General features: G+C 39.9%; 4 long non-coding RNA genes across 9 annotated transcripts; 3 read left to right on the top strand and 1 right to left on the bottom strand.

Moving 5' to 3' along the window:
* The first annotated feature begins 45152 nt into the window (after positions 1-45152).
* On the top strand, positions 45153-170019 carry LOC131901069 (uncharacterized). The gene is made up of 3 exons (XR_009376330.1): positions 45153-45260; positions 45497-45549; positions 169922-170019. It is a non-coding gene; the product is annotated as an uncharacterized LOC131901069 (long non-coding RNA).
* A 24046-nt stretch (positions 170020-194065) lies between these two features.
* Positions 194066-287721, top strand: LOC131901065 (uncharacterized). 3 transcript variants are annotated; one of them, XR_009376323.1, is made up of 6 exons: positions 194066-194128; positions 273840-274106; positions 277135-277213; positions 284618-285098; positions 285930-285984; positions 287340-287721. It is a non-coding gene; the product is annotated as an uncharacterized LOC131901065 (long non-coding RNA). The 3 variants fall into 3 exon arrangements; XR_009376322.1 differs by lacking the exon at positions 194066-194128 and adding an exon at positions 273416-273519; XR_009376324.1 differs by lacking the exons at positions 194066-194128; positions 273840-274106; positions 277135-277213 and adding an exon at positions 284217-284300.
* Positions 194410-216917, top strand: LOC131901066 (uncharacterized). Of its 4 annotated transcripts, XR_009376327.1 has the most exons (4): positions 194416-194716; positions 194833-194934; positions 195768-197006; positions 197139-197515. It is a non-coding gene; the product is annotated as an uncharacterized LOC131901066 (long non-coding RNA). The 4 variants fall into 4 exon arrangements; XR_009376328.1 differs by lacking the exons at positions 195768-197006; positions 197139-197515 and adding an exon at positions 215913-216917 and having other exon boundaries at positions 194410-194716; XR_009376325.1 differs by lacking the exons at positions 195768-197006; positions 197139-197515 and adding an exon at positions 195431-195573 and having other exon boundaries at positions 194411-194716.
* LOC131901067 (uncharacterized) lies at positions 260152-264680 on the bottom strand. Its single transcript, XR_009376329.1, has 3 exons — positions 264501-264680; positions 263882-264047; positions 260152-260328 (listed from the first exon to the last, which is right to left on the bottom strand). It is a non-coding gene; the product is annotated as an uncharacterized LOC131901067 (long non-coding RNA).
* Positions 287722-288358: the final 637 nt, after the last annotated feature.

Raw genomic sequence — 288358 nt, 5'->3', positions numbered from 1 at the left:
TAGACTCTTCAGTATGCCATCATGTTCATCAGTAAATGGGGAAGGCACTGAATAAACTTCCCAAGGGCAGTTGGAATTGCCACAACATAGGTGACATCACAGAAGTAGCCAGGGCTCTCCAGGATACAATAGAATGTCCAGGGAAGAGCTGCAGATGTCATGGGAACTGGCATTGCTTCCATGCTTCCACTAGTTCAGCTATTTGTCCCTGTGCTTTTTCCAATCATGGTCTCAACATCTCTCACTCATTCAGTCCCTCCTCTTTCTCACTGATTGGACTCCCAAGAGCTCTGCCTGGGGCCTGGCCATGAATCTCTGCATTTTCTTCCATTAGTCATTGAATGAGAGTTCTATCATGACAGCTCTGGTGTTCGGCCATCCAATCACCAGAGTAGATCAGTTCAGGCTTTCTCTTGACCATTGCCAGTACTCTATTGTGAAGGTATCTTTGTGGAATTATGGGGACCTCTCTAGCACTTTGCTTCTTCCTATTCTCATAGGGTCTTCATTTATCATGGTATCTCTTTCATTGTTTTCCCTCTCTGTTCCTGATCAAGCTGGGACCTCCCGCTCCCCTAAGCTCTCTTTCCTCCGACACTTGCCCTTCATTACCCCACCACCACCCCGTCACATCCAGTTTGCTGATGTAGATCTCATCCATTTGTCTGTGGTTGGGCAATCCCTGTGTCTTTCTCGGGGTCCTCTTTACTAGGTAGCCTCCCTGAAGTTGTGAGTTGCAGTCTGGTTATCCTTTGCTTTACATCTAGTATCCACTTATGAGTGACTACATACATATACCCAAGGAATGCTCACTCATACCACAAGGACACATGCTCAGTTATGTTCGTTTTGTAGCAGCATTGTTTGTAATCACCAGAACCTGGAAACAACCTAGATCCCCTTCAACTGAAGAATGGATAAAGAAAATGTGGTACATATACACAGTGGAGTACTACTCAGCAGAGAAAAACAATGACATCGTGAGGTTTGCAGGCAAATGGATGGAGTTAGAAAAAAAATCCTGAGTGAGTTAACCCAGACTCAGAAAGACATACATATTTTTCTAATTTCTTGTGTTCTATATGTATATTTTGGATATTAGACCATTATCAGGTGAGAATTTTTTGATTTATTTATCTGACTTCTTGTGTTAAATAAGTATATTTTGGATATTAGAACTTTATCAGAGGAGAATTTTGGTGTTATTTAATTTATTGTGTTCAGTAACTATACGTCTGATATTAGACCTTTATCTGATGAGTATTTTTGTTTTATTTATCTAATTATGTTCAATACATAAATTTGGGAAATTAGACCTTTGTCTGATGAGAACTTTTGTTTTATTTATTCTCCTGTGTTCAGTATGGATATTTTTATAGTTAGACCTTTATCAGTTGAGAATTTTTGTTTTAATTATCTGATTTCTTGGGATCTACATATGTTTGTATATCAGACCTTTATCAGATGAGAATTTTTGGTTTTTTTATCCTATTTCTTGTGTTAATATGTATATTTTTGATATTTACCTTTATCAGATAAAAATTTTTGTTTTGTTTTTCTGTTTTCTTGTGTTTAATATGTATATTTTGTTTATTAGACTTTTATCATGTGAGAATTTTTGCTTTATTTATCTGATTTATACTGTTTAATAGATGTATTTTGTATATGAGAACTTGACATGTGAAATTTTTGTTTATTCTAATTTATTGGGTTCAATAAAAATATATTGAATATTAAACCTTTATCACATGACAATTTTTGTTTTATATATCTGATTTCTTGTATTCAATATGTATATTTCGGATATTAGAAATTTAATGGTGTGAATTTTATATAATTTGTGTTCAATAAGTATATTTTTGATATTAGACCATTTTCTGATGAGAATTTTGTTTTGTCTGATATATTCTGTTTAGTGTGTATGTTTTGGATATTAGACTTTAGCAGATGAGAATTTTTGTTTTTTTAATTTCTTGTGTTCAATATGCATACTTTGGATATTAGACCTACTGGTGAGAATTTTGTTTTTTCTTATTTCATGGATTTGTTATGTATATTTTGATAATGACCTTTATCAGATGAGAAATTTTGTTCTATATATTTGATTTCTGTGTTCAGTATGCATATTTTGGAAATGAGTTCTTTATAAGGTTATAATTTTGATTTAATTTATTTATTTTATTTAGTGTGTATATTTTGAATATAAGACTTTTTTCAGATGAGAATTATTTTTTATTTATCTAATTATGGTCAATGTGAATATGTTTGATATTAGACCTTTATCAGATGAGAATTTTTGTTTTATTTATCTAATTTCTAGTGTTCAGTATGTATATTTTGGATATTAGAATTTTATCAGATTAAAATTTTTATTTTATTTATCTAATTACGTTCTATATGCATGTTTTTGACATTAGACATTTATTAGATCAGAATTTTTTTTCGTTATTTTCTTATATTCAGTATGTATATTTTGGCTATTAGATCTTTATCAGGTGAGAATTTTTTTATTTATGTGATTTCATGTATTCAATATGTATATTTTGGATATTAGCCTTTTGTTAGGTGATAATTTCTGTTTTTTTTATTTCTTGTGTTCACTATGTATATTTTTGATATTAGACATTTATCAGATGAGAATTTTATTTATCTAATAATGTCAAAATGTACATTTTGTATATACATTTTGTGTTTTATGTAGTTGATTTTTTGTGTTCAATATGTATATTTTGGATATTAGACCTTTATCAGGTGAGAATTTTTGTTTATTGTATGATTTCTTGTGTTAAACATGGATGTTTGGGACATTAGACCTTTAACGGATGAGAATTTTTTATTCACAAAGATAGATGATAGAATATTTCCTTTAATTTTGCCAAATACAAATAGACTAGTTATTATAACTATAATTCTTGCTTGATAACTGTTTTGTTACATGTAATTTTACTATGTTAAAATAAAAAACTTCCTTTTTAATTAGACAGAAAAGTGGAAGTTCCCTGGGATGGTCTTTCTGTTTGCTGTGTATATGTGTAATGACCATTGGTTAATATAGAAGGTGCTTTTTCCTATGGCAAGACAGGTTAGATCCAGGTAGGAAATCCATAAAAAATATACAGAGACAAAAAAAAAGGCAGAGTGCAGGAAGATATTGCAGTCTGCTGGGGTATCCAGATGTATTGGAACACCCATAAGACCATGAGACATGTGGTGATACTTAGATTAATAGAAATGGGTTAATTTAAGATCAAAGGGCTCATCAATGATCAGCCTGAGCCATAGACCAAACAGTCTGTAATTAATATGAGTCTCTGTGTGTTTATTTGTGACTGACCAATTGCAGGACACAAGAAAACTACCAACTGCAGGGCTTCTTCTGCCTTGGCAGCCAAAGGTGCTTTAAAGTGTTTTATCCATTGTGGATAAAGCACTATCCTGAGATATGAGGTGCTGCACAGTTTGTGGCCAAAACAGTACAATGGAAAAGAGAAGGCATCTTCAACAAATGGTACTGGCATAACTGGATGTCAACATGTTGAAGACTGTAAATAAATCCATATCTGTTGCTATGCACAAAACTCAAGTCCAAGTGTTGAGGTCAAAGACCTCAACATAGATCCAGTTACACTGAACCTGATAGAAGAGAAAGTAGAAAGTAGACTTGAAGTCATTGGCCCAGGAGATCACTTCCTAAATATAACACAAGTAGCACAGACACAGAGAGTAACAATAAATGAGACCTCCTGAAATGGAGAAACTTCTGAAAGGTAAAAAACACAGTCAATAAGACAAAACAACAACCTACAGAATGGGAAAAGATCTTCAGCAAACCCATATCAGACAGAGGGCTAATATCCAGAATATAAAAAGAATTCAAGAAATTAGACATCAAAATACCCAACAGTCCAATTAAAAATGGGCTATAGAGCTAAACAGAGAATTCTCAACAGAAGATTCTCAAATTGCTGAAAGACATTTAAGGAATTGCTCAACATTCTTAGTCATCAGGGAAACGCAAATCAAAATGACTCTGAGATACCACCTTACACATGTCAGAATGGCTAAGATCAAAAACACTGAAGACACTTTATGTTGGAGAGGATGTGGAGCAAGGGAAACTCTCCTCCACTGCTGGTGGGAATGTAAACTTGTACAGCCACTTTGGAAATCAACATGATGCTTTTTTAGAAAATTGGAAACCAATATTCCCTAAGACCCAGGTCTACCACTCTTGGAAATATACCCAAGGAATGCTCAATCATACCACAAGGGCACTTGCTCAGCTATGTTCATATCAGCATTGTTTGTAATAGCCAGAACCTGGAAACAACCTAGATGCCCTTCAACAGAAGAATGGATAAATAAAATGTGGTATATATACACAATGGAGTACTACTCAGCAGAGAAAAACAATGACGTCATGAGGTTTGCAGGCAAATGGATGGATCTAGAGAAAATTATCCTGAGTGAAGTAACCCAGACTCAGAAACACAAACATGGTATGTACTCACCCATAGGAGGATACTAGATGTAAAACAAAGGAAGACTAGACTGCTACTCACAACTCCAGGGAGGCTACCTAGAAAACAGGACCCTAAGAAAGACACAGAGATTGCCCAATCACAGAGAAATGGATGAGATCTATATGAACAACCTGGACATGAGTGGGGTTATTGAAGGGCAAGGGTTGAAGGAAAGAGAGCTTAGGGGAGCAGGAGATCCCAGCTGGATCCAGAACAGAGAGGGAGATCAAGGAATAAAAGACTAAGATAAATAAAGACCACATGAGAATAGGAAGAACCAAAATATTAGAGAGGTCCCCGGAAATCGACAAAGATACCTCCACAATAGATTACTGGCAATGGTCAAGAGAAAGCCCGAACTGACCTACTCTGGTATAGAATGGCCAAACACCCTAACTGTTGTGCTAGAAATCTCATCCAATGACTGAGGGAAGTGGATGCAAAGATCTACGGCCAGGCCGCAGGTGGAGCTCTAGGAGTCCAATTGGTGAGAAAGAGAAGGGATTGTATGAGCAAGAATTATTGAGACCAAGATTGGAAAAAGCACAAGGACAAATAGCTAAACTAATGGAAACACATGAACTATGAACCAATAGCTGAGGAGCCCCCAACTGGATCAGGCCCTCTGGATAAGTGAGACAGTTGATTAGCTTGATCTGTTTGGGAGGCATCCAGGCAGTGGGACCGGAACCTGCCCTTAGTGAATGAGCTTGCTGTTTGGAACCTGGGACTTATGCAGAGACACTTCTCTCAGGCTGGGAGGAGGGGACTGGACCGGCCTGGGCAGAATCTACCAGGTTGAGCTGAATCCCCATGGGAGTCTTTGCCCTGGAGGAGATGGGAATGGGTGATGGGCTGGGAGGAAGGCAGGGGTGGGAGGGGGGAGCACAGGGAAATCCATGGCTGATATGTAAAATTAAATCAAATTATAAAATAAAAAATATATACGTATAGAACATACTTAGGTAAATGAAAAAAATTCTCCTCTGATAAATGTCTAATAACTATAACATATATTGAACACAGAGGATTAAATAAAATAGAAATTTTTATCTGATAAAAGTCTACTATCCAAAATATACATATTAAACACAAAAATTCCAATAAAAAATTCACATCTGATAAAAATCTAATAACTAAAATAAATATACTTGTTGAACACAAGAAATTAAATAAAATAAAAATTCTCATCTGATATTGGTCAAATATAAAAATATACATTGAACACAAGAATTCAGATAAACAAAACAAAAATTCTCATCTGAAAAAAGTCTAATATCCAAAATGTACATATTGAACACAGGAAATCATAAACAGGACAAAATTCTCATGTGATAAAAGTCAAATATCAAAAATATACTTATCGAACACAAAAATTAAATAAAAGAAAAATTCTCTGCAGGTAAAGTTCTAATATCCAAAATATACACATTGATGACAAGAAAACAGATAAATAAAACAAAAATTCTCAAATGTTAACAGTCTAATAACCAAAAAAACACACTGAACACCAAAAATCAGAAAAATTAAATGAAAATTCTCATCTGATAGAGGTTAAATATTAAAAATGTATTTATATTACACAAGTAACTATATAAAAAAAATTTTTCACTGAGAAAATTCTAAGATCCAACATAAACATATTGAACACAAGAAGTTCAATAAAACAAAAATTCTCATCTTGTAGAGGTCGAATATCAAAAATATATACATTGAACACAAGAAATTAGATAAATAAAACAAAAATTCTCAGCTGATAAAGGTCTAATATCAACAATATCATTATTGAGCACAAAAAAACTAAAGAAAAGAAGAATTCTAACCTAATAAAAGTTTAATACTAAAATTATACATATTAAGCATAAGTAAATAAAGCAAAAATTGTCATCTGATAAAGGTGTAATATCAACAATATACATATTAAACACAAGAAATCATAAAAGAAGACAAAATTCTCATGTGATAAATGTCAAATATCAGACATATAGTTATTGAACACAAGAAATTAAATAAAACAAAACTTCTCAACTTATAAAAGTCTAATATCAAAATTATACATATTTGTATATTTCTAACTGTATTTATACCATTCATTTAACAATGTAATACAATTTTCTGATCTGTGAATGTTATTATTACCAACTATTAGGATATAAAGAAATGAAAGTTAGTAGTAAGACATTACAATAAAACTTGTAGTCAAATTTGGTATGTTTTCAAGATTGAGCAGATATATTTTAGATAGACAGGTCATCTTCAAACCCTTCAGAGATCTACAGAATACGACATTTAAAATGTTTTAATAACTTAGAAAATTTTTCTTTTTTGGTATGACTATGAGACATGTCGGCTCCTGGCAGTACCAATCTACTTCAGAGAAAATGTGGGCATTGAAAAAACTGCAATTAGGGATAACTTTCATTGTGGCAAAAGTTAGCCACTGGACAACAAAGTATCCCCGAATCAATTGCTGACAAATAGAATAGACAGGACATGAAACAAAGGAATACTGATTCTTGCCAAATCAAGTGTGGTTATGGCTTTATTAAAAGGCATCTTCTGAGGCCAGGACAATATGGCACCATCTCTGAAGTGGCCTTCACAATCCAGAAAAGGTACAGTGCCCTTTTCTTTGAAGGCAGCTGAACAGGCAGTGGGCCGATGGCTTCTGATGTGCAATGGAACAGCAGCTGAAACAGTTATTCTTGAAGAGTAATTAAGCTCACACTTCTCAAAAGTAGAATAGAATTTCATAGAAGAACGGGATGCTGAGATGAAGCCACATATATACATAGCCAAGAAGAATGGACAGCTGAATTCAAAAAGCATCAACAATTTCCAGAATTTAAAATCCTGAAACATGACATGACACTAGTGGAATTCAGGGGTTTCTGGTACATGGACTGCCCTCACCAAATGTGATGTTGAGCTGTTGACCTTGTGTACATCCTACTTCACAAATGAGTCTGTCAGATATGCTAAGCCTATAGGCTGAAGATGATGCCCCAACACTGCGGAGAAAACTCAGATGACTGTCCAAGAAGCTGGCTGTTTCTGTCAACTCACAATTTTTTGGAAGTTGCTTGCATGTACTTCCTGTTTTTACTTTTGTTAGCTAATATTATTTCCTTCTTGGGTCTCTGAGGGAGTTGAAGATTAGTTAGTTACAGTTGAAGATTAATTAGGATAGAAAGTGAATTAGATACATTTTGAACTTAACAAAATAGGATAGATAATGGAATTAATTTCTCTGAATTTGTCAAATACTAATGGACTAGACATTGTTTAGGTATTTATTACTTGTATACATTGTATATAGTTATTGTACTTTTGTATATAGTTTTTCTTATGTTAGTTATAAGCTTTTTCCTTTTTTTCTTTTTATTAAAATAGAAAAGGGGAAATATGGTGATATTTTATTTTGTACTAAAATATTATTTGTATGTTAATAAATAAAGTTGCCCAGTGGTCAGAGCTATTAGTAAGCCATAGTAAAGGTGGGCGGTGGTTTTGTACGCTTGTAATCCCAGCACTTGGTAGGCAGAACTAGGTAAGTCTCTGTGTGTTCAGGGATACAGCCAGCATTGTATACACATGCCTTTAAACTCAATACAAACAATAAAAGACCTGGAGGTCTATACAGACAGGCAGTGATGAGGCGGTCATGTGGTTGGGTTTACAACCAATGAGAAGGCAGAACAGAAAGTCTATATAAAGACTTTAACACAGGAAGCAGCTCTGGTTCGGAGAGGTAAGAAAACCGCAGGAGGAAGGGTAAGGTTTTAGCTCTTAGCTCTGACTTCTTGGCTTTCTTCTTTGCATTGGTTCTGTGTTTCTTATTTAATAAGATGGTTGGTTACTTATACACCTTATAAAGAACTAATATCAAAAACATTCATACTGAACACATGAAATCAAATATTTAAACAAAAATTCTCATCTGATAAGGTCTAATATCCAAAATATACAAATTGAACATAAATAGACAAATAAAACAAAATTTCTCATCTGTTAAAGGTCTAATATTCCAAAATATACATACTGAACACAAGAAATTAAATAAAAGAAAATTCTCACCTGATAAAGGTCTAATATCCAAAATATGCTTGCTGAACACAAGAAATTAAATAAAACAAAAATTCTCACCTGAAAAAGAAATTATATCCAAAATATGCATACTGAACACAGGAAATCAGATAAATAAAACGAATTTCTCATCTGTAAAAGGTCTAATATCCAAAATCAATACACTGAACAGAAGAAATCACATAAATAAAATAAAAATTCTCATCTCAGTAAGGTCTATTATCCAAAATATATACATTGAACACAAGATATCATATAAATAAATCAAAACTTCTCATCTGATAAAGGTCTAATTTTTAAAATATACATATTGAACATATATAAATAAATAAAACAAAAATTCTGATCTGATAAAGGTCTATTATCCAAAATATATATATTGAAAACAAGAAATCAGATAAATAAAAATAAGTCTCATCTGATAAAGACCTAATTTCAAAAAATACATATTGAACATAATTAGATAAATAAAACAAAAAATTATATCGGTTAAAAGTCTAATATCAAAAACATATTTATTGAACATAAGAAATTAAATAAAACAAAACTTCTCACCTAATGAAGGTCTAATAACCACATTATACATATTGAACACAAGAAATCAGATGAAGGAAACAAAAATTCTAACATGATAAATGTCTAATATCCAAAATATACATATTAAACACAAGAAATTAGAAAAAAACAGCAAAAATTATCAGCAGTAAGTCTAATATACTAAATATAAATATTGAAGACAAGAATTCAGATAATTTAAAAAAAATTCTCATCTGATGAAGGTCTAACATCAAAAATATAAAGATTGAATACAAGAAATATAAAAAAATTCTCATGTTATAAAGGTCAAATTACAAAAAATTATCTTATTGAACACAAGAAAATAAATAAAACAAAAATTCTCATCTAATTAATGTCTAATATTGAAAATGAACACATTCAACATAATTACATAAATACAATGAAAATTCTCATCTGATAAAGGTCTAAGGTCAAAAATATACATATTGAACACAAGAAATCAAATATATAAATCAAAAATCCTCATTTGATAAAGGTCTAATATCCAAAATATATGTACTGAACACAAGAAATTAAAAAAAAAGAAACTCTCACTTGATAAAGTTTTATATCCAAAATATACATATTGAAAATAAGACATTAGATAAACAAAACAAAAGTTCTCATCTTACACATGCCTTATATCCAAAATATACATATTAAAAACAGGATGTGAAATACACAAAACAAAAAATTCTCAACTGATGAAGGTCTAATACAAAAATATACATATTGAACACAAGACGTCACATCAATATAACAAAAAATCTCACCTGATGAAGGTCTAATACTCAAAATGTAAATACAGAACACAAGAAATCAGAAAAAAAAATCTCATGTGATAAAGGACTAATATGAAAAACATACATATTGAACACAAGAAAGTAAATGAACCAAAAATACTGATCTGATAAAGGTCTAATATCCTAAATACACATATTGAATACAAGAAATCTGATAAATAAAACAAAAATTCTCTCCTGATAAGGGTCTAATATCCAAAATATACATATTGAACACAAGATATCAGGTAAATAAAACAAAATTCTCATTTCATAAAAGTATAATAATTTAAATATACATTTTGAACACATTAATTTAGAAAAAAACAAAAATTATCAGTGTTAGGTCTAATATTCACAATATACATATTGAACACAGGAAATCAGATAATTAAAAAAATTATGATCTGATAAAGCTCTAATACCAGAATATACATATTGAACACAAGAAATTAAATAATCTAAAAATTCTAACCTGACGAAGGTCATCTTCCAAAATATATATATTGAAAATTAGAAATCAGATAAATAAAACAAATATTCTGATTTGATAAAGGTCCTAAATTCAAAACAGACATACTGAACATTACTAGATAAATAAAACAAAAATTTTCATCTCATGAAGGTCTAATATCCATAATATACACACTGAACATGAGAAATTAAATAAAACAAAAATCCACCTGATAACGAACTAACATCCAAAATATGCATACTATACACAAGAAATCAAATATATAAAATAAAAATACTCATCTTCTAAAGGTGTAATATCAAAAAATGGACACATTTAACATAATTAGATAAATAAAATGCAAATTCTCATCTGATAAAGGTCTAATATCCAAAATATATGTAATGAACACAAGAAATTAAATAAAACAGAAATTATTATCTGATAAATGTCTAATACCCCAAATATATACATTGAACACAAGAATTTAGACAAATAAAACAAAAATTCTGATCTAATAAAGGTTTAATACCAAAAATATTCATATCAAACACAAGAGGTCAGATAAATAAAACAAAAATTCTCCTCTTGTAAACATCTAATATCCAAAATCTACATATTGAACACAATAAACTAGAAAAGAAAATTATCAGTGGTAAGTTTAAAATTAAAAATATTGCACTCGGGAGGCAGAGCCAGGCGGATCTCTGTGAGTTTGAGGCCAGCCTGGGCTACCAAGTGAGTTCCAGGAGAGGTGCAAAGCTACTCAGAGAAACCCTGTCTTGAAACCCCCCCTCCAAAAAAATATATAAAAATTGAACATAAGAAATCAGCCGGGCGGTGGTGGCGCACGCCTTTAATCCCAACACTCAGGAGGCAGAGGCAGGCAGATCTCTGTGAGTTCAAGGCCAGCCTGGGCTACCAAGTGAGTTCCAGGAAAGGTGCAAAGCTACACAGAGAAACCCTGTCTTGAAAAAAAAATCAGATAAATACAACTAAAATTCTGAACTGAGAATGGTCTTATATCAAATATGCACATATTGAGCATAATTAGATAAATAAAACAATAATTCATCTGATAAAAGTAACATCAAAAATATTCACACTGAACACAAGAAATTAAATGAAACAAAAATTCTCACATGATAAAGGTCTATTATCCAAAATATACATATTGAACACAAGAAATCAGACAAATAAAAAAAAAATACTCATGTGATAAAGATCTAATATCAAAAATATACATATTGATCACATGAAACCAGATAAATAAAAAATTTTCATCTGATAAAGGTCTAATATAGAAAATATACATATTGATCACAAGATTTAAAAAAAACAAAAAATTATCATGTGTCAAAGGTCAAATTACAAAAATATTACTATGAAACACCAGAAATTAAATAAAACAAAAATTCTCATCTGATAATGTTCTAATATAAAAAATACACCTATTGAACACAAGAAATTGGACAAATAAAACAAAAATTCCCATCTGATAAAGATCTAATATCCAAAATATACCGGAAATTCTCATCCAATAATGGTCTAATATCAAAAATATGCATACAGAATACAAGAAACTGGATAAATAAAACAAAAATTCTCATCTGATAAATGTCTAATATCGAAAATATACATATTAAACACAGGATACAATATTAAAAAAACAAAAATTCTCATCTGATAACAGTATAATATCAAATATATATATATATATTGAACAAAAGAAATCAGATAAATAGAACAATTCCCATCTGATAAAAATCTAATATGTAAAATATACATATTGAATACAATAATTAAAAAAATCAAAAATTATCAGTGATAGTTCTAATATCCACAATATACATATTGAACTCAAGAAATCAGAAAAATAAAACATAAATTCTGATCTGATAAATGTCAAATATCCAAATCAGACATACTGAAGATAATTAGATAAATAAAACAAAAATTGTCACCTGATAAATATTTAGTATCCAAAATATACACATTGAACACAAGAAATCAGATAAATAAAACAAAAAATCTCATCTGATGTATATCTAATATGGAAAATATAAATATTGAATAAAAGAAATCAGATAAAGAAAATGAATATTCACATCAGATAAAGGTGTATTATCCAAAACAGATGTATTGAACATAAGTAGTTAAATTAAAGGAAAATTCTCATCTAATAAAAGTCTAATATCCAAAATAAACATACAGAACACAAGAAATCAGATAAATAAAATGAAATTTCTCATGTGATAAAGGTGTATTGTCAAAAATATACATATTGAACACAGAAATTAAATAAAACAAAAATTCTCACCTGAGAAAAACTGTATCCAAAATACACATATGAACACAAGAAATCAAATATATAAAACAAAAATTCTCACCTGATCAAGGTCAAATATATAAAATATACATATTGAACACAATAAATCAGATAAATAAACCAAAGTTCTCACCAGATAAAGGTCTAATATTAAAAATATACATATGGAACACATGAAATTAGAAAAACAAAACAAAATTCTCATCTGATAATGGTTTAATATCCAAAATGTAAATATTGAATACAATTACTAAAAAAATTTATTAGTGGTAGATCTAATATCCAAAATATACATATTAAACACAAGAAATCAGAAAAATAAAACATAAATTCTGAGCTGAAAAAAGTCAAATATCCAAAACAGACATATTCAATATAATTAAATAAATAAAACAAAAATTCTCACCTGATAAATGTTTAATATCTAAAATATACATATATAACACAAGAAATCAGATAAATAAAACAAAAATTCTCATCTGATAAAGGTCTAATATCAAAAATATACATATTGAACACAGGAAATCAGATAAATAAAGTCAAAATTCTCTAATAAAGATCTGATATCAAAAATATACATATTGAATACACAAAATCATAGAAATGAAACAAAAACTCTCATCTGATAAAGATATAATATCCAAAGTATATATGTTGAACACAAACATTGTCAGCGGTAGGTCTAATAACCAGAATATACATATTGAACACAAGAAATCAAATAAAGGAAAAATTCTCACATAATAAAGATCTAATATCCAAAACAGACATAATAAACATAATTATATGAATAAAACAAAAATTCTCACCTGATAAATATATCATATCCAAAATATACATGTTGAACACAAGAATTAAGACAAATAAAACAAATATTCTTATCTGATAAAGATCTAATATCAAAACTATACATGTTGAACACAAGAAATCGGATAAATATAACTAAGTTTCTTACCTTATAATGGTCTAATATTCAAAATGTATATATAAAACACAAAAAATCAGATAAACAAAACAAAATTCTCACTGATTAAGGTCTAATATCCAAAATATACATATTGAACACAATAAATTAGAAAAAATCAAAAATTATTAGCTGTAGCTCTAATACCCAAAATATGCATATTGACCACTAGAAATCAGATAAATATGAAAACATTCTGATCTGATAATGCTCTAATATTGCAAAAGGACATATTGAACATAATTAGATAAATAAAACAAAAATTCTCATCTGATGAAGGTCTAATATCAAATATATACATATTGAACACAAGAAATTAAATAAAACAAAAATTCTCACCTGAGAAAGGTCTAACATTCAAAATATACAGATAGAACACAAGAAATCAAAAAGAGCAAAACAAAATTCTAATGCGTTGAAGGACTAATAAGAAAAATATTCATATTGATTGTAATTAGATAAATAAAACAGAAATTATCAGCTGATAAAAATCAAATGTCCAAAATATACATTTTGAACACAAGAAATCAGAAAAATAAAAAAAAATTCTCATCTAATAAAGATCTAATATCCAAAATATAAATATTGAACACAAGAAATCAGATAAATAGAATAAATTCTCATCCGGTAAATGTATAATATCCAAAATATACATGTTGAACACAATGAATAAAAAAAAACAAAAATTATCAGCAGTAGGTCTAATATGCAAAATATACATATTGAACACATGAAATCAGATAAATAAAATAAAAATTCTGGTCTGATAAAGGTCTATTATTCAAAACAGACATATTGAACATTATTTAAATAAAAGAAAAATTCTTCTCTGATAAATGTCTAATACCCAAAATATACACATTGAACATAATTAAATACCTAAAACAAAAATTCGCTCCAGATAAAGATATAATATACAAAATATACATATCAACACAAAAAATTAGATAAGTAAAACAAAAATTCTCATCTCATAAATGTCTAATATCCAAAATATACATATTAAAAACAGGATACCAGAGAAATAAAATGAAAAATCTCATCTGATGCAGGTCTAATACCAAAAATATGCATATAGAACACAAGAAATTAGAAAATAAAATAAAAATTCTTATCTGATATAAACCTAATATCAAAAGTATACATATTAAAAATGAGAAATCAGATAAGAAACTGTCATTTGATAAAAGTATAATATCCAAAATATACATACTGAACCCAATAAATAAGAAAAAAAAATTCTCACCTATTAGTCTAACATCCACAATATACATATTGAACACAAGAAATCAGATAAATACAACAAAATTGTGATCTGATAAAGGTCTAATATCTAAAACAGATATATTGAACATAATTAGATAAATAAAACAAAAATTCTCATCTGATAAAGATCTAATATCCAAAATATACATACTGAACACAAGAAATCAGATATATAAACAAAGACTCTCATCTGATAAAGGTCTACTATTCAAAATATACATATAGAACACAAGAATTCAGAAAAACAAAGTAAAATTTTCATGTGATAAAGAACTAATATAAAAATATACATATTGAAAACAAGAAATTAAATAAACAAAAATTCTGATTTGAAATAAATATCTATTTTCCTAAATATAAATTTTGAACACAAGAAATCAGGTGTATAAAATGAAAATTCTCATCTGATAAACCTCTAAGATCCAAAATATACATATTGAACACAATAATATAGAAAAAAACAGAATTTATCAGCAGTATATCTAATATCCACAATATACAAATTGAACACAAGAAATCAGATAATTGAAACATAAATTCTCACCATATAGGTCCAATACCAAAACGTATATATTGAACACAAAAAATTAAATAAATCAAAAATTCTAACCTGATAAATATTATTATCCAAAATAAACATATTGAAGACTAAAAATCAGATAAATGAAATTAAATAAAACAAAAATTCTCATATGATTAAGGTCTAATATCCAATACATACGTATCGAGCACAAGAAATTAAATAAAACAAAAATTCTCATCTCATAAAGTCATTATCCAAAATATACATATTAAAAACTAGAAATCAGATAAATAATAGAAAAGTTCTCACTGGTTAAAGGTGTAATATCCAAATTATACATATTGAACACAAGAAATCAGATAAATAAAATGAAAATTCTCATCTGATAAAGGTCTAATATAAAAAATATGCATATCAAACACAAGATTTAAATAAATAAAACAAAAATTCTCATCTGATAAAGATCTAATATTCAAAACATAAATATTGAACACAGGATAACAGATAAATACAACAAAAATTCTCATCTGATAAAAGTCTAACATCAAACATATTCATATTGAACACTAGAAATTAAATAAAACAAAATTATCAACTGATTAAAGTCATTATCCAAAATATACATATTGAAAACTAGAAATCAGATAAATAATACAAAAATTCTGATCTGATACATGTCTAATATCAAGTATATACATATTGAATGTAACTGGGTAAATGAAACAAAAATTCTCATGTGATGAAGGTCTAAAATCCAAAATATACATATTGCACATAATTAGATTAATAAAACAAAAATTCTCATCTGATAAAAGTTAAATATCCAAAGTATACATACTGAACACAAAAAAATCAGACAAATAATAAAAAATGTCATCGGCTAAAGATCTAATATCAAAAATATACATATTGTACACCAGAAATCAGATAAAGAAAACAAAATTTCTGATCTGATAAAGGTCTAATATCCAAAATAGACATAAAGAACACAAGATAATAGCTTTAAAAAACAAAAATCATATTTAATAAAGGTCTAATGTCCAAAATATAGATATTCAACTCAAGATACCAGATATAGAAAAGGGAAATTCCATCTGATAAATGTCCAATAACAAAATATACATACTGAACACAAGAAATCAGATAAATAAAACTAAAATTCCAATCTGATAAAAAATTCAAATATCAAATATATATATATATTAAACACAGGATACCAGATAAATGAAATAATTCACATCTGATAAAGGACTAATATCGAAAATATGCACATTAAACACAAGACATTAGATAAATAAAACAAAATTTCTCATCTGATAAAGATCTAATATCAAAAATATACATGTTGAACACAAGAAATCGAATAAATAAAAAAAATTTGTCATATGATAAAACTATAATATCCCTCGGGAGGCAGAGCCAGGAGGATCTCTATGAGTTTGAGGCCAGCCTGGGCTACCAAGTGAGTTCCAGGAAAGGCATAAAGCTACACAGAGAAACCCTGTCTTGAAAAACCGAAAAATAAAAAAAGTATAATATCCACAATATACATATTGAACACAATAAATAAGAAAAAATATATTGGCAGTAGGTCTAATATCAACAATATACATATTGAACATTAGAAATCACATAAACAAAATAAAAATTCACATCTGATAAAGATCTAATAACCAAAATATACATATTGAACACAAGAAATCAGATAAACAAAAAAATTCTCCTCTGATAAAAGTATAATATCCAAAATATACATATTGAATGAAATTAAAAAATTATCAGCGGTAGGTCTAATATCCAAAATATGAACACTGAACAGAAGAAATCAGATAAATAAAACCAAAATTCTCTTCTGATACAAGTCTAATATCATTAAGAAACATATTGAACATAACTCAATAAAAGAAAAATTCTCATCTTTTAAAGGTCTCATTACCAAAATACACATACAGAACACAGGATATCCGATAAATAATAAGAAAATTCTCATCTCATAAAGGTCTAATATCAAAAATATACATATTGAACACAAGAAATTAAAAAAATTCTCACCTGATAAAGAAGTAATATCGAAAATATACATATGAACACAAGAAAACAAATTTATAAAACAAAAATTCTCATCTGATAAAAGTCTAATATTCAAAATATACTTACTGAACACAAGAAATAAAAAATCAAAAATTTTGATCTCATAACGAACTAATATAAAAAATATGCATACTGAACACAAGAAATCAATATATACATAAAACAAAAATTCTCACCTGATAAATGTCTAATATCCAAAATATACATATTGAACATAATTAGATAAATAAAACAAAAATTCTCACCTGACAAAGGTCTAACATCCAAAACATACATAGTAAACACAGCATACCAGATTAAAAAAACAAAAATTCTCATCTGATAAAGGTCTAATATCAAAAATATGTGTATCCAACACAAGAAATAAGATAAATAAAAATTGTCATCTGATAGAGGTCCAATATCAAATATATACATATTGAACACAAGAAATAAATAAAATAAAAATTCTCACATGATAAAGAACTAATATTGAAAATATGCATGCTGAATACAAGAAATCAAATACATAAAACAAAAATTCTCATCTGATCAAGGTATAATATCCAAAACATTCATATTGAACACAAGATATCTGATAAATAAAGCAAATACTTTCATGTGTTAAAGATCTAATATCCAAAATATACATATTGTACACTGGAAATTAGATACATAAAATGAAAATTCTCATCTGATAAAGGTCTCATATCAAATATCTGCATTTTGAACACAAGATACAAGATAAATAAGAAAAAATTCTCACCTGATAAATGTCTAATATCAAAAATATACATATTAAACACATGAAATCAGATAAATTCCAATCTGATAAAAGTCTAATATCTAAAATATACATATTGAATACTATTTTTAGAAAATAAGAAAAATTATCAGCGGTAGGCCCCTCAACTGAAGAATGGATAAAGAAAATGTGGCACATATATACAATGGTAAATATAAATGGTAAATAATATATACAGCAGTAAAAAACAATGATATCATGAAATTTGCAGGCAAATGGATGGAACTAGAAAATATCATCTTGAGTGAAGTAACCCAGACTCAGAAGGACAAACATAGTATGTACTCACTCATAAGTAGATACCAGATGTGAGGGAAAGGATGGCCAGACTGCAACCCACAACTCCAGAGAGGCTAGCTAACAGGAAAAGACCCTAGGAGGGACACATGGATGATCTTGTGAAGGAGAAGTGGATGAGATCTACATGAGTGGACTGGGTGTGGGGGGGTGGCAGAGGGTGAGGAGTGGGGGATGAGAACATAGGGACATGGGAGGGTCAAGCTGGAACAGGGACAGAGTGAGAGGGCAGGGAGGAAGATACCATGATAGATTAGGACATCATGGGAATAGGAAAAGGCAGGGTGCTGGGGAGGCTTTCAATAATCCACAAGGTTGATCCCACCTTGGTCTGCTGGCAGTGGTCCAGAGGGTGCCTGGACCAGTCTACTCTGGTGACCAGTCTAGTGAATAACCTAGCTGTCATCATAGAGCCTTTGTCCAGTGAATGATAGAGACAGATACACAGATTCACGGCAAGGCACCAGGCTGAGCTCTGGGAATCCAATTGATGAGAGAGAGGAGGGATACTGCAGACAAGAGACATCGAGATCATGATGGGAGGATGTGCAGAGATGACCAGCCACACTAGTGGAAGCCCATGAACTATGGACTGTGTGGACTGGTGGCTGTGGAGCCCCAATGGGACTGGACTAGGCCTTCTGGATATGGAAGACGGTTGTTTGGCTCAAACTGTTTGGGGAACACCCAGGCAGGGGGATCAGAATCCATTCCTGCTGCATGGGCAGGGCTTTAGGTATCCGGTGCCTGTAGTGTGGTGCCCTGTGCAGCCTTGGTACAGTGGGAAAGGGCTTGGACCTGTCTAGGCTCAGTGTGCAGGGTTCTGCTGACTCCCCATGGGAGACCTTGATACGAGGGAAGTGCAGATATGGAGTGGCTTGGGCTGGAGGTTTGGGAGATGGGAGGAGAGAGGCGATGGGACTGTGGGTGGTATATAGAGTGAGTAGAAAATTTCTTAGTAAAGAAAAGAAATATACATATGGAACACAAGAAATTAGATAAAACAAACATTCTCACCGGTAAAGTTCTACTATCAAAAATATACTTATAGAACACAAGAAATCAGAAAAATAAAACAAAATCTCTCATCTGACAATAGTCTAATATCCAAAATATACATATTGAACATAATTAGTTAAATAAAACAAAAATTCTCATGTGATAAAGGTCTAATACCTAAACTATAAATATTGAACACAAGACATCATCCATATATAAAAAATTCTCATCTGACATAAGTCTTATATCCAAAATATACATGTTGAACACAAGAAATCAGATAAATCAAACAAAAATTCATATCTGATAAAGGTCTAAAATCCTAAATATACACATTGAACCAAAGAAATCAGATAAATAAATCAAAAATTCTCACCTGATTAGGGTCTAATTTCCAAAATATACATACCAAATATAATTAGATAAATAAAACAAAAATTATTATCTGATAATTTTCTAATATCCAAAATATACATATAGAACAGAAAAAATCAGAAAAAGAAAACAAAATTTTCATGTGATAAAGCTCAAATATCAAAAATATAATTAAAGAACACAAGAAATAAAATAAAACAAAAATTCTCTTCTGATAAAGGTCTCATATCCAAAATATACATACAGAACACAAGAAATCAGGTAAAGAAAACAAAAACTCTCATCTGATAAAGTACTAATTTCCAAAATATTCATAATCAAATCCAAGAAACCAAGAAAGTAAAGCAAAAATTCTCATCTGATAAAGATCTAATATCAAAAATATACATACTCAACACAAGAAATCACATAAAAATACAAAAATTCTCATCTGATGAAGGTCTAAAAACAAAAATATACATATTGAACACAAGAAATTAAATAAAACAAAAATTCATCTGCTAAAGTTCTAATATCTAAAATATATATGTTGAAATCAAGAAATTAGAAACAACAAAATTCTCACTGGTAGGTCTAATATATAAAATATACTTATTGAAAACAAGAAATTAGATAAAAAAAAAATTCTCACCAGTAGAGTTTTAATATCCAAATTATACATATTGAACACAAGAAATTAGATAAATAAAATAAAATTGTCACCTAATAAAGGTCTAATATACAAAATATACATATTTAAAAAAGAAAACAGAAAAACAAAGCAATAATTATCATCGGATAAAGGTCGAGTACCCAAAATATACATATTGAACATACTTGGATAAATAAAGCAAAAAATCCTCATTGGATAAAAGTCTAATATCACAAATATACTTATTGAACACCAGAAATTAAATAAAACAAAAATTCTCATCTGATTAAGGTCTAATATCCAAAATTATATATTGAACACAAGAAATCAAATAAATAAAGCAAAAATTGTCACAGGGTAAAGGTCTAATATCCAAATTACACATATTGAACACAAGAAGTCAGATAAACAAAAATTCTCATCTGAAAAGGACTAATATCCAAAATATACATGTTGAATCCAAGAAATCAGGTAAATAAAACAAAAATTTTCATCTTATAAAACTTTAATATCCAAAATATACATATTGAACACAAGATATTAAATAAAAGAAAAATTCTCATCTCATAAAGGTCTAACATCCAAAATACATATTGAACACCAGAAATCAGAAAAATAAAACAAAAATTATCATCAGATAAAGGTCTAATATCTAAAATATATACATTGAACACTGGAAATCAGATAAATAAAAAAAAATTCTCATCTGATAAAAGTCTAATATCAAAAATATACACATTGATCCTAAGAAGTCAGATAAATAAAAACAATCATTTGATAATGTTCTAATACCCAAAGTATACACATTGAACATGATAACATAAATAAAACAAAAAATTATCACATGATAAATTTCTAGTATCCAAAATATACCTACAGAACACAAGAAATTAATTAAAACTAAATTTCTCATCTAATAAAGGTCTAATATCCAAAATATACATATTGAACACAATAAATAATATAAATAAAATGAAAATTCTCATCTGATAGAGGTCTACTATCCCTAATATACTTTTTGAACACAGATATTAAATGAAACAAAAATTCTCTTATGATAAAGGTCTACTATCCCAAACATACACATCAAACATAATTAGATAAATAAAAAAATCTCACCTAATAAAGTTCTAATATCAGAAATATACATATTGTACACAAGACGTCAGATAAATAAAACAAATATTTGCATCTGATAAAGTTTTAATATTCAAAATATACATAATGAACACAAGAAATCAGATAAATAAAACAAAACTTCTCATCTGATAAAGGACTAAGCCAAAATATAAATACTGAACACTAGAAATCAGATAAATAAAACAGAAATCCTCATCTAATAAATGTAACATAATTAGATAAATTAAACAAAAATCCTAATCTGATAAACTTCTAATGTTGAAAATTACATATTGAACTCAAGAAATTAAATAAAACAAAAATTTTAATCTGATAAAGATCTAGTATCATATATATATACATACATTAAACACAAGAAATCATATACACAACACAAAAATTCTCATCTGATAAAGGTTTAATAACCAAAATATACATATTGAATGCAAGAAATTAAATAAAACAAAAATTCTTACCTAATAAATGTCTATATGCAAAATATACATATTGAAAATGAGAAATCAGATTTCAAATCTTGAGCTGTTTCCCTCAAATATTTAATTGCTTTCTCTTGGCTTTCAAGGGATTTACTGATTGCTTCCCATTTTTGTTTGACTTTTCCTCTAATTCTTTAAGGGAATTTTTCATTTCCTCTTTAAAGATCTCTAACATCTTAAGATCATTTTTAAGGTCGATTTCTTCTGTTTCCTCTGTGTTGGGATGTTCAGGTCTTGCTGGTGTAGGTTCTGATGGAACCATGGTGTGTTTTTTGTTGTTGACTGTACTTTTGCACTGGCCTCTATCCATCTCTTTCTCCACTTGGTGCAAGCGGTGTCTGTGTCTGAGGGAGGCTCTCTCAGTCGGATCAATAATCTTGGTCCAGTGGGAGCTCTTGGTCTATTGGGTTCTGATGGACTGTTTGTCTCAGGGAGAAGCTCTTAGTCCTGTTGGCCCTTGTGGGCTCTGTCTCAGGGAGTAGTTGTAATCTTGGCACACAGGTGGGTTGGGAGGGGTGGGACTTGTGAGTTACAAGGTCTGGTGGGGGATGGTGGAAGTCTGAACTGCCTGCAGTAGGTCTGCCTGCTGACTGGCCCGAAACTGGGACTGCAATGGGTAGTGGTGTAGGGGTGCAGGGTTGTGCCCCTGGGCCCAAAGCCTAGGGGCTGGGGTGTTCAGGATTGAGGATAAAGACTCACCTCTTAGTCCAATCGAGTCTTGGCCATCTCTGTCTCAGGGAACAGTTGCAGTCTCAAAGAATGGGTGGGATGGGGGGAGGTGGGGCTTGGTTACAGGGTCTCATGGGGGATGGTGGTAGTCTGATCTGCCTGCAGGAGGTCTGCTGCCCGACTGAAATGGAGACAAAGAAGACACAAATTGAGGAAATGCTGGAAGTGTAAATCTGAATAAATGAACAGGAACTACAGATGCAAGCATAACCAACAGAGTGCAAGAGATGGAAGAGCGGATCTCTGGTGTTGAAGATACGGTAGAGGAAATAGATTCATCAGTCAAAGAAAACACTAAAGCCAACAAAGTCATGACCCAAAATGTCCAAGAAATTTGGGACACCATAAAAAGACCAAACCTAAGAATAATAGGGATAGAAGAATGAAAAGAATACCAACTCAAAGGCACAGAAAATATATTCAACAAAATCATAGAAGAAAACTTTCACAACCTAAAGAAGGAAACGCCTATGAAGATACCTTTATCAGATGAGAATTCTTCTTTTGTCTGATTTCTTGTGTTCATAAGTATATTTTTATATTAGACCATTATCAGAACAGAAGTTTTGTTTTGTTTAATTTCTTGTGTTCAATAAATACATTTTTCATGTTAAACCTTTATCACATGAGAATTTTGTTTTGTTTTTCTGATTTCTTGTGTTTTTTGTATATTTTGAATATTAGACCTTTATCAGGTTAGAATTCTTGATTTATTTATCTGATACCATGTGTTCAGTATGCATATTTTTGATATCAGATGAGAATTTTTGTTTTATTTATCTGATTTCTTGTGTTCAATATATATACTTGTCATTAGATCTTGATCAGATGAGAAATTTTGTTTTATTTATCTGGTATCCTGTTTTCAATATCTATGTTATGGATATTAGACCTTTTTTTTTAGTTTTTTTTTTTCCAAAACAGGTTTTCCCTGTGTAGCTTTGTGCCTTTCCTGGAACTCACTTTGTAGACCAGGCTGGCCTCAAACTCACAGAGATCCGCCTGGCTCTGCCTCCCGAGTGCTGGGATTAAAGGCATGCGCCACCACCACACGGCTTGGATATTAGACTTTTATCCAATGAGAATTTTTGTTTTCATTTATCTAAATATGTTCAATATGTATATTTGAATATTAGACCTACCTCTAATCATTGTTGTTTTTTTCTTTTCTTTTGTTCAATATGTGTATTTTGGATATTTAAATTTTATCACATGAAAATTTTTTTTTGTTTATCTGATTTCCTTTGTTCAAACTGTATATTTGGATATTAGACCTCTATCAAATGAGAATTTTCCTTTTATTTATCTGATTTCTTGTGTTCACTATGTACATTTTTGATATCAGACCTTTATCAGATGAGAATTTTTGTTTTATTTATCTAATTATGTTCAATATATATATTTTGGATATAGGACCGATTTCAGAGGAGAATTTTTGTTTTATTTGTATGATTTCTTTTATTCAATATGTATATTTTGGATATTAGGCCTTTATCAGATGAAAATTTTTGTCTTATTTAATTTCTTGTGCTTAGTATGTATATTTTGGACATTATACTATTAACGGATGAGAATTTTTATTTTATTTATCTTCTTATGTTCAATATGTCTATTTTGGTTATTAGACCATTTTCAGATGAGAATTTTTTGTTTTATTTAATTTCTTGTGTTCAGTATGTATACTTTGGATATTAGACATTTATCAGATGAGAATTTTTGTTTTATTTATCTAATTTCTTGTGTGCAATATGCATTTTTTGATATTAGATCCTTATTAATTTAGAATTTTCATTTGTTTTGTTGGATTTTTTCGTGTTCAGTATGTATATTTTGGATATTAGACCTTTAAGAGATGAAGTTTTTGTTTTATTCATCTGATATCTTGTGTTCACTATGTACATTTTTTATATTAGACCTTTATCAGATCAGAATTTTTGTTTTATTTCATTTCTTCTGTTACGTATGTATATTTTGGACAGTAAATGTTTAACAGATGATAATTTTTGTTTTATTTATCTTATTAAGTTCAATATGTATATTTTGGATATTAGACCTTTATCAGATGAGAATTTTTGTTTTCTATATTTGATTTCTTGTGTCCAGCATGCATATTTTTAATATTAATACTTTATCAGATGAGAATTTTTGTTTTATTTATTTGTATACTGCATTCTATATGTATACATTGGATATTAGACATTTGTCAGATGCTAATTTTTGTTATATTAGTCTGATATCTTGTATTCAACATGTATACTTTGGATATTAGACCTTTATCTGATGAAAGTTTTTGTTTTATTGATCGGGTTTCTTCAGTTCAATATGTATATTTTGGATATTAGACCTTTATCAGGTGACAATTATTGTTTTATTTCTTGCATTCAATATGTATATTTTGGATGTAGACCTTTATCAGATGTGATTTTTTGGTGTTATTTATCTAATTAAGTTCAATATGTATATTTTCAACATAAGACATTTATCAGATGAGAATTTTTTTATTTAGCTAGTTATATTCGATATGTATATTTTGGATATTGCACCTTTATCAGGTGAGAATTTTTAATTGATTAATGATATCTTGTGTTCAATATGTATATTTTTTATATTTGACACTTCTATGATGAAAATTGTTATTTTATTTATCTGATTTCTTCTGTTCAACAGGTTTAATTTAGATATTAGACCTTCATCAGATGAGAATATTTGTTTTATTATTTGATTTCTAGTGTTTAATATAATATTTTTGACATTGGACTTTTATCAGATGACAAAATTTTTTATTTAATTTCTAGTGTTCAGTAAATAATATTTGGATATTAGACATTTATCAGATGAGAAATTTTGTTTATTTATTTGATTTCTTTATTTGAATATGTATACTTTAGATATAAGTTCTTTATCAGGTGAGAATTATTGTGTCATTTAATTTCTTGAGTTCAATATGTATATTTTGGATATTAGATTTTCATGAGTTGTTAATTTTTTTAATTTAATTTAATTTTATTTTAAAATACAATTCAGTTCTACATATCAGCCACAGATTCCTTTGTTCTCCTCCCTCCCACCCGCCTCCCCTTCCCCCCAGGCTACCCCCTATTTCCACCTCTTCCAGGACAAAGCCTCCCCCCCCCCCAGGACTGAGATCAACCTGGTAGACTCAGTCCAGGCAGGTCCAGTCCCCTCCTCCCAGGCTGAGCCAAGTGACCCTGTATAAGCCCCAGGTTTCAAACAGCCAACTCATGCAATGAGCACAGGACCCGGTCCCACTGCCTGGATGCCTCCCAAACAGATCAAGCCAATTAAATATCTCACCCATTCAGAGGGCTTCATCCAGTTGGGGGCCCCTCAGTCATTGGTTCATAGTTCATGTGTTTCTATTTGTTTGGCTATTTGTCCCTGTGCTTTACCCAACATTGATCTAGACAATTCTTGCTCATATAAACCCTCTGCTTTCTTGTTAATTGGACTCCCAGAGCTCCACCTGGGGCCAAGCCATGGATCTCTGCATCCAGTTCCTTCAGTCTTTGGATGGGGTTTCTAGCACGACAATTAGGGTGTTTGGCCATCTTATCACCAGAGTAGGACAGTTCGGGCTGTCTCTCAAATGTTGTCAGCAGTCTATTGTGGGGGTATCTTTGTGGATTTCTGTGGGCCTCTCTAGCACTTTGCTTCTTCCTATTCTCATGTGGTCTTCATTTACCATGGTCTCTTATTCCTTGTTCTCCCTCTCTGTTCTTGATCCAGCTAGGATCTCTGGCTCCCCCAAGCTCTCTTTCCCTTGACCCTCGCCCTTCATTCCCCCCACTCATGTCCAGATTGTTCATGTAGATCTCATCCATTTCTCCGTCATTGGGTGATCCCTGTGTCTTTCTTGGGGTCCTGTTTTCCAGGTAGCCTCCATGGTGATGTGAGCAACAGTACAGTCATCCTTGTTCCACATCTAGTATCCTGCTATGAGTGAGTACATACCATGTTTGTCTTTCTGAGTCTGGGTTACCTCACTCAGGATGATTTTTTTCTAGATCCATCCATTTTCCTGCAAACCTCATGATGTCATTGTTTTTCTCTTCTGAGTAGTATTCCATTTTATTTATCCCTTCTTCCGTTGAAGGGCATCTAGGTTGTTTCCAGGTTCTGGCTATTACAAACAATGCTGATATGAACATAGTTGAGCAAGTGCTCTTGTGTTATGATTGGGCATTCCTTGGGTATATGCTCAAGAGTGGTATAGCTGGATCTTGGGGGAGATGGATTCCCAATTTTCTAAGAAAGTGCCATATTGATTTCCAAAGTGGTTGTACAAGTTTGCATTCCCACTAGCAGTGGAGGAGAGTTCCCCTAGCTCCACATCCTCTCCTGCATAAGGTGTCTTCCTTGTTTTGATCTTAGCCATCCTGACAGGTGTAAGGTGGTATCTCAGAGTCATTGGGAAGGCCTCCCTTTTCCAAGACCCCCGGCAGACCCTTCAATGTCCTCGAGTTGTTAATTTTTATTAGATGAGAATTTTTATATCATTTAACTGATTTCTAGTGTTCAATACGTATATTTTGAATTTTAGACTGCTATCAGGTGAGAATTTTCATTTTATTTGTCTGATTTTTTTGTGTTCATTATACGTATTTTTGGTATTAAACCTCTATCAGGTGAGAATTTTTTTTTGCTTATATGATTTCTTGTGTTCAATATGTATATTTTGGATATGAGACCTTTATCATGCAGGAATTTTTGTTTTAGTTATGTGATTTCTTGTGTTCAATTGGTATATTTTTTTATATTAGTCCTTTATCAGAACAGAATTTTTGTTTTAGTTTCTTTCTTATATTCAATAAGTATATTTTTTTCATATTAGACCTTTATCTCATGAGTATTTTGTTTCCTTTTTCTGATTTCTTTTGCTCAATATGTGTATTTTGGATACTAGACTTTTATCAGATAAGAATTTTCCTTTTATTTATCTGATATCTTGTATTCAATATGTATATTTTGAATATTACACCTTTATGAGATGAGAATTTTTGTTTTATTTACTCTTGTGTTCAGTATGTATGTTTTGGATATTAGACTTTCATGAGATAATAATTTTTGTTTTAATTAATTTACTGTGTTCAGTATGTTTTTTATAAAAGACCTTTACTAGATGAGAATTTTTGTTTTATTTATCTGATTTCTTATGTTCAATATATATATTTTGGATATTAGACTTTTATCAGATGAGAAATTTTGTTTTAAATATACATATTGAACACAAGAAATCATGTAAACATAACAAAAATTCTCATCTGAAAGAGGTTTAATATAAAAAATATGCATAATTAACACAAAAAATCAGACAAATAAAATGAAAATTCTCATCTGAATAATTTCTAATATCAAAAATATGCATACTGAATACAAGAAATTAATTGAAACAAAAATTATCATCTAATAATTTTTTGTTTTTTCGATATGTATATTTTGGATACTAGACATTTTTTAGGTGAGAATTTTTGTTTTATTTACGTTCCTGTGTTTACTATGTATATTTTCAATATTAGACTTTTATCAGATGAGAATTTTTGTTTTATTTATCTAATAATATCAATATGTATATTTTGGATATAAGACCTTTATCAGGTGAGAACTTTTGTTTTATTGATCTGATTTTGTCTGTTCAACATCGATATTTTGGATATTAAAACTGTAACAGATGAGAATTGTCACTTTATTTATCTGATTTCTTGTTTTCAATTGATATATTTTTTATATAAGAACTTTATCAGAACAGAATTTTTGTTTTATTTTATTTCTTGTGTTCAATAAGTATATTTTTCATATTAGACCTTAATCACTCGATTATTTTGTTTTGTTTTCCTGATTTCTTGTGTTCTATATGTATATTTTGTATGTTAAACCTTTATGAGGTGAAAAGTTTTGTTTTGTTGATCTGATTTCTTGTTTCAATATGTATATTTGCATAATAGACCTTTAGCAGATGAGAATTTTTGTTTGTTTATATGATTTCTTGCATACCATAGGTATATTTGTGATATTTGACCTTTATCAGATGAGAATTTTTGTTTTATTCATCTAATTATGTTCCACATGCATATTTTTAATATTAGACCTTTATCAGATGAGAATTTTTCTTTTATTTATTTTCCTGTGTACAGTATGTGTATTTTATTTATTAGACCTTTATTAGGTGAGAATTTTTGTTTTATTTATGTGATTTCTCAAGGTTTTTATATATATTTTGGATATTAGATTTTTGTCATGTGAGAATTTTTTTGTTTTAATTTCTGGTATTCAGTATGTATATTTTGGAATATTAGACCATTAACAGGTGAGAAAATTTATTTTTCTAAATATTTTCAATATGTGTATTTTGGATATTAGACCTTATGAGATGAGAATTTTTTTTTCTTCTGTGATTTTATGTGTTCAATATGTATATTTTTGATATTAGAGCTTAATAATATCTGATTTTGTGTTTTATTTAATTTCTTGTGTTAAGTATGTATATTTTAGAAATCACCACATCATCAGGTGAGAATTTTTGTTTTATTTAACTTCTTGTGTTCATTATGTATATTTTTGATATAAGACCTTTATCAGATGAGACTTTTTATTGTACATTTGATTTCTTATGTTCATTTTGCATATTTTGGATATTAGTTCTTTATTAAGTGAGAATTTTTGTTTTATTTAATTTCTTTCGTTGAATGTGAATATTTTTGATATTAGATCCTAATCAGGTGAGAATTTTTGTTTTATTTATCTAGTGTCCTGTGTTTAAAATGTATATTTTAAATATTAGACATTTATCAGATGAGAATTTTTTATTTGTCTCATTTCTTGTGTTCAATATGCATAGTGTGAGTATTAGACCTTTATTAGAGGAGAAATTTTGTTTAATTCATCTAATTTTATATATATATATATATATATATATATATATATATATATATATATATATATATATAATATTAGACCTTTATCAGGGCAGAATTTTAGTTCTTTGTCAGTTGAGAATTTTTATTTAATTAATTTATTGTGTTCAGTATGCATATTTTGGATTTTAGATTTTAATCAGATGAGAATTTTTGTTTTATTTATTTAAATATGTTCAATATGTATATTTTTGATATTAGAAATTTATCAGGTGATATTTTTTGTTATAGTAGTCTGATACCTTATGCTCAGCATATATATTTGGATATTAGACATTTATCTGATGAGACTTTTTGTTTTATTTTTCTGATTTCTTGGGATAAAACGTATATTTGGATGTTAGACCTTTATCAGAATAAAATTCTGATTTTTTTTTTTTATTTCTTAGGTTCATTATGTATATTTTGGTTATTCATATTCTATCAGATGAGAAATTTTGTTATATTTATTTGATTTCTTAGGTTCAATATGTAAATTGTGGATACAGACCTTTTTAGGTGAAAATGTTTCTTTTATTTATTTTGTTCAATATGTGTAGATGTAACCAACTGTCTTTTTAAATAAGAAATACAGAACCAATGCAAAGAAGAAAGCCAAGAGGTCAGAGCTAAGAGCTAAAACCTTACCCTTCCTCCTGGAGTGGTCCTACATCTCCGAAACAGAGCTACTTCCTGTGTTAAAGTCTTTATATAGACTTTCTGTTCTGCCTTCTCATTGGCTGTAGACCCAACCACATGACCGCCTCGTCACTGCCTGTCTGTATAGACCTCTAGGTCTTCTATGGTTGGTATTGTAATTAAAGGCATGTGTATCCAATGCTGACTGTATTCCTGAACACACAGAGACATACCTAGCTCTGCCTACTAAGTGCTGGGATTAAAGGCGTGCGCCGCCGCCACCACCACCACCATCAGACTTTCCTATGGCTTGCTAATAGCTCTGACCGCTGGGCAACTTTATTTATTAACATACAAATAATATTTTAGTACAAAATAAAATATCACCATATCTCTCCTTTTCTATTTTAATAAAAAGAAAAAAGGAAAAAGCTTATAACTAACATAAGAAAAACTATATACAAAAGTACAATAACTATATACAATACCTACAAGTAATAAATACCTAAACAATGTCTAGTCCATTTGTATTTGACAAATTCAGAGAAAATAATTCCATTATCTATCCTATTGTGTCTAATTCACTTTCTATCCTAATTATCCTTCAACTGTAACTAACTAATCTTCAACTCCCTCAGAGATCCAAGAAGGAAATAATATTAGCTAACAAAAATAAAAACAGGAAGTACATGCAAGCAACTTCCAAAAAATTGTGAGTTGACAGAAACAGCCAGCTGCCTAGACAGTCACCTGAGGTTTCCCCGCAGTGTTGGGGCATCATCTTCAGCCTATAGGCTTAGCATATCTGACAGACTCATTTGTGAAGTAGGATGTACACAAGGTCAACAGTTCAACATCACATTGGGTGAGAGCAGTCTATATACCAGAAACACCATAATTCCACTAGTGTCATGTCATGATTCAGGATTATAAATTCTGGAAATTGTTGATGTTTTTTGAATTCAGCTGTCCATTCTTCTTGGCTATGTGTCTATGTGGCTTCATCTCAGCATCCCGTTCTTCTCCACATCCCTCTACTAAATGCCATTCTACTATGAGAGGCATAAGCTTAATTACTCTTCAAGAATAACTGTTTCAGCTGCTGTTCCATTGCACATCAGAAGCCATCGGCCCACTGCCTGTTCAGCTGCCTTCAAAGAAAAGGGCACTGTACCTTTTCTGGATTGTGAAGGCCACTTCAGGGATGGTGCCATATTATCCTGTCCTCAGAAGATGCCTTTTGATGAAGCCATAACCACACTTGATTTGGCAAAATCAGTACTCCTTTGTTTCATGTCCTGTCTATCCTGTTTGTCAGCAATTGATTCGGGGATGCTTTGTTGTCCAGTGGCTACCTTTTGTCACAATGAAAGTTAACCCTAATTGCAGTTTGTTCAATGCCCATGTTTTCTCTGAAGTAGATTGGTACTGCCAGGAGCTGACATGTCTCATAGTCATAACAAAAAAGAAAAATTTTCTAAGTTATTAAAACATTTTAAATGCCATATTCTGTAGATCTCTGAAGGGTTTGAAGATGAACTGTCTATCTAAAATATATCTGCTCAATCTTGAAAACATATCTAATTTTACTACAAGTTTTATTATAATGTCTAACTACTAACTTTCATTTCTTTATATCCTAATAGTTGGTAATAATAACATTCAAGGATCAGAAAATTATATTACATTGTTAAATGAATGGTATAAATACAGTTAGAAATATACAAATATGTATAATTTTGATATTAGACTTTTGTAAGTTGAGAAGTTTTGTTTTATTTAATTTCTTGTGTTCAATAACTATATGTCTGATATTTGACATTTATCACATGAGAATTTTGTCTTTTTATGATTTCTTGAGTTTAATATGTATATTGTTGATATTACACCTTTATCAGATGACAATTTTTGCTTTATTTACTTATGTTTAATATGTATAATTTTAGTATTAAACTTTTATTAGATAAGAATTCTTCTTTTCTTTAGTTTTTTTGTGCTCAATAATGATATTGTTGATATTAGACCTTTATCAGATGAGAATTTTTGTTTTATTTATCTAATTTCTCGTGTGCAATGTGTATATTTTTGATATTTGACCTCTACAGGATGAGAATTTTTGTTTTATTAAACTTCTTGTGTTCAATAAATTTATTTTGGATATTAGAATTTTCTCAGTGAAAAAATTTTGTTTTATATAGTTTCTTGTGTAATATAAATACATTTTTAATATTTGAACTTTATCAGATGAGATTTTTCATTTTATTTACCTGATTTTTGGTGTTCAGTGTGCTTTTTTGGTTATTAGACTGTTAACATTTGAGAATTTTTGTTTTATTTATCTGTTTTCTTGTCATTAATGTGTATATTTAGGATATTAGAACTTTACCTGCAGAGAATTTTTCTTTTATTTAATTTTTGTGTTTGATAAGTATATTTTTGATATTTGACTTTTATCACATGAGAATTTTGTCCTGTTTATGATTTTCTGTGTTCAATATGTACATTTTGGATATTAGACTTTTTTCAGATGAGAATTTTTGTTTTGTTTATCTGAACTCTTGTGTTCAATGTATATTTTTATATTTGACCAATATCAGATGAGAAGTTTTATTTTATTTAATTTCTTGTGTTCAACAAGTATATTTATTTTAGTTATTAGACTTTTATCAGATGAGAATTTTTGTTTTATTGGAATTTTTGTGTTTAATATGTATATTTTGGATAATAGACTTTTATCAGATAAAAATTTCTATTTTGCCGGGCGGTGGTGGTGCATGCCTTTAATCCCAACACTCGGTAGGCAGAGGCAGGCAGATCTCTGTGAGTTCGAGGCCAGCCTGGTCTCCAAAGCGAGTTCCAGGAAAGGTGCAAAGCTCCACAGAGAAACCCTGTCTCAAAAAACCAAAAAAAAATTTCTATTTTATTTAATCCTCTATGTTCAATATATTTTATAGTTATTAGACTTATATCAGAGAATTTTTTCACTTACCTAACTATGTTCTATATGTATATTTTTTTTTATTTTATAATTTGATTTAATTTTACATATCAGCCATGGATTTCCCTGTCCTCCCCCCTCCCACCCCTGACTTCCTCCCAGCCCATCACTTATTCCCATCTCCTCCAGGGCAAAGACTCCCATGGGGATTCAGCTCAACCTGGTAGATTCTATCCAGGCAGGTCCAGTCCCCTCCTCCCAGCCTGAGAGAAGTGTCTCTGCATAAGTCCCAGGTTCGAAACAGCAAGCTCATGCACTAAGGGCAGGTTCTGGTCCCACTGCCTGGATGCCTCCCAAACAGATGAAACTAATCAACTGTCTCACTTATCCAGAGGGCCTGATCCAGTTGGGGGCTCCTCAGCTATTGGTTCATAGTTCATGTGTTTCCATTAGTTTGGCTATTTGTCCTTGTGCTTTTTCCAATCTTGGTCTCAATAATTCTTGCTCATACAATCCCTCCTCTTTCTCGCCAATTGGACTCCTGGAGCTCCACCTGCGCCCTGGCTGTAGATCTTTGCATCCACTTCCCTCAGTCATTGGATGAGATTTCTAGCACAACAGTTAGGGTGTTTGGCCATCCTATACCAGAGTAGGTCAGTTCAGGCTTTCTCTTGACCATTGCCAGTAATCTATTGTGGAGGTATCTTTGTGGATTACTGGGGACCTCTCTAGTATTTTGCTTCTTCCTATTCTCATGTGGTCTTTATTTACCATGGTCTTTTATTCCTTGTTCTCCCTCTCTGTTCTTGATCCAGCTGGGATCTCCTGCTCCCCTAAGCTCTCTTTCCTTCAACCCTTGCCTTCAATAACCCCACTCACGTCCAGGTTGTTCATATAGATCTCATCCATTTCTCTGTCATTGGGCAATCTCTGTGTCTTTCTTAGGGTCCTCTTTTCTAGGTAGCCTCCCTGGAGTTGGGAGTAGCAGTCTAGTCTTCCTTTGTTTTACATCTAGTATCCTCCTATGGGTGAGTACATACCATGTTTGTGTTTCTGAGTCTGGGTTACTTCACTCAGGATGATTTTCTCTAGATCCATCCATTTGCCTGCAAACCTCATGACGTCATTGTTTTCTTCTGCTGAGTAGTACTCCATTGTGTATATATACCACATTTTATTTATCCCTTCTTCTGTTGAAGGGCATCTAGGTTGTTTCCAGGTTCTGGCTATTACAAACAATGCTGATATGAACATAGCTGAGTAAGTGCCCTTGTGGTATGATTGAGCATTCCTTGGCTTTCTGTGGAAACAAAAGCAGAACCTCTTTTCCAAAGTAACATATCCTTATATCCAAATTTTGAAGTCAAGGTACCTTTGAAATTTACATTTTGGCATAACTGAACAGCTTTTACAATTAAATGTTTTTCTTCAGTTACAAATATCAAAGACAACATAATCCAGATTCTCTGTGTGATAGCCATCTTTACGTGGCTTATTACATTTATTGTTTCTTTTTAAGACTTTACTTTTAAAAACTATTTGTTTATATAACTGTATATATTCCTTTTTATCTCTTTTTGAAGCCTATGGCACTGTGGCTATTGGCTCCGCCCACTTTAGCTTCCCAACATGGCGGTTCTGCCAGCTCTGGGAGCCATCAAGTCTCAGAAATAGTGGGTCTACGCTTTTTATCAAAGCAGCGTGTAGCCCAGAAAGCTCTCTCTCTCTTTTTTGTTTTAAATACTAGTAAAGACTAAATCTACCACACAGCGTAATGTGACGCTGGCACACGTCTCATTCCTGCCATACTGCAGGTCAAGTGCACATGCCAGGAACCTGCCAGTAGCTCAAATCCACGTTTTGCAGCTTCTCGCTGCCCATATGAGACATGAAGCAGGAACCTGGTTTTGGCTCTGTTTAGAATTGGTTATTAAATATTGTCAGGTTTAAGGTGGAAACTCAAGCTGTTGGGCGCCATTTGTAGCTGGAGAATTTTTCTCCAGCTCCCACCACCAAGACCCGCCAGTTTCGGAGCCCACTTATAAAATAAACACACAGACTCTTACATTATTTAAACTGCTTGGCCATTAGCTCAGGCTTATCATTGTCTAGCTCTCACTCTTATATTCAGCCCATTTCTATTAATCTTTACTTTGCCACGTGGCTCATGGCTTACCGGTACTTTACATCTTTCTTGTCTTGGCAGTGGCTCCAGCCGGTCTCTCTTTCCTTCCTCCTTCCTCCATTCTCCTCTCTCCTTGTCCCACCTATACTTCCTGCCTGGTCACTGGCCAATCAGTGCTTTATTTATATAGAGCGATATCCACAGCATAAAGGAGATATAATAAACTGATAGTAATTATTTTATAACTTGAGATAATTCTGACTTTAAGTGTCTTACATTCCAATAAGAAGAAATAGCCTGACAGAATAGTCTATATAAGTGAAAGAGAGCTGTTTTTGGAGGTTATTGCTCTTTTGATGGTCCTTCATCCAGCTCCTAAGTAAATCATACATCTAGGCTTATTCTTACTTATGAGTGCTCAGCCATTAGTTTGGCTTAATTTCCAGCCAGCTTTTCTTAAATTAACCCTTTTATCTTTTGCCTTTGGATTCTCTAAATTATGTAATTCTTACTCTTACTCTGTGGCTTGCTGTGTAGCTGGGTGGCTGGCTCCTGGAGCCCTCCTCCTCCTCCTCCTCCTCCTCCTCCTCTGACTCCTTGATTTTAGAGCTTTCTACCCAGTTTTCTCCTATATATACTCTGAGCCCAGAAGTCCCACCTATCCTTTCTCCTTTCTTGCTATTGGCCAGTTCTTCATTAAATCATCAGTTGTTTTACACAGGCACAGTAACATAGCTTCACAGAGTTAAACAAATTCAACATGAACAAAAGCAGTACACCTTAAAATAATATTCTATCACATAGAGTTACTTGGTACCTACAACAAATGAACTTCAGTGCCAAAGTAATAGGCAGAAAATCACATGTGGAAACAAACAGGTATTACCATACTGATAGTCCACAATTTACCCTTTAAAGTTAAATTAGTGAATGAGAAAATGAAGGTCACTACATATTGATAAGTGAGAAATTCAACAAGAGTCCATAAACACATGTTCTTGTGACATTGATGTTCCCAATTTTATAAAGCACTCACTACAAAATATGAGATAACAGATAGAATTCATCATTATTTGGGGTAATTTTAATACATGATTATATCAGTTATCAAAACAACAGGAAAGCAATGAACAACTGATATACAAATAAATGGACTGATTTAACATTTACAGAACTTTCCACGGAACAGTAGCAGAATTCATTTTTATCATCAGCCTGAGCAGTTACTTTTCAAGATGGTTTTATGCAAAGCAAATCTTCTCAAAAACAAGGTAATTGAAATAATTTTTATTTTTATAAGATCATAGTATAAAAAATACAAAAAAGAACAAAAATGAACTATAGAAAATATATAAACACATGGAGGCTAGAAAACAAAACACTGAACAATCAGTGAGATGCTAAAGAAATTGGGAGTGGATTCCAAAGTTCTTAGACACAAATGGTGGTAGGAATAGAGCATAACATTCTTGAAATGTATGAAAATAACAGAGCATTGGAATCTACAAAAAATAAAGTGTTGCAAGAGGGAAGTCGAAGTCTATTTGATATAAAGGTATACATTTAAAAATTAGGGACTAGTAGATGGTTCAGCAAGTAAAGGTACATGCCAACAAGTCTGAATTCAATTTCTGGGAAACATGGTAGAATAAAGGCATTGAACACTAGTAACCTATTCCCATCCACCATCTACATGTGAGTTATAGTGTGTGCACAACTGAGTGAATGCTATGTGTGTGAGTTCATTCACAAGTAACTATGTGTTGAAAACGTAAAAATGAAATATCATTAGTCAGAAAGAAACAACAATTATCAGAACTCAAGTCAATGAGTTCTGAATTTCAACCCATACAGCACAAGAGAATACTCAGCCAATACTAATAAAATCAAACCTGACAAATCATACAAAAGAACCAGTAAAACACTTAGTTCTATAAAAGGATCACCGTATACAACACACTCCTCTAATAAGAATGACACCACTTCAAGTTAAAAGACCACACAAATAGAAGGATGAATGGAACCTCACAATTAGCTGGGTCAGGGTCCAGAAGCTTCAGAAACAAAAATCACTGATGCTCAGTCAGGGGGCAGAGCTCAAGACCTCTCAGCATGGCAGAGCTACATATTGACATGGAGAGTAAAACTGTCCCTCAGCGGTAATATGGGCATCATGTTCAAAAGTGACAATACATTCAGTCTTCCCTAGTGTTATTGACACTGTGGTTCCAACAATTTGGAGAACATCAGATAGGGAATTTGGTCAACAACGATGGGAGAGGACAAAAGAAAAGAGAACAGAACACACAGTAAACACTACTGCCTATCTCCCACTGAGGTCTCTATAAGTGTGAACTAACAGCTTGTCAGAGTGAAGAGACCACCTTGGCATGCAGAGCATGGGAGGAAGAAGGCCACATGCCACCCAACAAGGTGACAAAAAGAATGACTCACTTGACCTATGCAGGGGACCCTCCTACTTGCAAGCTGCTATCCCCACTGTGATCATATATAAACCCTGGAAAACAAATGTGCAAAAAACAAATGGTGCTGGACTTTGAACTTACTCCCTCAAGGCTGTTCATAGCACCTCTCTCCTCATAATGACATGAAGGTGTGTGATGTGTGACTCATCCATCTCCATCATTGGACTACAGCTTCAGGCAGAGAAGCAGGGATTGATTGCCAAATGATTCTCACAAAACACTCACTTCCCAGAACTACTGGTGCATGGACCAAAATAAACAATTGACTGTCATGAAAGTGGTGATGGGTTTGAATGTGTGTGTGTGGGGAATGTGTATGAGTAAAGTGATGAATTAAACACAAGTGGGTTGAATGTTAAAGAGGCTAATGTTACAGGAGGAAATGGTGCTGGACCTAACCTTGACCCAGCTGCTTGTTCTTACCTGCTCTTTCTGTGTCTGGGGGTCTTTGACATTTTCCTCTTGGCCACTGGTAGAGAAAAGGGAATTCCAGAAAGAATCATACTATTTCTGAAAACTCCAACAACAAAAGAAATCCAAGAACCTATCGTAAGAAAACAGATTGCCCATCTACCCTTCTCTGACCATGGAAATGGGGAAATATCAGCAAGTAGAGAACAAATTCTGTCTGAGTGAGGGTAGGAGACACGAGTGGTGTAGCAATCCTATGGCAATAGACCCCTGAACAAAACCATACATGATATCCATCTCGTGTTGCAAACTGGACTTCTAAGTGTCATGACTCATTTGGTGATGGAATTACTCTGTCAAAGTGGAGGCATCTCAGATACTCTGCATAACAGATATTTACATTATGATTGATAAGAGTAGTGATTACAGTTATGACATAGCAAGAAAAATAATTTTATGATGAAATGTCAAAACATGAGGAATTGTACTTCAATGTTAACGACATTAGAAAGGTTAAAAATAGTAGTTCTGGAGGCTATTAAGTATGACAATATGGGGTTGTGAGTAGCTTTCACTATTGGCAATGCTGAGAATGAGAAGCATAAGACAAAGCACTACTTGCTAAGGAAGCTTGCTAAGAGGCAGAAAGGCTGGAGCCAGAGCTTCAGATTCTGCAGTACAGCAACAAGATGGCCATTGCACAATGTTATGGTCCCCTGAAATGCCAGTACTTAATAATGGAAGACTGACTCCTCGGCCAGACCATTTAATTTCTCTGAGACCTTGGTGTTCTCATTCTTTAAGCTCTGCGTGTGTGACCTGACCTGCTCATGCCCCATCTTGAGCTTTTCATAGAAAGGATTTGCCTGGTAGTAGGTCCTGGACCTAGAGGTAATGAACTCCATGAACATAGTCCTCAAGTATCACAGGAATTCAGGGTGTGTTCTAGACTACTGGATGTCACGGGATGCCACATCTTGTCTCCTAAGTGCTGGGAACTTCTGGTATTTATTAAACTTGCTATTGTAGGGACAAGGGGCTGCTAAAGAAACCCACCCTGACCCTGGAGTGCAGAACTAGGTAGGAAAGACTCAGATCAGGGCAGAAAAAAACACTGTTTGTCTCAGTCAGATCAGAGCCAACTCTGCCCCTGCCCAACTGACTTGTGAAATCAACCAATCACAGAGCAGAACAGTAGAACCGTGGGCCCCAAGTCAACCCGAGGTTGACTGCACCCCCAAAACATCCAGTATAAACCGCCCTGCCTGGTCAGTTTAAAAAAAAAAGGCTTTTCTGTCCACCCTGGTAGAGGCAGCTACTCTCCTGGACTCCTCCTTCCCAAATAAATATCTTTCTCAAAAGAATTTTGGGTGTGATGGTCTTCATTCACTGGCATAGAGAAGATCATTGTTGAGATGTCCCCCAGTGGACAGAGCAAGAGGGAGCTGAAAGGGCAGAGCAAGGAGGAGCTGAACAGAAGATCTTTGCTGAGACGTCCCTCAGTGGACAGAGCCATAAAGAGCTAAAAAGTAACACTTTTCTCCAGAGCCAGAGTACATTGCTACATTTCTGCAGGGGTTTTTCCCTTTTTGCAGAGTGAAGCAAAAGAAAGCCACAGCATAGGCAACAGAATCAGAGCTCTGCTAGGAAGCCCCCTTATGAGGGGACTGAGCAAAGCTCAGCTGTAGCAGCTCTCCAGGAAAAGAGCAGGATTTTTGTATCCTGCAGGGAGATCATCTCTCATCAGTTCCAGGCCTGAATTTCCCAAGAAGTAAGAAAATTGTCCCATCCAGGGTTGGGTTGCTTCTTTGCAGTTCCAGTTGTAAGAGCTGTGCACAACAGATCCAGGTCTCTGGGACACCTTCAGGGCAGAGCTGTTGTGAGCAGCTTGAGGTGTCCAGGATACCTCACCCTCCAGGGCTAATTGTCCCTTGCAGTTTCAGCCATCAGAGCTGTGCTAAACAACTTCAGGTGTCCAGGACACCTTCAGGGCAGAGCTGCTGTTCTGAGCAGCTCAAGGTGTGTGGGATACCTTGTCCACCAGGGCTAAACTGTCTCCTTGCAGTTCCAGCCATCAGAGCTGTCCTAAGCAGATCAAGGTGTTGCCTGTCTCCCCAGGTAGTCAGGCCACCTTTCCCCAGAGTTGTTACAACAAATTTACTTATATTGTTGGTAACCAAACCCAGGACCAACCCACAGACTTGAAAACAACTTACTTACACCTATGTTGACCCTACACCGGTAGAGGCAGGCTGTTTAGATGATGGGAGGTAGAGTTGCATGAGCTCTCAGGAGGCTTGCCAAAATAGCTGTCTAAGAATTTCCCTGGTGTCTACTCCACAGATGTGTACCCTCCAGAGTATGTGAGGATGTTTCTCCTGTCTTCAAAAACAAATTGTTTATGACGGGACCTGTCACAATGGAGACCAAAATAACATCATGAACAGTTTTGAGGATGGGATGCAATATTATGACAGATTTAGAAACACCTGCATGGAAATATCTATGTGTCACTAAAGAAAGTACACTGGTGGAACTATAATACTCAAATTGGTACTCCCAATTTTCACCAAGGTATCACCTGGGAACTGTGAGATATTGAACTGATCATGCCCAACCACAGATCCCTAACTGCAGGGACTAGAGGGAGATACATGCACAAACACATAGAAAAATACACAACATATACACATGTATGTGAGAGACAGAGAGACAGAGAAAGAGATACTTAGAGAGACAGAGAAAGAGAGACAGAGTGAGAGTGGGAGAACTCAATCAATTGAATGCTGAACAAATGCATGCAGGTGTGTCCTCTCAGAGGGGAACAAAAGGAGCAGGGATCAGTCTTAGTCCCTGGATGGACACATTTAGAAGTGTGACCAGGCCTCTCCAACTGCTGCTTGGAGAATCAAACGTACAAGGCCTTTTAAAGTAAGTAACAAAAAAATTAACTCAAAGTCACAGCAGCTAACATCTCACACTAGACAGCACTTGATAGATTCTCTTCAAAGTCATGCTGGGAATTCATACTACTGCCTCAGTCCATGATTACTATGAATCATGTCACAGGCTCTGTTTTTGTTTCTTTTTTAGAGGAAGCAGAATAGTCTTTGTCCTCATATCATTCCTGTCCACATTTGAGGTTCTGCCTTTGGGAGGAGTTCAGACACATGATTTTGGCATACCCTGAAGGCATACCCTGAAGAACTTGCAGTATCACTAGGTAAAGATAATGGACAGACCACCCTGTGTCCTAATCAAATGTTTGAGAAAGCTTGTTTACCAGTGACTCCGTGACACCGCAAATTATTTTGTCCTGTGCTTCAGATGCCCCCTCTGGGGAACTCAGCTGTCTCCTCTATTTGAAGGGAAGTGGTTATCCCAGCTCTCTGGTTTTCTCTGCCCTCATAGCACATGCTCCAAGTAACCAAGGAGATAGCCTCTTCAGGCTCATTCACAGCTACAGACTCAGAATTCAACTTGGCTGCAGAGTCCACAAGCATGTGTTTTTACAAGTCAGGAAAAAATTGCCATGGTTCACAATCACCCCAGTCATTTAGAGTTTCCCCAAATGTCTTGACTGGTCACTGTAACCATATAACTATTGATGGAGAAGACATATAAGGGAAGAACATGGTCACCAGACTCAACAAGTCTCCTCACTGACAACTGAGGAACACAGAGTGGCTGGGAAGTAACTAAAGTTAGCCACTGTGGTTAAAGAAGAGTGATGTCCTGCCTTGAAATGGGCTCATCTCATTAATCCCTCCCGCTTTAATGTCGGTCTCATGTTCACACATCAGTGCCTACTACCAAAAGGAATGAAAGCAAGAGTTCCCAGCATAAAGCATTGGCCTTACCAGTTCCTGACTTCTGAGCCAGAACAGTTAATATCCTGGAATCCTTGAATTTTAAGAGGCATGACAAGCAGGGATGTTCTGTTGGTTCCCAGATACTCCAGCTTTCTGTTCCCCATTACTGGAAGATTCAGCACAAGCTCACTTCCTCCAGGAAGATTCCCTTTTCTTGCACAGAACTCATTACATGATTCTCTTGACCATTTCTTTCTTGATGTTTTACATTGAGGCTGAAGGTCAGCTTTCTTCAGTCACTCTCTGGTTTCTCTAACCTCTCCATTCTCTTTCTGAATTAGACTCTTCAGTATGCCATCATGTTCATCAGGAAATGGTGAAGGCACTGAATAAACTTCCCAAGGACAGTGGGTGTGGCCACAACATAGTGACATCACAGAGGATGCCAGGGCTCTCCAGGAAACAATAGAATGTCTAGGGAAGAGCTGCAGATGTCATGGGAACTGATATTGCTAAGAGCTTTCCTTACACTAGATGTCAAGTTGTCCTTTGCAGGAGCCTCTGCTGGGATACAAGGGAAGCCCTTCAGCATCCCCTTCATCCAAACCCAGAGATCTCTCCCTGATTGATTGAACATCCTTCAGTTCTTTCCCTGTGTAGAACTGAATCTTTATCTCCTACTGAAATTTTATGTACACAAGGTAATAATATCATAGAAATTTATATTTGCTAAATTTCATCATAAGTACCTGCAACTGAGGTGAATGGCCACACTAGTGGAAACCCATGAACTGTGGACTGGTGGCTACAGAGCCCCCGTGAGACTGGACTACGTCTTCTGGATACAGAAGATGGTTGTTTGGCTGGAACTGTTTGGGATGCACCCAGACAGGGGATAGGGATCTATCCATGGTCAATGGGCAGGCTTCTGGAACCCAGTGCCTGTGGTGTGACATCTTGAACAGCCTTGGTTTAGTGTGGAGGGGGTTGGATCTGCCTAGGCTCAGTGTTCTGGACTCTGTTGACTGCCCATGGGAGACCTCGATTTGGGGGATGTGGGGATGTGCAGTGGCTTGGGAGAGAGGGATGGGGGTGGGTAGTGGGAGAAAGGGGGCTTTGTGGACAGTATGTGGGGTAAGGAGAAAATTTCTAAATAATGAAAAATGAAAAAAAATACAAAAAAGATGTAAAATAAAAAAAAATACCTACATCTCCTTATCTCCTTAGCCACAAGACATTATAGACTTAATGATGACTGAGAAGGACACTTGTTAAACAACTTCCTTTTAAAGAGTCTACAGGAAACAGCTAGGCAGAGTTATGCTAGAGGAAGAGGCTGATACAGTCTAGGAACAAGCACTCATAGGAGCATGATATGGTCATGGAGCCCAGTGTGACTAAAATCTGTGTCATCAGCATGTGTGTAGTGGGTGTTGTACTCTCTGTTCAGTAGCTCAAAGTGGTCTGCTATTACTGGTTAGTAAAGATGGCCAGATAGCTGGAGTCTTCCACACAGAACATGAGTTTCCCTTAGAGCAAAGGATATTCAGCAAAATCCTTTGCAAGCCCCTTCATAGTTAGCAACATAGACACTCGGGTTCCACTGGACACTCTAGATCAATGGTTATTTTTTTTCAATTCTCTGACCCTTTAAATCTTTAAATAGCATGAACATTAGTTCCTCGCATTGTGGTGAGCCCTAAACATAACTGTTTCGTTGTTTCTTAACTTTAATTTTGCTACTGTTTTTTTTTTAAAGTTTTATTTATTTATTATGTATACAGTATTCTGTATGCACATATCCCTGTAGGCCAGAAGAGGGCACCAGATCTCATTACAGATGGTTGCGAGCCACCATGTGGTTGCTGGGAATTGAACTCAGGATCTTTGGAAGAGCAAGCAGTGCTCTTAACCTCTGTGCCATTTCTCCAGTCCTAACTTTGCTACTGTTATGAATTGTAATTCAAATATTTGATGTGCAGTATATCTGATATGCGACCCCCAATGGGGTGGTGACCCACACATTTTGAGGACCACAGCTCTGAATGTAGGCAGAAATCTCCTCAAATCCTGGCAGTGATGGTGGGGCAGTGTGATTCTTATTTTTTATTGTCAGACTGAATCAAATTAGTCACCTGGGAAGAGGGACCCTCAATGAGGAATTATATAGATCAGATTTTTCTTTGAACTTGTCTCTGTGGGATTTTATTAATTGTTAATTGAGATAAGACTCCCTAAAATGGGCAGAAGCATTTCATTGTCTGCAACCTGTGCTGTGTAAGTATGAAGAAGCTAGAGCATAAGCATAAGCAAACAGGTAGCATGAGTACATTTGTTTATCTCTGCTCTTGGCTGTGGATATGATATGATTAGCTGAGTTCCTATCCTGATTTTCCAAAAATGGAACTATTACCTGGAATTGTGGGCTATGATCAATTTTTCCCATTCTACGTTGCTGTACCTGATAATTCAGTGCAATAAAGATATTAAGAAAGCACTATATGACAGAGGAGTTTTCACAAGTCAGTGAGATGTGTGTTTCACGAAATGTTCAACAGCACCTTATCTGTCTCAGAAGAAGAGATTCTACTTCCTCCTGAACCCAACCTGTGTTTCCCTGTCAAAGTTTTACAAAGACCCAGAGACACCCAAAGACTCACAAACCACTTCACCCTGTCAATAAGTGTCCCCTGAAATTGTCTTGCCATAACAAGTACCATGCTAAATTCTTCTAATGTGTTATATACAACAAGCTTCACTTCAATGAATGTATTTTTCCTTGAATTTCCTGACCATTGGAATTTTCAGATATGGGGAACTGGGTCTGAATTCACTGCCTTGACAATGAATTTCAATCTTATGCTATGTCCTTCCTTGGAGGTCAGAAGAGGCTCCTAAAAGCTGAGAACAATGTAGCACCATAAATTCCAGGTATGTGGGCGTGTAAGTAATGACTGGCAATGTGTCCACTAGTTTATCTTATGTTGGAGATTCACTCCAGGGCTGATGTACGTAGATCCCTGTGAAAACTTGTTGGTATCACGCTAACTTCTGTGCCTCTTCAACAAGGTTTCTGTAAACGGATCTTTGACCAATTTCCTCCTTTGAAAGTAAATAAACTTTATCAGATGTGAAAAGTCACTTTGATTTTTTTCCTTCTCTCCTAGGACATGAAACAGGCCCTTTTGAGCTACATGAAAGGTTATCCAAGGAGAATAAGGTCTGAAATAGCCACAGGTAAAGCTTTAGAATGCAGGTCTGAGGAACAGAGTGCAAAACAAGGGCAGGACAGCAGGCACACACAAGAAATTCTTGGTTATGTCTTTGGCAGTTTAGCCTCTCTGCATGCCAGTTTCTTCTACCTGGAGAAAGATGGGTTGGGATACACCATGGAGATGGGGGCTGTCACAAGGAATGACTTACAAAATCACTTCCTTCATAAGTGGGACTTTGTTTTTTTTCTTGTTTCTTTTTGTGTGTGGGGTTACAAGCTAGCATTTATATAACCTAAACTGCACATCTGTTTCTGGAGAACATCTCTTTCTGGGAACAAAGGAATCAGATATTAAACTTACAAAAATGCTAAAAATTATGCTTTAGAGCAGAGAATCACTTAAATTGGTTGAAAAAAATTGACACTTCTCTTCATGACCATTACCAAATATTGTGCGTGGCTCGTGTCCTTTGCCATTTGGAAAGACTCACCAGCTAGCTATTCTTTATTGATTAGCCACTTTCAGATGCTAAAAGTAAAGAAGATGGAGAGGGAAGGTAGAAATCAATGTGTTTGATCCTAAATATAGAGTTGTGTTTGCCTGTTCCAATCTCAGAATTCTAATCCTTATCTGGCTAATCTAATAACAAATAAATGCCAGCTGTGCCCAATGCTGTATTTTAATAAAAGCACGTAAACGATTTTGGTGACTTACTATAACTCATGTAGTATGTATTGAGTCCAGCTACTAATATTTTCTTCTCTGTCTTGCTATTCTTATTTGGAACATCTGTTTGTTTGAGTGGAAGTGAACCACCCCAATTTAAATGGGAGAAAAATTTTTAAATAAACTGCTGTAACAGAATATGTTTGGGAGTTGTAAAAGTTTTTCCACTGGAAAAAAAATCAAAGTTTAAGAGGATCCTGTTACATGCTGGGGGCAGACATCACAGTAAGCAAAGCTTGCAAAAACTGATTTTTTTCATTTAGCACTTTGATGTAAGAAGCACTTCATTTTCTTTAATTTTATAATTAATTTAATTTTACGTATCAGCCATTTATTCCCCTGTCCTCCCTACTACCGGTCCCCCCTTTCACTCTCCCCCTAATCCACCCCCCATTCCCATCTGCTCCAGTGCAAGGACTCCCCTGGGGATTCAGCTCAGCCTGGTAGATTCAGTGGAGGCAGGTCCAGTCCCCTCCTCCCTTCACCCAGGCTGAGCAAAGAGTCCAAGCATAGGCTCTGGGCTCCAAAAAAACCAGCTCATGCATTAAGGACAGGTTCTGGTCCCACTGCCTGGGGGCCTCCTAAATAGTTCAAGCTAATCAACTGTCTCACTTATCCAGAGGGCAAGATCCAGTTGGGGGCTCCTCAGCTATTGGTTCATAGTTCATGTCTTTCCCCTAGTTTGGCTATTTGTCCCTGTGCTTTTTCCAGTGATGGTCTCAATATCTCTTGCTCATACAATCCCTCTTCTCTCTCACTGATTGGACACCTGGAGCTCCACCTTAGGTCTGGCCATGGATCTCTGCATCCACTTCCATCAGTCATTGGAGGAGAGTTCTAGCATGACAGTTAGGGTGTTTAGCCATCTGATCACCAGAGAAGGTCAGTTCGGGCTTTCTCTTGACCATTGCCAGCAGTCTATTGTGGAGGTATCTTTGTTGATTTCTGGGGACTTCTCTAGCACTTTTTTTCTTCCTATTCCCATGGGGTCTTCATTTATCTTGGTCTCTTTTTCCTTGTTCTCCCTCTCTGTTCCTGATCCAGCTGGGACCTCCTGCTCCCCTAAGCTTTCTTTCTCCCGACACTTGCCCTTCATTAACTCCCCTCACGTCCAGTTTGCTTATGTAGACCTCATCCATTTCTCTGTTGTTGGGTGATCCCTGTGTCTTTCTTAGGGTCCTGTTTTCTAGGTAGCCTCCCTGGAGTTGTGAGTAGCACTCTAGTCATCTTTTGTTTTACATCTGTTATCCTTCTATGAGTGGATACATACCATATTTGTCTTTCGGAGTATGGGTTACCTCACTCAGGATGATTTTTTTTCTAAATCCATGCATTTGCCTGCAAACCTCATGATGTCATTGTTTTTCTCTGTTGAGTAGTACTCCATTGTGTATATGTATCACATTTTATTTATCCATTCTTCAGTTGAAGGGCATCTAGGTTGTTTCCAGGTTCTGGCTATTACAAATAATACTGCTATGAACATAGCTGAGCATGTGCCCCTGTGGTATGACTGAGCATTCCTTGGGTATATGCCCAAGAGTGGTATAGCTGTGTTTGGGAGAGATTGAGTCCCAATTTTCTAAGAAATCACCATATTCATTTCTAAAGTGGAAAAGTACAAGCTTGCATTCCCACCAACAATGTAGGAGTGTTTCCCTTGCTCCACATCCTCTCCAGTGTTTTTGATCTTAGCCATTCTGATGGGTGTAATGTGGTATCTCACAGTCTTTTGATTTGCATTTCCCTGCTGATTAGGGAGGTTGAGCAATTCCTTAAATACCTTTCAGCCATTTGAGCTTCCTCTGTTGAGAATTCTCTGTTTAGCTCTATAGCCCATTTCTTAATTGGACTGTTGGGCATTTTGATGTCTAATTTATTGAGTTCTTTATATATTCTGGATATCAGCCCTCTGTCAGATGTGGGGTTGGTGAAGATCTTTTCCCATTTTGTAGGCTGTCACTTTGTCTTGTTGACTGTGTCCTTTTCTCTACAAAAGCTTCTCTGGTATAAGAGGTCCCATTGATTGATTGTTTCTCTCAGTGACTATGATACTGGTGTTATATTTAGGAAGTGATCTCCTATGCCAGTGTGTTTAAGACTACTTCCTACTTTCTCTTCTATCAGGTTCAGAGTAACTGGATTTATGTTGAGTTACAAATATATATATATATATATATATATATATATATATATATAAATTTTGATATAAAATTCATACTTTAAGGAAAGTTTAAAGAATCAAAATAGCATCAAAGCATTATGAGAACAGTGGCAATAGAATCGTCTCTTAATTTTGGCTTTCTTCTGCCCCATATCAGTTGATTCTTCTGACATGATACAGAGATTATGCATTTTCTTTTTAACAACATGCTTGGCTTTAAAGAAGGAGAGAGTCATTATCCAACTCCAAAGCCAGCTTTAATTTTTAATTGATCTGGGACTATATAAACACCATTTGTGATAACTGTTTGCAGAGAAGAACAAAAACAAACATTTAGGAAGACTTATGAATTTTATGTGTGATGTAATAGGCCAAGTTACTTTAAATTGGATGTTCATGTTGGTTGAGGAACTATCACCTCTTCTAATTAAGAGGTCTGTCTTGTTCAAATAGAACTTTTATCAATTTTTTTTCTGGAGCTGAGGATCAAACCCAGGGCCTTATGCATACTAGGCAAGCACTCTACTACTGAGCTAAATCCCCAAGCCCATAATTTTTTTATTGGTTTTTTTTAAGACAGGGTTTCTCTGTGTAGCTTTGTGCCTTTCCTGGATCTCGCTCTGTAGACCTGGCTGGCCTTGAACTCACAAAGATTAGCCTGGCTCTGCCTCCCGAGTGCTTGGATTAAAGGCATGCGCCGCCACCACCGCCCGGCCCTTTATCAATTTTGATGGTATTTATAGCTTACCTTCTCTGATAGAAACAAAAGCAAAACCTCATCCCCAACGTAACATATATCCTGGTTTCCATTCTTAGGTCAGCACATCCTTAAAATATACAGGCTAATTTAACTCTGTAGTTTTTTTTCTATTATCCAATGTCTCTCCGCAGCTATTGTTCCTTTCTCATTAGCATTGAGAAAGTACAAAGTTAATAAAGCATTATGTAATCTATTTCTGGGGGATTTTGTTGCTCCTTTTTGTTTATTTAGCATACCCTTTAGAGTTCAATTTGATGTTTCTCTGACTGTTTCTCCTATAGCATTGCGTGGTATACCTGTAATATGTTTTATACTGTAATAAGCAAAAAACTTTTTATTTTACCAGAGACATAGGCTAGATATTGTTAGGTTTAACATATATAGGCGTACCCATGATGGCCAAAACTTCTAGCAATTTCTGGATTACAGAATCAATCTTTTTGAAACTCAGAGCAGTTGCTCATGGAAATCCTGAGTAGGTATCAATGGTGTGGTGCACATGTTTCAATTTTCCAAGTTCTACAAAATGAAATGCATCCATCTGCCAGATTTCATTCCTCTGAGTGCCCTTTGGGTTACATCCTTTGGGTAGCGGAGTCTGATTGTAAAATGAACAACTAGGATATTTCCATATAATTTCCTTAGCTTGTTTCCAGGTTATGGAAAAATCCTTTTTTAAAACCTCACAATTGACATGATTTTTTATGAAACTCTGAGGCCTCCTGTACATTTCTTATAAATAGTTGATCAATCTCCTCATTTTCTTGTGCTAAACGGCCTGACAGACACATATGGTATTGGATTTGAGTTATATATAAGGGATACTTCCTGTTTCTGATTATGTCTAGTAAATGAATAAATAACAAAGTTAATTCTGACTCATCAGGGATAAATTCTGCAGTTTCAATATGTAGGACCACTTTTTTTTGCATACTGAGATTCAGTAACTATGTTGAGAGTTTCTGAAGAGAGTAAGTGATAAGGCAGGGTGCATAGAGGAGCTAACTCTCTCTTTTGGCACAGGATTTCATAGAGCTAAGATGTAGTAGCTTGCTCTCTGCCTCTCTAATCTTCTAGCTTTTACCCCAATATCTGTCTTGTGGTTTTTTATTAATAAGACCTTTTAAGATCTGTGCTGCAGGGAAGTGGCTTAACTGCTCCTTGAACCCAAAGAACCTTCAGATAAAGAAGTCTGTAACAATGTGGTATGCTTTGCAGATGCTCTCTTGTCTATTGCTCAGCTGTATATAAGCACTGGGTAGAATAAACTGGATACAACAGTATTCAGTGATAGTCCTCCCAAATCTATCCTATGTCTTTTCCTTTCTTGTATGTCTCTGTTTTTTCTATTTGTCTCTTCTTAATCCACACTCCCCTATTCAGGTATTGTTTGACAAGTTGGATGGTCCTGACAAGGGTCTGAGAAATATAAACTTCTGATGACATAAAGGCTTGCATTATATGGGTCTAAAACTTCCAAATAAGGTCACACATTTTTATTTCTGTTCCTAGTTTATATCTGTTTCCACAGGTTTGCACTTTGGTGACAGACCCATCCAAGCATCAATTGTTAATGACAACCTGCTCCATGTGACTATGAGCTCTGAACTTCATGAAAGCTGATATAAACTAATCCAACTGATGCAAAGGCTGTTTCTTCAGCTGGTCAATGAACCAGAGTTCTCTAAATTGCCTCCTTATCTTTGACTAACATTCTAGCCTTCCAAGGCCCTGACAATGTCAGGGACAAGGACAGAATCTCTAAGGACAGGCAACTAGATCATCTTACAGTCAGGTTGCCTAGCAACAGGACATCGAGGCAGAGCCCTTGACCCTTTCACCCTGTAAACATCCTATACAAACATCCTGTTAGTCTGCCTCACCTTATGCAAATAACAGCTTCTTGCTCCGCCCACCCTGCAGGAACTATATAAACCCTCTTGGAGAAAAATAAAGTGGCACCTTGATCAGAATCTAGACTTGGTGCATTTCTTTTGTATCTTCTGTCCCTATCATTCCGTCCTTAGGGTGGTCGAGAACCCATTGAAGCCCTGCAGACAGGGCAATGAGTGAAATTGTATGAACTAACTACAAAGAAGAAATAAGATAGACAAGCTATTGGCTAACAACTTTAATCCCAACACTCTAAAGCCAGGTGCAGGTATATCTGCCTCTGAGTTGAATGCAAAAATAGTCTATGTAATCAGGTCCCAGACAGATAGAACCTAGATGAGCAATAGTCCTTGTGGTAAGATGGAAGATGGTTCTGCTAATGGTGCTGCAGCCTTTGTGGCCCAAGGCCGCCCGACCTCTTTCCTAACACCTTTCCCGTCAGCGCAGTTGGTTGAACTTTCAGAAATTTTAAAGGTTTTTCAGACCTATTCTGATCACCCTATTAATATCTATACAGATAGTGCCTATATTCCCTTTTCCATCATCTTGTCAGAAACCTCTCCAGCCATAAGGCCTACCTCCAACGCCACCCCACTTTTCTCCCAGATTCAACAGCTTATCCTGACTTGCCAACACTCAATTTTATAGGCCATATTAGAGCCCATAGTGATCTTCCTGGACCGTTAACTGATGGCAATGCACAGGCCGATGCTGCCACCAGGCTGACTTTCCCTGTCATGGTCGGCTCAGTCTTACAGGCACAAACTGCCCATAAGATCCACTATTTAAATTCCCAGGCCCTCTGACTTTTTTAAGATCTCTAAACAACAGGCCAGAGAAATTGTCAAACAACGTCCCTCTTGTGTTGTTTCTCACCCTGCCCCACACTTGGGAGTCAACCCTCAAGGCTTCCTTCCCAACCAAATGTGGCAGACAGATGTTACTCATTGCCCCATGTCTCTATAGATACCATTAGTGGCTTTATCTTCACCTCTCCTCATGCTGGGGAAGCCACACAAGGATGTTTTTTCTCACCTGATTCTTGCCTTTTCTGCCTTGGGAAAACCAGCTAAGATAAAGACAGACAATGGTCCTGCTTATACCAACACAGACTTCAAAACATTTTGTGATAGTCTACAAATTATTCATACCACAGGGATACCTTACAATTCCCAGGGACAGGGCATAATAAAACGAGCCCACCAGAACCTAAAGACCTGGTTGGCTCTCTTCAAGTCTACTAACCTTCATTTTACCTCCCCCAGAGATCAATTGAGCCATGCTCTGTTTGTTCTCAGCTTCCTCACCTTAGATGCTGCATGGCACTCTGCCGCTGACAGGCACTGGCACCCTTCTCCAGATGCCACCCGGCCACTAGCCATGTGGCGAGATCCCCTCATGGGGCTTTGGAAGGGCCCCGACCTGGTCCTTATTTGGGGACGAGATTCGGCCTGCATTCTTGACCAGATACACTCTGCTCCCAGATGGTTACCAGAAAGCTTGGTTAGAGTTGTAAATATACCTGATCTGCCCAGGAGAGATAGCCCCTCTCCTGAGGAAACTAATTCTGTTTCAAATGCTGTCCCTCAGGCAAGCCCTCCTGGCTGTTGTCCTCGCCCACAGCAATGCCCACCAGCCCTTTAGCCCTGTTATCACTCTGCTCAGAGTTCCTGTCAGGGGACAGTGGGAACTTTACAGCAAACTGTGTTTGAGACCTTTCACACAGTATACAAGTCCCATAGTCAATCATGTTCTGGGCTGAGCAGGGACATTGCTTGTCACAAATCCAGTCTGACAGCAGGGGTCATGTTTCCAAGGGCAGTGCTGAATTTTCATCCAAGGTGTCAGAAAGCCTTGTCGGACCTGCTGGCCTTGGTGTCACAGGTGGTCACAGCCATGTTGGGCCAGCTTGACACAGCCTGTGGCTGGTAGGTAGCACAGCAAACAGGGTAGCACCAGAGATGCCACTCAGGGCACTTAGATCTCTTCCACCTAGACTAACCTATTATTCCTCAGATCAATTCCTAGATCTCTAGGAAGAGAAGCCACGCTGAAATGACTACCTTGACAGGAGCCTGTTACTGCTATCACCTTAGCAGTCCTTCTGGGGGTTGGAGCAATGGGAACAGGCACAGGAATTGCCTCTCTGGTCCTGTCCAACCAACATTACTCTGAACTTCGACTGTCCATAGACAAGGATATTGCCCAATTTTAACAGAGAATTTCTGCCCTCGAGTCATCCATTTCCTCCCTAGCTGAGGTAGTTTTACAGAGCAGGAGAGGCCTGGATCTCCTCTTTCTACAACAAGGTGGCCTTTGTACTGGGCTCAAAGAAGAATGTTGCTTCTTTACAGACCACCCAGGGGTAGTCAGGAACAGTATGGTAGGTTAGAAAAGGACTAGAAAAAGAAAAAAAAGAAAAGGAGAACAAGAGCTTGGGTGGTTCCAGAATTGTTTTTCCAACTCCCCTGGGCTAATGACCCTTCTTTCCCCCCTTCTAGGACCTGTTGTAGGCCTGCTCCTGGTCCTTACCTTTGGGCCATGGGCACTTTCCTGGCTCACTCGGTTCATCCAAAGCCAAATAACAGACCTGTGGCCCAGGCAGTTCCAGGTTCATTACCACTGCTTTGATATGCAGGATCCCAGGTGTCGCGTCTAACTCGACCAGCAAGAAAGACTCGACACAGAGCTCTTCTTCAAGCTGTTTTATTCAGGACCCTTAATCTGTTTCTTTGTTCTTCTACCCCTGGGGAGAGCCCCCCCCAGCCTTATATAGGTCTCAGTCCACCAGCCCCCATGCGCCACATGGGATTCCTGGATAGGTACACGTATGCCTTAGCAAGCCAAAATCTGAAACCAAGCCAAATAAAATGCTGCTTGAAACAAAGAGTGCTCGCCACCGGGAGGGCGGGGGGCGGGAGCCAGCTCCATCTTAAGAGTGCAGCTTCCTGCAGCTCTCTACACCCAGGGTTGAAATTTCCCCTGAGGAGAGATTTCCCACACAGACCCCTTCACTCGGGGAAGGCTGTGCCTGTGTGTGGGAAAAAGGGTCACTCAAGATATGATTGGAGTGCAGCTGGGACTGCACAGGCTGGGGACCATGGTACACCAAAATCCCGAGAGCCTGGATTATGTGCCTTTTTGCATAGTGGCTGTGCAGTAGCAACCTTGCGCTTACCCATTTCCACTCCCTCAAAACACTGCATGGTCCATTGATTAGTGCACTATGGAGACGCCTGTGATGCTTGAGTCTGGAGAGACATTCCCTCCTGGAGCCTTTTTTCTCAACCTTTAGAGGGACAGGGCCTCTGTAATCCTCCATGCAAAGCATCTTTCAGAGCCCTCCTTTTAGACCATTCAAACCTGGTTTATGTTGGCCCTTAGATTTATTACTAAGAAGGAGGAGATGTCAGGGACAAGGACAGAATTTCTAAGGACAGGCAACTAGATCATTTTACAGTCAGGTTGCCTAGCAACAGGACATTGAGGCAGAGTACTTGACCCTTTCACCCTGAAAACATCTTATACAAACATCCTGTTAGCTTGCCCCACCTTATGCAAATAACAGCTTCTTGCTCCCTCCACCCTGCAGGAACTATATAAACCCTCTTGGAGAAAAATAAAGTGGTACCTTGATCAGAATCTAGACTTGGTGTATTTTCTTTGTATCTCCTGTCCCTATCATTCCGTCCTTAGGGTGGTCGAGAACCCGTTGATGCCCTGCAGGAGGGGCAATGAGAGAAATTGTATGAACTAACTACAAAGAAGAAATAAGATAGACAAGCCATTGGATAACGACTTTAATCACAACACTGCAAAGCCAGGTGCAGGTACATCTGCCTCTGAGTAGAATCCCAGAATAGTCTATGTAATCATATCCAAGACAGATAGAACCTAGATGAGCAATTGTCCTTGTGGTAAGATGGAAGAGTAACAGTGGGTATATGCACAAAAGTGGTATAACTGGATCTTGAGGTAGCTTGATTCCCAATTATCTGAGGATATCATATTGATTTCCACAGTGCCTGTATAAATTTGAACCTGTGACAGCAATGAATTCCCTTGCTCCATATCCTTTCTAACATTTGCTGTCACTTGTGTTATTGATCTTAGCCATTCTTACAAGTGTAAGATGAAAGTTCAGAGTCCTTTCAATATGCATTTGCCTGATGGCTAAGAATTTTGAACATTTTTTCAAGTGTTTCTCAGCCACTTTAGATTCTTCTACTGAGAATTCTATTTAGAGGTATACCCCATTATAATTGCATTATTTGGTTTGTTGTTTAGTTTCTAGAGTTCTTTATTATCTTTCGTGAGAAAACCTAGAAGCACATAGACAAACATGTTGTACTCACTGATACATGAAAATTAGCTGTTAAGTAAAGTACACTCACAATAAACATAGTTAATCACAGTACAATCCACAGATGCATAGAGGCTAAGTAAGAAGAGCAGCTCTAGGGTATATGCATGAATCTCACTGGGAGAAGTACATAGAATAGATTTTGTGGGTGAACTCGAGGCATTTGAAGATGGGAACAGGATTGGTCAGGTGAGTAAGGAAGGGACAGTGGAGAAGACAGGGAGAAATAACTGGATTAGGGGAGATTTTAGCAGGAGACATGGACACAGTGCAATGCAAACTTCATGAACCTAATAGGGTGACCCTAGTGAGGAGTCCTAGTTATCAAAAATTCAGAAGCTGGCTGGGTAATGATAGCACATACCTTTAATCCCAGTAGTCAGAAAGCAGAGGCAGGCAGATCTCTGTGAGTTTGAGGCCAGCTTTCTCTAAAAAGTGAGTTCTAAGACAGGCTCCAAAAGCTACACAGAGAAAAAACAAACAAACAAACAAAAAGAATACAGAGGCTGAACCAACCATCTTCTGTAACCACACAACACTCCCAGTGGTAGGATTGGGACACCAAGCTAGACACAAAACACTCAGCTAACACATGTCCTGCCTGAAAGATATGCTGGAGCAATGGTGGCTCAGAGTGTCTAACCAATGAATGACTAGTCTAAATTGATGCCCAAGCTATGAAAGGAGGCTCATGCCTTACAAAGCCTAGATGGATAAGAGCTGCAATAGGATGGTCCAGAAAACTAGGAAAGGACCAAGTAAAACCGACCAAGGAAAATACAATGAGATGATGTATAACTATATTCTGTTATAATCAAAGATTTGTGACTAGCCTAATTGTCATCAGAGAGGCTTCTTTCAGTAGATGATGGGAGCACATGCAGAGATCCCTATCCAAACATGAGGATGAGCTCTAAGAATCCTATGGAAGGAGGGAATGAATATTGTAGGATACAGAAGGGTTGTGGAAACAAGGAGATATTGGCCCATAGAATCAACAAAGCAGGGTGCATAGGGGTTCAGAGAAATTGAAGTGGCAATCATGAAGCCTGTATGGTTCTGTGCCAGGTCATCTGCATATATTCTATAGTTGTTTACCTTGGTGTGTTTGTGGGACTACTAAATGTAGGAGTCCTGGTGTCTGGCTCTTTTGCTTGCTCTTGGGACCCCTTTCCTCCTATTGGGTTACCTTGTCCAGCCTTGATATGAGGGTTTGTTCCTAGCCTGATTGCACCTTGTTATGATGTGTTTGGTTGATATCCCTGAGAGGCCTACTATTTTCTGAAGGAAAACAGAGTATCAGTGGATTTGGAGGAATGAGGATTTCAGGGTGGTGACTAGAAGGAGTGGAGAAAGGGGAAGGAAGCTGCAAGTTAGGATGTATTGTATCAGAGAAGAATAAATACCAAGAGAAAAAGAAAAAGGGAAATGCATTTAATCTTAGTACAATGATCCTCATAGAGTGTAACAGCCCCAAACAGCTCAAATGTTCATTTTTTTTGACACTCAAGATAATCTCTTGCCTATCACATCTTGTACAAATTAAGAGACAAGGATTTCCAACAAATAATGCCACAGTATATATTCCCATTCAGAAAAAAAAGGAATGTGACTGTGTTCCTGGAACCAACAAAAGCAGACATCCCCGGCTCATGTGCATATCACACCAGCCAGAAGATTAGGTAGCCAGGTCACCAGCCCATGAAACTTTCACCATCCACATATTTCCATACATACAATCCTCCATCAACCCTACAGCTGCACTCCCAAGTCCATATCTCCAACCCCAAATTGGATGGATATCCTCTGCTCAAAGGCAAGCCACATCAGTCAGAAGAACAGATGGGCAACCTGAGGTAAAGATGCTCTGTTGGGCCAGAGGCCATGCCAGCCACCAGAAATCCAAAAAGCTGCTCACTTTTGGACATCCTGCAGTCTTTCAATAATCCCCTAACAATATTCTCTATCCCACTTCTCTCTTCATCTCTGTTTTTTTGCCTCCAACTTGGGTTTAATTCTTTCTCTAACAAAGGACACAAAATCTGCCAGATATCTATGTAGGTCACCTGCCCATAGACTTCCCCTATTTTCTCAATGCCCCCTCAACCCCATCTCCAAACTTTCTCTTCTCCTCCCTTTGGTTATCCACAAACTTGGGCAGATACTCTCTGCTGGAACAAAGGTAACACCACAAGATTTCAAGGCCCCACTTGAGATGAGAACCCTTATTCAATCATAGACCACAAAGAAGAGAAGAACAATGACAGAATACAAACCAAGGAATAAAACACCCATCCAAAAAAGACAAACTGAGAAATCAGCACCTAGAGCCACAATCACCTCAAATCCAGATACCTGGACACCAGAATAAGAACATAACCAAGAAGAGCTGGAGCAATTTTTCACTACCAGATTCCTGCTATCCTACTACAGCACACCCTGGACATTGCATCACAGGTAAAGGACAATTAAGACAAACATTATAAAGATGATGGGAGTTCTTAAAGAGGAAGTGAATTGAATCCCTTTATAGAAAGGATAAATGTAATATAGGAAAAAATTAACAAATCTGTTAAAGAAAGCCAAAGACAAAAAACAGTTTATGGTAATGAATGACCTCTTCAAGACCTGATAATGGAAACAGAAGCAATTAAAAAATGCAAACTGAAGAAATTCTAGAAATGAAAATCTAGGTATTCAAGCAGGAACTACAGAGTCAAGCTTCACTAAAGATTACAAAACATGGCATGAGAATTTCAGGCTTTAAAGATATGATAGAAAATATGGCTATATTGATGAAAGAAAATGTTATATCTAAAGATTTCCTGAAACATAAGATCCAGGAAATGTGGAACACTATTAAAAGACCAAACATTAGAATAATAAAAATAGAAGGAGGAAACTCTCAGCTCAAATCCCTAAAAGGATTATCAAACAAATTTTTTTAACTAAAAGGACAGAAGAGAACATAGCCCAGAAAATCTGCTAAGCAGAGCTCACATTGGCTCACAGAGACAGAAAATGCATTTACTACCTGCATGTGTCCACACCTGTTCCCCTGAATATGTGTTACCATTGTATAGCTTGGTGTTTTTGTCCAACTCCTAACAGTAGAAGTGGGTGGTGTGTCTCTGACTTCTTTGCCTGCTTTGACATTCTTTAACTCCTACTAGCTTGCTTCATCCTGCCTTGATAGGAGGGTTCCTCCCTACTCTTATTGTCACTTGTTATGCAGGGTTTGGTTGATAACCCTGGAAAGCTGTTCTGTTCTGAAAGGAAATGGAGGAAGTGTGGATGTGGTGAAGAGAACAATGGAGAGGATTGGAGAAATTGTGGTAGGGAAAACTGCAGTTGGGATGTATTGTATGCCAGAAGAATAAATAAAAATAAAAAAGAAAGATTGAAATGTGGACACAGTGTGGAAAGACAACAAATCCTGTAGCTCTGTTTCAGACAGGTGCAGCTTCATTCTCAAAGGGCTTACATAGCTCTAGCCATGAAATGTTTTTTTACATGTCTCTGGATTGGTACTTCTACTCCTTTTTGTATAAAAAAGGAGAGACAGAGACAAAGAGGCAGAGAGACACAGAGAAGAGAGAGAAACACAGAAAGAGAGAGGAGCTCCCCCAAAAAACTCACTGAACTGGAACTCACAATGTCCCCCAAACTGTAACAAGGCTCTGTATTAATTAAGTGTAACTCTCCCTCACAAAATGACACTTTCCCAAAGTTCTTATTACCTACCAATATCTGTGTTAAATCCATAATAAAAGTGCTGTGGGATGGTCTGTATGTCAAGTGTGTTGCTGATTGGTCAGTAAATAAATCACTGATTGACCATTGGCTAGGCAGGAAGTATAGGCGGGACAAGGAAAAGAATTCTGGGAAGTGGAAGGCTGGGAGAGGGACACTGCCAGCCGCCATCAGGACAAGGAAGATGTAAGGTACCAGTAAGCCATGAGCCATGTGGCAAAGTAAAGATTAATAGAAATGGGCTAAATATAAGAGTAAGAGCTAGACAATAACAGGCCTGAGCTAACGGCCAAGCAGTTTAAATAATGTAAGAATTTGTGTGTTTATTTTATAAGTGGGCTCTGGGACTGACGGGACTTGGTGGCGGGAGCTGGAGAGAAATTCTCCAGCCTGAGAGAGATTTGCCCTGACCGTGGGCCAGGCAAGGAAAACTCCAGCAACAAATGGCGTCCAACGTGGTGGCAAGAGTTTCCACCTAAAAACTTAGAAAAAAGATTCTAAAATGGAACTAAAAACAGCTTCCTAATTGTCTCTCTCAAATGAGCGGCAGCTGCCGGTTTGAGCTACTGGCGGGTTCCTAGCGTGCGCTCTCGACCTGCAGTATGGTGGGAATGAGGCCTCTGCAAGTAGCACATTAAACTGTGTGGTGGATTTAGCCTTTGCTAGTACAAAACAAAAAAAGAGGTTTCTGGGCTACACGCTACTTTGGTAAAAGTGTAGACCCACTATTTCTGAGAGTTACGGCTCCCAGAGCTGGCGGAAAGCGGACTACCGCCATGTTGGGAAGCTGAAGTGGGCGGAACCAGCAGCCACAGCGCCAGTGCCGTTTCAGGCTTAGAAGGCTACAGTTTAAAGCAATAGGCTCAAGCTAATATAAAAAAATAAGCCACGTAAAGATGGCTGCCACACAGAGAATCTGGATTATGTTCTCTTTGATATTCGTAACTGCAGAAAAACATTTGATTGTAAAAGCTGTTGAGTTATGCCAAATTGTATATTTTAAAGGTACCTTGACTTCAAAATTTGGATATAAGGATATGTTGCTTTGGAAAAGAGTCTCTGCTTTTGTTTCCACAGAAAGCCAGAGACTATGGATTTGTTCCAGATTAAGATACATCAGGTTTGACCAGCCAAGACCCCCTGAAAGGTCTCCAATGACACCATGGCCCAGATGACTCAACATCCAGAATGGTTTCAAGGCAACTGGCTCAGACGATACAGCCTCATGGACTACTCCATGATCCTAAAATTTTCTTTGTGTCCCCATAAGATACAGCGCTCCCCTCCAGCAGGAAGTAGTAAGAGAAGCTACGCCCAAATTCCCAAATATACCAAGCTGGCTTTAGAGATGGAATTGGCTCACTCCCCCTCTAAACCCAGACATATTGCTCAAAAAAAAATGGTTAAGAGATTCTTGTGTCCCAAATCAGAAGAGCCCTCTGGTGTGAGACAGAGAAAAACCAATATTTTTATTTAAAGCAGGTTGATTATAAATACAATCTCTTTCTAAAGAAAAAAAGGAGATAGTTTAGATATGATAGGATGAAAGGGTAGATTAATGAACCTACTTTTAAAGAGTAACAACTTGTTTAAAATGTTTTACATCGCTATAGATTTTAGTTTATTGATACAAGTTTAAACTTAATTTTGTTATACTGTATATATATTTCTATTCTTGTTTGAGGTATTATGTTTATGTAACTCATTTAAAATTATAATGGATAATTAAAAAATAGATTAATAATTAGTCATCTATGATAATCATATTTGTAGCCATGTTAGTTAAGTCTTCTAGGTATACATAGATATATTTCAGATAGATAGGTAGTCTTCAAACACTTCAAAGACCTACAGAATATGGCATTTAAAATGTTTTAAAAGTTTAGACTTTTTGGACAGTGAGACATGTCTGCTCCTGACAGCACCGATTTACTTCAGAGAGGAGGATGGGCATCGAAGACACTCCATATGGAGTTTATCTTCACCTTGACAAAAATAGCCATTTGGGCAAGAAACTGTTCTTGCCTGGACTGCCTGATCAACTGGACATGCAGGACCCATACAAAGGTGACCACTGAACTTTGCTTGACAAAATGGTCCTTCAGGTTCCTGCTTTGCAGAGAAAACTGCCAGACATTCTACAGGACACAGAGAAAAGTGAATAAGAGACTCTAGGCCTGTGGGCTGAAGACAGATGCCCCAACTTTACAAGAGAACTTTGAATGACTGTCCAGGCTGCCAGCTGTCTCTGTCTACCCTACAAGACTCCTAAAAGTTGCTTATATCCTTCTCCATTTCTCAGGTAGTAGTATATCCTTCTGAGGTCTTTGATGTGGTTAAAGACTAGATACTTACAATTTTCCTTAGTTATAATAAAAGATAAGTTAGATATAAAACCTTAAACTTACAAATAGAAGATAGATAGGATCTCTTCTTTAATATTGTAACTGTAATTCTTGCTTGATAATTGTTTTGTTATATGTAATTTTACTATGTTAAAGTTAAAACCTTCCTTTTTAAGAAAAGAAAAGGGGAAGTGCTGTGGGATGGTCTGTATGTCAAGTATGTTGCTGATTGGTCAGTAAATAAATCACTGATTGGCCATTGGCTAGGCAGGAAGTATAGGCGGGACAAGGAAAAGAATTCTGGGAAGTGGAAGGCTGGGAGAGGGACACTGCCAGCCGCCATCAGGACAAGGAAGATGTAAGGTACCAGTAAGCCATGAGCCATGTGGCAAAGTAAAGATTAATAGAAATGGGCTAAATATAAGAGTAAGAGCTAGACAATAACAGGCCTGAGCTAACGGCCAAGCAGTTTAAATAATGTAAGAATTTGTGTGTTTATTTTATAAGTGGGCTCTGGGACTGACGGGACTTGGTGGCGGGAGCTGGAGAGAAATTCTCCAGCCTGAGAGAGATTTGCCCTGACCGTGGGCCAGGCAAGGAAAACTCCAGCAACATAAAAGTCTCTTTTTAATCCACATCTGGTCACATGAAGGAGAAGCTGGTGGGTCTCTTCAAGATCCAGGCCTAGCCTATCTACTACTTAGTGAGTTCAAGGAAAGACAGGGTTAGAATGTGAGACTGAATCTCAAAACAGATGCACTCATAAATCTCTACTCTATAAAATTCAGGGCTGTTAAAAAGGTTTGACAAATAAAGTACTCACCTTGCAACTATCACTTTACTTCTGTCTTATAAAAACAGTTGCCACATGCATGCTTCTAATCCAGTAACTTTAAGGCAAGATAAAAGGCAGACAGAAGAAATCTTGCAAGTTTATTTACATGTGGTAGTAAACTAAGGACTCTGTCTCAAACATGCTGAAGGGAAAGGACCAAGAAGCAAAATATTCTCTGACTATTATAACTAAACCACAAAACACGTGCATGCTTATCCACACATAAATTAGCACACAGATAAAAACTGTCATAAGCAAATAAATAATAAAATAACAATTGGATTATGTGGCACATAACTTTTATTCCAATAATTGGGCAGCAGAAGTAGGCAGAGTTTTGGGAGTTTGGGGCCAACCTCATCTATATTCTGAGTTCAAGGACAGCTAGAGATACACGGAGAAACCCTGTCTCAAAATAAAATTTCATGTTTGATTTGTGTTGTCTCATCCTGAAATCATTTTCCAAAATGAATTGAAGTGTCCCAGTGTCTTCTCAGCAGAGGTCTCATGGTTCAGGACAACATCTCTTGAAGTCATTTCAGATGTCAGCCACTGGTCCCTGTCAAATCATTCTCAGAAATAAATATAGCTTAGTATGGTAGTAGAGACAAGCAGTTCTCCCTAAATTCAAGCCATTTGATCTATGAAGGGACTATGATAGTAAGACATTCCTCAATAACACACAGAAACACACACACACACACACACACACACACACACACACACAGTTGAATATACTTTGCTTTGTTGTTTGAGACAAGATCTCATTAGAAAGGTCCAACTAGCATAATCCTCACACTGTATAGTTTAATGGATAATGTCTATTGAATATTTTAAAACAAATCCCAGGAAACATTTCATGCTATACCATTGACCCATTATTCAAAGCATGACAGTTTTCTGAGCAAGATGGACCTTTCAAACAATGGTCTTTATATTCCCTTATCCTCAGTAGATCTAGAAGTGGGAGAAAATTTATACTGTTTACATTCCTATGTTGTTTCCCCTCCTTCCAACCCTTCTATGAAATTATCCATTTTTTCTTGAACTTCTTCTAATTTAGAAATATTTTAACTGATTTATTTGTAAATTGAGCTATTTACAGATTTTGTATTAATGCTAAGACTCCAAATGTGGAAGCTCAAACAATACCTATAAAAGTAAATATTCCAGCTACCAGTAACCCAATGAATTATTAAGAATATTTTTCTAAAATAGTTGAAAATGTTCCAAGTATAGTATTGAAATTTTAAGAATATCACTCTATTTTTAATTTTAATGGAATCAAAATAAAAGGAGATTGTTGATAAACAATTTTAACGTTATTTATTGTGCTATCAACACTTTGAGTTGTATATCTGTGGTTGTATGTTACATGAAATAATGAATGACTATAGTGGATTACTAGGATTTATATTAATAAAACATGAAGAGAAATTACATAAGCCTATAGATAATATGATTCTATCAAAAGTAAAATTAGCAGTGTTTCTCATAAGATTTCCTCTCTAAAGAGTAATGAATCATGTACTGCCTAAGTTAGGGCTTCCTTTGTTGTGAAGAGACACCATGAACATCTTAACTCTTACAAAGGAAAAATATTTAATGGGGTGGCTTACATTTTAAGAGGTTTAGTTCATTATCATCATGGTGAACATAGCAGCATGTAGGCAGACATGGTGCTAGAGAAGGAGCTGGGCATTTACACCATGATCTACAGGTAATCTGGGACACTGGACATGGCTTAAACATATATGAGACCAAAAATCCCACCTCCACAGTGACACACTTCCTTCAACAAAGTCACACCTTCTAATACTGCCAATCCCTATGAGTTTATGGGGGAAAATTCCATCCAGACTACCACAGGTACTAAGTATTAATGTTCACAAAGAAGTATGATATGTCCAGTGTGAGAAAACAATGAACCCTTTCTTTTGAGAAAGACTAAAATTATAAGTTTGTTTCTATACCATAATATTAGAACTTGAAAATTTTTGTAGGGCCCACCAAATACCCCATGATAGATTAAGTAAAATACTTAGCTTACATTTAACCCAATGTGGAAATAATGACAAGGTTGCTCCTTGTCCTCAAAGTGAATAGGGAGTCTTGTTGTGCACTTCTTCAACATCAATTATGTTTTTTGAGATGACTGTTTTAATAACTTTGCTGCCAATAACTTTCACAGGTTAAACTTTTATTTTTCTCAGTTTTTGGTATATAATGAAAGCTATACCATTATTCATTCCAAGGACTCCTGGTGTATTATGCGCTATTCATGGTAAAATGTATATGTGAATCTGAAACCTAACTGGAATTAGCATAATAAGAAAGATCTTTTAGCCAGGCGGTGGTGGTGGTGGTGGTGGGCGGCGGCGGCGGCGGCGCACGCCTTTAATCCCAGCACTCGGGAGGCAGAGCCAGGCGGATCTCTGTGAGTTCGAGGCCAGCCTGGGCTACCAAGTGAGTTCCAGGAAAAGGCGCAAAGCTACACAGAGAAACCCTGTATCGAAAAACCAAAAAAAAAAAGAAAGATTTTTTAGACAAGTAAAAATAGCTTAGTCAGTAACTTCACTACACCCAAAACTGTACCTCATAAGAAGTAACTAGTGACATCACTCACTAATGACAAGAAGACACAGTCCCAGAACCCCATGACACACACTAGACAGTACATAAGCAGAAATCAAGAGCAATGCTCTGCTCTATACATCTCGAAAGGCAACACCTTGATCTACCCTGTATCTGTAATTTCTCCCTCAGAATCCTAACCCTCAAAACAGATGTCTGTTAGAGACTAGACCTGACCTTGAGCAAACATACTTAGAACATGTAATCAACCTTGAGGAAGGAGTCTTAGAAACTTAGTTAGGAATTGGGAGTGTGAACTTCATGTGGTGACCATCAGCATCATAAAATATAATTTTTGTCACACTAACTACACATTATTCTTGCTCATGACATTACTCTTTTGCCCCAGTTCTTCTCCAGCACTTATTGTCAGGTCTTTGCCATTCTGAATGTAATTAACACAACTCTTTCCATCAGACCAAAACCACAATCTATAGAAATAGCAATAATTTAAAATATTAAGAAGCTCCATAATAGCCATAATAGCCTATATAACAAGAGTTTTAAATACAAAATAGCAAATGCCTCAAAAGAACAGTAATGAGATTATTTGCCTTATATTATTTCCAGTTTTACCAAGGAGCTCACCTATGATGATCACCCACGCTGTCTCAGGAACATCCAAGACTCTAGCAGTATCTGAAGTTCAGAGACAATGGGGGCCCCCTGGAAAGCTATGTATGGCAACTGGGCACCAGGAAGTATTTGGAAGGCATATGGACTCAAACAACGGTCTGGAGATTGGCTAAGATACTAATGAATCAAAAGGCAACCTGGTAGCAGGAAGACCCTTAAAAAAAGGTAGGTGGATTTCTGTCTCACATTTTCTGCATCCCGTTCTCACCTCTATGACAATGGTAAGCTGCTCCTGCACTGTTCCTAGCACCCAGCTACTCCTTCCAAGTACAGCAGTAACACTGTAAACTTCACATCTCTGGGTTTCATCATCAGCCTTGGTTGAATCCTTGTCCAGGTAGATCTAAATCCTGTAGTTTCTAGAGACTAGTTCCAGGGCTGCAAAAAATCAGGCCAGGTGACACTCCATGAACACCTCCTTCAGCTCCACAGATATTTGAGATAGGCAAGAGAAGAGCAGTATTGGTGCACAAGGCCTGTGAGCTTTTGCAGCCCTGCATTCCTACTTCCCTGGGCCAAGACTCCAAATTACCTACTAAACACACCCTCTCCCTGAGACAAACTCAACAGAAATTCCTCCAGTCCTCTCCTCACAAGCACTGCAATCTCTTCATGCATCCCTCAGGCAAGTCCCTCACAGACACACCCACAGAATGTGCTCTCAGATATTCCTATTCCCTGGAAATTCCAGACACTATTTTTAGCCTGACTCAGAGGATATGGGAATCCTGTAGTGACCTCAGTTTATAGGAAAGTAGTAGAATGGGGAGAACTTGGCAGCTAAACTGGAGAGCTGCTCTAAGATCAAGGCCAGAGGAGACAGCAGGGCAGCCCATCCACTACAACCACATGTCTCTGGGAGAGGAGACCTACTCCAGACCTGCATTCATACAGGAACTAGGAACCCAAAGCCACAGCTGACAAAGTAGACAGACCCTGAGCCCTGCAAGAAGATCTCATGTGGAAGAGAAAACATGGCCAATAGACATAGTAACATAGAAGGTTTGAAGGCATCTAATGAACCCTCTCCAGAGACCAAGAACTATGGGAAACTAATGGCTATAGAGAGGGAGAATTCTGTTCCCCATGGATGAGCTCCTAGTTGGTTATCCAAAACAAAGTGGTTGTACTGAAATCATATAAATAGAAAAAATGAAAAATGGACTCAGCAGCTCATATTTATTTATGTGCATAGATGTATAAATAACATATGCAATAGTAACATCTAAAGAGAAAACCAGTTTGAGACAGAATGAGTGGGGGCATGGAGCAGGCTTTTATTTAGGCAACCAACCAGCTCCCAAACCATGACACAAAGACTTCTTATTAGTTATGAATGCTTTCTAGTCACATGGATTATGGCACAAGATATGGATTCTGCCCTATCCACCCAAACAACACCATGCATGGTTGAGAATTTTCTGCAGATCAGAAACTGCCTTTGTCCCTGGAATTAAACTTCACCAAATTATACTAATTATAGCTGGTGGCAGCAAAGTTAGAAGCATTCTAACCATGTATTGCTTAAAGACAATCCATATCACCATCTTTCTACCAGTTTCTAAAATATTTGTAATATTTATGAGACAAACCTGCAAGTGGAGTGCAATGTTCAGAACTTTCAGACACAGTTTTCCAATCTGTCTTCCCATTACACAAAAACTGGGCCATGTGTGCACACTGGACAGTGATATTACAAGCACTATATCTTCCCATGCCAGAGACGCAGTCTCCACATATCCAGGAAATCCATAAAAATAAAGGCTCAGAGGACAAGGACTACTGCCCAGGTCACCACATGGACCAACAAAACCACAGTCTGGATCATGGTTCATCCAAGTCCCTGCAGAAATGACAGTTCAGCAGACATGCTCTGAACATGCTACACTCACCATGGCATGGCTTGGACTTTCTTACAGCTGCCTAGAGCAGAACAAGTGGAGAATCCTGGAAAGAACTTGGAAGCACCCTCATCAGCTACATTAGCAGTTTCCCTATTGGGTGAGCAGAGTTCAAAGGACTCAGAGAGAAAAAAACCCTCCCAGGTGGGTCCTTCCACACTGTGATTGGGTAGGACACTAACCAGGAGATTTGGTAGTTTAGTAAAATTCTCTAATCTCTTAGAGCACTTAATGTGTTTTTCCCATGCACAGGGTCCTTTGGGTACACAGTTCTTTACATACTCAATGTCCACTGCAACCAACCTCTTGCTTCATAGCGGAGAAGTCCTGCAACCAAATACAGGTCACATTCAAACAGTAACCGTTTTTAAACAAAAAGAAGCCATGGATTAGAACACAATGAAGGGTCTATGGGAGGGTATGAAAGCAGGAAAGACACAGTGATAATAATGTAAATATAATCCCAAAACATATTGTTAAAAAGTTGAAATAGGCCATGTGCTCCAGAACCAGGGATCTGTATTAGAGGACACCAAGTTCTTCTCACACCATTTCTCCTGGGGTATACATCTTAAACTGGAAAACACAGTCATGTTAGGCAGGTAAACACCATTCTATCCAGTTCTATTTCTTAGGTTCAAATGATGTAATTACTCTAGTTTGGTTTCACAAAATATCAATTTTTTGTCCAGATTCTTGATTGCCTGGTCTGTGGACCCAAGAAATGGCCAGTCAGAACATTTATTGATCTTGTAACATTGATTACCTCACTACTCATTGCTAAGGTCAACTACTATCACAGCAGGAAAGTTTTCACCCTCTTTCTTGCTCATCCTCTCTGCTGTGACTACACCTGCTTTATAGTTGGTCAGTGAACTCAATTCTTACACAAGTTCCACCTCATTTGTAAATACACAATAAAATCTAGAGAAGTTGGAGGATACTCATTCTCTGGTCTCTTTTTCCTTCCCACAGACCAGTGAAGGCCCAGACTGGAAGGAGTTGCAGGACTCTCTTTCCAGCACTGGAAGGCAGAGGCAGGATTAGGTGTTCAAAGCAATTCTCAATTACATAGTGTGAGGCAAGCCTTGGTTACAAGAGATATTGACCTGAACCAACCTTCCTAATGCTGTGACGCTTTAATACAGTTTCTCATGATGTGGTCATATCCCAACTATAAAATTATTATCACTGCCAATTCATAACTGTATTTCTGTTCCTGATATGAATTATAACATAAATATCTGCACTTTCTGCCAGTCTTAGGCCAGTTCTGTGATAGGGTCTTTTGATGCCCCAAAGGGAGCCATGATGTCCAAGGTTGAGAAACACTGTTATAAACTGACATAAATTAATACATAAGCAAACACCAGTTAAGAAAACGGTGGAGTAAAATTCTTAAACTTGGAAACATAGAAAAAATTATCAGCAGAGCATTAAAAGAAAATGAATATTAAAAAGGAAACCAATAATTGATACTTTAAAGTGACAAAAATAATTGAAAGCATATGTAGCTATACTGACTTTGAATCAAATTAGGCACCTCCATGGTAGAGTGGATACCATTAATAGGAGACTGTATGACTTTGTCCCACATTAAATGATAGCCACTGAGTGTTGTAAGCTAACACATGGAGTTACAGCCAGTGGCCTGTATCTCAAACCTCTCATCTGACTTCACTGTATCAATAAGGATTGCAAATATCTCCATAGGAGAATTCGCTATTTGGAAACTGAATACTTAGTAGTTCAAGCTATCCTCCCTAAACTGTACACCCCCCAATAGTGTCAGTCTTCACTCACATAGGAGGAATTAATACATGCAGGTAAATTATAAAGTCACTCACCATGCCTCTTCAGCCCTTCTTTGTAATGGAGACCCCTGTAGCTCACTGCACTCAACTTCAGTCTGTGATCAAGCTATTGCCTAGTCTAATGCCCCCTGAAGTGTCAGCAGTGGCCCATGTCCCTGTCTGCAGGCCCCAGCCCTGTCTGCATGTCAATTCCACTCTTCAGTCCCTTCTGGTCGGAAAGAAGAAGCCATTTTCCACACACATTTCCTTTCCCTGTTGTGCAATGGACAGTCCACTATGTGACTCAAACTGGTAATTTTAGAACTCTGTGGAGGTGCAGACATGTAATACAGAATTTAGGGTGATTAGTTGGGGATAATAAAGGCCATGCTTTGTGGGGATACAGACAGGGTGCAAGTCCACCTCAACCAATGTAGGAGATCTTGACTTAAAACTGTTTTTCAAAAAGACTGGAGACTCCCTGTTCAAGAATTAATAAACCTCCATGGCATACGAGGACTTAATGTTAGTTGTTACTCTGTAACGGTCTCTTCAGCAGCATGTTAGAGGCCAGGATTTTAGTGGAAGGATCGGCCTTTCTACTGGTTGTAAATCAAGGTTGTCACAATTGTTATGGAATGTAGCTGGTTAATCCTGGGGAACAAACTTTTACATTTTATCATAGTAATTTCCAACCAGAATGGTTAGCCTACTACTTGTCTTTGGGGTATTTGGGTATTTGCAGCCCTCTCTTACCTAAATTCTACTTTGTGAACTAATGTCTCCTAGAACTGGAAAGACCATGTGCCATTAATTCTACTACCATCAATTATACTCTTCTAAATCACAGTTTAGCATTGGAGTGCAACTTTACAGAGGAAATACTGTTTACAAGCTCCTAAAATTAATTCCACTTAGATTTTAAATCTTAATATTAAATGTTGAAAGTGTAGAACTTCTGGAAGATAAGGGAGGGACCAGGCCTCTTTAATTTTGGAAATCTGTGTTCCATAGAGAAAACACACACATGGTGCTGGCATTTCACAGTGATGTCAACAAGGACATTTCAAAGCACAGTCCTGCTCCAAATGTCTGCACAGGTGCAGCTAACAAAGTGAAGTTATTTGGAGGCTGCCATCTGGCCCCAATAAATGCCAAGATTATGAGGGACCACATACTGGAGCATGCAGGATGAGAAGGACCATGCTGGACAAAGCAGGACAAGGAAAGAACAAGCAGATCTCTGCACCAGACCACTTGCTCCCAACCAGCAAGGGGAAAACCGGACACACTGACTCCCATGACTCAACTGAGCACTCCTCCCAGTCTGGGGACAGCAGCCCCTCGTTCACCATATTGTAGTTTTCCAGCTCCACCATGCTCTTTGCTCAGCTCACAGCAACAACAGCAGCAACACTCACAGCATGGCACACAAAACAACAGGGACAGATTTTTGTCTTAGCCAATTCTGAAGCAGGAGGTCAGAAAGACCCTGTGGAACTTTTGACTGGCAGGTCACCTAGAGTGCCTGATTGGCTAGTAAGGCCTGAGTGACAGGAGAAGCTACCATAGGGTTACAGTGGGCTTAAAGACACAGCACAATGATTCCTGATCCTGCCTTCCACCATAGACCCAGAACTTGTGTGAACCAGCAAAGATTCACAATTCAATAGCACATGCCCCTGGCTCTAGTAGCAGACAATGTGATCTTCCTGCTCTCCATAGGCACTCCCCTTCTTCCTCCTGGACACAATGTGGCTAACTAGCTTGTACAACACAGTATACTATGTAGGGTGGAGATTCCCTGTCACACAGGTGAAAGAATACCCAGAATATTAATAACTAAAAGAGATTTAAGAGACAAAGGAAATGTTTTTTAAGTGGCTTCACAGGGAGGCTAGGTGAATTCAATGTACTTTTTACCTACTTGTCACAGGGACTTCAGACAACCAGGAAAAAAACCAGGGACTAGATCACTAACAGGATAAATAGGTCTTTCACCATCAGAAAGGTGGATCATGGCTCTATTGCTTAGGGAGTTTTATTCCTGAAATTCAGGGCAAAGTGTTTGCAAATTATATAATATTAAAGAGTAGTCTTCATGCAAAGTTGAATACTTAGAGAATAATGGAGCTACGAAGAACACCTTTATGTCCACCATTGTTAGCCAGCACATCTTCCTCAGTGGGCAGATGAAAAAAAAACTGTATTATTGGATCTCTCCACCTATGTAGAAAGTTGATTTCTTAGAATGTTTTACAAGCTGTGGTCCAGGTAGTCCAACAATGGCTGACTACCAATGGAAATTTGAAGAAGCCAGTAGTTGTTCATTCCATGAGGCTGCATGTCTCAGCAGGTCTTCAGTATACACCAAAATACCAAGGATGAAGGATCTAATGCGGGGAAAGTAATTTACTTGGTAGCCAGTGCTAGGGCAAAGAAGCAAAGAGAGAGAGCTTCCTCCTTCAACATGCTTCATATGTGCAGGCTGCCACCAGAGATGCAATCCAGATTAAAGGTGGATCTTAAACTTCATTTGATTTTTACTTTTTTGGTGTTTTTGAGACAGGGTTTATCTGTGTAGCCTGGGAATTCTTTCTGTAGGCCAGGCTAGCCTCAAACTTGTGTAAATCCAACTGTTTCTACCTCCTGAGTGCTTTGGTTAAAGTATACATAGACACCAATCAGCTGAAGGTGGATTTCACCTCAAATGATCCAGATGAAAAATGGACCTTTTTTAAAACATTCAAAAAAATCCATCACAGGTATACCCAACTCTTAGGGTTTTAGTTAATTCCACAAGGAGTAGGTGTGACTACCAGGAATAGCCCTCACAACAGCAAAGAAAGAAGAAATGAGAAAAGTTCTTACCTGCAGGAGACAGGGAAAGCATTCTTTTCCTAAACAAAGGAAGTATGTGGATTTTACTTAGGAAGGCTGGACATATTCACATAGAATTCTCCCTATTTCTAAGCAGGAAAGTAAACAAATCCACTTCTGAACATGATAACAATGTAAAAGCAGAGACATTTAGGGGTATTCTTACTCCAATGTCATGCAGAAATGTATGTAAATTATAAAAATGATTGGAAAAAATTGTCTCTGGCATGCTGAAAATCAATAAATCACACAGTAAAATAAATATTGCTTTGAAGCTTATGCAACCTGTCAATCTTGATGTTCAGTCTAGAATATAACTGTACCAATGCTGTTCTCACCAATAGAAAAGGTAGAGAACACAAATAAAGAAAACTTCAAGAAAAAGACACTTAAAAGCACTGTATAGTCTGCTCTTAGATGAATGGTTATGATGAACTATATTAATCTCAGAATGAAGCTGCTTTTGCCTCTGAGCAGGCTGGATCAGTGTAAGGCCCCAGTTCCTTCCATGCCTGACCTTAGGAAATTCATTAACTAGCCCTGTCTACTGTCTGTCTCAGGGCTGTGACATCCCTGTAGAAAATTCCATTGTTCACTTTTTGTAACTTTTAACAAAATGAAATTTTATGAGTGTTGTCCATGCATGTGTCAGTGCACAGTACTTAGAAAGGTCAGAAGAAGACAGCAGATGCCTGGGACTGGAGTTACAGCAAGTTGTTAGCTACCACGTGGGTTCTTGAAATGAAACCTGAGTCCTCTGTAATGACAGCTAGTGCTCTTAATTACTGAGCCATGTTTCTAGCCCCTCTTTTTTATTTAGAATTTATTTCTATAAATTTTTTCTCACAAAATTGGCAGTCAAAAACCTCAGGACCCAGCTATACAACTCTTGGGAATTTACCCAAGGAATGCTCAATCTTGCCACAAGGACAAATGGTCAACTATGCTCATAACAGTATTATTTATAATAGCCAGAACCTAGAAATAACCTAGATGACCCTCAACTGAAGAAAATATGGCACATATACACAATGGAGAACTACTCAATAGTGAAAAACAAGGATATCATGAAATTAGCAGGCAAATGGATGGAACTAGCCACTATCATCCTGAGTGAGGTAACCCAGACTCAGAATGACAAACATGGTATGTACTTACTCATAAGTGGATACTAGATGTAAAGCAAAGGATAACCAGAGTGCAACCCATAGTTCCAGGGAGGCTAGCTAACAAGGAGGACCCTAAGCGGGACACATAGATAGCCCAACAAAGGAGAAATAGATGAGCTCTACCTGAGCAAACTGGGAGTAAGGTTTGTGGGTGGAGGGCAAAGAATGGAAGATGAACATGTAGGGGAAGAGGAGGTTTGAGCTGGAAAGGGACAGAGTGGGACAGCAGGGAAAGAGATACCATGATAAATAAAGACATCATGGGAATAGGAAAAAACAGGGTGCTAGGAAATTTCTCAGGAACCCACAAGGATGATCCCACCTTAGACTACTAGCAACAATGAAGAGGGTGCCTGAACTGGCCTATTCCAGTGATCAGATGACTCAGTACCCAAACTGTAATCATAGAGCCCTCATGAAGTGACTGATGAAAGCAGATACAGAGATCCATGGCAGGGTGCCAGGCTGATCATTAGGAATCCAATTGATGAGAGAGAGGAAGGATTCTGTGGGCAGGGGACATTAAGATTATGATGAGAAAACACATAGAGATGAACAACGACACTATTGAAAACCCACAAACTTAGTACCAATAACTGTGGAGCCCCTATAGGACTGGACTAGACCCTCTGGATATGTGAGACAGTTGTTTAGCTTAAACCATTTGTGAGGCCCACAGGCAGGGGGATTGCAATCCATCCCTGGTACATGGGTGGGCTTTTTGTAGCCCAGTGGCTAGGGTGTGACACCTTTGCAGTCTTGGTGCAGTGGGGAGGGCCTTGGACCTGCCTCAGCTGAGTGGGCCATGATCTACTGACTCCCCATGGGAGATGTTGACTTGGAGGAGGTGGGAATGCAGGGTCTGTTGGGGAGGAATTGTAGAGGGCAGGAAGAGGGAGGGTCTGTAGCTGGTATATGAAATGAATAGAAACTTTCTTAGTAATAAAAAAAGAAGAAAATTGTTAATTAAATGACATTACATTCTGTAGTAGTATTGTGTTCCCCAAAATATTGTGTACCTTAATAAACTTATCTGGGGTCAGAGAACAGACAACCACTAGATACAGAGGCTAGAAAATGGTGGCACTCACGCCTTTAATCCTAGCATTCCAGAGACAGAAATCCCTCTGGATCTCTGTGAGTTCAAGGCCGCATTGGAAACAGCCAAGCATGGTGACTCATGCCTTTAATCCCAGAAAGCAGCCTTTAATCCCAGGGAGTGGTGTCAGAAAGCAGAAAAGTTTATAAGGCATGAGGACCAGAAACTAGAGGCATTTGCCTGGCTAAGCATTTGGCTGGTTAAGCATTCAGGCTTCTAGCAGCAGTTTAGCTGAGAGCCATTGGGATGTGAACACAGAAGCTTCCAGTCTGAGGAAACAGAACCAGCTGAGAAGTTGGCCAGGTGAAGTTAGCTGTGGCTTGTTCTGATACTCTGACCTTCCAGCAATTACCCCAATAACTGGACTCAGGTTTGATCTTATTAATAAGAACTGTTAAGATTCATGCTACAACATTCCTTTTCCTTTTTATCATTTATTCACTCCCTTCCAAAATCCCTTCTAAATTCTTCCTTTTTAAGTGTGAGTGAACAAGTATGATGAAATACATGAATACAATCTGCTGCATCCATGTTTGTTAATTGTACATATAGGGATGTTTGGCTGACCATGTTGTATTGGCCAAATAATTAGGGATCTCATCCCTGCTCTATTCTCACAAATATAGGATAATTCTATGTTGTAATCCACATCAAGTATTTAACCCTGACTAGGCTGCCTTGTACCAGAAATATAAAGAAGAATATAAAACTTATGGTAGAAAATGCCTTATCATTTATGAGCACCAAAGTTTCTTTCATAGCACTCAGCTTCCATTCCCAGTACATATAGAAGCTTGCTACAATCTGTATCTCCAGCATCAGGGGCTCTGACAGCATCTCATGGTCTTGCTGGCCACCATAAGAAGAGGAGACTTAGACCATTAGAACTATTTTTCAAGCCGTGGGTGGTAGTGCATTTTTTTAGTACCAGCCATCTGCACACAGAGGCAGGAAGATGACTCTGAGGTTCACAGCCTGTGCTACATAGTCTACAAATGCGCACATGGCACACACACACTCACAAACATATACACAGTAAAAGAACAAAACTTAAAAAAAAAACAAACCAAGAACAGGAGAATTGGAAAATTGGAACAATACAATACCTATTAAAATCAATTCAAGTGTCTGCCACTGGTATCCATAGAACCATTTTCAAAAATAATTATGACTATGCATACAATCACAGGCCATCAATCCCAGCCACTGAGAGAAAATGAATACTTGTGGGTAGGCCACCACCATACCATGTTACCTGAACTGCCCATGATGAGCTGGGTGTTATCAGACCAAACAAGTCATGAAGTAAGACACACTGCAGCAATCTCTTATCAAATGGAAGTGGTATATGAGTGGTTGGCCCAAGCAGATCCTGAAGGAACAAGCAAGCTCCATGAAGAAATTGCCAAAATGCCTATGGTTTCTTTTGTGGATATTGCTTTGTATGCTGTGACTGTGTTGCTCTGATTGGTTAATAAGTAAAGTGCTGATTGTCTAGTAGCCAGGCAGGAAGTATACACAGGACAAAAAGAGATAAGATTTCTGGGAACAGAAAGGCTGAGTCAGGAGTTGCCAAAAGCTGTCGCCATGAAAAGCAAGATGTAAAGATACCGATAAGCTACGAGCTGTGTGGCAAAGTATAAATTTAAAGAAATGGGTTAATTTAAGATGTAAGATCTAGTTAGCAAGAAGCCTGAGCCATTAGGCCATACAGTTCTAATTAATATAAGCCTCTGTGTGTTTATTTGGTTCTGAGCAGCTGTGACACCAGTTACAGGTTTCTACTCTGTTCCCATGCCTTCTGCTGCCAAGCACACACCTCTACAGTCTTATGGGGTATTCCCTATGACTGGCTGAAATAAGAGAAGACTAGGGTCAGTTGATGGTCCTGTACATCATGCAGGCACCACCCAGAAGTAGACATCTGCAGCATTTCAATATCATTTGTGTATAATCCTGAAATATATTGGCGAAATGTGTAAGAGCCCAAAAAAGCTTAACCACACAGCTGCCATGACAGGCTTAGGGACCCAGGTACATCTGTCATAATAGGCTTACTGGTAGGCAACATCTGGATCCTTATGCTGACAGCACCCAGGGATTCACCAAAGGATGGGCCAGCATCTGAGGAAAAGTGTCTGACATTCCAAACATTGCAACTATTACATATGAATAGAAAAGTTCAAGATTGACAGATGTCTGTGTGAAGGTGTCAGATCTCCTAGATCTGGAGCTACAGACTCTTGATCCTGGAGTTACAGATAGTACTGAGCTTCTGTATGTACTAGGAATGGAAGCTGGATAGATGCTCTGAAAGAATCTTCAGTTTTCTTAACAGATAAGGCATTTTCTACCCTAAGTTTTCAGTGAATCAGTGCATTCCAGTCCTTCCACTCTTTCCTCTTTTTGACAACTACATGTAGCTGTCAGTGACAAGTTCCTGCATGCCCACACTCTGTGATTTACATTTGGGCCTCAAAGCTTCTCAATCCCTACCCTCTCAATCCCTGTAACCTTCATTCCTGGATGGAATAAGGATGTTCTAAAGAGATACTTATATCTCTCCCTTTGTCTAACAACTAGTGAAACAGTGAACCACATGTAATTTTAATTTCACTGAGCATGTCATTGTGGGAAAAGACTTGAATCCTCCAGATGAGAATATGGGAGGGTTTTATAGATGGGAAAAATTCATTATATGTTTTTTAAATTGCTCAGTTTTGCTTAACTTTTACCATCTTTCTAAACCTCTTAAGACCCCACAAATAGGTTAGTTACCTTATATTTTCTTTATTGTTCCAAATTAGTCAATTTGAATAAATATCATGTTTTAAATTTTCATTAATAATTTGCTTTATTCCCTTTTCTATTTCTGTTTTTTTTTTTTGTAGAGAATAATATTAATATGACTCTTCGGCTGGACTGGAACTCACATCATAGACTAGGCTGTCCTTGGACATCAGAGAGATCTGTTCACCTTGCCACCAGATTTCCTGCATTATAGGTGGGCATGCCACTCACTGGATAACTTGAGCCATTTAATTGGCTTAGTGAGGATGAATGGCTGAGTCTGCCTATTTAGAGTAGCCAGGACACAGGTTCTGGTCCTATCTCCAGTAACAGAAGAAGATTCCCATCAAATGTAGCCTTCCTACCTTAATGTCCACTGTCTTACAACTATGAGAAATTTTATTTTTCTTTAGTATTGAGTCTGTTGTTTCTGATCAATGACCAGGGAAGAGTTCTGTCCTTGTTCTGCAGATGGTGAAACCCAGGCTCAAAGAGATGAGTATTTTTTGAATATAGTTAATTATAAATGTTCATGTAACTCATCCTATTATTCTAATACCTCACTAAATGCATTTGAAGGAACCTAAGCCTGACATGGTGGTTCAGGCCTGTAATCATATTACTTAGAATGTGGAGGTAGGAATTTTAAGTTTTCAAAGTCATACAAAATGAGAATGGTCAGTGGGGTGTGGTGGGAGGACCATAGAACTAAAGAAGACTGTAATTGGCTTAGGAGGGTGTCCATAGTCTTCCCTTCAGCTCCAAACTTCAGGGTCATGGCATCAGTAATTGTTAGCTGAGGTATTTACCACCTCAACCTTACTATTCTGGATAATATTTTCTATTCTCTATAATGTTTCCAGTCCAAGGCACCTAGATGATAAGACTCTTGTTGCTCATTAAATAGTGGAATTCTTCTGCACATGGGAGAACTAGCCTCAGGCAGGGATGAACTCCCCAAGTGCATGTCAAATAAAAAGTGTTCATCCTAGGATCCCTATAAACAAAACCAACAGAAATGGACTCAGCAGGGTTTATTCATATATTTGTGCATACATATTCTCACAGGCATAACAAGGAAGAAACTGGAAGGGAAGAATTTGGGAAGGGATGGAGAGAGGACAAGGAATGGGGAAATTGATTTAATACATATTAATTAAAATGTATAAAAATAAATTTTAATTAAAGAAGTGTCCTAGGGAGATAGTTTAACAGTTAAAAGCAGCACCAGGTATTGTTACATAGGACAGAGGTTCCATTATACCTAACCATCTCCTGTAACTCTCTCCTGGTCTCTGCAAGAACTCTGCATAGACTCCTGGAGGCAAACACCCATATACATAAAATAAAATAAATCTTAAAAATGGAATTCTCTGCAATGATGTCCCAGCCCTGAGACAGACAGCAGGCAGGGCTAGTTAAAATGATCTCCTTCCCATCCTGCATGCTTGTAAGACATTCTACAAAATCAATTTTCTGCATTCATGGAGAGATTCATTCTACCAGTCTTGATTATGTAGAAAAGCTTGAATATTACAGTTGTCATTTTTTTTCACCTGCCCAGGAAGGAACATGTGCTGACTAACAATGATACTCATAAATGCTTTCTTCCTAGCTCCATTATTCTCTAAGTATTCAACTTTCCATGAAGAGTACTCTTCATTATTATTTAGTTTTCCAACTGTTTACTCTAAATTTCAGGAAAAAAACTCCTTAAGCAATGGAGCCATCATCCAGCTTTCTGATGGGAGAAAAACTTATTATCTTGAGTGTGATCTAATTCCTGCTTTTCTTTGCTGGTTGTCTGAAGTCCCAGTGACAAACAGGGAAAAAATACCTTCAGTTCACCTGATGTCAGTGTTAAGTGACACAACAAACACTCCTTGTTTGTCTTTAAGTATCTTTTGTTGTTGTTAATATTCTGGGCACCCTTCTACCTGTGTGACAGGGAATCTCCACCCCACATAGTATAGTGGTCTGTACAAGCTAGCTAGTTACATTGTGTCCAGGAGGAAGAAGGAGAAGTGCCTAAGGAGAGCAGGAAGAGAGCAGGTTTACTTTTGCAGCCAAGGGCAAGTGCTATTGATATGCATATCTCTGCTGATCTAGAAAAAGTCTTTGTCTGGGTGGAAGGGAGGGACAGGAGCCATTGTGCTGGGTTTTTGAGCACATTGTAACCCTATGGGATGTGGTCTTGTCACTCAGGTCTCATTAGCCAATCAGGTCCTCCAAGTGGGCTGCCCGTCAGAAGTTGTGCAGGGTGCTTCCTGCCATTCCAGGCTTCAGCCTTTTCTTTGAAGAGGAGCTGGCACCAGCAGCTTTGTGTGGTGTGGTGTGCTGTGAGTGCTGCTGCAGGGAGCTGAGCAGACAGCATGGCTGAGCTGGGAAACCATGACATGGTGAGTGAGAGGCTGCTGACTCCAGATGAGGTGGAGCAGATGGTGAGGTGGAGGATCCAGTGTGGTGGGTCCTCCTTGGGTCTGAGTGGGAACCTGCCTGCAATATCCCTGTCCTCTGATGTCCCATGTGGTACTTGAAACTCTCTGGATCCAGAGGCAGGCCTCTGAATACCTATTCTATGGGCTGAATCTGCTCACAGAATTGAAAGTACAAAGCTGTGCTTAAAAACATCTTTGAACTTAAACATGTTTTTTTGCACCCATAGAACGCAGGTTGCCTAATTTGGAGAGTACCTTCTAGTACCTTGTTGAGTGAGAATCAGTATTTTGCATTTACTTTTTACGTGTAAGATCCATTTATAGTTAATTTTGTGGGTGGTTGTAAAAGGCATCTCATGCATTGGGTAGCACTCCACTACTAGCATATGATGTAGATGAGTATAATGGTTGATTTAAAGGATTTACTAATGCTTAGGAGATAGTAAGTCTCACAAAACAGAATTTAGAGGAGGGAGGACTGTCTCAAAAATAAAAAATTCCCCAAAGATAAATGTATTCTAGCCCGGCCTTTTAGAGATTAGGACAGTAGGATACAAATTTGTTCACCAGGATTGTCCAGACATTTGTTTCCAAACCATTACAAAGGAATAACTGCTGATTTACAAAACCAACTAGGCCCAAACTTATATCAAAGAATGAGATTCTAACAAGCTGCTTATTGAGACATTATATGTCACAGCCAACCCTAAGGCCTGTTGTGCCATAAAGTTCCATTTTTTTGTTGTTGTTTTTTAGTTTTTCGAGACAGGGTTTCTCTGTAGCTTTGGAGCCTGTCCTGGACTAGCTCTGTAGACCTGGCTGGCCTCGAACTCACAGAGATCCACCTGCCTCTGCCTCCTGAGTGCAGGTATTACAGGTGTGCACCACCAGTGCCCGGCCCCAGTTTTCTTCTTGAGAAAAGCATGGTTCAGCCAGAAGGTCAATATGACACCAGGTGACAAGTATTTGAAAAGTTAAATAATGTTGTGTTAAGGACTAGACTGATCAAGCAAGGCTTTCATTTTGGCACTCAGATAAGGAAAAGGATCATTCTTGGGAGAGCAATTAACAGCCTGGGGCCTAGGCCTTGGGAGCGTTCCCTAAGGGCCTGATTTATTGACAATAAAACAGAGCTCCTCCCATAAAATCAGGAACATGTTTGGGGGAACTGGTAATGGTGTGGAACCAGGGCTTTTATGGTGGGGTTGCTTCAGATCCCACATGGAGCTATGAATATCAGTCCCAAGACCACTGATGGGTTTACTCAATAATGATCTTGAGATATCCTGTGCTCCCTTTTGCAGCATTGTTTGATAAGCCTACTCCTGATTCTGTCCCACTGTATTGTGGTTTCTGCAGACTTCCTAGAAGTTCCTCATTTCCTTCCATTTCCTCCCTGGAAGTATGTGCTATTCTTTTTAAGAAGCTTACATGGCATGCAATATAGATTGTGCAATGTCTCCTCCTACCAGCTTTTATTTTTTCTACCTTCCACTTTTCCCATCATTCTCACCCACTGTCTTCTTCACCCCAGCACAATGTCACTAAAGAATGACCTGCTGTTTCAGGTGTCTGGTCTATTTAAGAAAAAATTCTGGGAATATTTTTGCTGTCTAATTCACCCATTGGCCCAAATGGCTAGACCTACAAGTTGTCTATCTTTGTTTAAATTGTTGAAAGTGCAACCTGAAGCATGAAGCTAAAAAACAGAAGGATTCCATTCTGTTGCTCTCCAGGCCAATGATCTCACTGTTCTCTCTACTATACCTTCAAAATTCTTAAATTAAATGACTGTAGCACCTCAGAGTTTTAAAATTATCCATTTGAGTCATGTAGTTGACAATCCATGGTTGTCACCAGGAAAAGGTTTTGCATGTGGAACATTGCTTCTGACTTCAAACCAAATAGCAGAAATAGTTTATTGTGCACACTGCAGGGTGAAGCAGGGTAGGTAATTAGCAGCTGGAGTCTCTGTTATAGAAAAGGACTTGATTATGGTAGCAGGAGTTATTTTACAATTTCCCATCATGATTTAATTTATGGTACATGAATGATCACAGACCAGATCGTGTGAGTGTGGAGTTTAGGAAGGTTATCTTGAGCCAATAAATACTGAATTTGAAATTAGGAAACTCTCCTATGCAGATATGTCCAGTCCTGCTTGACATAGTTATGTCAGCTTATGGTTTGAGAAATAGACCATTAACAGTAACTGGTTGTGTCAAATTATACATCTCAGCAGCCAACACATGCATATGAGCAAGATCAATCTATCTCATATTAATGACATTTCCTCTACTAGGGAAGGACCTACTCTTTTTCAAAACCAATATTGCCAATTTTTTTATCTTAAAAATACATTATTTATAACATTTAAAGATGACTTATTGGTATCATTTTTAATACTTTCTTTTAGTGCATTCCTGCTCTTATCTCTGTTTCTGTTCTCCAGTATCTCTAGGTAATCAAGAGCTTTATTGCTTTTCTCTCAAGTAATGTTGATTATTGATTTCTGTGTAGAGCAATGTCTCCTTTAGTTGAGACTTGCCTCATTCTATGTAATTGAGAATTGCATTGAACACCTAATCCTTCCTCTGCTGTCCAGTGCTGGGAAAATAGTCCTGCAACTCCTTCCATTCTGGACCTTGATTTGGTCAGTCAGAAGAAAAAGTAAACCGTTAAGTGAGTAACCTCCAACCTCTCTGTCTTTTATGGGAGACTTTTTTTTTTTTTTTTTTTTTTGGTTTTTCGAGACAGGGTTTCTCTGTGTAGCTTTGCGCCTTTCCTGGAACTCGCTTTGGAGACCAGGCTGGCCTTGAACTCACAGAGATCCGCCTGGCTCTGCCTCCCGAGTGCTGGGATTAAAGGCGTGCACCACCACCGCCCGGCTATGGGAGACTTTTAAATGAAGAAGAACCTCTGAAAGAATTGAGTTCACTGACCAACTTTGAAGCTAGTGGAGTCACAGCACAAGAAGGAAGAGGTAGGGTGGATGTTGAGAGATTTCCTACTTCCACAGTACCTTAGATTAGCAATGAGGAATTAGGTAATCAATATTAGATGTTCTATAAATATCCTGATTGTCCCTTTCTTGGAGTCCACAGACAAGGGCAGTCAAGAATCTGGATAAAAGACTGATCTTATCATGAAACCAAATTGCTATAGTTATAGTACTTCACTCATAATATAATTGGTTAAAATGTTGTGGCCATGCCTAATGGAACTGTTATTTAATTGTTTGTGGTAGTTGGGAAGTCTTGTTTAATTTCTATACACATAGAATTATAGTTGTCTGGATAACAGTGATCAAGGTCACACTTTTCTGATTAAGTTTCATTTGCTCTCTGATTAATAGTTGACTGCACTTTCCTGCCTTTATTCTTGGTTTTTGTCTCTATCTCCTTTATTCTTTTATAAATATTGTACACATTCTTGATTGTTATAGCTTTGTAGTAAGTATAGAAGTCATATTAAGTCAATCTGTGTACTATTTTTTCATACTACCGTTGATCATCCTGAGTGTTTTCACAGTTAAAGTAGCAATGTAATTAGCTTTCCTGTTATAAATTGTTGGGCATTGTTGATGGATTGTATTCATTTTATGCTCTAGATTTACCATAAACAACATCTTAGTTTTGGTGCATCATGTTCTAAAACATATTTTCTTTTTTAATTATTTTGGTTTTGTTGTTCTTGTTGTTAATCTGTATAAGCCTTTTAGTTTATTGGATAACGCATATTATGGGTTTTAGAAGGTGGCTCAGCACATATTCATTTTGGAGATGGCCTGAGTTTAGACATCAACATTCAATTAAGAGACTCATACTATCTACTCTTGCAGATACTGTATACAGATGGGAAACATACTCTCTCAAGCAAAAACATGCTAAAATAGCAATAAACTTATTTTGAAAATTGTTTGTGACTTATAATGTAATTACAGCATACCAAGGTGCTTTAAGTGTACACTGATTCTTTAAAAATCTCTTACCTTGAATTTTGTTTTAAAAAGTTTTCATTTCCTCATTCTGGTGCAGACTTACAGGGAATTATCAGTCATAGGAAAGAAGATATTGTCTGTTAGTGATCCTAACAGATATCCTTTTCTTGATCATAAGAGAATGAGATCCCTTTAGTAGTCAAAAGTGTTTTCTACAAAGTAAAAATATCAGAGGGCTTCAAGTGAATCTCTCCAATTTCAGTAAAAGATGCTCCTCACATAACACATTTTCTGTTATTGGCAAAGGAGAGAATGAGTATACAGGATGAGTGATGGCCAGTGATTTCTTGTGGTTGATTTTGATTAGAACCTTGTCATTCTTGTTTAATGTATCATGATATATATTTGTTGGTATGTCTTTATGTCTCATTTCTTTTTCAGTGGTCTCATCTATGATTTTAGTTTTATTATCATCTAACTATGTTGCTGTTTCTCTGGAAAGTGTTTGACCTTTACCAATTTTGTATAACATGACAGTATGTTCTGAAAATTCTGACCTCATAGAACTAGTCTTTTTTGGTAGGCATAAAATAGATATTTGGAAAGTAAGATACATGGGATAATTTGGATTCTATGAGGAGAAGATGCATAAAACATTTTTGCATTTAATATTTGTGTTTCAGAAAAATCATTTTAAATCTTTTTCAGTATCGTATAAGGCTACCACTATTGAAGACATTGAAATTTTAAAGACTTTGTAGGCTTATAATAAGCAACTTTAATGTTTTTCTGTAATAAAAACAGTCCTTGTTTTGATTTTTTTGACACATTCTTTCTATGTAGGCCTGGCTGTCCTGGAACTTACATGTAGATCAGGCTGCCCTTAAACTCAGACAGATCCTCCTGTCTCTAATTCTCAAGTGCTGGGAAGGAGAGCTTACACCAGCATGTCTGGTCTTTATTTAGGTTCTATGAAACAGTCTCAATATGTATCCTTGGTGGGCCTAGCATTGCTGAGTAGAGCAGGCTGACTGCAAGCACAGAGATTTGTTTGCTTCTGAATCCAGAGCCCTGGAATTCAAATATATGTTGCCATACCTGGCTGAGATATTTTTATATGGCTACTAAATGTCAGTGTTGGTTTTGCTTTGAGAAAGTATAACAACACATGTGGGCTAAAAATTTGGGGCCTGATTTACTTATTTTGCATCCTGCTCTTTAGCAGGCCAGGATGACCTTGAAATCTATACTGATCTGAGGATGCCTTTCTCTCCATGCTCTTAGCCCCACACCAGCCAGTGTTCAATTTATGATCTATAAATATAAAATATGAAAATGTTGCTCCTTTTTTCATACTGCATAGGTTTTGATTCAGATATGAAGAATAATATTGTCTTTCATTCTGTCTGTGATATTTTTGTTTGATTTTTGTCCTTTTTGGCCCATGTCTACATAAATTATTTATAAATTATTAGTATTATTCATCTTTTATTTTAAATAGTTTTTTGCTTTTAGAATTATGATTTTTTTGTATATCTTTGATTGATTATTCTAGACAATTTCATCATGGAGTGAAACCCAGGCAGGTCTCATGTTATGCAGTGGCTCTACCACTGTGCTGTTTTCTTCCTTAAGAATTCTTGTTTGATATGTAAAAATATTTTTCTTTCCTTCTTTCTTTTTTCTTTTCTTTTCTTTTTTTTTTTTTTTTTTTTTTTGCTTTTGGAGACAGGTTTTCCCTGCACAGTTTTGGTGCCTGTCCTAGATCTTGCTCTGTAGACCAGACTGGCTTTGAACTCACAAAGATCCACTTGGCTGTGCCTTCTGTGTCCTAGATTAAAGGCGTGCACCACTGCCGTGTGATATAAAAATATTTTTTCTTTGGTACAATCTCAGTGAATAGATCTTGTCCTTTGCTTAATGAATCTTGTGGATTAGTTTTCACTTCATCTACTTTTCTTATAGTAAGATAATTGTGATGTTTCATGACTTCATTTCTTGGTTGTTAAGACTTTCTGTATCATATATTGTATTTTTGAACAAAGACTCATGCTTTTCTTGTGGGTAATATTGAGACTGTGCATAAGAAAGTGTCAATCATCTTGTCACAAAACCTAAAAACTGTTGTAGCTAAATTACATTTGCCCTGTTTTTAAAATTATAATTTATTAGTTAATCAGTATATCTGAGCTAGTTTTGCTGGGTGGTTTTCCTGGAATTCATCTATATAGACCAGGCTGGTCTCACATTTGGGGTAATCCTGCTACATTCCGAGAGCTGGGATTACAGGTGTGTGTCCAGTTATTTTTCCCCTCATAAATGTCAAAATAAATGATTGTGTTTTCCAGCAAATGTGAAATCTGCTAATAAATGTTGCTCTTACATGTAGATAATCATTGAAGCAGATATTTTTTATTCTTGGCATTTTTGAGTTCAATTACTTAAATTCAGGATATGTTTTTAGTCCTATGGAATGTGGAGACATTATGTGTATTTAAGTGAGGTTATAATTACTTTTCTATAACAGAAACAATATACCAGGATTGTCCAGACAAATACAAATTAAGAATTAAAATTTTCCTGCAGTCCTGGATTATGTTCTTCTAGGCCCATGAGAACAGGTTGTGCTCCATGTAGGGAAACTCAGTGCTTTGCTCTGTCACAGCACTAGAACAGCTTAGCCAGTGCGACTTTTAAGATCAGTTTCGTGTTTTCTGTGAATGTAGGAGCCTTGGCTTAAGAAGGAGATGAACAAAAAATTAAGCCTTGCCAGAATCCAAGAGAGCTCCTTGTCTCTAATTCAGCCTAGTGAAACTATGTATTCAATCCTAGTGCTTGTTTATACACTATTACCTTTTTATGTTTGTAGCCCACACCACATGTAGCCACTCCTGCCCCACATTTTTTCTTAGCACGTTTCTTACTAGAAGATAGTAGCTTTAATTTAAGGTTTTCTATGTTTGTACTTTGCCTACATGTATGTCTGTGTACCACTTGCATTTCTGGTGCCTATTAAGGCCAGAAGTGGATGTCAGATTCCCTGCAACTGGAATTAAAGATGACTGTGAGCTTTAATGTGGATGCTGGAAATCAAATTCTTTCCTAGGGTCCTCTTTACTAGCTAGCCTCCCTGGATCTGTGATTTGCAGTCTGGTTATCCTTTGATTTACATCTAGTATCCACTTATGAGTGAGTACATACCATGTTTGTCTTTCTTAGTCTGGGTTACCTCACTCAGGATGATATTTTCTAGTTCCATTCATTTGCCTGTAAACCTTATGATGTCATTGTTTTTTCTGCTGAGTAGCACTCCATTGTATATATGTACTGCATTTTCTTTATCCATTCTTCAGTTGAAAGGCATCTAGGTTGTTTCCAGGTTCAAGTTACTACAAATAATGCTGCTACAATCATAGTTGAGCATGTGTCCTTGTGGTATGATTGAGCATTCCTTGGGTATATGCCCAAGAGTGGTGTAGGTGGGTCTTTAGGGAGATTGATTTCCAATTTTCTGAGAAAGCACCATACTGATTTCCAAAGCGGCTGTATAAGTTTTCACTCCCACCAACAGTGTAGGAGTGTAGGATGTTCCACATCCTCTCCAACATAAGCTGTCTTCAGTGTTTTTGATCTTAGACATATTCTGTTTTGAAAATGATTCTATAGGACCAGTGGCAGACACTTGAAATGACTTTAAGAGGTATTGTATAGTTCTAATTCTCCAATGCTCCTTTTCTTGTATGTAATTCAATTTTCTTCTTTTCATATGTGTGTGTGAGTGTGTGTATGTGTGTGTGTGTATGTGCATGTGTTTGTGTAGAATGTTGCATAGACTTTAAAACTTACAATGATCTTGCTGCCTCTGTGTTCAGTTTGTTGGCACTATAAGAATGCACTGCCACTTTCAGCTTGAAAAGTAATTTTTATGATCTAAGAGTCCTCTTCTTAATGTGGACAGGGAGGCAAGGAGATGGTGTCAGGACCCCTGATACTGGAGTTACAGATATTAGTGACCCTCTAAATGTATTGGGAATGGAAGGTGGATGCTCTTAAAGAATTTTCAGTGCTCTTAACTGGTGAGGTATTTTCCTACTTACATTTTCTATTCTTAATTATGTTTCCTGTCCAAGATAATCCAGTCAGGGGTAGACACCAGATGCTGATTAAAATGTGAATTTTCCAGAGAGAATTAATCTCAGGCAAAGATGAGATCCCCAATTGTTTACTCAATACAACATGGTCAGCCCATTATCTCTTATCTATCTATCTATCTATCTATCTATCTATCTATCTATCTATCTATCTATCATCTATCTATCTATCTGTCTCCTACAAAAATCGAAGCAGCAAGGTGTATTAATGTATTTCATCATATATATTCACCTACAGTTAATAAGTAAGAAGTTAGAAAGGATTTGGGAAGGGATAGAATGAAGAGATAAAAGGGGAAAGTGATGTAATATCTCTTGCTTATCAATTTATGGAAAGAAATTTTAAATGAAAAGGGGACTGGATTGTCAGCTTAGCAATTAAGAGATCTGGGCATTTTTATAGAGGACCCAGGTTCCATTCCCAGAACCCACTTGGTAGCTAACCATTTGTTGTAACTTTAGTCCCAGGTATCTTCTGCCTTTTTCTGGCCTTGTAAGGCACTACACACAGACACATACAGGCAAAACATTGTATACATAATTTTTTAAAAAGTGAGAAAAAGGAAAGAATAACATTTTTTACAGTGATGTCACAGTCCTTAGCCATAAAACAAGCCAGGGCATGTTCAAATGAACTCCTGCTGGTCTTGCATGGAAGCAACTGTGACCCCTTGCTATGCCAGCCTGCTCAGAGGGAAAAGCAGTTTTGTTCTGAGGTTCATAGAGTTCATTATAACCATCTATCTAGGAGCAAAGAAAGCAATGCTGTTAGGTGACTTTTCCTTGATATCTCTGTATTTGTGTTCTCTATCATTCGTATCTGTGAGAATTGAGGCAATGGTACAGTTATCTTTTAGATCAAACATCAAGATTGACAGTGCACATAGGCCCCAATGCAATCTATTTTTTTTGAATACAGGGTTTCTCTATGAAACTGTCCTGGCTGTCCTGGATCTTGCTCTGTAGAACAGGCTGACCTAGAACTCACAGAAATCTGCCTGGCTCTGTCTCCTGAGTGCTGGGATTAAAGGTGTGAGCTACCACTGTCCAGCACAATCTACTTTTTACAGGGTCATTTCCTTGATTTTCAGCTAAGACTTTGTGGTACAAGATGAACATGCTAGAGACATTTCTTTCCATCATTATTATAATTTATATATATTTCTGCATAACATTGAGTTAAGAATATCCATAAATGTCCCTATTTTACATTGTGATCATGATCAGAAGCAGATTTGTTTACTTAGCAAACTTAAGAATATGCAGAGTGCTACATGAATGTGTCCCGACTCCCTACTAAATCCACATGTTTCCTTTGTTTAGGAAAAGCACTGTTTTGGAAATAATTTCCATGCTCTTCTTGCCTTCTGCAGTTAAGAAATCTTTCTCATTTCATCTGTCTTGTCTGTTGTGATGGCTAATCTTTATTTTTTTCTTTTTTTTTTTAATTTTTATTTTGCAATACAATTAAGTTCTACATACAGGCACAGATTCCCTTGTTCTCCCCCCTCCCGTCCCCCTCACCTTCCCCCCAGCCCGCCCCCCCATTCCAATCTCCTCCAGGGCAAAGCCTTCCCCACAGACTGAGATCAACCTGGTGGACTCAGTCCAGGTAGGTCCAGTCCCCTCCTCCCAGGCCGAGCCAAGGGACCCTGCCTGCATAGGCCCCAGGTTTCAAACAGCCAACTCATGCAATGAGCACAGGACCCGGTGCCACTGCCTGGATGCCTCCCAAACAGATCAGGCCAATCAACTGTCTCACCCACTCAGAGGGCCTGATCCAGTTGGTGACCCCTCAGCCATTGGTTCATATTTCATGTGTTTCCGTTTGTTTGGCTATTTGTCTCTGTACTTTATCCGACCTTGGTCTCAACAATTCTCTCTCATATAAACCCTCCTCATTCTCGCTAATTGGACTCCCAGAGATCCACCTGGGGCCTAGTCATGGATCTCTGCATCCAGATCCCTCAGTAGTTGGATGAGGTTTCTAGCACGACAATTAGGGTGTTTGGCCATCCCATCACCAGAGTAGGTCAATTCGGACTGTCTCTCGACCATTGCCAGCAGTCTGTTGTGGGGGTATCTTTGTGGATTTCTGTGGGCCTCTCTAGCACTTTGTTTCTTCCTATTCTCATGTGGTCTTCATTTACCATGGTCTCCTATCATTTGTTCTCCCTCTCTGTTTTTGATCCAGCTGGGATCTCCCACTCACCCAAGCTCTCTTTCCCTCGACCCTCGCCCTTCACTACCCCCACTCATGTCCAGGCTGTTCATGTAGATCTCATTCCATTTCTCTGTCATTGGGCGATCCCTGTGTCTTTCTTGGGGTCCTGTTTTCCAGGTAGCCTGCCTGGTGATGTGAGTAGCAGTCCAGTCATCCTTGTTCCACATCTAGTATCCTGTTATGAGTGAGTACATACCATGTTTGTCTTTCTGAGTCTGGGATACCTCACTCAGGATGATTTTTTCTAGGTCCATCCATTTGTCTGCAAACCTCATATGTCATTGTTTTTCTCTGCTGAGTAGTCTATTTCTTAATAGTCAAATAGACTACCTCTTTAATTAATTAAAACCCAAAAGATTGTATACTCATGTGAGGGATTTTTCTTAAAGGTTTTATAGTTAGTGACTCACTTTAATCTGGATCATTTTAGGTGATAGCATCCACTGTTAGCTGCTTGGTGGCAGTGCACACCTTTAACCCCAGGAAGCAGAAGCATTTAGATTTTTTTTTAGTTTCAGGCCAGCCTGCTCAACAGAATGAGTTTCAGGGCTACAATGATAAAACCTTTCTTGAAATCACCAAAAAAAACAATCAACAAAGAATAAGATCCAACTTTAATCTGGGTAGCAACTCTTGGTGTCAGTCTACATATATAAAGGATATTAAAAAAGGAAGTTCTCTTTTCACCTGCTTGCCCTAGCTCTGATGACCAAGTTTTTTAGCTTACTAGCTTTAGAAACTACTTCCTTAAAATTATGGTGTATACTGAAGACCAGCTGAGATGTCCAGCCTCATGTACTGAATAACTACTGGACTTTTCAAATTTCCATTAGTAGACAGCCATTGTTAGACTAGCTCTACCACAGCTTGTGAGACATTCTAATAAATCTACTTTGTACACACATGGAGAGATTCATTCTTCCAGTCCTGTTTATTAATATTCTGATCCTGGCCCTTGGTGGCACTCATTGTCTTGACATAAAAGCTTATTCTTAAGGGAAATTTCCACCCACTACCCTCTCTCTCTCTCTCTCCTGTTTTTCTCCTAGGAAGTGTGAGCACATTTAGATTCCTCCCTCTCCCTCCCCTTTTTCCCTCTTTCTCATCCCCTTCTCTCTTCCTCCACTAAATAGAGCTCTTCACTGAGTGCTGTCTGAATGTCATCTTTGTCTGTCACCAGCAGCAGGGAACCTTGGCTCTCTACCTGCCAGAGCCTTCTTTATACAATTCATAACATGGTTCATGTACAGAAGCTTGAATAATGCAGTGGTTTTTTTTGTTTTGTTTTTTTCACCTGCCCTAGGAGTAAGATATGTTGACTATTAACAGTGCTTGCAAACATATTCTTCTTAGCTCCATTATGCTTTAAATATTCAACTTTCCTTGAAGCTTACCCTTTATTATTATTCACTTGCCAACAGTGTGCTCTGATTTTCAGGAATAAAAATCTTAAAGCAATGAAGCCATTTCTGATGGGAGAAAGACCTATTATCTTGTTTGTGATCTACTTTCTGCATTTATTTCCTGGTTGTATGAAGTCCCTGTGACAACTAGGTAAAAAGTGGGTTCAGTTCACCTGACCTCAACTTGAAGTCACAAAACAAACATCTCCTTTTCTGTCTTTTAATTTCTCTTTAGTTGCTAATATTCTGAGCACCCTTCCACCTGTGGGATGTGGAATCACTCCACCTGACATAGTATTGTGGGCTGTACATGCTAGCCACACTGTGTCCAGGATGAAGAAGGGGAAGTGCCTACCAAGAGCAGAAAGACAGCAGAGTCTGCCATTGGAACCAGGAGCAAATTATTAAGCCTGGCTGTGGTATTGCACACCTTTAATCCCAGCACTTATGAGGCAGAGCCAGGTGGATCTCTGTGAGTTTGAGGTCAGCCTGGGCTACCTGGTGAGCTCCAAGAAAGGCACAAAGCTATACAACGAAACCCTGTCTCCAAAAAAAACAAACAAAAAATGAATGAATGAATCAATCAATCAATCAATCAATAAATCAATAATAAAATAAAATAAGTTAGAGGTCATTTGTGTGATATTTTGACTACAAAATTTTATTTGGCTTTAAGTCATGGAAGGATTAAACAAAGTAATTCCTACTCTAGAAAGCAACTTCATACAAAACCTGCTGCACCTGTGGTCCAAGCATGTCAGTGTCCATCTGAATTAAGAAGTCAAGCTTTGCAGGATCACCCATCATCTACTGGTCCTGGAAACAAGAAAGAATCAATATTTAAGGTCATGGATTCTTAGTCTGGGGGTTCAGTTCAGCATTGTTGCAGAATTCTATGTTTAAGAGTCAGAAACCCAGTGAGGAGACTGTGAGAGTCCATCGTATGAAGTTGTGAGGATGAAGCCTGGTGTTGTTGGTTTTTGTTTTTTAACTCTTTACTCTTTTGGGGGCCTGCCACTCAGCTCTCAAATAAATCACACACAGGAAGGCTCATTCTTTTTTATCAGTGCCTGGCCTTAGTTTGGCTTGTATCTAGGCAGCTTTTTCTAACTTAAGTTTTCTCATGTACCTTACACCTCTGGGCTTTTATCTTTCTCTATTCTGTATATCTTTCTTTACTTTTTACTCCATGGTTTGTTGTGTAGCAGGGTGGCTACCCCCTGGTGTCCTCTCTTTTTCTTGCTCTTTCCTTTTTTCTTTTCAGTTTTCTCTTCCAATTTGTTCTCTCTGCCAGACAGTCCTGCCTAACTTTTTCTGCCAAGCTACTGGCTGTTAGATCATTTGGTATTTTAGACAGGCAAAGTATCACAGCCTCACAGAGTTAAATATATGCAACATAAAAGAATGCAAGTTACTTTTGTATCTTAAAGTAATTGTTCCACAGCATAGACAAATATAACACATCTTAAAATAATATTTCGCAACAGCCTGGATAACATTTTGTGACCTAATGATGTTGGGATAACTAAGGAATGGGACATCTCCCATGGAGCACTAGCTGCATATAAGGAGATGAAATAAAGAGAGAATTATATGAGAAGTTGCATCAATAGGGCCATCTGAGCCTGTTCATAATGAATCCTCATGCATCTGAGATAGAGATAGAGAATTTGATGTCTGTCCTGCTCTATTTCAGTATTTACATTGCCTAATCTTCCCTTGATATGTCTCCATTTCTCTATGTTATATTTTAAATGGTTTGCTGTGCCATTGTATTTTGGAAAGTTATAATCCATTTTCTGATTTCACAAATGTCACCATCAAGAGACCATCTTGTATGTCAGGAGAGGCTTTGAACATTTGAAATAGTGTAGGGGATGTTGCAAACTATGAGGATCATTGAAGTGACTAAATGCATTTTCTTCCTAGATGATCATGAGCCTACAGGTACCTGGCTTAGAACATCTTTGATTGAATGAAAAACCTCTCAGACACAATGATATATGTGAACATGTGTCTCTCCTTGGTGACTTTCTTTTGATTGCATCTTTAGTAGGAGGAGCCTTTTGGAAGAAAATTCTTCACTAGTTGTGTGATATACATCTCTATAGCCTCAACTGATTTCCTGTTCTTTGTGTGTACTGAGTTGTGGTTGAAACTATTCAGCCAGCTTCTTTGTATTGGCATGCCTTCACCACCATTAGAGATTCTATCTCTATATCACATAAGGTAGAGTAGAAGCAATTGCTATTTAGTGCTAATGCAGTTTGTTAACCTGGTCTTTTAATATTGTTGTTATTTTTTGAATATAAGAATTGTCTGTGTAGCCCTGAGTGTCCTGAAAGGAGTTCTGTAACCAGACTGGCCTGGAACTCACAAATCCCCCTTATTCTGGCTCCCAAGTCCACAGATTAATGTGGGTGAACATTCCTGGCTTTTTTTGTTTTTATATTATTGAATGATGGGCCTATGATGTAGGTTTTTGTAAATGTCAAGCATATGCTGTTGTACTGAGCTCTACATATAACTTGAATTTTAAAATTTGACACACATTATCATTCTATTTTTCTATGTGGCATGTATCCATGATATTAACATTCTTGAGCCTTCTGAGTCATTGCATTGCAGGTGCATGAACTTTCTCCTGTCTGTTACATTTATTTTGATTTTGAAATGAATATGAGTATTTATCTGAATGCATGGATATGCACCATGTGGGTACTTGATCCTCACAGTGATCAAAAGATGGTCTCAGTAACCCTGAACTTGGAATAAAGGATAGTTGTGTTCCCTCTTAGAAGTATTGGCAATTGAGCCCACCTCTATGCAAAACCAGCAAGAGCTCTTTACTAGCTTGTCTTCTCTCTTGCATAATCTGTGTTGGTTATTTATGGTCAATATTTATATGGCTAATGCTTTCATCTTTCCCTTTATAACTATTTAAACATGCACTGCTTTTTAGTAAATTTTTACTTATGTTATAGTTTGAATTGTAGCACTTCAGCATTTTTGAGGAATACAGAACTAAAGTAAATGCATAACTCTTTGTAGGAACTTCAGTAAAAACTTCTTAGTTCTTTCTTTCTTGTTCTGCTGAATTTTGCTTGGGAGACAGGGTCTTAACATGTTCTATAGGATTTCCTAGACCTGATTGCATAGACTAGGCTGGGATTCTACTCAGACGCAGATATACCTGCCTCTGCCTTCTGAGTCCTTCCATTAAAGGAATGAGCCAATACACTCAGTTTGTCCATCTTATTTTTCCTTATAGTTAGTAATTGTTGATACAAGTTCTCTGATGTATACTCTATACTGTTGATCTGTTTACTTGTCTCTCTATATTTGTTAATAAGCATTTCTTTTGCAAGGTGATATCCCATTCAAAGGGTACAGAAATGACAGAATTGATACTCTTATTCAGCTTCCTTCAAAAGGGACTTGATTATATATAATTTGTATGTCATGAAGTAAATGTGGGGAGCATCAGAATTATATGACTATACTCTCAAAGAAGTATACATTTACAATGATGTAAGTATTATGGTTTCTCTTGTACACATGTATGGGATATTTTAGAATGCAGTGACCTATGATGATGTTCATGTCAACTTCACTTGGGAAGAGTGGACTTTACTGGGTCCTTCCCAGAAGAATCTCTACAAAGATGTGATAAAACCTACAGGAACCTCACTATTATAGGTAAGATGGAGTTTTCTTCACATATTAAAATAAGAGGACAATTGTCCTTAGGTTTTGGATGCTCCTCTGTAATTTAATTGAGAAAGAATATTAGGTGAATAAATCAGTCATATTCTAAGTTTCACTGAAGATAGTAACATAAATTTTGGACAATTTTAAAGAAAATAGCATATATTTTCTGGTACTATATTTTAGGATAGAATTGGGAAGACCATAATACTTCAGAACATCTTCAAAGTTCTAGAGGAGATGAAAGGCAATTTTCTTGTGCAAGTTGATACAAATGTGCCTCTGAAGAAACTAAAATGTGTCCTGGAAGTTTTAAACAAAAGCAACAGTGTAAATAACACAGATTAAAGTACATCAATGATTATCAAATTTTCAGAAAACCATATATCCCTTTTAGGTTGTTGAAATAAATTCACCAGGCATTCTTTAAAAAAAAAAAAGACAAGGGACAATGCCTTAGCAGATATCTCACCTTGAATCATAGCATCATGGTAAATATTCCATATAACTGCCAATTAATTCATTTCATCCTATTCATATTATAGAAGTATACATAGTGAAGAGTTGATAATTATATTTTCATAGCTTTTTAATAAGCAAATAGTTTTTAAATAGCAATGGTAATGTAGTTTGTATACTTGTTTTGATTGTGCTGCTAAGAGAGGGGGCAGTTAGAGTCAAGAGTCTACCATCAGTTATTGTGAGGAAACCTTAATCCCTACACCACAGTATAGGAAAATTTATTATTGCAATGCAAATGTTGAAGCTCTGTCACTTTCCAGTTTTCTTCAAATATATGAATAATCTCATATATAGAAATATTCTGTATATGTGAACCATGTAACAAAGAATCTTACCAACACAAATGCAAACCAACTCTTAATAGAGTGGAATAACATGAGTGTGAACAATGATAAAATCTTAAGATATGGTTCTTCATTACAACTGAACCAAATTGTAAAATTAATTCATACAGATATAAAGATTAAACAGTATATTACATGTGATAATGCTTTTACATGTCCCATTATTTTTGCAGTGATGAAGAAAATCAATCTGGAAAGAAATATATTATAAATATTCAATGTGTTAAAGACCTTGCCTATCCGAGTACTCTTCAAATGCATGAAAAAGCACATACTGGAGATGGATGTAATCTGTGTGTTAAAGCCTTTGCAAGATTCAGTAGTCTTCAGTGGCATACAAGAATCCATTCTGGAGAGAAACCCTATGAATGTAATCACTGTGGTAAAGCCTTTACATGCCAGAATAATCTTCAAATGCGTAAAAGAACACATACTGGAGAGAAACCTTATGAGTGTAATCAGTGTGGCAAAGCCTTTGCACATCACAATCATCTTCAAATGCATACAACAACCCATTCTGGAGAGAAACCCTATGAATGTAAAGAATGTGGTAAAGCCTTTGCATGTCAAAAAAGTCTTCAAAGGCATAAAAAAACACATACTGGAGAGAAACCCTATGCATGCAATCAGTGTGGTAAAGCCTTTGCATTTATTAGTAATCTTCAAAGGCATAAAAAAAGACATACTGGACAGAAACCCTCTCAATATAATCACTGTGGTAAAGCCTTTGCACAAAACAGTAACCTTCAAATGCATAAAAGAACAAATACTAGAGACAAACCCTATTAATGTAGTTAGTGTGGTAAAGCCTTTGCATATCATAACTATCTTTAAATACATAAAGGAACACCTACTGGAGAGAAACTATATAAATGAAATCAGTGGGGTAGAGCCTCTGCACAATTCAATTGTCTTCAGTGCATAAATGAACACATACTGGAGAGAACCCCTGTGAATGTAATGCATGTGGTAAAGCCTTTGCATATCACAGAATTCTTCATATGCATTACAGAACACATACTGGAGAGAAACTATGAATGCAATCACTGTGGAAAAGCCCTTGCTCTTCTGAGTACTCTTCAAAGGCATGAAAGAACACATACTGGAGAGAAACTCTATGCATGCAATCAGTGTGGTAAAACCTTTGCACAACTCAGTATTCAAATGCATAAAAGAACACACTGGGGAGAAACTCTGTGAATGTAATAAATGCGGTAAAGCCTTTGCAAGTCTCAAAATTTTTCAATTGCATAAAAGAAAACATACTGGAGAGAAGCCCTATAGTAAAGCCGCTGTATGTAACTTAAAAATCTTGAGATTTCTCAAACTCATGCTGCATAAGAACCATACAGGAATAGTCAATTTGGTTAAGTTTTGCACATTATACAGGAATAATATTTTTGTGTGTAATTAGTCTGTTAAAGCCTTTCCATATATTACAATAGTCCTTGGCTATATGAAAAAGTTATGGTGGCCATCTGCTTATAAAGGGTTTGGTAAGATATTTAGGCAACACACTTGTGATCAGTTACAGAAGAGTATGTCTTCAATAGAAAAGTATTTGACAGTGTCAAAAAATGTTCAAGCATTATATATGATATATATATATCTGCTTTTATATTGTTTACAGCAGCACATTCATGAAAAAAACACATATTTATGATTTATGAGGCCTTTTGTATAGGGTAAATGAGGCAGCCACAAAAACAAACACTGACCCTGAACATAGGGCCAGTGAAAGACACAGCCTTTGGCCCTGAAATCAGAGTGAAAAACATCCTGACACTGAAACCAGAGTCGAAGAAACACACTTTGTTCCTGAATCCAGAACCAGTTATAGAAACACCCTGATCCTGAAAACAGAATCAAAATTTTAAAAGAGGGCATTAAAATAAACATACTTTGGACCTGAAACCAGAGCTAAAGAAACACACTGTAAACTTGACCAATTAAGCACAAATCCAACCATTCCATGAGCCTGAAATCAACCAATTCATGAGCATGAAATCCACCCAATATTTCAGCTTTTTCAAGCTCTGTGTCTGTTCATTTGGCAGCTGCCTGGGAGATTCTGGAGCTCTCCTAGATTCCTTTCTACCAAATATATATCTTTGAATGCATTTTACATGAAGACTTTTTACTGGAGTAGATGATAATCTGATTATAGGATTGGATTAGAGAAGCAGTGAACCCCTCTGCTGGCAAACTCCCTTAAAAGATCAGGGCAGAAGTAACAACTTTTCATCAAAGTCTGCTACATTTCTGCAGCATTTCACATCTAGCTTGAGTGAAGCATAGAAGTAAGAATTTGAGCTCTAGCTGAGAAGAAATGGACATCTTTGTTAGAAACTCTAATAGGGCAGAACAGAAAATTAATTGACAGCTCTGTTGAAAAACTCCCTCAGGGGAGTGGAGGAGAGCAGCATTGGACATCTCTCTTGGGAAACTCTTAGCAGTGTGAAGCAGAGTCCAACTGTAAGGCCTCCCTTTTGGAGAGAAGCAGGATTAATATCTTTTGCTGGGAGACCATTTCCTACTGAAGCACAGCATCAGGTGTAGCTTGACTTCTGAATATTCAGGTTACCTTTTCCCTCAAAGCAGTATATATCCAGGATATCTTCCCTTCATAGCTCTAGGTAAAACCTGACTTCTGTCATTTGGGGTATCTTTCCCTCCAGAACTGTAAAAACTTGTTTTATTTTTATTTATTTTTTTTATTTTTCGAAACAAGGTTTCTCTGTGTAGGTTTGGAACTTGCACTACTGATTTAAATGGTAATGTAACTGTTTTAGATTTTGTACTTCTTTTAATTTGCATTAAATACCTATATCAAGTATAATAATTTATCTATTTGTATTCCTTTTCTGTTGTGATATAATGTCCAAATCAACTTATAAATGAGTATAATTTGGCCCTTGGTCTAGAGAGATACAATATCAGCATGAAAGTGGCATGGCAATATGTGTCAGACATGACAGCTAAAGCAGGAGGCTATGAACTCATGTCCTTAAACTGCATCCTGAATCAGAGAATGAGATCTAGAAATGGTGTGTGGATGTAATTTCTTAAAGCCTACCCCCAGTCACTTATTTATTCCAGCAGGGCAGCATTTACTAAAATTTTCCAAATGATAGCACCAACTTAGAAGGTTTGATTTCCCTGGCTTCAAGCCTACATGCTAGCTATCTGTTAAATGAACCAATTCATGATGAAGAAAAACTCTAAAATCCATTAGATGCCGCAACACCTGTTACAGCAATTAATGCTTAAAAGAAGAAAAACTTTCATGTAAAATTGTTTCTTTAAACAGTTATTGTATCTGTTATTATGTGATGTCTATGTTTGCATGGGTATGTGATCATGCAATCTGGTTCCTGAAAATGTTAGACCATTTGATATTGTAGATGAATGACAGGAAGTAGTCAAAAATCAATCCTGGGAATGTACATTTCTTAACTGCCCAGTCATATCTCCAGTGCTGTAAATTTTTTAAAGTCTATTTATATCATTTTGAAGTGTTGAAATGAGGACGAACTCATACAAAAGAAAAACCCTATTCATGTAAACAATTTGGTAAAGACATCACAGTTGTCTTCAGCCTCAAGAAAAAGAAATCATGTTTTATTTATTTTTCATCACACTCTCTTTTTTTTTTGGTTTTTTTTTTGTTTAGGAAACATTTCTGCTGGAAATATGAGACCAGATATAACTAAGAATATTCTGGATAAAAATGGATGACCAAGAGACTTCAAATTACCATTTAGAATGCTTTGTGTTGTAGGATATAAAACTAGCCCCCTGTATTGAATGTTATGCTGACCCCTGAGACAGTCACACCCTATCCTCATTCAGTATCCTGCTATTTTCTGGTTGTATTAAAAAAACAAAAAACTGTCAAGTGATTTAACCTCTTAAAAATCATTTACACTTAAAATATGGAATGAAATAGGAATTTTACCCACCATTTAAAAATGTTAATACAGCTACTAAAAAACTCACATTTACAAATAGTTGGTTAAAATATTCCTCTGGATTTTACAAGTAGCGAGGCAGGGATACTGAAAGACATGATGGATGGTTAGTCATACTTGGCTTCTTTCTCTTCCACTTCAGAGACTGGACTCCGTTTTTCATTGTCTCTACTTTCCTCTGGCAGATCTGTAGTTGTTGGTCAGCCACTTTAGCCTGTTGCCTTTATTTTCCTCTTCCCTTTTGTTTGCACTTTTCTGTGTGATGATTTATCCCATGGCCTTTTCCAGTGTTGCATCCACCTTGGCAGAGGCATTCTTGGATAACAGTCTCACCGAGCATGACTTGGGCTCTGACTTCACCACTCCTTCCTCCTGGGCAATGATTGTGGTGTCACTGGGTAGGATGAACGTGTGATGTTGAACCTGTCATGGTGCTGCACTGCCTTAGCTGCCACCACATGAACTGCAGGGGCACTGGGAGAACTGGTCCAAGAGTTTTCTAAACCCAAATCTCCACAAAATGAGGGGAAATACAAAGAATACAAAGAGGAGAGGAACTGACAATAAAAGTCTTTAAAAGGTGGTTGACCATTTAATCCAAGCCACAAGAGTGAGTTTATCTCCAATGTGGTAAATAGGCAGCAATTGGAGCACAGAATCTCACATGTCAGGCGTTCCCCTTCTTGAGTTTATACCTCCTTTAAGGAGAGAAAAGGAACTTGCAGGCATAAGGTCTGACTTGTCTGAATGTGATCACTTTCTGCTTCCCTCATGCCTGCAAAACATTCAGTTTGGAGCTCTGAATGGTGGTGACTTTAGAAGACATCCAGGTTATGAGAAGATCTTGAGACTGGAACTGAAGTCTGTCTAAGGCTAAGGCAATCAGGCATCTACAAAGAGCTGTGGAGTTTTGAAGAATTTTTAGGGATGGACCTTTGGGTGTGAAAGCCCAAAGTTCAAATGCCAGAGCAATTTCTGAGGTGTACCTGAGGACAAGCTGCCATGAATTGTACTCAACAATCACTCATCTGTGGGAGTGAGCTACCTCTATGTGCTGGAAACCATGGTTGATTATAACTCCAGTTGCAAGAGCTCTGATTCCATCTTCTGGTCTCGGCAGGTACTACACACTGACACAAGCAGGTAAATATCCATATACTTAAAACAAAGTTTAAGCCGGGCGGTGGTGGCGCATGCCTTTAATCCCAGCACTCGGGAGGCAGAGCCAGGCGGATCTCTGTGAGTTCGAGGCAAGCCTGGGCTACCAAGTGAGTCCCAGGAAAGGCGCAAAGCTACACAGAGAAACTCTGTCTCGAAAAACCAAAAAAAAAAAAAAAAAAAAAACCAACAACAAAGTTTAAATATGAAATTCTTGCTGGAATGTGGTGATGCACACCTTTAATCCCAGAAATTGGAAGGCAGAGGAAGGCAGAGGAAGGCAGAGCATTGTGAGATCAAGGCCAGCATGGTCTACAGAGTGAGTTCTAGGACAGCCAAGGCTGTCCTAGAAACTTTTAGTTTGAAAAACTAAAAAAAAAAAAAAAAATGTAATTCTTAAAATCCATTTTCTGGTAGTGAAGGCTCTTAATCCCAGCACCCAAGAGGCAAAGGCAGGTGAATCTCTGAGTTCATGGCAAGCCTGGTCAACAAAGTGTGTTCCAGGAGGGCCACTGGAGCTACAGAAAAACCAAAAGAAAAATGATATTCTCTACAGTAATGGCACAGTCTTGAGTTGGGCAGCAGGCAGGGCTTAGTTAAAATGAACTAGTTCTGGTCCTTCATAGAAGCATTTGTGGTCTTCTGAGCCAGCTTACTTGTAGGCAAAAGAAGCCTTATTCTCAGGTTAGAATAGCTCAGAATAGCTGTTCATTTGAGACCTCCATTCACAGTATGAATAGATGACTTTCCCATGCTGGTTTTTGTATTTGTGTTCTATGTCCTTTGTGTGAGAATTGTGGCATTGATACATTCTTTAAATATATTTTTTACGTTATACATTATGTTCTATTTCTCTTTTAAGTCATGCATCATGATATATTTGTGTTTAGATCATACTGCATAATCTAAAAGATAGTTTTGCTCTATACATCTCCATCTGCCTAAGTGGCTAAACTTGCATTCTCCTGGCCCTATTTAAATTGTTAAATGGGCTACCTCAGGCCAGACTTAAGAGAGACTTAAGGATGATAGCACAAGTGGCATGCAAAATCTGTGCCAGAATGGCTTCTCTTTTGACATTAACCACAACTTGATGCATGTTGTTATTTAAGATATTTTTGTTCATTAAACTTTTAGGTGTGTGGAAAAATTTATCCCTGGGGAGGCATATTCTCTAAGAGCAGTACCTCCAGCCTTGTAGAAATTTTTTTCTGAGACAAACTTTCTTATGCTTGATCAGGTAGCCATGAGCACAGTCAATTTCACTGTCCTTGTGATTGAACCAACTACAATTTTAGATTGAAGAACTCAAATACCACAGAGTTTTAAACTTTAAAATTTGGGTTATGTAGTCAACTGTCCATTTCAGTAACAGGAAAAGGATTTTTGTGTGCCTGGAGACTAGGATAGAAAGAATAGTTTACTGTGTACACTGCTGGGGGAAACAGGGGAGGCAAAACGCTGCGTAAGTCACCTTTATGAAATGGACCTGATTATGGCAGGATCAGTGATTTGGTAACTTCGCAGCACGTATTGATACATGTCATGTGAGTGAAGGCAGGCTAGATTTTCGGTGTACCATTTGAGTAAGTTAGCTTGAGCCCATGAGTATTGAATTTTGAACAAAAATTATCCTATGCAGATATTTTCAATCCTGCTTGTGATGGTTATTTCCATTAGCTTTAGCTGTGTGTGCCAGGTCACAGGTCTCAGCAGCTAATGTTGCACGTAGGGGCATGGTGATATGATATCTTATTAATACCATTCCCTCTACCTGTGAATGGTTTTCTGTAGCTAGAGTTTTCCTGCCTGGCCCACAGTCAGGACAAATCTCTATCACCTGCCAGTCCCACAGCCTCAGACCCGACCAAGTAAACACAGAGATTTATGTTGCTTTCAAACTGTATGGCCGTGGCAGGCTTCTTGCTAGCTGTTCTTATAGCTTAAATTAATTCATTTCCATTCATCTATACCTTGCCACATGGCTCGTGGCTTACTGGCATCTTCACATGCTGTTTGTCATCGTGGTGGCTGGCAGTGTCTCTCTGACTCAGCCTTCCACTTCCCAGCTTTATTCTCCTCCTTGCCCTGCCTATACTTCCTGCCTAGCCAACGGCCAATCAGTGTTTTATTGATTAATCAGCAACACATTTGCCATACATCCTACAGCAGTTTTCTTTTTTTCAAAGTCAATAGAGCTATGTGTTTAATTATATTTATTTTTTTTAACAAGACAATTATTTGTTTCACTGTTAGAATTTGATTTTTTTTAAATGCATCTCTACTCTAATCTCTTATTTGTTTCTGTTCCCCATTGTTTTCAGGTCATTAAGAATTTCTTTCCATTTTTCTCAAGTGAGTTGATTATTTCTGTTTAGAGCAGTGTCTCCTGTTGCTTAGGCTTGCTTCATACTATGCAGTTGAGAATTGCTTTGAACATCTAATATTTCTTCTGCTGCCCAGTGTGGGAAAAAAAAGTTCTGCAAACTGCTTCAAGACTGGACCTTAACTGGTCATTGTGAAGTAAAAATGGACTGGTAAATGAGTGTCCTCTAACTTCTCTTGATTTTATTGCAAACTTACAAATGAAGAGGGACCTGTGTAAGAATTGAGTTCACTGGCCAACTATAAAGCAGGTGTACTCCCATTACAGAAAGGGATGGGCAAGAAGAAACATGAAAGCTCTCTTCCTTTGACTGTAGCTCACATTAGAAATAAGTAGCGAGGTGATCAATTTTATGTATTTTAGATGATTATTAATTGTTCTGACTGGACACTTGTATCCACAGATCAGGGAATCAAGAATCTGGATAAAGAACTGAACTTATCACAAAACCAAACTACAGTAGTTACACTAGTTTGACCCAAATAGAACTGGATAAAATGGTGTAGCCCTGCCTAAAAGAACTATTATTTTATAGGTTTAAGATGAACAACCTGAGAGAAAATGTGTGACTAATACTTGGTGTGCTCTAACACAAACCCCCAGTCTCTGAAGCACATGGCCATGTAGCCTGTTTCATTTGTGTCTTAATTTAATTTTATTTTACAATACAATTCAGTTCTACATATCAGCCACAGATTTTTTTGTTCTCACCCTTCCCGCCCCCCTCTCCTTCCGCCCAGGCTACCCTGCTGTGGGATGGTCTGTATGTCAAATGTGTTGCTGATTGGTCAATAAATAAATCATTGATTGGCCAGTGGCCAGGCAGGAAGTATAAACAGGACTAACAGAGAGGAGAATTGAGAGAACAGGAAGCTGGGTGAGGGAGACACTGCCAGCCGCCACCATGACAAGCCACATGTGAAGATCACGGTAAGCCATGAGCCATGTGGCAAGGTATAGATTTATAGAAATGGATTAATTTAAGATGTAAGAACAGTTAGCAAGAAGCCTGCCACGGCCATACAGTTTGTAAGCAATATAAGTCTCTGTGTTTATTTGGTTGGGTCTGAGTGGCTGTGGGACTGGTGGGTGAGAGAGATTTGTCCTGACTGTGGGCCAGGAAGGAAAACTCCAGCTACAAATGGCGCCCAACGTGTTGTCAAGAGTTTCTACCTAAAACCTGAGTAAAAAGATTCTAAAACAGAGCTAAAAACAGCTCCTAGTTGTCTCTTTTAAGCTAGCAGCAGCCTGCGTGTTTGAGCTAGTATGGCGGGTTCCTGGCATGCGTGCTCGACCTGCACTATGGTGGGAATGAGGCCTCTGCAAGTGGCACATTAAGCTGTGTGGTGGATTTAGCCTTTGCTAGTACAAAACAAAAACAAAAAAAAAGAGGTTTCTGGGCTACACGCTGCTTTGATAGAAGCATAGACCCACTATTTCTGAGAGTTGATGGCTCCCAGAGCTGGCGGAAAACGTACCACCACCATGTTGGGAAGCTGAAGTGGGCAGAGCCAGCAGCCATAGCGCCAGCGCCATTTCAGTCTTAGAAGGCTGCAGTTTAAAGCAATAGGCTCAAGCTAATATAAAAAAAATAAGCCACATAAAGATGGCTACCACACAGAGAATCTGGATTATGTTCTCTTTGATATTCGTAACTGAAGAAAAACATTTGATTACAAAAGCTGTTGAGTTATGCCAAAATGTATATTTTAAAGGTACCTTGACTTCAAAATTTGGATGTAAGGATATGTTGCTTTGGAAAAGAGGCTCTGCTTTTGTTTCCACAGAAAGCCAGAGGCTATGGATTTGTTCCAGATTAAGATACATCCAGTTTGACCAGCCAAGACCCCCTGAAAGGTCTCTGATGACACCATGGCCCAAATGATCCAACATCCAGAATGGTTTGAAGGCAACTGGCTCAGACAATATAGCCTCATGGACTATTCCATAATCCTAAAATTTTCTTTGTATCCCCATAAGATACAGCACTCCCCTCCAGCAGGAAGTAGTAAGAGAATCTACACCCAAATTCCCAAATATACCAAGCTGACTTTGGAGATGTGTAAAGGTTAAAACCTTCCTTTTCACGAAAAGAAAAGGTGAAGTGCTGTGGGATGGTCTGTATGTCAAATGTGTTGCTGATTGGTCAATAAATAAATCATTGATTGGCCAGTGGCCAGGCAGGAAGTATAAACAGGACTAACAGAGAGGAGAATTGAGAGAACAGGAAGCTGGGTGAGGGAGACACTGCCAGCCGCCACCATGACAAGCCACATGTGAAGATCACGGTAAGCCCCGAGCCATGTGGCAAGGTATAGATTTATAGAAATGGATTAATTTAAGATGTAAGAACAGTTAGCAAGAAGCCTGCCACGGCCATACAGTTTGTAAGCAATATAAGTCTCTGTGTTTATTTGGTTGGGTCTGAGTGGCTGTGGGACTGGTGGGTGAGAGAGATTTGTCCTGACTGTGGGCCAGGCAGGAAAACTCTAGCTACACTACCCCCTATTCCCACCTCCTTCAGGGCAAAACCTCCCCCGAAGACTGAGATCAACCTGGTAGACTCAGTCCAGGCAGGTCCAGTCCCCTCCTCCCAGGCTGAGCCAAGCGACCCTGCATAAGCTCCAGGTTTCAAACAGCCAACTCATGCAATGAGCACAGGACCGGTCCCACTGCCAGGATGCCTCCCAAAAAGATCAAGCCAATGGACTATCTCACCCATTCAGAGGGCCTGATCCAGTGAGAGGCCCCTCAGCCATTGGTTCATAGTTAATGTGTTTCCACTTGTTTGGCTATTTTTCCCTGTGCTTTATCCAACCTTGATCTCAACAATTCTTGCTCATATAAACCCTCTTCTTTCTCGCTATTTTTTTCAAATAGTTGTGGTAATTATATTACATCATTTCCATTGTTGTTTTTCTACTTCTAAGCCTTTCCAAAGACACTTCATTGTTTTCTAATTCATAGTCTCCCTTTCCTTTAACAGCAGTTACTGTTTTATGTGACTTAAGTTTGGCTGCAGGATTTCTGAGCTATGAAGGAAATGGTAGGCTGCACTGGCCGGTGACTGTGTAATGGAATACACACCTCTTGGAAGAGGAACAGAAAGTGCTCTGAGAGACTGGAATAGTTTCTACTAAAATATATATTTCCCAGACCAAAGCCCCATATGGCTCTAGGGTGGAATCCAGAGCTGTGAAGGCCTGTCCTGCCTTAGTCATTTGATCTCTGCTTACCTAGTAGAGGAGCTGCTACTGTCCTGAGGCCCTGTTGGAGACAAGCTATTGAGAAACTTTGGGCAAGCCTAACAATCAAGAGCACCAGTGGGAGTTAGATTATGAGTTTTTTCAAGGGTTCTCCTCTAATTAAGATAAAGGGAACCATGAGGTAGACCATCAGCAATGCCATGGTGAGTAGAGGTACTTTGCCTTTCATGCAGGAGGAGCAGAATGGCTGAGCTGTCAGATCTGCTGGGAGTTCAATGGATCATGTGACAGACAGCTTCTGTTGGAGAAGCAAAGAAAGAAAGGAAACTGTCACCATGAGGCAGTCTCAAAAAAATGGAGGATAGGCTGAATGAGAGCTTTCCTAGCATGTGTGCATCCTATATTCAACTTTATCGTGAAAAAGTCAAAACAAAAATTTGGGCTAGTGAGATGGCTCAGTGTGTGGGTAAAGGTGCTTGGCCAATAATCCTGCATCTGCAGGGCCAGTGTGGTGGAGGGTGAGAACCAATTTCCATAAGTTGTCCTCTGACAGCTCTATGGACATATTGTCTTGAACCCTGACCCTAATAAAATAAAAATGTCATGTGTTAAAATGTCACCACAAAACTCAATATTTGCACAATCAATGCTAATCAAAATGTTTCAGCCAGGTGATGGTGGCCCATGCCTTTAATTCCAGATCAGGAGGCAGAGGCAGACAGATCTCTGAGTTTGCGGCCTGGTCTATAGTCCAAGTACCAGGACAGTCAGGGATACATACAGATACTCTGTCTTTAAAAAAACCAAACCAAAGCAAAAATTAAATACATAAAAATAAATGTTTCCAAAGCATATCTTTAATAATTTCAGGGTGAGAATGCCATGTTTTGTAACCAGATAAAACCCCTAAATATCATTCATGAAGCCCTTTAGGAAATTGGAGAATAGCCACATGGTAAGGCAGGACATGGTGTTCAGGGCCTTGATGACAATCAACATCAGCACACCCTTGACACTGACTCATGATTCCACAAAGTCAAACCATGGGGAGATTCTGAACTCCCACCTGGAATACGAAAAACCTGGGTTACATCTCCACAGGCCTGTGAACACACATGACCAACAAGAGGCTGTATCACCCTCTTCCTCTAGCATAACTCTGCCTAGCTGTTTCCTGTAGACTCTTTACCAGGAAGTTGTTTAACAAGTGTCCTTCTCACTCAGCATTAAGTCTATAATGTCTTGTGGCTAAGGATATAAGGAGATGTAGTTACTTTTTTTTGATTTTACACCTTTTTTGTATTGGTTTTTTTTTTTCATTTTTTATTATTAAGAAATTTTCTCCTCACCCCACATACTGTCTAGAGAGCCCCCCTCCTCCCTCTACCCACCTCCATCCCTCTCTTCCAAGCCACTCCACATTCCCACATCCCCCAAATTGAGGTCTCCCATGGGCAGTCAGCTGAGCCCAGCACACTGAGCCTAGGCAGGTCCAACACCCTCCACACTAAACCAACAATGTTCAAGGTGTCACACCACGGGCACTAGGTTCCAGAAGCCTGCCCATTGACCAGGGATAGATCCCTTTCCCCTGCCTGGATGCCTCTCAAACAGTTCAAGCCAAACAACCATCTTCTGTATCCAGAGGACCTAGTCCAGTCTCATGGGGGCTCCACAGCCACCAGTCCACAGTTCATGGACTTCCACTAGTGTGGCCAGTCACCTCAGTTGCAGGTACTTATGATGAACTTAAGCATAAATAAATTTCTATGATATTATTACCTTGTGTACATAAAATTTCAGTAGGAGATAAAGATTCAGTTCTACACAGGGAAAGAACTGGAGGATGTTCAATCAATCAGGGAGAGATCTCTGGCTTTGGATGAAGGGGATGCTGAAGGGCTTCCCTTGTATCCCAGCAGAGGCTCCTTCAAAGGTCAACTTGACTTCTAGTGTAAGGAAAGCTCATTAGGAGGGAAGCAATGTCAGTTCCCATGACATCTGCAGCTCTTCCCTAGACATTCTATTGTATCCTGGAGAGCCCTGGCATCCTCTGTGATGTCACTATGTTGTGGCAACACCCACTGTCCTTGGGAAGTTTATTCAGTGCCTTCACCATTTACTGATGAACATGATGGCATACTGAAGAGTCTAAATTGGAAAGAGAATGGAGAGGGTAGAGAGAACAGAGAGTGACGGAAGAAAGCTGATCTTCAGTCTCCGTGTAAAACATCAAGGAAGAAATGATCGAAAGAATGGTGCGATGAATTCTGTGCAGGAAAAGGGAAGCTTCCTGGAGGAAGTGGGCTTGAGCTGAATCTTCCAGTAATGGGGAGTAGAAAATTGTAGTCTCTGGAAATGAACAGAACTTCCCTGCTTGTCATGGCTCTTGAAATTCAAGGATTCCAGGATATAAATTGTTTTGCCTCAGAAGTCAGGAACTGGTAAGATCAAAGCTTTATGCTGGGAACTCTTGGCTTTCATTCCTTTTGGAGGATAGGCATTGGTGAGTGAACGTGAGACCAACATTAAAGAGGGAGGGAATAATGAGGTGTGCCCATTTCAAGGCAGAACATCACTGTACTTCAACCACGCGGGCTAACTTTAGGTACTTCGCAGCTGCTCTGTGTTCCTGAGTTGTCAGTGAGGTGACTTGTTGAGTCTGGTGACCATGTTCTGCCCTTATATGTCTTCTCCATCAATAGATATGTGGTTAGTGACCTCTCAAGATATTTGGGAAAACTCTAAATTACTGGGGTGATTATGAACTATTGCAATTTTCTGCAGACTTGTAAACCCACAGGTTTGTGGACTCTGTAGCCAAGATAAATTCTGAGTCTGCAGCTGTGAATGCGCCTGAAGAGGCTATCTCCTTGGTTACATAGAACATGTGTTATGAGGGCAGAGAGAACCAGAGAGCTGAGATAACCACTTCCCTTCAAATAGAGGAGACAGCTGAGTTCCCCAGACGGAGCATCTGAAGCATGGAACAAAATAATTTGGGGTGTCACCAAGTCATTGATAAACAAACTTTCTCAAACATTTGATTAGGACTCAGGGTGGTCTGTCTATCCTCTTTGCCTTGTCATACTGCAAGTTAATTTGTGTTCATCTACCCACAAGGAGCACCAGGGAGCCACCATCCGACCAAACCTTCCTCACCAAGATGCAGGTGAAGCAGAAAGTCCAGAGACTAACCGGTCAGCTACAACAAATGACAATTGAAAGAAATTAGCAGTGAGATCGCCTGATCTTTATCACAGAAGAGAGCATGAAAAATACATATTCATTCTTTCAAACCATGTGGTTTCAATCTCAGGTCCACTCTGTCATCATTACTTCATTTTATATAAGGTTGTGTTTCTGGTAGGCTGCATCTTCAGGGTATGCCTTTGCCCAAAATCATGTCTCTGAATTGTTCCCAAAGGCAGAACCTCAAATGTGGACAGGAAAGTCATGAGGACATAGACTATTCTGCTTCCTCTAAAAAGAAACAAAAACAGAGCCTGTGGCATGAGTCATAGTACTCATGGACTGAGGCAGTAGTATGTGAGTTCCCAGTATGCATTTGAAGAGATTCTATCAAGTGCTGGCTAGTGTGAGATGTTAGTTGCTGTGAGTTTGAGTTAATTTTTTGTTACTTGCTTAAAAAGGCCGTGTGTTTGATTCTCCAAGCAGCAATTGGAGAGGCCTGGACACACATCTAAATGTGTGGATACAGGAACTGAGACTGATCCCTGCTCCTTTTGTTCCCCTCTGAGAGGACACGCCTGCATGCATTTGTTCAGCATCCAACTGATGGAGTTCTCCCACTCTCACTCAATCTCTCTTTCTCTGTCTCTCTAAGTATCTCTTTCTCTGTCGCTCTGTCTCTCACATACATGTGTATATGTTGTGTATTTTTCTATGTGTTTGTGCATGTATCTCTCTCTAGTCTTTGCAATCAGGGATCTGAGGTTGGGCATGACCAGTTCCCTATCTCACAGTTCCCAGGTGATACCTTGGTGAAAATTGGGAGCACCACTTTGAGTATTATAGTTCCACCAGTGTACTTTCTTTAGTGACACATAGGTATTCCCTTGGGGAGTTTAGAAATGTGTCATGATGTTGAGTCCCATCGTCAAAACTGTTCATGATGTTATTTTGGTCTCCATTGTGACAGGTCCTGTCACTGAGAATTTCTTTTTGAAGATAGGAGAAACATCTTCATCGACTCTGGAGGGTACACACCTGTGGAGTAGACACCAGGGAAATTCTTAGACAGCTATTTCCGCAAGTCTCCTGAGAGAGCTCATGCAGCTCCACCTCCCATCATCTAAACAGCCTGCCTCTACCGTTGTAGGGTCAGCATAGGTGTAAGTAAATTGTTTTCAAATCTGTGGGTTTGTCCCGGGTTTGGGTACCAACAATATAAGTAAATTTGTTGCAACAACTCTGGGGAAAGGTGTTCTGACTACCTGGGAAGTCAGGCAACACCTTGATCTGCTTAGGACAGCTCTGATGGCTGAAACTGCAAGGAGACAGTTTAGCCCTGGAGGACGAGGTATCCCACACACCTGCTCAGAACAGCAGCTTTGCCCTGAATGTGTCCTGGACACCTAAAGTTGTTTAGCACAGCTCTGATGGCTGAAACTGCAAGGCACCGTTTAGCCCTGGAGGATGAGGTATCCTGGACACCTCAAGCTGCTCACAACAGCTCTTCCCTGAAGGTGTCCCAGAGACCTGGAGCTGTTGTGCACAGCTCTGATGGCTGGAACTGCAAAGAAGCAGCCCGACCATGGAAAGGACAATTTTGTGAATTTTTGGGAAATTCAAGCTTGGAACTGATGGGGGATGATCTCCCTGCAGGATACAACAATCCTGCTCTTCTCCTGGAGAGCTGCTACAGCTGAGCCTTGCTCAGTACCCTCTTAAGGGGGCTTCTTAGCTGAGCTCTGCTTCTCTTGCCTATGCTGTGGCTTTTTTTACTTCACTCTGCAAAAGGGGAAACCCCTGGAGAAATGTCGCAATATCCTCTGGCACTGGAGAAAAGTGTCACTTTTTAGCTCTTTATGGCACTGTCCACTCAGAGATATCTCAGCAAAGATCTTCTGTTCAGATCCTCCTTGCTCTGCTCTTTCAGCTTCCTCTTTCTCTGTCCACTGGGGGACATCTCAACATGGATCTTCTCTATGCCAGTGAATGAAGATTATCACACCCAAAACTCTTTTGAGAAACAAATTAATTTGTGAAAGAGGAGTCCAGGAGAGTAGCTGCCTCTACCAAGGTGGATGGAACAGCCTTTTTTTAAACTGACCAAGCAAGGCAGTTTACACAGGATACATTGGGGTGGAGATAACCAGGGGTTGACGTGGGGCCCAGGGTTCTACTGTCCTGCTCTGTGATTGGTTTGTTTCTCAAGTCAGTTGGGAAGTGGCAGAGATGGCTCTGATCTGATTGAGCCAAAGGATGTGTTTCTTTCTGCCCCGATCTGGGGCTTTCTTCCCTAGTTCTGGGCTCAAGGGTCAGGGTGGGTTTCTTTAGCCATCCCCTTGTTTCTACAATAGCAAGTTTAATAGATGCCAGAATTTCCCAGTACTTAGGAGACAGGATGTGGTATCCCATGACATCCAGTAGTCTAGAACACAACCTGAATGCCTGTGATACTTGAGGCCTATGTTCATGGAGTTCCTTAACCTCTAGGTCCAGGTCCTACCACCAGCCAAATCCTTTATATGAAAAGCTCAAGATGGGGTATGAGCAGGTCATGTCACAAACACAGAGATTAAAGAATGAGAACACCAAGGCCTCAGAGAAATTAAATGGTCTGGCCGAGGAGTCAGTCTTCCATTATTAAGTACCTGCATTTCAGGGGACCACAACATTGTGCAATGGCCATCTCTGGCTTTCCTTGTTGCTGTACTGCAGAGTCTGAAGCTCTGACTCCAGCCTTTCTGCCACTTAGCAAGCTTCCTTAGCAAGTAGTGCTTTGTCTTATGCTTCTCATTCTCAGCATTGCCAATAGTGAAAGAGACTGTTAGCTACTCACAACCCCATATTGTCATACTTAATAGCATCCAGAACTACTATTTTTAACCTTCCTAATGGCGTGAACATTGAAGTACAATCCTTCATGTTGTGACATTCCACCATAAAATTATTTTTCTTGCTATGTCATAACTGTAATCACTACTGTGATCAATCATAATGTAAATATCTGTTATGTAGGGTATCTGAGATGCCTCCCCTTTGAAAGGGTCATTCCATTAACAAATGAGTCATGACACTTAGAAGTCTAGTTTGAAACACGAGATGGATATCATGTATGGTTGTGTGCAGGGGTCTATTGCCATAGGACTGCTACAGCACTAGTGTCTCCTACCCTCACTCAGAGAGGATTTGTCCTTTACTTGCTGATGTTTCCTCATTTACATGGTCAGAGAAGGGCAGATGAGGAAACTGTTTTCTTACTACAGGTTCTTGGATTTCTTTTGTTGTTGGAGTTTTCAGAAATAGTATGATTCTTTCTGGAATTCCTTTTTCTCTACTTTTGGCCAAGAGAAAAATGTCAGAGACCCCCCAGACACAGAAAGAGCAGGAAACAACAAGCAGCTGGGTCAAGGTTAGGTCCAGCACCATTTCCTCCTGAAACATTAGCCTCTTTAACCTTCAACCCACTTGTGTTTAATTCATTAGTTTACTCATACACACATACCTCCCCACACACATTCAACTCCATCACCACTTTCATGACAGTCAATTGTTTATTTTTTGTCCATGCACCAGTATTTCTGGGAAGTGAGTCTTTTGTGAGAATCATTTGGCAATCAATCCCTGCTTCTCTGCCTGAAGCTGCAGTCCAATGATGGAGTCCAGTGATGCAGATGGATCAGTCACACATCACACACCTTCATGTCATTATGAGGAGAGAGGTGCTATGAACAGCCTTGAGGGAGTAAGTTCAAAGTCCAGCACCATTTGCTTTTTGCACATTTGCTTTCCAGGGTTTATGTATGATCACAGTGGGGATAGCAGCTTGCAAGTAGAAGAGCCCTCTGCAAAGGTCAAGTGAGTCATTCTCGTTGTCACCTCATTGGGTGGCACGTGGCCTTCTTCCTCCCATTCTCTGCATGCCAAGGTGGTCTCTTCACTTTGACAAGCTGTTGGTTCACACTTATAGAGACCTCAGTGGGAGTTAGGCAGCAGTGTTTACTGTGTGTTCTGTTCTCTTTTCTTTTGTCCTCTCCCATCGTTGTTGACCAAATTCCCTATCTGATACTCTCCAAAATGTTGGAACCACAGTGTCAATAACACTAGGGAAGACTGAATGTATTGTCACTTTTGAAAGTGATGCCCATATCACCACTGAGGGACTGTTTTACTCTCCATGTCAGTATGTAGCTCTGCCATGCTGAGAGGTCTTGAGCTCTACCCCCTGACCCAGCATCAGTGATTTTTGTTTCTGAAGCTCCTGGGCCCTGACCCAGCTAATTGTGGGGTTCCATTCATCCTTCCATTTGTGTTGTCTTTTAACTTGAAGTGGTGTCATTCTTATTAGAGGAGTGTGTTATATACGGCAATCCTTTTATAGAACTGAGTGTTTTACTGGTTCTTTTGTATGACTTGTCAGGTTTGATTTTATTAGTATTGGCTGAGTATTCTCTTGTGCTCTATGGGTTGAGATTCAGAACTCATTGACTTGAGTTCTGATCCTTCTTGTTTCTTTCTGACTAATGATACTTCATTTTTACATTTTCAACACATAGTTATTTGTGAATGAACTCACACACATAGCATTCACTCACTTGTGCACATACTATAACTCACATGTAGATGGTGGATGGGAATAGGTTACTAGTGTTCAATGCCTTTATTCTACCATGTTTCCCAGGAATTGAATTCAGACTTGTTGGCATGTACCTTTACTTGCTGAACCATCTACTAGTCCCTAATTTTTAAATGTATACCTTTATATCAAATAGACTTCGACTTCCCTCTTGCAACACTTATTTTTTGTAGATTCCAATGCTCTGTTATTTTCATACATTTCAAGAATGTTATGCTCTATTCCTACCACCATTTGTGTCTAAGAACTTTGGAATCCACTCCCAATTTCTTTAGCATCTCACTGATTGTTCAGTGTTTTGTTTTTCTGGCCTCCATGTGTTTATATATTTTCTATAGTTCATTTTTGTTCTATTTTGTATTTTTTATACTGTGATCTTATAAAAATAAAAATTATATCAATTACCTTGTTTTTGAGAAGATTTGCTTTGCATAAAACCATTTTGAAAAGTAACTGCTCAGGCTGCTGATAAAAATGAATTCTGCTACTGTTCCGTAGAAAGTTCTGTAAATGTTAAATCATTCCATTTATTTGTATATCAGTTGTTCATTGCTTTCCTTTTGTTTTGATAACTGATATAATCGTGTATTAAAATCACCCCAAATAATGATGAATTCTATCTGTTATCTCATATTTTGTAGTGAGTGCTTTATAATTGGGAACATCAATGCCACAAGAACATGTGTTTATGGACTCTTGTTGAATTTCTCACTTTATCAATATGTAGTGACCTTCATTTTCTCATTCACTAATTTAACTTTAAAGGGTAAATTGTGGACTATCAGTATGGTTATACCTGTTTGTTTCTACATGTGATTTTCTGCCTATTACTTTGGCACTGAAGTTCATTTGTTGTAGGTACCAAGTAACTCTATGTGATAGAATATTATTTTAAGGTGTACTGCTTTTGTTCATGTTGAATTTGTTTAACTCTGTGAAGCTATGTTACTGTGCTTGTGTAAAACAACTGATGATTTAATAAAGAACTGGCCAATAGCAAGAAAGGAGAAAGGATAGGTGGGACTTGCAGGCTCAGAGTATATATAGGAGAAAACTGGGTAGAAAGCTCTAAAATCAAGGAGTCAGAGGAGGAGGAGGAGGAGGGCTGCAGGAGCCAGCCACCCAGCTACACAGCAAGCCACAGAGTAAGAGTAAGAATGACAGAATTTAGAGAATAAGAAAAGCCAAAGGCAAAAGATAAAAGGGTTAATTTAAGAAAAGCTGGCTGGAAATTAAGCCAAACTAATGGCTGAGTACTCATAAGTAAGAATAAGCCTAGATGTATGATTTACTTAGGAGCTGGATGGAGGACCATCAAAAGAGCAATAACCTCCAAAAACAGCTCTCTTACACTTATATAGACTATTCTGTCAGGCTATTTCTTCTAATTGGAATGTAAGACACTTAAAAGTCAGAATTATCTCAAGTTATAAAATAATTACTATCAGTTTATTATATCTCCTTTATGCTGTGGATATCGCTCTATATAAATAAAGCACTGATTGGCCAGTGACCAGGCAGGAAGTATAGGTGGGACAAGGAGAGAGGAGAATGGAGGAAGGAGGAAGGAGGAAGGAAAGAGAGACCAGGTGGAGCCACTGCCAAGACAAGAAAGATGTAAAGTACCGGTAAGCCACGAGCCACATGGCAAAGTAAAGATTAATAGAAATGGGCTGAACATAAGAGTGAGAGCTAGACAATGATAAGCCTGAGATAATGGCCAAGCAGTTTAAATAATGTAAAAGTCTGCGTGTTTATTTTATAAGTGGGCTCTGGGACTGGTGGGACTTGGTGGTGGGAGCTGGAGAAAAATTCTCCAGCTACAAATGGCGCCCAATGGCTCGAGTTTCCACCTTAAACCTAACAATATTTAATAACTAATTCTAAACAGAGCCAAAACCAGGTTCCTGCTTCATGTCTCATATGGGCAGCTAGACGCTGCAAAACGCGGGTTTGAGCTATTGGCAGGTTCCTGGCATGTGCACTTGACCTGCAGTATAGCGGGAATGAGACGTGTGCCAGTGGCACATTACGCTGTGTGGTAGATTTAGTCTTTACTAGTATTTAAAAAAAAAGAGAGAGAGCATTCTGGGCTACACACTGCTTTGATAAAAGCATAGACCCACTATTTCTGAGACTTGATGGCTCCCAGAGCTGGCAGAACTGCCATGTTGGGAAGCTAAAGTGGGTGGAGCCAATAGCCACAGTGCCATAGGCTTCAAAAATAGATAAAAAGGAATATATACAGTTATATAAACAAATAGTTTTTAAAAGTAAACTCTTTAAAGAAACAATAAAGGTAATAAGCCACGTAAAGATTGCTATTACACAGAGAATCTAGATTATGTTGTCTTTGATATTTGTAACTGAAGAAAAACATTTAATTGTAAAAGCTGTTCAGTTATGCCAAAATGTAAATTTTAAAGGTACCTTGACTTCAAAATTTGGATATAATGATATGTTACTTTGGAAAAGAGGTTCTGCTTTTGTTTCCACAGAAAGCCAAGGAATGCTCAATCATACAACAAGGGCACTTGCTCAGCTATGTTCATATCAGCATTGTTTGTAATAGCCAGAACCTGGAAACAACCTAGATGCCCTTCAACAGAAGAAGGGATAAATAAAACGTGGTATATATACACAATGGAGTACTACTCAGCAGAAGAAAACAATGACGTCGTGAGGTTTGCAGGCAAATGGATGGATCTAGAGAAAATCATCCTGAGTGAAGTAACCCAGACTCAGAAACACAAACATGGTATGTACTCACCCACAGGAGGATACTAGATGTAAAACAAAGGAAGACTAGACTGCTACTCCCAACTCCAGGGAGGCTACCTAGAAAACAGGACCCTAAGAAAGACACAGAGATTGCCCAATGGCAGAGAAATGGATGAGATCTATATGAACAACCTGGACGTGAGTGGGGTTATTGAAGGCAAGGGTTGAAGGAAAGAGAGCTTAGGGGAGCAGGAGATCCCAGCTGGATCAAGAACAGAGAGGGAGAACAAGGAATAAAAGACCAAGAAAAATGAAGACCACATGAGAATAGGAAAAAGCAAAATACTAGAGAGGTCCCCAGTAATCCACAAAGATACCTCCACAATAGATTACTGGCAATGGTCAAGAGAAAGCATGAACTGACCTACTGTGGTATAGGATGGCCAAACACCCTAACTGTTGTGCTAGAAATCTCATCCAATGACTAAGGGAAGTGGATGCAAAGATCTACAGCCAAGCCGCAGGTGGCGCTCCAGGAGTCCAATTGGCGAGAAAGAGGAGGGATTGTATGAGCAAGAATTATTGAGACCAAGATTGGAAAAAGCACAGGGACAAATAGCCAAACTAATGGAAACACATGAACTATGAACCAATAGCTGAGGAGCCCCCAACTGGATCAGGCCCTCTGGATAAGTGAGAGAGTTGATTTGCTTCATCTGTTTGAGAGGCATCCAGGCAGTGGGACCAGAACCTGCCCTTAGTGCATGAGCTTGCGGTATGGAACCTGGGACTTATGCAGAGACACTTCTCTGAGGCTGGGAGGAGGGGACTGGACCTGCCTGGACAGAATCTACCAGGTTGGGCTGAATCCCCATGGGAGTCTTTGCCCTGGAGGAGGTGGGAATGGGTGATGGGCTGGGAGGAAGTCGGGGGTGGGAGGGGGGAGGACAGGGAAATCTATGGCTGATATGTAAAATTAAATCAAATTATAAAATAAAAAAATATATACATATAGAACATACTTAGGTAAATGAAAAAATTCTCCTCTGATATAAGTCTAATAACTATAAAATATATTGAATACAGAGGATTAAATAAAATAGAAATTTTTATCTGATAAAAGTCTATTATCCAAAATATACATATTAAACACAAAAATTTCAATAAAACAAAAATTATCATCTGATAAAAGTCTAATAACTAAAATAAGTATACTTGTTGAACACAAGAAATTAAATAAAATAAAAATTCTCATCTGATATTGGTCAAATATAAAAATATACATTGAACACAAAAATTCAGATAAACAAAACAAAAATTCTCATCTGAAAAAAGTCTAATATCCAAAATGTACATATTGAACACAGGAAATCATAAACAGGACAAAATTCTCATGTGATAAAAGTCAAATATAAAAATATACTTATCGAACACAAAAATTAAATAAAAGAAAAATTCTCTGCAGGTAAAGTTCTAATATCCAAAATATACACATTGATGACAAGAAAACAGATAAATAAAACAAAAATTCTCAAATGTTAACAGTCTAATAACCAAAAAAACACACTGAACACCAAAAATCAGATAAATAAAATGAAAATTCTCATCTGATAAAGTTCAAATATTAAAAATGTATTTATATTACACAAGAAACTATATAAAACAAAATTTTTTCACTGAGAAAATTCTAATATCCAAATTAAATTTATTGAACACAAGAAATTCAATAAAACAAAAATTCTCATCTTGTAGAGGTCGAATATCAAAAATATACACATTGGACACAAGAAATTAGATAAATAAAACAAAAATTCTCATCTGATAAAGGTCTAATATCAACAATATCATTATTGAGCACAAAACTAAAGAAAAGAAGAATTCTAACCTAATAAAAGTTTAATGCTAAAATTATACATATTAAACATAAGTAAATAAAGCAAAAATTATCATCTGATAAAGGTGTAATATCAACAATATACATATTAAACTCAAGAAATCATAAAAAGAAGACAAAATTCTCATGTGATAAATGTCAAGTATCAGACATATAGTTATTGAACACAAGAAATTAAATAAAACAAAACTTCTCAACTTATAAAAGTCTAATATCAAAATTATACATATTTGTATATTTCTAACTGTATTTATACCATTCGTTTAACAATGTAATACAATTTTCTGATCCTTGAATGTTATTATTACCAACTATTAGGATATAAAGAAATGAAAGTTAGTAGTAAGACATTATAATAAAACTTGTAGTCAAATTTGGTATGTTTTCAAGATTGAGCAGATATATTTTAGATAGACAGGTCCTCTTCAAACCCTTCAGAGATCTACAGAATATGGCATTTAAAATGTTTTAATAACTTAGAAAATTTTTCTTTTTTGTTATGACTATGAGACATGTCAGCTCCTGGCAGTACCAATCTACTTCAGAGAAAATTTGGGCATTGAAAAAACTGCAATTAGGGTTAACTTTCATTGTGGCAAAAGGTAGACACTGGACAACAAAGTATCCCCGAATCAATTGCTGACAAACAGGATAGACAGGACACGAAACAAAGGACTACTGATTCTTGCCAAATCAAGTGTGGTTATGGCTTTATCAAAAGGCATTTTCTGAGGCCAGGATAATATGGCACCATCTCTGAAGTGGCCTTCGCAATCCAGAAAAGGTACAGTGCCCTTTTCTTCGAAGGCAGCTGAACAGGCAGTGGGCCGATGGCTTCTGATGTGCAACGGAACAGCAGCTGAAACAGTTATTCTTGAAGAGTAATTAAGCTTACGCCTCTCAATAGTAGAATGGCATTTAAGAGAGGGATGTGGAGAAGAACAGGATGCTGAGATGAAGCCACATACACACATAGCCAAGAAGAATTGACAGCTGCATTAAAAAAACATCAACAATTTCCAGAATTTAAAATCCTGAATCATGACATGACACTAGTGGAATTCAGGTGTTTCTGGTACATGGACTGCTCTCATCCAATGTGATGTTGAACTGTTGACCTTGTGTACATCCTACTTCACAAATGAGTCTGTCAGATACGCTAAGCCTATAGGCTGAAGATGATGCCACAACACTGCGGAGAAACCTCAGATGACTGTCCAAGAAGCTGGCTGTTTCTGTCAACTCACAATTTTTTGGAAGTTGCTTGCATGTACTTTCTGTTTTTATATTTGTTAGCTAATATTATTTCCTTCTTGAGTCTCTGAGGGAGTTGAAGATTAGTTAATCATAGTTGAAGATTAATTAAGATAGAAAGTGAATTAGATACATTTTGGACTTAACAAAATAGGATAGATAATGAAATTATTTTCTCTGAATTTGTCAAATACAAATGGACGAGACATTTTTTAGGTATTTATTGCTTGTATATATTGTATATAGTTATTGTACTTTTGTATATAGTTTTTCTTATGTTAGTTATAAGGTTTTTCCTTTTTTTCTTTTTATTAAAATAGAAAAGGGGAAATATGGTAATATTTTATTTTGTACTAAAATGTTATTTGTATGTTAATAAATAAAGTTGTCTGGGGGGTCAGAGCTATTAGCAAGCCATAGAAAAGGTGGGCGGTGGTGGCATATGCTTGTAATCCCAGCACTTGGTAGGCAGAACTAGGTAAGTCTCTGTGTGTTCAGGAATACAGCCAGCATTGGATACACATGCCTTTAATCTCAATACCAACCATAGAAGACCTGGAGCTCTATACAGACAGGCAGTGAGGAGGTAGTCATGTGGCTGGGATTACAATCAATGAGAAGCCAGAACAGAAAGTCTATACAAAGACTTTAACACAGGAAGTAGCTCTGTTTTGGAGAGGTAAGACCACCGCAGGAGGAAGGGTAAGGTTTTAGCTCTTAGCTCTGACTTCTTGGCTTTCTTCTTTGCATTGGTTCTGTGTTTCTTATTTAATAAGATGGTTGGTTACTTATACACCTTATAAAGAACTAATATCAAAAATATTCATACTGAACTCATGAAATCAAATATTTAAACAAAAATTCTCATCTGATAAGGTCTAATATCCAAAATATACAAATTGAACATAAATAGATAAATAAAACAAAATTTCTCATCTGTTAAAGGTCTAATATTCCAAAATATACATACTGAACACAAGAAATTAAATAAAAGAAAATTCTCACCTGATAAAAGTCTAATATTCTAAATATGCACATGGCATATAATTAGATAAATAAAACAAAAATTCTGATCTGATGAATATCTAATATCCAAAATACACATATTGAACATAATTAGAAAAGCAACACAAAAGTTTCTTATCTGAAAGTATTCTAATATCCAAAATATACATATTGAACACAAGAAACTAAATGGAACAAGTATTCTCACCTGATAATCGTCATTATCCAAAATATACAAAATTGAAAACTAGAAATCACATAAATAATACAAAAATTCTGTTGTGATGTAGGTATAATATCAAAAATATACATATTGAACATAATCAGATAAATAAAACAAAAATTTCCATCTGATATAGGTCTATTATCCAAAATATACATAAGGAACATAATTGGATAAGTAAAACAAAAATTCTATTCTGATAAATTTCTCATATCCAAAACATACATATTGAAAACCAGAAATTAAATAAAACAAAAATTTTCCTTTGATAAAGCTCTAATATAAAAAAAACATATTGAAAAAAAGAAATCAGATTAATAAGTCAAAAACTCTGGTCTGATAAAGGTCTAATATCCAAAATATACATACTAAAAAAATTAAATAAAAAATTATCAACTGATAAAGGTCTAATTTCCACAATATGCTTACTGAACACAAGAAATTAAATAAAACAAAAATTCTCATCTGAAAAAGAAATTATATCCAAAATATGCATACTGAACACAGGAAATCAGATAAATAAAACAAAAATTCTCATCTGTAAAAGATCTAATATCCAAAATCAATACACTGAACAGAAGAAATCACATAAATAAAATAAAAATTCTCATCAGATTAAGGTCTATACCCAAAATATATACATTGAACACAAGATATCATACAAATAAATCAAAACTTCTCATCTGATAAAGGTCTAATTTTTAAAATATATATATTGAACATAAATAAATAAATAAAACAAAAATTCTGATCTGATTAAGGTCTATTATCCAAAATATATATATTGAAAACAAGAAATCGGATAAATAAAAATAAGTCTCATCTGATAAAGACCTAATTTCAAAAAATACATATTGAACATAATTAGATATATAAAACAAAAATTATATCGGTTAAAAGTCTAATATCAAAAATGTATTTATTGAAAACAAGAAATTAAATAAAACAAAACTTCTCACCTAATAAAGGACTAATAACCACATTATACATACTGAACACAAGATATCTGATGAAGGAAACAAAAATTCTAACATGATAAAAGTCTAATATCCAAAATATACATATTAAACACAAGAAATTAGAAAAAAACAGCAAAAATTATCAGCAGTAAGTCTAATATACTAAATATAAATATTGAACACAAGAATTCAGATAATTAAAAAAAATTCTCATCTGATAGAGGTCTAACATCAAAAATATAAAGATTGAATACAAGAAATAAAAAAAATTCTCATGTGATAAAGGTCAAATTACAATAAATTATCTTATTGAACACAAGAAAATAAATAAAACAAAAATTCTCATCTAATTAATGTCTAATATTGAAAATGAACATATTCAACATAATTACATAAATACAATAAAAATTCTCATCTGATAAAGGTCTAAGGTCAAAAATATACATATTGAACACAAGAAATCAAATATATAAATCAAAAATCCTCATCTGATAAAGGTCTAATATCCAAAATATACATACTGAACACAAGAAATTAAAAAAAACAGAAACTCTCACTTGATAAAGTTTTATATCCTAAATATACATATTGAAAATAAGACATTAGATAAACAAAATGAAAATTCTCATCTTACACATGCCTTATATCCAAAATATACATATTAAAAACAGGGCCGGTTGGTGGTGGCGCACGCCTTTAATCCCAGCACTCGGGAGGCAGAGCCAGGCGGATCTCTGTGAGTTCGAGGCCAGCCTGGGCTACCAAGTGAGTTCCAGGAGAGGCGCAAAGCTACACAGAGAAACCCTGTCTCGAAAAACCAAAAAAAAAAAAAAAAAAACAGGATGTGAAATACACAAAACAAAAATTCTCAACTGATGAAGGTCTAATACAAAAATATACATATTGAACACAAGAAGTCACATCAATAAAACAAAAAATCTCACCTGATGAAGGTCTAATACTCAAAATGTAAATACAGAACATAAGAAATTAGAAAAAAAATCTCATGTGATAAAGAACTAATATGAAAAATATACATATTGAACACAAGAAATTAAATGAACCAAAAATACTGATCTGATAAAGGTCTAATATGCTGAATACAAGAAATCTGATAAATAAAACAAAAATTCTCTCCTGATAAGGGTCTAATATCCAAAATATACATATTGAACACAAGATATCAGGTAAATAAAACAAAATTCTCATTTCATAAAAGTATAATAACTTAAATATACATTTTGAACACATTAATTTAGGAAAAAAATTATCAGTGTTAGGTCTAATATTCACAATATACATATTGAACACAGGAAATCAGATAATTAAAAAAATTATGATCTGATAAAGCTCTAATACCAGAATATACGTATTGAACACAAGAAATTAAATAATCTAAAAATTCTAACCTGACAAAGGTCATCTTCCAAAATATATATATTGAAAATTAGAAATCAATAAAACAAATATTCTGATTTGATAAAGGTCCTAAATCCAAAACAGACATACTGAACATTACTAGATAAATAAAACAAAAATTTTCATCTCATGAAGGTCTAATATCCAAAATATACACACTGAACATCAGAAATTAAATAAAACAAAAATCCACCTGATAACGAACTAATATCCAAAATATGCATACTATACAGAAGAAATCAAATATATAAAATAAAAATACTCATCTTCTTAAGGTGTAATATCAAAAAAGGACACATTTAACATAATTAGATAAATAAAATGCAAATTCTCATCTGATGAAGGTCTAATATCCAAAATATATGTACTGAACACAAGAAATTAAATAAAACAGAAATTCTTATCTGATAAATGTCTAATACCCAAAATATACATATTGAACACAAGAATTTAGACAAATAAAACAAAAATTCTGACCTGATAAAGGTCTAATACCAAAAATATTCATATCAAACACAAGAGGTCAGATAAATAAAACAAAATTTCTCCTCTAGTAAACATCTAATATCCAAAATCTACATATTGAACACAATAAACTAGAAAAGAAAATTATCAGTGGTAAGTTTAAAATTAAAAATATTGCACTCGGGAGGCAGAGCCAGGCGGATCTCTGTGAGTTCGAGGCCAGCCTGGGCTACCAAGTGAGTTCCAGGAGAGGCGCAAAGCTACATAGAGAAACCCTGTCTCGAAAAAAACAAAAAATAAATAAATAAATAAAAATTAAAAAAAATAAAAATTGAACATAAGAAATCAGCCGGGCGGTGGTGGCGCACGCCTTTAATCCCAACACTCGGGAGGCAGAGGCAGGCGGATCTCTGTGAGTTCAAGGCCAGCCTGGGCTACCAAGTGAGTTCCAGGAAAGGCGCAAAGCTACACAGGAAAACCCTGTCTCGGAAAAAAAAAAAAGAAATCAGATAAATACAACTAAAATTCTGAACTGAGAATGGTCTTATATCAAATATGTACATATTGAGCATAATTAGATAAATAAAACAATAATTCATCTGATAAAAGTAACATCAAAAATATTCACACTGAACACAAGAAATTAAATGAAACAAAAATTCTCACATGATAAAGGTCTATTATCCAAAATATACATATTGAACACAAGAAATCAGACAAATAAAAGAAAAATACTCATGTGATAAAGATCTAATATCAAAAATATACATATTGATCACATGAAATCAGATAAATATAAAATTTTCATCTGATAAAGGTCTAATATCGAAAATATATATATTGATCACAAGATTTAAAAAAACAAAAAATTATCATGTGTCAAAGGTCAAATTACAAAAATATTACTATGAAACACCAGAAATTAAATAAAACAAAAATTCTCATCTGATAATGTTCTAATATAAAAAATACACCTATTGAACACAAGAAATTGGACAAATAAAACAAAAATTCCCATCTCATAAAGATCTAATATCCAAAAATATACAGGAAATTCTCATCCAATAATGGTCTAATATCAAAAATATGCATGCGGAACACAAGAAACTGGATAAATAAAACAAAAATTTTCATCTGATAAATGTCTAATATCCAAAATATACATATTAAACATGGGATACAATATTAAAAAAAACAAAAATTCTCATCTGATAACAGTCTAATATCAAAAATATATATATTGAACAAAAGAAATCAGATAAATAGAACAATTCCCATCTGATAAAAATCTAATATCTAAAATATACATGTTGAATACAATAATTAAAATAACAAAAATTATCAAGGATAGTTCTAATATTCACAACATACAAATTGAACTCAAGAAATCAGAAAAATAAAACATAAATTCTGATCTGATAAATGTCAAATATCCAAATCAGACATACTGAAGATAATTAGATAAATAAAACAAAAATTGTCACCTGATAAATATTTAGTATCCAAAATATACACATTGAACACAAGAAATCAGATAAATAAAACAAAAAATCTCATCTGATGTAGATCTAATATGGAAAATATAAATATTGAATAAAAGAAATCAGATAAAGAAAATGAATATTCACATCAGATAAAGGTGTATTATCCAAAACAGATGTATTGAACATAAGTAGTTAAATTAAAGGAAAATTCTCATCTAATAAAAGTCTAATATCCAAAATAAACATACAGAACACAAGAAATCAGATAAATAAAATGAAATTTCTCATCTGATAAAGGTGTATTGTCAAAAATATACATATTAAATAAAACAAAAATTCTCACCTGAGAAAACCTGTATCCAAAATACACATATGAACACAAGAAATCAAATAAATAAAACAAAAATTCTCACCTGATCAAGGTCAAATATACAAAATATACATATTGAACACAATAAATCAGATAAATAAACCAAAGTTCTCACCAGATAAAGGTCTAATATTAAAAATATACATATGGAACACATGAAATTAGAAAAACAAAACAAAATTCTCATCTGATAATGGTTTAATATCCAAAATGTAAATATTGAATACAATTACTAAAAAAAAATTATTAGTGGTAGATCTAATATCCAAAATATACATATTAAACACAAGAAATCAGATAAATAAAACAAAAATTCTGAGCTGAAAAAGTCAAATATCCAAAACAGACATATTCAATAAAATTAAATAAATAAAACAAAAATTCTCACCTGATAAATGTTTAATATCTAAAATATACATATATAACACAAGAAATCAGATAAATAAAACAAAAATTCTCATCTGATAAAGGTCTAATATCAAAAATATACATATTGAACACAGGAAATCAGATAAGTAAAATGAAAATTCTCTAATAAAGATCTGATATCCAAAATATACATATTGAATACACAAAATCATAGAAATGAAACAAAAATTCTCATCTGATAAAGATATAATATCCAAAGAATATATGTTGAACACAAGAAATTAGATAAATAAAAAATTTTTATCTGATAAATGCCTAATATACAAAATATACATATTGAAAACAATAAACAAGAAAAAATAATTGTCAGCGGTAGGTCTAATATCCAGAATATACATATTGAACACAAGAAATCAAATAAAAGAAAAATTCTCACCTAATAAAGATCTAATATGCAAAACAGACATAATAAACATAATTATATGAATAAAACAAAAATTCTCACATGATAAATATATCATATCCAAAATATACATATTGAACACAAGAATTAAGACAAATAAAACAAATATTCTTATCTGATAAAGATCTAATATCAAAACTATACATGTTGAACACAAGAAATCGGATAAATATAACTAAATTTCTTACCTTATAAAGGTCTAATATTCAAAATGTATATATAAAACACAAGAAATCAAATAAACAAAACAAAATTCTCACTGAGAAAGGTCTAATATCCAAAATATACATATTGAACACAATAAATTAGAAAAAAATCAAAAATTATTAGCTGTAGTTCTAATACCCAAAATATGCATATTGACCACTTGAAATCAGATAAATATGAAAACATTCTGATCTGATAATGCTCTAATATTGCAAAAGGATATATTGAACATAATTAGATAAATAAAATGAAAATTCTCATCTGATAAAGATCTAATATCCAAAATATACATATTAAAGACAGGATATGAGATAAATAAAACAAAAATTTTCATCTGATGAAGGTCTAATATCAAATATGTACATATTGAACACAAGAAATTAAATAAAACAAAAATTCTCACCTGAGAAAGGTCTAACATTCAAAATATACAGATAGAACACAAGAAATCAAAAAAAGCAAAACAAAATTCTAATGTGTTGAAGGACTAATAAGAAAAATATTCATATTGATTGTAATTAGATAAATAAAACAGAAATTATCTGCTGATAAAAATCAAATGTCCAAAATATACATATTAAACACAAGAAATCAGAAAAATAAAAAAAATTCTCATCTAATAAAGATCTAATATCCAAAATATAAATATTGATCACAAGAAATCAGATAAATAAAATAAATTCTCATCCGGTAAATGTATAATATCCAAAATATACATGTTGAACACAATGTATAAAAAAAACCAAAAATTATCAGCAGTAGGTCTAATATCTAAAATATACATATTGAACACATGAAATCAGATAAATAAAATAAAAATTCTGATCTGATAAAGGTCTAATATTCAAAACAGACATATTGAACATTATTTAAATAAAAGAAAAATTCTTCTCTGATAAAACAAAAATTCGCTCCAGATAAAGATATAATATACAAAATATACATATCAACACAAAAAATTAGATAAGTAAAACAAAAATTCTCATCTCATAAATGTCTAATACCCAAAATATACATATTAAAACAGGATACCAGAGAAATAAAATGAAAAATCTCATCTGATGCAGGTCTAATACCCAAAATATGCATGTAGAACACAAGAAATTAGAAAATAAAATAAAAATTCTTATCTGATATAAACCTAATATCAAAAGTATACACATTAAAAATGAGAAATCAGATAAAAAACTGTCATTTGATAAAAGTATAATATCCAAAATATACATACTGAACCCAATAAATAAGAAAAAAACAAAAATTCTCACCTATTGGTCTAACATCCACAATATACATATTGAACACAAGAAATCAGATAAATACAACAAAATTGTGATCTGATAAAGGTCTAATATCTAAAACAGACATATTGAACATAATTCGATAAATAAAACAAAAATTCTCATCTGATAAAGATCTAATATCCAAAATATACATACTGAACACAAGAAATCAGATATATAAACAAAGACTCTCATCTGATAAAGGTCTACTATTCAAAATATACATATAGAACACAAGAATTCAGAAAAACAAAATAAAATTTTCATGTGATAAAGGACTAATATAAAAATATACATATTGAAAACAAGAAATTAAATAAACAAAAATTCTGATTTGAAATAAATATCTATTTTCCTAAATATAAATTTTGAACACAAGAAATCAGGTGTATAAAATGAAAATTCTCATCTGATAAACCTCTAAGATCCAAAATATACATATTGAACACCATTATATAGAAAAAAACAGAATTTATCAGCAGTATATCTAATATCCACAACATACAAATTGAACACAAGAAATCAGATAATTGAAACATAAATTCTCACCATATAGGTCCAATACCAAAACGTATATATTGAACACAAGAAATTAAATAAATCAAAAATTCTAACCTGATAAATGTCATTATCCAAAATAAACATATTGAAGACTAAAAATCAGATAAATGAAATTAAATAAAACAAAAATTCTCATATGATGAAGGTCTAATATCCAATATATACATATCGAACACAAGAAATTAAATAAAACAAAAATTCTCATCTCATAAAGTCATTATCCAAAATATATGTATTGAAAACTAGAAATCAGATAAATAATAGAATAGAAAAGTTCTCACTGGTTAAAGGTGTAATATCCAAATTATACATATTGAACACAAGAAATCAGATAAATAAAATGAAAATTCTCTTCTGATAAAGGTCTAATATAAAAAATATGCATATCAAACACAAGATTTAAATAAATAAAACAAAAATTTTCATCTGATAAAGATCTAATATTCAAAATATAAATATTGAACACAGGAAAACAGATAAATACAACAAAAATTCTCATCTGATAAAAGTCTAACATCAAACATATTCATATTGAACACTAGAAATTAAATAAAACAAAATTATCAACTGATTAAAGTCATTATCCAAAATATACATATTGAAAACTAGAAATCAGAGAAATAATACAAAAATTCTGATCTGATAAATGTCTAATATCAAGTATATACATATTGAATGTAACTGGATAAATGAAACAAAAATTCTCATCTGATGAAGGTCTAAAATTCAAAATATACATATTGCACATAATTAGATTAATAAAACAAAAATTCTCATCTGATAAATGTTAAATATCCAAAGTATACATACTGAACACAAGAAATCAGACAAATAATAAAAAATGTCATCGGCTAAAGATCTAATATCAAAAATATACATGTTGTACACCAGAAATCAGATAAAGAAAACAAAATTTCTGATCTGATAAAGGTCTAATATCCAAAATAGACATAAAGAACACAAGATAATAGCTTTAAAAAACAAAAATTCATATTTAATAGAGGTCTAATGTCCAAAATATAGATATTCAACTCAAGATACCAGATATAGAAGAGGGAAATTCCATCTGATAAATGTCCAATAACAAAATATACATACTGAACACAAGAAATCAGATAAATAAAACTAAAATTCCAATCTGATAAAAAATTCATATATATATATATATATATATATATATATATATTAAACACAGGATACCAGATAAATGAAATAATTCACATCTGATAAAGGACTAATATCAAAAATATGCACATTAAACACAAGAAATTAGATAAATAAAACAAAATTTCTCATCTGATAAAGATCTAATATCAAAAATATACATGTTGAACACAAGAAATCGAATAAATAAAAAAACTTGTCATATGATAAGAGTATAATATCCCTCGGGAGGCAGAGCCAGGAGGATCTCTATGAGTTCGAGGCCAGCCTGGGCTACCAAGTGAATTCCAGGAAAGGCGCAAAGCTACACAGAGAAACCCTGTCTTGAAAAACCGAAAAAAAAAAGTATGATATCCACAATATACATATTGAACACAATAAATAAGAAAAAATATATTGGCAGTAGGTCTAATATCAACAATATACATATTGAACATTAGAAATCACATAAACAAAATAAAAATTCACATCTGATAAAGGTCTAATGACCAAAATATACATATTGAACACAAGAAATCAGATAAACAAACAAATTCTCCTCTGATAAAAGTATAATATCCAAAATATACATATTGAATGAAATTAAAAAATTATCAGCGGTAGGTCTAATATCCAAAATATGAACATTGAACAGAAGAAATCAGATAAATAAAACCAAAATTCTCTTCTGATACAAGTCTAATATCAAAAAGAAACATATTGAACATAACTCAATAAAAGAAAAATTCTCATCTTTTAAAGGTCCCATTACCAAAATATACATACAGAACATAGGATATCTATGTATAAATAATAAGAAAATTCTCATCTCATAAAGGTCTTATATCAAAAATATACATATTGAACACAAGAAATTAAAAAAATTCTCACCTGATAAAGAATATCAAAAATATACATATGAACACAAGAAATCAAATTTATAAAACAAAAATTCTCATCTGATAAAAGTCTAATGTTCAAAATATACTTACTGAACACAAGAAATTAAAAAAACAAAAATTTTGATCTCATAACGAACTAATATAAAAAATATGCATACTGAACACAAGAAATCAATATATACATAAAACAAAAATTCTCACCTGATAAATGTCTAATATCCAAAATATACATATTGAACATAATTAGATAAATAAAACAAAAATTCTCACCTGACAAAGGCCTAACATCCAAAACATACATAGTAAACACAGCATACCAGATAGAAAAAACAAAAATTCTCACATGATAAAGGTCTAATATCAAAAATATGTGTATCCAACACAAGTAATTAGATAAATAAAAATTGTCATCTGATAGAGGTCCAATATCAAATATATACATATTGAACACAAGAAATAAATAAAACAAAAATTCTCACATGATAAAGAACTAATATTGAAAATATGCATGCTGAATACAAGAAATCAAATACATAAAACAAAAATTCTCATCTGATCAAGGTCTAATATCCAAAACATTCATATTGAACACAAGATATCTGATAAATAAAGCAAATACTTTCATGTGTTAAAGATCTAATATCCAAAATATACATATTGTACACTGGAAATTAGATAAATAAAATGAAAATTCTCATCTGATAAAGGTCTCATATCAAAAATCTGCATTTTGAATACAAGATACTAGATAAATAAGCAAAAATTCTCACCTGATAAATGTCTAATATCAAAAATATACATATTAAACACATGAAATCAAATAAATAAATTCCTATCTGATAAAAGTCTAATATCTAAAATATACATATTGAATACTATTTTTAGAAAATAAGAAAAATTATCAGTGGTAGGCCCCTCAACTGAAGAATGGATAAAGAAAATGTGGCACATATATACAATGGTAAATATAAATGGTAAATAATATATACAGCAGTAAAAAACAATGACATCATGAAATTTGCAGGCAAATGGATAGAACTAGAAAATATCACCTTGAGTGAAGTAACCCAGACTCAGAAGGACAAACATAGTATGTACTCACTCATAAGTAGATACCAGATGTGAGGGAAAGGATGGCCAGACTGCAACCCACAACTCTAGAGAGGCTAGCTAACAGGAAAAGACCCTAGGAGGGACACATGGATGATCTTGTGAAGGAGAAGTGGATGAGATCTACATGAGTGGACTGGGTGTGGGGGGGTGGCAGAGGGTGAGGAGTGGGGGATGAGAACATAGGGAAATGGGAGGGTCAAGCTGGAACAGGGACAGAGTGGGAGGGCAGGGAGGAAGATACCATGATAGGTGATGACATCATGGGAATAGGAAAAGGCAGGGTGCTGGGGAGGCTTTCAGGAATCCACAAAGTTGATCCCACCTTGGTCTGCTGGCAGTGGTCCAGAGGGTGCCTGGACCAGTCTACTCTGGTGACCAGTCTAGTGAATAACCTAGCTGTCATCATAGAGCCTTTGTCCAGTGAATGATAGAGACAGATACACAGATTCACGGCAAGGCACCAGGCTGAGCTCTGGGAATCCAATTGATGAGAGAGAGGAGAGATACTGCAGACAAGGGACGTCGAGATCATGATGGGAGGATGTGCAGAGATGACCGGCCACACTAATGGGAGTCCATGAACTGTGGACTGTGTGGACTGGTGGCTGTGGAGCCCCAATGGGACTGGACTAGGCCTTCTGGATATGGAAGATGGTTGTTTGGCTCAAACTGTTTGGGGAACACCCAGGCAGGGGGATCAGAATCCATTCCTGCTACATGGGCAGGGCTTTAGGTATCCGGTGCCTATAGTGTGGTGCCCTGCACAGCCTTGGTACAGTGGGAAAGGGCTTGGACCTGTCTAGGCTCAGTGTGCAGGGCTCTACTGACTCCACATGGAAGACCTTGATTTGAGGGATGTGCGGATATGGAGTGGCTTGGGCTGTAGGTTTGGGAGATGGGAGGAGGGAGGAGATGGGACTCTGGGTGGTATATAGAGTGAGTAGAAAATTTCTTAAAAAAGAAAAGAAATATACATATGGAACACAAGAAATTAGATAAAACAAACATTCTCACCAGTAAAGTTCTACTATCTAAAATATACTTATAGAACACAAGAAATCAGAAAAATAAAACAAAATCTCTCATCTGACAATAGTCTAATATCCAAAATATACATATTGAACATAATTAGTTAAATAAAACAAAAATTCTCATGTGATAAAGGTCTAATACCTAAACTATACATATTGAACACAAGACATCATCTATATATAAAAAATTCTCATCTGATATAAGTCTTATATCCAAAATATACATGTTGAACACAAGAAATCAGATAAATCAAACAAAAATTCATATCTGATAAAGGTCTAAATTCCTAAATATACACATTGAACCAAAGAAATCAGATAAATTAATCAAAAATTCTCACTTGATTAGGGTCTAATTTCCAAAATATACATACCAAATATAATTAGATAAATAAAACAAAAATTATCATCTGATAATTTTCTAATATCCAAAATATACATATAGAACAGAAAAAATCAGAAATAGAAAACTAAATTTTCATGTGATAAAGCTCAAATATCAAAAATATAATTAAAGAACACAAGAAATAAAATAAAACTAAATTCTCTTCTGATAAAGGTCTCATATCCAAAATATACATACAGAACACAAGAAATCAGGTAAAGAAAACAAAAACTCTCATCTGATAAAGTACTGATTTCTAAAATATTCATAATCAAATCCAAGAAACCAAGGATATAAAACAAAAATTCTTAACTAATAAAGATCTAATATCAAAAATATATATACTCAACACAAGAAATCACATAAAAATACAAAAATTCTCATCTGATAAAGGTCTAAAACCAAAAATATACATATTGAACACAATATCTAAAATATACATATTGAACACAAGAAATCAGGTAAATAAAACAGATATTGTCATCAGATAAAGGTCTAATATCCAAAATATACATATGGAACTCAAGAAATCAAATAAATAAAACAAAAAATCTCATCTGATAAAGGTCTAATACCATAACATACAGAATGAAGACAAGAAATCAGACAAATAAAACAAAAAATCTCATCTGATGAAAGTCTAATATCCAAAATATTTTCACTTAACACAATAAATTAAATAAAACAAAAATTCTCATCTTTTAGAGGTCTAATATCAAAAATATACACATTGAACACTGGAAATCAGATAAATAAAACAAAAATTCTCATCTGATAAAAGTCTAAAATCAAAAATATACACATTGATCCTAAGAAGTCAGATAAATTAAAAAAAATTACTTGATAATGTTCTAATACCCAAAGTATACACATTGAACATGATAACATAAATAAAACAAAAAATTATCACACGATAAATTTCTAGTATCCAAAATATACATACAGAACACAAGAAATTAATTAAAACAAAATTTCTCAAGTAATAAAGGTCTAATATCCAAAATATACATATTGAACACAATAAATAATATAAATAAAATGAAAATTCTCATCTGATAGAGGTCTACTATCCATAATATACAATTTGAACACAGATATTAAATGAAACAAAAATTCTCATATGATAAAGGTCTACTATCCCAAATATACACATCAAACATAATTAGATAAATAAAAAAATTCTCACCTAATAAAGGTCTAATATCAGAAATATACATATTGTATACTAGACGTCAGATAAATAAAACAAAAATTTGCATCTGATAAAGTTCTAATATCCAAAATATACATAGTGAACACAAGAAATCAGATAAATAAAACAAAACTTCTCATCTGATAAAGGACTAAGCCAAAATATAAATACTGAACACTAGAAATCAGATAAATAAAACAGAAATCCTCATCTGATAAATGTAACATAATTAGATAAATTAAACAAAAATCCTAATCTGATAAACTTCTAATGTTGAAAATTACATATTGAACTCAAGAAATTAAATAAAACAAAAATTTTAATCTGATAAAGATCTAGTATCATATATATATATATATATTAAACACAAGAAATCATATACACAACACAAAAATTCTCATCTGATAAAGGTTTAATAACCAAAATATACATATTGAATGCAAGACATTAAATAAAACAAAAATTCTCATCTAATAAATGTCTACATGCAAAAATATACATATGGAAAATGAGAAATCAGATTTCAAATCTTGAGCTGTTTCCCTCAAATATTTAATTGCTTTCTTTTGGCTTTCAAGGGATTTACTGATTGCTTCACATTTTTTGTTTGATTTTTTCCTCTAACTCTTTAAGGGAATTTTTCATTTCCTCTTTAAAGATTTCTATCATCTTCTTAAGGTCATTTTTAAGGTCGATTTCTTCTGTTTCCTCTGTGTTGAGATGTTCAGGTCTTGCTGGTGTAGGTTCTGATGGAACCATGGTGTGTTTTTTGTTGTTGACTGTAGTTTTGCACTGGCCTCTATCCATCTCTTTCTTCACTTGGTGCAAGCGGTGTCTGTTTCTGAGGGAGGCTCTCTCAGTTGGATCAATACTCTTGGTCCAGTGGGAGCTCTTGGTCTATTGGGTTCTGATGGACTGTTTGTCTCAGGGAGAAGCTCTTAGTCCAATTGGCCCTTGTGGGCTCTGTCTCAGGGAGTAGTTGTAATCTTGGCACACAGGTGGGTTGGGAGGTGTGGGACTTGTGAGTTACAAGGTCTGGTGGGGGATGGTGGTAGTCTGAACTGCCTGCAGTAGGTCTGCCTGCTGACTGGCCCGAAACTGGGACTGCAATGGGTAGTGGTGTAGTGGTGCAGGGTTGTGCCCCTGGGCCCAAAGCCTAGGGGCTGTGGTGTTCAGGATTGAGGATAAAGACTCACCTCTTAGTCCAATCGGGTCTTGGCCATCTCTGTCTCAGGGAACAGTTGCAGTCTCGAAGGATGGGTGGGATGGGGGGAGGTGGGGCTTTGTTACAGGGTCTCATGGGGGATGGTGGTAGTCTGATCTGTCTGCAGGAGGTCTGCTGCCCGACTGAAATGGAGACAAAGAAGACACAAATTGAGGAAATGCTGGAAGTGTAAATCTGAATAAATGAACAGGAACTACAGATGCAAGCATAACCAACAGAGTGCAAGAGATGGAAGAGCGGATCTCTGGTGTTGAAGATACGGTAGAGGAAATAGATTCATCAGTCAAAGAAAACCCTAAAGCCAACAAAATCATGACCCAAAATGTCAAGAAATTTGGGACACCATAAAAAGACCAAACCTAAGAATAATAGGGATAGAAGAACAAAAAGAATACCAACTCAAAGGCACAGAAAATATATTCAACAAAATCATAGAAGAAAACTTTCACAACCTAAAGAAGGAAATGCCTATAAAGATACCTTTATCAGATGAGAATTCTTCTTTTGTCTGATTTCTTGTGTTCAATAGGTATATTTTTATATTAGACCATTATCAGAACAGAAGTTTTGTTTTGTTTAATTTCTTGTGTTCAATAAATACATTTTTCATGTTAAACCTTTATCACATGAGAATTTTGTTTTGATTTTCTGATTTCTTGTGTTTTTTTTGTATATTTTGAATATTAGACCTTTATCAGGTTAGAATTCTTGATTTATTTATCTGATACCATGTGTTCAGCATGCATATTTTGGATATTAGTTCTTTCTCAGGTGAGAATTTTTGTTTTATTTAATCTCTTGTGTTTAATACATATATTTTGAATATTAGACTTTTATCAGATGAGAATTTTTGTTTTATTTATCTGATTTCTTGTGTTCAATATATATACTTGTCATTAGATCTTGATCAGATGAGAAATTTTGTTTTATTTATCTGGTATCCTGTTTTCAATATCTATGTTTTGGATATTAGACTTTTTTTATTTTTATTTTTTTTGAAACAGGGTTTCCCTGTGTAGCTTTGCGCCTTTCCTGGAACTCACTTTGTAGACCAGGCTGGCCTCGAACTCACAGAGATCCGCCTGGCTCTGCCTCCCGAGTGCTGGGATTAAAGGCGTGCGGCACCACTGCACGGCTTGGATATTAAACTTTTATCCAATGAGAATTTTTGTTTTCATTTATCTAAATATGTTCAATATGTATATTTGAATTTGAGACCTACCTCTAATAATTGTTGTTTTTTCTCATTTATTTTGTTCAATATGTGTATTTTGGATATTAAAATTTTCTCACATGAAAATTTTTCTTTTATTTATCTGATTTCCTTTGTTCAAACTGTATATTTGGATACTAGACCTCTATTAAATGAGAATTTTTTTTAATATATTTGATTTCTTGTGTTCAGTATGCATATTTTGGATATTAGTTTTTTCTCAGGTGAGAACTACTGTTTTATTTAATTTATTGTGTTCAGTAAATATATTGTGGATATTAGACTTTTATCAGATAAGAATTTTTGTTTATTTATCTAATTATGTTCAATATGTATATATTGGATATGAGACATCTCTCAAATGAGGTTTTTGTTTTATATATTTGATTCTTGTGTTCAGTATGCATAATTTTGGATATTACACCTTTATCAGACAAGAATTTTCATTTAAATTATCTGATTTCTTGTGTTCCGTATGTATATTTTTGATATTATACCTTAATAAGATGAGAATTTTTCTTTTATTTATCCAATTATGTTCAATATGTCTGTTTTGGATATTAGACCTTTATCAGATCAGAATTTTTGTTTTATTTGTCTGTTTTCTTGTGTTCAATATGTATATTTTGGATATTAGACTTACTGCTGATAATTTTTGTTTTTTTCTTATTTATTGTGTTCAATTTATATTTTGGATATTATACATTTATCAGATGAGAATTTTTTATTTATCTGAATTCTTGTGTTCAATATGTATATTTTTGGATATTAGACCTTTATCTGAAGATTTTTTGTTTTATTTATCTAATTATGTTCAGTATGTATATTTTGGATGTTAGACCTTTATCAGTTGGGAATTTTTGTTTTATTTAATTTCTTGTGTTCAGTATGTATATTGTGGATATTAGACCTTTATCAAGTAAGAATTTTGATTTTATTTAATTTCTAGTGTTCATCATGGATATTTTGGATATTTGACCTATATCAGATCAGAATTTTTGTTTTATTTATCTGATTTCTTGTGTACAGTATGTATATTTTTTAATTAGACCCTTATCAGATGAGAATATTTGTTTCATTTATCTATTGTCTTCTGTTCAATATGTATATTTTGTATAATAGACTTTTATAAGATGAGAATTTTCATTTTATTTATGTGATTCCTTGTGTTAAATATGTTTATTTTGGATATCAGTCCTCTATCATGTGAGAATATTTGTTTTGTTTAATTTCTTGTGTTCAATAAGTATACTTTTGATATTAGTCTTTTATCAAATGAGAATTTTCTTTTATTTACCTGATTTCTAGTTTTCAATTTTGTATATTTTGGATAATGACAATTATCAGGTGATAATTTTTGTTTTATTTAATTTCTTGTGTTCCGTGTGTATATTTTGGATATTAGACTTCTTTCAAATGAAAAAATTTGTTTTAATTTTCTAATTATATTCTATAGGTATATTTTGCATATTAGACTTTCATAAAGTGAGATTATTTTGTTTTATATATTTGATATCCTTATTCAGTATATAAATTTGGTTATTAGTTTTCTTCAGGTGAGAATTTTTGTTTTATTTAATTTCTATGTTCAGTATGTATATTTTTGATACTAGACCTTTATCAGAGGATAATTTTCATTTTATTTATCTGATTTCTTGTGTTCAATGTATGTATTTTGAATATTAGACCTCTATCAAATGAGAATTTTCCTTTTATTTATCTGATTTCTTGTGTTCACTATGTATATTTTTGATATTAGACCTTTATGAGATGAGAATTTTTGTTTTATTTATCTAATTATGTTCAATATGTATATTTTGGATATAAGACCAATTTCAGAGGAGAATTTTTGTTTTATTTGTATGATTTCTTTTATTCAATACATATATTTGGGATATTAGGCCTTTATCAGATGAGAATTTTTGTTTTATTTAATTTCTTGTGCTTAGTATGTATATTTTGGACATTATACCATTAACAGATGAGAATTTTTATTTTATTTACTTTATTATGTTCAATATGTATATTTTGGTTATTAGACCTTTTTCAGATGAGAATTTTTTGTTTTATTTAATTTCTTGTGTTCAGTATGTATATTTTGAATATTAGACATTTATCAGATGAGAATTTTTGTTGTATTTATCTAATTTCTTCTGTGCAATATGCATTTTTTGATATTAGACCTTTATCAATTTAGAATTTTCATTTGTTTCGTTGGAATTTTTTGTGTTCAATATGTATATTTTGGATATTAGACCCTTAACAGATGAGGTTTTTGTTTTATTCATGTGATTTCTTGTGTTCACTATGTACATTTTTTATATTAGACCTTTATCAGATCAGAATTTTTGTTTTATTTCATTTCTTGTGTTAAGTATGTATATTTTGGACATTAAATTTTTAAAAGATGATAATTTTTGTTTTATTTATCTTATTAAGTTCAATATGTATATTTTGGATATTAGACCTTTATCAGATGAGAATTTTTGTTTTATATATTTGATTTCTTGTGTCCAGCATGCATATTTTTGGTATTAATACTTTATCAGGTGAGAATTTTTGTTTTATTTATATGGTATACTGCATTCTATATGTATACATTGGATATTACACATTTGTCAGATGTTAATTTTTGTTATATTGTCTGATATCTTGTATTCAACATGTATATTTTGGATATTAGACCTGTATCTGATGAAAGTTTTTGTTTTGTTGATCGCGTTTCTTCAGTTCAATATGTATATTTTGGATATTAGACCTTTATCAGGTGACAATTATTGTTTTATTTCTTGCATTCAACATGTATATTTTGGATGTAGACCTTTATCAGATGTGATTTTTTTGGTGTTATTTATCTAATTAAATTCAATATGTATATTTTCAATATAAGACATTTATCAGATGAGAATTTTTTTATTTAGCTAGTTATGTTCGATATGTATATTTTGGATATTGCACCTTTATCAGGTGAGAATTTTTAATTGATTAATGATATCTTGTGTTCAATATGTATATTTTTTATATTCGACATTTCTATGATGAAAATTGTTATTTTATTTATCTGATTTCTTCTGTTCAACAGGTTTAATTTAGATATTAGACCTTCATCAGATGAGAATATTTGTTTTATTATTTGATTTCTAGTATTCAATATAATATTTTTGATATTGGACTTTTATCAGATGACAATATTTTTTATTTAATTTCTAGTGTTCAGTAAATAATATGGATATTAGACATTTATCAGATGAGAAATTTTGTTTATTTATTTGATTTCTTTATTTGAATATATGTACTTTAGGTATAAGTTCTTTATCAGGTGAGAATTATTGTGTCATTTAATTTCTTGAGTTCAATATGTATATTTTGGATATTAGATTTTCATGAGTTGCTAATTTTTTTAATTTAATTTAATTTTATTTTACAGTACAATTCAGTTCTACATATCAGCTATGGATTCCTTTGTTCTCCTCCCTCCCACCTGCCTCCCCTTCCCCCCAGCCTACCCCCTATTTCTACCTCCTCCAGGACAAGCCTCCCCCGAGGCAATCCAGGCAGGTCCAGTCCCCTCCTCCCAATCCGAGCCAAGCAACCCTGTATAAGCCCCAGGTTTCAAACAGCCAACTCATGCAATGAGCACAGGACCCGGTCCCACTGCCTGGATGCCTCCCAAACACATCAAGCCAATTGACTATCTCACCCATTCAGAGGGCCTGATCCACTTGGGGGCCCCTCAGTCATTGGTTCATAGTTCATGTGTTTCCATTTGTTTGGCTATTTGCCTGTGCTTTATCTAACATTGATCTCAACAATTCTTGCTCATATAAACCCTCTGCTTTCTCGCTAATTGGACTCCCAGAGCTCCACCCGGGGCCAAGCCATGGATCTCTGCATCCAGTTCCCTCAGTTTTTGGATGGGGTTTCTAGCATGACAATTAGGGTGTTTGGCCATCCCATCACGAGTAGGTCAGTTTGGGCTGTCTCTCGACCATTGCCAGCAGTCTATTTTGGGGGTATCTTTGTGGATTTCTGTGGGCCTCTCTAGCACTTTGCTTCTTCCTATTCTCATGTGGTCTTCATTTACCATGGTCTCTTATTCCTTGTTCTCCCTCTCTGTTGTTGATCCAGCTGGGATCTCCCACTCCCCCAAACTCTCTTTCCCTCAATCCTCACCCTTCATTACCCCCACTCATGTCCAGATTGTTCATGTAGATCTTATCCATTTCTCTGTCATTGGGTGATCCCTGTGTCTTTCTTGGGGTCCTGTTTTCCAGGTAGCCTCCCTGGTGATGTGAGCAGCAGTCCAGTCATCCTTGTTCCACATCTGGTATCCTCCTATGAGTGAGTACATACCATGTTTGTCTTTCTGAGTCTGGGTTACTTCACTCAGGATGATTTTTTTCTAGATCCATCCATTTTCCTGCAAACCTCATGATGTCATTGTTTTTCTCTTCTGAGTAGTATTCCATTGTGTATATGTACCACATTTTAATTATCCATTCTTCAGTTGAAGGGCATCTAGGTTGTTTCCAGGTTCTGGCTATTGCAAATAGTGCTGATATGAACATAGCTGAGCAAGTGCTCTTGTGGTATGATTGGGCATTCCTTGGGTATATGCCCAAGAGTGGTATAGCTGGATCTTGGGGGAGATTGATTCCCAATTTTCTAAGAAAGTACCATATTGATTTCCAAAGTGGTTGTAAAAGTTTGCATTCTCACTAGCAGTGGAAGAGAGTTCCCCTAGCTCCACATCCTCTCCTGCATAAGGTGTCTTCCTTGTTTTTGATCTTAGTCATCCTGACAAGTGTAAGGTGGTATCTCAGAGTCATTGGGAAGGCCTCCCTTCTCCAAGACCCCGGCAGACCCTTCAATGTCCTCAAGTTGTTAATTTTTATTAGATGAGAATTTTAATATCATTTAACTGATTTCTAGTATTCAATATGTATATTTTGAATTTTAGACTGCTATCAGGTGAGAATTTTTTTTTGTCTGATTTTTTTGTGTTCATTATACATATTTTTGGTATTAAACCTCTATCAGGTGAGAATTTTTGTTTTGTTTATATGATTTCTTGTATTCAATATGTATATTTTGGATATGAGACCTTTATCATGCAGGAATTTTTGTTTTAGTCATGTGATTTCTTGTGTTCAATTGGTATATTTTTTATATTAGTCCTTTATCAGAACAGAATTTTTGTTTTAGTTTTTTTCTTATATTCAATAAGTATATTTTTTCATATTAGACCTTTATCTCATGAGGATTTTGTTTCCTTTTTCTGATTTCTTTTTCTCAGTATGTGTATTTTGGATACTAGACTTTTATCAGATGAGAATTTTCCTTTTATTTATCTGATATCTTATATTCAATATGTATATTTTGAATATTACACCTTTATGAGATGAGAATTTTTGTTTTATTTACTCTTGTGTTCAGTATGTATGTTTTGGATATTAGACTTTCATGAGATAATAATTTTCATTTTAATTAATTTACTGTGTTCAGTATGTTTTTTATAAAAGACCTTTACTAGATGAGAATTTTTGTTTTATTTATCTGATTTCTTCTGTTCAATATGTATATTTTAGATATTAGACTTTTATCAGATGAGAAATTTTGTTTTAAATATACATATTGAACACAATAAATCATATAAATATAACAAAAATTCTCATCTGATAGAGGTTTAATATCAAAAATATGCATAATTAACACAAAAAATCAGACAAATAAAATGAAAATTCTCATCTGAAAAATTTCTAATATCAAAAATATACATACTGAACACAAAAAATTAATTAAAACAAAAATTATCATCTAATAATTTTTTGTGTTTTCTATATGTATATTTTGGATATTAGACATTTGTTAGGTGAGAATTTTTGTTTTATTTACTTTCCTGTGTTTACTATGTATATTTTCAATATTAGACTTTTATCAGATGAGAATTTTTGTTTTATTTATCTAATAATATCAATATGTATATTTTGGATATAAGACCTTTATCAGGTGAGAACTTTTGTTTTATTGATCTGATTTTGTCTGTTCAACATCGATATTTTAGATATTAAAACTTTAACAGATGAGAATTGTTACTTTATTTACCTGATTTCTTGTTTTCAATTGATATATTTTTTATATAAGAACTTTATCAGAGCAGAATTTTTGTTTTATTTTATTTCTTGTGTTCAATAAGTATATTTTTCATATTAGACCTTAATCACTCAATAATTTTGTTTTGTTTTTCTGATTTCTTGTGTTCTATATGTATATTTTGTATGTTAAACCTTTATGAGGTGAAAAGTTTTGTTTTATTGATCTGATTTCTTGTTTCAATATGTATATTTGCATAATAGACCTTTAGCAGATGAGACTTTTTGTTTGTTTATATGATTTCTTGCATTCCATAGGTATATTTGTGATATTTGGCCTTTATCAGATCAGAATTTTTGTTTTATTTATCTAATTATGTTCCACATGCATTTTTTTAATATTAGACCTTTGTCAGATGAGAATTTTTCTTTTATTTATTTTCTTGTGTACAGTATGTGTATTTTATTTATTAGACCTTTATCAGGTGAGAATTTTTGTTTTATTTATGTGATTTCTCGCGTTTTTTATATATATTTTGGATATTAGACTTTTGTCATGTGAGAGTTTTTTTTGTTTTAATTTCTTGTGTTCAGTATGTATATTTTGGAATATTAGACCATTAACAGTTGAGAAAATTTATTTTTCTAAATATTTTCAATATGTATATTTTGGATATTAGACCTTATGAGATGAGAATTTTCGTTTTCTTTTATGATTTCTTGTGTTCAATATGTATATTTTTGATATTAGAGCTTAATAATATCTGATTTTGTGTTTTATTTAATTTCTTGTGTTAAGTATTAATAGATTTTATTAGATAAAAATTTCTATTTTATTTAATCTCCTATGTTCAATATATGTTATAGTTATTAGACTTTTATCAGAGGAGAATTTTTTTCATTTACTTAATTATGTTCTATACGTATATATATTTTATTTTATAATTTATTTTAATTTTACATATCAGCCATGGATTTCCCTGTCCTCCCCTTCCCTCCCCCACCTTCCCTCCAGCCCATCCCCCATTCCCATCTCCTCAAGGGCAAAGCCTCCCCTGAGGACTAGGATCAACCTGGTAGACTCAATCCAGGCAGGTCTAGTCCCCTCCTCCCAGCCCAAGCCAAGCGACCCTGCATAGGCCCCAGGTTTCAAACAGCCAACTCATGCAATGAGCACAGGACCCGGTCCCACTGCCTGGATGCCTCCCAAACAAATCAAGCCAATCAACTATCTCACCCATTCAGAGGGCCTGATCCAGTTGGGGACCACTCAGCCATTGGTTCATAGTTCATGTGTTTCCATTAGTTTGGCTATTCATCCCTCTGCTTTTTTCAATTTTGGTCTCAATAATTCTTGCTCATACAATTCCTCCTCTTTCTCGCCAATTGGACTCCTGGAGCTCCACCTGCGGCCTGGCTGTAGATCTTGGCATCCACTTCCCTCAGTCATTGGATGAGATTTCTAGCACAACAGTTAGGGTATTTGGCCATCCTATACCACAGTAGGTCAGTTCAGGCTTTCTCTTGACCATTGCCAGTAATCTATTGTGGAGGTATCTTTGTGGATTACTGGGGACCTATCTAGTATTTTGCTTCTTCCTATTCTCATGTGGTCTTCATTTATCTTGGTCTTTTATTCCTTGTTCTCCCTCTCTGTTCTTGATCCAGCTGGGATCTCCTGCTCCCCTAAGCTCTCTTTCCTTCAACCCTTGCCTTCAATAACCCCACTCACGTCCAGGTTGTTCATATAGATCTCATCCATTTCTCTGTCATTGGGCAATCTCTGTGTCTTTCTTAGGGTCCTGTTTTCTAGGTAGCCTCCCTGGAGTTGGGAGTAGCAGTCTAGTCTTCCTTTGTTTTACATCTAGTATCCTCCTATGGGTGAGTACATACCATGTTTGTGTTTCTGAGTCTGGGTTACTTCACTCAGGATGATTTTCTCTAGATCCATCCATTTGCCTGCAAACCTCACGACGTCATTGTTTTCTTCTGCTGAGTAGTACTTCATTGTGTATATATACCACATTTTATTTATCCCTTCTTCTGTTGAAGGGCATCTAGGTTGTTTCCAGGTTCTGGCTATTACAAACAATGCTGATATGAACATAGCTGAGCAAGTGCCCTTGTGGTATGATTGAGCATTTCTTGGCTTTCTGTGGAAACAAAAGCAGAACCTCTTTTCCAAAGTAACATATCCTTATATCCAAATTTTGAAGTCAAGGTACCTTTAAAATTTACATTTTGGCATAACTGAACAGCTTTTACAATTAAATGTTTTTCTTCAGTTACAAATATCAAAGACAACATAATCCAGATTCTCTGTATGATAGCCATCTTTACGTGGCTTATTACCTTTATTGTTGTTTTAAAGACTTTACTTTTAAAAACTGTTTATATAACTGTATATATTCCTTTTTATCTCTTTTTGAAGCATATGGCACTGTGGCTGTTGGCTCTGCCCACTATAGCTTACCAACATGGCAGTTCTGCCAGCTCTGGGAGCCATCAAGTATCAGAAATAGTGGGTCTACATTTTTATCAAAGCAGTGTGTAGCCCAGAAAGCTCTCTCTCTCTCTTTTTTAAATACTAGTAAAGACTAAATCTACCACACAGTGTAATGTGCTGCTAGCACACGTCTCATTCCCACCATACTGCAGGTCAAGTGCACATGCCAGGAACCTGCCAGTAGCTCAAACCCACGTTTTGCAGCATCTAGCTGCCCATATGAGACATGAAGCAGGAACCTGGTTTTGGCTCTGTTTAGAATTGGTTATTAGGCCGGGCAGTGGTGGCGCACGCCTTTAATCCCAGCACTCGGGAAGCAGAGGCAGGTGGATCTTTGTGAGTTCGAGGCCAGCCTGGTCTCCAAAGCGAGTTCCAGGAAAGGCGCAAAGCTACACAGAGAAACCCTGTCTCGAAAAACCAAAAAAAAAAATTGGTTATTAAATATTGATAAGTTTAAGGTGGAAACTCGAGCCATTGGGCGCCATTTGTAGCTGGAGAATTTTTCTCCAGCTTTCACCACCAAGTCCCGCCAGTCCCAGAGCCCACTTATAAAATAAACATGCAGACTTTTACATTATTTAAACTGCTTGGCCATTAGCTCAGGCTTATCATTGTCTAGCTCTCACTCTTATATTCAGCCCATTTATATTAATCTTTGCCACGTGGCTCGTGGCTTACCGGTACTTTACATCTTTCTTGTCTTGGCAGTGGCTCCAGCTGGTCTCTCTTTCCTTCCTCCTTCCTCCATTCTCCTCTCTCCTTGTCCCACCTATACTTCCTGCCTGGTCACTGGCCAATCAGTGCTTTATTTATATAGAGCGATATCCACAGCATAAAGGAGATATAATAAACTGATAGTAATTATTTTATAACTTGAGATAATTCTGACTTTTAAGTGTCTTATATTCCAATTAGAAGAAATAGCCTGACAGAATAGTCTATATAAGTGAAAGAGAGCTGTTTTTGGAGGTTATTGCTCTTTTGATGGTCCTCCATCCAGCTCCTAAGTAAATCATACATCTAGGCTTATTCTTACTTATGAGTACTCAGCCATTAGTTTGGCTTAATTTCCAGCCAGCTTTTCTTAAATTAACCCTTTTATCTTTTGCCTTTGGCTTTTCTTATTCTCTAAATTCTGTAATTCTTACTCTTACTCTGTGGCTTGCTGTGTAGCTGGGTGGCTGGCTCCTGGAGCCCTCCTCCTCCTCCTCCTCCTCTGACTCCTTGATTTTAGAGCTTTCTACCCAGTTTTCTCCTATATATACTCTGAGCCTGCAAGTCCCACCTATCCTTTCTCCTTTCTTGCTATTGGCCAGTTCTTTATTAAATCATCAGTTGTTTTACACAGGCACAGTAATATAGCTTCACAGAGTTAAACAAATTCAACATGAACAAAAGCAGTACACCTTAAAATAACATTCTATTACATAGAGTTACTTGGTACCTACAACAAATGAACTTCAGTGCCAAAGTAATAGGCAGAAAATTACATGTGGAAACAAACATGTATAACCATACTGATAGTCCACAATGTACACTTTAAAGTTAAATTAGTGAATGAGAAAATGAAGGTCACTACATATTGATAAAGTGAGAAATTCAACAAGAGTCCATAAACACATGTTCTTGTGACATTGATGTTCCCAATTTTATAAAGCACTCACTACAAAATATGAGATAACAGATAGAATTCATCATTATTTGGGGTGATTTTAATGCATGATTATATCAGTTATCAAAACAAAAGGAAAGCAATGAACAACTGATATACAAATAAATGGACTGATTTAACATTTACAGAACTTTCCATGGAACAGTAGCAGAATTCATTTTTATCAGCAGCCTGAGCAGTTACTTTTCAAGATGGTTTTATGCAAAGCAAATCTTCTCAAAAACAAGGTAATTGAAATAACTTTTATTTTTATAAGATCACAGTATAAAAAATACAAAAAAGAACAAAAATGAACTATAGAAAATATATAAACACATGGAGGCCAGAAAAACAAAACACTGAACAATCAGTGAGATGGTAAAAAAAATTGGGAGTGGATTCCAAAGTTCTTAGACACAAATGGTGGTAGGAATAGAGCATAACATTCTTGAAATGTATGAAAATAACAGAGCATTGGAATCTACAAAAAATAAAGTGTTGCAAGAGGGAAGTCAAAGTCTATTTGATATAAAGGTATACATTTAAAAATTAGGGACTAGTAGATGGTTCAGCAAGTAAAGGTAAATGCCAACAAGTCTGAGTTCAAATCCTGGGAAACATGGTAGAATAAAGGCATTGAACACTAGTAACCTATTCCCATCCACCATCTACATGTGAGTTATAGTGTGTGCACAAGTGAGTGAACGCTATGTGTGTGAGTTCATTCACAAATAACTATGTGTTGAAAACATAAAAATGAAATATCATTAGTCAGAAAGAAACAACAATGATCAGAACTCAAGTCAACGAGTTCTGAATCTCAACCCATACAGCACGAGAACACTCAGCCAATACTAATAAAATCAAACCTGACAAGTCATACAAAAGAACCAGTAAAACACTTAGTTCTATAAAAGGATCGCTGTATGTAACACACTCCTCTAATAAGAATGACACCACTTCAAGTTAAAGACCACACAAATGGAAGGATGAATGGAACCTCACAATTAGCTGGGTCAGGGCCCAGAAGCTTCAGAAACAAAAATCACTGATGTTGGGTCAGGGGGCAGAGCTCAAAACCTCTCAGCATGGCAGAGCTACATACTGACATGGAGAGTAAAACAGTCCCTCAGCTATGATATGGGCATCACGTTCAAAAGTGACAATACATTCAGTCTCCCCTAGTGTTATTGACACTGTGGTTACAACATATTGGAGAGTATCAGATAGGGAATTTGGTCAACAACGATGGGAGAGGACCAAAGAAAAGAGAACAGAACATACAGTAAACACTGCTGCCTAACTCCCACTGAGGTCTCTATAAGTGTGAACCAACAGCTTGTCAAAGTCAAGAGACCACCTTGGCATGCAGAGAATGGGAGGAAGAAGGCCACATGCCACCCAAAGAGGTGACAAAGAGAATGACTCACCTGACCTTTGCAGGGGACTCTCCTACTTGCAAGCTGCTATCCCCACTGTGATCATATATAAACCCTGGAAAGCAAATGTCCAAAAAGCAAATGGTGCTGGACTTTGAACTTACTCCCTCAAGGCTGTTCATAGCACCTCTTTCCTCATAATGACATGAAGGTGTGTGATGTGTGACTGATCCATTTCCATCATTGGATTTCAGCTTCAGGCAGAGAAGCAGGGATTGATTGTCAAATGATTCTCACAAAAGACTCACTTCCCAGAACTACTGGTGCATGGACAAAAAAATAAACAGTTGACTGTCATGAAAGTGGTGATGGAGTTGAATGTGGGTGGGGAGGTATGTGTGTATGAGTAAACTAATGAATTAAACACAAGTGGGTTAAAGGTTAAACTGGCTAATATTACAAGAGGAAATGGTGCTAGACTTAACCTTGACCCAGCTGCTTGTCCTTTTCCGCTTTTTCTGTGTCGGGGGGGGGGGGGGGGAGGCGGTCTCTGACATTTTTCTCTTGGCCAAAAGTAGAGAAAAAGGAATTCCGGAAAGAATCATACTATTTCTGAAAACTTCAACAACAAAAGAAATCCAAGAACCTGTAGTAAGAAAACAGATTGCTCATCTGCCCTTCTCTGACCATGTAAATGGGGAAACATCAGTATGTAAAGGACAAATCCCCTCTGAGTGAGGGTAGGAGACACTAGTGGTGTAGCAGTCCTATGGCAATAGACCCCTGCACAAAACCATATATGATATCCATCTTGTGTTGCAAACTGGACTTCTAAGCATCATGACTCATTTGGTGATGGAATTACTCTTTCAAAGAGGAGGCATCTCAGATACTCTGCATAACAGATATTTACATTATGATTGATAACAGTTGTGATTACAGTTATGACATAGCAAGAAAAATAATTTCATGGTGAAATGTCAAAACATGAGGAATTATACTTCAATGTTCATATGATTAGGAAGGTTAAAAATAGTAGTTCTGGAGGCTATTAAATATGACAATATGGGATTGTGAGTAGCTAACAGTCTTTTTCACTACTGGCAATGCTGAGAATGAGAAGCATAAGACAAAGCACTACTTGCTAAGGAAGCTTGCTAAGAGGCAGAAAGGCTGGAGCCAGAGCTTCAGACTCTGCAGTACAGCAACAAAAAAAGCCAGAGATGGCCATTGCACAATGTTGTGGTCCCCTGAACAACAGGCACTTAACAATGGAAGACTGACTCCTCGGCCAGATCATTTAATTTCTCTGAGGCCTTGGTGTTCTCATTCTTTAAGCTCTGCATGTGTGACATGACCTGCTCATGCCCCATCTTGACCTTTTCATAGAAAGTGTTTGGCAGGTAGTAGGTCCTGGACCTAGAGGTAATGAACTCCATGAACATAGGCTTCAAGTATCACAGGAATTCTGGGTGTGTTCTAGACTACTGGATGTCATGGGATGCCACATCCTGTCTCCTAAGTAATGGGAACTTCTGGTATTTATTATACTTGCTGTTGTATGGACAAAGGGCTGGCTAGAAAAACCCACCCTGAACCTGGAGCCCAGAACTTGGGAAGAAATACACAGATCAGAGCAGAAGGAAACACAGTTTGGCTCATTCAGATCAGAGCCATCTTTGCCCCTGGCCAACTGCCTTGTGAAATCAACCAATCACAGAGCAGAACAGTAGAACCCTGGGCCCCAAGTCAACCCGAGGTTGACTGCACTTCCAAAACATCCAGTGTAAACCGCCCTGTCTTGTCAGTATTAAAAAAAAAGGCTGTTCTGTCCACCCTGGTAGAGGCAGCTACTCTTCCGGACTCCTCATTCTCAAATAAATATGTTTCTCAAAAGAATTTTGGGTGTGATGATCTTCATTCACTGGCATAGACAAGATCCTTGTTGAGATGTCCCCCAGTGGACAGAGCAAGAGGGGACTGAAAGAGCAGAGCAAGGAGGAGCTGAACAGAAGGACTTTGCCGAGTCGTGCCTCAGTGGACAGAGCCATAAAGAGCTAAAAAGTAACACTTTTCTCCAGAGCCAGAGTACGTTGCTACATTCCTGCAGGGTTTTTTCCCTTTTTGCTAAGTGAAGCAAAAGAAAGCCACAGCATAGGCAAGAGAAGCAGAGCTCAACAAGGAAGCCCCCTTAAGAGGGGACTGAGCAAAGCTCAGCTGTAGCAGCTCTCCAGGAGAAGAGCAGGATTTTTGTATCCTGCAGGGAGATCATCCTCCATTAGTTCCAGGTCTGAATTTCCAAAGAAGTCAGAAAATTGTCCCTTCCAGGGTCGGGCTGCTTCTTTGCAGTTCCAGCTGTCAGAGCTGTGCACAACAGCTCCAGGTCTCTGAGACATCTTCAGGGAAGAGCTGTTGTGAGCAGCTTGAGGTGTCCAGGATATTTCGCCCTCCAGGGCTGAACTATCTCCTAGCAATTTCAGCCATCAGAGCTGTCCTAAGCACATCAAGGTGTTGCCTGACTCCCTAGGTAGTCAGGACACCTTTCCCCAGAGTTGTTGCAACAAATTTACTTATATTGTTGGTACCAAAACCCGGGACCAAACCCACAGAGTTGCAAACAATTTACTTACACCTATTCTGACCCTATGCCAGTAGAGGCAGGCTGTTTAGATGATGGGAAGTGGAGTTGCATGATTTTCTCAGGAGGCTTGCCGAAATAGCTGTCTAAGAATTTCCCTGGTGTCTACTCCACAGGTGTGTACCCTCCGGAGTCTGTGAAGATGTTTCTCCTGTCTTCAAAAACAAATACTCTATGATGGGATGTGTCATGATGGAGACCAAAATAACATCGTGAAAAGTTTTGAGGATGGGATGCAACATCATGATAGATTTATGAACACCTCCAAGGAAATATCTATGTGTCACTAAAGTAAGTACACTGGTAGAACTATAATACTCAAAGTGGTGCTCCCAATTTTCACCAAGGTATCACCTGGGAACTGTGAGATAGGGAACTACACATGCCCAACCACAGATCCCTGACTGCAGGCACTAGAGGGAGATACATGCACAAACACATAGAAAAATACACAACATAAACACATGTATGTGAGAGACAGAAGGACAGATAATGTGATACTTAGACAGAGAAAGAGAGACTGAGTGATAGAGGGAGAACTCTATCAATTGGATGCTGAACAATTGCATGCAGGAGTGTCCTCTCAAAGGGTAACAAAAGGAGCAGGGATCAGTCTGAGTCCCTGTATGGACACATTTAGATGTTTGACCAGGCCTCTCCAACTGCTGCTTGGAGAATCAAATGTACAAGGCCTTTTAAAGCAAGTAACAAAAATTAACTCAAACTCACAGTAACTAACATCTCACACTAGACAGCACTTGATAGATTTTCTTCAAAGTCATGCTGGGAATTCATACTACTGCCTCAGTCCATGAGTACTATGACTCATGCCACAGGCTGTTTTTGTTTCTTTTTAGAGGAAGCAGAATAGTCTTTGTCCTCATGCCATTCCTGTCCACATTTGAGGTTCTGCCTTTGGGAGGAGTTCAGAGACATGATTTTGGCATACCCTGAAGGCATACCCTAAAGATGCAGCCTACCAGAAACACAGACCTTATGTAAAATGAATTAATGATGACAGAGTGGACCTGGGATTGAAACCTCAGGGTTTGAAACTATGAATACCTATTTTTCATGCTCTCTTCTGTGATAAAGATCAGGCAATCTCACTGCTAATTTCTTTCAATAGTCATTTGCTGTATCTGACCCGTTAGTCTCTGGACCTTCTGCTTCACCTGCATCTTGGTGAGGAAGGTTTGGTGGAATGGTGGCTCCCTGGTGCTCCTTGTGAGTAGATGAAGATAAATTAACTTGTAATATGACAAGGCAAAGAGGATGGACAGACCACCCTGAGTCCTAATCAAATGTTTGAGAAAGTTTGTGACACCCCAAATTATTTTGTTCCATGCTTCAGATGCCCCCTCTGGGGAACTCAGCTGTCTCCTCTATTTGAAGGGAAGGGGTTATCTCAGCTCTCTGGTTTGCCCTCATAACACATGCTCCAAGTAACAAAGGAGATAGCCTCTTCAGGCTTATTCACAGCTGTAGACTCAGAATTTATCTTGGCTGCAGAGTCCACAATCCTGTGGGTTTACAAGTTAGCAGAAAATTACAATAGTTCATAATCACCCCAGTAATTTAGAGTTTCCCCAAATATCTTGAGAGGTCACTAATCATATATCTATTGATGGAGAAGACATATAAAGGTAGAACATGGTCACCAGACTCAACAAGTCACCTCACTGACAACTCAGGAACACAGAGCATCTGGGAAGTACCTAAAGTTAGCCAGTGTGTGTGGTGGTATTTTATGTTTTTAAATAAAGTTGCCTGGGGTCAGAGCTATTAGAGCCATAGCAAGTGTGTGGCAGTGGTGGTGTACGCCTTTAAGGACCTGGAGGGCGGTACATACAGGCAGTGACGAGGCAGTCACATGATTGGGTTTACAACCAATCAGAAGCCAGAACAGAGAGACTATAGAGACAGACACACAGGAAGGAGGGCTCCTCTCTTTCGGAGAGCTCTCTTGGCTGAGGAGGATCCCTGAATCAGAAAGGGTGAGGCTCTTGGCTCTGACCTCTTGGCTTTCTTCTCTGAATCGGCTCTGTGTTTTCTGTCTTTTAAAACCAATGGCTACATCTACACTGAATTACATCTACATTTGGCGCCCAACGTGACAAGAATCTGTTAAAAACCATTTAACTGCTAAGTTGGATTCACACTTCGGACACTAGGTGGCTGTTTTTAAATTCCCTCGGATTTGTACTGTTCTACGAGGACTTGGTTATCCAATATTTTAAAGGAAACTATTTAAAGAGAAATTTTTTCCACATTTTAAAAAAAAAGAGATAATGGGTTTTCTGTGTTCATTAGAAGAAAATTGGGCTTTGTTTGCAATTTTAGACAGTCTAACATTGGAACAGTTATATGCGAAGATTAACGTTGATAGAATTATGCATTTTATTAATATATTTATTCTTATTTTACTATTTAAGAAGATATCGTCTGAGTCAGTTGCCTTGAAACCATTCTGGATGTTGGATCATCTGTGCCATGGTATCATCAGAGACCTTTCAGGGAGTCTTGGCTGGTCAAACCTGATTTATCTTAATCTTGAACAATTTAAGTGCCAGGGTGACAGCTTTAGAAAAACTTGATACTCTTGTAAAAACTCAGACAGAAGAAACTAACAGTGAAGTTGCTTCAAGATTTTATCATAGGGTTACAGAAAGAAAGCCTGTTTTCACACAGTCACCCTTAGTTTGTCCAGTAATCATACAGCAGTTGCCTGATCAAATGACTACACAAAATATTTGTCTTCCAATTGAAATGTTAGATTTACGAAGGTTTGTAGCTAGAGTTTTCCTGCCTGGCCCACAGTCAGGACAAATCTCTCTCACCTGCCAGTCCCACAGCCTCAGACCCAACCAAGCAAACACAGAGACTTATATTGCTTACAAACTGTATGGACATGGCAGGCTTCTTGCTAACTGTTCTTACAGCTTAAATTAATCCATTTCCATTAATCTATGCCTTGCCACATGGCTCGTGGCTTACCGGCATCTTCACATGCTGGTTGTCATGGTGGCGGCTGGCAGTGTCTCTCTCACTCAGCTTTCCACTTCCCAACTTTATTCTCCTCCTTGTCCCACCTACACTTCCTGCCTAGCCAATGGCCAATCAGTGTTTTATTTACTGACTAATTAGCAACACATTTGCTATACAGAACATCCCACAGCACTTCCCCCTTTTTTTTTTTCAAAAAGGAAGGTTTTAACCTTAACAAAGTAAAATTACATATAATTTGGGAATTTGGGCGTAGCTTCTCTTACTACTTCCTGCTGGAGGGGGGCGCTGTATCTTATGGGGAAACAAACAAAATTTTAGGACCATGGAGTAGTCCATGAGGCTGTATCATCTGAGTCAGTTGCCTTGAAACCATTCTGGATGTTGGATCATCTGTGCCATGGTATCATCAGAGACCTTTCAGGGGGTCTTGGCTGGTCAAACCTGATGTATCTTAATCTTGAACAAATCCATAGCCTCTGGCTTTCTGTGGGAACAAAAGCAGAGACTCCTTTCCAAAGCAACATATCCTTACATCCAAATTTTGAAATCAAGATATCTTTAAAATATGCGTATTGGTTTAACTCAGCTTCCTTTACAATCACATATCTCTCTGCAGTTAAGAATCCCAAAAACAACACAATCCAGATTCTCTGTGTAATATTCATCTTTACGTGGCTTATTTTTTATATTTTTATTCTCTTTAAAGACTATTTTTTAAAACTATGTATTTGTTTCTATAACTGTATATATCACCTTTTTTGTCTCTTTCAAGCCTACGTATATTTTACACACATTGTAAACTATTACATCTGAATCTGTCTTATTGTGAATCTATTGCTTTAAACTGCAGCAGCTGTGGCTGCTGGCTCCACCCACCTCAGCTTCCCAACATTTCGGTGTTATGTTTACCACCAGCTCTGGGAGCTATCGTGGGTCTCTATGCTTCTATCAAAGCAGCATGTAGCCCAGAAACCTCTTTTTTTGTTTTATACTAGCAAAAGCTAAATCCACCATGCAGCTTAATGTGCCACTTGCAGAGGCCTCATTTACACCATAGGCAGGTCGAGCGTGCATGCCAGGAACCCACAAGTAACTCAAACCAGCAGCTGCCGCTCATTTGAGAGAGACGATTAGGAACTGTTTTTAGCTCTGTTTTAGAATCTTTTCTCAGTTTTTAGGTGGAAACTCTTGACACCACGTTGGACGCCATTTGTAGCTAGAGTTTTCCTGCCTGGCCCACAGTCAGGACAAATCTCTCTCACCTGCCAGTCCCACAGCCTCAGACCCAACCAAGCAAACACAGAGACTTATATTGCTTACAAACTGTATGGCCGTGGCAGGCTTCTTGCTAACTGTTCTTACAGCTTAAATTAATCCATTTCCATTAATCTATGCCTTGCCACATGGCTCGTGGCTTACCGGCATCTTCACATGCTGGTTGTCATGGTGGCGGCTGGCAGTGTCTCTCTCACTCAGCTTTCCACTTCCCAACTTTATTCTCCTCCTTGTCCCACCTACACTTCCTGCCTAGCCAATGGCCAATCAGTGTTTTATTTACTGACTAATTAGCAACACATTTGCTATACAGAACATCCCACAGCAAAGGTTTAAGGAGGCAATAGTATCTTATGGCATGCATTCCCCATATGTAAAGCAAATGTTAAACTCTTGGTCAACATATAATAGGATTGTACCACAGGATTGGTGGGAGCTGGCACAAGCTGTTCTGGAACCCAGTCAAAGGCTTCAGTGGCTAACTTGGTTCAAGGATGAAGCTAAAAACATAGAAAAACAGTGGAGGGATAAAGGAATACAAGTCTGCCAGCATCAGCTTATGGGAGAAGGTCAATATGCTTCAGCACCAGCACAATGTTTATATGATGTCCAAACCCTAATTTTATGTCGAACAGCAGCCTTGAATGCATGGGACAGAGTTGAGGAACCAGGAAAAAAAACTGAGTCATTTACAAAGGTTATACAAGGCCCAAAAGAATCTTTCACAGATTTTTTACAAAGACTGGCTTCAGCAGTAAAGAGAATGGTCCCAGATTCAGAAGCTGGTAGGATAATAATTGAAACTTTGGCCTTTGAGAATGCAAATGCAGCATGCAAAACAATAATCAGGCCATTAAAGGCAAGATCTGCACCTTTGGAAGATTGGATTAGAGACACGATTAATGTTGAAACTCATGAGCATGATGATACGTGGGTAGGAGAAGCAATTTCAAGAGGTTTGAGGAATGTTAGATGTTTTGGATGTGGAAGGCAAGGACATTTGAAAAGGGACTGTAAACAGGTCATTCCTAGAAACAATGTTTCCTCAAGGAACAATGGCAACAGAATGCCCCTTCCTTCTGGAGTATGCAGAAGGTGTGGTAAGGGAAAACACTGGACCAATGAATGTAGATCAACAAGGGACAGACAGGGTAATCCTTTGCCTCAGTCTTCGGGAAACTCCCAGAGGGGCCTCATGCAGGCCCCAATAGCAAATCCAGTTCAAACCTTTCCTGCAGTCATAGAGGAAACCCCTACTCAGAGCAATTAAATAACAAAATGCCTATTGGAATAAGTCATGCTGGTCAGGATGATGAAACAGAGAGAATAGAAAATTCAGGAGAAAACATAAAGAAAATTTTTTGGCAAACTTCTATTAATGAACAAAGACCAAAATTATCGATAAAAATAAATGATGTTTTGTTGTCTGGTCTGGCAGACACAGGTGCGGATGTTACCATAATTGAACCAGAATTTTGGCATCCAACTTGGCCTCTTCAGGAGGTAAACGTTCAACTGTTAGGAATTGGGACATTAAATCCTACAGGTCAAGCAGTTATAGAAAGATCAAACAGAACTCTAAAGGATATGCTAAATAAACAGAAAGGGGTAACAAAAACCCCCAGAAACAGACTGCATAATGCTCTATTAACTTTGAATTTTCTTAATGACTATGAGAAAGGAACAACAGCTGCAGAGAGACATTGGATAATAGAAAAAACTACAGAATTAAATCAGCCTATATACTTTAAGGATGTGCTGACCTCAGAATGGAAACCAGGGTATGTGTTACGTTGGGGACGAGGTTTTGCTTTTGTTTCTACAGGAGAAGATAAGTTGTGGGTACCATCAAAATTGATAAAGGTTCGATTTGAACAAGAGAAACCTCTTAATTAGAGGAGGTGATAGTTCATCAACCAACATGAACATCCAATTTAAACTAACTTATACCAGTAACACATGTCTTTTCATTTAATCAGATGGTAACTTGCCAAAAAGGAACATCCCCAAAAATTAGTCTTGGGGAAAGGTTTTTGTTTTTGTCTTTTAGGAGAATGGAGGTTAAGGAATCTGAAGAGTACTGGACAAATGAGACATCTGATCAGCTTTGAATTACAAGGTGCTCAGAGTAATTTTGAGATGACTAGCTGAAATGATCCAGTCTCAAAGACTACTTGAATAAGGACTTGAGATGAACCCTGAACTTTGGCATTATACACAGACTGGATAATGAAGGATATGGTTACCTTTCCTAGAATTTGACAATTAATCTAAAATTTTTCTTTCAGGATAAAGATAACTTCGCCCATACTCAGTAGGAAGCATTTTTAAGAATATGACGCCCACATTCCCAAAGAGGTGGTGTGGGGCAGGTGGTTTTTTGATCTCTTTAATGGGTTTTGGGTCTGGGATAATTTTCGTTGTTTAGGGGGTTGGTTACAAGTTGTTGTCAAGGGTTAGGAAAAAGGCTAAGCAAAGGAGATTAGATTTAAGGTTCTTATTTAAAAAAAAAAAGAAGAAAATGACAATTACTAGTTTTAAGTATTTTACATTGGATTGGATTGTTTTATACTGTATACAAGTTATATATATTGGAATTGATATTGTTAGAAAATGCTATATGTATATTTCTAATTGTACTTATACCGTTCATTTAACGATGCAATTTTCTGATCCTTGAATGTGATTATTACCAACTATTAGGACATAAAGAAATGAAAGTTAGTTAGTTATAGTTGAAGATTGGTTAGTTATAGTTGAAGATTAGTTAGTTATAGTTGAAAATTAATTAGGATAGAAAGTGAATTAGATACATTTTGGACTTGACAAAATAGGATAAATAATGAAATTGTTTTCTCTGAATTTGTCAAATACAAATGGACTAGAAATTATTTAGACATTGTATATAGTTATTGTACTTTTGTATGTAGTTTTTCTTTTGTTAGTTATAACCTTTTTCTTTTTTTTCTTTTTATTAAATTAGAAAAGGGGAAATGTGGTGGTATTTTATGTTAATAAATAAAGTTGCATGGGGTCAGAGCTATTAGAGCCATAGCAAGTGCGTGGCAGTGGTGGTGTACGCCTTCAAGGACCTGGAGGGCGGTACATACAGGCAGTGACGAGGCAGTCACATGATTGGGTTTACAACCAATCAGAAGCCAGAACAGAGAGACTATAGAGACAGACACACAGGAAGGAGGGCTCCTCTCTTTCGTAGAGCTCTCTTGGCTGAGAAGGATCCCTGAATCAGAAAGTGTGAGGTCTTGGCTCTGACCTCTTGGCTTTCATCTCTGAATCAGCTCTGTGTTTTCTCTCTGATAAAACCATTGGCTACATCTACACTGAATTACATCTACAAGTATGTTTGGAGTAGAGTGATGTCCTGCCTTAAAATGGGCACACCTCATTAATCCCTCCTTCTTTAATGTTGGTCTCATGTTCACTCACCAATGCCTATCCTCCAAAAGGAATGAAAGCCAAGAGTTCCCAGCATAAAGCTTTGATCTTACCAGTTCCTGACTTCTGAGGCAATACAATTAATATCCTGGAATCCTTGAATTTCAAGAGGCATGACAAGCAGGGAAGTTCTGTTGGTTTCTAGAAACTCCAACTTTCTATTTCCCATTACTGAAAGATTCAGCTCAAGTCCACTTCCTCCAGGAAGCTTCCCTTTTCCTGTACAGAACTCATTGCACCATTCTCCCGATCATTTCTTCCTTGATGTTTTACACAGAGGCTGAAGATCAGCTTTCTTCCATCACTCTCTGTTCTCTCTACCCTCTCCATTCTCTTTCCAATTTAGACTCTTCAGTATGCCATCATGTTCATCAGTAATGGTGAAGGCACTGAATAAACTTCCCAAAAACAGTGGGTGTTGCCACAACATAGTGACATCACAGAGGATGCCAGGGCTCTCCAGGATACAATAGAATGTCTAGGGAAGAGCTGCAGATGTCATGGGAACTGACATTGCTTCCCTGCTAATGAGCTTTCCTTACACTAGAAGTCAAGTTGACCTTTGCAGGAGCCTCTACTGGAATACAAAGGAAGCTCTTCAGCATCCCCTTCATCCAAAGCCAGAGATCTCTCCCTGATTGAACATCCTCCAGTTCTTTCCCTGTGTAGAACTGAATCTTTATCTCCTACTGAAATTTTATGTACACAAGGTAATAATATCATAGAAATTTATATATGCTAAAGTTCATCATAAGTACCTGCAACTGAGGTGCCTGGCCACACTACTGGAAGCCATGAACTGTGGACTGGTGGCTGTGGAGCCCCCATGAGACTGGACTAGGTCCTCTGGATACAGAAGATGGTTGTTTGGCTTGAACTGTTTGAGAGGCACCCAGGCAGGGTATAGGGATCTATCCATGGTCAATGGGCAGGCTTCTGGAACCCAGTGCCTGTGGTGTGACACCTTGAACAGCCTTGGTTTAGTGTGGATGGTATTGGACCTGCCTAGGCTCAGTGTGTTGGGCTCTGCTGACTGCCCATTGGCGACCTCGATTTGGGGGATATGGGAATGTGGAGTGGCTTGGGAGAGTGGGATGGGGGTGGGTAGAGGGCAGAGGGGGGCTCTGTGGACAGTATGTGGGGTGAGGAGAAAATTTCTTAATAATGAAAAATGAAAAAAACAAAACAATACAAAAAAAAGATGTAAAATTTAAAAAAAGTACCTACATCTCCTTATGTCCTTAGCCACAAGACATTATAGACTTAATAATGACTGAGAAGGACACTTGTTAAACAACTTCCTGATAAAGAGTCTACAGGAAACAGCTAGGCAGAGTTATGCTAGAGGAAGAGGCTGATACAGCCTAGGAACAAGTACCCATAGGAGTGTGAAATGGTCATGGAGCCCAATGAGACTAAAATCTGTGTCATCGGCATGTATGTAGTGGGTTTTGTCCTCTCTGTTCAGTAGCTCAAAGTAGTCTGCTGTTACTGGGTAGTAAAGGTGGTCAGATAGCTGGAGTCTTCCAGACAGAACTTGAGTTTCCCTTAGAGCAAAGGATATTCAGGAAAATCCTTTGCAAGCCCCTTCATAGTTAGAAGCATAGACACTTGGGTTGCACTGGACACTCTAGATCAATGGTTATTTTTTTTTCCAATTCTCTGACCCTTTAAATCTTTAAATAGCATGAACAGTAGTTCCTCGTGTTGTGGTGAGCCCTAAACATAACTGTTTCATTGTTTCTTAACTTTAATTTTGCTACTTTTTTTTAAAAGATTTATTTATTTATTATGTATACAGTATTCTGTCTGTACATATCCCTGCAGGCCAGAAGAGGGCAACGGATATCATTACAACCACAACCATGTGGTTGCTAGGAATAGAACTCAGGATCTTTGGAAGAGCAAGCAGTGCTTTTAACCTCTGAGCCATCTCTCCAGTCCTAATTTTGCTACTGTTATGAATTGTAATTCAAATATTTGATGTGCAGTATATCTGATATGCGACCCCCAATGGGGTGGTGACCCACACAGGTTGAGAACCACAGCTCTGAATGCAGGCAGAAATCTCCTCAAATCCTTTCAGTGATGCTGGGGCAATGTAATTCTTAGTTTTGAGACATGCTTTCTCTGTGTAGCTGTGGAGCCATTCCTGGAATTCACTTTGGAGACCAGGCTGGCCTTGAACTCACAGAGATTCATCTACATCTGCCTCCCAGGTGCTGGGATTAAAGGTGTGCACCACCACCTCCTGCCGATTCTTAGTTTTTATTATCAGACTGAATCAAACTAGTCACCTGGGAAGAGGGACCCTCAATGAGGAAATATATAGATCAGATTTACTTGGCGCATGTCTCTGTCAGATTTTATTGTTAATTGAGATAAGAGTCCCTAAAATGGGCAGAATCATTTCATTGTCTGCAACCTGTACTGTGTACATATGAAGAAGCTAGAGCATAAGCATAAGCAAACTGGCAGCATGTGTACATTTGTTTATCTCTGCTCTTGGCTGTGGATGTGATATGATTAGCTGAGTTCCTACCTCAATTTCCCAAAAGTGGAACTATTACCTGGAATTGTGGGATATGATCACTTCTTAACATTCTAAGTTGCTGTGCCTGATAACTCAGTGTAATAAAGATGTTAAGAAAGCACTCTCTGACAGAGGAGTTTTCACAAGTCAGTGAGATGTGTATTTCATGAAATGCTCAACAGCACCATATCTGTCTCCGAGGAAGAGATCCTACTTCCTCCTGAACCCAACCTGTGTTTCCTTGTCAAAGTTTTACAAAGACACAGAGACACCCATAGACTCACAAACCACTTCACCCTGTCAACAAACGTCCCCTGATATTGTCTTACCCTATCAAGTACAATGCTAAATTCTTCCACTGTGTTATATACAACAAGCTAGACATCAATGAATGAATTTTTCTTTGAATTTCCTGACCATTAAACTTTTCAGATATGGGGAATTGGGTCTGAATTCACAGTCTTGACTTTGAATTTCAATCTTAAGCTATGTCCTTCATTGAAGGTCAGAAGATGCTCCTTAAACCTGAGAGCAAATAGCACCTTAAATTCCAGGTATGTGTGGGTGTAAATAATGACTGGCAGTGTGTCCACTAGTTACCTTAGGTTGGAGATTAACTCCAGGGCTGATGTACACACACCCCTTTGAAAATTTCTCTGTATCCCTCTAACTTCTGTGCTTCTTCATCAAGGTTTATGTAAACAGATTTTTGACGAATTTCCTCCTTCAAAGGTAAATAGACCTTATCCGATGTGAAAAGTCACTTTGATTTTTTTTTCCTTCTCCTCCTAGGACATGAAAAAGGCCTTTTTGAGCTACATCAAAGGCTATCCAAGGAGAATAAGGTCTGAAATAACCAGAGGTACAGGTTTAGAATGCAGGTCTGTGGAAAAGAGTGCAAAACAAGGGCAGGAGAGCAGGCACACACAGGAAATTCTTGGTTATGTCTTGGCAGTTTAGCCTCTCTGCGTGTCAGTTTCTTCTACCTAGAGAAGTTGGGTTACACCATGGAGATGGGTGTTGTTACAATGCATGACTTATAAAATCACTTCCTTCATAAGTGGGACTTTGTTTGTTTGTTTGCATGTGTTTTTTTGGTTTTTTGTTTTTTTTGGTGAGGGTGATATGCTAGCATTTGTATGAGCTAAGCTGCACATCTCTTTCTGGTGAACGTCTCTTTCTGGGAACAGAGGAATCAGATCATAAACTTATAAAAAGTGCTGAAAATGATGCTTTAGAGCAGAGAATCACTTCACTTGGTTGAAAAAATTAACACTTCATTTCATGACTGTTACCAAATATTGTGTGTGGCTCCTGTCCTTTGCCATTTCGAAAGAGTCACCAGCTAGCTATTCTTTATTGATTAACTACTTTCAGATGCTAAAAGCAAAGAAGACCTCTCCTCTTTGAAAGTTATATTTAAAGGTAATTTCTTGTCATATGGAACCTGAGATAAAGTAATTACTGATGGTCACCTTTAATCACTCAGGAGGCAGAGCCATGCAGATTTCTGTGAGTTCAAGGACAGCCTGACATACAGAGCAATATTCAAGACAGGCACAAAAAGTGAAAAGAGAAACCCTGTCTTGAAAAAACAACAACAACAACAATAATAATAATAATAATAATATTTACTGATGCTCATTCTCATTTTAAAGTTCCTTCTCCATAAGGAAGTCTGTCAGCCATCAAAGGCTTTTGGCCCTTTTGCTTCTGTTAATTGCTGTTGGCTCTTGCATCACTGATGCCTTAACTCAATGATAATTCCTGTCTGGGTACCACTAAACTGATGATCGAAAATCCCAATGTCAGCCCTTGGACCAAACCCATAACAAGCTTGCAGATCACCACAACCAAATAAGGAGAGGCTCATTTTGCCACTGATAATGGGAAAATGGTCTCTGTTTAGAACAATGTCTGCATGGCTATTCCCAACTCTGCAACCTCACTTAGATGCCAATGGCATCCAGCTTCCTGATCCCACTAGAAGATACCTGATGAGCAATACTTCTGGCTTAAATCCCCTATGTTAATGTTAAGATTTTAAATCACACAAAAGACTCTTGCATCCTGGTCCAGTGAGTCTCCATGATAATCTCCTACCCTGATGATGGAGGTTTTTTTTTTTTTTTTTTTTACCAATTAGAAACATCTCCAAGATTTGAGATCACCCACTACTCAAGGGGGGAATCATAGGACCAAGCAGATGGTATAACAGGCTGACCAGTCTTCTCTCAGAGATCAGATCTCAATTTCAGTTTCCTGAGACCTGGCAGGCAGTTTCTGATGAGAAGTCATAAACAAAGGACAATTAATTACTAGTGCCTCTGACCACAAAGACAAGGGAGACAGGACACACCAGGCCTGGAACTCTGAGCTAGCCCCTATGGTCAATGCACTAGGCCAGCCATCTTTGACAGAAGATCATTGACAAAGCCTAGAACTTGTCCAGGCCTGTACCAAATAGGAAAACTATAGCCTGATCAACAACTAACTAGCCCTGGCAAATTAAAAGTTACTAACATGATTGCCACTAGCATAAGTCTATCACATCTAAGATGAGCTGACTTCCTTCGACACTCACCTTCAGCTGTGATTAAAAGGAGGGCATACATCTCTCACATTCTTCGCCATCTTGCCTTTACATAGGATGGCAGGCCCCAGGATCCTGGAAACTTTCTTGAGATAATAAGCATTCTTGCTGATTGCATACATGATGGTGGTCTTATATGGGACTTCTCCATGATGCTAGCAGAGCTACATCCCCAGCAGATGTTTGTTTACTGTGATGGCAGGGATGGAACTAGGGCCCTTACCATGTCCAGTGAGCACCATACCATTGAGTGATGACAGCCTGACATTTTTGTTTATAAACTTTGACATGTATGCACGCTGCCTGATTTGCTTAACACAGCCATGTCCTCAGGATGACAGTGTCTTCATGGAGTCCTCACTGTTAGACAAAGTCCAAGATGGCTGGACACTCAGAATGTTGGTGTCCCGACTGTTGGAAGTAGCAGGAACATCAAGTATGTGTCTTTGATCAAACCTATTTTCTAGCCAGCATGGTGGCACATTCTTGTTTCCATGCACTTGGGAGGCAGGAGAATCTGCTGAAACCAGGAATGTGAGGCCAGCTTGATAAACACAGTCAGGCACTGCATCCATGTCCAGCTGCACCCATAAATCATGCATGCAGACATCCCCAGCCAGGGAAGGAAAGTCATATGGCACACCAGAAACCCAGAGAGACCTCGGCTGCTCTGATGGGGCATTTGTGCCTGAAGAGGCAGGGCAAGGAAGGCAGCAGAAGATACTGGTTTGCATTGAGGGGCTGGACCCAGGAGTATTCAGAGGCATGGAGGGTTTGTGTTTGAAAGACCCAGCAACAAACCAGTGTGTCTCAGCCTGGAGTGACCCTTTAAGGAAAAGGAGCTCTGAGTCCTGGGCCCAAAGCAGCCAGTGGCCCCATGATCTATGCTGCTGCTGGATGCTGGATTAAGGAACAGGGCCATGTTGGGATTTGCTATAATCAGAAAGTTCAACACAGTATCTAAAGCACAGCAAAGGACCAAAGGAGAACTGGCAATGAGAGCAGAGGTCTTACAGTGCTTATATGAAGCACATCAGGGAAGTAGTGTGCAGGTGAAAGGGAGCAGCAAGCAGTGTCTGTGGAGCTGGGGCAGCCCAAGAGTTCCCAGAGCCCAGGGGCCATACAGGGGTTAAGCATAATGGAGCAGTAGAATCTCCCTGGACAGGGAGTCCTTTTTTTCCAAGACAGTCTCCATTCTGATAAAGACTAAAGGGCTGAGCCTATGAGATGAGGGAAAATAGTAATGAGGGAGGGACTGCAGAGTGGGGGGAAAGAATGCAACCATGAGTGAAGCAGCGCCATTGAAGGGCCATGGGTGAGGCTGTGCTATAGTTGGGTCTTGCTGGCCTCATGCTGGGCCAGGCCAGATGGTGACAGGAAGGGATCTTTTGTTCTCTGCTGATTTAAAGAATAAGAAGTCAGGAAATTCAAGATCTCAGCAGTCAGCCAAGCTTTACTAGGGATACACTAGCTGATTTTATGTCAGGTTGACAAAAGCTAGAGTCACCACAGAGGAAGCAAGCCAGTATGCAGCACCCCTCTATAGACTCTGGATCAGCTCCTGCTTCTAGGTTCCTTCCCTGTTTGAATTCCTGTCCTGACTTCCTTCAATGATAAACAGTGATATATGTGTATAGGCCAAAAACCTTTTTCTCCCCAACTTGCTTTTTTTTAATTCATGGTGTTTCATCACAGCAATAGTAACACTGACCAGGACAAGGAGTGAAGTACAAAACAGAGATGGACGCTACCAAGGAGGAGCCAACATGAGATAGTGTGGAGTTTTTTGTTGCTTTGGCTTTTTCAGTTGTTGTTGTTTGGGGGAAGGTGGGGGAATGTGCCCATGAATGTAGATGCTTCTGGATGCCAGTGAGGGCATTGAATCCCTTAGAACTGAAATGGTTGTGGGCCTCCATGCGGGTGCTAGGAACTGAACTCCAGTCCTCTGCAGAAGCAACAAGCACTAAATCACCATGGCATCTCTTCTGTCCCCTTTTTTAACAATTACACCAATTTACATGAAGTGATGTTCTGGGGAGATGCCATGGGAACACATGTGGAAGTCAGAGGACAGCTGTTGTTAGTTGTTTCTTTCCTTCCACTTGGGATTTAACTGAGGATGTCAGGTTTGATGGCAAGTCTTCTACCCAATGAGCCATCCCAATCAATCCTTCTACCCAATGAGCCATCCCAGAGGCTCTAGTTTTCACTTTTTAGGATGTTTCTATCTTTTACTTAATGTTTGCTCCTTCTCCAAGCACCAGCATACAAGAGGCATTCTATCAATGGCTTGTAAACACTAAGTATCATATAAAGGTTACTACATGCAGTAGCTGCCCTGTGCATACCTGGGGAGATTGAAGGAGCCAGTCCGCAGGTAACAGAAGGGTTGATGCTTTTCCTGTCATTGAGCATGAAGAGCCAGTGGCCCTAGCTCTCCATTGTGTGGTCCTGGTCATGTTCTGTGTCTTCATGGTGCAGTATTCATGTTCTAGGACAAACACTGTGTCATTTGCAGAAGGAAGAGTGGTTGAGTCCAGATTCCGGCAATACCAGAGGAAAACAAAGAAAGTAATGGAGTCCTTTACACCTGAAGCCACTGTGAGTGGGTGGGGGTGGAGGGCACATGGGCAGCCACAGCCCCATCCAGAAGGACACCATTTGGGCCTTTTCCAGGTACCTGTGGCCTCCAGGTTTGGGCATAGTCATGAGTCCCAGCATTAGTCAGTCTCCAAGATGTGTGCTCGCATGTCATTTGTGGGCCCTCTTGGTTTTTCGGACCTCTATTCTGTTAAGTCTCTCCTCCAGCACCATCCCTTCTGTAACTCAGGAGGCTCCTTAGTGATGGGCACTGAGAGTGGGCATTTGGTGGAGGTCACAAGCACATCTGGCATGGGAGATTTTGCTATTCCAACCAGAATGGTGTAAAATGTACAACTTTGGTGATGTTCATTTCTGGAATTTCCTGTATAATATTTTCAGCTCCAATGCTTAGTGAGAATAGGGAACACATATTTAGGTTAGGGAGTGTCCTGGAGAGATCAGTCAGCTGCCAGTGTATTCCTGTGGTGACAACTCACCCCTGGAGCATAGGCTTTCTTATTGTTTGGCAAAGTCAGTGCTCACTGCTAAGCACAGGCAAGGTCATCGTCTGATATGATGTTTATGATAATCCAAATGTTATGTTTGCCTCTGCCTAGACTGTGCCTTGGGGAGGGTAGTGTTGTGACTGGATGTCCGCCTTGAGGAAAATCATTTTCACATCATTCAGCAGACAGCTTCCCCAAGCTGATTATCTTTGCTTCTATTCTTGTTGCTGATGCTGCCTTGAAGGCTTGGCTGGCAGGAGTTTTGGGTCTGGTGCATCAACAGAACCCTGCAGCTGAGTTTCCTCCAGACCCCAGCTGGTGGCCCCTAGATCTGACAGGAGTCTTGAGTGTCTATATTGTCATGATAATGCCTGCAGCTTTCTCCTGAGGCTGAGTGGATTTCAGATGGTGTGGCCTAGGGAGGTGTCCTCTGACTGGTTGAGGATTCTTGGAGGATCTGATCTCCATGTCCTGAGTAAAGCCACTTCCAGTTGAGCAGCACTTCCGATAATGAGGCACTGAGCACCTGGATCTGAAATTCAGTGTTCTCGAACTCCAGATTTCAGGTTTTGGATTAAGGGTGCTCAGCCTGTTTTGTGTTTCCATTTCTCCCAGAAGCTGCCTCATAGAGACCCATATTTTGCTGCAACCAAACCTACCCAGTGGTTATTCAAACTGCCACACCATTTCCCATTTTCCTCAGGCACACTGGGGCAGTCCTTTTGGTCAGGTGCTCCAGTTTCTCCTCTAATTTCAATTGCCACATCAGTTGATTGTGGGCATTGCCCTCTACTCATTGCTTGTCTTCTGTGTGTGTGTGTGTGTGTGTGTGTGTGTGTGTGTGTGTGTGTGTGAGACAGGTGAGACCTTGCCAGATTGTACAACCCTATATGCAAACATGGATACCAGAGAGAAATAACATGTATCTTCATTTTGTGACAGGGTTTCACTGAACTACATGCTCTCAGGATACTTTTATGTCTTTCATCTCTTGCTGGGCTTAGAGGCTTCCATGACATTCCAGGATTTGTTTTTATGTAGGTGCTGAGGATTTAGACTCAGGTCCTCAGGATTGCAGAGTGACTGCTCAAACCCTCCGAGTGTCTCCACAGCTCCACTTATTGGTCATTATATTCTCATATCATTGCTCACCTTTCTGTTCAAATATTTTCTAAGTTGGACATTTTCTCACTACTCTCTGAGCATTTATTTACAGCCATTTGCCAGCATCTGTAACCAGCAGTTGTTTCTTGATGAGCACAATTTCCTGATTTGCTTTCAAAAAGACCGATATTCCATTATGCAGTTTTCTTTTTCTTTTCCAGACAGGGTCTCTCAACATAGTCCTTACAGGCATGGAACTCAGAGTTCCATCTGCTTCTTTCCGCCTGAAAGCTGGGATTAAGGTCTTGGGCTACCATATCCAACCCTGTTTGTTGGTCATGTGTGTTCACAGGCCTGTGGAGATGTAACCCAGGACTTCCATATTCCAAGTGAGAGAGCAGAAACTTCCCATGGTTTGACTTTCTGGAATCATGAGTCAGTGTCAAGGGTGTGCTGATATTGAGGGTCATCATGGCACTTAACACCATGTCCTGCCTTACCATGTGGCTATTCTCCAGTTTCCTAAAGGGCTTCATGCATGATATTTAGTGGTGGTATCTGGTTACAAAACATGGCATTTTCACTCTGAAATTATTAAGGATATGCTTAGGAAACATTTATTATTATGTATTTAATTTTTGGTTTGGCTTGTTTTTTTAAAAAACAGAGTAGCTGTATGTATCCCTGACTGTCCTGGTACTTGGACTGTAGACCAGGCCGCAAACTCAGAGATATGTCTGCCTCTGCCTCCTGAGCTGGAATTAAAGGCATGTGCCACCATCACCTGGCTGAAACATTTTGATTAGCATTGATTGTGCAAATACTGAGTTTTGTGGTGACATTTTAACACATGACATTTTTATTTTATTAGGGTCAGGGTTCAATTCAATATGTCCATAGAGCTGTCAGAGGACAACTTATGGAAATTGATTCTCACTCTCCACCACACTGTCTCTGCAGATCCAGGATTGGGGGCCAAGCACCTTTACCCACACACTGAGCCATCTCAGTAGCCCCAATTTTTGTTTTGACCTTTTCATGATAAAGTTGTATATAGGATGCACACATGCTAGGAAAGCTCTCATTCAGCCAACCCTCCATTTTTTTGAGACTGCCTCATGGTGACATTTTCCTTTCTTTTTTTGCTTCTCCAACAGAAGCAGTCTATCACATGATCCATTGAACTCCCAGCAGATCTGACAGCTCAGCCTTCCTGCTCCTCCTGCATGAAAGGCAAAGTGCCTCTACTCACCATGGCATTGCTGATGGACTACCACATGGTTCCCTATATCTTAATTAGAGGAGAGCCCTTGATAAAACTCATAATCTAACTCCCACTGGTGCTCCTGATTGTTAGGCTTGCCCCAACTTTCTCAATAGCTTGTCTCTAACAGGGCCTCAGGGCAGTAGCAGCTCCTCTACTAGGTAAGCAGAGATCAAATGACTAAGGCAGCACAGGCCTTCACAGCTCTGGATTCCACCCCAGGGCCAGATGGGGCTTTGGTCTGGGAAATATATATTTTAGTAGAAACTATTCCAGTCTCTCATAGCACTTTCTGTTCCTCTTCCAAGAGATGTGTATTCCATTACACAGTCACCAGCCAGTGCAGCCTACCATTTCCTTTATATCTCAGAAATCCTGCAGCCAAACTTAAGTCACATAAAACAGTAACTGCTGTTAAAGGAAAGAGAGACCATGAATTAGAAAACAATAAAGTGTCTATGGAAAGGCTAAGAAGTAGAAAAGCAACAATGGAAATGATGTAATATAATTACCAAAAACTATTTTAAAAAAATAGCGAGAAAGAGGAGGGTTTATATGAGCAAGAATTGTTAAGATCAAGGTTGGATAAAGCACGGGGACGAATAGCCAAACAAGTGGAAACACATGAACTATGATCCAATGGCCCTCTGAATGGGTGAGATAGTCGATTTGTTTGATCTTTTTTGGAGGCATCCAGGCAGTGGGACTGGGTCCTGTGCTCATTGCATGAGTTGGCTGTTTGAAACCTGGGGCCTATGCAGAGTCGCTTGGCTCGGCCTGTGAGGGGACTAGACCTGCCTGGACTGAGTCTACCAGGTTGATCTCAGTCTTCAGGGGAGGCTTTGCCCTGGAGGAGGTGGGAATAAGGGGTAGGCTAGAGAGAAGGGGAGGGGGGCAGGAAGGGGGAGAACAAAGGAATCTGTGGCTGATATGTAGAACTGAATTGTATTGTAAAATAAAATAAAATTTAAAAAAATTGAAACAGGCTTCATGGCCATGTGCTTCAGAGACTAGGGGTTTGTGTTAGAGAACACCAAGTATTAGTCACACATTTTCTCTCAGGTTGTTCATCTTAAGCCTATAAAATAATAGTTCTTTTAGGCAGGGCTACACCATTTTATCCAGTTCTACTTGGGTCAAACTAGTGTAACTACTGTTGTTTGGTTTTGTGATAAGTTCAGTTCTTTATCCAGATTCTTGATTCCCTGTTCTGTGGATACAAGTGTCCAGTCAAAACAATTAATAATCATCTAAAATACATAAAATTGATTACATCACTACTTATTTCTAATGTGAGCTACAGTCAAAGGCAGAGACCTTTCATGTTCCTTCTTGCCCATCCCTTTCTGTAATGGGAGTACAAATGCTTTATAGTTGGTCAGTGAACTCAATTCTTACACAGGTCCCTCTTCATTTGTAAGTTTGCAATAAAATCAAGAGAAGTTGGAAGACACTCATTTACCAGTCTATATTTTCTTCTCAATGACCAGTTAAGGTCCAGTCTTAAAGCACTTTGCAGAACTTTCTTTCCCCTACTGGGCAGCAGAAGCAGAATTAGGTGTTCAAAGCAATTCTCAACTGCATAGTATGAGGCAAGCCTAAGCAACAGGAGACATTGCTCTAAACAGAGATAATCAACTCACTTGAGAAAAATGGAAAATAATTCTTAATGACCTGAAAACAATAGGGAACAGAAACAAGTAAGAGGTAAGAGCAGTGATGCATTTAAAGAAAATCAAATTCTAACAGTGAAACAAATAATTGTCTTGTTAAAAAAATAAATATAATTGAAAAAACACATGGCTCTATTGACTTTGAAAAAGAGAACACCATTCTCTGGTAGAGGGAATGGTATTAATAAGATACCATATCACCATGCCCCTATGTGCAACATTAGCTGCTGAGACCTGTGACCTGGCACACACAGCTACAGCTAATGGAAATAACCATCACAAGCAGGATTGAAAATATCTGCATTGGATAATTTTTTTGCTCAAATTCAATACTCACGGCCTCAAGCTAACTTTCTCAAATGGTACACCCAAAATCTAGCCTGCCTTCACTCACATGACATGTATCAATACGTGCTGGGGAGTTACCAAATCAATGATCCTCCATAATCAGGTCCATTTCATAATGGTGACTTATGCAGCATTTTGCCTCCTCTGTTTCCCCCAGCAGTGCACACAGTAAACTATTCTTTCTTTTCTAGTCTCTAGGCACACAAAAATCCTTCTCCTGTTACTGAAATGCACAGTTGACTACATAACCCAAATTTTAAAGTTTAAAACTCTGTGGTGTTTGAGTTCGTCAATCTAAAATTGTAGTTGGTTCAATCACAAGGACAGTGAAATTGACTGTGCTCATGGCTACCTGATCAAGCATAAAAATTTTGTCTCAGAAAAAAATTTCTACAAGGCTGGAGGTACTGCTCTTAGAGAATATGCCTCCCCAGGGATAAATTTTTCCACACACCTAAAAGTTTAATGAACAAGAATATCTTAAATAATGACATGCATCAAGTGGTGGTTAATGTCAAAAGAGAAGCCAGTCTGGCACAGATTTTGCATGCTACTTGTGCTGTCATCCTTAAGTCTCTCTTAAGTCTGGCCTGAGGTAGCACATTGAACAATTTAAATAGAGCCAGGAGAATGCAAGTTTAGCCACTTAGGCAGATGGAGATTTATAGAGCAAAATTATTTTTTAGATCATGCAGTATGATCTAAATTCAAATATATCATGATGCATGACTTAAAAGAGAAATACAACATAATGTATAACCTAAAAATCTACATTTAAAGAATGTATCAATGCCACAATTCTCACACAAAGGACATAGAACACAAATACAAAAACCAGCATGGGAAAGTCACCTATTCATACTGTGAATGGTGGTCTCAAATGAACAGCTATTCTGAGCTATTCTAACCTGAGAATAAGGCTTCTTTTGCCTACAAGTAAGCTGGCTCAGAAGACCACAAATGCTTCTATGAAGGACCAGAACAAGTTCATTTTAACTAAGCCCTGACTGCTGCCCAACTCAAGGCTGTGACAATACTGTAGAGAATATCATTTTTCTTTTGTTTTTTTCTGTAACTCCAGTGGCCCTCCTGGAACTCACTCTGTTGACCAGGCTTGCCTTGAACTCAGAGATTCACCTGCCTTTGCCTCTTGGGTGCTGGGATTAAGAGCCTGCATGCACTACCAGAACCTGGCTTTTAAGAATTACTTTTTTTTTTTTTAGTTTTTTTCAAACTAAAAGTTTCTCTGTGTAGCCTTGGCTGTCCTAGAACTCACTCTGCAGACCATGCTGGCCTTGATCTCACAGTGCTCTGCCTTCCTCTGCCTTCCAATTTCTGGGATTAAAGGTGTGCATCACCACCTTCCAGCAAGAATTTTATTTTTAAACTTTGTTTTAAGTATATGGATATTTGCCTACCTGTGTCTCTGTGCAGTACCTGCAGAGACCAGAAGATTGAATCAGAGCCCTTGCAACTGGAGTTATAAGCAACCATGGTTTCCAGCATATGGAGGTAGCTCACTCCCACAGATGGGTGATTGTTGAGTACAATTCATGCCAGCTTGTCCTCAGATACACCTCAGAAATTACTCTGGCATTTGAACTTTGGGCTTTCACACCCAAAGGTCCATCCCTAAAAATTCTTCAAAACTCCACAGCTCTTTGTAGATGCCTGATTGTCTTAGCCTTAGACAGACTTCAGTTCTAGTCTCAGGATCGTCTCATAACCTGGATGTCTTCTAGAGTCACCACCATTCAGAGCTCCAAACTGAATGTTTTGCAGGCATCAGGGAAGCAGAAAGTGATCACATTCAGACAAGTCAGACTTTACGCCTGCAAGTTCCTTTTCTCTCCTTATAGGAGGTATAAACTCAAGAAGGGGAACACCTGACATGTGAGATTCTGGGCTCCAATTGCTGCCTATTTACCACATTGGAGATAAACTCACTCTTGTGACTTGGATTAAATGCTCAACCATCTTTTAAAGACTTTCAGTGTCAGTTCCTCTCCTCTTTGTATTCTTTGTATTTTCTCCTCATTTTGTGGAGATTTGGGTTTAGAAAACTCTTGGATCAGTTCTCCCACTGGCCCTGCAGTTCATGTGGTGGCAGCTAAGGCAGTGCAGCACCATGACAGGTTCAGCATCACACATTCCTCCTACCCAGTGACACCACAATCATTGCCCAAGGGAAGGAGTGGTGAAGTCAGAGCCCAAGTCATGCTCGGTGAGACTGTTATCCAAGCCTGCCTCTGCCAAGGTGGATGCAACACTGGAAAAGGCCATGAGATAAACCATCACACAGAAAAGTGCAAACAAAAGGGAAGAGGAAAATAAAGGCAACAGGCTAAAGTGGCTGACCAACAACTACAGATCTGCCAGCGGAAAGTAGAGACACTGAAAAACAGAGTCCAGTCCCTGAAGTGGAAGAGAAAGAAGCCAAGTCTAACTATCCATCATGTCTTTCAGTATCCCTGCCTCGCTACTTGTAAAATCCAGAGGAATATTTTAACCAACTATTTGTAAATGTGAGTTTTTTAGTAGCTGTATAAACATTTTTAAATGGTGGGTAAAAATCCTATTTCATTCCATATTTTAAGTGTAAATGATTTTTAAGAGGTTAAATCACTTGACAGTTTTTTGTTTTTTTAATACAACCAGAAAATAGCAGGATACTGAATGAGGAGAGGGTGTGACTGTCTCAGGGGTCAGCATAACATTCGATACAGGGGGCTAGTTTTATATCCTACAACACAAAGCATTCTAAATAGTAATTTGAAATCTCTTGGTCATCCATTTTTATCCAGAATATTCTTATTATATCTGGTCTCATATTTCCAGCAGAAATGTTTCCTAAAAAAACCTCCTTGGGTCTTGCCTTGTCAGAACTGTCTCTGGTTATACAGTCCTTTTTCCTAATATTTGTGATAATGTGCTGTAAAAAATGGAGATTTTGAATATGAATTGTATGTGGCATAAAACTGTGAGTCAATGGAATTGATAATTGCAAGCATTTGATTGTTACGTGAGGGCTTAGGGAAAACTTGTCACGTTTAGGATGGACCATCACTGGAATAAGTTCAAAGAGAAACAACACATGGCTCTTATGGATACATGAACACAATGTATGACTCTTGGAGATAGATACGTGTTTCTAAAATTGAAATGACGGTATACTCTGCTCCTCAACCAATAATTTCTCATTTGGGGAAGAGTAAAAACAAATTCTTGGAGCACCAAGTGTGAAGTAGTTTCAGGTTCTATCAATCTTATATTTCTTCTGAGTAACCTGGGCTGGAGTAAAGATGAACTTAGATCAGCCATCCACACCTTACTCCTATTAATGACATGTTCATAGGCTTGAATAGAAGGCTCAACATTGAGGACACTACCATTTATAAACAGGACCTGACTCTCATCCCCTGCTCTCACAAGACAGCTGACAACTGATAATACCTCCAGTCACAGGGGATCAGACACCACATTCTGGTCACCATTGGTACCTAGCAGGAACACAGTATACTAACTTGCAAAACTTATGCACTTAAATTAAATTTCATTCTTTTCTAAGCTAACAGGCATATGAATAAAGCCTTTCTTACAATTTGGAATCACATACATATCTGTCTTTTTACCATTTGCATATCTGGTCTCCTAAGAGGCAAGGCAAATGCACTCAAGTACGTGGAAATAAATTTGATGTAGGTGCTAGAAATTAAACTTGGGTACTACTGAGCCAACTCTTCATGTTACAAATATGTCATTATAATTTCGATGATGAAGATGTTCTACTGCTCTTTCTGTCTTCTGTGAGTTGAAGGTGAAGAAAGTGTCCTGTAGATGGTTGTCAAAGGATTCAATGGATTTCTATACCTCTGTGAATGGACTCTCTATACTTTTTTTTTATTTTCATTGGTAACACACTTCTCATGATGTGAGTAAAGATAACAAAAGCTTTTGTTGAAACCAGTCACGATCCAGCCAGATTATATTATGAAAAATCCCATAATTTGAGATATGCTTTTCTGTTGGAATTTTCTTGAGACAGAATGTGTCCAAATAGGCTGCCCTGGAATTCACTATGGGGACCAAGCTGGCCTCAAAATCACAGAGATTGGCCCAACATATTCTCCCTGTGCTGGAATTATATCCATGCACCTCTAAGTCCAGAAATATGGGTTTCTAAGTGATCTACAATGGAATCAGAACATAAAGGATAAAACAATATTTAAAAAGGAACCATAATTGTTTTGAAGAACAGAATTATTTCTTAAAATTCTATAATTTAAATGGGCAAATCATTTTATATATTCTCAATAATTGGGTTATTTTCCATGCCGGTATTTTCATCCACTTAAAAATGTTTGAACTGCATTTGTTTGTCTATACCTGCCAGGATGTGTATGTAGCACCGAGAAGATAATTTATATTTGTCTGTTTTCTACTTCCCCTATGTGAGTTCTAGTGATGAAACCTATGGAATCATTTAATTGCAAAGGACCGCAATGAAACTTATTCAAATCTAAAAATAATTTATGTATGTGCTGATGTATGAGTGTACATATGTCAACGCCCAAGTATAGAAATAAAAAACAATTGTAGGAGTAGTATGGATCACCCAGAGAAAGAACTCAGGTCCTCAGGCTTAGGGGAAACAAGTTTACCGAATGAGGCAATTCTCTGACATTTGATTGTGGTTCTGAGACAATGTTATAAACAAATGATTAGTCCCCATAATCAATTTTGAAAAAATATGTGGTTGTATAAATATTTTAATATGCAAATAACATTTATTATTCAATTTGTCCTTTATTCTTGTATCCTTTTAAGAAATTAAGTTTATGCCAGGCAATGGTGGCACACGCCTTTAATCCCAGCACTTGGAAGGCAGAGTCAGGCGGATCTCTGTGAGTTCGAGGCCAGCCTGGGCTACCAAGTAAGTCCCAGTAAAGGCGCAAAGCTACACAGAGAAACCCTGTCTCGAAAAACCAAAAAAAAAAAAAAGTTACCTTTCATCTCCTCTAGAACTTTGAAGATGCTCTTCAGTATTATGGTCTTCCCAATTGTATCCTAAAACATAGTACCAGAAAATATATGTTATTTTCTTTAAAACTGTCCAAAATTTATGTTACTATCTTCAGTGAAACTTAGAATATGACTGATTTATTCACCTAATATTCTTTCTCAATCAAATTACAGAGGAACATCCAAAACCTAAGGACAGTTGTCCTCTCATTTTAATATGTGAAGAAAACTCTATCTTACATATAATAGTGAGGTTCCTGTAGGTTCCAGCATCACATTTTTTGTACAGACTCTTCTGGAAATGATCCAGTAAAGTCCACTCTTCCCAAGTGAAATCGACATGCACATCATCATAGGTCACTGCATTCTAAAATATCCCATACATGTGTACAAGAGAAACCATAATACTTACATCATTGTAAATGTATACTTCTTTGAGTGTATAGTCATATAATTCTGATGCTCCCCACACTTACTTCATGACATACAAGTTATATGTAATCAACCAGTCCCTTTAGAAGGAAGCTGAATAGGAGGATCACTTCTGTCATTTCTGTACCCTTTGAATGGGATATCACCTTGCAAGAGAAATGCTTATTAACAAATATAGGGAGACAAGTAAACAAATCAACAGTACAGAGTACACATCAGAGAAATTGTATCAACAATTACTAACTATAAGGAAAAATAAGATGGACAAACTGGGTGTATTGGCTCATTCCTTTAACAGCAGGACTCAGAAGGCAGAGGCAGGTATATCTGCGTCTGAGTTGAATCCCAGCCTAGTCTATGCAATCAGGTCTAGGAAAGCCTATAGTACATGTTAAGACCCTGTCTCCCAAGCAAAAATCAGCAGAACAAGAAAGAAAGAACTAAGAAATTTTTACTGAAGTTCCTACAAAGAGTTATGCATTTACTTTAGTTTTGTATTCCTCAAGAATCCTGAAGTGCCACAATTCAAACTATAACATAAGTAACAATTTACCATAAAGTAGTGCATGTTTAAATAGTTACAAATGGAAAGAAGAAAGCATTAGCCGTATAAATGTTGACCATAAATAATCAACACAGATTATGAAAGAGAGATGGCAAGCTAGTAAAGAGCTCTTGCTGGTCTTGCTTAGAGGTGGGCTCAATTGCCAGTACTTATATGAGGGAACACAACTATCCTTTATTCCAAGTTCAGGGTTACTGAGACCATCATTTTTTTTTTTCGAGACAGGGTTTCTCTGTGTAGCTTTGCGCCTGTCCTGGAACTCACTTGGTAGCCCAGGCTGGCCTCAAACTCACAGAGATCCACCTGGCTCTGCCTCCTGAGTCCTGGGATTAAAGGCATGCACCACCACCGCCTGGCTGAGACCATCTTTTGATCACTGTGATGATCAGGTACCCACATGGTGCATATCCATGCATTCAGATAAAATACTCATATCCATTTCAAAATTCAAAACTAATGTAACAGGCAGGAGGAAGTACATGTACCTGCAATGCAATGACTCAGAAGGCTCAAGAATGTTAATATCATGAATACATGCCAAATAGAGAAATAGAATGATAACCTGTGTCAAATTTAAAAATTTAAGATATGTGTGGAGCTCAGTACAACAGCATATGCTTGACATTTACAAAATCCTACATCCCAGGCCCATCATCCAATAATATAAAAACAAAACAGCCAGGAATGTCCACACACATTCATCTGTGGACTTGGGAGACAGAATCAGGGGGGATTTGTGAGTTCCAGGCCAGCCTGGTGTACAGAACTCCTATCAGGACACTCGGGGTTACACAGACAAATCTTATATTAAAAAAATTCCAAAAATATTAAAAGACCAGGTTAACAAACTGCCTTAGCACTGAATAGCAATTGCTTCTACTCAACTTCATGTAATACAGAGATAGAATCTCTAATGGTGTTGAAGGCATGACAATCCAAGGAAGCTGGCTGATTAGTTTCAACCACAACTCAGTACACACGAAGAACAGGAAATCAGTTGAGGCTATAGAGATGCATATCACACAACTAGTGAGGAATTTTCTCCCAAAAGGGTCCTCCTACTAAAGATGCAATCAAAAGAAAGTCACCAAGGAGAGACACATGTTCACATATATCATTGTGTCTGAGAGGTTTTTCATTCAATCAAAGATGTTCTAAACCAGGTACCTATAGGCTCGTGATCATCTAGGAAGAAAATGCATTTAGTCACTTCAATGATCCTCATAGTTTGCCACATCCCTACACTATGTTCAAATGTTCAAAGCCTCTTCTGACATACAAGATGGTCTCTTGATGGTGACATTTGTGAAATCAGAAAGTGAATTATAACTTTCCAAAATACAATGGCACAGAAAACCATTTAAAGTATAACATAGAGAAATGGAGACATACCAAGGAAAGATTAGGCAAAGACAATACTGAAATAGAGCAGGACAGACATCAAATTCTCTATCTCTATCTCAGATGCATGAGGATTTATTATCAACAGTCTCAGATGGCCCCATTCATGCAACTTCTCATATAATTCTCTCTTTACTTCATCTCCATATATGCAGCTAGTGCTCCATGGGAGATGTTCCATACCTTAGGTATCCCAACATCATGTCACAAAATGTAATCCAGGCTGTTGCAAAATATTATTATTATTATTATTATTATTATTATTATTATTTGTTTTTTTGAGACAGGGTTTCTCTGTGTAGCTTTGCGCCTTTCCTGGGACTCACTTGGCAGCCCAGGCTGGCCTCGAACTCACAGAGATCCGCCTGGCTCTGCCTCCCGAGTGCTGGGATTAAAGGCGTGCGCCATCACCGCCCGGCCGCAAAATATTATTTTAAGATGTGTTATATTTGTCTATGCTGTGGAACAATTATTTTAAGATACAAAAGTAACTTGCATTCTTTTATGTTGCATATGTTTAACTCTGTGAGGCTGTGATAATTTGCCTGTCTAAAATACCAACTGGTCTAACAGCCAGTAGCTTGGCAGAAAAAGTTAGGCAGGGGTGTCTGGCAGAGAGAACAAATTGGAAGAGAAAACTGAAAAGAAAAAAGGGAGGAGCAAGAAAAAGAGAGGACACCAGGGGGTAGCCACCTTGCTACACAGCAAACCATGGAGTAAAAAGTAAAGAAAGATATACAGAATAGAGAAAGATAAAAGCCCAGAGGTGTAAGGTACATGAGAGAACTTAAGTTAGGAAAAGCTGCCTAGATACAAGCCAAACTAAGGCCGAGCACTTATGAAAAAGAATAAGCCTCCCTGTGTGTGATTTATTTGAGAGCTGGGTGGCAGGCCCCCAAAAGAGTAAAGAGTTAAAAAACAAAAACCAGCAACACCAGGCTTCATCCTCACAACTTCATGTGATGGACTCTCACAGTCTCCTCAATGGGTTTCTGACTGTTAAACATAGAATTCTGCAACAGTGCTGAACTGAACCCCCAGACTAAGAATCCATGATGTTAAATATTGATTCTTTCTTGTTTCCAGGACCAGTAGATGATGGGTGATCTTGCAAAGTTTGACTTCTTTATTCAGTGGACACTGACATGCTTGGACCACAGGTGCAGCAGGTTTTGTATGAAGTTGCTTTCTAGAGTAGGAATTACCTTGTTTAATCCTTCCATGACTTAAAGCCAAAAAAAAATTTGTAGTAAAAATATCATACAAAAATGCCTCTAGCTTATTTTATTTATTTATTTATCTATTTATTTATTTATTCATTCATTTTTTGGTTTTTTGGAGACAGGGTTTCTCTGTGTAGCTTTGCACCTTTCTTGGAGCTCACCAGGTAACCCAGGCTGACCTCAAACTCACAGAGATCCACCTGGTTCTGCCTCATAAGTGCTGGGATTAAAGGTGTGCAATACCACAGCCAGGCTTAATAATTTATGAGGTTTTTTTTGTTTGGTTTTTTTAGACAGGGTTTCTCTATGTAGCTTCTGAGCATATCCTGGAACTCACTCTGTAGCCCAGGCTGGCCTCAAACTCACAGAGATCCACCTGCCTCTGCCTCCCAAGCACTGTGATTAAAGGCATGGGCCATCACTGCCTGTCTGCTTAATTTTTATTGAGTCTATTTCCTACTGAAATTCTATACTCTCAATCTCCACTTTCTGCTATTATTCTTAACATTTGTATCGTCCTGGTCATCAAGACAGGTCAGTAAAGTTCACTGTGAAACTTTCTATGATTTTTGCCACCTAAAGTCCTGATATCATCCACATTCTTTCAAAAGACAACATTCTCAGGTTCTACCTACCAACAAAATCACCTTTGGTGTTCCATTTTTTGTTCTACCTTGCTTTTATCCTGCTGTGATTAAATTTTGCATTCCACATATTCTATCAACCTTGTGACATAGGGGTTCAGCCTCCAGGTTGCAAATTGAACAACTTAAATAGGGACAGAAGACTGCAAGTCTACCCCTTGTACACATGGGAAATTTACACAGTAAAGACATTTCCAAAATTATTACTTAAGTACCCTAGTGATGTGAAATAGCAGGACATTCTTCAGTGACAGGGTCCTGAGGTGAAGATTACAAGGGATGAGAAAAAAAGCAAAATATAAGGTAGAAAATATAAAAGCTGGGGTGCGAAGGTCTTGCACAAGGTATGTCTCATGTCAACTATGTTTCTTAAGAAAAATAGCACCTTTGTACTACTTCTAGGGGCAAAATGGAAGGAAATGGGGAACTTCTAGTAAGTCAGCAGAAAGTATCATACAACAGGACAGACTCAGAGAGTAGGCTAATCAAACCATGCTGCACAAGGAGAAAAAGGTTATCTCAAGCATATTACTGACTAAGCCCACAGTGATCTGTGGATGGATAACTATAGCCATATTTGGTGAAAGAGTTGGATTCTTGGGATCTGAAGCAACCCCATCACAAAGGCCCTGATTCAAGACCATTGCCTGCTCTTCAAAGCATATTCCTGGTTTTAGGGATGAAGCTCTGTTTTATTGTCAATATGTTATGCCTTTAGGGAAAGCTCCCAAGGCCCAGTCCCCAGGCTGTTACTAGCTCTCCCAAGAATTATCCTAATCCCTGCCTGAGGGCCTAAAGAAATGTAAGTGTTCTACTTTTCTTTCTTTTTTTTTCATTGAGACAGGTTTTCACTGTGTAGCTTTGGAGCCTGTCCTGGACATAACTCTGCAGACCAGGCTGGCCCCAAACTCACAGAGATGAACTTGACTCTGCCTCTTGAGTGATTGCTGGGCAAAGTCATGTACTACCACTGAACTGCTGGTGTTTTACTTTTCAAATAGTTGTCACCTGGTGTCATATTGCCCATATGGCATATCTTGGTTTTTTCTTAAGAAGAAAAGTGGAATTTTTTGGCATACGAGGACTTAAGGTTGGTTATGACCCTGTAATTCCTCAATGAGCAGTTTGTTAGAGTCCCATTCCTTCAGACAGTGTTAGGCCTGGTGGCTTGTTGTAAATCAGGGGTGGCTCCTTTGTAATTGTTTGGTTGCAGCCAAAATTCTGGACAATCCTGGTGAACAAATGTGTATGCTATTGTTCTAATCTCTAACAGGCCTGGCTACAATTCTCTTAACTTTGAGTGGTTTTCTTTTCTTTCTTTCTTTTCTTTAACACAGGGTTTCTCCATGTAGATTTGGTGCCTGTCCTGGATCTTGCTATGCAGACCAGGCTGGTCTAAAACTCACAGACACCTACCTGGCTCTGCCTTCTGAGTCCTAGCATTTAAGTTGTGCATAAACACTGCCTGGCAAGGTTTTTTTTTTTTTTTTCCGAGGCAGTACTCCCTCAGTTAAATTCTATTTTGTGAGACTTACTATCTTCTAAGAATTAATAAATCCTTTATATCACCATTTCAACTCTTCTCTCTCACACCTTAGTTGTAGAGTGCAATGCAACACATGAGATGCCTTTTACAACCTCCACAAAATTAACTATAAATGGATCTTACACATGAAAGTTAAATACAAAGTGCTGAACCTCTAGAAAATACTGGAAAAAGTAGGCCTGCTTGCAATGAGTGCACCAAAAGCATGTTGAAGTTGACTACAAAGATGTTTCTATACACACCTCCCTACTCCCAATTCTGTAAACAGATTTGGCCCACAGAGCAAAGTTATCCAGAGGCCTGCCCTGAGAATAGGAAGTTTCAAGGACCATATGGGACCTCACAGGACAGGGATTCTGGCTGAAGTTTCCTCCCAGATCTTAGAAGGACCCACTGCTCTGGCTCCTGAACCTCACTCACAATGTGGTGGTTTTCCAGCTCACCCAGGTTTTCTGCTCAGCTCTCTGCACCAGCACACGCAGCACAGCACACAACACAAAGCTGCTGCTGTCAGTTTCTCTTCAAAGTCAAGCTTGAAGCTAGCAGCTGGAAGAACCCTGCACCACTTCTGACTGGCAGGTCACCTGGAGGGCCTGATTGGCTAGTGAGGCCCACAAGAGCACCTCCCATAGGGTTACACTGTGCTTAAAGTCACAGCACAATGGTTCCTGACCCTGCCTTCCACCACAGACCCAGACCTTTTCTAAACATTTGCATTTCAATAGGACTTGTCCCTGGTTCCAATTGCAGACTCTGCTATCTTTCTGCTCTTGGTAGGCACTTCCCCTTCTTCATCCTGGACACAGTGTGGCTAGCATGTACAGCCCACTATACTATGTCGGGTGGAGTGATTCCATGTCACACAGGTGGAAGGGTGCTCAGAATATTAACTAAAGAGAAATTAAAAGACAAAAAAGGAGATGTTTGTTTTGTGACTTCAAGTTGAGGTCAGGTGAACTGAACCCACTTTTTACCTAGTTGTCACAGGGACTTCATACAACCAGGAAAGAAATGCAGGAAGTGGATCACAAACAAGATAATAGGTCTTTCTCCCATCAGAAATGGCTTCATTGCTTTAGGATTTTTATTCCTGAAAATCAGAGCACACTGTTGGCAAATGAATAATAATAAAGGGTAAGCTTCAAAGAAAGTTGAATATTCAAAGCATAATGGAGCTACGAAGAATATGTATACAAGCACTGTTATTAATCAGCATGTCTTACTCCTAGGGCAGGTGAAAAAACAAAACAAAAAAACCACTGCATTATTCAAGCTTCTGTACGTGAACAGTGTTATGATTTGTATAAAGAAGGCTCTGGCAGGTAGAGAGACAAGGTTCCCTGCTGCTGATGACAGACAAAAATGACATTCAGACAGCACTCAGTGAAGAGGTCTATTTAGTGGAGGAAGAGAGAAGGGGATGAGAAAGAGGGAAAAAGTGGGGGGAGAGGGAGGAATCCAAATGTGCTCACATTTCCTGGAAGATAAGCAGGAGAGAGAGAGAGGGTAGTGGGTGGAAATTTCCCTTAAGAATAAGCTTTTACGTCAGGACATTGAGTGCTGCCAAGGGCCAGGATCAGAATATTAACAAACAGGACTGGTAGAATGAATCTCTCCATGTGTGTACAAAGTGGATTTATTAGAATGTTTCACAAGCTGTGGTCGAGCTAGTCTAACAATGCCTGTCCACCCATGGAAATTTGAAAAGTCCAGTAGTTATTCAGTACATGAAGCTGGCCATCTCAGCTGGTCTTCAGTATATACCACAATTTTAAGAAAGTAGGCTCTAATGCTAGTAAACAAAAAACTTGATAATCAGAGCTAGGGCAAGCAGGTGAAAAGAGAACTTCCTTTTTCAATATCTTTTATATATGTAGGCTGACACCAAGAGTTGCTACCCAGATTAAAGTTGGATCTTATTCTTTGTTGATTGTTTTTTTTTTGTTATTTCAAGAAAGGTTTTATTGTTGTTGCCCTGAAACTCATTTTGTTAAGCAAGCTACCCTCAAACTCAGAAAATCCAAATGCTTCTGCTTCCTGGGGTTTAATTAAAGGTGTGCACTGCCCCCAGGCAGCTAAAAGTGGATCTTATCACCTAAAATGATCCAGATTAAAGATGTGTCTTTAACTTTAAAACCTGTAAAAAAAATCCCTCACAGGTGTACACCAATCTTTTGGGTTTTAATTAATTAAAGAGGTAGTCAGCAAGCCAGGCAGTGGTGGTGCACTCCTTTAATCACAGCACTTGGGACGCAGATCTCTGTGAGTTTGTGGCCAGCCTGGTCTCCAAAGTGAGTTCCAGAAAGGCATAAAGGTACACAGAGAAACCCTGTTTCGAAAAACCAAAAAAAAAAAGGGGTAGTCAGCTTGACTATTAAGAAAAGCCATCACGGCCAGGTGGTGTTGGCATAGGACTTTAATCCCAGTACTCAGGAGGCAGAGGAAGGTGGATCTCTTACGAGTTCAAGGCCAGCCTGGTCTCCAAAGTGAGTTCCAGGAAAGATGCAAAGCTACACAGAGAAACTCTGTCTCAAAAAAAAAATTAAAAAAAAAAAGATTAGACATCACAACAGACAAGACAGATAAAATGAGAAAGTTTTCCCAACTGCAGAATGCAAGGAGAACATGCGAGTCATTTCCAAAACAATGCTTTTCCTAAACAAAGGAAGCATGTGGTTTTTGAGTTGGGAGCCTGGACACGTTCCTGTAGCACTCTGCGTATTCTTAAGCATGCTCAGTTAACAAATTCACTTCTGTTCATTATCACAAAATCAGAGACATTTATGGATAATCTTACCTCAAAGTTATGCAGGAACATATAAAAATTGCCCCGCCTGCAGGGCTTCAACGGGTTCTCGACCACCCTAAGGACGGAATGATAGAGACAGGAGATACAAGGAAACATACCAAGTCTGGATTCTGATCAAGGTGCAACTTTATTTTTCTCCAAGAGGGTTTATATAGTTTCTGCAGGGTGGAGGGAGCAAGAAGCTGTCATCTGCATAAGGTGGGGCAAGCTAAGGATGTTTGTATAGGATGTTTACAGGGTAAAAGGGTCAAGGGCTCTGCCTCAATGTCCTGTTGCTAGGCAACCTGACTGTAAGATGATCTAGTTCTCTGTCTTATGGGGGTCTGTATTTTTCCACTAACTAGAGATTCTATCCTTGTCCCTGACATCTCCCCCTTCTTAGTAATAAATCTAAGGGCCAACATAAACCAGGTTCGAATGGTCTTAAAGGAGGACTCTGAAAGAGGCTTTGCATGGAGGATTACAGAGGCCCTATCCCTTTAAAGGTTGTGAAAAAAGGTCCCAGAGGGAATGTCTCTCCAGACTCAAGCACCACAGGTGTCCCCATAGTGCAGGAATCAATGGACCGTGCAGTTTTTTGAGGGAGCAGAAATGGGTAAGCGCAAGGCTGTTACTGCACAACCGCTATGCAACAGGGCATATAATCCAGGCTCTCGGGATTTTGGGGTACCATGGTCCCCAGCCTGTGCAGTCCCAGCTGCACTCCAATCATGCCTTGAGCGAGCCTTTTTCCCACACACAGGTGCAGCCTCCCCCGAGTGAAGGGGTCTGTGTGGGGCATCTCTGTCAGGGGAAATTTCAGCCCTGGAGTCCTGCATATCAAAGCAGTGGTAATGAACCTGGATCTGCCTGGCTGGCAGGTCTGTTACTTGGCTTCAGATGAACCAAGTGAGCCAGGAAAGTGCCCATGGCCCAAAGGCAAGGACCAGAAGCAGGCCTACAACAGGTCCTAGGAGGGAGGGAAAAAGGGTTCTTAGCTAAGGGAAGTTGGAAAAACAATTCTAGAACCACCCAAGCTCTTATTCTCCTTCTCTCTCTCTCTCTCTCTCTCTCTCTCTCTCTCTCTCTCTCTCTCTCTCTTTTTTCTAGTCCTTTTCTAACCTTCCATACTGTCCCTGACTATCTTGGTGTGGTCTGTAAAGAAGCAACATTCCTCTTTGAGCCCAGTACAAAGGCCACCCTGTTGTAGAAAGAGGAGATCCAGGCCTCTCCTGTTCTGTAAAACTACCTCAGCTAGGGAGGAAAGGGATGACTGGAGGGCTGAAATTCCCTGTTCAAATTGAGCAATATCCTCGTCTATGGACAGTCAAAGCTCAGATTAATGTTGGTTGGACAGGACCAGAGAGGCAATTCCTGTGCCTGTTTCCATTGCTCCAACCCCCAGAAGGACTGCTAAGGTGATGGCAGTAACAGGCTCCCATCAAGGAAGTTGTCTCAGTGTGGCTTCTCTTCCTAGAGATCTAGGAATTGATCTGAGGAATAAAAGGTTAGTCTAGGTGGAAGGGACCTAAGTGCCCTGAGAGGCATCTCTGGTGCTAACCTGTTTGCTGTGCTACCTGCCAGCCACAGGCTGTGTCAAGCTGGCCCAACATGGCTATGACCGCCTATGACACCAAGTCCAGCAGGTCCCACAAGTCTTTCTGACATCTTGGATAAAAATTCAGCACTGCCCTTGGAAAACATGACCCCTGCTGTCAGACTGGATTTGTGACAAGCAGTGTCACAGCCCAGAACATGATTGACTATGGGACTTGTATACTGTGTGAAAGGTCTCAAACACAGTTTGCTGTAAAGTTCCCACTGTCCCCCCACAGGAACTCTGAGCAGAGTGATAACAGAGCTAAAGGGCTGGTGGGGGTTGCTGTGGGTAAGGACAACAGCCTGGAGGGCTTGTCAGAGGGACAGCATTTAAAACAGAAGAAGTTTTCTCAGGAGAGGGGCTATCTGTCCTGGGCAGATCAGGTATATTTACAGCTCTAACCAGGCGTTCTGCATCTGGGAGCAGAGTGTATCCTGTCAAGAATGCAGGCGTCCCCAAATAAGGACCGGGTCGGGGCCCTTCCAATGCCCCGTGAGGGGATCTCGCCACATGGCTAGTGGCCGGGTGGCATCTGGAGAAGGGTGCCAGTGCCTGTCAGCGGCAGAGTGCCCTGCAGCATCTAAGGTGAGACTAATTAAAGGATTATTAGACTGCCCGATTCCTTTTAAATCGGTGAGGGATGGAACCAGTGGCCAAGAAGACGGCCAGTGAGAATGTGAAATGACTGTGGTGTTTGTCCCTGTATCCAAGATACCCTGAAACTTCTTTCCCTCTATAGTAAGGGTGAGAGTAGGGCGATCCTGAGTAACAGGCTGGACCCAGTAGGTGTCCGAGGAGCCCAATCCAGCTGACCCCCGAGGGGTGTTTGTAATTGAGGGATTATCACAGACAGAGGAGTGTAAAGGAACTAGCTGTGCCAGGCGCGTACCTTGAGGAATCGTGACCATGCCGTTTACAGCAGAGGCCAGAATCTTAATTTCACCTGAGAAATCACTATCTATTATGCCAGGGTAGACCTGGACCCCTCTGAGGGCCACAGAAGCACGGCCAAGGACAAGCGCACAAACATTAGGAGGTAGGGGCCCTGTCACCCCTGTAGGGATGACCTGAGCCCCTTCAAGGGAGTTTAATACTGTTTCGGCGGTGGCACACAAGTCCAATCCGGCACTGCCTGGAGTTGCTCTCTGGAGGGAGGAGAATGGAACTGGGGCGGGAGAATTTGTTGAGGCTGGGGAGGCAGGAGGTGAGCGGACCTCAAGGCCCCAGGGTGCGCTCTTGGAGGCATTGGGGCCAGGGGCTGGCCCCTTTGGAAGTTTCCTGGCACCCTCAGAGGAAGGGGCTGACCGAGATAATTGACTTTTGACCTGTATTCTGTAGCCCAATGACGGCCCTTGTTGCAGCAGGGGCAGAGAGTGGAAGGCAAGGCCCTCATAGAGGAGGCCTCCTGAGCCGGCTGGGCTAAGGGCGTGAGGCTGTGACCTTTCTGGGGACATTCCCTAGCGAAATGTCCGGGTTGTTACAGAAATAACAGGTGCGGGCTCCAGGCTGTTGTGAAGCCCTGAGGGCAGCACCTATAGCTAATCCCATGGCATGGGCGGCGCCAACACCTGAACAGAGTCTCACATATTCAGACAGGTCTGCTCTGTTTTTATGAGGATGGAGGACTTCCTGGCAGGCAGGGTTTGCATTTTCAAAGGCCAGGTGTTTAACAAAGGTGCTTTCGTGTTTGTTCGGCCCAAAAAGTCTCTCAGCTGCATCATTTAAGCTAGAGACAAATTCACTAAAAGGTTCATCGGGGCCCTGACGAATCTTTGCTAATGAGGTGGTAGCAGAACCCTTTTGGGGCAGGCATTTCCAGGCCCGGACCCCCGTGTTTTGAATCTGGGCCAGGAGGCCAGGAGGGAATTTTCCTGTGCTGCATTTGTATCGTAAGGGGGGTTGCCGAGGAGTTTCTTTAATGTCCAAGTTTTTGAGGACGGCTGTTCAGTATTTTTTTGAGCAACTTCTCGACAATTTTCTGTAAATTCTGTTTTCCAGAGGACAAAGTCACCCCCAGAAAGAGCCGCACGGGCAAGAAAATACCAGTCATTAGGGGTCAACCAATGTTTGCTCTGGTTTTCCACCAAGGCTAATGTAAAAGGAGCTGTAGGACCATACTGAGCATAGGCAGATTTCAGCTTTTCAACTAGGCGGAAATTTAATTTGTGATGAGTCTGTCCTGGTGGGGGGGGTCCTCTGGTGATGGCTCTTCCTCCTCCTCCACCTCCTCCCCTTCCTCAGTTTGATCTTCCAAACCCCCTGAGGGGCCGCTCTGGGCCGCTGCCTCAGATGAGTCCCCAGAGGTCTGGCTCCTGGTAACAGGAAATGCCAGGACAGGCTGAGGCTTACTCTTCAATTTACTAGATTTTTGAGATGGTTTTAGCGGACCGGGAGCCACCACTTTAAGGGCAAGATCTTTAAGTTCTTTGTCAAGAGTTTTCAATTCCCTTAAAAGCTCAACATGTTCCCTGCGAGCCTGGAGGGCCCGTCTCAGTAACCAAGATCTGGGACAGGGGGAGCCAACTCATCAAGAATAGGCCTGCAAAAATGGGAAGACAGAGAAATATAGGGAGGGGGCATTGCGGAAGGGGGAACTGCCGGAGATTTTTGAGGTGGTATAAAAGGGTCCAAGGACTCCTGTGTTAAGGGGAGATTTTTGCAGGGACGCCAGTCTGGATTATGGTAACAGGCCGCCCCTTTCTCTAGGGAAGCCTCCTCGGTGGGGTCTAGAAGGGAGTTAGAGGTCAAATTATTAACAGGGGCATGAGGATGGGCAAAAGCAGACTCCTGGAGATTCCTAGGTTTAAAAGTTGTGAGCATCCCCTCTTCCATAGAGCGCAGGTCGTGAACCGAGGGACAGACTGAAGGCGGACCAGAAAGCGCTTGGGGGGATCTTAGGGCAGGTAGAGGGGGAGCGAAAGGCTTCTTTGAAGATTTTTTCTCCTATATTAATAAGCTCTTGTATGTCAGAGGAATATTTATAGACCCTAAGAATGTCATAAATAAGCTTCCAATAAGAAAATGTGGTGACGGGAACCTTCTCTAGTCCAAAAGTCCTGTAGTAATCATCTAAACAATCCCCGAGACGTGCCCAACTTTTTTCATCTATGGTTCCTTCTTGGGGGAACCAAGGACATGTGTCTATAATATAATCAAAAAAGGCTTTAAGATCTTTTTTCTTTACCCTAGTTCCTCGTATCTTGAGGGCCTCTTTTAGGCCAGAAATAAATAAATCTCGTGACGAAGTTGCCTGTCCCATGGCTCGTCACTTTCTTACCTGCGTCGTCTCCACCCTCGTCCGGGATCAGATCCTGAACCGGGCGATTTCAGGGGGATCCAACGACTTCACCAAGGCCTTGGTCTTCCTCCGGGAGATAACGTTCCGAATCCTCAAGAGGTGGTTTCATCCACGTTGGGCGCCAGTTTGCCCCGCCTGCAGGGCTTCAACGGGTTCTCGACCAGAGAAGTTTCCTGAGTGGTGCCTGGTATTTGGTGTAGGGTAGGGTCGGGAGGTGGGAGGTTAGGGGTGGGAGGTGGAGGGCTGTGCAGAGGAGAGAGATTGGGACAGAGGTGGACATAGGTCAGAATGGTTGCCTGGCGCTGCCTAGGAGACGGTTAAGGTGGTGGCCTGGGCCCAGGGTTTGGTAGGGCAAGAGGGCAGGTGGGTGCAATGTTTCTTCTTTTGATGTGTTCTTGTCTTCACCTCAGGGACCTGGACGCCCTGCCTGTTGAGGCAAGGTTGTGGATGTCCCGGGCCTTATGGTCCCTGCTTCGCAGGATGTGGGGCAGCATCCATCTGAACGCTCATCACTACCAAGGCCAAGGTTTTGGAAGGAAGTCCTTCTTCTCCCATCTTAGTATTAGACCATCGGATTTGGGACACGGGACTAAGGCCGCTGACTCTGCATCCCTTACAAGCACACACAGCTGCCTGCCCTTTTGCCTTGTGTCCATCCTGGAGTGGCCTTCTGCAAAGTGGGAAGCCCGAGCTGGGTCTAGGGTCCCATTGAGTTGGGTGGTCATCTCCCTTGGTGTAACACCTTCCATCCCACTGCCTTAGAAGAACCGGGTACAGCCTTGGAGGCCCCTCTTGCCGGGCCACCTTGACCTGGAAGCTTGGGTCAGCAGACCCAAGGCCATGTTGGAAGCTGTACTGGTCACCCTGGTGGGTGGAGTCATGTAGACAGCCACTGGATCTCTGAAAGCTGCTGTGTGTGTGTGTGTGTGTGTGTGTGTGTGTGTGTGTGTGTGTGTGTCTGTGTGTGTCTGTGTGTCTGGGGTGAAGGCTGGGCTAGGGCAGGAATGCAGCTGTTAGAATATCCTGGTTTGGCAGCTAGGGGGCGATGCTCTGCGCCTGAACCCCAACCCCATTATTATGTTTCTTTGGCTCCTCCCATATAGTCCAGATGTGGTTTGTGGAGGACTTCCTTAGGGTGTGGCTCAGACTCTCAAGTGAGCCTGCCCCCACATCCACACACTCCCCACTTGGCCCCCTCCATGACACCCTCCACCACCTGCCCTCTCTCCCTGCACCCCACCATACCCTCAGGCAGGGCCTTCAGGGGCTGGCACAAAGCCGAGTGTGTCAGGGAAGTGCAGTGCATGGAGGTTACAATGGAGGAACCAGTTAAAGTCTGTTACCCCCATCTACACACCACACCCTCACCTTCTGCACACCACTGAATCCCTAGCAGCAGCCCTAGAGTGGCATGTCTGTCCAGTCCTAGCCTAGATGGTTGTCCTCCATCTTGGAGCTTTGGCTTTTTTTTTTTTTTTTTTGCTTTGTGAAGGGCGGAGAGAGAGCACCCTTGGCCCTTGGCCCTTGGCATTCTCGGTGCCCTGCTGCCATTCCGCGGATTCAGTTTGCCAATTCTGCCAGCAGGTCCCTGTGCTTCCCTGGAAATGGAGGAGGGCTGGCTAAGGAAGGGCTCCCGCCTGGGTTTTCCAGCACCAAAGCGGTTCTATTGCCCACTCCATGACCCAGGAGAGCTGGAGGAGGAAGCAGGGTCCAGGTGACTGGCTCCGGGCGGGGGCCATGAGACTTGGCTTGCCGGTGGCAAGAGCACAGCCTCCAGGTCCTGTGGCCGCCATGTCTGGCAGCAGGAGAGGACCTCTCTGCATGGGATTGTGCAGCCTGGGCTGCATCATGGTCGGTGTGTGGAACTTTTCCTGCCTGCTTGCCAGCTTGCCTGCCCTTACCATGGCGCACAAGGCCACCCCGGGACCCTCTAGCTTTGTCTGAGCCTCCCTAGCAGTATGCACAGCTCACTTCCGGAGACCACACAAACTCTGCCCTGCATCTCTGGGAGGTGCTCAGGGTCTCAGGCCTGGTTGCTAGCCACCTTGGCCAAATGTCTGTCATCCATTTATCTCCTCCTGCCATCCCCTCTCCTCTCTGGCTGCCAGGCCTTTTCTCTGGCTTGCATTTTGTTTCTTTTACAACTGGCTTTTCTCTTGAGCTGTGCTACAGGTGGAATTCAGGGACTGGGACCTGTTAGAAAAGTTCCAGCTCCAGAGCCACATCACCAGATCCCTGTAAGGGGTCTGGACCCCTCAACCCCCCATCATCATCCTATCCAACCTGATTGTTCGTACCCAGTATGGCTGTGTGGTGACTCAAGGTGAATTCCAGTAGAAGCAGACAGAACAGGGTTTGGACTCAGGTGTGCTCACAAAGAGGCCAGGCAGGACTTTAGGTAACATAGTGGCCAGGTTTTATGGCCGCTGCCTCCCCTGACAAGCCTCCTCAGTTTCATGCAGGACACACATAGTCCTGTCTTCTCCTGCCTAGCTGGACTTATCTTATACCCGGGGAGAACCCCCAGAGTGAAAGTCGAAAACCTCTTGTCCTGAACTCACATGTCCAGACATCATCTCAGCAGGAAGAATACTTAGAGAAGGCTCTGAAATTAACAGAGGGCACTATCTGGAGTCCTAGAACTGCTAAGCATGCAGGAGCGCTTTTGTGTGTGTATGTGTGTGTGTGTGTGTGTGTGTGTGTGTGTGTGTGTGTGTGTGTATGTGTGTGTGTGTGTGTGTGTGTGTGTGTGTGTGTGTGTGTGTGTGTATACCTGGGATTATTGTGGCCTAGTCCTGAGAGAAGACATAGCAGTGCCTGAGAGGCACAGTATGTAAGAGTTATGGTGGTCAGCTCTGGGATGTAGGGGAATGACAGGTTTGCATGTAGGGGAGCCTTTTAGGGCTCCATCCTTCAGCTCCAGTTCAGGTGAGCACAAGGTTTGGAGTGGTTCATCATGTGTGGCTTGGGGCTCAGGGGCATGCCGGGGCATGGTGGATGAGTGCACTGTGTAGGAACCATTAGAAAGGTGGCAGGACTGTCATTTGGAGTGGCCTGCCAGGCAGGTCTAGGAACTCAGGTCCTCCACTCCACCACCTGAACATGGCCTTGCTACCGTGGATACCAGGGATGGGACTGTACATAGGAGCGAGGGACAGAGAAAGACAGAGATAGAGGTGGAGGTGGAGGTAGAGGAGGATAGATAAAAGAGAGAGAGAGAAAGTAAGGCGAGAGCAAATGAGAATCTGCCTGTGGGGTGTTGGGTGTTCTCTAGTTTGTTGGTGTTTTTTTTTCATGCAGGCTGGTGGGCAGACCCACTCTGTCTGTGGACACTTTTTTCTGTTCCATGGGTCTGGGCCCGTGGAGAGAAATTTGTGTGAGGACACCTGGAATGTTTAGGGAAATCCATAAGGACACACAGGGTGGGTGTGTGCTGTAGGCATCCTGGTGTTAAGAGTGAGAATTGCTTCTTGTCCCTCAGATTCTATGTTACCTGTCCTCGGTCCACGTGGAATCTCTTGAGAGAGCCGAGTCCTGTGTGTTCCTAAGCCCTGCCACAGGTAGGTGGTTGTCCACAGAGGATACAGAGAGTTCCTTGCCTGACAGGTTTTGGGGAAGTTACAGAACAGGAAGAGAAGTTTCCTGAGTGGTGCCTGGTAGTTGGTGTAGGGTAGGGTCAGGAGGTGGGAATATAGGGGTGGGAGGTGGAGGGCTGTGCAGAGGAGAGAATTTGTGACAGAGGTGGACGTAGGTCAGAATGGTTGCCTGGTGCTGCCTAGGAGACGGTTAAGGTGGGGATCGTTCCCAAGTTTTGGTAGGCAAGAGGGCAGGTGGGTGCAATGTTTCTTCTTTTGATGTGTCCTTGTCTCCACCTCAGGTACTTGGACGGCCTGCCTGTTGAGGCGAGGTTGTGGATGTCCCTGGCCCCAGTGTTCCCTGCTTTGGATGATGTGGGGCAGCATCCACTTGAATGCACTTCACCAAGGAGGCCAAGGTTTTGGAAGGAAGCCCTTCTCCACTCCCATCTCAATATTAGACCATCGGAGCATGGGACAGGAAGCTCTGGCCCCCCACCCTGGAGTCCTGATCAGTGTACACAGCTGCCTGTCCCTTTCCCTTGTGTCCATCTGTGAGCAGTCTTCTGCCAGGTGGGAACCCGGTGCTGGGAGTAGGGTCCCACTGAGTTGGGCGATAGTCTCCCTTGGTGTCACAACTTCCCGTGTGCTCTTGGTTCTGGGACACCACCATCCCACTGCTCTAGCAGGTCCGGGGTCAACCTGGGAGGCCCTTCTTTGCTCGCCGCCTTGACCTGGAAGCTTGGGTCAGCAGACCTAAGGCCATCCTGGCAGCTGTACTGCTCACCCTGGTAGGTGGAGTCTTGTAGACTGCTGCTGGGTTTCTGCAATGTGCTATTTGTGTGTGTGTGTGTGTGTGTGTGTGTGTGTGTGTCTGTCTGTCTGTCTGTGTCTGTGTCTGTGTCTGTGTCTGTATGTGTGTGTGTATCTGTGTGTGTGCACATGTGTGAAGGACCTCATGTAGAGGTTCAAGGACAACTTTCAAGAGTCAGTTCTGTCCTTCCACCCTGAGACTTGGCGCTTACACTATGGTTGTTGGGCTAGCACAGCAAACTCCTTTACTTGCTAAGCTTTCTGTTGCCTTCTGTATCTTCATTTTTGTCAGTGTTAGTTAGGGGTTTTCAAGAGGGGACATACAGGTCAGGGATCATTTTTGAATTTAGTAATATTTTAAAAGTCCATCCCAAATGTAAATAACTTAGCATCCTTGGTGTAGTAGACGAATGGAATTAAAGACTCCAATTTTCAGTCAAGGATCAAGTCTCCTTTAGATTAATTTTTATGCAGTGTTATTCTAAGTAAAGTTTCCCCTGGGAGCAAGTTAGAATTCTCTACTGCAGACCTACCCAGCAGTTTACATTTGAACATCATTCTTCAGGGATTCATGTACATACTCAGTATTAAAGTACTGATATCTAATTGTTATAGAATGATAGTTGCTGAGGTCATTTAATGGAGAGGAGGGGTACCATAATTGTGACTTTCATTTGGCTGATCATTTCTTAAAGGAGAAAAACTGCTAAACCTGATTTGTAAACCCAAATACCATTATTTAGAATAATAGTTACTGGTGATAGAAGGCACCATAAGTTAGTATAAATTCTTTTCAATTTTGTTTATACAGAAAATATTTATACAAAGATCAAGATCGTTAACAATAAAAAGTTCACATTTTAACTGTAAGTTGATCATTAGATCGTTTCCTAGGATCCATGTAAGGGTGATGGGAAGTTTGGGGAAGAGTTTCTGTGTAAAAACCACAAGGCGGCGCTTAGGGCTGGTGGTGGGACTTGAGGGCCTATGAGGTTAGGGGGCTCTGAGAACTGCAGAGAGCAGGAAGAGAATGAATGTGAGGTCCAAGGGAGCTGATGGTTGGGATGCTTGGCCCATTGCAACTGGGCAACTTTCTCCATAAACTGGCCAAGAACGATGGTCCTCCTAAACCTTACCTAAGCTGGTTTATAAGGAAAAGACTTCATACTGAGAGGTAAAGAGGAGCCAGGGAGTCTAGGGATGACTTTGTCCTGACACTAAAAGGTACAGGTGGGAGAATAATAGACTTCTGCCTCCATCCACAGAGCAGTAATAAACAATGCCTGCCAATGCTGGGAGTTAGGCTGTTAGAACAGAGAGCTCTATAATGCTTCCTAAGGGGACTAACTATTCTGAAGCAAGAATGAGAAGACTCAAATGCAAGGACCTATTAAAATGTAGATCTTGCTGGCAAGCAATCAAGAGAAGATTAGCTACAATAGTGCTGGTAGCAAGTGAAAACAATGGATAGTTCCTCTTTACAAACAAGAGCATTAAGCAGCTGAGAAAACCCCTCTTGATGTTAGGAGAAAACCTCAAAGACCTTCCCTGCCTTAGAAAGCATCTGATTGAATTTCACTCTGGGGCTCCTGGTTTCAGAGTCAGCACTCAGACCATGACAGAAAAGACTAGGTAGAATGGTATGGTGGGAGAAGATGTGACAGACGTGTTAAGGTCTTAACGTATCAGAAAGCAGAAAGAGGACCAGAATCTGTGTAGGCTCTGTCCTTCAAAACCCACCCCTAGTGATCCATATCCACCAGCTAGGAGACCCGTCTTCCAAATACTCCACAGCAGTACTATATGGGAACCAAGTTCTTAAACATATGAGCCTGTCGGAAGCAACTTAAATCCAAGTCACAGCATTCACATTTATTTATATCAGTGTGGATGCATACATGTTTATTCTATACTTTGTGTTATCATTCAATATGTCTATATTCATTTTATTGTGTATATTGCTGCAATTTGATAGAGACTTTTTTTCTTCCTTTGGCATACCTCCATCCTTGTAGGTGTGTGTGTTGGGGGGTCAATACTTTGGAGAAAGGTATGTCAAAGTTTGGCATGGTAAGGGGTTGTCACACCATTTCTAAAGTGGCATTCTTATTTTGCATTTCTATTAGCAACTGATACAATTTTTTAAAAAAGATGACCATTTCTTTTCATTTTTGTGTCCTAGTACTGGAATTCAAGACCAGACGCTTGTATATGCAAGATATACTGTCTGATTTTTGGTTTTGTTTGTCAAGTTGGGAAGAAGGAACATTTGTTTAAGAACTGCCTTTATTAGCTAGCCTTTGGGCATGTGTGTGGGACATCTTCTTGACTGCTGATTGATAGAGGAAAGGTCTAGCCCACTGTGAGTGGTCCCTTGCCTAGGTAGGTGGCCATAGGTTATATAAGAAAGGTAGCATAGTAAGGCAGAGCAGAAGCCAGCAAGCAACATCCATTCATGATTTCTGCTTCAGATTCGGCCTCCAGATTTCTGTGCTCAAGTTCCTGCCTTGACTTCCTTCCACAGTGGACTGTCACCTGTAAGTCAAATAAACCCTTTCCCAGAATTGTTTTGGTCTGTGCTTTGTCACAGCAGTAGAGAAAGAAGCTACCACACCAGGGAACCATTTTGCCACTGTTCTCCAGGCTCTGGATTGGCATTTCACTTTCTTGTTATACATTTTATTATTTAAGACAATATTTAAATTTATACTTTGATCATGATTTTCCCATCCCACAAGTCCTTCCAAATCCTCTACCCTTCCCTACTTATCCAACTTTAAGTTCTTTCTCAAAACAAACAAACAAACAAATAAATAAACAAAAACCAATTCTTAGAATGTATGTAGTTATACTTGGTTTCAATTTTATGGCTTTATTTTGAGAAGACATTAATTTTAGTTTGCCACTTTTTCTAACATTTATGCTGTATTTTATCATCATTATTTTCACAAGTATCTTATTTTTAAACTTTTGTTTCAGTAGAGCTAAAGCTTACCAGAAATTTGTTCTTATTTATAAATCCCTTTAATTTGTTAAATGAATCCTCTTCACGTACTTTAAGAAGGAATTGCTTTTTAATGAGAGACAGAAAGTGAGTGGATCAGGATGGGAGGGAGGTTGGAAGAAAAATGGAAGAAGTAGGGGAGGGGAAATCTTAATCAGGATATAATATATGAGAAAAATATTTTCAATAAAATAAAGGACGAAAAAAGAAAAAAAAGACAATACCCACAGATGGGCTGAAACACTAAAGAGGCGATGTTCCTAAAATGAATCCTAATCACTTTAACGTCTGTCTCCAGTACTGTATGGATTCTTAAAAATGGATTGCAGTTGTAAGTTGGCCTTTCCCAGTGGATCCTTCAACATTTAACTACTTCAGGAAAGAAAACAGAGGTACTTGTCTGAAACTGAACGTCCCTTAGGAAGCTTGAGTTCAAAGTGATTGCTACTGTGATGGCGCTGACATGTGGAACTGCAGATAGGGAAACTTCCCTCGCTCCTCCCTTCCTGCTCTTGCCCCCTCACCTGGCCTTTCTGTCCTCATGATGTATCCCAGAATGTTACAGAGCAGCAAGGCAGCACTACAGCAGCCCGGATTGGGAGGTCAAGTCTCCTATCCTCCTAGTCTATGTGTCAAATAATCTTCTGCTCAAGTAGTTTTCTGTGTGTCTGTTTGTTCTTTTGGGGATGCTTTCCCCTTTGTTTGTTGGTCTTATTCTGATGTGTTAGTTGTTTTTTTATATTTCATTTTATTATTATCCCCTAGATGTCTGTTTGTTTTCTAATGAGAGACAAAAAGGGGGTGGATCGGATGAGAAGGAGGTGGAAAGAAACTGGGAGGATTATGTAGACGAATTTCTAAGTGGTCTTATTAAATAAAGAACATGGAGCCAAATATAAGGGTGAAAGCCTTAGAGATCAGGGAAATAGTGAGAGCCACCAACCACCTTACCTCACCAGCTCTGTAGCTTCCAAAATGCCATGACTTCCTGTCTACCCAGGCTTTTATTGCCCTGCTCTTCTGCCCTCTCATTGACTATTAGCCCAGCTAGCTCACTTGCTTGTTACTGCCTATCTGTACAGACCTCCAGGATCTCTATGGTTGGTACTGGGATTAAAGGTGTGTGTCACCATGCTTGGCTCTGTTCCCTAGCGTGACCTTGAACAAATAGAGACCCTGCCTGCCAAGTGATCAGATTAAGGGAGTGTGCTACCCCTGCCTGACTTTTGTGTCTACTTAAAACTTTATGCTATTTCCTGTGATCTCCAGGTAAACTTTATTAACATGCAAATAAAATATCACCACATTTCAGCACAAATAAAATATCACTACAGGATTAGAGGGAAGAGAAACCTTAATCAGGATATATTATGTGAGAAAAAGATCCATTGTCAATAAATGGGAAATATATACATATATTTATGGGGAAAAAGAAGGATATTCTTTGGATTCATCTATATCTAAAAATATTTGGCTTTCTATGTAAGCAACACTTGCAACATATTGTCTTTTAAAGATTGCCTTGTTCATTGATGATTAGTGCTTCTAGATGAAGATTTGAAGTCAATATGATCTCCTTCTACATGTATGATTTTGGTCGGTTTCAATATATATCTTTTTGTGCCTTGTAAATCAATAAATTTATTGTTCAATATCATTTTTCATAACATGCCATGTGTTTTTTGATCAAGTGTTTTAAAACATCAAATAAATCATATATCCTTTGATCCAATTTGATATTCGGTTCAAATAATCAAACATGTTGAAACTAAGGAAACTGTCTAACACAGATTTGAGTAATTTTTGTTCCATTTTGTCCTTGTCCCTTTTTCTGGAAAATCAATATGTATTGGATCTCCAATGTCTATCTTACAAAATTAAGTTCCTATGTCTTTTATATTTTTCTTTAATTTTTATATTGCTTTTCTCCAACCAATCTTCCCCTTTCTCCTTCTCTCCTTCTATAATCCAATCTACCTCTCATGATCTTAGTTATGTCTTTTCTCCTTTATGCTATCTTCATTAATATCTGTTTCTGTTTTTCTCCTTTTCATTTTTTCCTGAGCTCTCTGAAATCATTTCAAAATTTTCTATTGTTTTAACATTTCTTGAGCAATTTAATTTTGTTCTGAGAGTGTGTGTGTGTGTGTGTGTGTGAGTATGTGCGCGTGCATGCACAATTTATGTCAATGCATTTTCCCCATTAACTTTTAAAAATTATTAGCACTGTGTTCACTCATTATTTGACTTTATTGCAGCACAATTTGTTTCTTTGAGTAGGTCCTATCCATCATGCTATTTATTTCCCCCTTTCTTGCCTTTGTTTCAACTTGTAGCATATGTGCATATGCATTGGTTCCTTTTAAATTCTTTAGAGTAGCTCTTCCTAGACCAGTTATCTGTGTGAATACACAGGGAACAGAGGCCAGGATAGAGCTCTAAGCCAGCAGAATTCTCTGGACTCAGAGTGGAGACCTATAGAGTACCAGCCTTTTGTGTCAGGGTGTGTGCTTAACTGCCTTCTAGTACACAGCATCTTTCTCCTCTTTCTTGTCTATTTCTTGTCTCTCTATATTGAAGAGACTGGAAGGTTGGAAGAGCTGCTGCAAACCGCAAAAATACATGACGTAGGATTTCAGCTGATTATGACAAGCTAATACCTGGAAGAAGCCAAGGGCCTTCCAGAGGTCAAGCTGAGGCTCAAGAGTCTTGGTGATATTGGCTTTTGATTATTTGCTGTTTCCTACTATGAATATCTCATGTGCTATTGTAGCTTTTCCATCATTCTTTTAGCACAATTTCCCCTCTACTAAAGGGATATTTAGATAACCTTCTGGGCAGTAACAGCCAGGATTCCTATTTTCAGGCCTTTCTGTACTTATTGTCATAAGCAGCATCTGGCCAGGACCATCCCCAGATGGATGAAAGTCTTATCAGACATACCTCTGTACTCTTTAAGAACAGAATTAAGCATCTAGACTATCTGTTTGAGAAGGCGTCGCAGATGTGCTAATTAAGTTTAACCTTTTCCTTTCCAAAATCTTACCTCTAGTTTTAGATCCACCCTTAACAATTAACTCAGAACTAAAGGGTTCCAACTTACATGTACATCTAGCTGTGATGAAAGTTGCCTAGTCAAGTTGCCTATCGACCGAGCATACTTGCCAGAAACTGTGGGAGCAGAGATATCTTGGAGAGATAAGAGTCAAAGGGATAAAAGGGCAGTTTTATTTTCAGAGAAGGACTAGATTTAAAAGAGAAAGGAGAATGGAAGAACTAGATGGGTAAGAACTGGAGAGGGATGGATTGAGATGGGAAAGAACTAGATTGAAGGGCTAGAAGAGAGTAATAGAGGAAGAGATGGAAGATGAGGAAGAGCCAGATGGGGAAGAACAAGATGAGGAGGAACAAGATGAGAAAGGAGGAGATGGGAGAGGAGCTGAAATGGGGAAGAACTAGATGGATGAGGACCTAGATGGGGCGGAACTAAGATGAGAGAATTAAGAGAGAGCTTAGAGGACAGCAGGTAAATGTAGAGAGAAATCAGGCAAGAAAGGAGCTAGGCATGAGCACAGAACTGAAGCTGTGTAGACAGAATTTTATCCCAGAGGAATAAGGTAGACAGACAAAAGAGCTCGGTGTACTTAGATTCTTTGCCCCAAAATAATTGTCGCCATTTGTAGCTTCTCTTATGGGCCCCTGGGAAGACGATTATTAAGGCTGGTCCTTAGTAATATTCAAGAAAAAGCATTTCCAATGTAGTTGACATTTTGTTAATAAGACAGGAGACATACAAAGTAAACAGAAAGCAGAAGTATTTAATTTTTCTTAGTATTGACTTAAATGTTTAGCTTTTAGAGAGGCAACATTCAAATTCTCACCTAACTATTCTACTTCAGTGAATCAGCCATTTGAAACAACTCTCTCCCTCTCTCACTCACTCTCTTCAGGAATACTGTCATCTGCTTTAAGCTTTCCTTCTCTTTAGAAATTCTCTCTTCACTATTTCATAATCTCAGCTACTCTCTGATATTTATTAAACTTAGAAAGTCTTCACTGGATGTGTTGCATACTCTAGACTTGTTATGGACAAGGTGTAGATGGCAATCTATTTGTCCTTTTGTCTATGCTTGTTCTCTGGAGCCAGAGATATCTATATATCTTCTCTTGTTGCAGGATATTTGATCACACTGTGACACTCTTAGACTATGTTAATAGTGTTAATGTTGAATGAGGGGGTGGAACCAGTGGCTAACTGACTGGAATTAGCCATAGAAAAGCCAGGAGTACAGATAGGGAAGTTGGACGGGAAGGAGGAGGGAGGGACTTGGAGTTAAAGAGCTCTCTTTGACATGTGGATAGAAGGTGTGCTGGGTGGGTCTCTGGTAAGAAAGGGAAGGTCAGCTGTTCACTCCTCCTGTGCTTCTTTGATCCCTAAGGTTTTACCCAATATCTGATCCTCGAGTTTTCATTGGTAATGGACCCATTTAGCAAAACACAACATTCTCATATCATTTCAAGTGTTTTTGTGCTTAGGGTAATACATTTTTTATAATCATGTATTCATTCAACAAAATATCATAAGTATTCACTATGTGTTCTACTATCTTTAAAATGTTGAGGTTATTTAAATCATCTTAATTTTCCAGAAAGTATATACTTTTCCCTATTTGCCTGGTATTTATTCTTATGTTTAAATGTTTTGTTTTCAATAAGCTATATTTAACTACGTTTTATGTTTTATATGTAATAATTCTAATGTATAATGATCCACTAGCTGAAATTTTCTATTGTCTTTTTCAGTCTTGTTTCCTAAATTAGGTAAGAATTTTTGTATATATAACATGATCATTTCTCAGAAAAAATTCAATGGAATGTTTGAGGGCTGAGAGAAAGGACATTCCTCTAAATGATTTTAGTTTTCCTCTGTGAGTCTGGAATCTATATGAATTACATTCTTGGTTTGAGGTTTTGTGGCACAATTAAGTTAGTGTGAATTAGACTTACTCATATGTACCTGTTTGTGGTTATGAATTCTGAGGCTTTATTTTTGTACTCACTAACAAGGTTGATACTAGCAAATTTACCTGTAGTTCTCCAGGCTTCTCTCTTGGTGTTGGATTGTCCATGAGGGTTTAATTCTTAGTTTGCCTTATGCTGGAGAAAATTTTCCTGTCCTAGTCTTATGGGGGATCTTCTGTTGGGCTTTGAAGCCCTTGAATTTCCTCATGATTCTGAGAGTTAACTCAATCTCACCCAATTCTCTTGGAAGCAAGTCAGTTGAAGTTCTCAGAGATCTTACCATCATTCATTGCTTAGCCTAAATATTCTTTTGTTTTGTCAGTAAGCAGGTATCGGTGGAGACTTCAGGTTATTTTTTAGTATTTTTATGTTTTGCATTTGAAGGTTTATCCAGGTCATCTAATTCTCTATCAAAACCATTGTTCTTTTTTAATCCATCAGGACACTGTTGGTTTTAGACTGCATCACCATAAGATTCACCTTGTTTGAAGTCTCACTCTGAAATATCCACCCTTAATATGTTCATCAAGAAAGATCTCATTAAAGGGAGATTGATTTAATTCATCCTGTTCTCTGACAAGAGTAATTCAATAGACACAAGTACATTAATAAGTTTTGATTTATTGGCTAAATATCAAATTACCTGACATTGTTATTCAACAAACAGGAGTATCATAAACTCATATTAGCAAAGTTTTTTATAGACTCAAAAGAAGACAAATATCAGATTTCAGAAGCTTTCTGGTTGTAGTGACGCCCGCGTTACTACCCATTCACCATGTCCGAGCGAGAGGCTGAGGATTAAAAAGAGAGACAAGACAGCAGGCCATTCCTCTCAGTAGAATGCCCCCTATTGAAGGAGGGAGGAAGCCTTAAATACAGACTTATAGCACAGTGGAAGAACCTGGGAGGGCAAAAGTAGGCTACAGGTGTTTTACATTCTAGCATTCCACCAATATGCAGGATACACAAACAAGGAACCTTCGGTAAGCTGTTTAGGAGGAATGAAACCGGCAGAGAATTAGCATAGGGAGGACATCTGATCAAGGTCAGCAAGCAAGGCAACAGCTCCCCAAGGACCGAGGGTCAGGGCGCAACATCTGGTTACTGTGTTCCAAGTTAATTTCTGTCTTTTCTAGGTAAAACAAAACAAAACAAACCAAAAACCTCCTATAAAAAACCCAAACACAAAACAAAACAAAAAGTAAGGTCAATGTTGGAAAAAACAGTCTGAATTCTAATCAATGAAAGTATCTGAACTCAACTCTGAACTCTGGATTCCTATTCCATTGTTTATACTACTTTGCATCTGAGGCAGTCTGTGGGAACTGGTTTTTCGCCATGTGGGTCCCAGGGATTGAACTGAGGTCATGAGGCTTGGCAGCAAGTGCCGTTACCTGCTTAATAATCTTGCCGGACCAGAAGGTGATTATTTTCTGCATAGAGATTTAAAATCCCATAAAGAACCTTGGGTTGTGTTGATTCTGGTCAAGAGAATCCTGTGTAACAGTGATGATGCTGTTGCTAGGTTGTTCTATGCATTTCACAGAATGTGTATAAATATATCTATAATTGTTTCTCATAACATACCTAGAAAATGTATAAGATTACTCATGTTAATCACGAAGTCATCAAAACCGTAAGGCTGTGTCCAGGATCCTATGTCTCCAACTATTAGCTTCACACAATGCTATGGCAGCTCCATAAGTGAGCAGTGACAATGTTTTATGCAAAGGAGAGCTGCCTTTTTGCATCTCCTGACACAGGATGGATGATACCATTACCTCATTGCAGTTGTCAGCATGTCATATGCACATTTATTTGTGTGTGTGTGTGTGTGTGTGTTCGTTCATATTCATGTTTATGTGTGTGGCAGAGTGTTGAACATGTACCTGTATGTGTGTTCAGGCCAGAGATATATGTTGGGTGTCTTTCTCAAATTGTTAGTTTTCTTTTTTTTCTTTCCTATATTTATTTATTTATGTATTTATGAATTTATTTATTTATTCGTTTTTTGTTTTTTTGAGACAGGGTTTCTCTGTGTAGCTTTGGACCCTGTCCTGGAACTCACTCTGTAGACAACTCACTCACAGAGATGCCCCTGCCTCTGCCTCCCAAGTACTGGGAGTAAAGGCGTGCACCACTACCGCCCAGCTAGTTGGGAGATGGTTTTCTTACTGTTGGGGGTTACTGCTTATAATTTTACACAGGATGACTTTTTTCAATTACTGTGTTTCTAAATATTTTCTCTCAGGCTCCTCCCCACCTTAGACAGTCCTATGTGCAAGTGCCTTCACAGATATACTGAGATGTGTGTTTCTCGAATCTCTCAGGTGATTCTAAATCATCCTGAATTTTACTGACAGTATTAGGAAAGAGTCTGGGTTAATAAATATACATGGGTTCTGTGCAACTCTGTTCCTCTAGATTGTACTGTTCCAGGGAAGAGGAATCTGATATCAAATAGTTTAACTTGAAATTTAAAAATTCGCTGGGCGGTGGTGGTACACGCCTTTAATCCCAGCACTCGGGAGGCAGAGCCAAATGGATCTCTGTGAGTTCGAGGCCAGCCTGGGCTACCAAGTGAGTCCCAGGAAAAGCGCAAAACTACACAGAGAAACCCTGTCTCGAAAAACCAAAAAAAAAAAAAAAAATTAAAAATTCACTAATTCTATGTTCAATGAATTCAAAACTTTTTGACAGAGGAGTTGGCACAGCCTTTGTTATACTGTGTTTTGACTCTCACATAGCATCCAGCATTTTTCAGTTTTAATTGACTTAAGAACCAGTTTTTTAGACCATAGTTATATTTATCTCACAATACAATATTTTAGAGACAGCAAAGGGCTTTCATCCAAAAAACAAATTAACACTAATTCTGAAACAATGTCACCATGTCTTTGGTACATGGGGGCTTAGCTTTGCTTACTATCAGCTTAACCAAACATCTGTGATACCAACTGATTGTCAGTGAGGAAGACCTTATCTATTCAGAGTCCTCAAGAACAAAAAAATACTGAGAAAGAAGATGACAGCCAGTAAATGAGAACCCCAGTGGTAGAGCACTTGCCTAATATGTACAAAAACCTAGCTTCCATCGCCAGCAGAGCCAACACAAAACATCATTTGTAGTGGAATTGATCTTTCTGTTTCCTCAAGGACTACCCTAACAACTATTTAGAGTATCGGGGGTAAACAAGTAAATAATTTGTCCTCTGCTCATTTCCTCAACAAGTCCTTTTCCCCTGGCCTCAGCTGTTAGCACGTAGTTAGATCCCACTGCTATGTGCCGAACACATCCTCCTCTCCCTCTCCTCACGTCCCTTCCATTTATCCTCCTCTTGTATAATTTCATTAATTCTCTCCAGGTTTGTGATAATTCCCATTGCTATGACATCAACATAGAGCTCTGACTTCAATCTCAGACGTATGTCTCCACTCAGATGTCCCACAGAGTCTTTAATCCATCCTTTCCAAAGTCTAATCACTCCCTTTAATAGTTCAAACCCACTCCTTGTACTGCTGCTCAGGGCAGTGTGAAAAGGATGTACATCCACGGCCTGAGTGATGGCATAAACACAACCATCTGAGGCCTTGTTCCAAATGCTTATCTAAAAGATAAGAGGAGAATTGAAAGTCACTGACCAGAAGTAATTCAGGGACCAAGATCCTATGACTTCTTGTCATGTGGATGGATGTGGAGAGAAAAGAGGTGACAGATCTAGCTTTTACTAACAAATTAAAACTTTTGACAGGATAGGGCCCTGTCCCTTAACTCTCATTTTATCTGCTTGTAAAAAATGGGGTTCAAAGGAGGCAATGAGAAAAGCAAATGCATTTTTACATTTTACTTCTGACAATTTAATACGTATGACAAGATCTTATGACAAACAAAAACCATCAGCAAATGGTTGGCTGTGAGAGGTAAGATTAATAACCTTAAAGCTGTTGATCGTTGGCCTTTTGCAATTTTATTCCCATGAGTGTAGTGATGACACATTAAGTGCCATTGTCAATGCCCATATTTTGTATGTTGCTCTCTGAGTCCACCTATCCATACATTTGGCTGGGATTTCTGAATTCAGGCATCCGCATGTCCCTCCTGAGTGCTCCTCTCAGTCTTACCCCACTTTTAGAATTTTCTAGACAAATACAAGGAAACTGAGTTTCCTTCCTGTTTGGCTTCTTTACATTCCAGAGAATCTAAATGAATCTACACTGGTCTCCATGGTAAAAAATTTTTGAAGTGTTGTTTTGGAAATCATCATGCTCAGTTAAGGTTCATTTCTTGTGGAAAATTTCCTAGAGCCAGATGACTTTTGGGATTGAATAACAACAAGAAATCAAAAGATAAAATAATTGATTTTAAGATTATACATGCCATCACTCTACAGCCACCTTTAAATTTTTTATTTATTGTCTGGATATGGGTCTTTGCTCTGCATACATGTCTGTGTAAGACATACATACTTCGTACCCCTGGAGGCCAGAAAAGTGCATTGGATCTCCTTGGACTGGAGTTACAGATGGTCGCTTGTGAGCTGCTATATGGGTATAGGAAATCGAACCCAGGTCCTCTGGAAGACCAGCCAGTGTACTTAACTGCTGAACTATCTTTCCAGCTCCTTCCCTTTACCTTTCCTGCTTCCTCCCTGGGTTCCAGCTACAAGTCTAGATAAAGAATAAATCTAACTTTTACCTAGCTCTCGCCATTCTCCTTGGATGAAATGTAGGTCAGTTGTTAAGCTGTGTGAGCTACATGTCCAAACTTCTTGTGATGGTGGGCCTAAGAGATATGAACCACTTATTATTTTTGCTCTCTAGTAGGTAGTGCCCCCAAAATGGAACTAGTGACAGGTGGCAAGGTGCTTATTCCTTCTCCTTTTGTCTGCTGCTCCTGTCAACGTTACAGAAGCAATGGCAGTTGAGTGTTGTGGAATAATAGTTTCACTAGGCAAACATGCTGTAGAATTTTACTTTAACTGTGTAACGGTGTGTTACTTTTGTTTATGCTGCATTTCTATAATGATGTAAGGATGTGTATTTAATTATGTAAAATTGTCTTGCATCTGTTTCACCTTGCCTGCCCAAGCACCTGATTGGTCTAATAAAGAGCTGAATGGCCAGTAGCTAGGCAGGGGAAAGGATAGGCGGGGCTGGCAGGCAGAGAGAATAAATAGGAGGAGGAGAACTCTAAGCTCACGTGAAGGAAGAATGAGAATAAAAGGAGGAGAGAATGAGGGACATGCCTGGGGCAGGAAGTCAGGCAGACACCAGCCAGACACAGAGAAGCAGTGAAAGTAAGAGATACAGAAGAAAGGTTCTAAGCCCCGAGGCAAAAGGTAGATAAAGAGAAACAGGAGAATTTATGTTAAAAGGGCTAGCCAGAAACCTGCTTAAGCTATGCCGAGCATTCAAAACTAATCAAGTGTCTTGAGGTGGGAGCTGGTTGTTGGTCCAAAAGAAAAAGCCTGGTAGAGTTTCTTGGCCTTCGCCTGCCTTTAGTCCTTCAGTGGCCACCTTGCTGTGCTCCTTACTTGCACCAGAAACATTTTGGGTAGCGTGTCCCCCTCGGAGGTCTGAGGCCCAGCTCTCTGGTACTTTGTTTTTCTCATTTTGCTTTTCCATTGATGGCCAAAGCAATTTCTTGCATTTGACTCTGTTGAAATACCTGATATGAGTTCTGATTTCCTAAGAATGTTTTTTTTTGCCAGTGTCTGAATGTATCTACTGCCATGTTAAGGATACAATGCAGGTTCTTTTTAAAACGTTACTACTTTTCTTAATTTCTACAAAATACATACATATATATGTATACCCCTATATACCTCTAGTATGCCTCTTCCCAACCTCATGCCTTCTTTTTGTTGCTAATCCACTAAGTCCAGTTAATGCTGATATATGTATATAAGTGTGGGACCATCCATTGGAACACAGGAAACCTACAAGTTGAACATGCTCAAACAAGAATGAGTCCTCCTTATCATACAGCCATCAACTACCAGTAGCTCCTCAGTAAGGGGTGGGGGGTCTGGAAAGCACATCCCCAGATTATGTTGGAATTTTGATTGCCTTCATCATGTGAAGGTCTTGTTCATTGATTTTCATTTTTATTTTTTGAATTTTTTTTCATTCTACATATTTTGATGGTGGTTTCCCCTTACACATTCTGCCTCTCCTTAGAAAACAGACATCTGAAAATTAATAACAAAATAAAATAAGTTAAAAAAATCAGTCCAGAATAGAAGAAAATGAACAACAAAAGAAAAAAGAACCAAAGTAAAACCACAAGAAACTCTTAAAGATGCAGAGACATACATGTTCTCACACACAGGAATCCCAGAAAAACCCCAAACCAGAAACCATAATATATGCACATATGACCTGTAACCCTTAAAAAATTTCCTTGATAATGGGTCAAAGAACCTTCTAAAATGCTATTCAGTTTGTTTTGTGTTGGCCATCTATGGTTGGGCATGGGCCTGACCTTAAGATTGGTTTTGTATCCCCAGTGAGACTCTGTTAAAGAATAGTAATTTTTCATTTCCAAGCTTTACCAATTGAAGATAACTGCTGAGTTAGGGACAGGATGAGAGCTTGTCTCCATGTCCCCTCTCTGCATTGGGACCCTATCAGGCACAAACTGGTACAGGCCAGGGGCATGCTGCCTCAGTATCTGTGAGTTCATATGTGACTCAGTCCTTTTGAGTTTAGAAGCCTTGTTTCCTTCCTGTCCTGCCATTAGCCATGTTCAAGGAGCAGCAGATGGCAATTGAAGTTCAGGATGTCAGGCCACCAGGAGGCAAATCCCTGATGGGTGAATATTGGACAGGCAAGTCCCAGACACCACAGAATCCAGAATGTCTTTTGCTTCTGCTGTGCCTTTACATGTTGGCTGCTGCCATCTTTCTCTGGTATCTGGTATGATGTGAATGGGTGTGGGGAGATCTCCACTGCCTATAATGTAGTATGTTTAACTCATGGATACATCCTGTCCTACTGGGCATTTTTACCTGTGGATTATTATGAAGATGATACTTCCTAAGCTGTACTGTCTAACTGATAATAATAATGTTAGTTTATACAGAGATTTTTTATTTTATTATTTAATTTAATTTTACATATCAGCCACGGATTCCCTTGTTCTCCCCCCTCCTGCCCTATACAGAGTTTTGATGAATGAAAAATAAAACAAGGAAGTGTCACACAGCTAGAACACATGAGTTTCTATTGAGTAGCCATATGGACTGCGAATCAAGTTAATGATTAAGGAAAACAGTTGAGTCCCAGGAGCCAGGCTGACTAGAATTCTTTTAATCTTAATGTTGGGACATGTGTTCACAGGTTTTGGGGTACAGCATAGCTGAAACAAAGATTTCAAAATAATTTAAAGTTAGACTAAGATGTTTTTGTTAAATAGTTTTGAGGTGAAAAACCCAAGAAGACAATCTGAAGTTTTAGAACAGCACATAGTTGAATGAGAAACTCGTTAAGGTCAGGGAACAAGAAGAAAGCAGCCCAATTACCGTTAGTTGATGTGCCTTTCTTGGTAGGATTGGATGATGACCAAAGGTGATGATTAATCCTGTATACCCATTTCTGCCCTCAATCTCCTGATGTAAGGAACTATTGACGTGTGGGTATATATCCTAAAGATTTAAAGTAGAGCTGACTGATTCTTTTTCACATATAAAAGGTCAGATTTGTGATATCTTTAAGATTCGTTATAAGATTAGCTTTCAAGATAAGGCATAAAGTGATTGGTCCTTCCTTGTAACTGCAAACGCAGCCTGCCAGTAAAAGAATATCTTGCTTGCTTACACACTCTTAATCTATAACAGATTGCTTGGGTATGAGTGTAAATGGGTTCTTGGGGTAATTGGTTTTTCACCTGTAATGTGTAAAAAGTTTAATCATGTAAAGGATATAGAAGACATGCTGTTTTTTACTTGTATTGGTTGTAATCATTCACTTGAAAAACAGAATGTTGTGGGAATTTGTTCCATTCAGCCAATGGCTTCGGGGTACAAGCCCTAGGGCATGGCTTTGTCTGTGTAAGTGACCCCTTCAGAGCTGAGAAAGAGGAGTCACTCTTCTCTTGGTGGCAAGGACCAGGTCAAGTGGTGTGGAGAAGCTCGCAGTTGGTCCCCATCCCCCTCGGGGCAGGAGGACAGGACATGAGCAGTTGGACCAGCAGGATCAGCCATGGTGTCTTCCTGGTTCTGTATTAGTGAGTCTGTATCCCCATTGCACCCCTAATAAACTAATACTAGACCTCTGTGCATTGTCACACTAGCAGAATGTAACCCCACTGTAATTTTTATACTGCCTGAAAGATTTTGCTGGGGTATATAAGCTTAAGGGAAAGAATAAAGGTAGAGTTAAAATGCATTAGAAGGAAAACCTCAGAATGAGAGTAGGAAATCATCAGGTAAATAAAGAATAGAGACTGCAAAAGAAGAATAAAGAAAAGGTCTGAAGGAAGCCATCAAGGGAGTATGTGAGTGTCATTTTCCCTAACCCCCTCAGATAAAGCCTTAGTGTGTAGTACCCACTGACTCTGGATTCCCTTTGAGCCCTGCCCTGTTGGAGGCCCATCCCCCGGGCAATGGTAGTGTCTTCCCTTTCCCTCTGGCTCCTACAGTCTTTCCAACACCTCTTGCACAGGATTTCCTGAGCCCTGAGGGGAGTGATTTGATAGACACATCTCATTGAGGATTGAATGTCCCATGGTCTCTCACTTTCTACACATTGTACAGATCTGAGTTTCTGTATTTATTTGCATTTGCTGCAGGAGAAAGCTTCTGTGATGGAGACTCATCAAGACAATGATCTATGGGTATAAGAAGGTTTTTAGGAGTTATTTTTGCTTTATCGGAACAGTAGCCTTTGGTCTTCTGATAGGTTCCTGTGCATTCTGGTCTCAGGATCTTGGTGGTCTGAACAGTGTTGGGGATAGGTCCCATCTCATGGAGTGGGGCCTTAAATCTAATCAGTAATTGGTTGGTTACTCTTACAGGTTTTGTACCACTATTGCATTAGCACAGGTCATCATTGTGTATGAAAGGTTTTGCAGCTGGGTTAGTGTTTACCTGTAGTGTACAGAGTACCTGCCACTACCATGAGCACTAGTCAGCAGTGGTGAAGGCCCTAGATAGGCCCCAGTTCAATTTCTCCATGTTATAACTCTGTGAGTTGTATGGGTGTTGTCTTCACAATAGAGCCTCACCATCAGTTTGCAGAGAGCAATCAATGACCTTGGCAGAAGCCTAGGTTGTGTGAATGTTGCCATAAGGCCCCTTTGGCCAACAACTCAATTAGATGTAACCCTTTCCAGAACTGGAGGCTTCATTTTGGTGATGAAAAGTGCTCAGTTGAGGCTCTGTCTCCTCCATTGTTTTGGGAGTTTTATTTTGATCTCCTTCATATATGTATCTATTTGTGGAAGTCTCTACTGTATCAGAGTTCCATACGAACTTCAAATAGCCCCTTAATTTTAGCTGTACCTTCCCGTACTCCCTCTGTCATTGTACTCTTCCCTTTCCCTCCCATTTAAAATAACATATTAAACTTTTTCTTTGACAGTTTCGTATTTGTAGATAATGTGTTCTGATTACTTTCAGCTCTTGACTTCTTTGATCAGTCCTACCCCATTAACCCTCACCTGAAGTCCTTTTTCCACATTCACATCTTTTTTCATGATCCATTGAGTTTCATCAGCCTGTCTGTGTGACCATGGATTTGGTACTACCCTTTGGAGCTCAGTGACCTCACCAGTAGGTGTACAACTGAAGATAATGTTTGCCCCTCCCCCAGAACCTATCAGTAGCCCAAAGGTCAGTAGGACATGTTAGTGCGGTGTGAGCTCCTTCCATATCCATGATTTACTTCTGGCAGCTCTAGTCTTGTATAAAACTAGTACAAGCAGTCCTAACTGCTCCAAGTTCATGATTGCAATGCCTATATCATGCCCAGAAAAGTGTATTTTTCAGCTTTTCTCCCCATTTTACATCTCTTGCGTTCTTTCTATCCTCTCCTTTGGGGTATTCCCTGAACCTTTCTTTCTTTTTTTTTTTTTTTTTTTTTTTTTTTTTTGGTTTTTCGAGACAGGGTTTCTCTGTGTAGCTTTGCGCCTTTTCCTGGAACTCACTTGGTAGCCCAGGCTGGCCTCGAACTCACAGAGATCCGCCTGGCTCTGCCTCCCGAGTGCTGGGATTAAAGGCGTGCGCCACCACCGCCCGGCTCTATTCCCTGAACCTTAGAGGGGTGATATGAATCTTCTGTTTAGAGCTAAGAATTAAATTATCAGTTGTATGAGCTTTGAGTCTATGTCTTAACTGTTTCCAATGCAAACAGAAGCTCCATGATGAAGGCTGAGAGCAGCATTAGTGTATGAATATGAACATAGGTATTTAGAAAGCAGGTTAGTGCCATGTCAATTTAGCTACAGAAAGAGTTGTAAGTTACTATTTGGGCCTAAGACTTCTTCAAATGTATTGTTTCCTGGTTTTACAGTACTATGTATGAATTCCCTCCTGTAAAGCAGACCTGAAACTCTACCAGAGAATAGTTGTTTACCCCCATAACTTTGATGTTACTGTAGTACAAGTGGGCACATCTTGTCTAGCATGTTTTATTGTAGTTCATAATGTCTTTTCTCCTCCAGCAGCCTGCATACCACCTTGTAACACTATGGAAGCTAGATAGCCTGGAGGAAATTTCCAGTCTGCTAATAGAATTTTGTAAGGAATTTGTACACTTATGAGGTAATGCATACTGTGTCTGCCAGTGTGCATATATATACATGCAAATGGAACTGTTTGCATTTTCCCCATTATAATTACTAGTTATAATTCTATATAGACTGTGTGACAATTTGTAGCACAAAAAAATCACTCTAGGGCATTGAATGAATGTATGTCCCAGGGAAATTACCTGGAACGGGGCTCTAGTATTATAGGGTGCTTTCACTGCCATAATTCCTCATATAGTAAATAATATCCTGGTGGATTTGCCATGAGAGTCACTAGAGTTGTTACATTGTAGTTGCTTGTGGATCTTCTAATGTAATGATGAGATTCTTTCACATATGCCTTACAGTAAGAGGAGAAATTCTTCAATTTCTTGGTAAATAACTAATTCTAGGACAGTGATGAATTAAGACAAATTGAATAAAGTTGAATAAAGAAACCCCCACTCTAATTGGAGAACTACAAACTTCAAGATGTTTTAAAAATAAAGTATCAACAAGGATGTGATTTTCTTACAGAAATAACAAGTTGAAGATTCTTTGTGACCTGTTATGCACTCAACTGACACAACTGATATCAGGAATTTACATGACTCTCATGAATCGCTGTTCCATTTGGGGGAACTGACTCTTGTGTCTGAATTCCTAAGTGATTTAGATTGTCAGCAGCTCTCCTTAGATACCACAGATTAATGAGTCAGCAATCAGAATAGATCACAATGGTTAAGGTACCAGAAATTAGTAGAAAACTTTAAGGATAATAACTTCTGCCCGAGTATGTTTTCTGCAGTGATTTCTTATTCTGTAAATTCCTGGTTTAAATCTTTAATGTGTTATTATTGCTATTACAGTAATGTTCAATTTTGTTGTATAGACTGAAATTGATGTGGCCTCTCTGTAGGGTTTCACTGTTTTGTTTATATATGCTTCTAACCCACTCCTTTTTCTCAGTCTCTTCATGTCTGTTCAATCTCATATTCTACCCTCCTATCTGTCTTTATCTCCCCTCATCTTTCTATCACACAGAACAAGCTGTTGTTCATTAGTCATGATATGGCCTCTCCTGCTATGGTCCTTAAATTTCACTACTACCTTTTCCTGGAATGTTTTCAACTACTCTTGCTTTGCCTTGGCTGGCTATCCTCTGTTCTTTGTAGAATAAAATAAAATGTAATTTCCTTCAGACAGCCTTATGTAAGGCTAAATTATTTTCCCTTTGTGCATGTTTTTGTGGTGTTGCAGTTTGTGTGAGTTCATATGTGCATCTGCTCTCCTGTGTCCAGATGTTCCTTGTGTTCCTCCACCACCTCAGATTATTATACTCTTTCTTTGTCCTCTTCCTCAATGATCTCTGAACCTTGTGAGGGTAGGATGAGGAACATAGGTTCCCTTTAGGGCTGTGCATTCTTCTGTCTCTTATTCTCTGCACCTTGGCCAGTTGTGGGCCACTATGTTAACCACCATTTACTGCAAATCAAAGCTCCTTAGATGAGGGATAAGAAATACATTGATCTATGGCTGTAATGATGAGTCACTTTAATACTATGTCCATTTAGCAGCATGATAGTGGTAAGTTCTCCCCTAGGGCCTATGAATGCTAGCTGTATGTTCTTGGTCTGATAATGGTGCTAGTATGGGTTTCATCTTGTGGAGAGGAACTCAAATCCAATAAAAAATGGTTGGTTACACCAATACTGTTTGAGCTACTATTACACCAATGGCCATGTGTTAGGCTGATCATTGTTGTGGCTCAAAGGTTTCATAGATAGGTGTGACTGATGATTACTGCTCTCCTTTGGTAGCCTGCATAGCACCTTCCTGCACATGAAAAGTAGCCAGCAGAGATGAAACATTTAGGAGGACCCTTAGAGGGACACATGGATCACCTTGGGAAGGAGAAACAGAGGATATTTACATGAGTAAACTGGGGGTGAGGGGGGCAGTGGGGGAAGGGGATGGGGATTGAGAACATGGCTAACCTAGGGAACTTGGAGTGGGAGAGTAATGAAAGAGATGTCTGGATAGAGGGTGTCATTATGAGGCTAGGGAGAAACCTGATGCTAGGGGAATTCCCAGGAATCCACAAGAATGACCCCAGATTAGACTACTAGCAATAGTGGAGGAGGTGGTTGAACTGGCCTACCCTGGTAATCAGATCGGTGAATATCCTGTCATCATAGAGCCTTCTTCCAGTAACTGATGGAAGCAGGTACAGAGATCCACAACCAAGCATCAGGCCGAGCTCCAGGAGCCAGTTGAAGAGAGGGAATAAGAATGAGGAAGACGGGGGTCAGGATCATGATGGGGAAATCTACAGAGACAACTGGACCATGTTCGTGGAAACTCATGAACTTTAGACCAACAGCTGTGGAGCCCTCATGGGACTATACTACCCTCTGCATGCGGGAGAAACATGGTCTCTTTGAGGGTCCCCTGGCAGTGGGATCAGGATCTATCCCTGGTGCATGACCTGGCTTTCTGGATCCCATTACCTGTGGTGGGACACCTTGCTCACCCTTGACGCATGGTGGAGGAGCTTGGTCCTGACTCAACTGAATGTACCAGGCTTTCCTGTTCCCCCATGGAAGGATGAACCCTTTTGGAGGAGGGGATGGGGGGTTGGGGGGGAAGGAGGGAGGAGATGGAGGAGAAATAAAAGGGTGATCTATGGTTGGTATGTAAATTGAATTAAAAAATTAAAAAATAAAGCCATTTCATGTACCCAGGATAAGAACTGGTCCCATTGCCAGGGGATGGGATGAGGAGAACTTGGGGGAAAGCGGGAGAAGGGGAGGAAGGGAGAACTGGGGTTGGTAAGTAAAATGAAAAAAATAGTATATAAAAAAATTAAAATAAAAAGAAACATAGCAGAAGACAGCAAGGCCAGCAGAGCTCCCCTCAACTTGTAAGTGAGTCAGTGAATCAGCGAAGACATAATTAGGACATTCCATTCACTTCTTGATCCTTCCCAGCATAGCACTGAACCACAATATACAATTTGTGACAATAGGTACATTAAAATCATGGTTTTAATTACTTCCCAATTTCATTGCCTCCTTTTTTTGAGTCAAGGTTTTATAGTCTAGACTTAGCTAGACTGAAAACCATTGTGTAGACCAGGCTGGCCTCAAAATCACAGAAATTGCCCTGCCTCTGCCTCCTGCATACTGGGATTAAACACATGTGCTGCCATCCTCAGTATTCTGTTCGTTATGGCCAAGATGTAACAGTTGATGGTGCATACTTGCAGGCAGACTTTTTTTTTCCTTTGGGCCTCCAGCTCACAATTTAAAAAATGACATGGAGACATACTATTAATTATGAAAAACTCAGCCTATAGCTTATGCTTGTCCCACTAGCTCCTATAACTTAAATTAACCCATTTATATCAATCTATGTTTTCCCTCATGGCTTTTTACCTCTCTTCCTTCTTGCACCTCCTTTTTTCTCTCCATGTCCCCTGGTGTCTGTGACACACCTAGATGCATCTCTCTTCCTCACTTTCTGCCCAAAAGTCCTGTCTAACCTCTTTATGCCTAGCTATTGGCCATTCGGCTCTTTATTAAAGCAATCAGAAGGCACCTTGGCAAAGACACATCTTCACAGTGTACAAAACAATTATTCCACAATATATACTTGTAGATGTAACCAACCGTCTTATTAAATAAGAAACACAGAGCCGATTCAGAGAAGAAAGCCAAGAGGTCAGAACTAAGAGCCTTACCCTTCCTGCTTCAGCCAAGAGAGCTCTCCGAAAGGGACCTACTTCCTGTGTGTATGTCTTTATATAGTCTTTCGGTTCTGCCTTCTCATTGGTTGTAAACCCAAACACATGACTGCCTCATCACTGCCTGTCTGTAGAGACTTCCACGTCTTCTATGGTTGGTATTGAGATTAAAGGCATGTGTCTCCAAAGCTGGCTGTATCCTTTTACACACAGAGATCTACCTAACTCTGTCTACCAAGTGCTGGGATTAAAGGCATGCGCCACAACCGCCACGCTCTTGCTATGGCTCTAATAGCTCTGACCACCGGGTAACTTTATTTATTAACATACAATTAAAATCACATTTCAGTACAAATAAAATACCACCATATGTACTTAGCAATATTTTGCCAAGCTCTTCATTGTGGTACTTTGTTGTCACAGCTGGGTAGGTGTATTTGTTGTTTCCTTCCCTTGGCTGATTGAACAGCACCCAGTACTATGAAAACTAGTCCTCAGGGTGCAGACTTTCAGGTCAGTTCCAGCTTGGATCCTTCCAGTCCGGTGTCTGAAGCACATGGTATTTTCAGCAAGAGAGACTTACCTCCAACTTCTGTGAGATGGACAAGGGCAATGTCAATACCCCATATTGCTTTGGGACTCTCAAACTCCCCTTACCAGCAAATCAAAAGGGAGTGTTTCATCCCTGGTACTGGGAATTTTGCTAGACAGTCTATGGCTTTTTGCAGAAACATTGACAGTTCACCTGGGGAAATTTCATTTAAAGTACAAATGTATACACACACACACACACACACACACACAAACACACACTCACACACACTCATCAACACATACAAGTAATTTTAGATAAATAATCATTGTCTTATTTAGGGTTTCTGTTGCTGTGATGAAGCACCATGACCCAAAAACAAGTTGAGGAGGAAAGTGTTTATTTGGCTTACACTTCCATATCACTGTTCATCATCGAAGGAAGTCAGGACAGGAATCTAGAGGCAGGAGCTGATGCAAAGGCCATGAAGGAATACTTCTTACTAGCTTGCTCCCCATGGCTTACTCAGCCTGCTTTCTTATAGAACCCAGGACCACCACCCCAGGCATTGCACCACCCACAGTTTGCTGGGGCAACCCACCAATCACTAACTAAGAAAATGCCCTACAGGCTTGCCTACAGCCCAATCTTTTGGAGGCATTTTCTCAGTTGAGGCTCCCTCCACTCAGATGATGCTAGTTTGTGTAAAGTTGACACAAAACTAGCCACACAATCGCTGTGGCTTTTTTCAAGCAACCTTACTGTTATTTCCACCTCTTCCCCTCCATCCCCATTTGTATTGACCATCTTCTCCCCACTCCAATGAAAACCTCCCCTGTTTTCAATATTTCCCCTCATATCATTTGTGTATTGTTATTCTTCACTCTAGGGCTCCTTCCCATGCCCTCCCCTCTGTGCTACCACTTGACTTTCATAGTTTCTGCATTTACTCCAGGTTTCATATTCACATCTGAAGATTTGGAGTTAGGATTCACAGAAGAATGAGAACATGTGCCATTTGTCTTTCTGTGTCTGGGTTAATTCACTTAATACAATATTTTCTAGTTCCATCCCTTTGCCTCTAGATTTCATTTTCTTTACAGGTGAATAGTATTCCACAGTGTATATGTACTGCATTCTCATTACCCATTCATTAGATAGTTAAAAACTATCTAAGTTATTTCCTTTTCCTAGTCTATGTGAATAGAGTGGTAATGAACAAGACTGAGCAAGTATCTGGGGTAGGATGTCAAGAATTTTGGACACATGCCAAAGAACTGCATAGCTTGCTTATAAGGTATCTGTTTGCCTGCATGTGTGTTCACACTACATGTATGTCATGCCCACGGAGATCAGAAGAGGTGTTAGTTCTTCTGGAATTGGAGTTAAATAATGTTGTGATCCTCTAAGTAGGTTATGGGAATCGAAGCTTGGTCCTCTGCAAGAGTAAAAATGCTATTAACCACTGAGAAAAGCGCCATTTGTTATTTAGAGCCACTGGTAGCAAAAGTCCATGAGAACATGCAGCAGTGACAACTAGAGTTGAGAAGGTCTACCTATCAGAACTAAGGGTTCTGTTACAGGAAACCATCACTCAATGCATTATGAAATTCCTGCCTTTTGGATGAATTGGCTGTCACTTGTTGTAAACTTCTTGTGCAATAACAGCTGTGATTCTCTCCATTTACGGTGCATTTCCATGTTATGTGTACATGTAATCTCATGATTGCATCTCAATCTTGGGCTCAACTTTCCCTATACATTTGGGGTAATTGGATAACTGCCCCCAGCTGTGTATATTTTCATTAACATATATCTGGCACATCCAACAACGACAGGCAGCCACTAAGGTGACTATAGGTGTTGATGGCTCTTAGACATCGAACCCATAGCCCTCCACAGGAGATTATGCATGTCTGGCTTTCTGAAGTTCGAAATACTGCCTACATTCGCCACCCAGGGTGACTCCACAGGGATGGATGTTCTTTTAGAGCCGGTAGTCAAACATGGGTAAGATCTTGTTTTTGCAACCCATCCAAAGACAGGCACAGTCCAATTGCTGAGTCGCCCTGAGGCAGGGTCAACAAGGCTGGAGCAAAGAACTCTGACTCCTGCTGAGTACCCAGGTAATAAAATAAAAGGGTGGATATGTAGTAGGACAGGCCCATAGGGTAGAGGAAATTGGCTCAGCCCTATAGCCAAGGCATGCTCATAGTGTACTCCTTAAGAGCCAACCTAGAGTCTGCCTGAGGGCCTAGCAATAGAAGCTCAGAGTTCCTAGTCAATGTCAGAGTTCCTGATCATGCCAATTCTGCCTAAGGACCTAACAACAGTCTCTGTCCGAGTCCCTGATCATGCGCAGCCAATGAGGGATGACCACACAGACTGGGTGCTGGGAGGATGGTATATAAGGCCTTCCCAGTTATTGAATTAAAGAGTTTGTTATTTGCTTTCACAGAGTTCTGGTGGCTGTGTCATTGATGCCACACCTTCTGACCCCTGGCCCCTAGGAAGCCGTTTGAATCCAAGCAACAAAGTGTAATGTGAATAGAAGAATTCTATCTCAAAGGCACAGAAAATATATTCAACAAAATCATAGAAGAAAATTTTCCCAACCTAAAGGAAGACATGCCTAAGAAGGTACAAGAATCTTACAGAATACCAAATAGACTGGAAGAAAATAAAAATCCCCTTCACCACATAATAATTAAAATGCTAAATATACAGAATAGAGACAGAATATTAAGAGCTTCAAAGGAAAATGGTCAAGAAACATATAAAGAAGACCTGTCAGTATTACACCCAAGTTCTCAAAGGAGAATCTGAAAGGAAGAAGGTCCTAGACAGACATTTTGCAGTAAAGCTTTCAATGACTACAGACAGAGAAAACAAGATATTCCAAGATAAAACCTGATTTAAACAATACCTATCCATAAATCCAGCACTACAGAAAGTACTAGAAGGAAAACTCCAACCCAAGGAAGTTAGCTGCTCCCACAAAAACAAAGGCAATAGACAGCAGCAAATCTCAAAGAAGGAAAATGCATACACACAAACATCACCAACAAAAAAAATAACAGGAATTAACAATCACTGGTCATTAATATCTCTTACTATCAATGGACTGACTCAATTTGTCCATAAAAAGACACAGGCTAACAGAATGGGTACGAAAACAGGATCCATCCTTCTGCTGCATAAAACAAACACACTTCAACTGCAAAGACAGACATTACCTCAGAGTAAAAGGCTGGGAAAAGACTTTCCAATCAAATGGACTTAAGAAGCAAGCTGGTGTGGCTATCCTAAATTCTAACAACATAGACTTCAAACTAAAATCAATCAAAAGAGATTGGGAAGGACATTACATACTCATCACAAGAAAGATCCACCAAGATGAAGTCTCAATTCTGAATGTTTATGCCCCAAATACAAGGGCACCAACATATGTAAAAGAAACATTAATAAGGCTTAAATCGCACATCAAACTCCACACGTTAGTAGTAGGAGACTTCAACATCCCACTCTCAATACTGGACAGATCTGCCACATTGAAACTTAACAGAGAAATAAGGGATCTAACAGATGTTATGACTCAAATGGACCTAATAGATATCCACAGAATATCCCACCATAACAATAAAGAATATACCTTATCCGTAGCACCCCATGGAACTTTCTCTAAAATCAACCACATACTCGGTCACAAAGCAAATCTCAATAGATACAAAAAAGTTAGAATAACCTCCTGTAGTCTATCAGACCACCATGGTTTAAATTTAGATTTCAACAACAACAAAAATTACAGTAGGCCTACAATCTCATGGGAACTAAATAATCCTCAACTGAATCACCAATGGGTAAAGGAAGAAATGAAGAAAGAAATTAAAGACTTCCTACAATTCAATGAAAATGAATGTACTACATACTCAAACTTATGGGACACTATGAAAGCAGTGCTAAGAGGAAAATTCATAGCACTAGATACCCACATAAAGAAATTGGAGAAATCTCACACTAGTGACTAAATAGCACACCTATAAGCTCTAGAACAAAAAGAAACAAACTCACTCAGGAGGAAGAGATGCCAGGAAATAATCAAATTGAGAGTTGGAGTCAATGAAATACAAACAAAGAGAACAAATCAAAGAATCAGTGAAACAAAGAGTTGGTTCTTTGAGAAAATGAATAAGATAGACAAGCCCTTATCCAAGCTAACTAAAAGGCAGAGAGAGAGAGAGCATCCAAATTAACAAAATCAGAAATGAAAAGGGAGACATAACAACAGACAACGAGGAAATCCAGAGAATCATCAGGTCATACTTCTAACACCTGTACTCTTCAAAATTGGAAACAGACAATTTTTCTAGACAGGTACCACATACCAAAGTTAAATCAAGACCAGATAAACAATTTGAATAGACCAATAAGCCCTAAGGAAACAGAAACAGACATTAAAAGTCTCCCAACCAAAAAATCCCAGGACAAGATGGTTTCAACCCAGAATTCTACCAGATTTTCAAAGAAGAGTTAATACCAACACTCTGCAAATTATTCCACACAATAGAAACAGAAGGGACATTACCAAACTCCTTTTATGAGGCTACAGTTACTCTGATTCCCAAGCCAAACAAACATTCAACAAAGAAAGAGAATTACAGACCAATCTCCCTCATGAACACTGATGCAAAAATACTCAATAAAATATTGGCAAACCAAATCCAAAAACACATAAAAAAAAAAGTATCCACCATAATCAAGTAGGCTTTATCTAAGACATGCAAGGATGGTTGAACATACTAAATTTACTGTAAATTTACAATTTACGGCAAGAAAACAGCCAACACCAAAAAGTTCAAAGAGATTCTACTAAAAGCAGGAACAAGACAATGCTGTTCACTCTCTCCATATTTATTCAATATAGTACTTGAAGTTCTCTTGAGTTTCTCTCCATTAAGCTGTTGGCTTGCTGTACATTGTCTTTATTATGTATAGGTATGTTCCTTGTATTTCAGAACTCTCTAAAACTTTTATCATGAAGGTGTTTTGGATTTTGTCAAAGGCCTTTTCAGCATCTAATGAGATGATCATGCGGTTGTTTTCTTTCAGTTTGTTTATATGGTGTATTACATTGACAGATTTTCATATGTTCAACCATTCTTGCATACCTGGGATGAAGCCTACTTTGTCATGGTGGATAAATTTTTTGATGTGTTCCTGGATTCGGTTGGGCAGTATTCCATTGAGTATTTTTGCATCAATGTTCATGAGGGAGATTGGTCTGTAATTTTCTTACCTTGTTGCATCTTTGTGTGTTTTCGATAATAGGGTAACTGTAGCCTCATAAAAAAAATTGGGCAGGATTTTGGGAATCTGGTGCCTGTGGTGTGATGCCTTGTGCAGCCTTGGTCCAGTGGGAAGGGGCTTGGACTTGCTTGGGCTTAGTGTGCTGGGCTCTACTGACTTCACATGGGAGACCTTGATTTGGGAGAGGTGGGGATGTTGGGTGGCTTGGAAGAGAGGGCTGGGGGTTGGAGAAGGAAGGAGGTGGGATCTGTGGGTGGTATGTAGAGTGAGTAGACAATTTCTTAATAAAGAAAAATGAAAAAAAAAGAGAAAGAAATGTCTCATGTCTCAGTGGTTAACAGCATTTTTCTCTTGCAGAGGACCAAGCTTAAATTCCCATTACCTACTTAGAGGCTCACAACATTCTTTATCTCCATTTCCAAACTGATACCTCTTCTGATCTCCGTGGGCATGACATACATGTAGTGTGTATACATATGCAGGAAAACTCATACCTGATAAGCATGCTATGAAGTTCTTTGGCATATGTCCAAAGTTCTTGATATCCTACCCCAGATACTTGCTCAGTCTTGTTCATTACCACTCTATTCACATAGACTAGGAAAAGGAAATAACCTAAATAGCTTTCAACTAATGAATGGGTAATGAGAATGCAGTACATATACAATGTGGAACACTATTTATCTGTAAAGAAAATGAAATCTAGAGGCAAAAGGATGGAACTAGAAAATATTGTATTAAGTGAATTAACACAGACACAGAAAGTCAAATGACACATGTTCTCATTATTCTGTGATTCCTACCTCCAAATCTTCAGATGTGAATATGAAAACTGGTGTATGTGCAGAAACTATGAAAGTCAAGTGGTAGCACAGAGGGGAGGGCATAGGAAGGAGCCCTAGAGTGAAGAATAACAATACACAAATGATGTGAGATGAAATAGTGAAAACAGGGGAGGTTTTCATTAGAGTGGAAAGAAGGTGGTCAATACAATTGGGGATGGAGGAGAAGAGGTAGAAATAGCAGTAAGGATGCTTGAAAAAAGCCATAGTGATTGTGCTGGCTAGTTTTGTGTCAACTTTTCACAAACTAGCATCATCTGAGTGGAGGGAGCCTCAACAGACAAAATGCCTCCATAAGATTGGGCTGTAGGCAACCCAGTAGGGCATTTTCTTAGTTAGTGATTGATGGGTATGGCCCAGCAAACTGTGGGGGGTACAATCTCTGGGCTGGTGTTTCTGGGTTCTATACGAAAGCAGGGTGTTTAAGCCATGGGGAGCAAGCTAGTAAGAAGTATCCTTCATGGCCTTTGCATCAGCTCCTACCTCCAGGTTCGTATCCTGACTGATGAACAGTGATATGGAATGAAACCAAATAAACCCTGTCCTCCTCAACTCATTTTTGAGTCATGGTGCTTCATCACAGCAACAGAAACCCTAAATAAGACAATGATTATTTATCTAAAATTACTTGTATGTGTTGTGTGTGTGTGTGTGTGTGTGTGTGTGTGTATACATCTGTACTTTAAATGAAAATTCACTCAGCTGAGATGTCAATGTTTCTGCAAAAAGCCATAGACTGTCCAGCAAAATCCCCAGTACCAGGGATGAAACACTCCCTTTTGAGTTGTTGGTAAGGGGAGTTTGAGAGTCCCAAAACAATATGGGGTATTGACATTGCCCTTGACCATCTCACAGAAGTTGGAGGTAAGTCTCTCTTGCTGAAAATACCATGTGCTTCAGACACCAGACTGGAAGGATCCAAGCTGGAACTGACCTGAAAGTCTGCACCCTGAAGATTAATTTTCATACTACTTGGTGCTGTGCAAGCAGCCAAGGGAAGGAAACAACAAATACACCTAACCAGCTGTGACATCAAAGTACCACAAAGATCAGCTTGGCAAAAAATCAATAAGTATGTAGTGTGGAATAATTATTTTGTACACTGTGAAGATGTGTCTTTGCCAAGGTGCCTTCTGATTGCTTTAATAAAGAGGTGAATGGCCAATAGCTAGGTGGAAAGAGGTTGGACAGGACTTCCAGGCAGAAAGTGAGGAAGAGAGATGCATCTAGGCATGTGACAGACACCAGGGCACATGGAGAGGAAAGAGGAGTTGCAAGATGGAAGAGAGGTAAAAAGCCATGAGGCAAAACATAGATTGATATAAATGGGTTAAGTTATGGGAGCTAGTGGGACAAGCATAAGCTATAGGCTGAGCTTTTCATTATTAATAGTATGTCTCCATGTCATTTTTTAAATTGTGCGCTGGAGGCCCAAAGGAAAAAAACTCTGCCTACAAGTATGCATCATAACTCTTACATCTTGGCCATAAGGAAGAGAAACTGAGGATAGTAGCACATGTGTTTAATCCCAGCATGCAGGAGGCAGAGGCAGGGAGATCTCTGTGATTTTGGGGACAACCTGGTGTACACAATGGTTTCCAGTCTACCTAGGTCCAGACTGTAAAACCTTGACTCAAAAAAAGGAGATAATGAAATTGAGATGTAATTCAAACCATGATTTTTAATGTACCTTTTGCCCCAAATTGTGTATTTTGGCTCAGTGCTATGCTGGGAAGGATCAAGAAGTGAGTGTAATGTCCAAATTGTCTCCTCTCTGTTCACTGACTCACTTACAAGTTGAGGAGAGCTCTGCTGGCCTTGATGTCTTCTGCCACATTTCTTTTTTTATTTTAATTTTTATATACTGTTTTTTAAATTTTACTTACCAACCCCAGTTCTCCCTCCTTCCCTTTCTCCCGCTTTCCGGCAAGTTCTCCTCATGCCATCCCCTGGCAATGGGACCAGGTCTTATCCTGGGTACACGAAATGGCTTTATTTTTTAATTTTTTAATTCAATTTACATACCAACTACAGATCACCCTCTCAACGCTCCTCCATCTCCTCCCTCCTTCCCCCCCAATGCCCCATGCCCTCCTCCAAAAGGGTTAGTCCCTCCATGGGGGAACAGGAAAGCCTGGTACATTATTTTTGGAAGAGAGGAGATGTATGAAGATGGATTAGACGATTCTACACATAGGGAAAACATTCTAATTAAAAGACTTTAAAAACTATTGTAGATGTTTATTTGATACTAGCAATGTGGTCAGTTATCAGTAAGTATTTCTCTTCATCACAAAATAGTAAAGATTTCAAAAGTCCAAAGGGAAATATCTAGAAGCTTTAAAAATTGGTTTGAACCGAGCCCTAATTCTTCTAAAAAGGGTCTCCAAAATCTGGAGTAGAATTATCATACTCCATAATGAAATGCTTGAGTTCTTCAACATGTTGCTCACCTATTTCATGCAAACTCTGCTTCATTGCAAACTGTATAGATTTTTCTAAGAAACGATCCTTTTCAACCAGCCTTTGCACCACCATCCCGAAAGTTTCACAGACTTGTCGGTAAACCTTCTCAATCTCCATGATTTTTGATGCAATCGCTTTTGAGCAACTGCTAAGCTGGCTGTCTTCACACAATTCTGGGCCAGCTCCTGTGTTTGACTCGGGTTCTTCTGTCTGGTTGATACATAACGGTGCCTTGGATCCCGTCTCAAACTCGGAAATTTCAGCCAAGTTGTTTTCTTCTGACTTCTTGGGATTTTCATTAGCCCCCTTGCTTGCAGCATCAGCCTGTTCTGTCTCAGTCAGCCGGCTGGGGCGTTTTAACACCTTGGATGAAGAACCTGAAGGCACAGTATCTCTTGCTGTTTTCAAAAACTGGATGGCTCTCTCTTTACATCGATGTCGAGACTGATGGAAGGAGCGCATCCTGCTTCTACTGCTGAGACTGGAGCCAAATCTGCTGGGTAGGGAGTCCTTCCCGCCCACACGTGATTCTTTCAAAAATGGAGCGCCTAGTTTATGGGGAGATCGTTGTCTTGAATAATGGGAAAAATACAAATGTCTTCTACTAAAGCCGTTTCTCATGGCCCTGTATTGAGGCTGTCGGCTTGTGGCATACTCATCTCTTGACCATGGGGAGCCATAAGGGCCTCTTTTGTAGGGTGGGCCACTTCTTGGATTCTGAGAAAAACAGTGTCCTTCATCCCATTTTTGGTAATCCATGTGACAGTAGTATCTACTGTAGCCTCCTTCATCGAGTCTGGCTAGCAGAGATGGTCTCTTGTCTCCTAGAGGCGGTCTCTTTGGCACAACGGTTGCCATCACTGGGATGGTTCCAAGGAGGCGCTTGTTTTCCTGGTAGTCGCTTGTAGTCATACCATCCCTGTGCTTGATTTCCTGGAAGTTGCTTGTAGTCACACCATCCTTCAGACCACATCTCATCTCATGGAAGCCACTGGACTTCTGCGAACAGAAATGTGTACTTCCCTTCCTGTTCACTTTCAATTTCTAAGGATACTCATGGCTTAGTTCAAGAATCTGTTATTGTCTAAAAATTCGTCCTTGGAACTCTCCAACACGCACGTTCCACCGCTGCTGCTGAAACCCCACCAACAGCTCTCTAATTAGACTTAGGCCCATTCAACAGCAGGGAAATCATGCCATGTGATTGAAAGCTAGGAAATTAGCTGGGGCTAGTGAGGTCATGTGTCCTAGAGGAGAATGCCGTACTACCACTTGTCTAAATCAGTACAATTCCTAAGTGAATTCCACTTACTACAAATAAGTGTAGCTCTCACCCTCACCAAAAAAAAGCTTCTCTTTGCAACAGAGAGAGACCATTGCAGAAAACCACAACCACTCAAATTCAGAGAACAAGTGATTGTGGGGTGTCTAGCCCCAAGACACACACACACACACACACACACACACACACATATATATATATATATATATATATATAAATTCCTGGGCCTAAGGCTCAGGGAGCATCATTAAGAGGAAGAGGAAAGTTTGTAGGAACCAGAAATCAAAAGGAAGCTTCACAGATGATATTTCAACAATATGACTGCCTGAACAAGACGTGAATAAGGACAAACCAATCAATATATCACTTGAAAGGGGGAAATCTCATAGGGTTTACCTCTAAACAAAGAACTACAGACTGCTAAAGAATTAGTCTTCCCCAGGGATGACCCTTTTAACTGGTTACCAATATCAAGTCGTCAGCTCTGAATCATATATATATACAAGAAAAACTAAATAGACTGGGAATGCTGTATTAATATATTTATGTGTGTGTGTGTGTGTGTGTGTGTGTGTGTGTGTGTGTGTGATAATTAAGGAAAAGAGATCATAAATTTGAAAGGTAACCAGGAGGAGAGGATATGGAAGGGAAGGAAATAGAAAAGGAAAGGTTGTGATTGTATTATCATTTCTAAAAATTTCAAAATTAAATAATGTATAAATAAACATAGAAAACATATAAGGAAAAGAACATAAACACATAAAATATTTATTTAACAGTGAACAAATGTAAAATGAATTAAAATTAATTTATGTAGTAGCAAAAAATCATAATATTCTAATAAAATTCACTAGTGAAAAAAATAAAGTACCTTAAAATACAAGCTTATAAAATGTTTATTTAACATATTGAACAAATGTAAAATCAATTAAAATTAATTTATGTAACAAAAAAATCATAATGTCATAACATTTTATATAGTTTTTCTTATATTAGTTATAACTTTTGTCCTTTTTTCTTTTTATTAAAATAGAAAAGGGGAAATATGGTGATATTTTATTTGTACTGAAATGTGATTTTATTTGTATTTAATAAATAAAGTTGCCTGGGGATCAGAGCTAATAGCAAGCCATAGCAGAAGCCGGGCGGTGGTGGTGGACACCTTTAATCCAGATCACATGACAGACAGATCTCTGTGTGTTCAAAGATACAGCCAGCATGGAGACACATGCCTTTAATCTCAATACCAACCACAGAAGCCCTGGAGGTCTGTATAGACAGGCAGTGATGATGAGGTCATGTGATTGGGTTTACAACCAATGAGGAGGCAGAACAAAAAAGTCAATAAAAAGACACACAGGAAGTAGGTCTCTTTCTGAGGGGAAAGACAGTGGCGGCAGGAAGTGTCATAAGTACATGAGGAGAGGTGGTAGGATGATTTTAAGTCTCAGCTCTCAGCTACTGCTCTGACCTCTTGGGCTTTGAACTCTGCATTTGGCTCTGTGTTTCTTATTTAATAAGACTCCTCATCTACATACTCCTACGAGAAAAAGTTTCTTCTTTAAAACTCCTCAACTACATGTTTATCATTAATACAGAAATTCTAATCATTTAGAGAGTTACAGGTTGTCATGTTCTGGACCACAGACATGCTGTCTAGCTGCAGGTCTGCACCCTTTCCTCCAGCCCACACAGAGCCTGAAACAGCCTATGCTTCCTGGGCTTCCACAGCATTGTAGCCATCAGGACCCCCAGCTTCACACCCATATCAGCACGAAGCAACCAAGAATGATTTCTACAGCCTTTGTCACTTACCAATCTTTCTATATTGAACTTTCCAGCCTAGGGGTGGAATGTCCCTTTAAAAATGTTCTATTATTGTATAACTTCTGCCTATGATCCTGAAATATATACACTATCAGACATTCTCCTCATGTACTTATGACAATTATTCTGTATACAAGCCTTGCTATGTATACCCTGACACAGGTTGTTACTGTCCTCACATAGCTCAATGGTTTAATATTGCCTTGATTACAAATTTAAACTAGGTAAGCTTCAACTGCAGGCTTGGCTACACAGATGCTCGTGACTAACTCAGGTAACTCCTTATCTAACAATGCCTCTTGAAAATACAATTTAACTCAATTAATACCACCAATCAGAGATTAATAGATAGAGTTAATGTTTCAAACTAATCATTTCTTTATAACAACTGAGACTCATAGTATTCAGAAACACTTGACCATATTATGTGGTACTAGTTAATGATAGATTTTTTATGTTATTCCATTGCTCCCTTTTTAGGACAGAGATATTCTAACTTACACAACTATTCCTATTAGATAGTTATACTAATTCTCAGCTTTCCATTTACAGAGACTATCAATTATAAATATATATTATTATTGATACAAATATTAGGTATCCATATTAATTAACCATTACTTTTTATTTATCAAGTCAGTCATCTTCATATTTAAATTTATCCATGTTTTTTACTGCCCTAGAGAGAATTAAACATTATCCTTTTTTTTTTTACTAAATGCAAAAACCAGAACTGCTGTAAGCCACAGGAAAACGTAATGGAATTCACCTACTATCACAAAAGCTACTACCTTGAAAAGTCAAGGACATTTCTAAAGGTCAAGCTGTGCCTTAAGAAATCCTGGTGACATTTTAGCTTTTGTATATATATTAGCTGATTCCTGCAATGATTTCTTTGTATGCTATGTATGCTTCCAAGAACTCATAACAGTGTATCTTATCTGAAACACCTATCAAACATCCAGGGTCAAACAACCTCCTGAATTAAGGTAAATTAAGCTCAGACCTTCCTTTCTTATACAACCTTAGTGGTATTCATACTAACATTTTAGACTCCTAACATTTACCTAACCACCTCTAGGAATGAAGTTTGAGCACATAAATTCCCTTTGTCTGATATATTGACCCATTTTAGCTCTTAGTAGACCTCCTCCTTTACCACTCCCCTTTTGAGTTGTTAAAGAAAGCCTGATGGTCACTGCCTGAGGAAAAGTCTTGTCTGCTTTTATGACCCAGTAAGATTTCAAGCCTGGTGACCAGGCTTTAGCTAGAGTAGTACTATTGCATGGGTATATGACTGTAAACCTCAGAGACTTAGAGAGGACTTTTTGAGGATTTTGAATGGAGAGGATTTTGACTGGAGAACTAGATGGAGAACTTGAGAATGAGATGGAAGATGAAGAAGAGCCAGATGGGGAAGAAGAAGACAGGTAAGAACAAGATGAGAAAGACCAAGATTGGGGTAAAACTAACATGAGAGAATTAAGAATTCAGAACATAGAGGGGGCAGTAGATAGAGGCAGCGAGAAATCAGGCAAGAGAGGAGCTAGGCATGAGTTTGAACTGAAGCTGTATAGGTAACAGTATAAAGTAAACGGACTAAGAACGCAGTGTACTTGGATTCTTTCCTCAAAAATAATTCTTGCCATTTGCAGGATCTCTTCTGGGCCCCTGTGAAGAATAGTATTAAGGCTGGTCCTTAATAATATTTGAGAATTTTCATTATTAAATTCACTATGCGTAGAAGTTATTGTAGTAGAACAAGTTTATCAAAGGGAAAACTTGAAATTTCTTTTAAATATTACCATTTTAGAGCACTCATTCATGTATGTATAAACTACCCTATTTATCTTAAATAGATTACCTGAACTAAACATAATCATTGTAAGATAAATCGAGAAAGTTATTTTGTGCTGACATTAGAATTGCCAAGCTAATTCTCAAAAAGTGTATATTATCTGATTTGATATTCATATTTCCTGTCCATTTTACCCTACACCAAATTCTTCATGCCTAGCAGCAGTCATGCTGGTATGCAAATCCAATGTTTTCAAGGACCTCAAATGACCAACATGAAATTCAGACGAGTGAGTCAAAGATACGTGAGAGTTATGATATGTGATAGTATTCAGATAAACACAGGGAACTATAAAATTAGACAAGAAGCCAATTTACCCCAGATTGTAGGAAAGGAATGGGTTTCCTAGAGACAGATATATTTAAAATTGAAAGTAGTGGGATAAATTGGGGCTAAACAATGGAAGGCATTGTGAAGTGTTCAGAAACTCCAAGGAGAAAGCATGTGCCAAATCACTAAGGCAATGGCACAGGAAGATAATTTGAGGACAGGAAAGTGCCCCAGTGCTTCTGAATGATGCAAGCCTGAGTGACTGTGGAGGCAAAGGGAAACAGAAATCCTTCACAAAAACAAATACAGCACTGAAATAATTAAACAAAACCTTTCACCCAGCAACAACAAAACTGCTCAAAGGAAAACTGGTAAAATGTGCAATAATCAAACCAAGTTTCTCTATCAGTAAGATAACATCTTCATCCATATCCTTAAAAATACACTTTCTCAGTATATTAATTGCTATATAAATATGACCTCTCAAAGAATCAACTTGACCAAGGGTTTCAAAACTCATTCTATACAACTCTGCCACAGCTGGACCTTTAGAATGAAAGTGAATGGCCCATGGGGAGCCACTAATTTCAACCATTATTCACTTGGTGCCTTCAGAAGATTGTATGACCTTCCAAAAGCAATCCAAATATGTAAATGTTATAGGACCCAACATGTAAACCGTGACAAACAGAACAATTGTTTAAGGCTGCATTCGGGAGTCTAGCTGTGTCTGTGTTGTGAATCTGTGAACTTAAGCAAAAGCAGATAAGAGTATTGGAAAAACAACTTGCATCTGTACTCTAAGGAGATTATTTTTCTTCTTTTTATTGTCTACACAATAAATATCTATATATAATAGGTACTTCCATAATAAGAGCATTGCAGTAAGTATTATTAAGCAATCTAGGGATGTATTTCAGCATACAGAAAGACATTCACAGATGTTGTCACAAATTTAGCTACAAAATCCCAGGACAGGCCATGCTAAAAATGCAGAGTAGCATTTGTAATATCAATTCCAGGCATCCTCTGTTCTATTTAAACAACATTACTTGTTCTTTCCCTAACACAATCAGCAGTGATTTGCTGGCCCGCAGGCTCTGAGGAGCAAGGGTCCGGATCACCCTTTCTCACTCAGTTAGGAGGCTCAAGCAGATCTCACTGCAACACTGATGGTAGCCTGACAACAGGTACCGTCCTGGTGCAAGAGGGACCCGAGAGCACAGTCTCCTAAGCACCCCTTGCCTTTCCCAATCATGGTGCCCCTTCCAAAGTCCTTATCATGGCCGCCAACAGTGGGCACGAGACTAGCTAGCACTCTTGACCCTAAGGAAGAGGAGAGGGTCCTCAGCATCCCTCCTCATTCAGAAAACTTGGATGTTTGCCCTGCAGCTGCATGCAGAACGGCCAGGTGAGGCAGCTCAGGACTGGCCCATGCAGGCTCGAGGACAGTCATTCCAAGGGCCCCTCCTGAGAGCTGCTGGATTGCTGAGGCCAACTGTCACTCAAATTCTGTGTGCTCCTTCTGGACATGTCCGCAGTTCTCAGGAAAGGAGAGCCTCTCTGACAGGATACTGCTTAGATGCCGCTTGCCGTGAGTCACCATTGCCAAGTATATTCCCTACCTCTTGAGAGGGGTAATTTCCCATTTCCCTTTCTCTTGTTCAACTACCTTATTGGCTAAATGGCCAGATGTGTGGAGAGAGGCCAGCGAGCCTAAGCCTAGACGTTGCCCTCTGACCGTAGACTGCAATTTTCCCAGCTTCCCCAGCTTGGGAACCCCTTCACTGTCCCCCAAAGAGATGGTGACCATAGACCACAGTTTTCCCAGCCTCCCATGCCCTTCAGTGTCCCCCAAAAGGATGATTGTAGCTAGAGTTTTCCTGCCTGGCCCACAGTCAGGACAAATCTCTCTCACCTGCCAGTCCCACAGCCACTCAGACCCGACCAAGTAAACACAGAGACTTATATTGGTTACAAACTGTATGGCCGTGGCAGGCTTCTTGCTAACTGTTCTTACAGCTTAAATTAACCCATTTCTATTAATCTATACATTGCCACATGGCTCGTGGCTTACCGGCATCTTCACATGCTGTTTGTCATCGTGGCAGCTGGCAGTGTCTCTCTGACTCAGCCTTCCACTTCCCAGCTTTATTCTCCTCCTTGCCCCGCCTATACTTTCTGCCTAGCCAACGGCCAATCAGTGCTTTATTGATTAATCAGCAACACATTTGCCATACATCCCACAGCACTTCCCCCCCTTTTTTTTTTAAAAAAAGGAAGGGTTTAACCTTAACAAAGTAAAATTACATATAATTTGGGAATTTGGGCGTAGCTTCTCTTACTACTTCCTGCTGGAAGGGGGAGCTGTATCTTATGGGGAAACAAAGAAAATTTTAGAATTATGGAATAGTCCATGAGGCTGTATCGTCTGAGTCAGTTGCCTTCAAATCGTTGTGGGTGTTGGATCATCTAGGCCATGGTGTCATCGGAGACCTTTCAGGGAGTCTTGGCTGGTCAAACCTGATATATCTTAATCTTGAACAAATCCATAGCCTCTGGCTTTCTGTGGAAACAAAAGAGACTCTTTTCCAAAGCAACATATCCTTATATCCAAATTTTGAAGTCAAGGGATCTTTAAAATGTACATATTGGTTTAACTCAACATCTTTTACGATCAAATGTTTTTCTGCAGTTAAAAATCCCAAAGACAACACAATCCAGATTCTCTGTGTAATATTCATCTTTATGTGGCTTTTTTTATATTAATTTTACTGTCTCTTTAAAGACTTTATTTTTTAAAACTATGTATTTGTTTCTGTAACTGTATATATCACCTTTTTTATCTCTTTCAAGCCTATGTATATTTTACACACATTCTAAACTATTACATCTGAATCTGTATTATTGTGAATCTATTGCTTTAAACTGCAGCAGCTGTGGCTGCTGGCTCTGCCCACCTCAGCTTCCCATCATGGCGGTGGTTTACCACCAGCTCTGGGAGCTTTTGTGGGTCTATGCTTTTAGCCAAGCAGTGTGTAGCCCAGAAACATCTTTTTTTTTTGTACTAGCAAAGCTAAATCCACCACGCAGCTTAATGTGCCACTTGCAGAGGCCTGATTCCCGCCACACTGCAGGTTGAGCACGCACGCCAGGAACCCACCAGTAGCTGAAACCAGCAGCTGCCGCTCATTTGAAAGAGACAATTAGGAAGCTGTTTTTAGCTCTGTTTTAGAATCTTTTTTCTCAGTTTTTAGGTGGAAACCCTTGCCACCACTTTGGATGCCATTTGTAGCTTGAGTTTTCCTGCCTGGCCCACAGTCAGGACAAATCTCTCTCATCTGCCAGTCCCACAGCCACTCAGACCCAACCAAGTAAACACAGAGACTTATATTGGTTACAAACTGTATGGCCGTGGCAGGCTTCTTGCTAACTGTTCTTACAGCTTAAATTAACCCATTTCTATTAATCTATACCTTGCCACATGGCTCGTGGCTTACCGGCATCTTCACATGCTGTTTGTCATCGTGGCGGCTGGCAGTGTCTCTCTGACTCAGCCTTCCACTTCCCAGCTTTATTCTCCTCCTTGCCCCGCCTATACTTCCTGCCTAGCCAACAGCCAATCAGTGTTTATTGATTAATCAGCAACACATTTGCCATACATCCCACAGCAGATGATGACCATAGACCGAGGTTTTCCCAGCCTCCCTGACCTGAGACCCCCTTAGGTGTCCCACAAAGGGATGATGACACCTCACCCCACTGGGGGAAGCACTGGACCAGCATAAAAGACCCAAGGGACTTTGCACCTCCAGGGCGGTTCGACTGACTAGACACAAGTTCAGGAGCCAGAAGCCCTATGAGGACAAAACATTCAAAGTCCCTGACTTGTGGACTGCAGATAGTCTGCAGAGTCTTAGGGCTTCTACAATGAGTACATCCAGTAAGAAGACCCTGGACCCCATAAAAGAGCTAAAAGAGAACAAGGGAGGAAAAGTTCCACTTTTGCGGGAGGTTCCTGAGTGCAGGAGTAACCCACTGAGCAGGAAACCCAGACCATCTGCCTTACAGCCTGCCACCAGGCCCATACCTAGGAAGGTGAAAAGAAGCATGACTATGTCTACTGTGTTTGAAAAGCCTATGGACATTGACCAGTTGGACACCAGAGTAAGTGCAACATCTTCAGGACACTGTGCTGGAGATGCTAGTGAAAATTTCAAAGATGACACAGTGCCTGGACCATCTTCTGCTGACTCTCCCACTGACCAATGTGGACTGGTATTCTCCCCACTTATTCAAGGATCTCTGCAAACTTCTCCACATACCCATGGAGCTCTGGGATGTTCCCCTTCTTCCCAAGATGCTCAGGAACTATTCCTCTCCACCCAAGAGGTTCTGGGAGGACTCCAATGTTACCAAGGAGCTATGGGCCATTCCACATCTGCGCAGGAATTCCAGAGATGTCCCGCTTGTGCTTGAAGGAAAATCAAACATATCTCCTCTTCCAGAAGGGGTTTCAGAAGTCCATCCTCTAACCATGGGGTCACCAATCGTTCCAGTTCTTTCCCAAAGAGTTTTAGACAAGGCCCTTCTGATCAAGGGGGCCTCCAACAGGCCCCATCAGACAAAGAGGCTTCCAAACCTTTTCTAAAAGGGGGCCTCAGTGATTTCTCATTTTCCCAAAATGGATTGAGTCCCACCACCTCTCCCCAGGGGACTTTCACACCTTTGACAGCTGCCAAAGGTGGCTGGAGAGCTACTCCCTCTAATGAAGACAATCAAGGACTTTTCCACTCTCCCCAAAAGGACCCTAAGCAACCCAATTCTGCTGAAGTGAGTTTGAGTCCTGCCACCTCTGACCAAGGGAATTTCATAACTTTACCATTAAAGCAAGAGGGCTTTAAATGTCCTGCACCACTAAAAAATGAGCTCAGCTCTTCCCTTACAGCCAAAAGCCTTACGGCAAACACTATTCCCCAAGTGTGCTTCACACCACCCATCTCTGGCCAAGCACAAACAAAACTATCCACATCTATACCAGGAGCTCAAGGACCTTTGCCATCTTCAGAAGGGGTCCTAGAGGGTTCCATATATATGCATGAGGTGTTAGGAACTCCCAAGTCTGCCCAAGGGACTCTTGGGCCTTCTCAACACACACAAAGGGCTCTAGCGCGTTCACCATCTTCCTCAGGGGTTCTGAGTCCTCCCATATCTGTCAAGGGGACTCTAGGATTGTCCACATCTAGAGTAGAGGGTCCAAGACATATTCTCTCTCACAAAAGGAGACTCAAACCTTCTGTTATAAAACAGGACCCTACACATTGCCACTGTAGCCAAAGGAGATGGAGAGATGCTCCCTTTAAACAAGGGGATTTCTCAGTGTCCCTATCAGACCAAGAGGGCTTCAAATATCCCCTGCTGGCCAAAAAGGCCATCCTGTCTCATCATCAGGTCCAACATAACCAAACATATTCCAAGATATTTTAAGTGAGCCACACATTGCCACCTGCCCCAATGGCTCCTAAACATTCCTCATTAACATGAACAAGTCCATCCCCTTCCCCATCTTTGAAAAAAGATGATAAATCTCACCTATATACACAAGCATCTCTGGAACTGAGCACATCAGCACAAGGCTCTCTAGATCCTTTACCATCTACTCAAAAGCCTGAGCAAGATCCCCTTTATGCAAAACCCACTTTAGAACAGCCCACATCTGCACAGGAGACTGAAGGACATTCAGTTTCTACCTCGTGGACTCTGGGGTCTAATCAAAGTGCCCAGAAGGAACTAGGAGATTTTCCAACTGCCCAAGTACCTCTGATAATTTCCTTATCTATGCAAGGAACTCTAGCATTTGGTTCATCTGCACAAGAGGCTGTGGGTCCTTCCCTATCTGCCCAAGGGCCTCTAAAACTCTCCACACCCACACAAGGAACTGTAGAAACTCTGCCATCTTCTCAAATGGCTTTGAAACATCCAACTTCTTCCCAGGAGGTTCCAAGATACTTTCTGTCTGCCCAAAGTACTTTTCAAGGTTCAGCAACTTCCAAAAAAGCTATAGGACATTTCCTACATAGCCATGAAACTCAAGGACCTTTTTTGTCCTCAGCAGAGGATACAGAACATTCACCATCTGCACCAGATGCTCAGGAATATCCTCTATCAGTTCCAGGGACTCTAGAACATTTGCTGTCTTCTAAAGGTAAGAAAGAACTCACTACAACGGCAGGAAAGGCTTTGCCTGTGAAAACCTTCCAAAGGGCTCTGGAACCTTCAGTACATTCCTCTCCTTCTGTCCATGGTCCTAGAGAGACTAGACTATATAACAAAATGCCTAGAGGACTTTCCTTACATGCTCCTGGTGATCCAGCACTTCTGCTCTCTGATCATTGGCCTCTAGAACTTAGTATATCTGCCCAGGGTCCTCTGAGTCCTTCAGCATCTACCAAAGTAACTCTAGAGTCCTTGTCATCTTCTGGAGACATCCTAGGAACACTCCAATCTACACAGAGTTGTCATGCGCAATTGTCCCATGTAGGAGGTACTTTGGAAACTTCATCTTCTCTAGGGACTTCAGTGTATCGACCTTGTGCTCCAAAGCCTCTGTGACTTTCCTCTTTACAACATGGGAATCAAGCAACTTCTCATTGAGCACAAGGATCTGTGGGTTCCTGCCTATCTACACAAGGGACTAAAGTTATGTCCACATGTACAAAAAGGGCCGAAGGACATCCTCCATCTTCTCACGGGCTTTCAAGCATATCCTCTCACACATAAGGTAGAGTAGCACATTTACCATCTATGCCAGTGTCTTGGGGACCTACCCACCTTGCCCAAAAGATGGTAGGAACTTTGAGAACTGCACAAGGGTCTCCAAGATTTTCTATAACTGCACAAGAGTCTCTAGAACCTTTGCCACCTCCCTGGGAGACTCCAGGATATTCATCATCTGCACCAGGTACAGGCAAATCTTTGACAGCTATGCCAGGATTTGTGGTATCTGATGAAGGGACTCTGAAGCTTTCCCTATCTACCCAGGCAACCTTGAGTCCTTTCCTTTCTTCCCAAAGCCTTTGGGAAGCTTCCCTGTCTGTAGAAGGGACTTTGAATCTCTCCACACATACACAAAATACTCTAGGACCTTCTGTTTCTTCCCAGAGACCTCTTGAGTCTTTGCAGTCTGCCCAAAAGGGTCAACAAACAGATTCATCAGCTGCAGATTCTTTCGGATCTATGCCTTCTTCAAAAGCGCACATGGTAATTTCTTCATCTGGACAAGAGACTCTAAGATCTACAATATCTTCACTGGGACCTTTGGTAATATCCTTATCTGTTCAAGTGAGTTCAGGACCTTTGTTATCTTGACAAGAAGCTGGAGGACCTTGCCTGCCTTCACAGGGAACTCCTGAAGTTTCTACATGTACACATGGAGATCTAAGGATATCCACTTCTTCAATAGGAAATTTGGGGTCTTCCCCATCTACTCCTGTGACTATAGGATCTTCTTCACCTGCCCAAGTAAATTTGGGAGTGTCCCCACCTGTATCATTGTCTCTGAGACCTCCCCTCTCTGCACAGGGTGTTCTAGGAACATCCACATCTGCCCAAGGGGCTATGAAATTTTCACCAGCAGGCCAGGGGAATAAAGAACCTTTGCCATATGCCCAAGACAAGCTGAGACTCGAGTCTCCTTCCCTGAGAACTTGGGAACCTTCCCAATTTTCCCAGGAGAAAGAGTCTCTAGGATATTCACCATTTGCCCAATGGTCTCCAGAAACTTCTATATCTTCCCAAAAAGTGCTAGGCCCTTCTTATGATCAAGGGACTGTAGCAAAGTTTCCATCTGTCCCAGGAGATGGACTTTCTCCCTCTGCTCAGGGCATACTGCAAACTTTCTCATCTTCCCACATTAGTCTAGACACATCATATGTCCAGAGATCTGTAGAGGCTTCATTAGATGTGCACGGTGCTCTACCACTTCAGCCTCATTTTCCAGGATATGTGGGACTTTCCCAACATATTCAGAAGACATCACAAAGTTGGCCATCTCCCCAAATGGTTTCTAAATTTTCTTAGTCTTCATCAGGGACTCTAGGAAACTTGTCACCTCTCCCAGGTTCTCTGGAACATTCAGTATCTGCCCAAGGTGCTGTGTGCCTACGTGACTCTGACCAAACAATTTAGGCATCTTCAACATCTCTCCACGAAACTTTTAAATTTTCTCCATCTTCTGAAGGTTCAGTTGGACCTACTCCACTTGTACCAGGGACTTTGGAATCTTTATTATTAACCCAATTTTGTGTGAAATTGTCTAGATCTGCCCAAGGAGCTCTAAGACCTTCACCATCTCAGAAAGGGTGTTTAGGAGATTCACTATCAAGCCAAGGCTCACTGAGAAATAACCATAGCAGCACAAGAGTATATAGGACATTCAAATCCTGATCAAGGGTCTCCAGAAACTTCCACATCTTCCCAAGAGAATCTTGGCCTTTCTTTAGCCCAAGAGACTTTAGCATATTCATCAAGTGCTTCAGCATATTGTGGACTTTCCCAATCTTCAGAAGGTACTCTAGGAACATTGCAATCCACTAAAAGTGCTAGGGAAACACCATCATCTGCCCAAGAGTCTCCAGAAATGTCCACATCTTCCCAAGAGGGTATAGTCCCTTCTTTAGCTCAAGAGGCTTTAGCACATTCACCATCTGCTTCAGGAGATTGTGGAATTTCTCAGTCTTCAGAAGGTACTCTAGGAATATCACCATCTACTCGAGTTGCTAGGGATACCACCTCATCTGCCAAAGAGCCTCCTGAAATTTCCACATCTTCCCAAGACTATCTTGGACCTTCTTCAGTCCAAGAGGCTTTAGCACATTCCTCATCTCCTCCAGGAGAATGTGGACTTTATCAATCTTCCGAAGGTTCTCTAGGAACATCACCATCTACCCAAGGTGCAAGAGAAACACCACCATCCATTCAATGTTATACAGACTCTGCATCATCTACTCAAAGTGTTTTAGGAATCCAGCCTCCTTTGGAGGGGTCTCTGTGTCCTTCCCAATTGCCCCTAGAGACATCAGAAACTTTGCCATCTTACCAAGAGCTTTATAAGACTTTAGAATCTGTCTCTAGGTCTCTGGAAACTTTGGTCTCTGTCCTAGAGTCCATGAGACTTTCCCCTTCTGACCAAGGAGTTCGGGCCCTTCTCTCCTAGAGACCCTGAGACTTTCCCCATCTGACCAAGGTGCTTTGGGCCCTTTTCTATCTGACAAAGTGATACTGGGATCTCGAACAATTCCCCAGGAAACTGTGGAAACTTCTCTATCTGATCAAGGGTCTGTGAAATCTGCCCCATCTCAAATGGGGCCTCTAAGACCTTCACTAACAGACCAAGGTTTACAGGAAGTGTCTTTGGATGAAAGGAGTCCTACAAGATTCACCACCTCAGCAAATCTATTTAGGAAATGCGTTGTCTATACAAGGGGCTCTGGGACTATCCACATCAGCACAAAATTGTCTTGGACATTCATCATCTGCTCAAGCATCTCCAGATACTCCCTTGTCATCCCAAGAGTCTCCAGGTCCTTGTTTGGACAAAGGATCTTTAGGACAGTCATCATCTGATTCAGGGGATCTTAGACTTTCTGGATCTACCAAGGGGACACTAGGAACATTGCCATGTACCCAAAGTACTCCAGACATACCATCTTCTACCCATGGGATTATAGAAACTTCACCACCTTCCCATGATTCTCCAGGAATTCTACCTCCTTTGGTGGAGACTCCTCAACCTTCCACCCTTATGCCAGACCCATCAGATATTTTTCCCCCTACCGAAGAGTTTGTAATATGTCAGACCAATCCCCAGGAACTTCAGAAACCTTGCCATCTACCCCAGGGTCTCTGGGACTCTCAATATCCTCCCAACATTCTGTGGGATATTCTGTCTCTGAAAAAGAAATTTTGAAACCATCAATATCTCCTAAGGAAACTCTGGAACCTTCTTCATCTGAAGAAGGGTCTCTGAGACCCACTGCATCTGCATCTAGGACTGTACTATCTCTCTCAGAACAAGGTTGTCAGTAAATATCTTCAGGTGTACAAGGAGATTCCGATGTTCTCCTTTTGACCAAAGGGAATTCGGTGATGTGCCCTGTAATCAAGAGTAGGCCAGAACTTCAATTTTTGCCCTAACCAACCCCCGACATACGCCTCCTGCCCATGGTGGCTTCAGTCCTTACAAGCCTGTCAAATTGAAGTTCTGTTGATGTTCATCTCAAGAGGGGAGCCTGGGCCCTACTCTCTCTTACCATGGCATCTTCAGATCTTCTTATCCACAAGCTGGCCTCATATTTTCCCACTTTGTGTCCCACATGAAAAATGGGAGTTTAGAATATTTCCTTGTCATCAATCATCTGTCAAAACTTTGACCTCCATTCCATGCTATATAAAATGAATCTTTTTTAAAAACTTCAAAGGTTCCATGGACAAAGAAAAGTCTCATCTTAATTTTTGTCTCCTCAAAAAGAAGGTATGCAGCATCAATGGGTAAAAAGAATCGAAGCCAGAGTATATGCTCTTCCCGAAGACCTTGTGGACGTAAAACCCAAGATGGTCATGACCGTGTTTGCCTGTTTGATGGGCCGGGGGATGAAGAGAGTGTAAAATAACCAATCTGAACAGAACCAAACTTACTCACAGGTGCATGATTAGCAAATCAGCTATTCCCAGAGGAAGTGCTCATGGCTTAAGGAATTCTTGGTCATTTAAAGGACTTTATATTTTCATTAACAAGACTAGCTCATCATGACAGCCTTCGGGGAAAGACTTTTAGTAACAAGCAAATCCTCTTTCCCTTCGAGTGGGATCTGTTCAGGACACCTGAACATGCTCACAGCCGACCACATGCTCTCTCCTCCTAGAATGTTGCCCTTGACATTTCCTGTTGCTGTGTAATATCTCTCTGAGTACCGTTGCACTCTTAGGGTGTCCGTCTCTTGAGACTTCTTAGACAGGCACATTAGGAACAGTATCAGCTTGCCATTTTGCCTTCCTTGCTCAACCAGTTTTTGCTGGAGAACTGTGGGCAGACACCATGTGGAGATGAGTGTCCCTTGTTCACTTGTAGTGCTGAAAATCTGCTGAAGTAACTGACTGTGCAGAATGGACTAGAAGTTTTCTCATTCTTTTATTCTTAAAATCAGTATCTTTTTACAGTATTCTTTCTACATGATTATTTTCTATACATTTAAGAATATTTTGATTACAGGCAACAAGACTGCTGATCTGCAACTTAATTTAAAGGGACTTCAAGATAGTAAAAAGAAAAGAAAAGAAAAGAAAAGCATAAACCATAGACTCAGGAAAATGAACCCTACAGTTGTATTTCCCCCTCACACCCAGGCTTAAATCAGATGAAATATTTGGTCTTCAATGAGTCCATTTGACACATGTCTTTAATTTTGTAATCTTTATCACAAAACTCTCTTTCAATCTGAAATGCTGTTGAATATGACACTTTTGAGGAGAGAGTGAGCTCAGAGTTTAGACAGGGATTCAATGAGCAAAGTATGCTAAGTGTACCATAGATTTTTAAAGGTAACACCTGTAACAAGGAGACTCGGTCACACAAAAGGGAAAGTATGTATGTCAGACTCGATGTTCTCTTCCTTTGTCAATCTTTTTTGCTATAGTTCTCAAGGGTGTTATGTTAATCTTACTCTGAAAAATGATGTAATCTGGTACCAACATAGTAGTCCAAATAAAGGCATTTGCATTGTAATAAGTCTCTCAAGTTTTTTTATTTGTTTTGTTTTAAAGGTTTGTTTTTAGTCCTATTGTGTTTTGGGTAGAGGGGTACCTATGTCCTCCAGAGAGGGCATTGGTTTCCCTGGATCTGGAGTTTCAGTTTGTTGCAATCTACTTGATGAGGGTGCAGGCCACCAAACTTGAGTTATTTGAAAGAGCAGCCTGTGCTCTTAATGGCTGAGAGGTGGTAAGATGGGCCATCCTGAGCAATGCAGGGAGTATAGAAGCATCATGTAGCCTCTGTCTACACAACCATGCTCCTGGTTGTGTCCACCAAAAATATCTCAATCATGGCCTATTGTCCCCTGGGATAAAAAAAATGAAACTCAGCTGACAAGCACAGGGTTAGATGCCCTTTTAAGGTTTTGCGTGATTAATAACATGAAGTCCAGTACTTTTAGAATCTAGTTACATGACAGCATTATAAAATAGTTTGGATACACATGATGACGTACACCTGTTGTTACAACGCTTGGGAGGCTGAGGCAGAAGCATGGCCAGTTCTAAGACAGCCTCAGCAGCTTGGTGAAACCATGTCAGAAAGAAAGAAAGAAAGAAAGAAAGAAAGAAAGAAAGAAAGAAAGAAAGAAAGAAAGAAAGAAAGAGAGAGAGACAGAGAGAGAGAGAGAGACAGAGAAGGAAAGAAGGAAAGAAAAAGAAAGAAAGAAAGAGGCTTTGTACTGGTGACACATGCCTTAAATAACACCCAGCAATCAGAAGGTAGAGGAAAATGGATCTCTGTGTGTTTGGAGAGTGCCTAGTCTACAGAGTGAGTTCTAGGACAGTCAGGGTTACACACAGAGATCTTGTCTCAAAAAAGGCAAAGAAAAAGATAAAGAGAAAAGAAAGCAAGAAACTTAGTTATACATTCTATCTGAAAGTTTGACAAGGACTTTCTAAATACAGCACAATTTCTAAAGACATAGAATATAAGAATGAATCATTTGATAAATCTCCTTTAGGGGTGACAAGGTTTTTCTTTTCTTTATTTTTTTATTGTTTTTGAAATTCACTAGTTAGGAATCTTAACAGAATGAGTGAAGGTCAGGGAGAGATTCTGCCTCAAAAAATAAAATAATTTGAAAATCTAGTAAATAGAAAAACTACATTAAGCAGAAGAGCAGCCAGGTATGATGGCATTTGCAGGTGGGGTATAGCCCAATCATTGAGAAACAGATTGAATCATCAACAGGAATGAACCTGCTTTGTCTTTACTATAAGATGGCTTTCAAGCCTAAGATGGAGGCAGCCTGGTTCATCAGCTGGGGAGATGGTTCAGCAGTTAATAGCCCTTGACACTCTTGCAGAGGAGCAGCATTCCCTTACCAGCACACAAATGGCAGCTCCTAAGGGCCTAAACCTCCAGTCCCAGGTGATAGGATGCCCTCTTCTTGTCTCTGTGTGAACTGCATGCCTCTGTTACAATTAGGGCCTACAGGGAAAACATTCAAACTCATAAAACAAATCAGATAGTTTTAAACATACAGAAAAATTAAAAATAATTAGCACATAAATTTTTATATGGTGAATGTTTTACCATATAAAACATTCTATATATTAGAGCACGGTGCATGTGCCTGATACCCACAGTAGCCTGAAGAGCTTGTCAGATCCCCAGGGACTAGAGTTACAAACAGCTATGAATCACAATATGGGTGCTGGAAATAGAACCTCAATCATTTGGATGAGCATCCAGAGCTCTTAACCACAAAGCCATCTTCCAAGGGCACCCCCCATGCACCACATTACTATTTATTTATTTATTTATTTATTTATTTATTTATTTATTTATTTATTTATTTTTGTTTGTTTATTTAGACAGAGTTTCTCTGTGTAGTCCTGGCTGTCCTGGACTCACTCTGCAGACCAAGCTGGCCTAGAACACAGAGATCTGCCTGCCTCTGCCTCCTGAATGCTGGGGTTAAAGGCATGCAGCACCCCTGCCCAGCCACATATTATTTTAAATTAATTATTTAGACAAGCTTTTGTGTATGCCAGGCTAGCCTCTGACTCACTGGGGGGGTCATTGAAACTTCTGATCCTCCCTGCCTCTACACTCTAAGTGTTGCATTTATAAGCTTGTGTGACCATGCTTTGTTTACTTGGTACCGGGAATCTAACTCCAAGGCTCTGTGCTCCTGCACTATACCAAATGTGCTATTCTCAGCCCTAAGCATTCTCCATACTCCGCTTATGTGTATGGGTGTTTTGTCTGCATATGTCTGTGTACCTGATACGTACAGAGGCCAAATAGGGTGTCAGAGCCCCTGGGACTGCAGTTGCAAATGGTTGTGAACCACCTTGTGATGGCTGGGAATTGAACCTCAGTCCTCTGGAAGAGCAGTCCTTACTCTTAATTGCTGAGCCATTTTTCTAGCTCTACTAAGCATTCTTTTCTAGTAAGGAGAGAGCAAAGGATTTGTGCCACAGGAGACCCACGCAAAGCCATTTACGTCTATGCCTGTCCAGGTGATCGACAGAGTAAAAGGCTTTTGACTTGTGAATGGCCATTACTCCCTAAGGAAAAAGAGAAGAAAAACTAAGCAAATCAGGAAGGGCTTCTGCAGACCAATGAAGACCTCTTATCCAAGCCCAGGGGTCTCTGGGGAAATTTCCCTTGAGAGGTGATAGGAATTGAAACCACGGCCCCATGGTCCTGCATGCATGGCAGGACACTTACTCATTTCCACCTAGTCATTTCTGGGTCATATGTCCTACGTGACCCATGACCCCGTAGTTGTGTAAGCACGTGGCACAGCCACGTGATCTATGGGCATGCGTGGAATAGCCACATGGGCCTGTGTGCACAGGTGGGACTTGGCCTTTAAAAGACAGCCCCTATGTACCCCACCCTGTTCACACATGTGTCCTTTCAGCAGGCCTGATCACACCTATCCTTTTCTCCTTGTCATATAAAACTCTTGTTAGTGGATTCTGTTGTGTTTCGTCACTTTTCCTCGCAGGGTGAGAGCGCACCTAAAAACCATCAGGAGGAGTCTCAAGCTCCCTTCACTTCCCACTTCCTAAGAGATGTAATTGCACCTGAGTCTTTGCCCCTCCCCCAAGCATCCCTCTCCAGGAGAAGGCAATGGGGATATTGTGAGATTTCTTGCTGCCCTGGAAAGCAAAGAAAGACACCTCCTTGTCCAGGAGAAAGAACCTCATGGGCTCCAATGCTCTCCTTCCCCTCCCTTCTGAGTTATCTATTTCTACCCAAACAGTCAGGAAGTGAGTGAGAGATAAACAAGCCTGTGAAGTCAGGGCCTTTGAGCCAAGGCTGGGCACATCAGCAGGCCCTTGGTCAAAAGGGGAGCCTCAGCTGGGAAAGAATACTGGGGGTTGGGACTGTAGGGAATGGAGGCAGAAAACTCCACACTGATGGAGGCGTTTAAAAGCCAGTTGAGGGGCTGCTGGTGTGGCTTGGCATGTCTGAGAACCTGGGTTCCATCCCCAGCTCCTCATTAAGAAAAGGCCATTTTAAACCACTCCTGCCTTGGGATTTCAGTGCCTTTACTCTTTTACTTTCTACCACGGATCTGGTTTCAAAAGGATACTCCTGATTGAGGCATCCCTAAGGAAAACAAATGAAGGAAATATTTTACAGAAGCCTGTTTCAAACAGGACTTTCTTTCTGTTGTAATTTTGATGGTGTGACCTCCTAGGCTTTTGCTGGTGCTGGAGACAATGCCCTGCCCAAGGCCTAGAGATAGTAAACACCTGCTTGGGCTACTGCCTTTCACATGTAAAATAACCAGAAGCTAACTCACCTTCCATCCCAACCCTTGAGGAGTATTTCCCTACCCTAATCTCCCTGGGGCCAGTTACTAGGTAAATCTGGCCTCACCCACTGAAACCATTCAAATTAGCCAGTCTTTAACCTGAGGACCTAGCCTAACCCCCTTCTTACCTATAGAAACCACAACAAAGGGGCTTTTCTACAGCCCCCAACCCATTCCTTCTTCATATCAACCCCCATCCCGCCCACCCTAGTGCTTCCCACTGTGGCCAACTTCTCTCTTAGGACCTACGAACTATATAAATGTGTTCTCAAGAATCTCTATAGTAGAATCGGAGTCCCTCTTCAGGCATGCAGGAATATATGCAGAACACTCATACATAAAATATAAATAAAATTTAAAAAATCGCCATCTTGGGGCTGGAGACTTGGTTCAATGGATAAGAGCACTGGCTGCTCTGCCAGAGGACACAGGTTCAATTTCCAGCACCTCCATGTCAGCTCACAGCTGTCTGTAACTCAGTTCCAGGCAAGCATGACCTACAGGAGACCCTGTCTCAGGTGAACAAACAAACAAACAAACAAACCAACCAAAGTGGCTTTATCTGGGATTGGGAGGCTTGGACAAGCCCTAGGACCTTACACACGCTAAGCATTCTTCCAAACTTGGCTGGCTATTTTTAGTTCAGTAAGATCATGAAGCCAATGAAAAGACAAGAGCGAAGTCCTGTTCCTTCTATATTTCTGGCCTGTGAAATCGAGCAAGACGAAATTTTAATGTTACTCACTTCTGGTCAAGGTATGAAATCATGCATCCAGACCTAGTAGGCAAATAATGGTGGTGTTCATTTACCTTTGATTGGCAGTGCTGGGATGGAACCCAGGGCCTCCTGCATGCTAATCTAGTACTCTAGCTACACCTGTTACCCATGCGCCTCTTGAAAAGATTGTGTCTTGTCTTTGGTTTTGAGACAAGATCTGGCTACATAGCATAGGCAGACTTTTGCTACCTCTGCCTTCTGAGTGCTGCGGTCATGGATGTGGGTCACCAGGTCTACCTCACATAGATTTATCAAAATGATATTAGTTAAAAGTTTAACTAAGCACCTAGACAGCTACTTACTGACAAATAAACAGAATAGGAATGTATGCACAGATGATTCAGACCGAACACCACTGGAGTAACTGAGCTAAGGTCTACTTCTGCAAACAACACAAAACACCACACAGGACCCAGAGGGAAAAGACCAACAGCACTTTCTGGGCCAGAGGGAAGACAAGGAGCTCTCACCATGCAGCAAAGGTGTTAATACAGGTGAGGGGTGGGAACACAGTCACAGCTGTGTAAGAGCCACATATCAGCCTCTCTGGAAATGAACTGGTCCATTCATAAATGCATTAATTGGGTGGGTATGTGCCAGAAACACTTATATCAAAGCAAGGTTCTCAACTTCCATGTAGTTGCACTATGTAACCCTTTTATTATGGCTGACTACAAATGGCAGTTTCCTGTTAACTGAAGTTCCAAGCTTTCTTTGGGCAGTGTATGTGTGTGTGTGTGTGTGTGTGTGTGTGTGTGTGTGTGTGTGTAAGGCAATGTTAAAGATTCTATGAATCCAATTAGTTTGTTGGAACTTCTGGCATCTTTAGGGGATCCTGAAAAGAAAAAATTTGAATTAATTGTCAAGTCCTGGGGGAGGTAGCTATATCATTTGTTGTCTAGTCTCTGCATAATGCAAACGTGCAGAGCTTATCTCAAGTCCTTGTTCAAGGAGTCTGTGAGGCTGGATCATCGCAGATAGCCAGTTTGGAATTGTCCTGAGCAGTTTGGAGTCCAAAGCTGATCTTTGGGTGATGTTTGTCAGCTTAGTGGTATTGTTATTGTCCATGTGGAATAGTCATTGTGGGGCCCCATCATCTTTTTAGAGACTTCAAATTTGCTGTTAGGTGTGGTCGTGATTCCTTGCAGAAAACTGAATGAGACTCAAACACAAAAACATGTACAGGCAGCCCGCTATCTGTGTTAATTTAGATTTTTGGAAGTTGCTTACAATGCACTTCCTGTTTTCTTAGGTAATATATCCTACTGGAGTCGTTGATGTAGTTGAAGAAAAGATAATTACAATTATAATTTTCCTTAGTTATGATAAATGATAAATACGAATCTTTAGACTCACAAATATAGGATAGATAGAATATTTTCATTGATTTTTGCCAAATACAAATCGTCTAGATATTATAACTGTAATTCTCTTCTATTATATGCAATTTTACTATGTGAAAGTTAAAACTTTCCTTTTTATTAGATAGAAAAGGGGAAGAGCTGTGGTATATTTCTGTATGCTGTGAATATGTGTTGCTCTGATTGGTTGATAAATAAAGCTGAATTGGCCTATGGCAGGGCCGGAAGGAGCCAGGTGGGAAAATCCACGGGAGATAGGGAAATGAAAAAGAAGAGGCAGGAGAGACACTATCTTGCAGTCTAAGAAGCAGCACATAATGGCACACAGGTAAAGCCATGGAACACGTGGTGACATATTGATTAATAGAAATGGGCTGATTGTAGTTATAAGAGCTACCTAGTAAGAAGCTTGAACCATAGGCCATCACCATACAGTTCATAATTAATATAAGCCTCTGCAAGTTTATTTGGGTCTGAGCAGCTGTGTGACCAGGCAGGACACAAAAAACTTCAGACTACACACCTCTCTGTATGAACTAATATCCCTGTACTATCAAGTGAAATTCTCTTGGAATAAAGCAACAGATCACTACTTTCTACCCACCTAAAGGCTTAGAATATTATTAAATGATTACTGAGCTTATAATAGATTTGACCCAGCTAGCTTCGATCCCCCATACTTGATGCTCCCATCAATAGAACTGGGGCACAGAGAGCAAGAGCACACAGGGCAGAGGTGGCACATGCCATTAGAAATTCATTAATAATAGTTATGCAATAAGCAGGGAATTCTTTTTCTATGTTCTATCTTATGTCTATTGTTCTGGGTGTGCTACAAGCACATATTCATAATCCTATATTGTTAATGGAGCCAAAAGTTTTTGAAAACTCTAATTCAATATATTGCAAGTATATCATAGGATTTTATCATTCCTGGTTTTTCTAATAGAATTTCTTGCCAGGTGGTGGTGGCTCACTTCTTTAATCCCAGCAATTGGGAGCCAGAGGCAGGCAAGTCTCTGTGTTTGAGGACAGTCTGGTCTACAGAGCTTGTTCTAGCACAGTCAGGTCTACATGGTGAAACCCTGACTTGAAAACACACACACACACACACACACACACACACACACACACACACACACAAAGAGAGAGAGAGAGAGAGAGAGAGAGAGAGAGAGAGAGAGAGAGAGAGAAAGAGACAGAGAGAGACAGAGAGAGAGAGAGCTACTTAAACTTAATACCAAAGATGAGAGGAGAAAGACCACCAACCCAAGTCATCATTGCCAAATTAATTAAAGCAAGCTTTTTTGTTTTTATTTGTGTACATGGGCTGCCCTCCCCTAAGTTGGAGTTCAAGAGGCCAACGATGGACATGAGGAAGAAAAAGGTTTTGTAGCTTAGAGGTAGGGGCTTTCCAAAAGGGAGGATTTGGTAGACAAAGTAGGTGGGGTTACAGGAACAGAACAAAAGCATAACAAGTTAATCATAACAGTCTCCTCAAACAAAGATATAGTTGTAAGATGGGCATAACAATTTAGTTATAACAACAGGTAGTCATAACAACTTTTTCAAGCAAAGATATGGTTATCTTTTCTCAGAACAGGCCATAGAGAACCATGTGTAGGTAAGGTTACAGGTGAGATATAGCCCAATCCTTGAGAAGCAAAGGTTTCATCATAAATAGGAATGAACATAGTTTGTCTTTATTATAAGATTATCTTTAAATCTAATATGGAGGAAGGCTGATTCATCAGTAGCCCAGGCTATTCCCAAATTCACTATGTAGCCAAGGATGATCGTGAATTTCTGATCGTCCTAACTCTTCCTGGGGTTATATTCATGCACCACCATGCTTGATTTTTGTGGTGCTGGGAATCAAATCCAGCCAGGACTTCCTGCATACTCTATAAGCAACCTACCAAATGAGCTATCTCTCCACAAAAGCTGTTTTTACATTGACAGAGGAACATCCGGCTTGAACATTGAACTCAATTGTAATTTCTAGCTGGCTATAGAATGCTGTGGAACAATCTCTGTGCACTGTAAATATGTATTGCTCTCATTGTCAATAAAAACCCGATTGTTTGATACCTAGACAGGATTTTTTTGGGCAGACAGAATGCTAGGAGGGACAAGGGCTGAGTCTGAGTGTCATTGGCAAAATACAGAGAAAGCAGGACATGTAGGAAATGAGGTTACAAGCCATGAGCCATATGGCAGCACATAGATTAATAGAAATGGGTTAATTTAAGTTACAAGGCCTAGCTAAAATCAACCCTTAGCAATTGGTTGCACATTTATAATTAATAAGAAGTTTCTTTGTGGTTTTTTTGGGGGGAACTGGCTGGTGAAAAATGTAAGTCTGACTACAATAGACAGACACAGGTCCTCCTAGTAACTTTCTGAAACATGATGTGTTATCCACATCCTTCTTTGAATCAGGCAGTCAAACCGTTGGAGCAAAAAGAGTATTCATCCTGCCCTAATCCAACGCTAAGCCATATGTAGTTCCCTAAATGACATAGTGAAATAATAAAGAAATGTAAAGATATAGGGGCTAATATAGAGATGTAGGAACTGGGGTATATATTCAGCATGAGGTTCAGTTCTCAGCACAGTCACCCAGAATGGGATGCAAATATTTAATGATATACAAATATGTTGTCAATATTTTTAGAAAATGAACAGAATAACTTACAGACCAACTTGGATAAGATACTTGAATTAAACTATTCCTCACTTGCTTGGCCTGGCGGTGCACACTTGTAACTCCAGCTACTCTGGAGATAAAAGCAGGAGGGTAGGAAATTCAAAGCTGGCTTGCGCAACTTAGCCAAACCCTGTCTCAAAACAAATTTTTGATTAAAACGAGCTAGGGATGTAGTTCAGCCAGCTCAGGCTACAGTGTGAGTCCTTGTTTCAGAAACAACAAACTGAAAACATTTAAGCATTGTGTTTAAACATTCATCAGTCAATGGACATGTAGCTTGTTTCACACTTGAGGTCATGTGAAAAATGGTATCAGGAACATTCATGGAAGGAATTTTTAGTAGAATGGGCTGCTTTCAACCAAATAGGAGAAGGACTATTTGAGTGGAGGTACAGGACGATCAGATAGAAAGAGGAAATCAGGGGTACAGGGTAGAGTGGGGGAAGGGGGAATGAAAAAATTAAAATGAAACACATCTATAAAAATGTCATTTCATCAATAATGAAAGGCAACAATTTGTCTGCTAATTAAAAAAATTAACACTGGGAGGTGGGAGCACAAATATTTAGTTCCAGTACTTAGGCAGATGCAGCTCGATCTCTGAGTCTGAGGCTAGTCTGAATCTACAGAGCACGGTCCAGGACAGCCAGGGTTACACAGAGAAACTCTGTCTCTAGAAAAATAAAACAAAAACAACAACAACAACAACAACAACTAAAACCTTTAGCAAGCACAGAGCACACATAAGAAAGGAATATCTCTTTTGGTTTCTTGGCTCTGTAGTAGAGAACAGGTGCCATGAAGACAGGAAGGGGAGATGGGGAAAAACATAAGTGGGGAGGGCAATGATGGGGGTGGGGGTGGGATTGGGGGGAGGGTAATGTATGGGGTGGGAAACCTAGCAGGAGAGTGAATGGATAAAGAATGCTTTGGGTGTTTGAAAAAATCCATAGGCAGATCTATTTCTCATAGGCTTTCTTTAAAATGCATATACAAAATATGTACATGTAGTTTAATTGGAAATATTCCATCCCGGGGAATAATGCCCTCCCCTGGAAGCACAGACATTAGGAGAAAAACTCTGGTGCCAGGTGTGTGAAACCTCCTTTGAGTTTTGTGGTTTGATGGTCCAAGAGATTTCCTCAGACAATATAAGCTGTTGCCATTGGTTTGGTTGCCTGCCAAAACTTGAGGACATGCCCCTCCTGAAGAGCAAGCAACCACTGCTCTTCCAAAGGACCCAGGCACAGTTCCCAGCACTTCTGCGGCAGCTCACAGCCATCTGTGTCTATAACTCCAGTTCCAAGGAATCCAGTGCCCTCTCAGTTCCTTTTTCTGTCCTCTGTGGGCACAAGGAATGCTTGTGGTACACACACACATATATGCAGGCAAAACACTCAAAGGGGTGTGGTGGCACAACACTTTAATCCTTATTAAAACATATTTAAGTTTGTTTCTCCCGTAAATGCTAATTTCCCGTTACATGGTTCCCTCAGTCACCCTGTGTCTCACTTAATGGAGTCAAAGATTTTCTCAGGAAGTAGTAAAGAAACCCTCGCGGCTTTCCCAGGTCCAGAGCTCCCACCCCTTTGAGACTCTGGGATGGATCTAGGATAGATCAGTTATCCACTGGGCGGGGCCAGCACTCAGAGGGACAGGAATTCCTTTTTTCTTTCCGACCGACCCTCAACCAAGAGTTGGGAGAGTGGGAAGAAGCATAAGCCTCCAATGCAGCATTATTTAAAACTTAAAGTTTCTGAAGAGATTGATATCATAGTTCCTACTTATTTACCACGATTAAATATTATGTTCACATATAGCCATGGGCTATTTTTTTTTTTTGCTGTGTTTTTACTCAAATGTAGGAATACTTAAGCTTCCACCTCTATAGTCTAGAATGATAAAGGAATGACCTAATACACAAAACAACACAAAAGAAGTTACCTCTCCATTTAGTTTCTGCATCCCTACAAGGTTTATCAAGGTTTATCAGTGAACCAGGCATGGAACTAGGAACTTCCTGTACATAGCCATCTCTCTTTCTCAAGTCTGTGTATACTCCAAGGTGATTTGATACCTGAGAAGCTTTAGGTTCTCTTCCTCTATTATTTTTCAAACTAAGTGTCTTGTCCCCAACATCCTCCTGCTTTCATCACCCAAGGCTAAGATAAGAGGCCTTTTATAACACATTCAGCACGGCAGAATTATTTTTGAAGTTTACTTTATCTTTTAAATTTCTGTGTGTGTGTGTGTGTGTGTGTGCTAGTGTGTGTATATATATATATATATATATATATATATATATATATATATATATACACAAAGTGTGTATGTGTAGTGCATGAGGCACGTATACACAGTGGTTAGAACAATTGTAACCGGTTGGTTTTCATTGTTAACCGTGTCTGAAACAGGGTCTCTCTTATTTTTGCATTTTCAGCGCACACTCCAAAATGGTGGACCTAAAATTTTTGGCTTAATTCTCCTCGCTTCTTTAATTTCTGTCTACCTAAACAAAGGTAGAACAACAGGGGCACTATGGTTGACAGAGGATCTAGACACAGGTTTTCAGACACACACACAAGGAAATGCTTTTACCTGAAACACCTCTGTGATCTTACAATTCTTCTTTTATGACTGTTACACCTTTTTATATGTCGACATCAATTTTAAGTATATTATTATGTCAAGGAAATTACTCCTTGTTTATATCCTTATAGGAAAGATACAGAGTGGGGTTTAAATGTCATTTGAAACTACAGGGGTCAGGATGGAATAATTAACATAATCATATATATATATATATATATGTATTGTACACACATTAAAAATAAAAAATATATAATATGTATGAATGCTGTATAAGATCACATGTATTTAAATTAAATATTCTCTCAGAAGAATTGCTGTCACTGTCCCATGGAGAATCATGCCATTCTAGGCTGCATCTGGGTTGATGTGGGGAATTTCTCATGCCCTACTTCACAATATGCAAAAGGCCACATAATGACCCACTAAATATGGTGGAGCCTTCCCAACAGCACCCAGACTTCACTTCTGGAAACCACACACATACTACCAGGTATCTAGAGTGGTTCACAAAAGCTCAGGGACATATGGTCAGTGTGGCCAAACGTCTGCCATCCATTTGACTCACTCCCTGCCATCCTCTCTAATCTCTGTCTGCCAGGCCTTCTCTCTGGTTTGCCTTTTGTTTCTTTTACAAGGCTTTCCCCTTGAACTGTGCTACAAGAGGAATTCAGGAATTCGGAGCTGTCCGAAAAATTTCCTGCTCCACAGCCACATCCCCACAACACTAAAAAAAGTCTGAACCTCCCCCCGCCATCATCATCCTATGCTAGCTGGTTCTGAGTACCCAATAAGGCAGTGTAGAGGCTCTAAGTGAAACCCAGTAGAAGCATCCAGAGCAGGGTTTGAACTCAAGGGTGCTCACAATGTGGCCAGGCAGGACTTAGGTACCATGGTGGACAGGTTTCACAGCCCCTGCCTCCCCTGACAAGCCTCCTCTGTGTCATGCAGGATACACATGCAGGCTGCATACTCCTTCCTGTGTTCATCTGCCTAGCTCCCTTTGCATTAAACCCAGGAAGAACACCCAGGGTCAAAGATCCAAAAGCCCCTTGTCTTGCACTCCCCTGTCCAAGCATCATCTCAGATGGAAGAATACTTCTAGAAGGCTCTGAAATTAACAGAAAGCTCTATCTAGAGTCCTAGAACTGCTAAGCATGGAGGAGTGCTTGTGTGTTTGTGTGTTTGTGTGTGTGTGTGTGTGTGTGTGTGTGTGTGTGTGTGTGTGTTGGGTGTTTGTGTATACCTGGGATTTTTGTGGCCTAGTCCTGTGAGAAGCCATAAGCAGTGGCGGAGAAGCACAGTATGTAACAGTTATGGTGGACAGCTCTGGGATGTAAGGGAAGGACAGGTTGGCATGTAGGGAAGCCTTTTAGGGCTCCATCCTTCAGCACCAGCTCAGATGAGCACAAGGTTTGGTGCCTCATGTGTGTGGTTTGGGGTCAGGGCTTGCCGGAGCATGATGGATGAGAGCATTGTGTAGGAACCATTGGAAAGGTGGTGAGACCCTCTTTTGGAGTGGCCTGCCAGGCAGGTCTAGGAAGTCAGGACCTCCACCCTCACCCAGGCACAAGGAAGCTCCCTTTTTAGCCTAAGCAAATGTCTCCAGGAGGCTTTGTAGAGACGGAGATTTAGAAGAGCATAGACAGGCTTGTCTCCAGGTGGCAGGGAGAGTGATTTTCTTCTAGGCTCCATCATGGAAGATGTCAGCATTGTGGAGGAGAGCCTCTGGAGTCTTTCAGTGCTCATGGAAGGAAGGCTTCCTGTTGAGGTGTGCAAACCATTTCCCAACTGAACATGGCCTATCTTCCGTGGACACCAGGGATGGGAATGTACATAGGAGCAAAGGATAGAGAAAGACAGAGATAGAGGTGGAGGTGGAGGTAGAGGAGGAGAGATAAATGAGAAGTGGGGGGCAAAAGGGAGAGAGAGGGTGGGAGAGCCAATGAGAATCTGCATGTGGGGTGTTGGGTGTTCTCTAGTTTGTGGCTGTTTTTTTTTTATGCAGGATGGTGGGCAGACCCACTCTGTCTATGGACACTTTTTTCTGTTCCATGGGTCTGGGCCCCTGGAGCAAATTTTGTGTAGGACACCTGGAATGTTGGGGAAGTCCATAAGGACAGACAGGGTGTGTGTGTGCTGCAGGCATCCTGGTGTTAAGAGTGAGAATTGCTTCTTGTCCCTCAGATTCTATGTTGCCTGTCCTCGGTCCACTTGAATCTCTTGAGAGAGTGGAGTCCTGTGTGTGCCTAGGCCCTGTCACAGGTAGGTAGGTGGCTGTCCACAGAGGATACAGAGAGTTCCATGCCTGACAGTGTCTTGGGGAAGTTAGAGAACGGAAAGAGAAGTTTCCTGAGTGGTGCCTGGTAGTTGGTGTAGGGTAGGGTCGGGAGGTGGGAGGTTAGGGGTGGGAGGTGGAGGGCTGTGCAAAGGAGAGGGATTGTGACAGAGGTGGAAGTAGGTCAGAATGGTTGCCTGGTACTGCCTAGGAGACGGTTAAGGTGGGGGCCTGGGCCCAGGGTTTTTTAGGCAAGAGGGCAGATGAGTGCAATGTTTCTTCTTTTGATGTGTCCTTGTCTCCACCTCAGCGACCTGGACAGCCTGCCTGTTGAGTTGAGGTTGTGGATGTCCCCGGCCCCTAGTGGTCCCTGCTTTGGATGATGTGGGGCAGCATCCACCTGAATACACTTCACCACGGAGGCCAAGGTTTTGGAAGGAAGCCCTTCTCTTCTCATATCTCAATATTAGACCATGGAACCATGGGACATTGGGCTCAGGCCACGATCCTGAAGTTCTGACCAGTTCCCACAGCTGCCTGTCCTTCTGCCAGGTGGGAAGCCCGTGCTGGGCCTAGGTTCCCATTGAGTTGGGTGGTCATCTCCCTTGTGGTCACACCTTCCCCTGTGCTCTGGGTTCTGGGACACCAAAAGCCCACTGCCCTAGCAGGACTGGCGTCAGCCTGGCCCCGATTGGCTGGCACCTTGACTTGAAAGCTTGGGTCAGCAGACTCAAGGCCATCCTGGCAGCTGTACTGGTCACCCTGGTGGGTGGAGTCACGTAGACAACACTAGATCTCTGAAAACTGCTCTGTGTGTGTGTGTGTGTGTGTGTGTGTCTGTCTGTCTGTCTGTCTGTGTGTCTGTGTGTGTGTGTGTTAGGGGTGAGGGCCAGCAAGGGCAGGGATGCAGCTGTGAGAATACCCTGGTTTGGCAGCTAGGGGGCAACGCTCAGTCCCGGTCCCCAAATTCATGAGTAAGTTTCTGAGGCTCCTTCCCCTAGAATCCAGATGTGGTTTGTGGAGGATTCCCTTAGGGTCTGGTGCAGGCTCTCAAGTGCCTCTGAACCCACACCCACACACTCCCCACTTGGCCCCCTCCATCACACCCTCTACCACCCACACCCTCTCCAGGTACCATATGATACCCTCAGGCGGGGCCTTCATGGGCTGACATGCATCCATAGCCCAGTGTCTCAGGGCAGTGGAGGAACCTGTTAAGGTCGGTAACCTCCATCTGCACACCACACCCACACACACTGAACACCCTGGGATCCCTAGCAGCAGCCCTAGAGTCTCATGTCTGTCCAGTCGCTGCCTACATGGTTGGCCTCCATCTTGAAACTTGGCAGAACTCTGGCTTTTTTTTGTTCTAAATTTTTTTTTTTTTTTTTTGCTTTTTTGCTTTGCGAAGGGCGGAGGGAGGAGCGTCCTTTCCCCTTGGCGGTTGGCATTCTTGGTGCACTGCTGCCATCACGCGGATTCAGTTTGCCGATTCCGCCACCAAGTCCCTGTGCTTCCCTGGAAATGGGGGCTGGCTGGCTAGGGAAGGGCTCCCGCCTGGGTCTCCCAGCACCAAAGAGGTTCTCTTGCCCGCTCCTTGACCCAGGAGAGCTGGAGGAGGAAGTAGGGTCCAGGTGACCAGCTCCGGACGGGGCCACGAGACTTGGCTTGCCGGTGGCAAGAGCACAGCCTCCCAGGTCCTGGGGCCGCCATGTCTGGCAGCAGCAGAGGACCTCTCCGCAGGGGATTGTGCAGCCTGGGCTGCATCATGGTCGTTTTGGGGAAACATCCTGTGTGCCGGCCTGCCTGCCCTTACCGTGGTGCACCAGGCCACGCAGGACCGCCCATCTTTTGTCTGAGCCTCCCTAGCAGTATCCACAGATCACTTTGAGAAACCACACAAACTCTGCCCAGCATCTCTGGGAGGTGCTCAGGGTCTCAGGTCTGGTGCTAGCCACTGTGACCAAATGTCTGTCATCCATTTAACTTCTCCTGAAAGCCCCTCTCCTTTCTGGCTGCCAGGCCTTCTCTCTGGATTGCCTTTTGTTCCTTTGACAGGGTTTGCCCTTGAGCTGTGCTACAGGTGGAATTCAGGGACTGGAACCTGTCAGAAAAGGTTCCTGCTCCAAAGCAAAACCCCAGAATCCTACAAGTGGTCTGCGAGGTCCCTCCCCCCCATCATCATCCTATGCAAGCTGGTTGTGTGTACCCAGTGATCCAGGAGCTCAAGGCAGTGTGGTGGCTCAAGGGGAATCCCTGTAGAAGCATCCAGACCAGGGTTTGGACTCAGGGGTGCTCACAAAGAGGCCAGGAAGAACTTAGGTACCATGGTGGCCAGGTTACATGGTCCCTGCCTCCCCTGACAAGCTTCCTCTGTGTCATGCAGGATACATGCAGGCCGCATACTCCTTCTTGTGTTCTCCTGCCTAGCTCCCTTTGCCTTAAACCCAGGGAGAACCTCCAGGGTCAAGTTCAAAAAGCCCATTGTCCTGCACTGCCCTGTCCAGACATCATTTCAGCAGGAGAAACACTTAAAGAAGGCTCTGATATTAACAGAGGACACTATCTGTAGACCTAGAACTGCTCTCTCTCTCTGTGTGTGTGTGTGTGTGTGTGTGTGTGTGTGTGTGTGTGTGTGTGTATTGGGTATTTTTGTGTTCCTGGTTTTGTTGTGGCCTAATCCTGTGAGTGTCCATAAGCAGTGCCTGAGAGGCACAGTATGTAAGAGTTATGGTGGTCAGGGCAGGGTTGAGGGAAGGACAGGTTGGCATGTAGTGGAGCCTTCTAAGGCTCCATCGTTCAGCTCCAGTTCTGGTGAGCACAAGGTTTTCAGTGGTGCATCCTGTGTGTGGTTTGGGTCTCAGGGGTGTGCCGGGGCACGGTGGCTGAGAGCATTGTGTCAGAACCATCAGGTAGGTAGCAGGACTGTCCTTTGGAGTGGCCTGCCAGGCAGGTCTAGGAAGTCAGGGCCTCCAACCTCACCCCCTGCACCAGGAAGCTCCCCTTTTAGCCTCACCAAATGTCTCCAGGAGGCTTTGTAGAGATGGAGAGTTGGAAGACCATAGACAAGCTTGTCTCCAGGTGGCAGGGAGAGTGATTTCCTTCTAGGATCCATCAAGAAGATGTCAGCAGTGTGGAGGATGGCTTCTGGAGACTTTCAGTGCTCATGGAAGGAAGGCTTTCTGTTGGGGAATACAAAGCATTTCCCAAATGAACATGGCCTAGCTACCTTGGATACCAGGGATGGGACTGTACATGGGAGACAGGGACAGAGGGAGACAGAGATAGAGGTGGAGGTGGAGGTAGAGGAGGATAGATAAAGGAGAGGGGGGCGACAGGGAGAGAGAGGGGGGAGGGACAGGATGAGAGAGTGTGGGAGAGCAAATGAGAATCTGCTTGTGGGGTGTTGGGTGTTCTCTAGTTTGTGGCTGTTTTTCATGCAGGCTGGTGGGCAGACCCACTCTGTCTATGGACACTTTTTTCTGTTCCATGGATCTGTGCCCCTGGAGGGAATTTTGTGTAGGACACCTGGAATATTGTGGGACATCCATAAGGACAGACAGGGTGGGTGGGTGCTGCAAGCATCCTGGAGTTAAGAGTGAGAATTGCTTCTTGTCCCTCAGCTTTTATGTTACCTGTCCTCGGTCCACTTGAATCTGTTGAGAGAGCTGAGTCCTGTGTGTGCCTAGGCCCTGCCACAGGTAGGTGGGTGTCCATAGAGGATACAGAGAGTTCCATGCCTGAAAGGGTCTTGGGGAAGTTAGAGAATGGAAAGAGAAGTTTCCTGAGTGGTGCCTGGTAGTTGGTGTAGGGTAGAGTCGGGAGGTGGGAGGTTAGGGGTGGGAGGTGGAGGGCTGTGCAAAGGAGAGGGATTGTGACAGAGGTGGAAGTAGGTCAGAATGGTTGCCTGGTACTGCCTAGGAGACGGTTAAGGTGGGGGCCTGGGCCCAGGGTTTTTTAGGCAAGAGGGCAGATGAGTGCAATGTTTCTTCTTTTGATGTGTCCTTGTCTCCACCTCAGCGACCTGGACAGCCTGCCTGTTGAGTTGAGGTTGTGGATGTCCCCGGCCCCTAGTGGTCCCTGCTTTGGATGATGTGGGGCAGCATCCACCTGAATACACTTCACCACGGAGGCCAAGGTTTTGGAAGGAAGCCCTTCTCTTCTCATATCTCAATATTAGACCATGGAACCATGGGACATTGGGCTCAGGCCACGATCCTGAAGTTCTGACCAGTTCCCACAGCTGCCTGTCCTTCTGCCAGGTGGGAAGCCCGTGCTGGGCCTAGGTTCCCATTGAGTTGGGTGGTCATCTCCCTTGTGGTCACACCTTCCCCTGTGCTCTGGGTTCTGGGACACCAAAAGCCCACTGCCCTAGCAGGACTGGCGTCAGCCTGGCCCCGATTGGCTGGCACCTTGACTTGAAAGCTTGGGTCAGCAGACTCAAGGCCATCCTGGCAGCTGTACTGGTCACCCTGGTGGGTGGAGTCACGTAGACAACACTAGATCTCTGAAAACTGCTCTGTGTGTGTGTGTGTGTGTGTGTGTGTGTGTGTGTCTGTCTGTCTGTCTGTCTGTCTGTGTGTCTGTGTGTGTGTGTGTTAGGGGTGAGGGCCAGCAAGGGCAGGGATGCAGCTGTGAGAATACCCTGGTTTGGCAGCTAGGGGGCAACGCTCAGTCCCGGTCCCCAAATTCATGAGTAAGTTTCTGAGGCTCCTTCCCCTAGAATCCAGATGTGGTTTGTGGAGGATTCCCTTAGGGTCTGGTGCAGGCTCTCAAGTGCCTCTGAACCCACACCCACACACTCCCCACTTGGCCCCCTCCATCACACCCTCTACCACCCACACCCTCTCCAGGTACCATATGATACCCTCAGGCGGGGCCTTCATGGGCTGACATGCATCCATAGCCCAGTGTCTCAGGGCAGTGGAGGAACCTGTTAAGGTCGGTAACCTCCATCTGCACACCACACCCACACACACTGAACACCCTGGGATCCCTAGCAGCAGCCCTAGAGTCTCATGTCTGTCCAGTCGCTGCCTACATGGTTGGCCTCCATCTTGAAACTTGGCAGAACTCTGGCTTTTTTTTGTTCTAAATTTTTTTTTTTTTTTTTGCTTTTTTGCTTTGCGAAGGGCGGAGGGAGGAGCGTCCTTTCCCCTTGGCGGTTGGCATTCTTGGTGCACTGCTGCCATCACGCGGATTCAGTTTGCCGATTCCGCCACCAAGTCCCTGTGCTTCCCTGGAAATGGGGGCTGGCTGGCTAGGGAAGGGCTCCCGCCTGGGTCTCCCAGCACCAAAGAGGTTCTCTTGCCCGCTCCTTGACCCAGGAGAGCTGGAGGAGGAAGTAGGGTCCAGGTGACCAGCTCCGGACGGGGCCACGAGACTTGGCTTGCCGGTGGCAAGAGCACAGCCTCCCAGGTCCTGGGGCCGCCATGTCTGGCAGCAGCAGAGGACCTCTCCGCAGGGGATTGTGCAGCCTGGGCTGCATCATGGTCGTTTTGGGGAAACATCCTGTGTGCCGGCCTGCCTGCCCTTACCGTGGTGCACCAGGCCACGCAGGACCGCCCATCTTTTGTCTGAGCCTCCCTAGCAGTATCCACAGCTCACTTTGAGAAACCACACAAACTCTGCCCAGCATCTCTGGGAGGTGCTCAGGGTCTCAGGTCTGGTGCTAGCCACTGTGACCAAATGTCTGTCATCCATTTAACTTCTCCTGAAAGCCCCTCTCCTTTCTGGCTGCCAGGCCTTCTCTCTGGATTGCCTTTTGTTCCTTTGACAGGGTTTGCCCTTGAGCTGTGCTACAGGTGGAATTCAGGGACTGGAACCTGTCAGAAAAGGTTCCTGCTCCAAAGCAAAACCCCAGAATCCTACAAGTGGTCTGCGAGGTCCCTCCCCCCCATCATCATCCTATGCAAGCTGGTTGTGTGTACCCAGTGATCCAGGAGCTCAAGGCAGTGTGGTGGCTCAAGGGGAATCCCTGTAGAAGCATCCAGACCAGGGTTTGGACTCAGGGGTGCTCACAAAGAGGCCAGGAAGAACTTAGGTACCATGGTGGCCAGGTTACATGGTCCCTGCCTCCCCTGACAAGCTTCCTCTGTGTCATGCAGGATACATGCAGGCCGCATACTCCTTCTTGTGTTCTCCTGCCTAGCTCCCTTTGCCTTAAACCCAGGGAGAACCTCCAGGGTCAAGTTCAAAAAGCCCATTGTCCTGCACTGCCCTGTCCAGACATCATTTCAGCAGGAGAAACACTTAAAGAAGGCTCTGATATTAACAGAGGACACTATCTGTAGACCTAGAACTGCTCTCTCTCTCTGTGTGTGTGTGTGTGTGTGTGTGTGTGTGTGTGTGTGTGTGTGTATTGGGTATTTTTGTGTTCCTGGTTTTGTTGTGGCCTAATCCTGTGAGTGTCCATAAGCAGTGCCTGAGAGGCACAGTATGTAAGAGTTATGGTGGTCAGGGCAGGGTTGAGGGAAGGACAGGTTGGCATGTAGTGGAGCCTTCTAAGGCTCCATCGTTCAGCTCCAGTTCTGGTGAGCACAAGGTTTTCAGTGGTGCATCCTGTGTGTGGTTTGGGTCTCAGGGGTGTGCCGGGGCACGGTGGCTGAGAGCATTGTGTCAGAACCATCAGGTAGGTAGCAGGACTGTCCTTTGGAGTGGCCTGCCAGGCAGGTCTAGGAAGTCAGGGCCTCCAACCTCACCCCCTGCACCAGGAAGCTCCCCTTTTAGCCTCACCAAATGTCTCCAGGAGGCTTTGTAGAGATGGAGAGTTGGAAGACCATAGACAAGCTTGTCTCCAGGTGGCAGGGAGAGTGATTTCCTTCTAGGATCCATCAAGAAGATGTCAGCAGTGTGGAGGATGGCTTCTGGAGACTTTCAGTGCTCATGGAAGGAAGGCTTTCTGTTGGGGAATACAAAGCATTTCCCAAATGAACATGGCCTAGCTACCTTGGATACCAGGGATGGGACTGTACATGGGAGACAGGGACAGAGGGAGACAGAGATAGAGGTGGAGGTGGAGGTAGAGGAGGATAGATAAAGGAGAGGGGGGCGACAGGGAGAGAGAGGGGGGAGGGACAGGATGAGAGAGTGTGGGAGAGCAAATGAGAATCTGCTTGTGGGGTGTTGGGTGTTCTCTAGTTTGTGGCTGTTTTTCATGCAGGCTGGTGGGCAGACCCACTCTGTCTATGGACACTTTTTTCTGTTCCATGGATCTGTGCCCCTGGAGGGAATTTTGTGTAGGACACCTGGAATATTGTGGGACATCCATAAGGACAGACAGGGTGGGTGGGTGCTGCAAGCATCCTGGAGTTAAGAGTGAGAATTGCTTCTTGTCCCTCAGCTTTTATGTTACCTGTCCTCGGTCCACTTGAATCTGTTGAGAGAGCTGAGTCCTGTGTGTGCCTAGGCCCTGCCACAGGTAGGTGGGTGTCCATAGAGGATACAGAGAGTTCCATGCCTGAAAGGGTCTTGGGGAAGTTAGAGAATGGAAAGAGAAGTTTCCTGAGTGGTGCCTGGTAGTTGGTGTAGGGTAGAGTCGGGAGGTGGGAGGTTAGGGGTGGGAGGTGGAGGACTGTGTAGGGGAGAGGGATTGTGACAGAGGTGGAAGTAGGTCAGAATGGTTGCCTGGTGCTGCCTAGGAGACGGTTAAGGTGGGGGCCTGAGCCCAGGGTTTGGTAGGCAAGAGGGCAGGTGGGTGCAATGTTTCTTCTTTTGATGTGTCCTTGTCTCCACCTCACGTACCTGGACGGCCTGCCTGTTTAGGCGAGGTCGTGCATGTCCCTGGCCCCTTTGTGGTCCCTGCTTTGGATGGTGTGGGGCACATCCATCTGAATGCACATCACTTCCAAGACCAAGGTTTTGGAAGTAAGCCCTTTTCCTCTCCCATTATATATTAGTCAATGGGACAATGGGATATGGGACGATACGGGACTCAGTCCCCCTATCCTGGAGCCCCAACTAGTGCCCACAGCTGCATGTCCTTTTGCCCTGTGTCCATCAGGGAGCAGCCTTTTGCCAGGTGGGAAGCCCGGGGGTGGGCCTAGGCCTCCATTCAGTTGGTTGGACGTCTCCCTTGGTGTGACATCTTCTCCTGTGCTCTGGGTTCTGGGACATCACCACCCCACTGCCCCCAGAAGGAACAGGGTCAGCCTGGGAGGCCCCTCTTGGCTGGAGCCTTGACCTGGAAGCTTCTTGGGTCAGCAGACCCAAGGCCATCCTGGCAGCTGTACTGGTCACCCTGGAGGGTGGAATCATGTAGACAGCGGCTGGATCTCTGAAAGCTACTGTGTGTGTGTGTGTGTGTGTGTGTGTGTGTGTGTGTGTGTGTGTGTGTTGGGTATTTTTGTGTTCCTGGTTTTGTTGTGGCCTAATCCTGTGAGTGTCCATAAGCAGTGCCTGAGAGGCACAGTATGTAAGAGTTATGGTGGTCAGGCCAGGGTTGAGGGAAGGACAGGTTGGCATGTAGTGGAGCCTTCTAAGGCTCCATCGTACAGCTCCAGTTCTGGTGAGCACAAGGTTTTCAGTGGTGCATCCTGTGTGTGGTTTGGGGCTCAGCAGTGTGCCGGGGCACGGTGGCTGAGAGCATTGTGTCAGAACTATCGGGTAGGTGGCAGGACTGTCCTTTGGAGTGGCCTGCCAGGCAGGTCTAGGAAGTCAGGGCCTCCAAACCCAGCAGTGTGAAGCTCCCTTTTTAGCCTCATCAAATGTCTCAAGGAGGTTTTGTGGAGAGGGAGATTTGGAAGAGCATAGACAGGCTTGTCTCCAGGTGGCAGGGAGAGTGATTTTCTTCTAGGCTCCATCATGGAAGATGTCAGCAGTTTGGAGGAGGACCTCTGGAGACTTTCACTGCTCATTGAAGGAAGACTTCCTGTTGGGAGTGCAAAGCATTTCCCAACTGAACATGGCCTAGCTACCCTGGATACCAGGGATGGGACTGTACATAGGAGAGGGACAGAGAAAGACAGAGATAGAGGTGGAGGTGGAGGTAGAGGAGGATAGCTAAATGAGAGAAGGAAAGTAAGGCGAGAGCAAATGAGAATCTGCCTGTGGGGTGTTGGGTGTTTTCGTGATTGTTGGTGTTTTTTTTTTTCATGCAGGCTGGTGGGCAGACCCACTCTGTCTATGAACACTTTTTTCTGTTCCATGGGTCTGGGCCCCTGGAGGGAATTTTGGTGATGACACGTGGAATGTTTAGGGAAATCCATAAGGACAGACAGGGTGGGTGGGTGCTGCAGGTATCCTGGTGTTAAGAGTGAGAATTGCTTCTTGTCCCTCAGCTTTTATGTTGCCTGCCCTCGGTCCACTTGAATCTCTTGAGAGAGCTGAATCCTGTGTGTACCTAGGCCCTGCCACAGGTAGGTGGGTGTCCACAGAGGATACAGAGAGTTCCATGCCTGACAGGGTCTTGGGGAAGTTAGAGAATGGAAAGAGAAGTTTCCTGAGTGGTGCCTGGTATTTGGTGTAGGGTAGGGTCGGGAGGTGGGAGGTTAGGGGTGGGAGGTGGAGGGCTGTGCAGAGGAGAGGGATTGTAACAGAGCTGGAGGTAGGTCAGAATGGTTGCCTGGTGCTGCCCAGGAGACAGTTAATGTAGGGGCCTGAGCCCAGGGTTTGGTAGGCAAGAGGGCAGGTGAGTGCAATGTTTCTTCTTTTGATGTATCCTTGTCTCCACCTCAGGGCCCTGGCTGGCCTGCCTGTTGAAGCGAGGTTGTGGATGTCCCCGACCTCCAGTGGTCCCTGCTCCTGGTGATGTGGGGCAGCATCCACCTGCATGCACTTCACCTTGGAGGCCAAGGTTTTGGAAGGAAGCCCTTCTCCTCTCCTATCTCAATATTAGACCATCGGACCATGGGACACGAAGCTCTGGCCCCCCCACCCTGGAGTCGTGACCAGTGTACACAGCTGCCTGCCCTTTTCCCTTGTGTCTATCCGGGAGTGGCTTTCTGCCAGGTGGGAACCTGGTGCTGGGCCTAGGGTCCCATTGAGTTGGGCGGTAATCTCCCCTGGTGACACAATTTCCCGTGTGCTCTTGGTTTTGGGACACCACCACCCCACTGCTCTAGCAAGTCCGGGGTCAGCCTGGGATGCCCCTTCTTTGCTGGACCCTTGACCTGGAAGCTTGGGTCAGTAGACCCAAGGAGTTGTAAGGATCACTCTGGTGGGTAGAGTCATGTAGACAGCTGCTGAATCTCTAAAAGCAGCTGTGTGTGTGTGTATATGTGTGTGTGTTTGTGTGTGTGTGTGTGTTTCTTGGGTGATGGCTGGAAAAGGACAGAGATGCAGCTGTGAGAATACCTTGGTTTGGCTGCTAGGGGGCTACGATCCTGAACCCCAACCCCATGATTATGTTTGTGAGGCTCCTCCCCTAGAATCCAGATGTGGTTTGTGGAGGACTCCCTTAGGGTCTGGTTCAGGCTCTCAAATGCGCCTGCTCCCACATCCATACATTCCCCCCTGGCCCCCTCCATGACAACCTACACCAACAGTCCCTTCTCCCCACACCCCACCATACCCACAGGCAGGGTCTTTAGGGGCTCGCACAAAGCCAAGTATGTCAGGGAAAGTGCAGTGCTTAAAGGTTAAAATGGAGGAACCAGTTAAGGTCTGTGACCCCCATCTACACACCACACCCTCACATTCTGCACACCCTCAGATCCCTAGCAGCGGCCCTAGAACACAATGTCTGGACAGTCCTAGCCTAGATAAATGGCTTCCATCTTGGAGCTTTTGCTTTTTTTTGCTTTCCGTAGGTTGGAGGGAGAGCACCCTTCGCTCTTGGCCCTTGGCATTCTCGGTGCACTGCTGCCATCACAAATTTTCAGTTTGCCGATTCCGCCAGCAAGTCCCTAAGCTTCCCTGGAAATGGAGGCGGTCTGGCTATGGAAGGGCTCCCGCCTGGGTCCCCTAGGACCAAAGACGTTCTCTTGCCTGCTCCATGACCCAGGACAGCTGGAGGAGGAAGCAGGGTCCAGGTGACCAGCCATGTCTGGGAGCAGGAAAGGACCTCTCCACAGGGGATTGTGCAGCCTGGGCTGCATGGGGGTGGTTGTGTGCAACTTTTCCTGCCTGCGTGCCAGCTCGCCTACCCGTACCGTGGTGCACAAGGCCACCCCGGGACCCCCTAGCTTTTGTCTGAGCCTCCCTAGCAGTATCCACAGCTCACTTCCGGAGACCACACAAACTCTGCCCTGCTTCTCTGGGAGGTGCTCAGGGTCTCAGGCCTGGTTGCTAGCCCCTGTGCCCAAATGTCTGTCATCCATTTAACTCCCTTCTTTACATCCCCTCTCCTCTCTGGCTGCCAGGCCTTCTCTCTGGCTTGCATTTTGTTTCTTTTACAACTGGCTTTTCTCTTGAGCTGTGCTACAGGTGGAATTCAGGGACTGGGACCTGTTAGAAAAGGTTCCAGCTCCAGAGCCACATCCCCAGATCCCTGTAAGGGATCTGGAACCCTCAACTCCCCAATCATCATCCTATCCAACCTGATTGTTCGTACCCAGTACGGCTAGGTGGTGGCTCAAGGTGAATTCCAGTAGAAGCATCCAGAACAGGGTTTGGACTCAGGTGTGCTCACAAAGAGGCCAGGCAGGACTTTAGGTAACATAGTGGCCAGGTTTTATGGCTCCTGCCTCCCCTGACAAGCCTCCTCTGTTTCATGCAGGACACACATAGTCCTGTCTTCTCCTGCCTAGCTGGACTTATCTTATACCCGGGGAGAACCCCCAGAGTGAAAGTCGAAAACCTCTTGTCCTGAACTCACATGTCCAGACATCATCTCAGCATGAAGAATACTTAGAGAAGGCTCTGAAATTAACAGAGGGCACTATCTGGAGTCTTAGAACTGCTGAGCATGCAGGAGCGCTTTTGTGTGTGTGTGTGTGTGTGTGTGTGTGTGTGTGTGTGTGTGTGTGTGTGTGCATGTATACCTGGGATTATTGTGGCCTAGTCCTGAGAGAAGACATAGCAGTGCCTGAGAGGCTCAGTATGTAAGAGTTGTGGTGGTCAGCTTTAGGACGTAGGGGAAGGACCGGTTTGCACGTAGGGGAAGTCTTTTAAGGCTCTTTACTTCAGCTGCAGCTCAGGTGAGCACAAGGTTTGAAGTGGTACATCCTGTGTGTAGTTTGGGGCTCAGGGGGGTGCCAGGGCATTGTGGATGAGAGCATTGTGTAGGAACCATCAGAAAGGTGGCAGGACTGTTGTTTGGAGTGGCCTGCCAGGCAGGTCTAGGAATTCAGGGCCTCCACTCCCACCAGCTGAACATGGCCTAGCTACCCTGGATACCAGGAATGGGACTGTACATAGGAGTGAGGGATAGAGGGAGACAGATATAGAGGTGGAGGTGGAGGTGGAGGAGGATAGATAAATGAGAGAGGGGGGTGACAGCAAGAGAGAGGGAGGGAGAGCAAATGAGAATCTGCCTGTGGGGTGTTGGGTGTTTTCATGATTGTTGGTGTTATTTTCATGCAGGCTGTTGGGCAGACCCACTCTGTCTATGGACACATTTTTCTGTTCCATGGGTCTGGGCCCCTGGAGGGAATTTTGTGTGAGGACACCTGGAATGTTTAGGGAAATCCATAAGGACAGACAGGGTGGGTGTGTGCTGCAGGCATCCTGGTGTTAAGAGTGAGAATTGCTTCTTGTCCCTCAGATTCTATGTTGCCTGTCCTCGGTCCACTTGAATCTCTTGAGAGAGCTGAATCCTGTGTGAACCTAGGCCCTGCCACAGGTAGGTGGGTGTCCACAGAGGATACAGAAATTTCCTTGCCTTACATGGGCCCCCTGCCGAGGCTTGTAAACTTACTTCATCTGAATAAACCTTGCTTTTTGCATTCTGTACCTAAGTCTCTCAATGGCTTCTTTGGGGGAGATCTGGGCATAACAATGGGTTTTGGTCATTTGAGTTCAATGGGTTACAAATACTTGCCATCATTTAAGAGAATTGGTTTCAAATTATTGTTGGTTAAGATAAAAAATAATGTTTTTTATAAAAAATGACTTGAGATATATATAAAAAAATGAAACATGTTTCAGATTTCTTTGTCTTGCTATTCTGCTGTTACATTGAGACTCCAAAGGGTCATAGTTGTAAAAATGTCTGTCTACTCTACAGGTATGAATGAAAAATGTGGCCACATGTATGTTTGGTTTTGAATGTCTGAGTTTGCATGTCTTTTGTGTTAAGGAATACAAGTTAATACTAGTCATCTGGCTATTCAGATACTAGTTTAAAACATAAACTGTTCTATGTAAATAAAAAACTGAGAGGTATATTTGACTAATATATCTATAGAACAAATTGGCCTGGTTATTGTTACCAAACTTAGAGATATTTTCAAGATTAGGCCTAGATTTGTTTGGCTCAGATACATTTAATAGATAATAGTCCTCAAACCTGTCAAAGATCTGATGAATATGGCATTTACATTATTTGATAAAAAGCTTACTATAGCAAACAGAGACTCTGAGCTCCCCAGCTCCTAGCAATGACTCCCAAGGTCTCCAAAAAAGATATGGAACAACGACAAGAAGATGCCACCTGAATTGTGGACAATGCTGTCCTGACACCTGTCCTGCCAACACTATGAAGACTATAGGAGCCTGGGATGATGGCAGTCTGGGTAATGGATAATCTATGTTGTTTTTTTTAAAATAGACTTAAAAGTCTGCACTCAGGTAAAGTTTATCCTTCTCAGATCTTTGATGACATTTATGACTGGACTAGCTATAGTTTTCTCAGCTTAGTAATTGTTTGATCAATGGATTAATTAATTAAAGCTTATAAGTCTCTTTAAAAAAGATAAACAGGTTCTAAATATAGACTTACAGATGCTTTTCATTGGGCCAAGGAAATTTCAGTCTAATCTATACTTGGTTCTCTAGATAGAAAAGACACTATGGATTTCAGGGCAAATTGATAATACTATAATTACTAAGACTATGGGTCTAAAAGTTCCAAATAAGTTCATAAGTTTTAACTCCTGTTCCTAGTTTATATCTATCTCAACAGGTTTCCACTTGGCTGACAGATACATCCAAGCATCATTTGCTGGTGACAACCTACTGCAAATGACTATGAGCCCTGAACTTGCTGAAAGCTGATATGGACCAATTCAGCCGATATGTATACCATCTCTTCAGCAGGTCAATAAAACGTTCCCTCTTGTCTTTGACTAACATTCTGGCTTTCCAGGACCTTGATAACAACGTCCCAATGTCAGCAGGAAGTAATTATAGAAGAGAAAACATCGTCCCTGTTTCCCTCCCACCCTGGAATGTTAGATCAAAAGGGAATTTCTTGTCATAGGGAACCTGAGATAAAGTTCCAAGTTGCTTGAGGATAAGGAACTCTGTCAGCCATCACAAGGCTTTTGGCCCTGTACTTCTGCTAATTAATGTTGGCTCTTATATCACTGATGTCTTAACTAAATGATGATTCATGTCTGGGTACCACTAAACTGAGGATGCTAGAATTCCAATATCCACCTCGGAACCCATGACACACTTGCAGACGGCAAAAACTACATAAGGGGAAGCTCGCTTTGCCATTGATAATGGGAAAACTCTTATGTTCTGGTCCAATTAGTCTCCGATATGGAATTCTTTGAGCAGAGAGGCAGATACACTCGAGAACCTGTGTCTATGACTATTGCCCTCTTGTTAGGTATTGGGGCATCACTGCAAGAATTGGTACAGGAACTACTGCTCTCATCCAGAGCAAACACCTTATGCAGTTACAAATGGCTATGACTACTGACCTAGAGGCCATAGAAAGATCCATTTCTGCTCTGGAGAAATCTTTAACCTCGCTTATAAGAGGTCTGGATTTACTATTTTTTAAAGGAGGGGGGATTATGTGCAGCCTTGAAGGGAGAATGCTGCTTTTATGCCGACCATACTGGTATTGTCAGGGAATCGATGGAAAAATTAAGGGAAAGGCTGGCTCAAAGAAAAAGGGAGTTTGAAAATCAGCACGGGTGGTTTGACCTTTGGTCCCTGGGCCTTTCAGCGGTTGACTTGGTTTATCAAAAATCAGATTGATTCGACCTTACCACGACATGTCTCGATTCATTATCACAGAGTAGATTCCGAGGAGGCCGGCCAGGAGCCCAATCAAGGACTCAAATTCAGTGTCCTAAGTCCCCACGGTCCTGCTAGAGGGTACTCAATGACGGGAATAGTACAGGGCCCACGCCGGAGACAACAGAGTACAGAGGTCACTCGAGACCGGCTCAACACGGCACGCTGCCGAGCGTGGGAAGCCCCCTGTGTAACCTAAGACAGGGACTCTCTTGGACCACCCCAATCACATGGACTTGGTCCATTTTTGAGAAAAGAGGGGGAACTGTTGGGGACCGATTCCAGACAGTGGTGTCCTTACTTTATCAAACCTTACAAAGGCAGGAAGTTCCTGGCCTAACCTCGGGCTGTACAACTTCCTGGAGTAGCCTGCTAATCAGCCAGCTGCATGGGCCTGGGACCAAAGCGACCTCACCCTCCCTTAGGAATTTTCCATTCTTCTCTCCATGCTTTCCCTGTTCCCCCACCCTGCCTGAAGCCCTGTTTATATGCCTCAACACCCAGTCAATAAACGAGACCTCAACGCAACTCAGACTGACTCTGTCTTCCTTTACGCGCCTGGTCTCCTTTCTCTCTCGCCCCCATTGATCTTTCAGGAGGTGCCTCCTCGGGTCTCATCAAATAACCTGGCCCGCAGGACCGGGCATTTGTAGAGAGGGACATTTGGAAGAGCATAGACAGGCTTGTCTCCAGGTGGCAGGGAGAGTGATTTTCTTCTAGGCTTCTTCATGGAAGATGTCAGCAGTGTGGAGGAGAGCCTCTGGAGACTTTCAGTGCTCATTGAAGGAAGGCTTCCTGTTGAGGAGTGAAAAGCATTTCCCTACTGAACATGGCCTAGCTAACCTGGATACCAGGGATGGGACTGTACATAGGAGTGAGGGACAGAGAAAGACAGAGATAGAGGTGGAGGTGGAGGTAGAGGAGGATAGATAAATGAGAGAGAGAGAAAGTAAGGCGAGAGCAAATGAGAATCTGCCTGTGGGGTGTTGGGTGTTCTCTAGTTGGTTGGTGTTTTTTTCTTTTTTTTTTTTTTTCATGCAGGCTGGTGGGCAGACCCACTCTGTCTGTGGACACTTCTTTCTGTTCCATGGGTCTGGGCCCGTGGAGAGAAATTTGTGTGAGGACACGTGGAATGTTTAGGGAAATCCATAAGGACACACAGGGTGGGTGTGTGCTGTAGGCATCCTGGTGTTAAGAGTGAGAATTGCTTCTTGTCCCTCAGATTCTATGTTACCTGTCCTCGGTCCACTTGGAATCTCTTGAGAGAGCCGAGTCCTGTGTGTTCCTAGGCCCTGCCACAGGTAGGTGGGTGTCCACAGAGGATACAGAGAGTTCCATGCCTAACAGGGTCTTAGGGAAGTTAGAGAACGGAAAGAGAAGTTTCCTGAGTGGTGCCTGGTATTTGGTGTAGGGTAGGGTCGGGAGGTGGGAGGTTAGGGGTGGGAGGTGGAGGGCTGTGCAGAGGAGAGAGATTGTGACAGAGGTGGACTTAGGTCAGAATGGTTGCCTGGTGCTGCCTAGGAGATGGTTAAGGTGGGGGCCTGGGCCCAGGGTTTGGTAGGGCAAGAGGGCAGGTGGGTGCAATGTTTCTTCTTTTGATGTGTTCTTGTCTTCACCTCAGGGACCTGGACGCCCTGCCTGTTGAGGCAAGGTTGTGGATGTCCCGGGCCTTATGGTCCCTGCTTCGCATGATGTGGGGCAGCATCCATCTGAACGCTCATCACTACCAAGGCCAAGGTTTTGGAAGGAAGTCTTTCTTCTCCCATCTTAGTATTAGACCATCGGATTTGGGACACGGGACTAAGGCCGCTGACTCTGCATCCCTTACAAGCATACACAGCTGCCTGCCCTTTTGCCTCGTGTCCATCCTGGAGCGGCCTTCTGCAAGGTGGGAAGCCCGAGCTGGGTCTAGGGTCCCATTGAGTTGGGTGGTCGTCTCCCTTGGTATAACACCTTCCATCCCACTGCCTTAGAAGAACCGGGTACAGCCTTGGAGGCCCCTCTTGCCGGGCCACCTTGACCTGGAAGCTTGGGTCAGCAGACCCAAGGCCATGCTGGAAGCTGTACTGGTCACCCTGGTGGGTGGAGTCATGTAGACAGCCACTGGATCTCTGAAAGCTGCTGTGTGTGTGTGTGTGTGTGTGTGTGTGTCTGTGTGTGTGTCTGTGTGTGTGTCTGTGTGTGTGTCTGTGTGTGTCTGTGTGTCTGGGGTGAAGGCTGGGCTAGGGCATGGATGCAGCTGTTAGAATACCCTGGTTTGGCAGCTAGGGGGCGATGCTCTGCCCCTGAACCCCAACCCCATTGTTATGTTTCTTTGGCTCCTCCCCTATAGTCCAGATGTAGTTTGTGGAGGACTTCCTTAGGGTGTGGCTCAGACTCTCAAGTGAGCTTGCCCCCACATCCACACACTCCCCACTTGGACCCCTCCATGACACCCTCCACCACCTGCCCTCTCTCCCTGCACCCCACCATACCCTCAGGCAGGGCCTTCAGGGGCTGGCACAAAGCCGAGTGTGTCAGGGAAGTGCAGTGCATGGAGGTTACAATGGAGGAACCAGTTAAAGTCTGTTACCCCCATCTACACACCACACCCTCACCTTCTGCACACCACTGAATCCCTAGCAGCAGCCCTAGAGTGGCATGTCTGTCCAGTCCTAGCTTAGATGGTTGTCCTCCATCTTGGAGCTTTGGCTTTTTTTTTTTTTTTTTTTTTTTTTTTGCTTTGTGAAGGGCGGAGAGAGAGCACCCTTCGCCCTTGGCCCTTGGCATTCTCGGTGCCCTGCTGCCATCCCGCGGATTCAGTTTGCCAATTCCGCCAGCAGGTCCCTGTGCTACCCTGGAAATGGAGGCGTGCCGCCTAGGGAAGGGCTCCCGCCTGGGTCCCCCAGGACCAAAGCGGTTCTCTGGCCTGCTCCATGACCCAGGAGAGCTGGAGCAGGAAGCAGGGTCCAGGTGACCGGCTCCGGGCGGGCGACACGTGGCTGGCTTGGGGTTCATGGAAGCACAGCCTCCTGGGTCCTGTGGCCGCCATGTCTGGGAGCAGGAGAGGACCTCTCCGCAGGGGATTGTGCAGCCTGGGCTGCATGGGGGTGGTTGTGTGGAACTTTTCCTGCCTCCGTGCCAGCCCGCCTGCCCTTATGGTGGTGCACAAGGCCACCCCGGGACCCCCTAGCTTTTGTCTGAGCCTCCCTAGCAGTATCCACAGCTCACTTCCGGAGACCACACAAACTCTGCCCTGCATCTCTGGGAGGTGCTCAGGGTCTCAGGCCTGGTTGCTAGCCACCTTGGCCAAATGTCTGTCATCCATTTATCTCCTCCTGCCATCCCCTCTCCTCTCTGGCTGCCTGGACTTCTCTCTGGCTTGCCTTTTGTTTCTTTTACAACTGGATTTTCTCTTGAGTTGTGCTACAGGTTGAATTTAGGCACTGGGACCTGTTAGAAAAGGTTCCAGCTCCAGAGCTACATCCCCAGATCCCTGTAAGGGATCTAGAACCCTCAACTCCCCAATCATCATCCTATTCAACCTGATTGTTCATACCCAGTATGGCAGTGTGGTGGCTCAAGGTGAATTCCAGTAGAAGCATCCAGAACAGTGTTTGGACTCAGGGGTGCTCACAAAGAGGCCAGGCAGGACTTAGGTACCATAGTGGCCAGGTTTCACAGCCCGTGCTTCCCCTGACAAGCCTCCTCTGTGTCATTCAGGATACACATAGTCCTGCCTTCTCCTGCCTAGCTTCATTTGCATTAAACCCAGGAAGAACTCCCACCATCAAAGGTCCAAAAGTCCCCTGTCCTGCATTCTCATGTCCAGACATCATCTCAGCAGGAAGAATACTTAGAGAAGGCTCTGAAATTAACAGAGGTCACTATCTGGAGTCCTACAACTGCTAAGCATGCAGGAGCGCTTTTGTGTATGTGTGTGTGTGTGTGTGTGTGTGTGTGTGTGTGTGTGTGTGTGTGTGTATACCTGGGATTATTGTGGCCCAGTACTGTGAGAAGTCATAGCAGTGCCTGAGAGGCACAGTATGTACGAGTTATGGTCCTCAGCTCTGGGATGTAGAGGAAGGACAGGTTTGCATGTAGGGAAGCCTTTTAGGGCTCCATCCTTCAGATCCAGCTCAGGTGAGTACAAGGTTTGGAGTGGTGCTTCGTGTGTGGATTAGGGCTCCGGGGCATGCCTGAGCGTGGTTGGTAAGAGCATTGTGTAGGAACCATTGGGAAGGTGGCAGTACCGTCCTTTAAAGTGGCCTGACAGGCAGGTCCATGAAATCAGTTCCTCCACACCCACCCCCATCACCAGGGAGCTCCCTTTTCAGCCACAGCAAAGGTCTCCAGGAAGCTTTGTAGAGAGGGAGATTTGGAAGAGCATAGACAGGCTTGTCTCCAGGTGGCAGGGAGAGTGATTTTCTTCTAGGCTTCATCATGGAAGATGTCAGCAGTGTGGAGGAGAGCCTCTGGAGACTTTCAGTGCTCATTGAAGGAAGGCTTCTTGTTGAGGAGTGAAAAGCATTTCCCTACTGAACATGGCCTAGCTAACCTGGATACCAGGGATGGGACTGTACATAGGAGCGAGGGACAGAGAAAGACAGAGATAGAGGTGGAGGTGGAGGTAGAGGAGGATAGATAAATGAGAGAGAGAGAAAGTAAGGCGAGAGCAAATGAGAATCTGCCTGTGGGGTGTTGGGTGTTCTCTAGTTGGTTGGTGTTTTTTTCTTTTTTTTTTTTTTTCATGCAGGCTGGTGGGCAGACCCACTCTGTCTGTGGACACTTTTTTCTGTTCCATGGGTCTGGGCCCGTGGAGAGAAATTTGTGTGAGGACACCTGGAATGTTTAGGGAAATCCATAAGGACACACAGGGTGGGTGTGTGCTGTAGGCATCCTGGTGTTAAGAGTGAGAATTGCTTCTTGTCCCTCAGATTCTATGTTACCTGTCCTCGGTCCACTTGGAATCTCTTGAGAGAGCCGAGTCCTGTGTGTTCCTAGGCCCTGCCACAGGTAGGTGGGTGTCCCCAGAGGATACAGAGAGTTCCATGCCTAACAGGGTCTTAGGGAAGTTAGAGAACGGAAAGAGAAGTTTCCTGAGTGGTGCCTGGTATTTGGTGTAGGGTAGGGTCGGGAGGTGCGAGGTTAGGGGTGGGAGGTGGAGGGCTGTGCAGAGGAGAGAGATTGTGACAGAGGTGGACTTAGGTCAGAATGGTTGCCTGGTGCTGCCTAGGAGATGGTTAAGGTGGGGGCCTGGGCCCAGGGTTTGGTAGGGCAAGAGGGCAGGTGGGTGCAATGTTTCTTCTTTTGATGTGTTCTTGTCTTCACCTCAGGGACCTAGACGCCCTGCCTGTTGAGGCAAGGTTGTGGATGTCCCAGGCCTTATGGTCCCTGCTTCGCATGATGTGGGGCTGCATCCATCTGAACGCTCATCACTACCAAGGCCAAGGTTTTGGAAGGAAGTCTTTCTTCTCCCATCTTAGTATTAGACCATCGGATTTGGGACATGGGACTAAGGCCGCTGACTCTGCATCCCTTACAAGCATACACAGCTGCCTGCCCTTTTGCCTCGTGTCCATCCTGGAGCGGCCTTCTGCAAGGTGGGAAGCCCGAGCTGGGTCTAGGGTCCCATTGAGTTGGGTGGTCGTCTCCCTTGGTGTAACACCTTCCATCCCACTGCCTTAGAAAAACCGGGTACAGCCTTGGAGGCCCCTCTTGCCGGGCCACCTTGACCTGGAAGCTTGGGTCAGCAGACCCAAGGCCATGCTGGAAGCTGTACTGGTCACCCCGGTGGGTGGAGTCATGTAGACAGCCACTGGATCTCTGAAAGTTGCTGTGTGTGTGTGTGTGTGTATGTGTGTGTGTGTGTGTGTGTGTGTGTGTGTGTGTGTGTGTGTGTCTGTGTGTCTGGGGTGAAGGCTGGGCTAGGGCAGGGATGCAGCTGTTAGAATACCCTGGTTTGGCAGCTAGGGGGCGATGCTCTGCCCCTGAACCCCAACCCCATTATTATGTTTCTTTGGCTCCTCCCCTATAGTCCAGATGTGGTTTGTGGAGGACTTCCTTAGGGTGTGGCTCAGACTCTCAAGTGAGCCTGCCCCCACATCCACACACTCCCCACTTGGCCCCCTCCATGACACCCTCCACCACCTGCCCTCTCTCCCTGCACCCCACCATACCCTCAGGCAGGGCCTTCAGGGGCTGGCACAAAGCCGAGTGTGTCAGGGAAGTGCAGTGCATGGAGGTTACAATGGAGGAACCAGTTAAAGTCTGTTACCCCCATCTACACACCACACCCTCACCTTCTGCACACCACTGAATCCCTAGCAGCAGCCCTAGAGTGGCATGTCTGTCCAGTCCTAGCCTAGAAGGTTGTCCTCCATCTTGGAGCTTTGGCTTTTTTTTTTTTTTCTTTGTGAAGGGCGGAGAGAGAGCACCCTTCGCCCTTGGCCCTTGGCATTCTCGGTGCCCTGCTGCCATCCCGCGGATTCAGTTTGCCAATTCCGCCAGCAGGTCCCTGTGCTACCCTGGAAATGGAGGCGTGCCGCCTAGGGAAGGGCTCCCGCCTGGGTCCCCCAGGACCAAAGCGGTTCTCTGGCCTGCTCCATGACCCAGGAGAGCTGGAGCAGGAAGCAGGGTCCAGGTGACCGGCTCCGGGCGGGCGACACGTGGCTGGCTTGGGGTTCATGGAAGTACAGCCTCCTGGGTCCTGTGGCCGCCATGTCTGGGAGCAGGAGAGGACCTCTCCGCAGGGGATTGTGCAGCCTGGGCTGCATGGGGGTGGTTGTGTGGAACTTTTCCTGCCTCCGTGCCAGCCCGCCTGCCCTTATGGTGGTGCACAAGGCCACCCCGGGACCCCCTAGCTTTTGTCTGAGCCTCCCTAGCAGTATCCACAGCTCACTTCCGGAGACCACACAAACTCTGCCCTGCATCTCTGGGAGGTGCTCAGGGTCTCAGGCCTGGTTGCTAGCCACCTTGGCCAAATGTCTGTCATCCATTTATCTCCTCCTGCCATCCCCTCTCCTCTCTGGCTGCCTGGACTTCTCTCTGGCTTGCCTTTTGTTTCTTTTACAACTGGATTTTCTCTTGAGTTGTGCTACAGGTTGAATTTAGGCACTGGGACCTGTTAGAAAAGGTTCCAGCTCCAGAGCTACATCCCCAGATCCCTGTAAGGGATCTAGAACCCTCAACTCCCCAATCATCATCCTATTCAACCTGATTGTTCATACCCAGTATGGCAGTGTGGTGGCTCAAGGTGAATTCCAGTAGAAGCATCCAGAACAGTGTTTGGACTCAGGGGTGCTCACAAAGAGGCCAGGCAGGACTTAGGTACCATAGTGGCCAGGTTTCACAGCCCGTGCTTCCCCTGACAAGCCTCCTCTGTGTCATTCAGGATACACATAGTCCTGCCTTCTCCTGCCTAGCTTCATTTGCATTAAACCCAGGAAGAACTCCCACCATCAAAGGTCCAAAAGTCCCCTGTCCTGCATTCTCATGTCCAGACATCATCTCAGCAGGAAGAATACTTAGAGAAGGCTCTGAAATTAACAGAGGGCACTATCTGGAGTCCTACAACTGCTAAGCATGCAGGAGCGCTTTTGTGTATGTGTGTGTGTGTGTGTGTGTGTGTGTGTGTGTGTGTGTGTGTGTGTGTATACCTGGGATTATTGTGGCCCAGTACTGTGAGAAGTCATAGCAGTGCCTGAGAGGCACAGTATGTACGAGTTATGGTCCTCAGCTCTGGGATGTAGAGGAAGGACAGGTTTGCATGTAGGGAAGCCTTTTAGGGCTCCATCCTTCAGATCCAGCTCAGGTGAGTACAAGGTTTGGAGTGGTGCTTCGTGTGTGGATTAGGGCTCCGGGGCATGCCTGAGCGTGGTTGGTAAGAGCATTGTGTAGGAACCATTGGGAAGGTGGCAGTACCGTCCTTTAAAGTGGCCTGACAGGCAGGTCCATGAAATCAGTTCCTCCACACCCACCCCCATCACCAGGGAGCTCCCTTTTCAGCCACAGCAAAGGTCTCCAGGAAGCTTTGTAGAGAGGGAGATTTGGAAGAGCATAGACAGGCTTGTCTCCAGGTGGCAGGGAGAGTGATTTTCTTCTAGGCTTCATCATGGAAGATGTCAGCAGTGTGGAGGAGAGCCTCTGGAGACTTTCAGTGCTCATTGAAGGAAGGCTTCTTGTTGAGGAGTGAAAAGCATTTCCCTACTGAACATGGCCTAGCTAACCTGGATACCAGGGATGGGACTGTACATAGGAGCGAGGGACAGAGAAAGACAGAGATAGAGGTGGAGGTGGAGGTAGAGGAGGATAGATAAATGAGAGAGAGAGAAAGTAAGGCGAGAGCAAATGAGAATCTGCCTGTGGGGTGTTGGGTGTTCTCTAGTTGGTTGGTGTTTTTTTTTTTTTTTCATGCAGGCTGGTGGGCAGACCCACTCTGTCTGTGGACACTTTTTTCTGTTCCATGGGTCTGGGCCCGTGGAGAGAAATTTGTGTGAGGACACGTGGAATGTTTAGGGAAATCCATAAGGACACACAGGGTGGGTGTGTGCTGTAGGCATCCTGGTGTTAAGAGTGAGAATTGCTTCTTGTCCCTCAGATTCTATGTTACCTGTCCTCGGTCCACTTGGAATCTGTTGAGAGAGCCGAGTCCTGTGTGTTCCTAGGCCCTGCCACAGGTAGGTGGTTGTACACAGAGGATACAGAGAGTTCCATGCCTGACAGGGTCTTGGGGAAGTTAGAGAACGGAAAGAGAAGTTTCCTGAGTGGTGCCTGGTATTTGGTGTAGGGTAGGGTCAGGAGGTGGGAGGTTAGGGGTGGGAGGTAGAGGGCTGTGCAGAGGAGAGAGATTGTGACAGAGGTGGACTTAGGTCAGAATGGTTGCCTGGTGCTGCCTAGGCGACGGTTAAGATGGGGGCCTGTGCCCAGGGTTTGGTAGGGCAAGAGGGCAGGTGGGTGCAATGTTTCTTCTTTTGATGTGTTCTTGTCTTCACCTCAGGGACCTAGACGCCCTGCCTGTTGAGGCAAGGTTGTGGATGTCCCGGGCTTTATGGTCCCTGCTTCGCATGATGTGGGGCAGCATCCATCTGAACGCTCATCACTACCAAGGCCAAGGTTTTGGAAGGAAGTCCTTCTTCTCCCATCTTAGTATTAGACCATCGGATTTGGGACACGGGACTAAGGCCGCTGACTCTGCATCCCTTACAAGCATACACATCTGCCTGCCCTTTTGCCTTGTGTCCATCCTGGAGTGGCCTTCTGCAAGGTGGGAAGCCCGAGCTGGGTCTAGGGTCCCATTGAGTTGGGTGGTCGTCTCCCTTGGTGTAATACCTTCCATCCCACTGCCTTAGAAGAACCGGGTACAGCGTTGGAGGCCCCTCTTGCCGGGCCACCTTGACCTGGAAGCTTGGGTCAGCAGACCCAAGGCCATGCTGGAAGCTGTACTGGTCACCCTGGTGGGTGGAGTCATGTAGACAGCCACTGGATCTCTGAAAGCTGCTGTGTGTGTGTGTGTGTGTGTGTGTGTGTGTGTGTGTGTGTGTGTCTGTATGTGTGTGTCTGTGTGTGTGTCTGTGTGTCTGGGGTGAATTCTGGGCTAGGGCAGGGTTGCAGCTGTTAGAATACCCTGGTTTGGCAGCTAGGGGGCGATGCTCTGCCCCTGAACCCCAACCCCATTATTATGTTTCTTTGGCTCCTCCCCTATAGTCCAGATGTGGTTTGTGGAGGACTTCCTTAGGGTGTGGCTCAGACTCTCAAGAGCCTGCCTCCACATCCACACACTCTCCACTTGGGCCCCTCCATGACACCCTCCACCACCTGCCCTCTCTCCCTGCACCCCACCATACCCTCAGGCAGGGCATTCAGGGACTGGCACAAAGCCGAGTGTGTCAGGGAAGTGCAGTGCATGGAGGTTACAATGGAGGAACCAGTTAAAGTCTGTTACCCCCATCTACACACCACACCCTCACGTTCTGCACACCACTGAATCCCTAGCAGCAGCCCTAGAGTGGCATGTCTGTCCAGTCCTAGCCTAGAAGGTTGTCCTCCATCTTGGAGCTTTGGCCTTTTTTTTTTTCTTTGTGAAGGGCGGAGAGAGAGCACCCTTCCGCCTTGGCCCTTGGCATTCTCGGTGCCCTGCTGCCATCCCGTGGATTCAGTTTGCCAATTCCGCCAGCAGGTCCCTGTGCTTCCCTGGAAATGCAGGAGGGCTGGCTAAGGAAGGGCTCCCGCCTGGGTCTCCCAGCACCAAAGCGGTTCTCTTGCCCACTCCATGACCCAGGAGACCTGGAGGAGGAAGCAGGGTCCAGGTGACCGGCTCAGGTCGGGGCCCATGAGACTTGGCTTGCAGGTCATGGAAGTACAGCCTCCAGGTCCTGAGGCCGCCATGTCTGGCAGCAGGAGAGGACCACTCTGCCGGGGATTGTGCAGCTTGGGCTGCATCATGGTCGGTGTGTGGAACTTTTTCTGCCTGCTTGCCAGCTTGCCTGCCCTTACCGTGGTGCACAAGGGCACCCCGGGACCATCTAGCTTTTGTCTGAGCCTCCCTAGCAGTATCCACAGCTCACTTCCGGAGACCACACAAACTCTGCCCTGCATCTCTGGGAGGTGCTCAGGGTCTCAGGCCTGGTTGCTAGCCACCTTGGCCAAATGTCTGTCATCCATTTATCTCCTCCTGCCATCCCCTCTCCTCTCTGGCTGCCAGGCCTTCTCTCTGGCCTGCATTTTGTTTCTTTTACAACTGGCTTTTCTCTTGAGCTGTGCTACAGGTTGAATTTAGGCACTGGGACCTGTTAGAAAAGGTTCCAGCTCCAGAGCCACAACCCCAGATCCCTGTAAGGGGTCTGGACCCCTCAACCCCCCATCAACATCCTATCCAACCTGATTGTTCGTACCCAGTATGGCTGTGTGGTGGCTCAAGGTGAATTCCAGTAGAAGCAGACAGATCAGGGTTTAGACTCAGGTGTGCTCACAAAGAGGCCAGGCAGGACTTTAGGTAACATAGTGGTCAGATTTTATGGCCCCTGCCTCCCCTGACAAGCCTCCTCTATTTCATGCAGGACACACATAGTCCTGTCTTCTCCTGCCTAGCTGGACTTATCTTATACCTGGGGAGAACCCCCAGAGTGAAAGTCGAAAACCTCTTGTCCTGAACTCACATGTCCAGACATCATCTCAGCAGGAAGAATACTTAGAGAAGGCTCTGAAATTAACAGAGGGCACTATCTGGAGTCCTAGGACTGCTAAGCATGCAGGAGCACTTTTGTGTGTGTGTGTGTGTGTGTGTGTGTGTGTGTGTGTGTGTGTACACCTGGGATTATTGTGGCCTAGTCCTGAGAGAAGACATAGCCGTCCCTGAGAGGCTCAGTATGTACGAGTTATGGTAGTCAGCTCTAGGATGTAGGGGAATGACAGGTTTGCATGTAGGGGAGCCTTTTAGGGCTCCATCCTTCAGCTCCAGTTCAGGTGAGCACAAGGTTTGGAGTGGTTCATCGTGTGTGGCTTGGGGCTCAGGGGCATGCCGGGGCATGGTGGATGAGTGCACTGTGTAGGAACCATAGGAAAGGTGGCAGGACTGTCATTTGGAGTGGCCTGCCTGGCAGGTCTAGGAACTCAGGGCCTCCACTCCACCACCTGAACATGGCCTAGGTACCATGGATACCAGGGATGGGACTGTACATAGGAGCGAGGGATATAGGGAGACAGATATAGAGGTGGAGGTGGAGGTGGATGAGGTTAGATAAATGAGAGAGGGGGGCTACAACGAGAGAGGGTGGGAGAGCAAATGAAAATCTGCTTGTGGGGTCTTGGATGTTTTCATGATTGTTGGTGTTATTTTCATGCAGGCTGTTGGGCAGACCCACTCTGTCTGTGGACACTTTTTTCTGTTCCATGGGTCTGGGCCCGTGGAGAGAAATTTGTGTGAGGACACCTGGAATGTTTAGGGAAATCCATAAGGACACACAGGGTGGGTGTGTGCTGTAGGCATCCTGGTGTTAAGAGTGAGAATTGCTTCTTGTCCCTCAGATTCTATGTTACCTGTCCTCGGTCCACTTGGAATCTGTTGAGAGAGCCGAGTCCTGTGTGTTCCTAGGCCCTGCCACAGGTAGGTGGTTGTCCACAGAGGATACAGAGAGTTCCTTGCCTGACAGGTTTTGGGGAAGTTACAGAACAGGAAGAGAAGTTTCCTGAGTGGTGCCTGGTAGTTGGTGTAGGGTAGGGTCAGGAGGTGGGATCATAGGGGTGGGAGGTGGAGGGCTGTGCAGAGGAGAGAGATTGTGACAGAGCTGGAGGTTGGTCAGAATGGTTGCCTGGTGCTGCCTAGGAGACGGTTAAGGTGGGGACCGGTCCCAAGTTTTGGTAGGCAAGAGGGCAGGTGGGTGCAATGTTTCTTCTTTTGATGTGTCCTTGTCTCCACCTCAGGGACCTGGACGGCCTGCCTGTTGAGGCGGATGTCCCTGGCCCCAGTGTTCCCTGCTTTGGATGATGTGGGGCAGCATTCACTTGAATGCACTTCACCAAGGAGGCCAAGGTTTTGGAAGGAAGCCCTTCTCCACTCCCATCTCAATATTAGACCATCGGAGCATGGGACAGGAAGCTCTGGCCCCCCACCCTGGAGTCCTGATCAGTGTACACAGCTGCCTGTCCCTTTCCCTTGTGTCCATCCGGGAGCAGTCTTCTGCCAGGTGGGAACCCGGTGCTGGGACTAGGGTCCCATTGAGTTGGGCGATAGTCTCCCTTGGTGTCACAACTTCCCGTGTGCTCTTGGTTCTGGGACACCACCATCCCACTGCTCTAGCATGTCGGGGGTCAACCTGGGAGGACCTTCTTTGCTCGCCGCCTTGACCTGGAAGCTTGGGTCAGCAGACCTAAGGCCATCCTGGCAGCTGTACTGCTCACCCTGGTAGGTGGAGTCTTGTAGACTGCTGCTGGATTTCTGCAACGTGCTATTTGTGTGTGTATGTGTGTGTGTGTGTGTGTGTGTGTGTGTGTGTGTGTGTGTGTCTGTATGTGTGTGTGTATCTGTGTGTGTGCGCGCACACTTGTGAAGGACCTCATGTAGAGGTTCAAGGACAACTTTCAAGAGTCAGTTCTGTCCTTCCACCCTGGGACTTGGCGCTTACACTATGGTTGTTGGGCTAGCACAGCAAACTCCTTTACTTGCTAAGCTTCTGTTGCCTTCTGTATCTTCATTTTTGTCAGTGTTATGGTTTGTGTGGATCAGGGGTTTTCAAGAGGGGACATACAGGTCAGGGATCATTTTTGAATTCAGTAATATTTTAAAAGTCCATCCCAAAGGTAAATAACTTAGCATCCTTGGTGTAGTAGACGAATGGAACTAAAGACTCCAATTTTCAGTCAAGGATCTAGTCTCCATTAGATTAATTTTTATGCAGTGTTATTCTAAGTAAAGTTTTCCCTGGGAGCAAGTTAGAATTCTCTACTGCAGACCTACCCAGCAGTTGACATTTGAACATCATTCTTCAGGGATTCATGTACGTACTCAGTATTAAAGTACTGATATCTAATTGTTATAGAATGATGGTTGCTGAGGTCATTTAATGGAGAGAAGGGGTACCATAATTGTGACTTTCATTGTGGCTGATCATTTCTTAAAGGAGAAAAACTGCTAAACCTGACTTGTAAACCCAAATACCATTATTTAGAATAATAGTTACTGGTGATAGAAGGCACCATAAGTTAGTATAAATTCTTTTCATTTTTGTTTATACAGAAAATATTTATACAAAGATCAAGATCGTTAACCATAAAAAGTTCACATTTTAACTGTAAGTTGATCATTAGATCGTTTCCTAGGATCCATGTAAGGGTGACGGGAAGTTTGGGGAAGAGTTTCTGTGTAAAAACCACAAGGCGGTGCTTAGGGCTGGTGGTGGAACTTGAGGGCCTATGAGGTTAGGGGGCTCTGAGAACTGCAGAGAGCAGGAAGAGAATGAATGTGAGGTCCAAGGGAGCTGATGGTTGGGATGCTTGGCCCATTGCAACTGGGCAACTTTCTCCATAAACTGGCCAAGAACGATGGTCCTCCTAAACCTTACCTAAGCTGGTTTATAAGGAAAAGACTTCATACTGAGAGGTAAAGAGGAGCCAGGGAGTCTAGGGATGACTTTGTCCTGACACTAAAAGGTACAGGTGGGAGAATAATAGACTTCTGCCTCCATCCACAGAGCAGTAATAAACAATGCCTGACAATGCTGGGAGTTAGGCTGTTAGAACAGAGAGCTCTATAATGCTTTCTAAGGGGACTAACTATTCTGAAGCAAGAATGAGAAGACTCAAATGCAAGGACCTATTAAAATGTAGATCTTGCTGGCAAGCAATCAAGAGAAGATTAGCCACAATAGTGCTGGTAACAAGTGAAAACAATGGATAGTTCCTCTTTACAAACAAGAGCATCAAGCAGCTGAGAAAACCCCTCTTGATGCTAGGAGAAAACCTCAAAGACCGTCCCTGCCTTAGAAAGCATCTGATTGAATTTCACTCTGTGGCTCCTGGTTTCAGAGTCAGCACTCAGACCATGACAGAAAAGACTAGGTAGAATGGTATGGTGGGAGAAGATGTGACAGACGTGTTAAGGTCTTAACGTATCAAAAAGCAGAAAGAGGACCAGAATCTGCGTAGGCTCTGTCCTTCAAAACCCACCCCTAGTGATCCATATCCACCAGCTAGGAGACCTGTCTTCCAAATACTCCACAGCAGTACTATATGGGAACCAAGTTCTTAAACATATGAGCCTGTTGGAAGCAACTTAAATCCAAGTCACAGCATTCACATTTATTTATATCAGTGTGGATGCATACATGTTTATTCTATACTTTGTGTTATCATTCAATATGTCTATATTTATTTTATTGTGTATATTGCTGCAATTTGATAGAGACTTTTTTTCTTCCTTTAGCATACCTCCATCCTTGTAGGTGTGTGTGTTGGGGAGTCAATACTTTGGAGAAAGGTATGTCAATGTTTGGCATGGTAAGGGGTTGTCACACCATTTCTAAAGTGGCATTCTTATTTTGCATTTCTATTAGAAATGGTTGTGTGTCCCTGTTGCTCTCTGTCTTAATAAGCAACTGATACAATTTTTTAAAAGAGATGACCATTTCTTTTCATTTTTGTGTCCTAGTACTGGAATTCAAGACCAGACGCTTGTATATGCAAGATATACTGTCTGATTTTTGGTTTTGTTTGTCAAGTTGGGAAGAAGGAACATTTGTTTAAGAACTGCCTTTATTAGCTAGCCTTTGGGCATGTGTGTGGGACATCTTCTTGACTGCTGATTGATAGAGGAAAGGTCTAGCCCACTGTGAGTGGTCCCTTGCCTAGGTAGGTGGCCATAGGTTATATAAGAAAGGTAGCATAGTAAGGCAGAGCAGAAGCCAGCAAGCAACATCCATTCATGATTTCTGCTTCAGATTCGGCCTCCAGATTTCTGTGCTCAAGTTCCTGCCTTGACTTCCTTCCACAGTGGACTGTCACCTGTAAGCCAAATAAACCCTTTCCCAGAATTGTTTTGGTCTGTGCTTTGTCACAGCAGTAGAGAAACAAGCTACCACACCAGGGAACCATTTTGCCACTGTTCTCCAGGCTCTGGATTGGCATTTCGTTTTCTTGTTATACATTTTATTATTTAAGAAAATATTTAAATTTATACTTTGATCATGATTTTCCCATCCCACAAGTCCTTCCAAATCCTCTATCCTTCCCTACTCATCCAACTTTAAGTTCTTTCTCAAAACAAACAAACAAACAAACAAACAAATAAATAACCAAAAACAAATTCTTAGAAAGTATGTAGTTATACTTGGTTTCAATTTTATGGCTTTATTTTGAGAAGACATTAATTTTAGTTTGCCACTTTTTCTAACATTTATGCTGTATTTTATCATCATTATTTTCACAAGTATCTTATTTTTAAACTTTTGTTTCAGTAGAGCTAAAGCTTACCAGAAATTTGTTCTTATTTATAAATCCCTTTAATTTGTTAAATGAATCCTCTTCACGTACTTTAAGAAGGAATTGCTTTTTAATGAGAGACAGAAAGTGAGTAGATCAGGATGGGAGGGAGGTTAGGAGAAAAATGGGAGAAGTAGGGGAGGGGAAATCTTAATCAGGATATAATATATGAGAAAAATATTTTCAATA

The sequence above is a fragment of the Peromyscus eremicus genome, unplaced genomic scaffold (assembly GCF_949786415.1).
Source record: "Peromyscus eremicus unplaced genomic scaffold, PerEre_H2_v1 PerEre#2#chrX_unloc_2, whole genome shotgun sequence".
Lineage (NCBI taxonomy): Eukaryota > Metazoa > Chordata > Mammalia > Rodentia > Cricetidae > Peromyscus > Peromyscus eremicus.
The sequence above is the reverse complement of the archived record's forward strand: the minus strand, read 5'-3'. Positions and strand labels throughout refer to the sequence as shown.